A 288358-nucleotide genomic window follows, 5' to 3' on the forward strand; every position below is an offset into this window, starting at 1 on the left:
CTAGGGAGATATGCATTAACATGATGCACTATATGCTTCACTGGGAGTATTGATTTCCACTGTTGTATTTGTGGGATACTGACATCATCAGACTTGGCAAACAGGAATTCACCTCTTCTAATGTGTTTTCACAGTCTCCAAAAAAGGCCACTCCTCTCAAAGGGAGCACACACTCAGCATTTGCAGGATTCAAACCCCTACCTAACTATGTTATGACATTAGGGAGATACACATTAACACAACGCGCTATATGCTTTACTGGGAGTATTCATTTCCACTGCTGTATTTGTGGGATACTGACATCATCACACTTGGCAAAGAGGAATTCACCTCTTCTAATGTGTTTTCACAGTCTCCAAAAAGGCCACACCTCTCAAAGGGAATCTCACACACACACATTCACAGGATTCAAACCCCTACCTAACTATGTTATGACACTAGGGAGATATGCATTAACACGATGCGCTATATGCTTTACTGGGTGTTTTCATTTCCACTGCTGTATTTGTGGGATACTGACATCATCAGACTTGGCAAAGAGGAGTTCACCTCTTTTAATGTGTTGTCAATGTCTACAAAAAGGCCACTCCTTCCAAAGGGAATCACACACACACACACAGCAATTGCAGGATTCAAACCCCTACCTAACTATGTTATGATACTAGAGAGATACGCATTAACACGACACGCTATATGCTTTACCGTGCAGTTTTTATTCTCCTGCTATATTTGTAGGATGCTGACATCATCAGACTGGACATGGTAATGTGTGTGCACTTAGTTTTAGGCAATCCCAGGAATGAACCTTGTGGGTCAGCAGGTGTGAACAGCTTGAACAGGAATCCACAATTCATAGCTTGTGTGATCTATCTGTGGACAAATTGCCATTCCTTCATATGACAATACATATTTATGCACAGATTGTTGGTTTTGTGGATACAACATGTGTCTGTGATGTTGATAAAGGGCTATTCAAAGTCTATGTGGGACGTGTGTTGCTCCTTTCAGTGATGTATGTCCTGGGTGGCTGCCTTGAAAACAATCTAGCAGGTTTGGGGAACATGATCTGCTCATTAACATACCACAGTTGTTTGGGTTGTGTGTTTGTCGGATTACAATAGCTCTGTTTCTGACTGCAATCATGATGGACTCCATGGCCTAGCAGTTCAGACTTCATAGGCTTATAGGACTATAGTTCCCATGGTCTGTTGTGCACCAACACTTGTGGGGTGTGCCATATGTTGCTGTAACACATTCAACAGTGTAAGATCCTGTAGAGAGGGTGAGGCTCAACAGACAGTTCAGGTGCAGGGTCTGTTTGTTCTGTTGTTCACTTATGACACATATGGGGAAACAATGTTATCCACATGATGGCATTCATTCAGCTTTGGGAGGAGCAGTTTACACATTCTACATGTGATATCTCCTGGTATGTTGATAGGGCCTTTTGTCACTGGGAGGTGGGTATGTATGTATGGGCCTGTCTGACAGGATGTCGACATTGTCAGTCAGGTACAGTTGACCCTGACTCAGGACATATATGACTGTACATTGCTATTTCTGACATAGCTGAAGGAGGTGTAATGGTTCTGTCTGTACTCCTTCGCAGATAATCTTTCCAAAGCAATGACAAACCTGACCACTAAACCCCTGTTATACTCTTTTACACACTTAACACACTACTGATCCTTTGTGATCAGTCAACAGAGTATGTCATCATAATATCCTGGCATGTCCAAAGGTTGGTTTCGTATGTACTCTCCAGTCCAGCTGGTGCATATTGGAATTTTGACGCATTGTTACAACTGCCTTATGTACACAGAGAACCCTGTCCTCCTACGAACAAACTCAGATATATGTGAGAGATGCAACTGTATAGACAAACAGGAGGCTGAGCTCTCTCAACCCGTGACTGGCACAGTCTATCAGGTGGTGAAGGTTACCACACACACCACATATCCAGTCTCACATGGACCTATGATGACAGCAAACCAAATACATTACCACACAAACACATACTCGGAGCCTCTCAATGTACTCTGCCTAAGCAGCAGAGACATCCAAAGCAGACACCCAAACAACTGCTAACCCACAACTATACACACATATCACATAGTTCACAAAGTCAGTGTGCCACACAGTCACTGCCCTTAGGCCTACACAACACACCTAATACACTTGTAATAGGTGACTGTAATTGTCGGTCACACTGACATCCCACTCACCAGGCTGAACAAGGAGAAGGTCACTTTGTGCTGTCTGTCGGGTGCCAGGATCTGCCACATGACACATGCACTCAGGTCAGTCCAAAGCAAGTACAAAGCTGTCTGTCGGGTGACAGGATCTGCCACATGACACATGCACTCAGGTCAGTCCAAAGCAAGTACAAATATGGCTCCATCATTGACCATGCTGGTGTGTAAACCCTCAGACGTTCCTCCCTGGACTACATGACAAGAGACATTGAGGAGCTCTCTGATCATGTAGCCCAGGCCAGTATGACCCTGACCTTGTGTAGCATCTTACCCTCACTGAGAATGATGTCACAGTATACAGACAAACTGATCACTTTTAACAGTTGGCTAACATATTGGTGTCATTCACAGGGGATCCAGTGTCTGTCAGCCTGGGATTACATGCTCGACATGCCACGTAGATTTGCTATGGACGCCATGCACCTGTCACCCCTAGGCTTTCACAGACTGACTAAGACTCTTGCCACACCCATAGTGGCTGTTTGAAGCGAGGCTCAGAAGACAATACCACCTCCATAGACATTACAGGGTAAAGGAAACAGAGAGTAATGCTGCTCAACAACAGATGTCTAACCCTCAGAATGCATGCACTCAGGACTCACCTCAGTATGGAGACTGTCGATATATGTGCAGTAACAGACACCTGGTTCAGGCTCCCACAAGCACACCAGCACTACCAGGTTTTACTTCATAACATGCTTTTCGGATACAAGACTCGGACCGGCCAACAACAATAGGGGGAGTATCCATATACATCAAACATACACACACCTCCGGGTTGGTAGCACTGCACAAAGCATCGGAGAACGTACATGTGCAACTAACAGTGGGCCAAACTGCATTTCAGTTTGTAGACTGCTACAGACCACACTCCCAAACTCGGGAACAACACTCGGTATTCCTGGGAACACTGGGGAATGTGAAGGTCTCTCCAAACACCATTATATTGTGTGACTTCAAATACACAAACATTGACTGGGAATACTACTCAAGCACCAACACCCTCACACAACAGTTGGTAGGATTTATAGACTCAAATGCTATGGCAGAACTGGTCACCACAACCACAGGGGGGTAAAACATGTGGGACATGATCATCACCAACATGGGGACTCTATGTTCCACACCAGAGGTATACCCCTCATTGTTGAGGTCAGACCATACATTTATCTCACTGGACATACATATCCCATCCACACACACATCCTATGTGATCTCAGTGAAGTACTTCTCATAAGCAAATGTCACACTTCTACAAACTGAGGTGGTATCCGTCAAAGACCCTGGGACAGTGTTAATTATGGCTCAGACCACTTAATCCTTTACAAACCCATTCTATGGACAACTACTGGAATGCATGGATTGTGCTATCCCAGATAACTACAAGACTCACTCCTCCAAAGGCAGGGGACCTGTCTGGTGGACCACCGCCATTAATAAGCTATACAACGACAGGAGGAGGCTACTACATGATAGAGCACAATCACAAAAAGGAAGGCATCTCTGATCAGTACTATGGAATAGCTATGATCACTTGTTGATTCATCTAAGGGCCACTTCTAATGGACACTTGCAACAGACACTATGGACAATCACAAGGCCTTCTTTAGTTATGTCAGGGACCTGGGTGGGAACTCACAGATATGCTGTGAGTTACTGCATAATGACAAAACATACAGTGAACCCACTGACATTGCAAACATCCTGGCAAACAGGTTCAGTGGAAATGTTTCCCCCCATCCCCCCTATGGTGCAAATGTCCATCCCAACAGGGTGTAGCCTCCCTGACATCACAGATGAACAGGTGAGTGCTGCCCTCTCCATAGCAGACAACACAGCATCAATGGGACCAGACGGTGTCCCGGCCTGCGGCTTACACGAGAGTCATGACGAACTTAACACTCACATTATGTCACTGTTCAATATCAGAGTTACTACAGGATATGTACCCAAGGAATGGCATACAGCAACAGTGTTCCCGCTCCACAGAGGTGGTGCCACAAGGGACCCTGGACAATATTGCACTATAAGCCTAACTATCCTGGTCTGCTAAGCTATGGAGCGTATCATCATGGAACACATACACATAGACATTGTGAACCTACAGACACTGGATCCTACACAATTTGGCTTTGTTGTGGGCAGATCTTGCCTCTTGAACCTCTTTGATGTCTTTAAACAGTTAACAGGTCCATAGACATACAGAGGGTTGTCCACACAGCCTACCTGGAGCTCGCACAACAGTTCAACACAATACCCCACTCGGCCATTATACATAAGCTCACCGGCTTCAATATCTACACATATGTCACAAGATGGATTGCTAACTGGATCATGGATAGCACCCACATGGTCAGTATTGCAGGTGCCATGTCTGACTATACACCAGTTACATGTGGCATCCCACAGGGCTCAGTCCTGGGACCTCTCTTGTTCGGTATATATTTCTCAGACATACAGGCTAACACAGGAGGAATATGGCTGACCATGTTCGCAGATGACTGCAAACTGTGTGCCATAATCGACTCCACAGCTGGCACAAGCATCCTCAAAAAGGGTCTCACAGAGATGGATAACTGGTGCCAGAGCCATGGCCTACAGCTACCTTCCATTAGATGCATAGTCATCACCTTTGGTAATAACAACGTGCCCACACATTAACACATAGGTGATGATACATCACGTATGGTGTGTGTGATTTGGGGACATGAATAGTTAGTACTCTCGCCTTTGACAATCACGTTGCCAATGTTGTTGGACACACCTTCTATATAGCCCACCTTATCCCATAGGGTTTTACATCTAGATCAAGTGGGGTCATTGTGCCCCTATACTCATCAGGCCCATGCTTGGATACAATGCCCCATTTCAGATGTACCTTACCCAACACCTGCAGCAACTGTAATGTCCACAAATGTACCTAGCCAAGTGGATCTAGGGACTCACACAGATGGTATGCGCAGTTTGGCTATGGTGACCCCAGCTCTCCTCAGTTGCTTACTGACTACTCGGATGCGATCTGTGCCTGTTGCCTGTTGTTTAAAGCCATGTCCATCACACCATTAATGGACAGGCTCCACCTCAGGATATCAAAGTCCCTTACAGCTACACGCTCCAGGGACAGGAACGTCAGCACTGATATTAATAGGACATGCTGGAGGGGCAGATTCCCATCACAGAGGCTACACTCACTCTGGAAAGAGATCCCAGTCCCACATACGCAGAGACACCCACTGACCACCTACAGGTGACATCTTGACAAGTGGATGGGTGATCGTATGTTTAGCCCTGGGATATGTTCTGGGTCCCTGCTAGACAGAGGCACAATAAAATGAACATATGTGGGATATCTTGTGTGACCTACTATTCACAGGCACAGTCTACTAATCTAGCAGGGTTGCGAATGCCAAACACACTGTGGCTAGGCTTATACATGCCCTAGGGCAGATAGCCTAGTATCAACCTCTGAACCTATGATAATGTTCGGGATGCACATTGTTCAGTGATGGTACTGATTGCAGGTTTTGTTTCTTCTTTGCTTTCCCACTTTCTATGAACAACCTAAGTATCTGCATGACATATTTGATTATGACAGGGTTTCACTATATTATATATGTGTCTGTTGTCATATAACTGTGTGCACAAGGCGGATTGGTGAATAGTGTGAGGTTCCTGGGTTAACACATGCAACTGACGGATATGTGTGGCCCACTGCTGTACTCAGACATGCCCTAAGTGTGTGAGCATGCCCAGTTCGGCCTTTCAGTGTTTTGTTGCCTGACATTTGTCTCATATATTCAAGTGTGTGAGCATGCCCAGTGTGACCTTGCAGTATGTTGCTGTCTGAGGTCCACTACATTTGTTGATGTGTGTGAACATTACCAATATTAACATTTATACTATATGTGTGTTGAATATCAGGTTCTATTCTTACTGCAGGCCTCACCTTTGTGTCTTAACTCGACAGGGATTATGCTATGCCTGCAAGGTTTCCATGAGATACTTTGCATAGACTTATCAACATTTTTTCATACAAGCTGACCATTGACATACTGTCATGGTTTAGTGGTTCTGTACTATGACTATAGTGCACTGTATCCTGGGTTTGAGGACTGTCACTGCTTCATATTTTCATACATGGCAGAACAGACTGCTTCAGGAACAGTGAAGCAAATATGACCATGTTTACCTGCTTTTGCTGAACTATGGCCAAATTTGACCAGACTTGCACAACATTGCTCAATGTTAACCAACATTGCTGAACAGTGCCCAATATTGCTCAACATTGCCTGAAGTTGTGCTACTTAGTGTGTGCAATTTTGTTTACATATACTAAATAGTGGTGAGAGCTGTTTAGCACTGCTTTATATTGCTTAACACATAGCAATCATGACTGAGGTGGTGCTGCAGGGCTGCCTATGTCGGATGCACATTTTACACTCCCTATACATGTTTGTTAACAGGTAGTGTCAAGTTAGGCATCCCTTTTACTATATGTGCGAGTCAGAGAGGTATCATTTCCAGGGTTCCTACTGAGCCAGTGTATATGCTATGTGTTGCCTCTTTGCCAAGGCCAAAGCATACTGGGCATGCCTCCTTCTGCCTACTGGGGCAGGCTCAGGTTGTTCCTCCTCTGAGTCACGCTCTGCCTGTGATGGCCTTGGCAATGGTGGGGGGCTGTTGTGCCCGGCCTATGCTGCTCCTGCTGCAGCTGTTTTCACAGGATCATATTGTGTAGCATAGCACATACCATGACTATTTGGGTACATGTAGTTGGTGAGTACTGCAAGGCTCCACCAGATGTGTCCAGGCACTGGAACCATGACTTGAGCAGCCCAAACACATGCTCGATTACATTTCGTGTTTGTGCATGTGCCTCATTATGGCATTCCTGTTCAGGTGTGTGTGCATTTCTGATGGGTGTCATCAGCCATGGCTCAAGTGCATATCCAGCATCCCCCAACTAGGTGACCATGAGGGATGTCCCCAATGGCAAATGTCTGGTACAGCTGTGTCAGATGCCAGATATGGGAGTCATGGTAGCTTCCAGGGCAGCCAGCACACACATTCATTATTATGCCCTGGGCATCACACATGACCTGGCAGTTGATGGAGGGGTAACCCTTGCGGTTATAGTAGACCCTACCCGCTCACCAGCTGGTGCTTTGATGCGAATGTGCGTGCAGTCTATTGCACCCACTACCTCAGGGTATTCCGCTATTTGCTGGAAGAGATGCATATTGCTGGCCAATACCTCATGGGAATTGGGGAAATATACATGATCACCGACATGTGCTGACATGGCATTCAGGAACTGGTGCAGTACCCTGGATGCTGATGCCTGTGAAATCCCCATCATATCGCCAGTTGGTCTCTGGAAGGTACCTGTTGCTAGTATTCTTAGGCCAACACATACCTTGGTTTCCACTGGGATGGGTTCCCCTCTGTTGGTTCTGTGTGTGAGGCGTGGCCTGCACAGCTCAACTATTTGCTGCATGAGGTCTCTGTCCACTCTATAGCGCTCCACTATCTCCAGCTCATGTAGCCCCTGGTAGGTTACCCTGGGCCTGTACACTCTTCTCTGTCTCCTCACTGTGGGTTGCTCAGCAGCATTCGCATTGTCACCACCCTCAGCATGTTGCATATGACGACTTATAACAGCAATGGCAGCCCATAACATTTCTTTGTCTCAGTAAAGCTTTTTCAGTTTTCACTTCTATTGGCTTACTGCAGTGTTGCAGTGTCTCTGAGAAAAACATAGTGGAAAGTTGTTTGCTGAGTTTTAAGTGCTGGGCTGGGCTGGGCTAGTGTACTGCCTGTGTAATTGGCTGATTCTGATTGTTTTCACCTGCTAGCTCTGCTAGTACTCCCTGGTTAACTTCCTACTATTTGTTGTGCTTCCTTTTCCCTTTCTGTTTCCTCAGGGGGCAGTGCCGCGCACACAAGCGCAAACACGCGCACACCAGCTCACACGTGCGCACACATGCTTACATGGACTACAACTTGTTTATTATTGCTAACACGCGTGCACACAGGCACAAACATGCTTACACAGGTTTTAACATCCTTACACTTGCTTACTACGGCTTAAACGCTCGCACACAGGTGCACACGCGCGCACACAGGCTTACTTGGTTTTACAGGTGCACACACGCACGCATACACGTTGCAGGCATTTCTACAAGAAACTTTGGTGTTGTTCACGTCATACACCTTCAATTTCTTGCCTTTAGCTAGGGTGCCTGTTGACACACCTCTTCCAGTGATTAGTATATGACAGCAGACACATGCCACTCTACTCCAATGAGCTTCACTTCTCTCAGACATACCCCCCTTATGATGTCACCTATCTTCTACTCTGTTACACCCCTTATCCTACTCCTACACTCCACTGACTGTGCTCTTTTGCTATGTAAACTTGTGATTCACTATCTTTACCCTCATTTGCATAGGATTGCCTACTAATGCTTGGTTACATCTCTTAGACTGAGCTTCCCCCCTTAGCAACCTCTACTCGGTAGCCATGTTGTCTTTGGACTGCCATTCCCTTGCATTGTATATTAGGGATTACTGTAAAATCCACATTTCTGCATTTTAATTATTGGTTTTCTGGTTTTTAGAGCGCACCACATTTGCGTGGCGCTGCGCTACGCTTAAACATCGGCAATCGGGATAAAAAATAAAATAATTTTTTTTAAATTTGCATCGGTGGACATTGCCAATGGTCATATTTTTGGCCATTGGCATGCTTCCTCGACTGGATGCATCCTTTTTTTGGAGCTGTCACGGCTCCATTTTGCTATTTGCAGAACCGTACTCAGTTGTCAACCAAGTACATTTCTGCAAATAACACTACTCTTACTCGGACAGGTTAGGGTTTCCTGAATCGCAATTTTACCTCATTTGCATACCTTTCAGCAGCAAATTAGGTAATTTGCATATCCTAGCCCTGTCCATGTAAGAGGAGTTTTAGGAGCTCTCTTACACACCCCTGCCAGCTGTTCCTGGATCGCTCAGCAGACATGTTGGCTGCATGGAGTCTTACTCTATTCTTAGACTCCGTGCAAGCCTTCGTGAATCTGGCCCTTTGTCTTTTAAACAGGAAGAGATGTACATTTTCTGTAGATATTTGTGCAGGTGTTTTCTAAATTTTGTGTAGATTATTTTTGGATGTTAAGAGGAATATGGTTTTGGTCTGTGGGGACTATCCAGAAAAGCTTTTCTCTTCTAGTGACTTGTTGAAGTTAAGATTTGAATGATGAAGACACAAAGTCACCATCTTCTCTAAAGTTGTAGGGAGAGCATACCAGTTTAGTTTTGAGTTGGGACAGCAGTTGGTGTGGAAAAACTTGTATCTTAGTGGGACAGCAAGAAATAAGCTCTGGGAAGAAATGGGAGCCAGATGGCTTTTCTTGGAGTTGTATAGTAGTGTTGCTTTGCTGGTGTCAGAGTTATGAATTTACTAATTCTGTCAATATTTTTTTAGGTTGTTGAATTATTCTGAGTAGAGTTTATAGTTGTTACAGAAATGCATTCTCTAGGAAAGGGGTCAGGGCATTTCTGGTTAGAGATTTCCATGCATCTGGCATGAGATGGTTGCTTACAGAGCAGCAAGTGCAATATTGCTTACCTACATCAGTTGCAGCTTGGTTTATGTGGGTTGCAAAGTTTAGGTGAGAGTACATTTAGAGTCCTATGCATTTAAATTGCAATGCTTGACATAACTGCTTTCTTAGATTTTTTTTATAGACTACAATAGTTGGGCTTTGTTTCAGCTCTTGATAAGTTCGAAAAAAAAACATTGAGGTAATTTTGACTATACTTAGTTGTAGTTTTTTGGAGACCCTTAGACAAAGTAGGTTGAATTAGTTTTACAAATTCCTTGTACAAGAAATAGTGTAGCATTATACGAACGACAAAAGCCATCTTTAAATAGTATTCACTTATTCACTAAGGCATTCTATTCGTTGATTAAAATTAATTAAATAATTCCAATTACAATCTTAAAGCAGCAAAGTTATTTAAAAAAAACACAGGTCATGTGCATAACATGCTGAAATGTTTCATTCTTGTTGAACCAAGCAACAAACAAAGATTAGGAGCTACTTTTAAACCAGGGTTGAATGAGTACCTTTCTACTGCATCAGTTTTGAAATAAGGGCTACTAAATTTTAATTTTAAGTTAAGGATGTTATATGTATCATGTTTGCTTCAACAAGAATGCAATGTTTCAGCATATTGTGCATAAAAGATAACTTTTTGTCTGCTTTTTATTTTGATGAAGTCTCCTCTTGGGGATGAAAGTGCTCAATTTTTAAATAAAATTTGATTTTAACCACTGTGAACCTTCAGCAACATTATTATATTTTGGTTTAGATTCCTTGACTTAACACAGTGTTATTTTTATGTCTTTCATAATGGTCCCACAGTCTGCATCCTACCACCCATCTTGGACACATTATCTCTATCACCTCTAACTTTCTCAGCCTCTCTTCCTTCACTGCCCAGGTTTCTATACCATGCAGTAGTATTTGGTTCCACTACTGTTTTGTACACCTTACCTTTCAGCTTCTTTGGTATTCTTCTGTCAGACACTATCCCTGATACTCCGCACCATTTGGCTACAGCCCCAAAAATTCTAGCTTTGTTCTTTTCATCCAGACTTCCCTTCTCCTTAACCACCCTTCACAGACACTTGAGCCAGTTAACCAGTTCCACTATTTTCCCATCTATCCCAATTCTTAGCTTCATCTGATTTCCCATATTTGTTGCTATTACAACTGTGTTATCTGTATTCAGTTTCATCTGATGTGCCTTCAGTTTTGCATTCCATTCTCCTGTCATTTACTTAAGTTCTTGCTCAGAGTCTGCCTGTAATGCCACATCATCTACATACAATAACTTTGCTGATCTGTCCCCTCCAACCTAATTACCCATGAAATCGATCACAAGTATGAACAGCAGTGAGCTCAGAGCTCAACCCTGATGCACCCCCACTGGGAATCCTTCTGTGATTTTGAACACTATTCATACTTGTGTCATTGGGTCCTTGCACATAGCCTACACTAATTCTGGCAATCTTTCTGGGACTTCAAATCATAATAAGACTGACCATATCAGCTTCTTGGGACCTTATCATATGGTTTTCCAAGTTTAAGAAAGGACATTTGACTCCTCATTTCTAGCTTTTTATCAGTTATCTGTCTCACTGCAAACATTGGGTCAGTTGTGCTGCATCCTAATCTGAATCTGAACTGCCCATCCTCCATCATGCTATCTGCTATACTGCATATTTATTTATTAATCCCCCCCAGAACTTTCATGCAGTTTAAAAGCCCGCATTTGCGCTTGTTTCCCACCTTTTCTGTAACTAGTCTAGTCCAGATACAGATTTGCTGTATCCAGGACTGTTTGTAAGCTTCTGAGTGGTGCCAAAGTCTGCGCTTCAATTTTTCCCTTAGATCTTCTAGTTCTCTCCTCTCCTACACTTTTACTAGCACATGAGTTTAGCACCTTACCAGACTTCTTGCAACAATTATTGCAGCACACAAAAGTGCTTCCAGCACTAAACATTCTACAAGGAAACAGCTCCAGTACTTATTATTAATGCCCACCCCTCCAGGCATGTCTAAAGGTCAGTTCTCTGTGCTTTCTCCTATTAGCTTGGTGAACTTAGGCATCCTGAGACAATGTAGCAACTGCCTCATATACACTGACAGACCTCTCCTTTTACCTCCCAACATTCAGACTTGCAAGAGATGAACTTATATATGCATATTGGAAGTCACGCACTCTCCAGCCAAGACCAGAATAGCTGGTCAAGAGGAGAAGGTCAGCACTTGCACCACACCACATGGAACACACAGCCCTCCAGAACACACACCAGCACTGCCTTCACATGAAAACACAAACCATACTCCCACCTTCATGGAGGCTCTCAATAAAACTCTACCCAAACAGCAGAGACGTCCAAGGCATAAATGCACTCAACCACCACAACACAACACTAACCATGAGACACATACCTCTCCTAAACAGTGTGCCACTCAATCAATGCCCCTAAGCAAAACAGCATGCACAACACACTAGTCACAGGTGACTCAATAGTGAGGCACACTGATGTCCCACTCACTAGGTTGAATATAGATAAAGTAACAGTCAGCTTCCTGTCAGGCACTAGGATCCACCACATAACACATGCACTCAGGTCCCGCAACAACAGGACTCTGTCATTGTACATGTAGGTGTGAATGACCTGAAATGTAACTCCCTGTACTTCATGAAAAGTGACATGGAGGAGCTCTCGGATTATGTAGCTCAGGCAGGTATGACCCTAGCCCTGAGCAGCATCCTACCATCACCCAGAATGATACCACAGTACAAGCAGAAAATTATTGATTTCAATAATTGGCTAAGTTTCTGATGTTATTCTAAGGGGATCCAGTATCTCTCTGTCTGGGATGACATGATTGACAGACCACAGTGCTTTACCAGAGATGGCCTGCACCTGTCACCCCTGGGCTTCCGGATACTGGCCAAGGCTCTTGCCACCCCTATAGTGTCTTTTTTAGGCAGTGCTTCAAAGACCAAATTACCACCATAATACAAACAAATATAATATGAGGGTCATGCTGCTCAACGCTAAAAGTCTAAATCTCAAAATGCACTCACTTGAATCACTCCTTAAAATGGAGAACATCAACATTTGTGCTGTGAGACCTGGTTCAAGACAGCAGAAAGCACCCCTGCACTACCAAGCTATAACTCATTCCACACCTTTCAACCCCAGAACTTTGAGCAAAGCTCCAAAGGCTGTGGTGTTTCCATATTCATAAAGGATGCTCACACCTCTAGACTGGTAGCCCAACATAATGCATCTGAGATACTTCAGGTGCAGCTAACATTGGGTAAGACAGCGATTCAGGTCGTAGCCTGCTATAGGTCCCCAATCATGTTCCAAGACTCACACTCCTTGTTCCTAAGCACCTTGGAGAATATTAGGGTCCAACCTAACACTCATACTGGGCGTCTTCAACTACCTCTCCATTAACTGGGAAAACTACTCATGTACCAATATACTTGCCCAACGTTTCCTGGAATTCATTAATTCCAATGCCCTGGGCCAGCTCATTCTTACCCCCACTAGAGGTAGCAACATCCTTGACCTGGTCATTACTAATATGGGCGACCATTGCTCTACACCAATAGTCAACTCCTCCCTGGTTAGATCTGACCACAAACTAATCACCTTGGAAATCCACACCCCCCCTTACAAAGGAAACCACCATGAAAAACTTCTCCAAAGCTAACTTTGGGCTCCAAGAAACAGAGGTGGCTAACTTCACAGCAGCCATGCAAATGGAGAATAGTTGCATGACTGCTTAATCATACATGTATACAAATGCATGGATCTCACAATACCCAATAGAACCAAGATGCTCTCCTCCAAAAAAAGGAAGCCAATCTGGTGGTCCCCTGCCATAACCAAACTCTACAACAGAAGGAGGAAACTGATGTGGAATAAGGTAAAGTCCCAAGACTGGAAAAACTCCCTCATCAGCCTCAACAAAAAGTTGAGATCCCTAATCAAATACTCTAAAGCTAGCTATTTAAACAGAATTGCAGCAGATAGTAGACAACCACAAGACCTTCTATAGTTATGTAAATAATATACATGGCAATACCCAGATTTGCTTTGAGCTACTGCACAATGGTACTTCCTATACTGAGCCAACAGATATTGCCAATATACTGGCCAACAGATTCAGTGCCAACTTTACCCCTCCCCCCAAAGGACCAATCACAATATGAGTAGATTGCCAGCCACCCAGTATTACTGCTGCACAAGTTAAAACAGCACTGTCCAAGGCCAAGAATTCAGCTTCTATGGGACCTGACAATATCCCTGGCTGTGTTCTACATGAACTACAGAGTGAACTGGCACCTCACCTGTGTGCCCTGTTCAATCACAGCCTCACCTCAGGCTTTGTCCCTAGGAAATGGCACACTGCTACAGCCATCCCTCTCCACAAAATAGGAGTGACTACAGACCCTTGGAACTATCGCCCCATTAGCCTGATGACTCTGATATGCAAAGCTATGGAATGCATCATCATCATCATCATGAACCTAATAAACAAGGATATAGGGAATCTCCAAACTCTGGATCCTACACAGTTTGCTTTTGTGAAGGGTAGATCATGCCTGCTCAACTTGGTTGACTTCTTTGAGTCAATCACCATAGCTGTGGATGAAGGCAAGGTGGTACATACAGTCTACCTTGATCTCACCAAGGCCTTTGATACCATTCCCCACTCAGGAATCATAAAAAAACTCACTAAGCTAGGCATCAACACCTATATCACTAGGTGGCTTGCAAACTGGCTCACAGATAGAACCCACAGTGTGAAAGTAGGTGACTCCAAGTCAGACTGTAGACCAGTCACGAGTGGAGTCCCACATGGTTTGGTCCTGGGTCCTCTCCTGTTTGGTATCTACTTCTCTGAGGTCCAGTTCAACATGACGGGACTCTGGCTGGCAACGTTTGCAGATGATTGCAAGTTGGGAGCTATTATTAACTCCCCAAGTGATGTTGACATCCTACAGAGAGGCCTCACTGAGACCAATGACTGGTGTGGGAACCATGCCCTTAAGTTCAATGCCAAAAATGTGTCATCCTCCCCCTTGGGAAAAACCCAGTTACCTTGAGTTACCCCATCAATGGTAGTCCACTGAACACAGAAGGCATTATAAGAGATCTGGGAACACAGGTTGACAGTAACCTCTCTTTTGACCACCACATTGCCACTGTGGTCAGAAAGTCCTTCTATGTGGCACATCTCATTACTAACGGTTTTGCATCCAGGAAGAAAGAGGTCATTGTCTCCCTGTACTCTTCCCTTATTAGGCCAATCAATGAGTACAATGCCCCATTTGGCATGTACCTCACAAGACACCTGCAACAACTGGAGAGGCCACAAAAGTACCTCACAAAGAGGATCCTAGGCCTTAAACACTTGTCCTATATAGGTTCATAGGTAGGTACTAGGCTATTGGCCTTGGGGCCTATATAAGCCTAGCCAAAAAGTTTCCTTGGATTTCACCACCCAAGAAAATTATTTTCCTGTGCCCCTGTTAAGCAGTGCCACAGAACTGATCCCTGGGGTGAATTTTCTATTTCCCATCCATTCAAGATTTTTCTCAAAGAGGGCCAATGAGGAGCTTTGCTTGACATGAATGGGTAGTTTGTTGCAGAGTATGGGAAGTCTCTGGGACAGGAATCTATCCCTCCAGCATGTTCTGTTTATTGTGGTGACAAGGTTTAGGTCCCTGGAGCATGTGGTTCAGAGAGATTGGAATTTCTTTAAGTGCAGCATTTCCAACAGCTCTGGGTTTGACATAGCTTTGCATATTAGGCAGAGATCGCCTCTGAGTAGGCGATATACAACAGAGTAGAGCTGGAGTTTTTTGAGACAGTCTGCGTATGGCATCTGTTTGAGGCTGGTAATCCTCTTAGTGAGGTATTTCTGTGGTCTTTCCAATTGTTGTAGGTGTCTTGTGAGATACATGTCAAATGGGGCATTGTACTCTATAATGGGTCTGATGAGGAATGAGTAGAGAGGAACAATGACCTCCTTTTTTCTAGAGGAGAACCCTTTTGTGATGGGGTGTGCCACACAGTAGGATTTACTGACTACTGTGGTGATGTGGTTATCAAAGAAGAGGCTATTGTCCACCTGTGTCCTGAGGTCTCTTATCACACTTTCAGTGATTAGTAATCTACTGCCTATGTGGTAGTTCATGGGTACCGAGTTTTTCTCAAAGGGGATGACAATGCACTTCTTGGCATTGAGCTTAAGGCCATGACTTTGACACCAAGCATCTGTCTCTGTGAGGCCCTTTTGTAGAATGTCTACATCATTAGGTGATTCTATTATGGCTCCAAGTTTGCAGTCATCTGTGAACTTTGTTAGCCAAAGACCTTCTGTGTTGGCCTGCACTTCAGAGAAGTAGATGCTGAACAGGAGAGGACCCAGGACCGAACTCTGTGGTACTCCACTCGTCACTGGTCTGAAGTCGGACTTGGAGTCAGCTACTTTTACTGTGTGGGTTCTGTTACTGAGCCAGCTGGCCACCCATCTTTTGACATAGGGATTTATGCCCAGTTTAGTGAGTTTATCTATAATTCCAGAGTGGGAAATGGTATCAAAAGCCTTGGCATGGTCAAGATAGGCTGTGTGCACTATCTTGCTCTTGTCTATGGCTCTAGTGACTGTTTCAAAGAAGTCAATCAAGTTTAGTTGACATGACCTACCTTTTACAAACACAAACTGAGTGGGGTCCAGGGTTTGGAAGTTACCTATGTCTTTGGTTATATTAAAGGCATCTAATTTAAGCTGCCATTGCAATTCCAAAATTTCCAATAATAAAGAAATAGGACCTCCCCTGATGGATTTATGTTTACAATCAATACCCATAAATACAAAATTATGCCCTTGGTTAGAAACAACATGCTTGGCAAGAGCATTCTCACATTTATTATTTCTGATTGCATATATGTGCTGGTATATGCGCTCTCTGAATTTCCTATCCGTTTTCAGTGTTTAGTAATCTACTGCCTATGTGGTAGTTCATGGGTACCGAGTTTTTCTCAAAGGGGATGACAATGCACTTCTTGGCATTGAGCTTAAGGCCATGACTTTGACACCAAGCATCTGTCTCTGTGAGGCCCTTTTGTAGAATGTCTACATCATTAGGTGATTCTATTATGGCTTCAAGTTTGCAGTCATCTGTGAACTTTGTTAGCCAAAGACCTTCTGTGTTGGCCTGCACTTCAGAGAAGTAGATGCTGAACAGGAGAGGACCCAGGACCGAACTCTGTGGTACTCCACTCATCACTGGTCTGAAGTCGGACTTGGAGTCAGCTACTTTTACTGTGTGGGTTCTGTTACTGAGCCAGCTGGCCACCCATCTTTTGACATAGGGATTTATGCCCAGTTTAGTGAGTTTATCTATAATTCCAGAGTGGGAAATGGTATCAAAAGCCTTGGCATGGTCAAGATAGGCTGTGTGCACTATCTTGCTCTTGTCTATGGCTCTAGTGACTGTTTCAAAGAAGTCAATCAGGTTTAGTTGACATGACCTACCTTTTACAAACACAAACTGAGTGGGGTCCAGGGTTTGGAAGTTACCTATGTCTTTGGTTATAAGTTCCAAGATGATATGTTCCATGGCCTTGCAGACCAGGCTTATCAGACTAAAGGGGCGGTAGTTTCTGAGGTCCATGGTGGCACCCCCTTTGTGGAGTGGGATAACCATCGCTGTGCGCCATTCAGTAGGCACATAGCCTGAGGTGAGACTATGACTGAACAAGGTACTTAGGTGGGGTGCCAGTCCATTCTGTAGTTCATGCAGTACGCAGCCTGGGATGTTGTCTGGTCCCATGGATTCTGTGTTCTTGGCTTTGGAGAGTGCGGTCTTTACTTGTTCATCTGTGATTACAGGGGCTTTACATTCTTGTGGTATTAAGATGGGACCTTTGGAGGGTGAGAGAGGGGTAAAGTTAGCACTGAACCTATCTGCCAGGATGTTGGCAATATTCATTGATTCTGTGTATTTAGTGCCATTGTGGTGTAGCTCAGAGCAGATCTGAGTGTTGCCATTGAGATTCTTGACATAGCTGTAGAATGCTTTGTGGTTGTCTTTGGAATCAGTGGGGATTTTATTTTCAAAACTGGCTTTGGACGACTTTATGAGGGATCTCAGCTTCTTGCTGAGGCTGACCACGGAATTCCTCCAATCTTGGGATTTTACTCTTTTTTCAACAGCTTCTTCCTTCTTTTGTAGAGTTTGTTTATGGCAGGTGACCACCAGATTGGCTTCGTTTTTTGAAGGATAGCATCTTGGTTCTATTGGGGATGGCACGATCCATGCACTCATGTATGTGTTTATACGGTGCATTTGTGTAAGATTCAGCAGTCATACCTCTATTTTCTGTTTGCATAGGTGTCGTGAAGTTTGATACTTCTGTCTTAAGAAGCATGAAGTTGGCTTTGGAGTAGTTTTTGACAGTGGTTTCCTTAATGGAGGGTGGGATATGGATGTCTAGGGTGATTAGCTTGTGGTCGGATCTGACCAGCGAGGAGTTGACCTCTGGCATGGAATACCGGTTACCCATACTGGTAATGACCAGGTCCAGGATAGTGCTGCCCTGGTGGGGGTGTGGACCAGCTGATCCAAAGCATTGGAATTTATGAATTCCAGGAAACATTGAGTGAATGAGTTGGTACATGAGTAGTTTTCCCAGTTGATGGTGGGGTAGTTGAACTCGCCCATAATTAAGGTATTCGGTTGTACCTTAATATTTTCCATTATCTTAAGAAATAAAGAGTGGGAATCCTGGGGCATGGTGGAGGATCTGTAACAAGCTACAACCTGGATTGCAGTCTTGCCAAGTGTTAGTTGCACCTGGATAGTTTTGGATGCATTATGTTGAGCAACTAGCCTGGAGGTGTGGATATCCTTAATGAATATGGACACACCTCCACCTTTAGTGTTTCAGTCCAAGTTAGGTGGCTGAAAGGTGTGGTATGAATTATAGCCTGGTAAAGCAGGGGTGCTCTCTGAAGCCTTGAACCAGGTCTCTGTCACTGCACAGATGTCGATGTTCTCCGTTTTAAGGAGTGCCTGGAGTGAGTGCATTTTGAGGTTTAGACTTCTAGCACTGAGTAGCATTACCCTCAGAGTTTGCTTTTACCTGTTACGGTGGTGAATTTAGCATTTGAACCTTGCCTAAAAAGGCACTGTAGGGGTAGCAAGAGCCTTAGCAAGTATCCAGAATCCCAGGGGTGACAGGTGCAGGCCATCTCTGGAAAAGCATTGTGGTCTGTAGACCATGTCGTCCCAGGCAGACAGATACTGGATCCCCTTAGAATGACACCAGAAGCTTAACCAATTGTTGAAGTCATTCATTTTGTCCTTGTACTGTGGTATCATTCTGGGCAATGGCAGGATGCTACTCAGGGCTAGGGTCATACCTGCCTGGGCTACAAGATCCGAGAGCTCCTCCATGTCTCTTTTCATGTAGTATAGGGAGGTACGTCTCAGGTCATTCACACCAACATGAACAATGACAGAATTATATTTGTACTTGTTGTGGAGTGACCTGAGTGTATGCATTATGTGACGGATCTTGGCACCTGACAGGCAGCTGACAGTAACTTTCTCCTTGTTTAGCTTGGTGTGTGGGACATCAGTGTGCCTGACTATAGAGTCACCTATGACTAGTGTGTTGGGTATGTTGTTTTGCCTTATGTGCTGAGGTTGAGTGGCACACTGATTTTGTGGGCTCTGCATCATTTGGGCTGTGTTGGGGGGTGGTGGTTGTCTGTGTTTCAGCTTGGGAGGTCTCTGTTGCTTGGGCAGATTTTTATTCAGAACTTCCGTTAATGTGGGTGTGTGCTTTGTGTTTCTATGTGTGGGTTTTGGTAGTGTGGGTTTTGAAGGACTATGAGTTGAGTGTGGTGTGGTGCAGGTGTTAACCTTCTCCTCTTGACTGTCTAGTCCAGTCTTGGCTGGAGAGATCTTGGTTTCCAGTTTGGCTATATAAGTGCATCTCTCACAGGTTGTAGGGTTGGATGGTAGGAGGAGAGGGTTGTCAGTGTACATGAGGCAATTGCTAGATTGCCACAAGATGCCCAGATTCATCAGGTGGACAGGAGAAAACAGTGGGAGCTGAATTATAGACATGCCTGAATAGGTGCTTATTAATTTAAGTACTAAGAACTGATTTCCTCTTGACAAGTGAGGAAGGTTGAGTGCTGTAGTAATCTATAATTTATTTAGCGCTTACGAGTTCTGAGCAAGTGCTGAGCACAAGGAAACAGTTTTGAGTGCTGAAACTAAAAAACTGCCTAGTTCTAAATAAAAATTAAACTAGTTTTAGCACCAATTCCAAGAAGAGAAGCAGGCCATAGCCTGTTTGGTGATCCACATTCTTGTCCCAGATGATGCAAGGGTCTGCAGGCTTGTAGCTTTTTTCCTGGTAGATGCCTCAAATAGCAACCAGACCAATCAGGTATGTTAAGCACAGGCACTCATTCTCCAACCAGAAAGAGTCAGGAATCAATGCACTCTGCTCCTACTCTCACCAGGATCAGAATATAAGCACAGATTCAAAAAACTCCAACTATTCTCTGTCTCATATCGACTACTTAGAATCAATCTCTGCTTGACTTACAAAGCCATGTCTGACCCAGCTATGTTAAAAATGTTACCGCTAAAGAAATCCCAATCCCTCCACGCCCATGCTCCAGAGACCTCAACCTCATTACCACAATCAACAGAACATGCTGGAGAGGCAGTTTCATAACCCAGAGACTGCCTATGCTATGGAATAGACTTCCCATACCTGTCAAACAGAGCACCTCACTGGCATTCTTCAAGGGAAATCTTGATGAGTGGATGGGAAATAGAAAATTCACCCTGGAGATCACTCCAGTGGCTCTACTCGACAGAGGCACTGGGAACTAAGGTCAGGGGGCAATATGCCAGGTTAGTCCTATGGGCTAGCCTTGTAAAGGCTCCAGGCCCATTAGCCTAGTACACACCACCTATGAACCTATTAAAGGAGTTTGATACCTCTGTACTGGCTGGAGTTGTGAATGCCCCCTTTATTCTTGTACACTGGCACTATAATGCTAATTCCCCATTCATCTGACATAAACCTTTCTCTCCATACTGCTAGAAATACCCTCAGGAGCCATTTCTCCCTTATCTTACCCAACATCTTTATCATATCTGCTGTGACCTCATCTAAACTTGCTGCTTTCCCTGACTTCATTTTCCTTACTGCTGTTCTGACTTCTTCTATGACAGACTTTGCTCATCTTTTATTTTAGGCTGTGACTGGCACAGTATAGATTCTGTTGAATTTTCTGCATTCAGAAGCTGATGAAGTACCGCTTCCATCTGCCTTTGATGTACTTTGAATTGGTGAGTAGATTGTTGCTGACATCTATTATGAGAGGCGCCTGAAGATTATCACGTTTATCTTTCTGCCTTTGCTTTGCAAATTGATAGAGTTTCCTTGTGCCATCTGCTGAGTCACTTTCCAAAAGCTGGCACAGTGCCTCTGATGCCTTGTTATTTGTTATTGCAACTGCTCTTAGTCTCTTTGTTTGCCAATCAGTATTCCTTCTTAGACTGGATTTTCTTATCAATCTTCCATTTTTTCCTGCTCTCCTTCTTTCTTTTGATGACTTCCTGGACTTCTGCACTCCACCACCAGTTTTCCTTATGTACCTTTTTTTGCACACCTGGCTTGGCCACATATCTGTTTTATAGCCCTCACACCTGCTGTTTTAAGGAGTTGTCATTTATCTTCAACTACACCTATTTCCTCTTCTTCCTGATGTGCTAGAGACCTGAGTACTTCCTGGAACTATTGTGCTTTCTCTCCAGACAACTTCTAGATCTTCAGCTTAGTCTCTTTTGAACTTAAAGCCTTCTCTGATGATTTCTTGCTGCCAGATTTGGTAACCAGTGGTTTATCTGTGGGCTGACTATTTCATAGGGGATGATTTTGTAATTGCTGATTCTAGCACAGTGCCTTTTCTTTATTAGGGGGAAGTCTACCTGAGCTGTATGTTGGTCACCTTTGCATGTGTTTCTGTGACTGTCTCACTTGCTGAATCATGTGTTGGTCACCATCAAGCCATTTGCCAGACAGATGTTTAGAATGGCCTTCTTCTTTATTTCTGTTTCACCACTACTGTGGACCCAGGAAGTCCACATGTCTTTATGATATGTGCCTTCAAGTTTCCCATTACCAACACCAAATTATGTTGTCCTGCTTTATCTAGTAGGTCCTGCAGCTACTGCCTGAATCACCCTTTTCCTCACTGTCACAACCCTGCTGTGGGGCATAAGTTGTGATAATGAGTAGTGCTCTTTACTTGCACTGCAATCTCAATGTCATGAGTCTGTCACTAATTCTGACATTATCCCTCGCTGTCTTTTCATGTCTCTCCCTCACCACACTTCCAACACCAATTCTAGTGTGTCCTCCCCCAAAGTAGTAGACTTTGGATTCCAAACTGAGTTGTGTTGCTGCACGGCCCTTCCATTTTGTTGCCTGGATACAGATGATGTCCTACGTTCTCCTTACCATCATGTCATTCACTTCCAAGCTGCATCCTGTCATTGGAACTATACTGAGGTTTTCAATCCATACTTCATGTTTGGCAAGTTGATTGGTTTTATGTCTAGCTCTTGCTCAACAGTGTTAACCCATGTAATCCAGGCTGGGCAAATGGACACTGGCCTGCAAGTTACTTATTCGCCTAGGGTTGCTGGACTATATGGTGGGCACATACTTGCCAATAGGGGCACATAGACCCTTCTCACTGTTAGCAGGGGTCCCTGTGATTAGTTTGAAGTAGGCCAGGTCCTCAACCCACTTATCACTGACAAATACTTATGCCCATTTTTGGCGATATTAGTCAACTGAACCTAATCACCTAGAACCATTTTTTTCACATTATCAAATGGCTTGGCCTAATATAGCACACAGTCTGTGATCCATGTTTTACTAGTGGATACTGCACTCCGCAATTAATGCCCAAAGAGGTTGATCTATACAAATCTTCCCCTGATAGGTACCATCTAGAGTGTGTGCTGCTGCCCACAAACTCAGTTCTTGGGATAATTTGAAGTGGAAAGACCCAGCATGCTTTTGTGAGGAAAGTGGAACCCCACACATACAAATGAAGAACACAGAGACTCCACACAGACATTGGCAAAGATCAAGACTGAACCTTGTACCTTATACATGGATGGCAAAGACTTTGAAAAAGATTTTATTCTGTTATTAATAGCAACACATATTCAGATGAGGGTACATTCAATTAATGCTTTTTCTCCAATATCTGTAGTTTGCCAAAACAGCATGGAAGCTGTCAATGTACCATAGTGGGGTTCTCTCTTTTCCCTCAGTGTTATGTGACCATGGAACTCCCCAAATGGGAGCATAGCAGAGCTTGCCCTGCCATAAAAATATATATTTTGTATCTTTAGGCATTTTCAAGTTATACTTCTCAATGTAGAAAAATCAGTGAAGCATGGCTCGTTTTGGATGCTTTCACAAATATTGGAACAGTGTTATTGATAAGTGACTGCTGTAACATTTTTACTGTAGACTGCAATAACTTTGGCAGCAATCAGTGATATCTTTGAAGAAAAGTATGCAGTTTAAGATGTCAAGTCTAGGTTTGGGAATCATATAATGAAAGAATAAAGATAAAAAAAATGCCTGGCGATTAAGTGAAACCAGCAAGACTTCCATAGTTTATCATTGAAAATCATTATTACAAATAACATATTGTTATAACATATCCCAACAGAAAAGCAAAAAGGAAAGCGGTCTGAGGTAATAGTTGATAATGCCTTAAACAATGTAGTATGTGTCGATGACAAAATAAATCATCTGGACTGACTACCAGGAGGAGTGAGAGAAATAATAAAGCTGTAATAAAAAAGATAATCTGTACTTTTATTAGTGCTTGACAAATGAGAGACAAAAAGTATTAAACAGAATTCATTAAATGTTTGCAGTCTACTATTCACCACTGACAGCATCACAATTACATTTTAGATTTAAAAATAGAAAGAAATAGCTTGCAAACATTGTAGTAAACTTTAACTAATAGGAAATAATCCAGGTAATATTACAGTTTAAATCATGTAGACAATTGCATTGAAATGGCAAATTGAAATTATAACTATTGTCACTTATGTCTATTTGTGAGATTTGAAGAACTAGGCTTTAGCAAAAAAGTGGCTAACAAAAACAGAAAGTGCATTGTTTGCACTGAATTGGCATGTTTCCAATTTACATACTTCAGGGAACTGTGCAGATCACAATGTGTAACTGCATCTTAAGAAATTTGTAATGTTATAATAAAGATATGATATTTTGTATTTAAAAGAATAAATGCAAGTGAGCTTCGAAAATAAATATACTAATATGGGTGTGAACCCCCAGCCTGGCTTGGGTAGAATACTGAAAAATAATGACAAGCTGCTGGTTTGACTATGCTTATATATTTACAATAGATCAGCCTTTAGGTTAAACTGTTTTTTATTATATATATATATATATATATATATATATATATATATATATATATATATATAGGTCTACTGTAAAAGGCCGAAAATGCACTTGTTTGAAAATGAACAGCGGACCCTCGGTTATGCAAAAATGCACTTAAGCGAAAGTGCACTTCCGCGAAGCACGGTTCAATGAACTGTTCAGGGAAAATGAAGCGCTGAGGCACACTACAGTGGGGAATAGGAAATTTACTTGTTCCCCACTGTAGTGCGATCTTGGAGTTGGTATATTTAAGTAGGGGGATGTGGGGGGTGAAACCCCTCAGTACTCAAAGTAATGTTAGTAAGTGTTTTCTTTTCTTTTTTTTTTTAATCTTTTTACCGGTTCATTGAACCGAGTTTCGCAAAAGTGCACTTTCGAATAAGTGCATTTTCGTGTAACTGAGCAGTCTACTGCTCTTTTTCAAATAAGTGATATTTCCTTAAAAGCAGTAGACCCATATATATATATATATATATATATATATATATATATATATATATATATATATATATATATATATATATATATCTACACACACACACACACACACACATATATATATATATATATATATATATATATATATATATATATATATATATATATATATATATATATATATATATATATATATATATATATATATATATATATATATATATATATATATATATATATATATATATATATATATATATATATATATATATAATATATATATATATATATATATATATATACTTGTTTGCACTTACTGCTTTTCTTTGCTTGTTTTTTCTTCTGTTATTTTGTCACAGGCAATGTATTGCATTGGAATTCAAGGTTAAGGATAAACTTCAATATGACATACATTGCACAACATGTATAACAATGCAATTACTATAGGTTTTTACTGAAATGCCACTAAAATAGATTTGCCTATTTGAATATGAGCCGACTGGCCATTCAGCTCTGTCGGAAACTATTTTTTTGCACCATATACATATCCCACCAAGTATTGACAATAAAATATGTAATGTTTAGTGCATGCAGAGTATGTGTTGTTTATATAAGAGTTAAATATGATTATGTGGGATATAGCTTATCAGGTTCCATATTATATTAAGCATGAGTTTAATAAACAACTGCATTTCACTCTATTGAAAAGACACTCCCCCGGATTCACAAATCCTCTGTGTAAGACTTAATAAGTCTTACTCGCAGGCTGCAGTTGAATGGTATGACGTCAGTGTGCCATGAAAATGCATGAGGGCACACTGACCCAACCGTAAGTCCTACACGGACCGTGTAAGAAAGCAGGGGGCGTGTCTGACTGCCGAGCAGTGTAAATGTCCATGCCCCTGCAAGTGTTTAAAATAAAAGGAAATAAACAAGAGCGAGTCCGCTCAAATGTCCCTGCACCCAACACCTCACTGCCTAATATTGTAAACCCCCATCACACATCTAAAACGCATAACCCTAAAATTTTTTTTAAATACCCAAAATAGCTGCCCGTATTTGCGCGTGTGTGCGTGGGTGTGCCCATTGCTTAGCTACAGTTACTGTTTAAAATTACCGCTAAAAGCCATACTACTTGCAGAACCACAAAATTTATTTATATTATTTTTATTATAGGGTTGGGGAAGGAAATGGGAGTCCATTTATGAATGATATGAAGCAGAATCCATATAATATGTTCCAAGACAACATCTGCACAGAAAGTGTAATTATGCCTACAAATTTGAAAAATTAAAAATATTATTTTTAATTTTTCAAATTTGGGGGCATAATTACACTGCTCCTTGCACTACAAGAATATAACAGATGGTCTGTAATTCAGCAGTTACTTTACTGTACTTTCTGAGTAGATGTTGTCTTGGAACATATTATATGGAATCTGCTTCATATCATTCATAAATGGACTCCCATTTCCTTTCCCAACCCTATAATAAAAATAATATAAATAAATTTCTTGGTTCTTCAAGTAGTACGGCTTTTAGCGGTAATTTTAAACAGTTTGGTTTGGTTTTGTTTGTTGTGGTAGCGGCTTAGCTACAGTTAGCAATTCTCACATGGAAGAGCATAAGAAAGAATGTTTATGCAAACCACACCAAATAGCAGTAGCGTAATGGTAGAGCATTCGTGCAACAAAGAGGCATTCATGGTTTGAGTCCCACCACTCCCTTTCATATTTATTTTTTAAATCAGTATATGGAATAATACCCAACATATATGTTTAAACATAACTAAAAAGCAGTGAAATGGCCAATGTATCAGTGAACAAAATCAATATTTTAAAGGATCCCAATATAAAAGTGCCCACAGTTAAGTAGTGCTTCACCCAACGCAATGTAGTTGCCCATAGCTAAATCGCACTTTCCCCAGTGCAATGTAGTTGCCTATAGCTAAATCACGCTTTACCCAGCGCAAAATAGTTGCCCAAAGCTAAATAGCACTTTACCCAGCACAATCGTTTTGCGTGGAGGTGCACGCTGTGCCAACCAGCACACCGTCGGGCAACGTGGAGCAACGTAGAGCAAAGTCGCTTAAACATAGCCACACCCCCTAAGCTGTCTGGATAGTAGTAAAATAAAAAGCAATGGTAAGGCTTGAACCCAGGACACTGTGCACCATAATCAAAGTACTGAACCACTAAGCCACAACAGCTTAGGATAAACATCCACTGTTAACATATATATAATAATAAATCTTTGATTAACCATTGCTAAGCAGGTCTGCAGTCAGCCAAGAATATTCAAAAATGGACAGTCACAGAAAAATGCGGGAAATGTGGCATATTTAAGCCGCATAGGCGGGAATACTTGCCATAACTGATTGTAGCTCCCATCTGCAGTTAGAATGTCTGGTGCTGGAGAGCATGCTTTTGAGCGCAACACTGGGGTATCGAGGAGTCAAGATATATGGTTTGGCTCCTAGTCCATCGGCATGAGACTCGACTCCTGCAGGGCCAGTTCCAAGGAACAGAGTATAAGGCGGAGGCTTGGAACCGGTTTGCTCATGAACTCACCAGTGACACAGGCGTCCCTCGGTCTGGTGAGCAGGTCCATCACCACCATGCAGACCTGAAGAGGTGGAAGCAGGACCATCTGAATCAGTGGATCCAGGAGACCCGTCAAATGCAGGATGCCCCACTACTAAGTAGGTAGCCATGGAATGCAGTATGTAAGACATGCTAATATAGTCTAAATAATGGATAGGTATGTCTCAGTATCCCTTTATTTACTCCACAGCTGCAGGTGCTCGCGCTATGAATCAGCAAGCCTATGCAGATAGGCTGCTAAGGCTGCGCCACCAGGCAGGTTAGTAAATATTCTGCATGTATTGTTACATGATATATGTGAGTGAGCATGAGAAAAGTGTTTAAGCCCAATAATACAGCAATAAAATGTCCTGATTAAATCCTCTGCATGTACTGTTATATAACAAACATCAGTGAGCTAGAAATTGAGTGTACTAACCCACCAATCAAGCTAAAATAATTCTGGAATACTATCCCTGCATGTATTGTTATAACATATAAGTGAGCAGGCCTGCAAAAGAGTGTTGTAACCCATCAAGAAACATATAATATGTCCTGAATATGTCTTCCGTATGCACTGTAATAACAAGTAAAAGAGAGAGCCTGTAGAAAAGTGTTCAATGTAATTAATAAAGGTATAAAACTTGGAGTGTGTCTGTGTCACTTACTATGAAATGTTGTTGTACCCTTGCAATAATAAATAGTACTGTTGTATTAGGTGCTGTCAACCCACAGTTGTGCAGTCCCATAGGAAGTGGATGAAGGAAGTGGCAGTAGCTGTGAAGCATAAAACATTCATTCCCTGAATAAATCATCTGCATGTACTGTTACATATCATAAGTCAGATAGGCAGGAATAGAGTGTAGTAACCCATGAATAAAGCAAAAACATGTCTGGAATACTATCTCTGCATGCACTGTCATAGATAAAACGTGAGTGAGTCTGTAAAACAGTCTTGTAACCTATCAATAAAGGTATAACATGTCCTGAATAGGTCTACTATATGCAGTGTAATGTCAAATACAAGAGAGAGCCTGTAGAAAAGAGATTTAATGTAAATGAGAAAGGTATAATACTTGCAGTGTGTATGTGCCAGTTACTCAGAAATGTTGTTGAACCCTTGTAGTGAAGGAATGTTACTCTGTTGTAGTAAGTGCTGACAACCCCCAGTAGTGCAGTCCCATATAAAGTGGATGAAGGAAGTGCCAGTAGCTGTGAAGTATGCAACAGTCCTAAACAGTTGTGAAATGGCTGACATGCATAGGTAAATCTGGCACATGAGTAGCCTGTCAGGGTGTTCCCCAGAAATGTTAGTGTGTTACCTGAAAAGTAGGGCTGTGTAGAAAACAAGTGAAAAAGCCATGTAAACGCATCCAGATGTGCAGATACATAAGCAAGTCAATTTAATACAAGTATGTAGCAGTAACATCTGCATCATGGACATTTACCATGTCAGATATAGGCCAGGAATATCATGAAGTAGCAAAACCCATAACGCAATCAATCAAATGCATGTTGCCGAGTGTAAGAATACATGTAGGGGATATACACCTGCAGTCAATAGGAATGTAGTGTACAGTTAAAGTACTAATAAGATGTTAATGGAGGTTTCTTTTTACACCCTACTCCATGTGCTAAACAATGCAATTCCACATCTCAATGGGTATGTCTAATCTCATAACATTTGTTGGGACATATGTCCTATTGTTATATAAAATCTGCACTTACTTTGATGCATGTCCCCTGTTAAAACACCACAATCTTGGTGGCCTGTTGCCACCAATCATCCCTGCATGCTGTTGGAATGCCCACTGTCGTTCAATACATGCATGTGTTATACTTGCTGTTCAACTGTTGTAACCCTGGTGTGTTGGGTTAATGGGAATATTTCTGCATGCTGTTACAACTAACTTGGAATGCTGTTGTTTATGTTGCAATTAAACACATCTAATCGCAGAACGTATGGGAAGGCCGGTCCCAACGGACCCACCTGTCCCACCTCAGCTGGCCGTCGCACCTGGCACCAGTAGGTCTGGTGCCCAGCCCGGGCCACCCTCCTCCATAGGTCCTGTGCCATCTTCGGGTGGAAGTGCTGCAGGGGATAGGGCTCACCCCCCCTGCAAGCGTGGGTGGAGAAGGGCCTCCTGTCACCAAACGAATGGTCTGGGTTGTGGTGCGTAGGGAGATCCAGCGTTTAGTCGCTGATCCCCTATGCCAGCTTGAGGCGAGAGTGGCGCGACTTACAGGTGAGCATGCCCCTCCTACGCAGCCCCCAGCACAGCGACCTTCGCATCTGTGAAGGTCCAGTGGTGACTGCACATGGGTGGGGATTTCAGTCCCACTGTTACCATCTGTGGGCTCATGGGCTTGAGATTTCCAAACATCCATCCCTGTCAATTGTGTTTACCCACCCCATGTGTCATACTTCCCCTCTGTATGCATCTTGTTTGTCTTGTCTGTTTACCTACCCAACCTACCTCCCCAAATATACCTACTTCCTTTACCTCACTTTCCACTCTCCCCTGAAAAAACAAAAACAAAAAAAAAAAGGACAATCTGTACCCAAAAAAGAATTACGCTCCATACATAGCTTCCCATTTTGCACATATGTCCATTGGACATGTACACTGATAATTCTAATTGGCAGTACAACAAACTATGTTGTCCTTACCCCCTCTCTCAGGGGTGGAAGGTTTCAAATTCCACTCAAAATTTTCAACATATGCACAGCTGTTGCTGGTAAAGAAATGGGCAGCTATGGACCTACCCTACACCCGTCCTGCACATCCCGAGCTTGTTTCCCTACTGTCTTTCCCTCTCTGTGCCCCCTTTTTCACCACTTTCCTATCTCCCCATTTTCTTTTCGTTCAAAGAAATTAGCGCAGGGGTTAGTGGGAGTAAGCACTTTTAAGCAGTAGTAAGCAGGATTAAGTGAGTGTGCGCATGTGTGCGCTTAGCTAAGCGTAGCTAAGCATCACGCAAACCCACGCAAACACACTTACTACTGCTTAAAAGTGCCTTAGTCACTCTATGGCAGGGCCCTTGTTCTGCTGAGCAGCTAGGGTTGCCACCTTTTCAGAAGTCCAAAGTGGGACATTTTTGGTACAATGTCAGATTTTGCAGGCCAAAATATATCCACGGCCAGTACAAAGGACAGAACTTCACTTTTTGCCTAAATAAAATCTTATTCTTGTAGCATTTTAGTTGTTTATTCCATTTTGTATACCATTTAGGTGTTTCAGATACATAATAACTGTTTTATGCAACTATTACATAAAATATAGGAAATAATTTTGTCCTAAAATCTCAGAACTTTAGCCAATTTTACATTTTTTTTTGCAGGATACAACTACCTAAAGAGGGACTGTCCCTCACAAAGTGGGACAGGTGATAACCCTATGAGCAGCAAAATATAAAACCTCTACCAGACTCGAACCCCAGACCATTGACACAACAGACTGCATGAATTACCACTAAGCCACAGCAGATATACAAATAGCTTGGTTCTGAAATAAATATATCATGCATTACAATGAGGGAATGTAAATGGAAATTAGAAATGGTATAACACAAACCCTTTTCTGTGGGTCTTTACCAGCAGTGGTTGTGGAATTGCATGACATGACTGTGAAAGGAGAACCAGCTATCCTAGCAGGGAAAATGTTACAGTAGCACCTTACAAACAACACACAGTATCAGACCATGATATATACTGTCCACAGGAATACAGTGCAATAACCACATTTGTATGGCAGTTAATTGTGTAAGTGAGAAAAAAGTACATACTCCCATGTATCCTATGTTAGCACTTGGAGGGGTGCGTACATGTCTACACTGAGATGTGTGTACTGGAAGCAGCAACATGCAGGTATGAGTACAACATGCATATTACTGGCTACAACCCTAGCATCAGATAAGAGACATATACCAACCTTCAGACTGACAAAACGGTGTCCAGAGCAAACAAGAATGGGCCCCACCTTTGAAATCTGAAAGGGCTATGCCTACCTAACCTAACATTTTATAGCAGTGGGCTGCAATCACAGTGAGTAATGCAATCACCAAACAGCAGGCTGCATGCAATTACTGAATGGTGGGCAGCAATTGGTGCAGAGGCTGTCACATGCACAAGTGCAGATACCTAGAAAAGCAGGCTGTACCTGCAGTCCACACATGCAATTATATCATTGCAGATGATGTGAGATAGAGAGTGAGAGAGAGAGAGAGACACGGGCACAGACTGAGACAGAGACAGACGAGAGGGAGAAACAAAGTCCGAAGATTAAATAGAGGTCAAAAACCCAAAACAAACCAGCAATAAAAAAAAAAAACAAAAACGTAACACACAGAGCAGGGAAATACAAAGGTAAGGTATGTAACTCAAATGTATGCATTGGCATGTTGTAGATGTTCCCGAAGAGTACTCTACACACTGCAAATCATCCATGTGTGGCAGCAGTATGTATCTATCTGTATCTGCACATGTGCATAGGGCAAGGGACATACAGCAACTGTTAGTGAAGGGTGGACAGCTATCTGTCAGTGAATGTTGATATGTGCATATATCCATGTAGGTCGTAGTGTATGGCCTAGAAGACAGCATGCAGTGCGCAGGAGTGGCCTTAGGTCAACTGGTGCCCTAGGCAAAAGGGCCCCATGGCACCCCCTACCACACTTCCTGGTGCCCCCATCCTTGTGTCCACATATATAGTGGAAAAGCACCCCTGCTAGAGCGGCGCCCTAGGTGGCCGCCCAGTAGGCCTATGCCTAAGGCCAGCTATGGTAGTGTTGATATATGTCATGTGGTGGTTAAATGCTGTGGGACAGATTTGTCAGATCTGATGTGTTACAGACAGTGAGGCCTGCTAATGCTACAAGGGCTGAGGACACCCACATGCATTCTGCACAACACTGTGCAATGTAATCACATACCTGTACATCCCACAACTGTTGCATAAGTGAGATCCCCACCATGAAAGGTGGACTGTACATGTGCCTATATATACATCCATGTGTATAGCAATGGATGTGTACATGTATGTGTATAGATATGCATATATATAATATATAGATATATATACATCTATATATATATATATATATATATATATATATATATATATATATATATATATATATATATATATATATATATTTATTTATATATATATATATATATATATATATATATATATATATATACATAGAGTGAGAGAGAGAGAGAGACACGGGGTCATATGTACTGCAACAGGTCTATGGTGAACAAGGCATGGACTGTAGACAAGTGTTGATACTGCAGTGCCATTCCACCTTCCCAAAACAGTGTACCCATTAACTAACACATAGGCAGAGATCTACCTAACAGTAAAGATGTATTAAGGGAACATGGGACACAGGTGGACAGTAGCCTCCACTTTGATGAAGACAGTGCCACACTACACCTGTAATCTGTCTGTGTGGTATGTGTCATGACAACAGGTGTGTCATCTATGGAAGTATAGGTTAATGTTCCCCTCTAGTCATCACAATGCCCTGTGTGGTATGTACTTCACATGACAACTACGCCAGGTGAACAGGCCACAGACAGACCTCCCAAAGGGTAATACTGTCCGCAAACAGATGCCCTATGCAGACTGACTCACAAAACCACAACTACACTGTATTGCATATTGGCCACACAGAGGTGACCTCTGCTGGATATACAGAGGTATGTCACACCCATAGCTGGGTTACAACCACCATGGCAACATATCACAATCCCTCAGGGTTACACGCTCCAGGGCTTAAACCTTTTCAGCTCACTAAACAGCACATGCTGGAGGGATAGGTTCCCATCTCATACATATGCCATACACCGGAATAGACCACATTGCAATAGCAAACAAGGCTCCTCCTTAGCAGTTGTTATAAATACCCCTGATTATTGTGTGGGAGATTGTTAATACACCCCAGGAAACACCTCTGTGGTTCAGGTTGGCAGGGGCAAGTGAAATCAAAGTACATGTGTGTCAAAGGCCAGGGTAGCATATGTCTAGGCTGCCATAGGCCCTAGGGCCAATAGCATATTACCTACCTATGACACTATGCACTCACAGATGTACTTAATGCAATAGGTTGAATAGGTGTAATGCTGAATGTGTGCAAGGTCTGTAAATGTGTGATAGCTTAGTGTGATGTTGTATCTGACATGGTAGTGCCTATCCTAGCTGTGAGCACAACTACTGATGTGTAATGTACTGTTAGGCAGACATAGTAGTATGGCATATGATGTGTAGTAATTCTCCGTTGACAAATGTGGTGTCTCATTGTAGGCTAAAGCAATACATGTATGCTTAGTGAGTGGTACTGCTGGTGAATCCATCACCAGTATGAACTGTAGTACTATCTGAAGCTGTAGGGCTAAACAGCACAGTATGGTGTGCGTTCACATTGCTTGGAAACACTGTCATGTGTGTTTCCTATAGCCTGCACAGAGGACAGACTGCAGGCATAAGGGTGTGTAAGTAGTGGCACACAGCACCGTATGGTACACAGGTAATGCTCATCTGTGTTGGCATACAGTGGTGCATTGTATGTTTGCCTGATGTGTGTGTGATTATGCCTGTACAATGGCTGCAATCATATGTGTGTTACAGGGTTAACATGTGTACCCAGCAACATATATAGTCTGTTACAGCAGTATGCCACCTATAGCAACAACTGGACACATCTGTTAGGCAGGGCTATGGCATCAATGACTAGGGTGTTTGATTGGTACTACTGTACCTGTACTTTACATCCATCGCAATAGATAACATCTCTGTTCGTACATTGGTGTGATATACACCCCTGACTTGAGGTTGTGCAATGTGTCACAAACAGTGTGTCGGGTACTGTTGTATAGTGGTGTGATGTATAGAGTCTGCCAGGCAGTGTTAGTCAGTTGTGGCCTGAGAACCAATAAGTGTTATTGAATGTGTGTAACCACTGACAGACAATAGGATGGTATATATGTCAGTAAAGTAATATCTGTGGGTAAAGGTGTAAAGTGTGCCACAGGACACTCTCACACATATTGTTCTTATCTTTTTCAGCCAGATGGCCCACCAACGCAACCCAGCTTACACAGTGGAAGAGGAAGAGGTGATAGTCAACAGCCTTTTGCAGCAGTACACTATGCTCTTCTCCAGAAGCAGCCAGCACCAGCAGGAGCGGACTGCACTGTGACAGGAACTTGTTAGTCGGGTAAATGACATAGGCATGCACAACCGGACATATGAGCAGGTACACCATCACTGCAGTGATTTAATTAGACAAGTCTGGCGGTGTGCATCTGATATCCAAAGACAGCAGCTTGCCACAGGTGGTGGGGTGGCCATTCATCCCTCCCTCAACAGAGCGGAGGAGCTGCTCCTAAGCATGGTGGCTCCTGGACAACAGCTACAGCAACCTCTGACATGTGTTATAATGGAGGCCGGAGCCACCCAGCACATCCACCTGGAGCAAGCAGGTAATATGCCCTGTCTGTAGACTGCAGTTAACTGTATTGTTAGATTATGTTACGTGAGATGGGTACTGTGTGTTTAGCAGTTTCGCTGCTTACTGTTGTGCAATACGGACAGTTTGTATAATATCCCTACACCTGTGACTGTTGACTGTTGTTGTACTGCAGTTTAGCATACCCACTGTAGCAATGCCACAGTTGTGGCCACTGATGAACCCTCTCATATTCTCGTAGGTCCCTCGGGTGTGACGGCAGGGCAGCCGATCCATGTTGGTGAGTGTGTTATACCTGCAATGTTGGTAATGAAATATGCATGTCATAGGTGAGGTGTAGGCCATGTACACGTAACACACCTACGCATAATGCATGCCGTGCATGTTTGCTGTGAGACGTTGCACAGCTCAGTAATGTCAGTAGCTGCCTCAATAACATGCAATACACAGTGCATGACACACAGTAGTGTCAACCCCGTACTGCACATTGGATAGGCATAGTTGCAACACCTGTACACAACGTAAGACATTTATCACATGCAGTACACAAAGTCATGCTACATATGACATAACCATACTCCCGCTGTAAGGTCACACGTCAGTATCCCACATGTCATCCACACACGCATGATGTACCTCAGGGGTAGAGGCCTATCATGAGGCTGTGCAGCACTCTTCAACACATAACACAGTCATGTTAGGCAATGCACCCTACTGGGCACCTCATGCACCCATGTACAAAGTGGCCGTGTAATAGTGAACGTATCCACGGCACTGCAGTTCAGGTACAGCATGCTAGGTGGTGGTCTGTCACAGTAGTAGCCGTGAGTGACCACAATATGCATGATGATGATGATGGCACATGGTACTATAACCCATCCGGTTACAGTGACCACAGTACTACACATAGCAGTCTTTGCTGTGCACCTCATTGTTCTGTGTGTGCAAACATATGCACCTATACACACCATGCATAGCATGTTGTGTGTGTGCTTACATATGGTAGTACACACATTTTGCACAACAGTCGCCATCTGTACAAAGAGTCACATATATGTCCTGGAATGGTATTGGGTGTATAGGTCACATTACACACATTGGGTATGAGTGGTGTTTAATGTTGCAGTCGTGTAGCATGCCATGTCATGGCTGGCAACAACATATCTGCAATATGTCCCACATGCACCATAACCACTGTGCAATGTCCATGTTGTGCATTGGGATTCCTTCACTTCTACATGCACTACTCATCCCATGTCTGTACATTGCATGCATTTGCTACACCTGTGCCCACTATTATGTGATATGGACACAGACACTGTCATCAGACATGGCAATCTATGTGTCACACAGATGACACATGCAGCCATGGTATGTATACCATTGAGTGATGGTGCACATGACATTGCAGAGCAGATAATGCTTGCACAGCAATGTTGTGTCCATGTACACAATGTGTTCCAGGGTGTAGCCAATCACTGAACAACTACACACATGCATCAAAGCCATGTATAATGTCATTAGATAGGGCTGTCTACACTTGCACTGCATGGTGTTGAGCAACACATGGTCTTCCTGCTGACACGTGTGTGTGACTGTTTGCCTTGTGATACTGTCACCTACCATCACCCACTATTGTGTATGTGTTGGATTGCTGGTGTGTATGTGTGTGTGTGTGTGTGTGTGTGTGTGTGTGTGTGTGTGTATGTGCTGTGGTGAGCAGTGTATATCTGTGCATGTGTGCATGTGTTCATGTGTTCATGTGTGCATGTGTTCAGGTGTGCATGTGTACAAGTGTGCATGTGTTCATGTGTTCATGTGTGCATGTGTGCATGTGTTCATGTGTGCTAACATCATGTACAGATTGTAAAGTGCGTTTCCTGTCTTTCTTCCACAGGTGCTATATTAGGCGTGGCTGAATGCAGCAGGGAACCTGATGTCACCGCCACTAATAGTGGAGATGATGAGACATGTATTGTGGCACAGGAAGGTTTGACAGGGTCTGTCATTTGTCCACCAATTGACAGTACAGAGCGGTCAACTCCATCTATGTGCACACTCATACTGCCAATACATCCCTCATCACCAATGGCCATAGCTGAGGGACAGCATACAGTTGGCATTGACCAGGAGAGTGTGGTACCTATGGCACATGCATCTCCTCACAGCAGCCATAGCCAGATTACCGGAATGGTACCACATAGGCGGATGTCCAGGGGTTCTCGGGGGAGCACCACTGGTCTTATTGCCTCTGGCAGATGTGCCCCTGGAGGTATCACAACCTTCATTATGTTCCAGGCTGTAATGCAGGTACAGGCACGTATGGAATGGTACACCCGACAGGGACTAAGGGCGCAGAGGGCCCATTAAACTGCTATTAATGACAGCATCCATGACTTTGCCGATGCCATCCGGAATTACACCGAGGTCATTGATAGCCATTGGAGGGAGACATTAGATGTCCTCCACAATGTGTTAGCCACGAGCCAGGATTATGCGGGAAGGATGAGAAGCCAACACGGATGCATGCCAGCAACAGCATCAGCTGGCAGTCATCACGGATGGACTACGGATCACAGCCACTCCCGTAGTGGCAGTACCAGCCTCAGCAATGGGGCTGGCCTGTCCATTGACCGTCCTACTAGACCACGTGCACATGGCGCTGGCCAGTCCCAGCAGGGACATGGGTCCAGTCAGGGTTGCTACTCGATACTACCCGTAGCACCCCTACTAGGCACAAGTATGGTGTCCATGGCCGGAGACAGTGATCTGTATGGCCTAGCAGGTACAGTCTGTGGCTATCCCACAACCACCCATATATGGCAGCCACATGGTGGAGTTGTGTGCATGCAGACAAACACACATTTACCATACAACTAGGGCTCACACATGCACACACACATTACATCGACATTGGCCCATGCAGTACTGTTGTCCCTCACACACACACACACACACACACACACACACACACACACACACACACACACACACACACACACACACACACACACACAGACATGCCGATTGGATGGGTCAATGTTGGGCTCTGGCAAACCTACAACATACCCTGTGCATATGATGACACCTGTGCCACCTCCTGTCATCTGTCACATTGATGCAGGAATAGGCTAACATGGTTCTGATGCACAGGGTGACATTATAGCAGTGTAGCAATAGTAGCAAGTTGCCAACAGGAAGGTGTACTGATATCCTTGTAGGTATATCTGAGCAGGCATTATGCATCACAGCTCTGATAGTCATTGCAGCATTGCTTACACCAGTGTTAGGTCTGAGTATGTATTGTCCACCCATGTACCACTTGGCTGAAGTGTACAGTGTTGCCAGCATGTGTTAGTGAGTGGACAGTATGTGTGTGATGTGTGCATTACAAATTAGCAGATGTACATCTGTGAACATGGTGTGTGCGCACTGCCTGCATGTACGTGCATAGTGGACATGTGGGATGTGCAACATACCCTGTTCTACACATTGTTAACATCTCATGGTATCTTTTGATAGCCAGTATGCATTCTACTACAGATATGTACTAACATGGGTACACATGTGTGTATGACATGGGTTGGCACTATGCTGTGGGTGATACCATTGATATCTGTCAATGATCTGCAGTCTGGCAGTATACACCACCTCAACAGCATGACTATAAACAATCATTAGATGATGTCCTGACAAATGACTCACAGTTGTAGGGAACTCAGTAACAGTTGGATCCTTCCAGTACTATACTATAACAGTAACCAATGGTGTTGACTGCCACACATTCCTGGGACCACACCTGTGTGGCATAAAGCCCTCTTCAGTACATGCAAACATACTAGGGATATGTCCATCCACATCTGGAAATGCATGCATTGGCCTACACTGCATTCCCCAGATGGGACGCATATACTACACAAGGGTATCATACAGACAAATACATGTTGTCCAATACATGCTGTATGGCAGTATGCTATCTATGGCATAGTCATCCACATTTACTATACATACTATCCCAACAGTACCACATAGGTGGTAGCCCTGAACATGTATGTTGGGTACCAATGTGTACAGACAGACACATGTTATGTAATCTGTCCCTTGGTATCCACATATCCATAGGCATTGTGGGGTCCCTCAGTGTTGCACATAACACATTAGGGGCCTGCATGCATATCCACAGGGCTGGTGCACACCTATCATGACTGTCCATTATTGCCAGTCGTTGTTGTGTATGAACATGTCTGACATATACCCCAGCAATTACCCTCACTCACAGTACTCTATAGTACATGTCATGGGTGTGTGTGGCAGGGATGTCCTTGGCCACGGATCACTACATTGGCCGGTCTTGACACAGACATACATATGTGGCCTATGATCTGAGAAGCAGCAGCACAATCTATCGAAGGTTACAAATGTATGCATGTAGTATGCAGGCTTCACACCTATGTACTCATTGAGGTCTCATGTACACAAATCTATTTGAAACGCAGATACCCGATGTGTGCAATGCACATACTGTTTGAAACATATGTCATACCATAGTAAAAGCAAAACCCACACTGCATTGACCACCTGTGGCACACACACACACACACACACGCAGCATTTGCAGGACTCAAACCCCTACCTAACTTGATTAGGACAGTAGTGAAATATGCATTGACACGACGTGCTATTTGATTTACTGGGAGAATTCTTTTCCAAAGCTCTATTTGTAGGATGCTGACATCATCACACTTGGCAAAGAGGTATTCACCACTCCTAATGTATTTCCACAGTCTCCAAAAAGGCCACTCCTCTCAAAGGCAGTCTCATGCACACACATTCACAGGATTCAAACCCCTACCTAACTATGTTATGATACTGGAGAGATACGCATTCACATGGTATGCTATATGCATTACTGAGTGGTTTTCATTCTCCTTGAATATTTGTAGGCTGCTGACATCATCAGACTTTACAAAGAGGGATGTACCTCTTTTAAAATGTGTTTTCACAGTCTCCACCTCTCAAAGGAAATCACACACATACTTGGCATTTGCAGGACTCAAGCCCCTACTTGACTATGCTATGACACTAGTACAATACGCATTAACACGACATACTATTTGTTTTACTGGGAGCATGTATTTCCAAAGCTCTATTTGTAGAATGCTGATATCATCACACTTGGCAAAGAGGTATTCACCACTCCTAATGTGTTTCCACAGTCTCCAAAAAGGCCACTCCTGTCATAGCCAATCTCATAAACGCACACAGCAATTACAGGATTCAAACCACTATCTAACTATGCTATTCTACTAGCGAGATACACATTAACATGACACGCTATTTGTTTTACTGGGAGCATTTATTTCCAAAGCTCTATTTGTAGGATGCTGACATCATCACACTTGGCAAAGAGGTATTCACCACTCCTAATGTATTTCCACAGTCTCCAAAAAGGCCAGTCCTCTCAAAGGCAGTTTCACACACATTCAAAGTCAGCATTTACAGGATTTAAACCCCTACCTAACTATATTTTGATACTGGAATGATACGCATTAACACGGAATGCTATATGCATTACTGGATGGCTTTTGTTCTCCTTGAATATTTGTAGGATGCTGACATCATCAGACTTTCCGAAGAGGGAAATGTGTTTTCACAGTCTCCAAAAAGGCTACTCCTCTCAAAGCCAATCTCACACACGCACATACACTCAGCAATTGCAGGATTCAAACCCCTACCTAACTATGTTACAATATTAGTGAGATAAGCATTAATACAATGTGCTACATGCTTGACTGCATGGTTTCTATTCACATGCTATGTTTGTAGGTTGCTGACATCATCAGACTGGACATGGTAATGTGTGTGCACTTAGTGTTATGCAATCCCACAAATGAACCTTGTGGGTCAGCAGGTGTGAACATCTTGAACAGGAATAGACAACTCATACCTGGTGTGATCTATCTGTGGACATATTACCATTCCTTCATATGACTATACATATTCATGCACGGATTGTAGGTTTTGTGGATACCACATGTGTCTGTGATGTTGGTAAAGGGCTATTCAAAGTCTATGTGGGACCTGTGTTGCTCCTGTCAGTGATGTATGTCCTGGGTGGCTGCCTTGCAAGATATCTAGCAGGTTTGGGGAACATGATGTGCTCATTAACATACCACAGACGTTTGTGTTGTGTGTTTGTCAGTTTACAATATTTCTATTCCTGACTGCAATCATGATGGACTCCATGGACTAGCATTTCGGACTTCATAGGCTTATAGGAATATAGTTCCCATGGTGTGTTGTGCACCAACACTTGTGGGGTGTGCCACATGTTGGTGTAACACATTCAATGGTGTAAGATCCTGTAGAGAGTGTGAGGCTCAACAGACTGTTCGGGTGCAGTGTCTGTTTGTCCTGTCATTCACTTATGACACATATGGGGAAACAATGTTATCCATGTGATGAGATTCATTTGGCATTGGGAGGACCAGTTTACACATTCTACATGTGATATCTCCTGGTATGATGTTAGTGCCTTTTGTCACTGGGAGGTATGTATGGGCCTGTCTGACAGGATGTTGACATTGTCAGTCAGGTACAGTTGACCCTGACTCAGGACATATATGACTGTACATCGATATTTCTGACATAGCTGAAGGAGGTGTAATGTTTCTGTCTGTACTCCTTTGCAGATTATCTTTCTACAGCAACAACAAACCCCTGAACACTAAAACCCTGTTATACTCTTTTACACACTTGACACACTACTGATCCTTTGTGATCAGTCGACAGTGTATGTCATCATCATATCCTGGCATGTCCAAAGGTCGGTTTTGTGTTACTCTCCAGTCCAGCTGGTGCATATTGGAATTCTGACGCATTGTTACAACTGCCTTATGTACACAGGCAACACTGTCCTCCTACCAACAAACTCAGATATCCGTGAGAGGTGCAACTGTATAGACAGACAGGAGGCTGAGCTCTTCCAAGCCATGACTGGCACAGTCTATTGGGTGGTGAAGGTAACCACACACACCACAAATACAGTCACACATGCACCTATGACAACAGCAAACCATATACATTGACACACAATGACATACTTGGAGAATCTAAATATACTCTGCCTAAACAGCTGAGACATCCAAAGCAGACACACAAACAACTGCTAACACACAACCATACACACATATCATCACATAGTTCACAAAGTCATTGTGCCACACAGTCACTGCCCTTAGGCCTACACAACACACCTCATACACTTGTATTAGGTGAGTGTAATTGTCCATCACACTGACATCCCACTCACCAGGCTGAACAAGGTGAAGGTCACTTTGTGCTGTGTGTCGGGTGCCAGGATATGCTACTTGACACATGCACTGTTGTCAATCCACTGTAAGTACAAATATGGCTCTATCATTGACCATTCTGGTGTGTAGACCCACAGACATTCCTCCCTGGACTACATGACAGGAGACATAGAAGGGCTCTCTGATCATGTAGCTCAGGACAGTATGACCCTGACCTTGTATAGCATCTTACCCTCACCAAGTACTATGTCACAGTATACAGATGACATGATCACTTTTAACAGTTGCCTAACATATTGTTGTCATTCACAGGGGATCCAGTGTCTGTCAGCCTGGGATTACATGCTCAACATGCCATGTACATTCACTATGGACGCCATGCACCTGTCACCCCTAGGCTTTCACAGACTGCCTTAGGCTCTTGACACACACATAGTGGCTGTTTGAAGCGAGGGTCAGAAGACATAACCACAGCCATAGACATTACTGGGTACAGGAAACGGAGAGTGATGGTGCTCAACAACTGATGTCTAACCCTCAGAATGCATGCACTCAGGACTCACATCAGTATGGAATCTGTCGATATATGTACAGTAACAAACACCTGGTTCAGGTTCACAAAAGCACAGCAGCACTAACAGGTTTTACGTCATACCATGGTTTTCAGACACAAGACTCGAACCAGACAACAACAATAGGGGGGGAATCCATATATATCATTCATTCACACACCTCCAGGTTGGTAGCAGTATACAAAGCATTGGGGAACGTACATGTGCAACTGAGAGTGGGCAAAATTGCATTTCAGTTTGTAGACTGTTACAGACCACACTCTCAGACATGGGCACAACAGTCGTTATTCCTGGGAACACTGGGGAATGTGACGGTCTCACCAAACACCATTATATTGTGTGACTTCAAATACTCAAACATTGACTGGGTATACTACTCAAGCAGTGACACCCTCACACAACAGTTGCTAAGATTGTTACACTCAAATGCTAGGGCAGACCTGCTCACCACACACACACACACACAGGGGTTAAACATGTGGTACCTGATCATCATCCACATGGGGACTCTATGTTCCAGGTATACCTGTAATTGTTAAGGTCGGAACATACATTCATCTCAGTACACATACATATTCCATACACACACACATCCTATGTGATCTCAGTGACATACTTCTCATGAGCAAACATCACACTTGTACAAACTGAGGTGGTATCCTTCAATGACCCTGGGACAGTGTTAATTACGGCTCAGACAACTTCATACTTTACAAGCACATTCTATGGACAACTACTGGAATTCATGGATCACGCTATCCCAGATAACTAGAAAACTCACTCCTCCAAAGGCAGGGGACCTGTCTACTGGACCACGGCCATTACTGAGATATACAGGGACAGGAGGAGGCTACTATATTATAGAGCACAATCACAATCTGGAAGGCATCTCTGATCAGTACTATGGTATAGCTACGATCAGTTGTTGATTCATCTAAGGCCCACTTCTAACGGACATTTGCAACAGGCACTATGGACAATCACAAGGCCTTATTTAGTTATGTCAGGGACCTGTGTGGGAACTCACAGATATGCTGTGAGTTACTGCATAATTACAAATGATACAATGAACCCACTGACATTGTGAACATCCTGGACAACAAGTTCAGTGGGAATGTTTCCCCACCATCCCCCCTGCAGTGCACATGTCCATCACAACAGAGTGTAGCCTCCCTGACATCACAGATGAACATGTGTGTGCTGTCCTCCCCATAGCAGACAACACAGCATCAGTGGGAACAGATAGTGTCCCAGACTGTGGCATACACGAGATTCATGACAAACTTCACACTCACATTATGTCATTGTTCAATATCACAGTTACTACAGGATGTGTACCCATGGAATGGCATACAGCTATGGTGTACCTGCTCCACAGTGCTGGTGCCACAAGGGACCCTGGCCATTATCACAATATATGCCTAACTATCCTGGTCTGCTATGCTATGGAGTGTATCATCATGGAACACATACACATATACATTGTGAACCTATAGACACTGGATCCTACACATTTTGGTGTTGTTGTGGGCATATCTTGCCTCTTGCCAATGTTTGATGTCTTTAAACAGTTAACAGATCCATCGACGTACACAGGGTTGTCCACACAGCCTACCTGGAGCTCGCACACCACTTCTACACAATACCCCACTTGGCTTTTACACATTAGATCACCGGATTCAATATCTACACATATGTCACAAGATGGATTGCTGACTGGATAATGGATAGCACACACATGGTCAGTATTGCAGGTGCCATGTCTGACTATACACCAGTTACACATGGCATCCCACAGGGCTCAGTCCTGGGACCTCTCTTGTTCTGTATATATTTCTGATACATACTGGGTAACACAGGAGGAATATGGATGACCATATTTGCAGATGACTGCAAACTGTGTGCCATATTCGACTCCACAGCTGGCACAAGCATCCTCAGAAAGGGTCTCACAGAGATGGATGACTGGTGCCAGAGCCATGGCCTACAGCTACCTTACTTTAGATGTATAGTCATCACCTTTGGTAGTAACATCATGCACACACATTACCACATAGGTGATAATACATCATGTACAGTGTGTGTGGTTTGTGATTTGGGGACATGAATACTTAGTACTCTTGCCTTTGACATTCATGTTGCCACTGTTGTTGGACACACCTTCTATTTAGGCAACCTTATCCCTTACAGTTTTACATCCAGATCAGGTGGGGTCATTGTGACCCTGTAGTTATCTGGCACATGCTTGGCTACAATGGCCCATTTTGGATGTACCTTACCCAACACCTGCAGCAACTGGAATGTACACAGATTTACATAACCAAGTGGATCTATGGACTCACACAGATGGTATGCACAGTTTGGCTATGGTCACCCCAGCTCTCCTCAGTTGCTTACTGCCTACTTGGATGCAGTCTGTGCCTTTTGTTTGATGCCATGTCCATCACAGCATAGCTGGACAGGCTCCACATGAGGATATCAAAGTCCCTTACAGCTACATGCTCCAGGGACAGATACATGAGCAATGATGTTAATAGGACATGCTGGAGGTGCATATTACCATCACAGAGGCTCCACTCACTTAGGAATGTGATCACAGTACCACATATGCACAGACCCACGCTCACCACCTACAGGTGACATCTTCACAGGTGGACAGGTGATCGTATGTTTAGCCCTGGGATATGTTATGGGTCCTTGCTAGACAGAGGCAGAATGAAATGAACATATGTGAGATATCTTGTGTGACCTACTATTGACAGACACAGTCTCCTGATCTAGCGTGATTGCAGAATACAAACACACTGTGGCTAGGCTTCTACATACCCTAGGGCAGATAGCCTAGTGTCAACCTCTGAACCTATGCTAATGTTCGGGATGCACATTGTTCAATGATGGTGCTGATTGCAGGTTTTGTTTCTTCTTTGCTTTACCACTTCCTATGAACAACCTAGGTTTCTGCATAACATATTTGATTGTGACAGGATTTCACTATATTATATTGTGTCTGTTGTCATATTACTGTGTGCACATGGTGGATTGGTGAATAGTGCGAGGTTCCTGGGTTGATACTTGCAACTGAGGGATATGTGTGGCTCACTGCTGTACTCAAACTTGCCCTAAGTGTGTGAGCATGCCCAGTTCAGACTTTCAGTGTTTTGTTGCCTGACATTTGTCTCATAGTTTCGTGTGTGAGCATGCCCAGTGTGACCTTGCAGTATGTTGCTGTCTGAGGTCGACTACGTTTGTTGATGTGTGTGAACATTATCAATATTAACATTTATGCTATATGTGTGTTGAATATCAGGTTCTATTATTACTGCAGGCCTCGCCATTGTTTCTTAACTAGACAGGGATTATGCTATGCATGCAAGGTTTCCATGAGATACTTAGCATTGACTTATCAACATTTTTTCATACAAGCTGACCATTGACATACTGTCATGGTTTAGTGGTTCTGTACTCTGACTATAGTGCACTGTATCCTGGGTTCGAGGACTGTCACTACTTCATATTTTCATACATGCCAGAACAGACTGCTTCAAGAAAAGTGAAGCAAATATGAACTTGTTAACCTGCTTTTGATGAACTATACCCACATTTGACCAGACTTGCACAACATTGCTCAATGTTGCCCAACATTGCTGGACAGTGCACAATATTGCTGTACTTTGCCTGTAGTTCTGCTACTTAGTTTGTGCAATTTTCTTTACATATACTAAATAGTGGTGAGAGCTGTTTAGCAGTGCTTTATATTGCTTAACACATAGCAATCATGCCTCAGGTGGTGCTGCAGGGCTGCCTATGTCGGATGCACATTTTACACTCCCTATACATGTTTGTTAACAGGTAGTGTCAAGTTAGGTATCACTTTTACTGTATGTGCAAGTCGGAGAGAGGTATAATTTCCAGGGTTCCTACTGAGCCAGTGTATATGCTATGTGTTGGCGCTTTGCCAAGGCCAACGCATACTGGGCACGCCTCCTTCTGCCTACTGGGGCAGGCTCAGGTTGTTCCTCCTCCGAGTCACGCTCTGCCTGTGATGGCCTTGGCAATGGTGGGGGGCTGTTGTGCCCGGCCCTATGCTGCTCCTGCTGCAGCTGTTTTCACAGGATCATATTGTGTAGCATAGCATATACCATGACTATTTGGGTACATGTAGTTGGTGAGTACTGCAAGGCTCCACCAGATGTGTCCAGGCACTGGAACCGTGACTTGAGCAGCCCAAACACATGCTCAATTACATTTTGTGTTTGTGCGTGTGCCTCATTATGGCATTCCTGTTCAGGTGTGTGTGCATTTCTGATGGGTGTCAACAGCCACGGCTCGAGTGCATATCCAGCATCCCCCACTAGGTGACCATGAGGGATGTCCCCATTGGCAAATGTCTGGTACAGCTGTGTCAGATGCCAGATATGGGAGTCATGGTAGCTTCCAGGGCAGCCAGCACACACATTCATTATTATGCCCTGGGCATCACACATGACCTGGCAGTTGATGGAGGGGTAACCCTTGCAGTTATAGTAGACCCTACCTCTCTCACTGGCTGGTGCTTTGATGCGAATGTGCATGCAGTCTATTGCACCCACTACCTCAGGGTATTCCACTATTTGATGGAATAGATGCATATTGCTGGCCAATACTTCACGGGAATTGGGGAAATATACATGATCACTGACATGTGCTGCCATGGCATTCAGGAACTGGTGCAGTACCCTAGATGCTGATGCCTGTGAAATCCCCATCATATTGCCAGTTGGTCTCTGGAAGGTACCTGTTGCTAATATTCTTAGGCCAACACATACCTTGGTTTCCACTGGGATGGGTTCCCCTCTGTTGGTTCTGTGTGTGAGGCGTGGCCTGCACAGCTCAACAATTTGCTGCATGAGGTCTCTGTCCACTCTATAGCTCTCCACTATCTCCAGCTCATGTAGCCCCTGGTAGGTTACCCTAGGCCTGTACACTCTTCTCCGTCTCCTCACTGTGGGTTGCTCAGCAGCATTTGCATTACCACCTTCAGCATGTTGCCTATGTTGCCTTATGACAGCAATGGCAGCCCCTAACATTTCTTTGTCTCATTAAAGCTTTTTCAGTTTTCACTTCTATTAGCTTACTGCAGTGTTGCAGTGTGTCTGAGAAATACATACTGGAATGTTTTTTGCTGAGTTTTGAGTGCTGGGCTGGGCTGGGCTAGTGTAATGCCTGTGTTATTGGCTGATTCTGATTGTTTTCACCTGCTAGCTCTGCTAGTACTCCCTGGTTAACTTCCTGCTATTTGTTGTGCTTCCTTTTCCCTTTCTGTTTCCTCAGGGTGCAGTGCAATGCAAACAAGCGCAAACACATGCACACCAGCTGACATGCACGCACACATGCTTACACAGACTAAAACTTGCTTATTCCTGTTGTAACGTGCACACACCGGTGCAAACGCACTTACAACTGTTTACACAGCCTTACATATGCTTACTCAAGCCTTCACACGTGCACACACGCACACTGCCTTACTTGGGTTTACTGGCGTGCACACGCGCGCATGCACGCTCAGCAAGAAACTTTGGTGTTATCCACGGCATACACCTTCGATTTCTTGACTTTACCTGGCCTACCTGTTGATACACCTCTTTCACTATTATGTAAATGTAAGCTGACACATGTCACTCTGCTCCAATGAGCTGCACTCCTTTCATACATACCCCTCTCATGATGTCACCTATCTTCTACTCTGTTACTCCCCTTATCCTACTCCTACACTCCACTGACTGTGCTCATTTGCTATGTGAACTTGCGATTCACTATCATAACTCTCATTTGCATAGGATTGCCTACTAATGCTTAGTTACATCTCTTAGACTGAGCTTCCCCCCTTAGCAACCTCTACTCGGTGGCCATGTTGTCTTCAGCCTGCCATTCCCTTGCATTGTAAATTAATTTTACCTATGAAATCCACATTTGTCGATCTTAATTATTAATTTTCTGCTTTTTAGGTGCAGCGTTTGTGCGCTACTCTATGTTAAACCCCGGAAATCGGGATTAAAAAAAAGTTATTTTATTTTTAATTTGCAACACTTCTCATTGCCAATGGCCGTATTTTTGGACACATGTGAATGCATGCTTTTGTTCCAGCTGACACGGCTCCATTTTGCTATTTGCAGAACCATACTCAGTTATCAACTGAGTACATTTCTGCAAATAACACTACTCCTACTCAGACAGGTTTGGGTTTCCTGGATCGCAATTTTACCTCATTTGCATGGCTTTCACCTGCAATTGAGTTAATTTGCATATCCCAGCCCTGTCCGTGTAGGACTAGTTTGGAGAGCTCAGTTGCATGCCCCTGCCGGCTGTTCCTGGATATCTCGGTGGACATGTTGGCTTGCTAGAGTCTTACTCTACTCTTAGACTCCGTGCAAGCCTTCGTGAATCCAGCCCACTGAGTAAAACCCAAAAGGTATAGAACTTTCTGGTAATACAAAAAGCTTAATATGACTGCTCATCATAGTAAATAAGTTCTAAGATAACTGTTGCAGGGCTAGAGAGAGATGGCCAGTAACTGAGATGGTAAAGACTATTCAATAAGTAAGACCCCTAGCAGAATTGTAACAATATTATGAAAATGTACGAGTTTAGTAAACATTTCTAGAGTAGTAGTATTTGTTATGTTGTACCACAGAATGCTAATCACTCTTTACATCATATATCAAAAACTTGTGTAGTTACCGAAATATGGACTGATCAATGCTGTTACATTGATTAGCCAGCTATTTTGCATACTTTTACATGCAAATAAGTTGATCATTTAACCTGTGCTATTACAGTATTGGCCTATGTAAGTGCTTAGGAATAACTGTCATTGAGATACCTTTCCAGATTTTGGACCTGAATTTAAATGGTGTACTTTTTGTAGAATTCTAAACAGAACATAGTGTACAATTTTCTCTTTTGAACTTACAGACACCAGCAGTCACATTAAAACTGTTACTCATCAAAAAGTCTAGCTGTATTTATTCTCAGAGAATGTTAATGTAGTTACTAAAGTTTGAGAAAAAGTCGATGACTGTGTAGGTAAGGAAAAATAATATTTGTCTGGGCTAATACAATTCAAAGACAAGTTATGTTTTTTAGTAACAGACAAAAATGGTCTGTTCTTAGTTTTATTAGGATCTGTAGTTACCCTTTGTGTTTGTATGAATAGTGTCTGATTTAGGCACAAAGCATCTTCTATAAGGGACACTATTTAACTCCTGAGTAAACAGTTGTTACTTAAATATAAATTACATGGTAACATAACTGCTTTTAGAGCAGAATTAGAAGCAGCTTTGAATGTTTTGTAAATCTGTAATAAACAAATAACAATATTCAGTGAGAGTGTCCATGCCATTTCTTTACTCATAGTGTGGGTTGAAAAGGGATTGTTTGATTTGGAAGGTAAGCCTTTGAAGCATGCTGAAAATTTACAATAAATAAATAAACAAATACATAAGTGTATATATAAATAAATACATACATAAATAAAGAAAATAAAGCATAGGACTGAGGACTGTTTGTGAGTTATGCCAAAACTTAAATACAATTAAGTACTTTCTGGATAACACAGTGGTAGTCATGGTAGCTAAGAAAGCTGTTTTTGAAAAAGAGAAAAAGATTACCAAAGACAAGCTCTAGTTGTGACTCAGCAGATTCCCCAAGACAAAAAATACTTTTTACATGTCCTAATACAAGTTCAAAGCAAAATGGTGATCCTTCTATCTTGCTAAATTAAAACCCAAACAAGTAACTACAGAGAAATTGTTGCATTGTTAAAAATGCATTTTTAAAATGGGTAAACATTTTGGTAGCTGTAAATACTACATCTAAAATTACAACAAAGTTAACTTGGATTTGTATGTTTTCATGTTATATTTTCCTAGGTTTTAAAGCTGAAAACCATTTTATATACCAACATTGCAAAAGAGTATTTGTGTATTAAAGTGAGTTGCATAGGATCTTATAAGAGACCATTAATTCCAACTGAGGGGCAATGAATGTGTTGTTAAAAGAGATGGCATGGGAGAAGTTAGCAATGGAATATAAATGTATACACTTAATTAAAAGGTGTAATATACATTTACTAGAATGAATTGTATTAATATTAGTCAACGTATTTATTTCAAAGATTTTTATTCCCTATTTAATACTTGGAAGAGAGATTTACAATGTGCTTCAGAATTTAAAAATTCTGCTTTTACTGATATGATTTTAAATATATCTACAATGAGCATGAATGCTGTCATTACACAAACTAAAGGGCAGATGAAATAGGGGATGCCTCATTACCAAAACTTCTATATTACTTTGTAAGATAAAATAGTTAAAACTTTATTACTTAGTGAGATAAAATAGTTAAATTATTTGCAAATTAAAAAAAGTGTTCTTCCTTGGGTTTTGCTGTTGATCCTTATATATCATTTGTGCAGACTGGTATTTAAAGAGAATGACATTGATGACATTTAAAGAAAAAGACAATTTTAAACATTGGTATATGGAAATGACAGTATTTTGACAGTAAACTGATTTGCAAGATCTAGATTCCCCTTAATTAAATGTTGCATGCATTTGCTTTGGTAAACTAGATGATTTTGTGTGGACTTGATGCAGTAATTCTAAAAGGTTCACCGACAGGACCTTCAAGGTCAAAATAGGTGCCTCCACCTCTGGTAGAAGACCTGTCACTAGTAGACTTCACCAGAGATCTGTCCTGGGACCCCTACTGTTTGGCATCTACTTGTCAGAGGCCCAGGCAAAGACAAAAGGCCTGTGGCTGACCAAGTTTGCAGATGCTGTAAGTTGGGTGCTGTCATTGACTCCCCAAATGATGTTAACATACTGCAAGAGGATCTCACAGCAACCGATGACTGGTGCCAAAGTCATGGCCTCAAGCTAAATGTAAAAAAATGTATCATCATACCATCTGGCAAAAACATGGCACCTACTGATTACCACATCAATGACAATCCCCTAAGCATACAACCTGTAGTGAGAAACCTGGGCACTCAGGTTGATAACAATCTCACATTCAACCATAATATAGTGGCAGTGGTCAGAAAAGCCTTTTACTTGGTTCATCTCATAAATAAAGGGATTGCATCCAGAAAAAAAGGAGGATAATACCTCTCTATACTCCTCCCTCATTAGACCAATAATTGAATATAATCCCCCGTTTGGTACGTACCTTTCCAAACATCTGCACCAACTGGAAAGATCACAAAAATACCTCACATAGAGAATCCATGGCCTCCAAAACCTGTCCTATGTGGACAGGATCAAATCACTGTCACTCTACTTGGTATGATACAGATTGCTCAGAGGTGATCTGTGTCTCACCTACAAGGCAATCTGAGACTCCGCCCTACTAGAGATGCTCCATATCTGTAAGTCTAACTCCTCGCGCATTACCTACTCAAAAGGCCAGAATGTAATATGTCACGTCAACAATATCTGCTGGAAAGAATTGTTTGTCTCTCAGAGGCTGCCCTGTCTCTGGAACAGACTTCCCATACATGTCAAACAGAGTACCTCTCTGACCGTCTTCAAGCACAACCTTGATGAGTGGATGGGAAAACACTAATTTTTCCAAGGGAGTCCACCTGTGTCCCTCATTGACAGGGGTGACAGGTGCTGACTGAGGTTTCTTTTTGGGGATAAACTCTTGGCTAGGCTTGTAAGGGCTCCAAGGCCATTAGCCTAGTAACCTCCTATGATCCTATGATCCTATGTGCCACTGTTTTTTGTGAGCATATTATACATGTTTGTATCTTTAAATGAGTTGAAATGAAAATTAGTCTTGTACACAAAGAAAGGAAACCTCACAGAAGCTAAAAAAATTTCATGGTTACAAGACAGTTTTTGTACAGAATGGTATGAACATCCATGGGAATTAATGTTTCAACTACAAATCATTGAGTTACAACTTGGTGAGTAAGTAGCTCATAAAACACAACTGTATGATAATTCAAGGAGATAAAAACATTAATAAGTATTTTAACATGGGGCAAACACCAGTGATACCCGACTTTGGGAGGGTGTAGGCAAGGTACTCACACCTCCTCATAACCTATACATGCCAACTCCATAGCTGCAACAACATGAAGAAAGGAGGGATCTCTTGAAAGAAAAATACTACTGTCAGAACACACTTGGAAACTACACTGTCAATAATGTCCTATAGAAAACAATGATCTGGGAGTTCACCTTCTCCAAGATGAACTCAACCAGATATAACCTCACCCAGTTTGTGCTTAACATGGTGTAGGGAAATGGAATGCTGCTGAAAGTCCTTGTAAGAACAGCAAAACACAAAGACTGTAGCTCTAAGTTGAGCCTTTCTGATAATAAGAAAAAACAGTTTTTGTCAAGTAACTTGATTATATCTGTTGATAAGAAACGGTCATGTGAAGTAACTGTGTGCTGATTAATTGGACTACATGGAAATTTACTGACAACTATGGAAAGCTTGTTTAAGATTGCACTGATTTCTAAATATTGTAAATATTTCTATTTCTCCTTAGTTGTGCATATTATGTACACTTGAGTAGTTTCTATTCTCTATAGTGTGTATAAATTTTGGACTGGCTGAAGAGGTAATTCTGTCATGAATGTGCATCTCTATCTGTATTTTTAGATACCCTAAAAATCCAACAAGACTGAGCATGCTGGCTGATTGAATATTATAAGAGGGTATAAAATAAATGTGAAAGATTACATTTTCTGAGACCATGTAACACCTGAGAGCCTTCTGACAATCTATGAGTGAGAAATTGACTGTGTTTCTATTCAAAACTGTAAAAATTAAATTTTCTGTTTCATTTCTTTTCAATGTGTGAAAATATCTAAGTTGTTTGTTCTTGTATATTTCAAGACATTCTGTTTCTTTTTAGTGCTAAGAATCTATGAGGTATATATAGATAAGTTATAGGAGTAGGGTAGGAGTAGTCGAAGGTAAGTAAATTGAGAGCTAGGCTAGTTTAGCTCATCTTTTTTAATGTAATTTTTTATCAAGGTGTGATGTCCCCACTCTGGGCCAGTAATCAAGAGCCTGATTATGCACCACTGCCACTGGAGAGAGATGTTCACTTGGAATACAAAAGGATACACTCAATATTTCCAGATGCAGACCTCTCTGCATGGAGCACATTTTCCCTTAAGAGTACACAGGGAATGCAGTCAGCCCTCAGTCCTGATTTCTCTGTCTCCCACCAGGTCCCCAGTAAGACTCCCCACTGACACAGCTTCAGATTTAAGTCCTCAGCTGAGTGCTCAAGCCAAGTCCTCCACGAGTCTCTCTGTCAAACCAGTGTTTCATGTCTGTGCTCCAAGTAGCTGACACACACACATTGAGATTTGACTTGCGCACACACACACACACACACACACACACACACACACACACACACACACACACACACACACACACACACACACACCTAGGAAAGGCTGGCACAGGTTTACTAGGTATGCTCCCTTCTGCCCAGACTATATGGTACTTAACACTGCCACCAGGCACTACAAAGCCAGCTACCTAAGACTCTTGCAAGAAATTTAATATTGATACAAATGGTAATGTTGACCACACAGAAAGGCTTTCAGGAGTGGCCAGAGTTATCACCAAATAAATATATGCAAATACTCTCAGAACTTAAATATTTCTAAAAAGGACCAGGCACAATGAGAAGTTTAAACATATTTAATAATAAATAAATAATAAAGGAACAAGAGAATAAGGGTTGGGAGGGTGGCCTAATGGTTAAGGTGTTTGCCTTACAAACACAAGGTACAGGGTTTGAGTCTCACAGGGGATAAATGGCTAGGCTTAAAATGGCTCGCAGGGGCAGTTAGCCTAGTACTAATCTATGAATCTAAACATCTATTTACAGCGAACATCAGGGTTTCAGTCACAGGGAATATTAATACATAACACAAGGAAAGTTTCACACAGTTATAAAAAATGGTATTTAGCTAGTCTCACTATCTAGTCCTGAATGACTAAAAAAAAAATGTTTCCTAGTTACTGAATAGAGCAAGGCAAGATGGGTGAGTGGTCTTTGTTGTCAAATCCAAGACAGAATACAGAATGCTGCTGAGACTTCAGTCTCCTCTAATATTAAAACATTATTTCTCTACAGAATGATATCACATACATCTGGTTATTTGACTCTGTTTTCCACACAATCCCCCATCACTTGAAGCTACCAGGGTTTAGTACCTATCTGCTGCAACTCACACAGATAGAGTTTTGCTCAAATGTGGTGCGGCTGCTGGAACTCATAAAACCATTCACTCTTTCTACAAGAGCTACCAACTCTTCTCTAGCACAGTTATTGCATCTCTAGCTCCCTTCAAAACTGTGGGATAACATCTTTATGTCTTAACCCATAATGTAATTTAATTTCAAGAATATTTTGCAAAGTCAGGTGGATTAGGATTAAGCTCTTCACTCCCAGTATATGCTTTTACAATTTATACATTTAAACATTTACAATAATGTATGCACATTTCTTTTCCTTCCAGCTGGGCACAATGTTGACACATTTTAACACAAGCAAACCTCACAAATATATTTTCAACACAAGCATCCATACAAGTCAGTTTGATATACAAATGACATATAATTATTTATAAAACTCCAGCTAGCTGTGCTGGTATATGTTACAGATCCACTGCCCTAGTTCTCCTGGCATGGCTGACAGTACCTCTTATCATCACACAAAGTAAGTACCCTAAATGAAAATATGAATGGGAGGTTGTTTAAGAATTTAATTAGTTGACGTTATATGGAGGTTGACTGTGAATTCTTAATACACTGAGATTATTTCATTTTATTTATTTATTTTTTTTGTACCTATTTGATGACTAGGCAAGCCCACTGGATACAGGTTTTCCCTTTTCAGTGGTATCCCAGGAACACTGGCTGGTTAAGTGCCTTCATCAGAATCACACAGTAGACAAGTGAAGGTGGAAGGAATCAGACCTTGTACAGTGACCACAGGAAGCAGCTATGTAATAATGCAAAGCTTTAATTTGTTGTGCTAACTGCCAAAAGTATCCTCGTGTGTTTGGAGTTAAATGCAGTGTTGTGATTATTTGCTTTAATTGGGGTGGAGTAGTCATGTTTATATAAAGGAATTGCCACCTGGGGTGGATAGAAATAGAGGGTGAGTGAAGAATGTAGCAGACCAGAGGGAAGCAAGGTGAAGTGTGGTGGGCTGGCCCAAAATTCACTTAAAAGGATCTAGAACGATATATGGAAGGTGCATGCAAGCACTAGGAAAATAGCCTCTGTCATTCAAATAAAAGGATAATTTAGATATGAAGTAATAACCGCTTGAAGGGAGTTATTGCATTTCTGTCCTTTTTTCCTAGAAGTCCTAAGCTTCATAAATAGCTAGATCTTTGCAGAAAGAGAACTCTTTTCTTAGTAGTAGAGCAAGGCTTCAGCAGAGTCCTTGTAAGCCATAATTTGTAGCTAATATCCATAAGATGTGCTTGTTGGTAGTGGTGTACAAGTCTAGGCTTGTCTGAAATAGTAGGCTCTCGAGAGTTTGTTATATCAAAGTTGGGCGTAGCTAAGTAAAAAAAAGGCTTTGCAGCAATGCAGTGCTAGCCAGATAAGAGTTATCATAACAGCAAAACCAGTGGAGGAGGATTAATTAATTAATTATTCCTCTTGGTTAACCAGGTAGGCCTAATCTCACTTTTCAGAAGTGACCTGGGAGGAATATCTGTTTATGTGACTTGCTCAAGGTTACCCAGGTGGAATGAGGGAATCAAACTATTTACCACAGCAACTTAGACTAAATCCAGTAGTAACACCAGGATTAAATGATCATGTAAACCTGGGACTTATGCTGAAGTATAGGGCAAGCGTATTTCATTAATATTTTCACCGGGTAACATAACATTTTTATTTGTGATTCATAATAGTATACTTTATTGTATGTTAATGGGTTAGAAATGCAGGGTTTGACTATTTATGTTTGTCTTTTCGACTTTTTCCTGGTAAGGGGTCGCCACAGCCCAACTCCGGTCTGCTAATGATTGACAGTAAATTTTTATGAAACACCGAGGTGCCAGCTCGACGCCCAACCTTCAACGAAGGTACGGCCATTTACGCACACGTGTCTTTCGAACGCTGCCCAACCGTGGGGAGGACATGCAAACTCCACACAGAAGGCACTCCCAAACCACGCCAAGAATCGAATGGAAGAACCTCTTGCTGTGAGGTAACAACGCTACCACCGTACCACCACGGCGTTTATGTGTTTATGTGTTTAGTTTTAAATAAAAGTTACTATTTTGGTTAAAATTCTTTTAGTGGACTTTTGGATGTCCATTATGTGTGTATTTTTAGAGTTTTTTATGTGGAGATCTTTATTAATGGTAATATGCCTTTTAATGCATTAGCATTTTTAATTGAGGTTGTCTGCATATGTAAGTGGTTGTTTTTCATTTCATTATTTGTTTTTCTGATGATGTGCTTGATTTACAAGCACAAAAGTGCTCAATAAATTTTCTTTGGGATTTATTGCTTGGTATACCTTCGTATCACATTCACCTGCTGTGGGCTTGTGAGTTTTATTTACCACAGCGACTAGAGGTTGTAACCTTAACCGCTGCACCAACTGACAGACATAAAAGAAATCAATCCAAGTACCTGGCATGTGAACAGGCCCTATAGCCTTATGCACCAAAGGGGAGTGTACTTCCTGTGGAGCTATTAAGACTGCAAATAAAATATACACATTAATCATAGAAGAAGCTGTACCAATGTGTAATGGTGAATAAAAATGCTTTAAATAGTGCTGAAAGCAACAGGAGGTCAAATGCTTATCTCACATTGTTTTCTCTTAAAGGAACTACAGTAGTCTTTTTATAGCAAAAGTGATGAGATTGTGCGAAGCTTTCTTAAAGACCCCTTCCGCTGAGTGGTAATCAATTTAGCAGATCACTTTTAAGATAGAGAGATAGAAAGACAGACCGAAAGGCAGAATTTCTTTGCACATTCAGTTCAGGTAACTAGTTTATACTATACTAATGGAAAAGTTTGAATATATGTCAGTTATGTGAATTGCTGTTAGTGTAAGGCTAGGGTGCATGAGTTCTTTGAGAGATGGAGGTGATATTGTGCTCATAGACAGATAGCCAGAAAGTATGTTTGTTGTTAAGTTCATAAAAATTGATGTATAAAGGTTTATTTTTTTCAGTTCTTATTTATTTATTTGCTTGTTTATTTTTTTAGTTAGTTATCCATTTATTTATTTGTTTGTTTTATAAAGGTTTCACTTCACTTGTTTTCTGATTCCTGTTGTGTGGTACTGTTTCCTCCTCTGTGGGTGCAATTTTTCCACGTACTCTTTAATTCTTCAGATCATTAAGGCACATTTATTGCATTTTTTATGTGTAGGTCAGTTTTTCCCTGCTGCAGGGTTTGGATTCTTTTATGTATCTTTTTTTTGGGCAAGCAACCATTTTGTTTGTTTTTATGGGCTATTGGTAAACAGTTTTTATAGTTTACTAATATGAACTAATAACAATGAACAAGCAGTGGAATCTGTTACTTCCAACCTCTCCACAATGAGTGCTGAAAAAGATAAAAAAAACAGATAAACTAGTGGCCTTAAAACTTTGATGATGACCTCAGTCACAATAATTCCCCCCAAAAATTATGAAACGCAGGTATTTGTCACAGACAAGCAATCCTCAGTAATTAAAATAAGAAATATTTTACAATGTTAAACATATCAGCTTTTATACACTTAGAAGTAAGTGTGGAAAATATAAGTATTGTTTAATTTTAAACCCATCTATTCAAGGCAAATAATATTAACAGGGCCATAAAAAGTGCATTTTAGAATAGCAAGTACCCACCCCCACACACACTACCACTGATTAGGTCAAATTAAATCCTAGTTAAGGAAAACACTACCTATCTATTTGCAACCCACATTCCTAAATCAGGTATTAAGAAATGCATAACATACACTTAAAAAGAATGGGCCGGATTCACGAAGGCTTGCACGGAGTGTAAGAGTAGTGTAAGACGGCAGACAGCCAATATGTCTGCCGAGCGATTCAGCTATAGCCGGCAGGCGCTTGCATGAGAGCTTCTAAAGTTACTCTTGCACGGACAGTGTTATGGTATGCAAATTACCTCATTTGCTGCTGAAAGCTATGCAAATGAGGTAAATTTGCGATCCAGGAAACACTAACCTGTCCATGTAAGAGTAGTGTTATTTGCAGAAATGTACTCCATTGGTAACGGAGTACCGTTCTTCAAACAGCTAAACGGAGCTATGACAGCTCCAAATAAAGGATGCATCTAGTTGAGGAAGCATGCCAATGGCCAAATATAAGGCCATTGACATTTGAAAATGTTGTAAATCCTTAAAATCCATTTTTCCCTGATTGCTGATGTTTAAGCATAGCGCAGCGGCGTGCAAACGTGCTGCGCTTTAAATAAAATGAAAAAAAGTGAAAAATAGCCACAAATGAGCAATTCCACTAAAAAGCTTGTTCTGCCATGCAGGTGAATGGCAGACTGAAAACAACATGGCCACTGAGTAGTGGTTGCTAAGGGGGGGGGAAGCTCAGTGCGAGAGATGTAACCAAGCATTAGTAGGCAATCCTATGCAAATGAGGATAAGGATAGTGAATCCCAATTTTCCCCAGCATGTGAGCCATGTCCCTAGAGTGTAAGTGTAGGAGTAGGGGAGTAGTAGAGTAGATGATAGGTGACATCATGAGGGGGTATGTCTGAAAGACAGTAAGCTGATTGGAGCACAGTGGCTTGTGTTTGCCCTGAGTTGCTCGTGATTGCAAGAGGCGTGTCTACAATTGTCCTAGCTGAAAACAAGAAACCAAAGGTGTACGCCGTGGATATATCTGATATTTCTTGCAAACATGCACACAGCGTGTGTGCGCGTGTGCACTTGTTTGCGCAGTGCTGCCCCTTGTGGAAACAGAAAGGGAAAAAGGAAGGAAAAGAAGTAGCAGGATGTTAACCAAGGAGAACTAGCAGAGCTGCCAGGTGAAATATATCAGAATTAGCCAATTACACAGGCAGTAGACTAGCCCAGCCCAGCCCTTTAAACTCTGCAAAGCGCAGTCTACCCTGTTTTTTCCCAAGAACTCTGCAACACTGCAGTATACAAAGAGTGAAAACTTAAAAAGCTTAAGTCAGACAAAATGTTAGGGGCTGCTATTGCTATCATAAACAAACATGTGTAAGGTGCTGAGGGTGGTGATGTTGTGAATGCTGCTGAGCAACCCACAGTGAGGAGACAGAGAAGAGTGTACAGACCCAGGGTAACCTACCAGTGGCTGCATGAGCTGGAGATAGTGGAGCGCTATAGAGTGGACAGAGACCTCCTGCAGCAAATTGTTGAGCTGTGCCGGTCACGCCTCACACACAGAACCAACAGAGGGGAACTCATCCCAGTGGATACCAAGGTATGTGTTGGCCTACGAATACTAGCTACAGGTACCTTCCAGAGACCAACTGGTGATATGATGGGGGTTTCACAGGCATCAGCATCCAGAGTACTGCAACAGTTCCTGGATGCCATGTCAGCACATGTCAGTGAGCACATATATTTTCCCAATTCCAGTGAGGCATTGGCCAGCAATATGCGTCTTTTCCACCAAATAGCAGAATACCCTGAGGTAATGGGTGCAATAGACTGCACGCACATACACATCAAAGCACCACCCGGTGAGCGGGGTAGGGTCTACATCAACCACAAGGGCTTCCCCTCCATCAACTGCCAGGTCGTGTGCGATGCCCAGGGCATAATAATCAATGTGTGTGCTGGCTGCCCTGGAAGCTATCATGATTCCCACATCTGGCATCTGACGCAGCTGTACCAGAGATTTGCCAATGGGGACATCCTTGACGGTCACCTAGTGGGGGATGCTGGATACGCACTGGAGCTGTGGCTGATGGCACCCGTCAGAAATGCATACACACCCAAACAAGAATTCCATAATGAGGTACACGCACAAACAAGAAACATTACTGAGCATGTGTTTGGGATGCTCAAGTCACGGTTCCGGTGCCTGGGCACATCTCGTGGAGCCTTGCAGTACTCACCAACTACATGTACCCAAATTGTCATGGTATGTGCCATGCTACACAATATGATCCTGCGAAAACCACTGCAGCAGGAACAGCATGGGGCAGGGCTAAACAGCCCCCCACCATTGCCAAGACTTGCACAGGCAGAGCGTGACTTGGAGGAGGAACAACCTGAGCCTGCTCCAGTAGGCAGAAGGAGGCGTGCCCAGTATGCCCTGGCCTTGGCAAAGAGCTAACGCATAGCACATACACTGACTCAGTAGGTGGAAATGACACCTGTCTCTGACTTGCACATACAATAAAAGGGATGCCTAACTTGACACTACCTGTTTTCAAACATGTATAGGGAGTGTACTATGTGCATCTGACATATGCAGCCCTGCAGCACCACCTGAGGCATGATTACCCTATTTTAAGCAAAATAAAGCAGTGCTAAGCACATTTTACCACTATATAGCATATTTAAGCACAATTGCCTATGTAGACAACTAACAGCAGGCCAGGCAGTGTGATGTGGGTTGGGTAGGCTATGAAGTCACAAACTAATATACGTGAAATTGGAAGCTAAGATCTGTGGTACAGTAGTATACCTCAAGCCAGTACGATAGGCAACAGTACAGACTGAAATGGAGTACCTGACATAGCAGTGCAGGCCTAGCAAATGTGTATAAGTGTCAGGTGAACCCCTCATCCTATGTACACCCACAGTAACAATCAGGTGTGCCCCCCGATTAGAAATGTACAAATATTAGCTGTCCCCACTGTATGTAGAAATGTTGATAAGTCTATGCAAAGTGACTCATGGAAGCCCTGCAGGCATGGCGTGCTTCCTGTCGATGTACAACACAAAGGTGAGCCCTGAGGTAGAAACCTACTTGATTTTTCACACATATATAGTATATATGTCCATACTGGGCATGCTCACACACTGAAACAAATTTTGCAAATTCAGACAGCAACATACTGAAAGGTCATACTGGGCATGCTCACACACTTAAATAAACAAAGCACATGTCAGGCAACAACATACTGACAGGTCATACTGGGCATGCTCACACACTTAGGCCATGCCTGAGTACAGCAGTGGGCCACACATATCTGGTGGATGCATATGTTTTACCCCAGGAACCTGTCACTATTCACCAATCCTGCCTTGTGCACACAGTTATATGAAAACAGACGCATATAATATATTGGAACCCTGTCATAATCAAACTATGTACCACAAGTGCTTAAGTTGTTCACAGAAAGTGAAAAAGCAGAGAAGATCGATAAACCTGCAATCAGTATCATGAACAGACAATGTGCACTCCAAACATTTTCCAATCCATGTTCTGGCAAAATAATCTGTGAAGGAGTCCATAGAGAACCATGACGCTTCCTTCCGCTATGTCATAAATAGCAATGTGCACTCAAATATGTCCTGAGTGAGTGCAAACTGTAAATGACTGACATTGCCAACATCCTGTCAGACAGGATCATACATACATACCCCCTTCTCACTGACAAAAGGCCCTATCATCATTCCTAGAGATTGTGAAAGCACAGATATCACATACAGAATCTGTAAACAGCTCCTTCCAAACCTGAAAACACGGCATCTATGGGATTACATTGTTTCCCTAGCTGTATTATAAGTGAACTCCAGAACAAACAGACCCTGCACCTGAACAGTCTGTTGAGCCGCACCCTCTGTACAGGATATGAAACTGTTGAATGTGTTACAGCAATGTTTGGCACACTCCACAAGTGTTGGTGCACAACAGACCATGGGAACTATTGTCTTATAAGCCTATTAAGCCTGATCTGCAAGGCCATGAAGTCCATCATGATGGAACTCATAAACAGAGCTATTGGGAGCCTACAAACACCCAACCCTACCAATTTTGGTTTGGTCAGGGGCAGATCATGGTTCCCAAACCTGCTAGACTGTTTTCACGGCAGTCACCCAGGACATACATCAATGAAATGAGCTATGCATGTCCCACATAGACCTTGAAAAGCCCTTTACCAACATCACAGACACATGTCGTATCCACAAAATCAACAACCTGTGCATAAATATGTATGTCATCTGATGGATTGCCAACTGGGGCACAGATGGATCACACAAGGTAAGAATTGTGGTCTCCTGTTCAAGCTGGTAACAACTGCTGTCCCCCATGGCTCAGTCCTGGGACCCCTCCTGTCTGGTGTATACTCTTCAGAAATACAGTCAAACACACGAGGGCTATGTTTAGCAAAGTTTGTGGATGACTGCAAAAAAGTCATCACAATCAATGTTTGGGACAACAGAGACATCCCTAAAAAGGGTCTCAGTCAGACAGATGTGGTGTCAAAAATATGGCCTCGAGCTACAGTCATACAAATACCACATAGGTGCCAACACCCTAAATATGGAGGTGATAATAAGGGATCTTTGGACACATGTGGATAGTCATCTCTACTTCCAGTAACACATTCACAAAGTGGTCAGACAATCATGCTATGTGTTCCCACAAACTGCCAATGTCTTTGCATGTAGGTCAAAGGAGGTTCCCTCTACTCATCAGTCATCAGACTCGTCAGAGAGTACCACAACACACTTGCGATGAATCTGACTAGGCACCTGCAGCAGCTAGAAAGACCACTGAAGTACCTCAACAAGAGGATTACTGGCCTCAACTAGTTGCCCCCTGCAACAAGACTGAATTTAACTCAATCTGTACTCTGTTGCATACTGTCTCCTCAGGAGATCTCTGCCCAACAGACAGGTCCATGTCATGGCAACACTCAGATCTGCTCTGAGTTACATCTCAATGGCACTAAATATACAGACCCAATTGATATTGCCATCATCCTGGCAGATAGGATCAGTGCTAACTTTACCCCCCTCTCACCCATGAAAGAGCACATCTCTATAACGGAAGACTGCAAAGCTGCTGTCATCATGGCTGCACAGGTAAAAAACACTCTCCAAAGCCAGTATCACAGCATCCATGGGACCAGATAACTTCCCAGGATGTGTTCTACACAAACTACAGAACGAACAGGCACCACACCGACATACCATGTTCAGTCATAGCCTCACCTCAGGCTTTGTGCCTGCTGAATGGTGCACAGCAAGAGTTATCCCACTACACAAGGGTGGAGACACCACGGACCCCAGGAACTAGCGCCCCATTAGCCTGATGAGCCTGCTCTGCAAGGCCATGGAATGTATCATCATACAACTTATAGAAAAAGACATTGGTAATCACCAAACTCTGGAACACAGCCATGTTGGGTTTGTAAAATGCAGATCAAGTCACCTAAACCTGATAGATGACATTGAAGCAGTCACCAGCACTGTAGACAAGGGTAAGGTGGTTTGCACAGCCTATGTAGATCTTGCCACGGCTTTCAACACCATCCCCCACACTGGAAGTATAGATAAACGCACTAAACTAGGTATAAATTGCTATGTCACAAGATGGGTTGCCAACTGGCTCACTGACAGAACACACTGTGAAAGTAGCAGACTCCAAGTATGACTTCGGACCAGTGATGAGTGCAGTACCACAGGGTTCAGTCCTGGGTCCTGTCCTGTTTTTGTATCTACATCCCTGAAGTAAACTTTAACATGGAAGGTCTGTGGCTAATGAAGTTACCAGATGACTGCAAACTAGGAGCCATAATTGTAAATACTAAAGATGTGGACATCCTACGAAAGGGCCTCACTGAGACAGATTCCTGGTGTCAAAGCCATGGCCTCAAGCTCAATACCAATAAGTGCATTGTCATCCCCTTTGGTAAAAACTCTGTAGCCATGAACTACAACATAGGCAGTAGTATACTTAACATTGAAAGTGTGAAAAAAGACCTTGGGTCACAGGTGGACAATGGACACACCTGTGATAATCACATCCCCACAGTAGTCAGGAAATTCTTCTACATGGCACACCTCATCACAAAAGGTGTCTCATGCAGAATAGAAGAGGACATTGTTACCCTCTACTCATCACTCACTGTATCCATAATAGAGTACAATGCCCCTTTTGCTATGTACCTCACAAGACATCTACAACAACTGGAAAGCCTGCAGAAATACCTCACAAAGAGCATTAGTGACCTGAAATACATGCCATACACAGACCGTCTCAAAATGCTCCAGCTGTACTCTCATGCATATCGCCTACTCAGAGGTGATCTCTGCCTAACATACAAAGCTATGTCAAACACAGAGCTGTTGGACATGCTCCACGTAAAACACTCACAATCCCACAGATCTTCGGACCCAAAACCCAGAGTGAAATACAAAAGGAAGGGGTGTATCCATATACCTTATGGATACCCACACCTTCAGGTCAGTGGCACAGCATGAGGCCTTGGAGACCATGCAAGTGCAACTAACATTGGGCAAAGCTGCTTATCAGATTGTAGCCTGCTACAGATCACCTACCTTGTTTCAGGAACCTCACTCAGTATCCCTGAGAACAGTGGAAAATATAAAGGTTCTATCAAACACCATTATATGAGGAGATTACAACTGGGGAAATTACTCATGTACAACGTCCTTTGCCCAATGTTTCCTAGAGTTTAACAACTCAAACACCCTGGAACAGCTGGTCACCACGCCCACTTGAGGTGACAACATACTGGACCTGATCATCACCAACATGGGGTACCAGTGTTGCACAACATAGATAAACCCCTCACTGGTAATATAGATCATAAAGTAATCACACCGGACATCCACATCCCGCCCCCCCCCCCCCCCCCAGTGTCAAGGAAACCACTGTGAAGACATTTGACAATTTCAAAAGCAAACTGCACACTTCCAAGACCAAACTGGAAAGTTCCAAAGCCCCTTTGCTATAGGATAAAGCTATACAATCTGCAGAATCATTTACAAGTGCATTCTATGAGCATCTACAGGTATGCATGGATCGAGACATCCCAAATAAAATCAAGATGCACTCCTCCAAAAATAAGAAACCAATCTGGTGGTTGTCGCCCATAAATAAGCTATACAACAGAAGGAGGAAATGAACACATGATAGAGCAAACTTCACAAAAGGAAAGGCATCACTGATCATTATTAGGAAGACACAATGATCACTCATAGAATAATCCAAGGCCAGTTTCTAAAGACAAATTGCCAAGGAATGTAAGAATAACAACCACAAAGCCTTTGTTAGCTATACCAAACATTTAGGTGGCAACTCTCAAATATGCTGTCAGCTACTGCAAAATGGCAAAAAATACACTGAACCAACTTACATTTCCCACATCCTGGGGGACAAGTTCATTGCAACCCCCCCCACCCCCAAAAGTGCCTTTGTCCATCCCAGAAGAATGCAGAGCCCCAGACTTCATGGACATGCAGGTAAAAACAGCCCTCTCCAAAGCTAAGTACACAGCATCAATGGGACTGGATGGTGTCCCAGGCTGCGACTTACACCAGCCCCAAAAGGAACTACACCCTCACCTACATTCACTGTCCAGACTCAACCTTACCACAGGCTATGTACCCAAAGAATGGCATACAGCAACAGTCATCCAGCTCCACAAAGGGGGTGCCACAACAGAACCAGGAAACCATTTCCCTATAGGCCTACTCAGCCTGGTCTGCAAAGCTATGGAGCAAATTATCATGGAATCCATAAACAGAGACATTGGGGACCTCCAGCCATTGGACTCTACCCAACTTGGCTTTGTTAAAGGCAGATCCTGCCTCCTAAACTTAGTTGACTTATTTGAAACAGTTACCAAGGACATGGATGGAGGTGAAAGTAGTCCACACAGCCCACCTGGACCTCACTAAGGCTTTTCGACACCATTCCCCACTCTGGCATCATGGACAAGCTTACCAGCTTGAACATTAACAGCTATGTCACAGGATGGGTGGCCAACTGGCTCACAGATCAAACACACATGTTCAGTGTTGTGGGTGCCATGTCTGACTCTAAACCAGTCACAAATGGCATCCCACAGGACTTGGTCCTGGGCCCCACCTGTTCAGTAGATACTGCTCAGAGGTACAGGCAAGCACTGGAGGAGTATGGCTGAACAGGTTTGCAGATGACTGCTAACTGTGGTCCATAATCGACTCTATGGCTGACACAGAAATCCTCCAGAAGAGTCTTACAGAGACAGATACCTGGTGTCAAAACAATGCCCTCAAGCAGAATGCCAAAGAATGCATAGTCATCCCCTTTGGATAAAACAAAGTGTACACAAATTACCACATAGGTGGTAATCCAGTATGTACGGAGAATGTAATTATGGCCCTGGGGACCCAGGTAGATAGTAAACTCTCCATTGATGTTCACATTGCCAAAGTGTTTAGAGATTCCTTCTATGTAGCCCACCTAATGCTACCTAATGTAACCCACTTTGTCTAGTCTGATGATGTCACCATCCTACAAATATACCTGTGGAAAGGAGAGCTCCCAGTAATGTGTGTAGTGCATTGTGTAAATGCGTTCTGCTCTAGTATCATAAAGTAGTTAGATAGGGTTTTGAATCCTGCACTTGACAACTGCGTGTGTGTATTTCCTTGTAGAGGAGCAACCATTATGGAGACTACTAAAACACCTTAAAAGTGGTATACTTATCTTTGTCAAGTCTGATGATGTCACCATCCTACAAATATACCTGTGGAAAAGAGAACTCCCAGTAATGTGTATAGCATGTCGTGTTAATGCATACTCCTCTAGTATCGTTAGGTAGAGGTGTGAATCCTGCACTTGACAGCTGTATGAGAATGTGTGTGTGTATCTCCTTGTAGAAGAGCAACCATTTTGAAGACTACTAAAACACCTTAAAAGTGGTATACTTATCTGTCAAGTCTGATGATGTCACCATCCTACAAATATACCTGTGGAAAAGAAAACTCCAAGCAATGTGTATAGCACGTCGTGTAAATGTGTTCTGCTCTAGTATTATAAAGTAGTTAGAGAGAGATTTGAATCCTGCACTTGACAACTGTGTGTGTATCTCCTTGTAGAGGAGCAATCATTTTGGAGACTACTAAAACACCTGAAAAGTGGTATACTTATCTTTGTCAAGTCTGGTGATGTCACCATCTTACAAATATACCTGTGGAAAAGAAAGCTCCCGGTAATGTGTATAGCGTGTCGTGTTAATGCGTACTTACCTAGTATCATAAGGTAATTAGGTAGGGGTTTAAATCCTACACTTGACAACTGTATGTGCGTGTGTGTGTATCTCCTTGTAGAGAAGCAACCGTTTTGGAGACTACTAAAACACCTTAAAAGTGGTATGCTTATCTTTGTCAAGTCTGATGATGTCACCATCCTACAAATATACCTGTGGAAGAGAGAACTCCCGGCAATGTGTATAGCATGTCGTGTTAATGCATACTCCTTTAGCATCATAAAGTAGTTAGGTAGGAGTTTGAATCCTGTACTGCCAACTGTATATGTGTGTGTCTCCTTGGAGAGGAGCAACTTTTTAGAAGACTACTGAAACATCTTAAAAGTGGTATACTGATCTTTGTGAAGTCTGATGATGTCACCATCCTACAAATATACCTGTGGAAAGGAGAGCTCACAGTAATATGTATTACATGCTGTGTTAATGTGTACTGCTCTAATATCATAACCCAGTTAGATAGGGGTTTGAATCCTGCACTTGGTGAGTGTGTGTGACACAGTTGGTCAATGTGTTGTGGGTTTTGCTTTTACTACTGTATGACAACAGTATGTGCATTGCACATCAGGTAGCTGTGTGGCAAATGCATATACATACATGTGAACTCAATTATTTCATAGGTGGGAACCCTGCTTTCTCCATGAACACATCTGTTATCTTTGCCAGAGTGTGCTGCCACTTTCCAGACCTTAGGTCACATCTGTATGCTTGTGACAAGCCCAGCCACTGCAGTGTTCCCTGGCCTAGGTCATCCATGTCACACACACTCATTATGGTTTCTATTGAATAGTGTGAGTGAGGGTTTATGCTTGAGGTGTATTTCAGACCTGTTCAAACGTAGTAAAGTCTGTCAATGATGGCTATTCATTATAGGTGTACAACAACCTTTGTGGCTATGCCTGCAGACCCCTTATTGCTTATGTGATTCACCGAGGGATTTTGAAATACCTTTGGAAATGTGATTACCAAAGGAAAGATGACGTAACACTTGGCTGTAAGTACACATCAGTACCTGTTCAACATGTTGGGGGCTTCTACCTTTGTGGTACTGTGGGGATACATTTTGTACAGGTGGATGACTATGCTTTAGTTGGCTTACAGCTTTACAGCATGGGTTTGACTCAGGTATCTGTCTGTATGATACTCTTGTGGAGGATGTGTGTGTGTCATCTGGAGAATGCAATATAGGCCACAGTATGCATTTCCAGACATGGACGGACATATCCCTACTGTGTTTGCTTGTACCAAGAGAGCTATATGCCAAACAGGAGTGGTCTCAGGAATGGGTGCAGGTGAATACCACTGGTTACTGGCATAGTATAGTACCTGTAGGATCCAAATGTTACTGTGTGTCCTATATCTGTGTGTCAGTTGTCAAGACATCATCTAACGATTGTTTATGGTCAGGCTGTTGAGGTTATGTATACGACCAGAATGCAAACCAATGACAGATAGTAACAGTATCACCCACAGCACAATGTCAAACCATGTCATACACACATGTGTACCCAAGTTCCAAAATGTGTGTAGTACAATGCTTCTGGCCACCAATAGAAACTATGGAGTGCTAACACTGTGTAATACAGGGCATGTCAACCTGCCCATGTGTCCACTATGCACGTACATGCAGACAGTGCACCTCCACCATGTTCACAAATGTACACCTGCAAATCTGTGCTGCACACATCCCACACGTACTGTCCACTCTCTAACACATGCTGCCAATACTACACACATCAGCCAAGTGGCATGTGGGTGGACAATACACTATTGGAATTAACACTGGTGTAAACAATACTACATTGACAATCATAGCTTTAATGCATCATGCCTGCTCAGCTACACCTTTAAGGATATCATTACACTTTACTGCTGACAACATGCTAATATTGCTATACTGCTATAAAGTCACTCTGTTCATCAGCACCACATTAGCCTGTTCCTGCATCAATGTTACAGATGACAGGAGGTGGCACACGTCTCATCATATGCACAGGGTGTGTTGTTGGTTTGCCAGGGGCCTACATTGAGCCATACAATCGACATGTATGTGTGTGTGTGTGTGTGTGTGTGTGTGTGTGTGTGTGTGTGTGTGTGTGTGTGTGTGTGTGTGTGTGTGAGGGCCAAGAGTACTGGCATGGGCCACTGTTGATGCAATGTGTGCGGGTATGTGTTAGCCCTAGGTGTCTGGTTTATGTGTGTGTGTGTCTGCATGCACACAGTTCCTCCATGTGGCTGCCATATATGGGGATTTGTGGGACAGCCACAGACTGTACCTGCCAGGCTTTACAGATCACCGTCTCTGGCCATGGATACGGCCTGGCAGGGGTGCTACTGACAGTATCAGGTACTATACCAGACTGGGTACTATCCTCAGAGGTAGACATATGTACACTGGACCCAGGTCCCTCCTGGGACTTGCCAGAGCCACGTGCATGTGGTTGTCTAGGACGGTTTATGGACAGCCCACCCCCAACATTTCTGGGGCTCGTACTGGCACTACGGGAGCAGCTGTGACTTGAGGAATGTCTGGGGCAACTTCCAGCTGTTGATGTTGCTGGCATACATCCATGTCGATGTCTCAACCTTCCCGCACTGTCCTGACACATGGACATGACATTGCGGAGGACATCTAATGTCTTACCCCAACGTCTATCAGTGACTTCAGTGTAATTATGGATGGCACCTGCTAGGTCATGAATACTGTCATTTAAAGCAGTGTTGTGTGCCCTCTGTGCCCTCAGTCCCTGTCTGGTGTACCGTTCCATACATGCCTGTGCCTCCATGACAGCCTGGAACATAACTGAGGTCTGCCAGGGGCATAATGACCAGCAGTGCTCCGACGAGAAACCCTGGACATCTGCCTATGTGGTACCATTCCAGACCTCTGGGTATGGCTGCTGTGTCCAGATGCATGTGCTATAGATACCGCACTCTCCTGGCCATTGCCAACTGTACACTGTCCCTCAGCTAAGGGCATTGGTGATGATGGATGTATTGGCAGTATGACTGTGTGCATGGATGGGGTGGACACCTGTGTATGCCGATTGGTAGCCCAACGACAGACCCTGGCAAACATGCCTGTGTCTCAACACACCTATCCTCATTATCACTATTTGTGTCAGTGACATCAGGTTCCCTGCTGCAGTGAACCAGCCCAACCTCAGCACCTGTGAGAGGAAGACAGGAATCACACTTTACGACCTGTACATGATGTCAGAACACATTCACACATGCACACATGAACAAATGCACACATGAACACATGCACACATGAACACATGCACACATGCACACATGCACACTTGAACACATGCACACATGCACACATGCACACATGAACAAATGCACACATAAACACATGCACACATGAACACATGCACACATGCACATATGAACACATGCACACATGTACACAAATACACTCCTCACTAAAGCAGACACACACACACACACACACACACACACACACACACACACACACACACACACACACACACACCACCAGCAATCCAGAACATACTCAATAGCGGTTGATGGTTGGGTACAGTATCACAAGCCAAACAGTCATATCACACGTGTCAGCATGCAGGACGTGTGTTGCTCAACAGCATGCAGTGCGAGTGTAGACAGTCCTTGCTAATAACAGTATACATTGCTTTGATGCATGTGTGTTGTTGTTCAGTGATTGGCCTCACCCTGGAAAGCAATGTGTACATGGACAATGTGCTGTGCACCATCACTCACAGGTATACATACCATAACTGGATGTTTATCTATGTGTCACATAGATATCCATTACTGATTAGATTGTCTGTGTCTTTAGCAGATAATTGTGGACACAGGTTTAGCTCATGCATGCTATGTATACACACAGGATGAGTGGTGCGTGTATACCTGATGGAATACCATTGCTCAACATAGCCATTGTACAGTAGTTATGGTGAGTGTAGAACATATTGTGGACATGCCAGTGCATGCTACAACACAACTGCAACATTAAACATCACACATACCCAATGTGTGTCATGTGACCTATACACTCAATAGCATTACAAGACATATATGTGTCACTTTGTGCAAATGGTGATTGCTATGCTTATTGTGTATAGGTGCATATGTTTGCACACACACAACATTGAGGTGTATAGCAATGAATGCTATGTGTAGTACTGTGGTTACTGTAACTGGATGGGGTGTAGTACCATGAGCCATCATCATGCAGCATCATGTGGTCACTCAAGGCTACTAATATGTGCCAGACCGGCACCTATCATGCTGTACCCGAACCGCAGTACCATGGCTACATTCACCATTTCACAGCCAGTTGTTACATGGGTTTGTAAGGTGCCCAATAGTGAGCATTGCCTAACATGAATGTGTTGAAGAGTGTTGCACCGCCCCATGATAGGCCTCTACCCCTCAGGTATATTATGTGTGCTGTGTGGATTATGTGTGCTGTGTGGATGACATTTGGGATACTGGAGTGTGACCTTACAGCGGGTGTTTGAATACGCCATGTGTAGCATATTAACATGTACTGCGTATGACAAAGTTGTGTATGTTGTGTGCACGTGTATCGACTCTGCCTATCCAATGTCCACTACAGTGTAGCCACAATTGTTTGGGATGCTCTGTATATTGCATGTGTTTGAGGCAGCTACTTACGTTACTGAGATGTGCATAGTCTCACAGCAAACATACACAGCATGCATTATGCGTAGGTGTGTTACATGTGTACATGGCGTACACCTCACCTATGACATGCACATTTTATTTGCAATATTAAATGTAGAACACACTCACCAGCATGGGTCTGCTGCCTTGCTGTCACACCAGATGGACCTACAAGGATATGAGAAAGTTTGTCAGTGGCAACAACTGTAGCATTGCTACTGTGGGTTTGCAATCTTACAGTAGTACAATGGTTGGCAGTCACAGACCTACAGATCATGTTCCAAATTATCAGTGTTGCACAGCACCAGGCTCCACATCTTCTAACTACACAGTACACATCGCACATATGCATGATCTAACAATAGAGGTAACAGTAGTCTACAGATATGCCATGTTACCTGCATGCTCCATGTGAACTTGCTGGGGGGCTCCGGCCTCCATGATGATACATGTCTGCTGTTGTTGTTGGCCGGAAGCCACCAAGCTCAGGAGCAGCTCCTTCACTCTGGTGAGGGGGGGTGGGTGGTAACCCCACCACCTGTGGCAATCTGTTGCCTACAGACATCAGACGCACACTGCCGGACATGTCTAAGTAAATCACTGCAGTGATGGCGTACCTGCTCATATGTCCGGTTATGCATGCCTTTGTCATTTACCCTATGGACAACATCTTGCCACAGTGCAGTCCACTCATGTTGGTCCTGGCTGGTTCTTGAGAATAGCAGGGTGTAGTTTTGGACCAGACTGGTCGTTAGGATTTCATCCTCTGCTGGACTATAGGTTGGGTTGCGATGGTGGGCCATGACCCTGGAAGACAATGAAACAATATGTGTGAGCAAGTCATGTGGCACACGTAACATTCTACAGTGCAGATATGACTGAACTGCCATAAATAGCAACCTATTGTCTGTCAGAGGATGCACATTTTCAATACCACATATCAATGCTCAACCCACAACTGCCTGACAGTGCCTGGCACACTCTATATATTAAACCATTTTCTGCACAGCAACAAAGAGAAACCACTATGTAAGACTATACAACAGTACATGGCACACTGCATGCAACACAATGCACCACCTAGCCACAGGCAGTATATATCAAGCTGATGCATAAAGAGATATGTCATCCATTGCAATGATTGTAAAGTCCAGTTACAGTATTACCAGTATACCACACTAGTTGTTGATGGCAACCCCCTGCCTAAAATATGTGCACATTCATGAATATAGGTGGCATACTGCTGTACTAGACTATACATGTTTCTAGATACGCACTTATATCCTGTAACACACATATGACCGAGGGCATGTTACAGGCATTCCCACACACACATCAGACATACATACAGAACACAGAGGTATGGCAACCCAGATGAGCTTTACGTGTGTACCATACAGTACTGTGTGTCAATACTTACAAACCCTTATGCCTGAGGTATGTAATCTGTGAGGACTACAGGGAACACACAAAACAGTGTTTCCAAGCAATGTGGACGTACACCATACTGTGCTGTTTAGGCCTACAGCTTCAGGTAGTACTACAGTTCATACATGATTTGGATTCACCAGCAGTACCAATCAATGAGCATACATGTACTGCTTTAGCCTCCAATGGCACACCCCAGTTAACACCAAGGGACTATGTCAGACCATATGCCATACTGCTTTTTCTGGCTAGCAATAACATACACATCTTTTGCTGGTATCAGAGCTAGGACACATAATACCATGACAGAAACAGTTTCCCATTAAGCTATCCCACATATACACAGCTGTGACACATTCACCAACACATTCACCATCACACCCAGTCAACCTCACTTAGCAATTATTGCAACAAGTACATGTGGGTGTGTATTGGTTCATAGGTAGGTAATAGGCTATTGGCCCTAGGGCCTATAGTAGCCTAGCCAGATGGTACCCTGGCCTTTGACACCCAAGTAATTTAATTTCATGTGCCCCTGTCAAGCAGAGCCACAGAGGTGATTCACAGGGTGTATTTCCTATCTCCCATCCAATCATCAAGACTATTCATGACAAGTGCTACTGAGGAGCTTTGTTTGCTATTGATAGGTAGTTTGTTCCAGAGTATGGGATGTCTCTGAGATAGGAATCTATCCCTCCAGCATGTTCAGTTTATTGGTGTGACAAGGTTTAGGTCCCTAGAGCGTGTAGCTCATAGGGATTGTGATCTGTTTACGTGGAGCATGTCCAACAGCTCTGGGTTTGACATAGCTTTGTATGTTAGGCAGAGGTCACCTCTGGGTTGGCGGTATGTGACACAGTCTAGCTGTAGTTTTGTGAGACGGTCTGCATAGGGCATCTGTTTGAGGCCAGTAATACTCTTTGTGAGGTATGTCTGTGGCCTTTCCAGTTGCTGTAGATGCCTTGTGAGGTACATACCAGAATGGGCATTGTACTCTATAATGGGTTTTGTGAGTGATGAGTAGAAGGGAACACTGACCTCTTTTTCCCCTGGATGACACACCTTTTGTGATGAGGTGTGCCACATAGACAGATTACATAACTAGTGTGGCACTGTGATTATCAAAGGGGAGACTACTGTCCACCTGTGTCCCATGGTCTCTTATCACACTTTCTGTGTTAAGTCGACTACCACCTATGTGGTAGTGCATGGGTACAGAGTTTTTAGCAAAAGGGATGCCAATGCATTTTCGACCTTGGGCTTGAGGCCATGGCTTTGTCACCAGGCTCAATATGACTCTGCCTCTCTCTCTCTCTCTATATATATATATATATATATATATATATATATATACACACACATACATATAAACATCCATTGTTGTACATATAGATATACATATAGACACATATTCAGTCCACCTTTCATGGTGGGAATATCAATTATGCGAAGGATGTGAGGTATGCAGTTATGTAATGATATTGCACAGTCTTGTGCGAAATGCATTGAAGGTGTTCTCAGCCCATGTGGCTTTAGCAGGCCTCACTGGCTGCAACACTGCAAACCTAACAAATCACACCCACAGCGTTTAACCACCAATGTCATATACCAGCACTGTATGCTGTCTTGTTTGCCACACACTACTACCTACATACAAATATTCGCATAACAACCTTCACCAACATATATATGGCCTCCCTTCACAAACAGTTGCAGTATGTCCATTGCTCTATGTACATGTACAGATGCTAATATATCTGACACAGATATATCTCTCTGTATGTGTGTGCCATACACACACAAGGTCCACACTGTTGTAAGTCCCTGGACCTCACGGCTGACCTGTTGGGCCTTGCTGCAACATGAACAGGTGTCACATGTGAGCACACAGTAATATTAGAGGGTGTATATATAGCTGTAAATGCTAGATTAGCATATAGTCTGGTACAGCAGTTGCCAATGCTAAGCTACACGTTAATATGACTATCATGCATGTGTTACTCTGTCACATCCATGTTTATATAGCTGTATGCACTACTCCCCCAACCAGCCATTGTCCACACTACTGTACAGAACACAGATAACATGGATCAGATGTTTGACATTTAATGCTGAGCTACATATGCCACAGTTATGTCCCACTGCACACAGCTACACACTGATTTGTCCATGGCAGTAGTTATGCAGGGCATCTGTGCATAGATACATACTGCTGCCACATATGGATGTTTCAAAGTATGTAGAGTAGTCTTCAAATACATCTACTACATGCCAGTAAATACATATCTGTTACATACCTTTCCTTTGTATGTGTTGGCAGTATTACGTTCCATGTGTCTTTGGCTTTTTTTTTTCAGTTGATGTGGGTGTGTGTGTGTCTTTCTCTCTCTCTGTCTCTCTCTCTCTCAATATCTGCAAGGAATGATTGCATGTGTGGCCAGCAAGTACAGCCTGCTTTTATAGGTATCTACACATGTGCATGTGATGGCCTCTGCACCAATTGATGGCTACCATTTGGTAATTGCATGCAGCCTGCTGTGTGGTAATTGCAGTACTCACTGTCATAGCAACCCAATGTTATAAATTGCTATGTCAGTTAGGCATAGCCCTTTCAGCTTTCCAAAGTGGGTCCCATGCTTGTTTGCTGTGGACACCGTTGTGTAAGTCAGAAGGTTGGTATAGTTCTTATATCTGAAGCTAGGGGTTTAGCCAGTGATTTAAATGCTGTACTCAGACCTGAATGTTGCCACTTCCAGTACACAGTTGTCAGTGCAGAATTGTACTCACCCCTACAAATGCTAACACAAGATACATGGCAGTATGTAGTTTCTTTTCTACTTATACAATTAACTGCCATACAAAAGTAGTTATTGAGATGTATTCATTTGGCATATGAACTGCTATACTGTGAATATTAATGTACTCACGTCTGCACAGTTTCTGCTTTTTTATTGTTGACATTAGCACAGGATGCTCTAGAAAACTGGACAATTCCAGTACTGAGTATGCCTACCTACATCCTTGGTCGACCCTGAACACACAGGTATATTGTACATTTGGGTGGGGATGCAGACATACAGAGAGCATTATATATTATTGTGTGAATGTTATCTTGCTGGACTTAAATGGTTGCTGTGTACCTGTTAGTTTAGCAAGGCAAGTAGTCTTTCTGCATAGCTCCCAACTGTGGACCTATCCAGATGGTAGCCTGACATTAGGCCGTCATTCTCTGTCTGTGCAACGCACAGGTCTTTTCAGCACTGGTACAATGGCATTGTTACAGTCATTTGCTACCAGTACATGGCTACATCCTTTGGTATTTCAGTGTTGTACTCCTACATAAGGGTATGCTTGTGGAACTCCTTCCAAAGCTATTTGCACAGTGTGTAACAGAAGAAAAGCTGATATGCCTGTGTGTTTCTGCCTTGGCCAGGCCTCTGAAACACTCAGGTACATATTTGAACAGAGTGAGGTAAAGGTAGGTAAAAGTGAGGTACACCTTCAAAATATTAGAGACAGTAAGTGGGGACTTTGGGAGAACCAGTGAATATGGATTACTACACCTTTTCTGAAGTACAAGCGGTGTCTAACTTCTACATATTGTCATTATTCATTAGGTGTAATACCCCCACCTTTCTGCCTAATGTCAGTACTTTTCAGGGGATTCAGAGGGACACAGCTAACATATGTTTCAATATCAGGGATATCCCTGATATGTAGTCACAGTTGGGATGTATGTCCTCTGCCCAAATCAGATATGCCAGTGTTTGCCCTGCTATGATACTGTGTGGGGGTTGTAAAGTGCTGCTGTAACATCATTTACTGCCAGAATGTCTGGTTCTCTTATCACAGTCATGTAATGCAATAACTAAAGTTCCACAGAACAGTTTTGTGTTATGGCATTCCTATTTTTCCTTTACATCCACTCATTCTGATGCATGATATATCTATTTCAGCAACAACCTGCAGTATATCTACTGTGGCTTAGTGGTACTTCATGCAGTCTAGTGTGTCCAAGGTCCGGGGTTCGAGACTGACAGAGGAGCTTTATTTTGCTGCTGAGCAGAACAAGGGCCCTCACATGCAGGGTGACTAAGGCACTTTTAAGCAGTTGTAAGCGGGTTTGCGTTGGTTTGCGCAAAGCATAGCAATGCTTAGCTAAGCTCACACAAGCGCACACTCGCGCAAACCAGCTAACTACTGCTTAAAAGTGCTTACTCATGCTAACCCTCGCGCTCATTTCTTTGAAAGAAAAGAAAATGGGGAGATAGGACAGTAGTGAAAAAGGGGCACAAAGAGGGAAAGACAATAGGAAAAACAGCTCGGGATGTGCAGGACGGGTGTAGGTAAGGACCATAGCTACCGATTTCTTTTACAGCAATAGCTGTGCATATGAAATAATTTTGGAGGGAAATATGAAACCTTCCAGCCCTGAGAGAGGGGTGAGGACAACAAAGTATGTTTTACTGCCAATTAAATTACATTTTATATGTCCAGCAGACATGTGTGCAAAATGGGCAGCTATGTATGAGGCGTCATTTTTTTTGGAGCAGATTGCCCTTTTTTTTTCTTTTTCCAGGTGAGAGTGGAATGTGGGGTAGGGGATGTAGGTATATTTGGAGAGGTAGGTTGGGGAGGTAAACAGACAGGACAAACAAGACACATACAGGAGTGGAATATGACACATGTGGGGGGTGAACAACATTGATGGAGAAGGATGCTTGGAAACTGCAAGCCCATGAGCCCATAGATGGCGACAGTGGAACTGAGATCCCCACCCATGGGCTGTCACCACTGCACCTTTACAGACCAGAGGGTGGCTGGGCTGGGGGCTGTGTAGGAGGGGCAGGCTCACCCATGAGTCACGCCACTCGTGCCTCAAGCTAGCATAGAGGATCAGTGACAGAACGCTGGATCTCCCTATGCACCACAGCCCGGACCATTCGGAGGGTGAGAGGAGGCCCTCCTCTACCCACACTTGCACAGGGGGGTGTGCCCCATCCCCTGCAGCGCTTCAACCCAAAGGTGGCACAGGCCCAACGGAGGAGGAGGTCCCGGGCTGGGCACCAGATCTGCTGCTGCCAGGTGCCATCGCCAGCTGAGGTGGGACAGGTGGGTCCGCTGGGACCGACCTTCCCATACGTTCTATGTTTAGGGGGATTTAATGACAATATGGGTTGGTAACAGCCAACAGAATTCCAAATTAGTTGTAACAGCATGCAGTAGTATTCTCATTAACCCAACACACCAGCGTTCCAACAGTAGAACAGCAAGCATAACACATGCATATATAGAACAACAGTGGACATTCCAACAGCATGCAGGATTAATTGGTGGCAACAGACCACCAAGATTGTGGTATTTGAACAGGGCACATGCATCAAAGTAAATGCAGATATTTATAAACCAATAGGACATATGTCCCAACAAATGTTTTGAGATTAGACATACCCATTGAGGTGTGGAATCGCATTGTTTATGGATATACAGTAGGGTGTAAAAAGATACCTCCATTAACAACTTATATATACTTATAGTTTACACTACATTCCTATTGACTGCAGGTATATATCCCCTACATGTATTATTACACTAGGCAATGTCCGTTAAATTGTGAAATGGGTTTTGCTAGTTCTTTATATACCTGACCTGTATCTGACATACAAACTGTCCAGGATGCAGATGTTACTGCTACATATTTATATATTACATTTATATTTATATATCTACATATCTAGATGTGTTCAGGTGACATTATCAGTTATATTTTAATAGCCCCCTACATTTCTAGCAGCACATTGACATTTCTGGGGAACACAATAACAAGCTACTCATGTGCCAGATTAACCTGTACATGCTGGCCATGAACCAACAGTTGAGGACTGTATATATGCTTAACAGCTACTGGAACTCCCTTCATCCACTTTATATGTGCCTACCCAAGTGTGGTTTGACAGCACTTAATACAACAGTAGTATTTCTATAATGCAAGAGTACAACAACATATCAAAGAAAGTGACACGGACACACTCCAGGTATTATACCTTTATTAGTTACATAACACACTTTTCTAGAGGCTCTCTCATTTATTTGATATAACCGTGCATGCAGAAGACTTATTCAAGACGTTTTATACCTTTATTAATGGGTTACAACACTCTTTTTCAGGCTCTCTCCCTTATTTTATATAACAGTACATGCAGGGAAGTTATTCAAGACTTATTATACCTTTATTATTGGGCTACAGCACTTTTCTCAGGCTCTCTCACTTATTTTATATAACAATAAATGCAGAATAATTACTAACCTGCCTGGTGGTGCAGCCTTAGCAGCCTATCTGCATAGGCTTGCTGATTTGCAGCATGGACACCTGCAGCTGTGAAGTAAATGAAGTGATATTGAGACATACCTATCCATAATATAGACTACCATAGCAATTCTTACATACTTCATTCCATGGCTACCTACTTATTAGTGGGGCATTTTCCATCCCAGAGGCCTCCTGTATTCACTGGTTCAGTCAGTCCTCCTTGCATCTCTTCAGGTCTGAGTAGTGGTGTCTGACCTGCTCACCAGTGCGAGGGACGCCTGTGGCACTGATGAGATCATGAGCTAGATGGTTCCAGGCTTCTGTTTTGTATTGGGTGCCTTGGAACTGGCCCTGCAGGAGTCTCTCCTCATGATTATGGACGAGGAGCAAAACCATTACTTTTGACTCCTCAATGCCCCAACGTTGCACTTGAAATTGAGAGCCCTCTCCAACACTGGCCATGCTGACTGCAGATGGGAGCTACAATCAGTTATGGCAAGTATTCCCACCTATGGAGCTTAAACATGCCTCATTTCCCGCATTTATCTGTGATTAGCCGGTTTTGAAGAAACTCAGCTGAAAGCACACCTGCTTAGCAATGGGTAAACATCTATTGATATGTATGTGTGTGTTGAAAGTGCATGCATATGAAAAGCTGTCATGGCTTAGTGGTTCAGTACTGTGACTATGGTGCACAGTATCCCAGGTTTGAGGCCTGTCATTGCCTTTTAATTTACTACTGGCCAGACCGGCTAGGAGGTGTGGCTGTGTTTAGCCGACTTTGCTCAACTTTGCCCAACATTGCTCTACATTGCTCGACGTTGCCCGACGTTGCCTGGCGGTGTGCTAGTTAGCGCGGAGTGCAGCTAGTTGCAAACATGTTCTGTTTGCGCTAGTTGGCACCATGCATAGCTCCGCGCAAAGCTATTGCACTAGTTAAAGCAGTGCTAAGCTATGAGCAATTATACTGACATGTGTTTAATATTGGTAAACTTTGCTTAGCAGTGCTTCACATTGCTTAAGCTACATTACTTATGCATTCATCAGTATGCATAACCATTTTACTTTCTTATATATATATAAAATTCGTTCACTACTACATAGGCCATTTCAATGCTTTTTACTAAAATGTCAATGATAAATGTCAGGAATTCTTTTCATATACAGATTTCCAGCAGAAAATAAAAAGGGGAGTGGTGTGACTCAAACTGGGAATGCCTCCTTTTTGTGCAAAGGTTCTATCATTATGCTATTGCTATTTTGCTTAATTTGCATAAAAGTTTCTTATTATCCTCTTCAATGTCTTGACTGCTAACTGTAGCTAAGCAATGGGCAAACCCACGCAAACACATGCAAATACAGGCAGCTATATCGGGAATAATAAAAAAAAAAATAAAAGTTTTACATTTTATAATTGTACTGGGGTTTAGAATGTGGGGGAGAGTAGTGTTGGGTATGTACACATTTGAGCGAACTCGCTCCTGTCAGTTGACATTTCCCAATTGAGTGACTTGCAAGGGCATGGATTTTTGGACTGCTCGGCAGTCTGACATGCCCCCTGCACTCGTGCATGCTCCATGTTAGCCTTTGAGTTGAGGCAGCGTGCCCTCATTAATATGCATGGCGCACTGCCGTCTTACTCTTAGACTGGCATTTCCGTGTAAGACTACTTTAGTCTTACATGGAGGATTTGTGAATCCTGGGAAATGACTTGTAACTAAAATTGCTTTTGGCTAACTAATGTAATAAAGCCTTCATCAGGTCTGTGACAAGAATTAAAATCACATACATAGGTGCAATAAACTCTCAGTTAACCAGAACTCAAGCAACCAGAAAAAAAAAATCGAAGAACTACAGTACAATTTTCATGTGTTGCACTTTCTGTTCCCCTCCTCCTGCAGAAACACACCTTACGTTTTTAGAGTTTTAGAGTTTTAAAAAGGAAGATAGGAATAAATTCTCTCTCCCCAACCTAAATAAAATCAAACCAAACAAATAGTATAGGGTACAATATTAGTCAGGTCTATTTTTAATAATAACTCTCAAGCAACCAGAAACTACAGTTATCCGGCATCTACCAATCCCCATGGGTGCCAGTTATCTGAGAGTTTACTGTAGATAAATAAAACAAGTTAACTAGATTGATACAAGAAAAAACACATAGCTATCTAGCCATAAACATTATCTAACTAGAACACTATAAATATAAATATATATCTGTCTAATAATATCTAATATGTATGTGTGCATAAAAACTAAATTATTTATAGCTCAGAAAAAAATATTTAGAAAAATTATTTACAACTCAGAAAAAATGTCAGTGCTTTGCAAAAAAAAAAAAAAAAAAAAACTGTTGTGACAGTTTTCATGTTTACAACCCCAAAAAACATATTTATTCAATGAAAACCAGTAGAAGAACCACACAAAAATACAGAAAACAGTGGAGGAAGTAAACTAGTAATGTATAAAGGTATGCAGGTGTGTGCATGAGTGTGCATGAGCTTGCAACAGTATGCTAAATGGGGAATTATACCAATACTTCATGGTAATACTTCATGGCAATAGTGGCATGAAAAAATGTGTTCCCAGGATTTAATAAAATACATTTAGGCACCATGTAGAGCCTACACAAAAGGTATTGATGTCCTTGGTCATGGTTCCCCCTCAGCAACACGCCATGCATATTAATGCTGGTGCATTGCCGAGGGAGAGCCGAGGAACATGCAGTGCTAACCATGACTGCAGATGAGTATGAGATTCCCTGCAATGTCCTTTGTTTTATTTTCATGTTATTTTTTTCTCCCTTTGCTTTACTTTTTTTTTTAAATAAAGCTCCACACAGCAATGCTAAGCTGCACTCGCATATAAGATAGCATACACCTGCCAGACATCTAAAAATAGAAAAAAGATGCAATCAATTATTTATTTAAAGGTGTGTTTAAGCATGTCTAAAATGGTTTGCATGGTACGGTGTGGAGCCAAGCACTACTTATAGGTAGCTCAGTAGTATACGTGAATGTATAGTAGAGTTCTTAATATCCTCGTAGGTAAATGGGTAGAGTTAAGGCTTTCTATGCAGTAGGTCCAGTGTTTGAATCTAAGGGCAGGAAAATTTTGATATATATATATATATATTTATATATATATATATATATATATATATATATTTATATATATACCTTTTTTTAAATAAAAGATGTCCCTGCTGCACTCTGCTAAGTTCTGCTCAACTGTGCTTAGATCTCCTAAGCAGTGCATAAACATGGTAATGGCTGCCAATATTTATGCACTGCTCAGTTCTGCTGGGCTGCTTTGAGTGCTTCTAAGCACCACTAAAACTATGTTTCTGTGAGTTTTTGAGCTTCTCAGCACAGCTGTGCTGATTTGCCTAGTGCTAGGTGATGCAGTGCTTTTTTGAATATTGCCTATATTAAACCCAATAGGCAGGAATACAGCAGAAGCCATTGGAGTTCTATCACTGATAGTATACAATGGCTGTTGGTGGTGAAGGTGCAGATTTTTGGGCACAGCATTGGGGCATTCTAGGGTCCAGGGTCATGCTTGGGCTCCTTGTACAAAACCATGCAGACAGGCTGCTGCAGGGCAGTTTCCAGGGCTCAGAGTGTAAGGTGGAGGCCTGGAACTGGCTGGCCAGGGAACTTACCAGTGTTACTGGTATCCCCCCACACAGGTGAGAAGTATCATTACCACTATGATGACCTGAAAAGATGGAAAAAGGAGACTCTTGGACACATGGGTCCAAGAAGTGAGAGCAGGGAATACCCCACAAGTATGTAAGTACGTTTTCCTCTGTTTTACCAATTTGTACTCTGAGTGCCTGTAAAACTAGTATGCATAATGTTGTGCTTCTCTCCCAACAGCTGCAGCTGAGAGGGCTTACAATGTTGAATTGCTTGCTGGGCACTTGGCCAGGTTGCACTGTGAGTGTGGTAAGTATGAATGTATTATGCTAACTGTAGTGAAATAAGCAAGAAAGAGTAAAGCATCAACCACAATAAAGTATCTACAGTAGAGGTTTTAATGCAATAAATGGTGGACTTAAAGCTATAGTGCAATAAATGAAAAATGCCAACTGTAGTGCAACAAAAACATGACACAATACCAATAACTGCATTAAAGTATATACAGTAAAGTTTGTAGTGCAATAAATGTGGAATTAGAGCTGTATTGCAATAAATGAATAATGCCAACTGTAGTGCAATAAAAACATGAAACAATACCAATAACACAAAGTAAAATGGTGTACATCAGGATTGTGTTGTTGTAACCATTGTAGTAGAGCTGTATGCATTGAGGCTGTAAGGTAAGGAATTGCAGTCAAGTGTAACACTGTAATAGCTGTAGAATGCAAATCTAATGGCTGCAAATTGTATTGGTTAACCCATTCTACTGTTTATAGAGAGAATTTAGCAAAGGCCCACCTCTTTAGCTTCTGGACCTTGAATTATTTCATTATCTTCTGTCTCTTCACTTTCTACTAAAAAAAAACTGTACCTCTTTCTACTTCATTTTGTTGTTTGCCATATTTATTACTGCTTGTTGGTAGCCTCACTAAATCACTAACAGTATTCTACTGAATCACTGCTTTATTAGTGCTGTCTGATACTGTTGTGATTTGTAAGCTATTGTTTCAAAGCAATGATTAACCATATTTCATTGCTATCTACTGTAATTCATTACTGTTTACCTGCATTTTACTGCATTTCATTGCTGTTTAACTATATTTTTTCATACTGCAAGTGCTATTTATTTGACTATAAGTGATTAATCTGTGGTTCATTGTGAGTCTTTTCTTACTGAGTTCTTAACCTTAAAATTGAGTAGCATAGTCTAAATACAACAAAATCAACCTTGAAAAAGCCTGGAATTGTCCAGGCGAAAGCGCTTGGTGTTTTGTGAATAAAAGCTTTGTGGTGGAACTATTTGGACTGCTTTTTACCATCTTTGGAAGAAATTCAACATTTATGCAGCTGACTTTTTATTTGCTCTGTTTGGTTCACCAGCTTGTATCTTACAGCAGGTTTACTAAATTTTATTACATCCATTGAAAACTGCTATCTTCCGTTTTGGTTTGGTCCGGGTCTGGTGAGCTTTTCCTGGTTTTGTTCTAAATACAACAAAGCTGTGCTCAAAAATCCTCTGAAGTAGTATAAAAAAACCTAACTGAACAAACTGCCACACGAATGCAGCAAAACTGGAAGAACAGAACCACCAGATGTTTCAAAATCTTTTTAATCCACAAAGGTTAAGCGCTTTTGGCCATTTTACACTGGCCTTCTTCAGAACAAAGAAAAAAAATTTCCTTGGGTTTTAAATACTGTCAATCAATTTAAAATCACCAATCACATACTTGCAATAATTTATACACTTAATTATCAAATAAAAAATACAAAACAAGTAAACTAACACATTAAAAACAATGTTGTGTCTTTCGGCTTTTCCCGGTTAGGGGTCGCCACAGAAGAACTCCGGCCCCCTAATGATTGGCAGTAGATTTTTACATGCCGAGTTGCCAGCCCTGACGCACAACCTTCAACGAAGGTATGCTCATTCATGCATGTCTCCACACAGAAGACGCTCTAGCTGAGAATCGAAAGGGACAACGTCTTACTGTGAGGCGACAACACTACCGCAGCACCACCACTGCAGTTACCTAACACATTAAAAACAATAAAATACAATAAAACAATAAATTCACTTTTTACATTTGTCATAAAGTGCTTTTCTACATAGAATTGCTTTGTAATTTACCCCAACATTCAACCCCGGTGTGTTGCATGCATTAAAAATAATCTGCCATTTGAATTATTTATACTTTGCTTCCCCCTCTTTATCTCCATTAAAATCACCAGGCACATTACCTATCATACAAAAAAGAAATTTCTTAAAATGAACACATGTTAAAGTGTGCTTGCAAAGTGCATTGTCTAAATGTTTGCTTTTAATAGCATATAAGTGCTCATACATTATTCTCCTTAATTCCCTATTGGTCTTGCCAATATAGAATAATGTACATGCAGAGTACTTAGCTAAATAAACAACAAAAGTGGATTCACAGTTAAACTACCTTGTACCTGCATTATTTTATCACTTGAAATCTCCTAAAAAAAGAGCCCTCTGCCACAAATCTACAAAAACTGCAGTGATTACATTTGAAAGTGCCCTTATTTTTTACTTCTTTGGAATGGCATCTATGTTCTAACAATGCCTTGAAATTCCTGGCTCTTTTATTGATGAAAAAGGGCAAAAATCTAACTTGGGACTAACCCTATTGTGAGCCTGCAAAATTCTCCAGTTGTTTCTTATAATTTCTTTTATGGCGTCAATGTCAACACTATGAATAAGTGTCATGGACATAGATCAATCCTACAAAGTTTTGTTGTCATTTTTCTGATTGTTTACACTTCCCATCAATACCTTCCTTACTAGCCGTGATGGATAACCCCTATATGTAAATCTTAAATGTAATTCATCTACAAACATATCCAACACTCTGACATCTGTGGTTAACTTTTTTAATCTCACTAACTGTCCCTTAATGATGTTATGCTTGACAAACATTGGATACATACTTGAACAGTGAAATAAACTATTGCTGGCCACATTTTCATAACTGATAGTAGAACCCAACGTATATACTTCACTTTGTTTAGAAACTTCTAGATATAAAAAAGAAACACTAGTGGTACTTGATGTAAAGGAGAAACTTAAAAAAGTTGTGCTCTTGTTCATATTTTCAATAAATGTAAACAATTCAATGTTCATGCCTCTCCAAATAAAAAAACAAATAATCAATAAATCTGTGATATAAACACGTTTTTGCTTCCTTCCAAAATAGTTAAAATTTTGGTTTCCCAGTAACCCATAACCAGATTGGCATAATTTGGAGCCATCTTGGCTCCCATAGCCACTCCTCTCATTTGTAAATAAAATTCACCTTCAAACTTAAAAAAATATATATTTTTTAATATATATTTCATACATTCTAACATAAATCTACATTCTCCCTCTTCATATTCATCACTGCTAATTAACATGTTTCCCAACCACTCCAAACCAATGTCATGTGGGATGCAGGTGTATAGTGATTTAACATCTACTGTAACTATCAAATCTTCAGGTGCCACATATTTATCTCTGATCTTACTTAAAAAATCAAAAGAATCTCTGATAAATGAGTCACACCTTAAACCAATTTTCGAAGTGCCCTATCTATAAATTTCGAGATGGGTTCCAGTTTTGAAGCAGGTGCCAAGACCACAGGCCTATGGGGGGGGGGTTGTTCTCATTCTTGTGAATTTTTGGTATACCAAATAAACTTCCCACTTTTGGTTTCGGTGTTTGAAAAAAAGCATACATAGATTCAGAGATAACCCCCTCATATACACTTTCAAATAACCATGAGTCAATGTATTTGTAGGCTTTATGCACATCTTTCCTCAATACCTTTTTGTAAAGCTGTTCATCAGATAGTAACTCTTGTATACCTTTCACATAATCAGATTGATTAACAATCTCCATAGAACCCCCTTTGTTCGCCCTCATAACTCGAATAGAATGGTCATTTTTAATAGACAAAAAACTTTTTCTCCACTTTTGTCAAATCATAATACTTGTTCTTACTTTTTATATGTAATAAAGCCTTGATTTCCACTTTACATATTTCCTCAAAGGCTTTTATAGTGGGATGTAACTGAGGATTATATACACTTGGTACAACAAAATAATTCCTTTGTGTGTTAATAACAACCAAAAAGCAGTTTTAAATTAAGTTTACATTTGTACCCCTTCAAGTCTATCAAAGTTTGTATAATGTTTGCCCTTTTGGAAGGAATAAAGGTAAAACCTCTGCTCAAAACTGCTACTACTTGATCAGTCAAACAGTGGATACAAGTTCTGATTGTGATGTGTGATTGTGATGTGTACCTGCCATTTGTGGCCAAACCCAGTTTATAGATTTCCAAAATTGTTCCTTTGATATATTTGTTCTATCCCTCTCCTGGCTGCTTCTGCTGATTCATTATGCACTAATCTCCTCTCTTGAAGCCTTTTCAACCATCAGGGGGATAAAAAAGGTTGTTTTTCTCTAACAACTGCTGGATCTCCATTACTTCACCTCACTGTGGATTTCTCCATCTCCTTACCTGCTGAACCATTGACACATGCTTTCTGGGGCTTCTAAAACCTTGCTTTCATCTCTTAAGGTGGTCAGATCCTTTTGTTGCTGGTAAAATGAATGATCTCTTCCAATTTTCTTCTTCTTTTTGCATAAAAATGTATCTAATTGACACACTTTAAAATGAATTTTTGTCAAAAAGTAATCTATTTCTCTCCCACAGGCAGCCAAGGAAAGCTTATTAAGAAAGCTATTTATCCACTTACAAAGTCTGACTTCTTCTTGAACTTGGCGCTCCTTTAACAGTTCAACAAATGATAGTCCAGCCGTTTGACAAATCTCATTCCAGTTTTCAAGAAATGAGCTAGAATATTGTCCACTAGGTGTTTTAACTACTTGCAAACATTTGGGAACTCGTTTAACTTCTAAAAAAAACCTTAAAAAATGCAATGTCCCATTGTAGCCATTTATGCTTTAGTAATAAAGCTTCCAAGTCAGCAAATAATCAATTCTTGTTTAAAATCATTTTTGGCATGCCCTCTGGAACCTGTACACAGTCTAGATGATCATCTGGACTCATGACCAGTGACGTCATCATAGCGTTTCCATTTTCCTCCAACTGTTAGTTCCTTCATTAGGAGAGTTTGACAATGCAGCAAATTCATTATTCCCACTTGTTGAAAAAATTAACTACAGGATTACTATGTAGTTACTTCCAACAAACTCTCTTTTTCCATGTTGTCTGCTGTAAGGCTGAGCACCAGTAACAAACAAAATATAACAACAAAGCTGTGCTCAAAAAGCCACCGAAATAGTATAAAAAAAAACTGAGAAAACTACCACACAAATACAGCAAACCTGGAAGAACAGACTCACTAGATGTTGCAAAATCTTTTTAATCCAATAAGGTTAAGCGATTTCTGTCAATTTACACTGGCCTTCTTCAGAACAAAGAAAAAATACTTCCCCATGTTTTAAATACTGTCAACCAATTTAAAACCACCAGTCACATACTTGCAATAATTTATACACTTAATTATCAAATAAAAAATACAAAACAAGTAAACTAACACATAAAAAACAATAAAATACAATAAAACAATAAATTCACTTTTTACATTTAGGTAGGCTCATAGGTTCATAGGTAGGTACTAGGCTATTGGCCCTAGGGCCTATACAAGCCTAGCCAAAAATGTACCCTGGCTTTCGCCACCCAAGAAAATTATTTTCCTGTGCCCCTGTCAAGCAGAACCACAGAAGTGATCCCCGGGGTGAATTTCCTATTACTCATCCAATCATCAAGATTTTTCTTGAAGAGTACTAATGAGGAGCTCTGCTTGACATAGATAGGTAGTCTGTTCCAGAGTATGGGAAGTCTCTGGGACAGAAATCTATCCCTCCAGCATGTTCTCTTTATTGTGGTGACAAGATTTAGGTCCCTAGAGCGTGTAGCTTGAAGGGATTGGGATTTCATTAAGTGGAGCATGTCCAACAGCTCTGGGTTTGACATAGCTTTGTATGTTAGGCAGAGATCGCCTCTGAGTAGGCGATATGCAACGGAGTAAAGCTGGAGTTTTTTGAGACGGTCTGCGTAAGGCATCTGTTTGTGGCCAGTAATCCTCTTTGTTAGGTATTTTTGCGGCCTTTCCAGTTGTTGTAGATGTCTTGTGAGGTACATACCAAAAGAGGCGTTGTACTCTATAATGGGTCTAATGAGTGATGGGCAGAGGGGAACAATGACCTCTTTTTTTCTGGATGAGAAACCTTTTGTGATGAGGTGTGCCACATAGAAGGATTTCCTGATCACTTTGGCAATGTGATTATCAAAGGAGAGACTACTGTCCACCTGTGTCCTAAGGTCTCTTATCACACTTTCAGTGTTAAGTAGACTACCACCTATGTGGTAGTTCATGGGTACAGAATTTTTACTAAAGGGGATGACAATGCACTTTTTGGCATTGAGCTTGAGACCATGTCTTTGACACCAGGCATCTGCCTCAGTGAGGCCCTTTTGTAGGATGTCCACATCGTTAGGAGTTTCAATTATGGCTCCTAGTTTGCAGTCATCTGCAAATTTAGTTAGCCAAAGACCTTCTGTATTAGCCCGTACTTCAGAGAAGTAGATACCAAACAGAAGAGGACCCAGGACTGAACCCTGTGGTACTCCACTTGTCACTGGTCTGAAGTCTGATTTGGAGTCTGCTACTTTCACAGTGTGGTTTCTTTCAGTAAGCCAGTTAGCAACCCATCTTGTGACATAGGGATTTATACCTAGTTTAGTGAGTTTATCTATAATTCCAGAGTGGGGGATGGTGTTGAATGCCTTGGCGAGATCTAGATAGGCTGTGTGAACCACCTTGCCCTCATCCATGGCCTTGGTGACTACTTCAAAGAAGTCTATCAGGTTTAGGAGACATGATCTGCCTTTTACAAACCAAACTGTGTGGGATCCAGGGTTTGGAGATCTCCAATGTCTTTGTTTATGAGTTTCATGATGATACATTCCATGGCCTTGCAGATGAGGCTCGTCAGGCTAATGGGGTGGTAGTTCCTGGGGTCTGTTGTGGCCCCCCCCCCCTTTGTGGAGTGGGATAACTGTCACGGTGCACCATTCAATGGGCACAAAGCCTGAGGAAAGGCTATGATTGAACATGGTACTTAGGTGGGGTGCCAATTCATTCTGTAGTTCATGTAGAAGGCAGCCTGGGATGTTGTCAGGTCCCAGGGATGCTGTGTTCTTGGCTTTGGAGAGTGAAGTTTTTACCTGTGCAGCCGTGATTACAGGAACTTTGCATTCTTCCAGTATAAAGATGGGCCCTTTAGGGGGTGAGAGGGGGTAAAGTTAGCACTGAACCTATCTGCCAGGATGTTGACAATATCAGTTGGTTCTGTATATTTAGTGTCATTGTGCTATAACTCAGAGCAGATCTGAGTGTTGCCACTGAGATTTTTAACATAGCTATAGAATTCTTTGTGGTTGTCTTTAGAATCAGTGGCAATTTTGTTTTCATAACTAGCTTTGGAGGACTTTATGAGGGATCTCAGCTTCTTACTGAGGCTGACCAGGGAGTTCCTCCAATCGTGGGATTTTACTCTTTTTTGCAATGGTTTCTTTCTTCTGTTGTAGAGTTTGTTTATGGCAGAAGACCACCAGATTGGCTTCTGTTTTTTTGGAGGATAGCATCTTGGTTCTGTTAGGGATAGCACGATCCATGCACTCGTGTAAGTGCTTATAAAGTGCATTTGTATAGGATTCAGCAGTCGTACCTCTATTGTCCATCTGCATGGGTGTCATGAAGTTTGCCACTTCTGTCTTAAGAAGCGTGAAGTTGGCTTTGGATAATTTTTTATGGTTGTTTTCCTAATGGAGGGTGGGAGCGGGATGTGGATGTTTAGGGTGATTAGCTTGTGGTTGGATCTGACCAATGAGGAGCTGACCTCTGGTGTGGAACACCGGTCACCCATGTTGGTGATGACCAGGTCTAGGATATTGCTGCCTCTGGTGGAGGTGTGGATAAGTTGATCCAAAGCATTGGAATTGATGATTTCCAGAAAACATTGAGCAAAAGAGTTGGTACATGAGTAGTTTTCCCAGTTAACGGTAGGGTAGTTGAAATCACCCATTATTAGAGTGTTGGGTTGTACCTTAATATTTTCCAGTGTATCAAGAAAAGAGGAGTGGGAATCCTGGGGCATAGCGGGGGGTCTGTAGCAAGCTACAATCTGGATTGCAGTTTTGCCCAGAGTTAGTTGAACTTGAATAATCTCGGATGCATTATGCTGAGCAACTAGCTTGGAGGTGTGGATATCCTTAATGAATACGGACACGCCTCCACCTTTCGTGTTTCGGTCCAGGTTTGGTGGCCGAAGGGTGTGGTATGAATTATAGCCTGGTAATGCAGGGGTGCTCTCTGGAGCTTTGAACCAGGTCTCTGTCACTGCACAGATGTCAATGTTCTCCATTTTGAGGAGTGCCTCGAGTGAGTTCATTTTGAGGTTTAGACTTCTAGCATTGAGTAGCATTACCCTCAGATTTTGCTTCCTTGTACCTGTTACAGTGGTGAATTTGTCATTTGAATCTTGCCTAAAAAAGGCACTATAGGGCTGGCAAGAGCCTTTGCCAGTATCCGGAATCCCAAGGGCGACAGGTGCAGGCCATCTCTCGCAAAGCAGCGTGGTCTGTCGATCATGTCATCCCAGGCAGACAAATACTGGATTCCCTTAGAATGACACCAGAAGCTTAGCCAATTGTTAAAGTCAATCATTTTGTCCTTGTACTGAGGTGTCATTCTGGGTGATGGCAGGATGCTACTCAGGGCTAGGGTCATACCGGCCTGGGCTATAAGATCAGAGAGCTCCTCCATGTCTCTTTTCATGTAGTCCAGGGAGGTACATCTCAGGTCATTCACACCAACATGGACAATGACAGAGTCATATTTGTACTTGTTGCGGAGTGACCTGAGTGTGTGCGTTATATGGTGGAACCTGGCACCTGACAGGCAGCTGACAGTAACCTTTTCCTTGTTTAGCCTGGTGAGTGGAACATCAGTGTGCCTGACTATAGAGTCACCTATGACTAGAGTGTTGGGTACGTTATGCCTTATGGGCTGTAGTTGAGTGGCACACTGAGTATGTGGACTATGTGTCATTTGGGTTGTGTTGGGGGGTGGAGGTTGCTTGCATTTCTGCTTTGGAGGTCTCTGTTGTTTGGGCAGATTAGTACAGAGAGCATCCATGAATGTAGGTGTGTGTTTTGTGGTTCTGTGTGTGTGTTTTGGTGGTGTAGGTTTTGAGGGACTATGTGATGAGTGTGGTGCGGTGCAAGTGTTTACCTTCTCCTCTTGACTGTCTAGGCCTGTCTTAGGGTAAAGAGAGCTTTGCTTCCAGTTTGGCTATATAAGTGCATCTCTCACAGGTCGTAGTGTTGGGTGGTAGGAGGAGAGGGTTGTCTGTGTACATGAGGCAATTGCTGTATTGTCTCAAGATGCCCTGATTCATCAGGTAGACAGGAGAAAACACCGGGAGCTGACCTTTAGACATGCCTGAATAGGTGCTTATTTATTAAGTACTAAAAACTGTTTTCCTCTAGACAAGTGAGGAAAGTTGAGTGCTGTAGTAATTTGTAACTTATTTAGTGCTTACAATGAGTTCTGAACAAGTGCTGAGATCAAAGAAACAGATGAGTGCTAAAACTAAAAAGCTGGCTAGTTTCAAGGGAAATTTTGAAAAACAGACTTTATGGCGCCAGGAATAGTTTAACCCCAGTTAAGTGGGGGGGGGGGACTTAGGAGCTCACAAACAGTCCTGGACACAGCAAATCCATATCTGACCTGCCACAGGAAAGGGGGGAAGCAAGTTTAGAATTTTGTTTCCAGTAAAGTGGAAATGGAGAATGCTGGAATAGAAGTTAATTCAACGTTAAGAATCTGAGTGGGTTGGCCTTCACAAATGTTCTCTATTAGATTGAGTGAACTAATGACACTAGACTGGGAGGAGTGTCACAGATCAAATATACAGTATGGGCGGGCAACTGCAAAGCCACCAAGTATAAAAACACACAACACTAGGGAGGGTGGGTGGGAAAATCCTAGCTGTAGCCACTAAATGAAAGTTTTAAACAGATCAAGGAGCAGACTAGAGAATGCTTTTAACAGACAAAAATGCACATAAAGGTTCGGATAGAGCAATCACAAACAGAAAATACAACTCTCAGTATGAAAAAGCAGTTTACAGTTAAGTAATGTTAAAACAGTTTAAAACAGTACATAAATGCAGTGAAACAATAAAAAATGCTTTATACCCGTGCAAAAATATAATAGATCAACTGTATAGCACAATTATAAGCGTTTCAGAAGTGCAATTCAGTGAAATAAGTGCAAGAAATAACTTAGCCTGCTCTTGGAATCTTAAAGAATTTCCACTTATGCAATGCAATCCAGAGCCAGACAATACAAGCAGAGCCTTTATAAGACACAGGGTTTATATAGCAGTAAGAATGGAAGAGTTGGGAAGATTAGATTACTCCTCAGCCCCTGCTATTACCCAATCACTTGTACTACAGAAGGTCAGGAGGCCTTGTTACTCTCAATAATGAAGACAATCAGCAGAAAATGGCTGCCAGAAACACAAACAAAACTTCCAGTCTACACAACAGGCCTCTATCAAGATTATGCCACCTGAGCAGAACACAGAAACCTCACTTTAAAAGTATAGAAAGAACACCCACAAATAGAAAATCCAAGTCTCAGTATGAAAAAGCAGTTTACAATTTAGTAATTTAAATAAAACAAAACAATTATAGTAATGCACACTATTACAGTTCCTAGCTGTAGCCACTAAATGAAAGTTTTAAACAGATCAAGGAGCAGACTAGAGAATGCTTTTAACAGACAAAAATGCACATAAAGGTTTGGATAGAGCAATCACAAACAGAAAATACAACTCTCAGTATGAAAAAGCAGTTTACAGTTAAGTAATGTTAAAACAGTTTAAAACAATACATAAATGCAGTGAAACAATAAAAAACAGCTTTATAACAGAGCAAAAATATAGTAGATCAACTGTATAGCACAATTATAAGTGTTTCAGAAGTGCAATTCAGTGAAATAAGTGTAAGAAATAACTTAGCCTACTCTTGGAATCTTAAGGAATTTCCACTTATGCAATGCAATCCAGAGCCTGTGGTGCTCCACTTGTCACTGGTCATAAAGTGTTTTTTCTTAGTAAAACTGCTTTGTAATTTACCCTTGCATTCAACCCCGGTGTATTGTATGCATTAAAAATAATCTGCCATTTGAATTCTTTATACCCTAATTCCCCCTCTTTATCTCCATTAAAATCACCAGTCATATTATCTATCACACAAAAAAATAAATTTCTTAAAATTAACACATATTAACGTGTGCTTGTAAAGTGCATTGCCTAAATTTTTGCTTCTAATAACATATAAGTGCTCATACAGTCTTCTCCTTCTAAGGGTTATGCTGCTCAGTGCTAGAAGTCTAAATCTCAAGATGCACTACTCGAAGCACTCCTCAAAATGGAGAACATTGACATTTATGCTGTAACGCAGACCTGCTTTAAAGCAGCAAAAAGCACTCTTGTGCTACCAGGCTATAACTCATTCCACACCTTTGGTCCCAGAACATGGACTGAGGCTCCAAAGGTGGTGGTGTCTCCATATTCATAAAGGATATTCACACCTCCAGACTACTAGCCCAGCATAACGCATCTGAGATACTCCAGGTACAACTAACATTGGGTAAGACAGCGATTCATGTCATAGCCTACTATAGGTCCCCAACCATATCCAAAGACTCTCACTCCACATTCCTAAGCACCCTTTAAACTATTAAGATCCAACCCAACACTCTCATACTAGGTGACTTCAACTACTCCATCAGCTGGGAAAACTATGCACCAATACACTGGCCCAATGCTTCCTGGAATTCATCAGTTCCAATCCCCTGGACCAGCTCATTCTTACCCCCACTAGAGGAAGCAACATCCTTGACCTGGTTATTACTAACATGGGCAACTGTTGCTCTACACCAATAGTCAATTCCTCCCTGGTTAGATCCGACCACAAACTAATCACCATGGAAATCCACATCTCACCCACATCCACCATGAAAAACTTCTCCAAAGCTGACTTTGGACTCCTAAAAACAGATGTGGTTAACTTCATGGAACCCATGCCAATGGAAAATAGATTCATGATTGCTGAATCATACACCAATGCACTGTACCAACACGTATATACTGTAAATGCATGGAACTAGCCATACCCAACAGCACCAAGATGCTTTCCTCCAAAAAAGGAAGCCAGTCTGGTGGTCCCCTGCTGTTAATAAACTCTACAACAGAAGGAAGAAACTGTTGCAGAAAAAGGTGAAGTCTCAAGACTGGAAAAAGTATTTTATTAGCCTCAACAAAAAGTTGAGATCCCTCATCAAAACCTCCAAAGCCAGCTATGAAGGCAGAATTGTGGCAGACACTAAAAACAACCAAAACAACCACAAAGCCTTCTACAGTTAAATCAAAAATCTCCATGTCAATACCCAAATTTGCTCTGAGTTACTGCACAATGGTACCTCCTATACTGAGCCAACAGATATTGCCAACATACTGGCCAACAGATTCAGTGCCAACTTTACCCCTCTCTCGCCCCTAAAGGACCAATGTCAGTACCAGAAAAATGCCAGGCACCCAGCATTACTGCAGCACAGATTAAAGCTGCATTGTCTAAGGCCAAGAATACAGCTTCAATGTGACCTTACAATATCCCTGGCTGTGTTCTACATGAATTCCAAAGTGAACTGGCACCACATCTGTGTGCTCTGTTCAATCACAGCCTCACCTCAGACTTTGTCCCTACCAAATGGCACACTGCTACAGTCATCCCTCTCCATAAAGGAGTAGTGACTACAGACCCTGGAAATTATCACCCCATTAGCCTGACAAGTCTGATATGTAAGGCTATGGAGCACATCATCATGGACCTTATTAACAATGATATAGGGAATCTCCAAACTCTAGATCCCATGCAATTTGGTTTTGTGAAAGGTAGCTCATGCCTGCTCAACCTGGTTGACTTCTTTGAGTGAGTCACCAGAGCGATGCATGAAGGTAAGGCAGTTCATACAACCTACCTCAATCTTGCCAAAGCCTTTGATAGCATTCCTCACTCAGGAATTATTAATAAACTCATCAAACTAGGCATCAACCCCTATATTGTTAGGTGGGTTGCAAACTGGCTCACAGATAGAACTCACAGTGTGAAAGTAGCAGAGTCCAAGTCAGACTGCCAACCAGTTATGAGTGAAGTTCTACAGGGATTGGTCCTGGGTCCTCTCCTGTTTGGCATCTACTTCTCAGATGTCTAGGCCAACACGGAGGGACTCTGGCTGACCAAATTCACAGATCACTGCAAGCTGGAAGCCATTATTAACTCAACAAGTGATGCAGACATCCTACAGAAAAGCCTCATTGAGACCAGTCACTTGTGATGAAACCATGGCCTTAAGCTTAATACCAAAAATGCACTGTCATTCCCTTTGGGAAAAACTCAGTTCCCACTAATTACCACATCGATGGGAAGCCCACTCAACACTGAACACTGAAGGCATTATAAGAGATCTGGTGACACAGGTTGACAGCAACCTCGCCTTCGACCACCACATTGCCACTGTGGTCAGAAAGTCCTTCTGTGTGGCACATCTCATTACCAAGAGTTTTGCATCCAGGAAAAAAGAGGTTATTTCTCTTTACTCTTCCCTCATTAGACCAATCATAGAGTATAATGCTCCATTTGGCATGTACCTCACTAGACATCTGCAACAGCTGGAGAGGCCACAAAAGTACCTCACAAAAAGGATCTTAGGCCTTAAACACATGTCCTACATGGACAGACTCAAAAAAGTCCAGCTATTCTCTGTCTCATATTGTCTACTAAGAGGCAATCTCTGCTTGACTTACAAAGCAATGTCTGACCCAGCTCTGTTAGAAATGCTACATCTAAAAAAATCCCAGTCCCTCCACAGCACACGCTGCAGAGACCTCAACATTATTACCACAATCAAAAGAACATGCTGGAGGGACAGGTTCATAACCCAAAGACTGCCCATGCTCTAGAATGGACTTCCCATACATGTCAAGCAGAGCACCTCACTAGCCCTCTTCAAGAGAAATCTTGATGAGTGGATGGGAAATCGAAAGTTCACCCCAGGGATCATTTCAGTGGCTCTACTTGATAGAGGCATTGGGAACTAACGATGGGTGGCACAATGCCAGTGCACTTCTATGGGCTAGGCTTGTAAAGGCCCCAGGGCCATTAGCCTAGTACAAACTTATGAACCTATGAACCTATATAAGTTCTGTCCAAGGTTGTCTCTAGGCCAGTATTGGTCACATAATGCTCTGCCATCCACAGACATCAGGTGGTTGTTGTTGTTGTTGTGTCTTTCAGCTTTTCCCGGTTAGGGGTCGCCACAGTGGAATTCCTGTCCGCTAATGATTGGCAGTAGATTTTTACATGCTGAGTTGCCAGCTCTGATGCACAACCTTCAACGAAGGTAGCCCATTCACGCATGTCTCCACACAGAAGACGCTCTAGCTGAGAATCGAACAGGACAATGTCTTACTGTGAGGCGGCAACGCTACTGCAGCACCACCACCACAATAAAGGTATATGGGTGAGTTGGCCCACTCCATGAGCTGATATTGTTTGTTGACTTCACAGATATGATACTGAAATATAGCTTACCTACTATCTGTGTTATGCTTGTATTTCATGCATGTGCGTTCTACTGTCACTGCAGAATAGTATAACACTGTAGTAATACTACCAGGTCATATTATGGCTCCAGGTTAGCTCTAGACAGATACCAGTTAAACAGTAATCAGCAGTGACTCAGTAGCTCAGTTTGTTAAATGCTCTGTATACAGTATATTTTGCCACACACAGTCCAGGGTTCGAATCCAGTGGTATGTAGCAGTAAATATTACAGTAGCAGTCACATAATGCTCACAATTTCTCCCTTCACAGGAACTACAGGTAAATGGGTAAGATAGCCCATATTATGAGTAGATAATTCTGTCTTTAGAGATCACAGACTGCTAAAATTATTAGGAAGAATGTGTTCATCACCAATGTTCAGTCAGAAATAAAATGTGTAATCCCAGTATGGTGCTATGCCTGGAGTGTCTGTTAAAAGTTGCTGCAGTCAATTAATACATTCTGTGCAGATGTCCCCTGCAGTCACTGCTATTGGGTTCTATTCCCATGCCTGCGAACCAAGGCATGACAGCTGTTTAGTGTTCGTACTGTACACATACATGTCTTTCAAGTGTCATGATTTCACGTTATGTAATTAATAGTGTGTAATCCATCTGTCACAGAATTACCATGGAAATGATTACCTAGATTGTAAAGAATCATCAAATCAGCTCACAGAGCACCTTGGTAGTTATATAGGTCCACCTGATGTGCAAGTGTTCTGTGTAGTTGTGTACCTGCACTTGTTACTGCTTGGCCCATAGTGTCCCATGCAAATAGCTTAAGAGGTATGTACTTGTTACATCAGCTATAGGAGACTTGCAGTAACTGTACACATAAACAGAATACAGACCCATAGAGTAGATAGTAGTACTGTTGTCAAAGAAATAACCAGAAATGTTACTAATGGACTTTTTCTCTCTCTCCTCACCCTTTATCTTTATTAATTTCTTATTGCTATTCATTGGTTATGGTTTACTATTAACATATTTTATTACATTGACTGTATTTTGGGACATGTGCTTTACTACTTTTTTGTTTTATAATGGTTGCATATTAACATATCTTTTTAAATTACCTATTTTGTTGGCATTATGCTGTAACTGTTACAGGCCTGCTGTTAGCATACTAACTGTTCTGTTATTTATTGGTGTGTTTCACATAATATGCATTGATATGTGATTGGGTTATTTCCAATGTTCTGCCATGCTGTTATTACTAACAATGATTTTTTCACAACTAAACTATACTTATTGCTATACCTGCATTACTACAGCATGTCAGGGTAGGCTGGTTCCGGCTGATCCACCTACCTTGTCTCAACTGGCCATGGCACAGTTTCCTAGCACATCTGGGACCAAGACCGGTGGTGCCCCTTCCACTGCCCCTACACCACCTGTGGTGTTGGGTGGGATTAACTCAGGGGATGGAGTCTAGCCTCCTCCTGGGAGAAGTAGTGGTGTGGGTGTTGTCACCCAGAATCAGCTGCCAGTCATGGTGCATAGGATTGTTAATCGGAGGTATAAATGCTGCCTGCACCAGATTGAGGTCATGCTGACCAACTTGGTGGGGAAGTTTTACCCCAGCATCCAGCCTTCAGCACATCTGCCCTTGGGACAGTGAAGAAGCAGTGTCAACAGTCTCATGGGTGTTGACATGAGTCATGCTGCTGCCATCTGGAGACACGTGTAACTTGGATTCCACAACACCCTCCCCATCTGAGGTGTTCACCCATGTCATGTGTTACACACCACCCCTCTCTGCTGTCTTGTCTGTCTGTGAATGTTACCTCTCCTACCAAACCTACCTACCAAAATGTACCTAAGTCTCTTCCCCAACATTCCACTCTCATCTTAAAAAAAATAAAATGGGCACCTGTCCCAAAAAAATCGCCCCATACATAGCTCTCCATTTCACACATGTGTCCACTGGACACAAGTAATTTGGTCTGATTGGCTTGACAATGCAGTTATGTTGTCCTCACCCCTCTTTCTGGGGTTTAAGAGTTCAAATTCATCTACAAAATCTGTCAAAGTGCACAGCTGTTGCTGTACAAGAAATTGATAGCTATGGTTCTTTTCTGCACCCTTCCTGCACATCCCTACCTGCCTTTCATGAGGTTTTCCCCCTGTTTTCCCCATTTCACCACTTTCCTATCTCCCCTTTTTTTCTATTCTTTATATTTTTTTAGCACAGAGCTGCATTGGGTGCCACAGTGCACAGTTTTGCTTGCTAAATAGAGCTATATTGAATATATGTGTTTCTTTTTTTTCTCAAATATTTTTTTTATTTTCCAAATAATATAATGTTTAACAATACAGTCATCAATAAACAAATATTATAAACCTTTATATATATTATGTACGATTGACCTGAACAAAGGAGGGAAAAATAATAAAATATATGAAATTAGTAACACAAATGTATAATATTCAATTAATAAAGTGTAAAGTTACACGTTAATTATTTAGGGTTTATTTTTAATGTCTCAATAAGAGTTAAAATTTTCCCAAGGATTGTTTGTCCATGTTTTAGGTAAAATTCTCGATTCCTTCACCTTGATTTCTAATGTTGCTGTTTCTTCCATCAATCTCAAGAATTCTTCCAGAGTAGGTTCTTGTGAAGACTTCCACTTTCTAGTTATACATTTCCTTGCCACAGCTAGTATGGACCAAAGTAGGTATATATCTTTTTTACTCATTCAAATAGTATCATTAACATTTAAGAGGACTAAAGATTTGGTTAAAATAAAGGTATATGTGAATATAACTTGGAGAAAAATAGTAATTTCTTCCCAGAATTGTTTTATATTAATACAATCAAAAAATATATGAGATCAATCAGCTTTACAGTTTAAAGAACATCTCCAACATGTGGATTTATCAAGTGAATTTGGCTAGTTTATCAGGTGTAATAAATGCCCTGTGAATATATTTCCATGTAAATATTTGCCATACTTGTAAATTAAATGTTAAGTTAACAGAACATAAAAGATTTGTTTTACTCTCAATTGATAGATTAGTGTGACATCCTTTTGCTATGAAATTCCAATATCTTGCCTTAGGGCTAGTTTTATATGTTATCAATATTTTGTATAATTCTGAAATTAGATTTGTCCAATTATAATTGTCGTAAATAACTTCAGATATTAGACTTATCAAATTTGGACTAGTTTTATAAGGAGAATTAATAATTTTACTATTAAGATCCTTAACATATGATAATATGCTTTGTAGTATCAACCAATCTGCTGATGGAATGTCATATTTATTTTGAATTTGTTGAATGTCTAATACTACTTGATTCTCTATACAATTTTGCCAAGTGAAGTTTTGAATGTTATTGAAGAAATTCTTTGTAGAGCTAAAGGGTATTATCAAGTCTAGCCAAATTATTTTATTTATTTATTTACATTTGTTGACCGGGAGTGTCCAACTGGACGTAGGTCCATTTTCAGTGGAGGCCCGAGGAGAAAAGATCCACAGTTAAAATAAACAGACAGTAGTTACATTGGATTACATAGCGATTAACAATTTAACATAGCAATTAATTACAAATATATTTACAGATGAAGAACATAGTACATCAGTAGACAACTAGCATCTTTATCTGTGAAGTACATAACAGACATTAACAAATGTTACAATAAGAAGTTCTTGCTGTATAATAAGTACTAGGCTTATGAGCATCTGAGCTTGCTATAATCAAATCTTAATATCCGTGTTAGTATATATACATCTGAATAAATTGTAAATATTATTTATATAATTTTAATTTGTTGGTTTTGTTATATTATATTGAATATTAACAGTTAATATGTGCCACATCCTATTATTTTGTTCACTTAATATACAATTTTTAATTATTTTATTTTCATTTAGAAAAATAATAGTGTGCAATGTTTTCCATGTTGAAGAATAATTAGGATCTATCCAATTAATGATAGTTCTTAATATGGAAGCTTTTATATATGATTCTAGATCTAGAAGTTTAATGCCACCCATTTCCCAAGATCTAATATGATGTGTATAGGCTATTCTATTTCTTTTTGGATACCAAAGAAAGTTTAATAGAATTTTATTTATTTATTTCAAGATTTTCTTGTTAGTTACTATAGAAATAGCTTGTGCAATGTAATTAATTTTTGGAAGTATTGTCATTGTTATTATTTGGAATCTGTCTTCCAATCTCAAGAACATTTTATTACAACTTACTATTAACATTTTTATTTTATTAATTATGTTGCTATAATTTGTGGCTAACGTAGATTCCAAATTATCACATAGTGTTATTCCTAAATATTTTATTATGGGAACTTGTTTTCCTATCACACAATTTGTAGTTAAGGTAAATTCTCTCCTTTTATTCAAATATATATAATTAGATTTTCCATTGTTAAATCTAAGGCCGGAAATATGATAAAACCTTTCCACTATTTCATCTAGGTTTTGTACTGATTTCTCCGAGACAGATAACGTGAGTAAAACATCATCAGCAAATAACATAATTTTTGAATTGAGTTGACCATATACATCTATGCCTGATATATTAAGAGTTGTGGTGTATTAATGAGGCAAATAATTTAATTCCTAAGGCAAACAAGATGGGAGACATCAGACATCCCTGCTTTGTATCTTTGGTTATTTCAATAGCTTTTGAGGTAAATGGCCCAAGTTTTACATAAGCCAACTAGTTTTTATAAATATTCTTTATTAGCATAATAAAATTAGTAGGAAATTTAAATAATTCTAAAGCCTTTAAAAGAAAATCCCAGCACAACGAATCAAAGGCTTTTTATATATCCAAAGCTACTATTAGAGCTTCTTGGTTGTTTCTATTTAGAAAATCTATGAGTGTTAGAATTCTTTGTATATTGTCATGTGTGTGTCTTTTAAAAATGAATCATGTTTGATCCTCATTTATTGCGTGTGTCAATGATTTTTTAATTATACTAATATTGACATGAAGATTTTATAATCATTGTTAAGTAAAGATATTGGCTTATAAGATTTACACTGTAAAGGGTCTTTGTTTTCTTTTATAATGGTGTAATTAAGTAGTGTCTCCATGAAATTGGAGTTGTGTTTTGTGCTAGAATTTCATTCAAAGTTTTGTGAAACAATGATATTCCTGAAGATGGAAATATCTTATACAATTCATTAATTATTCCATCAATTCCCTGTGTTTTATTACTTTTACTTTCCTTGATTTTTTGAGTAATTTCTTTTAGAGATATTTTTTTTTGAATGTCTAACTTTAACTTTTCTGGTATCACCTTCACCTTTACTAATTTCAGGTCCAAGTTTGATGTATTAGTTATATGTGAAGTATCATTATAATGGTCAGAGAAATAATGTTTAAATGCATCTAGTATATCATTTATATCCGAAACCTTTTTGTTTTTTTTCCCTTCCTTTATGTATAATACTTGTAATATTATTTTCAACTGGATTTTTTAAATCTTATTGCTAAATTATGCATATGTTTGGGTGATACTGCATAGGAACTAAGTTTTAACCTTTCTACCGCTATATTAGTTTTGTGAGTTAGAGTTTCATTATATCGTTTGTTTAAGTCTTCCAATGCTTTTTTATGATTATTTTGTGTGTAAGTAGATTAATTAATAGTGAGATCTGTAATTTGTTTTTGGATGTTACATAATTCTGATTCCCACTCTTTTAGCTTGTTCTTATACCATGAAATAATTTCCATTTAGATAGGCTTTCAAGGTATCCCAAAGATTAATTACATTTATTTCAGTAGTGTAGTTTATATCTAAAAAGAATTGTACTTCTGAATCTAACCAAGGTTTAAATTCTTTTAATTTTGTAATGTAAGCTGGAATTCTTGACATAAAAATTAATTTCTTATAATCTGTATGTATTTTGAGAATTAATGAATTGTGGTCTGAAAAGGGACCAGGGATTATGGAAAATTGTATTATTTTTGAATTTAGCGCTTGAGATATGAAGATTTTTATCAGTTCTTGTATGTGTCCCAAATCTGTGGTCTTGGTGCGAAAATAATAATGAATTGTTCTCCTTATAACTAAATGTATCAATTAGATTTAAACTTTATTCCCATTTCTTAAGTAGCTTCCCTATAGAACGTACACGTAAATTTCTTTTGCTTGTGGTCTCTGATTTATCCAATATACAATTAAAGTCACCTCCCAAAATCAAATTTCCTTTATATACTCTAGTTATTAGATCCATGTGTTTTATTACTGTACCAACCCCAATACCTGGAAACCAATATATATTTACTAATGTCCAGAATCTATTGTTATATTTTACTATTACTATGGCTAGGAGTCCTTTTTTATCTTCGTATTTGTAAATAATTTGAGGCATAGTGACATTTCTTTCCATAAAATTAAAGTTCCCCTAGTGTTTTTCTTATATGAAGAGTGAGATAAGATCATATATTCTTTAAGATTCCAGCTAAAGGCATCATTTGTTTTGAAGTCAGTCTCTTGAAGAAATACTACTTGCACTTTATTTAATTTCATATATCTTAATAAATTAGATCTTTTCCTTGGATTGTTTAAACCGTTAGTGTTTAAGGATAAAATAGTCAAGTCCATTCTCAGTGTTGAACTTTACATAATATTTGTTTTGTATTATATTTTGTAATACCATACCAAATGTAAAATGCGTAACTACTGTGTTAATTCTCATTGTAGTCGATATTTTAATTTTGGTCAAATAACTTAAAATAGAGTTTAGTTCAAGCCAATAAAAAAAATAAAAAATAAAAATTCCACAATTACTTGTATAACAACAAGTATATAAATATTTTTGTAAACCCTCTAATGTAGATGAAGTGAAATACACTTCCAATCTGCTAGATAAGAAGAAATCTAACAGGTTGCCTACCATAACTTCCCTCATGAAAAAAGAAAGAAAAAAAAACTAACCCCTTTCGAGCTCCAGTACAGCTTTTCTCTTATCTTGGAGATTTAACAATATTAGTTATTATTTTCCCTATATAACTATTAATAATGAATTAAAATAATGTATGGAAATGAGTATTAATTTGGTAATACAATTTAATTTTAGATTAGATTAGACTTCTTTTTCATAATATAATCATCCTATCATGCACTACTTATACATTCATAAAGTAAAATCTCATTTATAACACAGTAAATGTTGCTTAACATTAGTTCTCTTTAGCCTGAGAGTAGTATATATACATATTAATAGTCTCCAATATTCTGATATGACCAATATACTAATGATTATGTCAGATAAACACTCTCCTGCATACTAAAAATATATTATAACTGAGTGGAGTAGATTTAGAAATGTATCAATAAGTGAAGATACATATGGACAACTCTATTCAGAACACTTGAATCATACTACAAAAGCTATGTAGTCCATAGAATGGACCCTTAGAGTTTTGTTCACTAGAGATGATAATGTAAATATATTTGAGTGAACAATACATGTCATAAATCTATGTGTATCACTCACATGCTTTCAATTAGAGACAAATAAAAACATAACCAGATTCAATTTATTTTATGTCCACCCATGAATGTAGTTGTGACAAATTAAAAGAAAAAATGACGAAAGACAACATCAGAACATAGTGATCACTCACTGATGATGAGACAGAAGCAATTTGCCCTGATAAGTGGCCATGTGGGTGAGCAATTTATAAACTTCTTAATACTAATGCATAGTTATAATATCAATTTATATTATGAGAATATCATCACAGAATATTAAACAAAATGCTAGTCAAGACAGGGCATTACTGTAGCTGTTCTGCACAGCCACAGTTCCTAGAACCTTTATAACAGAGTGTTTATCAAAGACTGTGTCATGCAGTAAGATACAAGAGTAGGCAGACTCCCTTCTTTGTTATTGAATTGTTAAGGGTAATGACACTCTAAAAAATACAAAACCTATTAAGCTGAACAGTGCCTTAAGAAATCTTGGTACTCTTCCATTAATGGGGCAACAGCTTCTTTGGCCTCGTTAATGGTTTTACCATAAGGAAACTTGTCATTTGTTCTCGATATTAGCATAAATATGCAGTTTCAAAAACATCAAAATAAGTGAAATTTTCCTCTTCTGAAAAGGAATTATGAATCAAACTGTTGAAATTCATCGTGCCTCTCTCTTTTTTTTTTGTGTATTTAATATGTGTGAAGGACTGTGTTGTAAGAAGATGAATCCACCATCAAGGAATTCAATTGGTACTTTTAAAAGCTGTGAGTTGTGTTTAACTCTATTTTTATGATCGGAGTCTGCTTTGATTTTTTCTCTGTAGTAATGTATAACCAAACAAGCAGACATTTCCCAGTGACTTCAAGGAGAAGTCCTTAAAATAGTGAATTCCATTTTGTTTTGCTTCATGTGTATCGATTTTAAACCAGACCAGGCACTTTCATGGTTGTATAAGTATTCACTGCAGCCTATTCTCAGTTGTCTTATTAGCGAATAGTGACATACTACTCACATTTATTTTTCAAAACAATGTCGTAAAGACACATATACAAATACTACTAGCTTCATCAGTTGCAGGATGAGGAAAACAGTAAAATGAGAACAAAAAAGCTGTTGTCCTGTTAACGGAGTAGCACATCTGAAAACTTGTCTGTTCCTAATGAGATAAATGAGAGGAAGCTGCAGTGAATAATTATGCAACCACGAAAGAGGCTGGTCTGTTTTACAATCCATATTCGGCCTCACACGTCAAGCTAATACAACCAGCTTGATCAATTGCATGATGATGGAAACCTTACAATGAGGCCAGAAAAGCTGTTGCCCTGTTAACGGAAAAGTACCGAAATCTCTCTATCTCATATCTATTTAATTAGTGTTCTACATGAATTTCTCATCAAGAATTACAATTTACAAATCTGTCTTATGTTACTACTTGAAGCAGTAGCACAAGCAGACCAGGAAGACATTTTCTCATGGGCCCTTTACTTTAAAGAAATAAAGATGAAATTCCAAGGTGAACTCATTTTTACCAACCATCTCAGTAAGAAACTGATAACCTGGGGCAGGATTCACGATGGCTTGCATGGAGTCTAAGAGCCGTGTAAGACTCCATGCAGCCATCGCGATCCAGGAACAGCCCGAAATCCTGTGTAAGAGAAAGCTAAAATGACTCTTACACAGGCAGGACGTGGATATGCTAATCACCCCACTTGCAGCCAAAAGGCATGCAAATGAGGTAGATTAGCGATCCACGAAGCTGAAACCAGCCTGTGTAAGAGCCGTGTTAGTTGCAGAAATATATTCAGTTGACAACTGAGTACGTTACTGCAAATAACACAACAGAGCCATGACAGCTCCAAATAAACTGTGCAAATGTTACAGACAGCCTGCCAATGGCCAGATATGTGGCCATTGGCATGGTAAACTGATGCAAACATGAAAAAAAAGTTGTTCTTTTTCGGAAATTGGCGATGTTTAAATGCAGCGCAGCCCCGCGCAAACAGGCTGCGCTATATAAAACTGAAAAATGAAGGTTAGAAACCCACAAATGTGGGTTTTATGTAATGCATGGATTTGCAATGCAGGGACTAGCAGACCAAAAACAACATGGCCACCATCTAGTGGTTGCTAAGGGGGGAAGCTGAGTGTAAGACATGTAACTAAGCATTAGTAGGCAATCCTATGTAAATGAATGGTAGGATAGTGAATCACACTGTCACATAGCAAATGAGCACAGTCCGTGTAGTGTAAGAGTTAGATAAGGGGGAGTAACAGAGTAGGAGATAGGTGACATCACAGGGGGGAATGTCAGGAAGAAAGCAAGCTCATTGGAGCAAAGTGGTATGTGAAACATATCAATCACACAGCAGAAAAAGAGGAGTGTCAACAGATAAGCATGGGAAAGTCAAGAAATGGAAGGTGTACACTGTGGCCAACACCAAAGTTTCTTGCTGTACATGCATGCGTGTAATGCGCACTGGGAGGCGAGTAAGACAGAGTGCTTGGCGTGTAAGGCAGAGTAAGCATGTAGGAGCCTGTTTAAAGGTCTGTAGACCTGTTTGCACTGGTGTGCATGCGTTTTAACCTGAATAAGCAGATTCTAGTCCGTGTAAGCATGTGTGTGTGCGTGGTAGCCACTGTGAGCGCGTTTTCGCTGCTCCCCCTGAGGAAACAGAGAGGAAAAGGAAGCAGAAGAAATAGTAGGAAACTAGCAGGGAATACCTGTAGAGGTAGCAGGTGAAAACAATTAGAAGCAGGCAATTACACAGGCAGAATACAAGCCCAGCCCAGCACTTAAAACACTGCAAACAGCATTGCAGTATGTTTCTCTCAAGAGATACTGCAAGACAGGAGTAAGCTAGTAGAAGTGAAAACAGAAAAAGCTGCACTCAGACCAAACATGCTAGGGGCTGCCATAGCTGTCATAAGGAGACATAGGAGACTTGCTGAGGGTGGTGACAATGGAAATGCTGCCAGACAACCCACAGTGAGGAGACGGAGAAGAGTGTACAGGCCCAGGGTCACCTACCAGGGGTTACATGAGCTGGAGATAGTGGAGTGCTATACAGTGGACAGAGGCCTCCTGCAGCAAATTGTCGAGCTGTGCAGGCCACGCCTCACACACAGAAACAACAGAGGGGAACCCATCCCAGTGGAAACCAAGGTATGTGTTGGCCTAAGAATACTAGCAACAGGTACCTTCCAGAGACCAACTGGTGATATGATGGGGATATCACAGGCATCAGCCTCCAGGGTACTGCACCAGTTCCTGGATGCCATGTCAGCACATGTCGGTGATCATGTATATTTCCCCAATGCCCATGAGGTATTGGCCAGCAATATGCATCTCTTCCAGCAAATAGCGGAATACCCTGAGGTAGTGGGTGCAATAGACTGCACTCACATATGCATCAAAGCACCAGCCGGTGAGCGGGGTAGGGCCTACATTAACAGCAAGGGCTTCCCCTCCATCAACTGCCAGGTCATGTGTGATGCTCAGGGCATAATAATGAATGTGTGTGCTGGCTGCCCTGTGAGCTACCATGATTCCCATATCTGGCATTTGACGCAGCTGTACCAGACATTTGCCAATGGGGACATCCCACATGGACACCTAGTGGGGGATGCAGGTTATGCACTGGAGCCGTGGCTGATGACACCCATCAGAAACGCACACACACCTGAACAGGAATGCCATAATGAGGCACACGCACAAACACGTAATGTAATAGAGCGTGTGTTTGGGCTGCTCAAGTCATGGTTCCAGTGTCTGGACACATCTGGTGGAGCCTTGCTGTACTCACCAACTACATGTACCCAAATTGTCATGGTATGTGCTATGCTACATAATATGATCCTGCGAAAACAGCTGCAGCAGGACCAGCATAGGACCAGGCCAAACAGCCCCCCACCATTGCCAAGGCCATCACAGGCAGAGCGTGACTCGGAGGAGGAACAACCTGAGCCTGCCCCAGTAGGCAGAAGGAGGCGTGCCCAGTATGCTCTGGCCTTGGCAAAGAGGCAATGCATAGCACATACACTGGCTCAGTAGGAACCCTGCGAATGATACCCCTCTCTGACTCACTCATTTGTAACAGGGATGCCTAACATGACATAACCTGCTCTCAAACATGTACAGGGAGTGTAGTATGTGCATTCGACAGAAGCAGCCCTGCAGCACCACCTGAGGCATGATTGCCATGTGTTAAGCAATGTAACACCATCTAGTATGTGCAAACATGAAGACCCAACCTAACATCTCACCCTCACCAAGCATGATGCCACACTATGAAGACAGCAAGATCAAGTACAATAATTGGCTGAGGTATTGCTGTTAGCAAGGGGGAACACATGGCTGACAGCCTGGGCTGACATGCCAAGCAAGACATGATGCCCCACCTGCTAGGGATGGCACGCACCCAGCACACCTGGCTGTGTAGATACTGGCAAAGGCTGCTGTTACCCCCACTGTGCCTGGAATAGGTAAGTCTGGAAACACAAACCCACCAACATAGGTAGCGCAAGGGATAATAACCTGGACGTAATGCTACCCAATGCCAGAAGTCTAACCTGCAAGGTGCATGCAGACCAAACCCATCACAGCATGGAGAATGGTAATATGTGTTCTGTAACAGAAACCTGGGCAAGGCCCAGAAGAGCACCCAATGCTACCAGGTTATGCCTCATACCATGCTCTACAGCTCCAAAACATGGAACACACGACAATAGGAGTGTGGCTACCAGTAATTATCAAGAATAACCACACTCCCAGGTTGGTACCACAGCAAGAGCAGCATGGACTATCCACAGGCGAGTAACACTGTCTCAAACTGTGTACCTGTTTGAAGCCTGCTACAGACCCCACACACAAACCCAGGTACCCCAGCCAGCCTTCCTGAAGACACTTCAGAGTATGAATGTCCCAACAAATACCAAACAAGGCACACACAAAGTATGACATAGGTGGCAATCCATTATGTATGGAAGATGTAGTCATGGACCTAGGGACACAAGTGGACGGTAACCTGTCATGTGACACACACATTGCCAAGGTGGCTAGGAAGACCTGCTATATTGCCAACCTTAATATGAAAGGATGCACATGTAGAGCTACAGAGGTCACTGTGCCCCCATACCCTTCCCTTATCAGGCCAATACGTGACAACTATGCCCCAGTTCCCATGTACCTTACCTTACACATGCAGCAGTCAGAAAGACCCCAAATGTACCCCACCAACAGGATAAAGGGTACAAACATTGGACATCTGCAGCCTGGCTGAAGAAACCACAGCCCAATTCAGAAGCATACTGCACAGTCAGAGGTGATGTATGCCTGATGTACAAGGCCATGCCCAATCCAGAATGAATGGACATGCTCCACTGCAGAAACTCCAAATCCAGCAGACACACCGCAGTGAGATATCTGAACCTCTACACATAGATTAATAGGATGTGCTGGAGGGACAGATTCATAACCCAGAGGCTCAGGACACTCTGGAGCAGAATCCCAGTCCATGATAGGCTGAGCTCCACACACAAACTCAACAAGAGAAATCCGTTGAAGTGCATGGGGGATAGCAGTTGTACACTGGGGGCCATCCCTGTGTCACATCTAGGAAAGTAAACTCTACGTGGGCATAATATGCACATTGCAAGAGGTGTTGAGACCCACACACAGTCTGTCCATGCTCAAACAAGGCCAGGGCAGATAGCTTAGTATGAACCTATGATACAAATTGTGCAGGACACAAAGGATTATTACACAGCTGTCCTTCCTGATGGTAGGAACCATGGTGATAATCCACAGATATGCTATGCAGCACTCTAATATCACAAACAATACACCAAACCCACGCACATTGCCAACATCCTAACTAACAGATTCTTTGCAAATTCCCCACCAGCACCTAACTGCCAAATATCTAACCCAGGAGAGTGCTGGCCCCCCGATATTGCAGATGCTGAGGTAACAGCCAGCATCCACAAAGCACAGCACACAGCATCAATGGTACCAGATGGTGTCCTGGGTTGTGTCCAACAAATACTGTAAGAAGAATGGAACAGCAAATAGCATTACTGTGCACTATTAGTCCTACCACAGGATATGTACCCAAAGAGCGGTGTACAGCAACAGTGGTCCCACACCACAAAGGGGGTGCCTGAATGGATACTGCAAACTATCACCCCTCAACCCCAAATATCTAGGTTGGCAAAGTAATGGAGAGGATGATCATGGATCCCATGAATAATGAGATTGAGTACCTACAGACATTGGACCCTACCCAGTGTGGCTGTCATAGGGCAGATCCTGACCTGTACACATGTCTGATTCATGTGAAACATGCACCAAGCCCAGTGATGTGGGGAATGTCGATCACACAGCCTATCTGGACCTTGCTAAACCCTTCCATACAATACCCTAGTTGGCAGTACAGATAGGCTCACCAGCCTTACTATAAACCCCTATGCAAGTAGATGGGTTGCAAACCAGCTCAAGGACAGAACTGACCTGGCAGACATGCTGTAGCCATGGCAGACTGCAAACCAGGTACAACTGGCATCCCACAAGGCATGGTCCTGGGATCCCTCTCGTATGCTATATATGTCACATAGGTACAGGCCAACATGGAAGGACTCTGTCTGAACAGGTTTGCAGAGGACGACAAACTGGCCACCATATCGGACCCTCCAGCTGACACAAGCAACCTACAAAAGGCACACATAGAAACACACAAGTGGTGCCACAGCCATGTCAACAAGCTAAATGCAGAATAAGGTATAGTCAACCCCTGTGGAAACACAGTACATGGCCAGAAATTACTACATAGGTGTTAACCCAGTAAGTACATCAGGAGCAATAAGAGACCTGGGGACACAAGGTGATAGATATCCTGCATGTGACAACCATGTGTCTGTAGTGGTTACAGAAACATACCATATAACCACCTAATCATGAAGATAAGCACAGCTTGGTTAGGGTAGGTCAATGTGCCTCTCCAGTCATCCATCAGCAGCCTCACAATTGTGTATAATGGCCCTTCAGGGATGTACCGTAGCAGATACCTGCAGCAACTGGAATGACCACACAAATACCCCACCAGGAGGATCACAGAGCTGTAACAGATGTCATGTGTCACCTGAGTAAAGTAACTGCAGCTCCACACAGTGCCATACTGCCTGGCTGGAGGTGAACTGTGCCTGATGTATAGAGCCATGACCAACCTGGTATCAATGGACATTTGGCACCATGTAAACATTGAATGCTGGTGACTTATGCAGCTGACAGGCCTGAACCCCAGCACAGACATAAACAGGACATGCTGTACTGATTGGTCCACAACCCAGAAGCTCACTCCACTCACGACTAAACTCCCACTACAGGATATCCAGGGAGTCCCTCAGTGACTGTCATCCAGAGGAATCATGATGACTGGATGGGAGATGGCAGGTGTACCCTGGATATCACCTGTATGTCATGGGTAGACAGAGGCACAGCACACTAACCATGACATATGTCATGGCAAACACCAGTAAATGTGTGTTGAAGGACAAACACTCTCTGACTAACATTACAAATGGACAAGGGCACATGGCCATTGTTTGTCACTGTCCACACAAGTTGTGGAATACATTAACAATGTCGGACAATCATGTACTAAGCTGTCCATATCTGAACAGAATGCAACATGGTCATATCTGCACAACTGGCCCTCAACCAGTCTGGTGTGCTCACTATAAACATTACAAGCAGTGATAGGACTGAAACCGATTATACTGTCCACCACAGTGAAAGTTTTGCACCAGTACACTATACAACAATACAACTGTTTGGTCAGCAGGAAAGGATGATGACAACTGTATGCAAACTATCCCATGGCAACCCTGCAGGCACAGCATAATGCCTGTTAGGTTCAGACACACAGCGATTGGGCAGTAAGAACACAACCTGATGTCCAACACTCAACTGTACATGTGATATATAGATGGCGTCCACACACAAACAGAAATGTGGTGGTCCACAGATCCAAACATAAGGAAAGGTCACACTGGGCATGCTCGCACACACAGATAAATGAGATGTGGCAGTCAAGAAGCCATACAAACTGTGAACTGGGCATGCTCACACACTTAGGTCATGTCACAGTTCAGCAGTTGCACACACATATCTGGCATTTCTATGTGTTAATACAGGAACCTCCCACAATACAGACATCTGCCCAGTGCACACAGTGAAGTTACAACAGAGACATAAGTAAAGTACTGGATCCCACTCATATGCAAACATCTCCCGCAGTACACACATTGTTTATAGAGATAGGGAAGGCTATGGCAATAAAGTCCCACAAACAGTATATGAGCAACAGATACATGCATCTGACAGGTAAACATATGGCCGTAGAGTGCAATACCTGACTGTTGTCCCTAGGGAATACAGAGGGCTATCCACAGTGTATTTGGCATCTGTCTCCACAGTACAGTAGGCCATTGTGCCTGTGCAAAGTTAATGCATAGATATGCTCTCTCCCTTACTGATGGATAGTAACAGATGTACATACCTCTTCATCCATAATGATGTCAGCACACTATACATATCTCAGGAGCAGAAATTATACCCAGTAATGTGAATAGTGCGCTCTGCTACTGTGTCTCTAACAAGTGTCATAACATAGTTAGGTAGGGGTTTGAATTCTGCAAATGCCCAGTGTGTGTGTGACTGTGTATGGGGGAGTAGTGTGTGCAATTCCATGTGCAAGAGAAATGTCCCTTTTGGCAACTATTACTACACAAAACATGCTGCATATTCCACTGTCTAAACACTGATGATGTCAGCACCCTATAAGTACAGCAGGAGAAAGCAATCCCCCAGTAATGCAAATAGCGCGCTCTGCTAATGTGACTTTCACAAGTGATTTAGCATAGTTAGGTAGGGGTTTGTATCCTACACATGCCATGTGTAATTTTGTCACACAGTTTGTCCATGTGTGTGGGGTGTTGTTCCCAATATTGCATGACATACATTATATCAGTAATGTCAATGCACACATGATGTATGTGTGTGCCACCTACACATATGTACCTGTGAACTGCAAGAGTTCCCATGTCCAAAGCCTGCCTCATGTGAATACATGGAATATGCATCAGACAACTGTATGACTGGGGTGTTCTGTGCAGAGGCTGCATGTGGTATGTGACTATACAGTGTGGGTTGTAGATGGTGTCATCCCATCAGCAAGGGATACATGATTGGTCTGGAGCATATAGTCCACATGTTGGTGATGAACAGGTGCAGCATGTTGTCACCACTTGTGGGAGTGGTAACAAGTTGTTCCATAGCAATGCAGGGAATGAATGATAAGACACCTTCAGATAGGGTCTTGCAGCTAGAATAATGTTTACACTGTATGCTTGGGTAGTTGCAGTACAACCATATAATGGTGTGTGTAGAGACCATCATATTCCCAGTGTTGTCAGGAAGGCCAAGTGGGTTTCCTGGGTATGGGAGTGTGGTGTGTGCCAGGCTATGAATCTGAAGGCAGTCTAACCCACTGTGTGTTGCACATGGAGAGGCTTTGATGCTTTGTGCAGTGCCACCAACCTGGGGGTGTGTGTATCTGAGGTGCCTTTAGATACATGCCCCCTGTTCTGTTTTGGTGCATGTGTAGGGGATGAAAAGCATGGTATCAGGAATGACCAGGCACTGATGGTGTGCACCTGGGAGTCTTGTACCAGGAGTCTGTTACTGCACAGATATTGCTGTACCCCATGCTAAGGACAGTTTCCACTGCATGCATCTTGAGGTTTACACTGCTGCTGTTGAGTAGAATTGCTATTAGTGTCCCATCCCGTGTGATACCTGTGTAGGTGGCTATGTAATGTCAGCCTTGTATACAAAGGCAGTATGTGTGTAGCAACAGCCTCTGCCAATATACAATGGCCCATGGGTGACAGGTGCAAGCTGTCCCAAGCAAAGCAATGTGGCATGTCCAGCATGTAATCCCACATTGACAGGTATTGGATCCCCTTTGGATGTCACTGAAAGATACGTTAAGTGCAGAAACCAATGATCCTGTCTACATATTGTGGCAGCATTCATGGTGAGGGTGAGATGCTACCCAAAGCCAGGGTCATACCAGCCTGTGCCACAACCTCAGAGAGCCCCTCCATGTCCCCTAACATGTAGTCCAGGGAGATGCGTCAGAGGTCATACACACATGCCTTGGAGTGACTGCTTTGCTTGTGTTATGTGGTGGATCATAGTGCCCGATGGGCAGTTCAGCGTGACCGTCACCTTGTTCAGCCTGGGAGCAGGACCACCGTGTACGTGTCAATAGAGGTACCTCATACAAACGTAGCAGGTGTGTTGTCTAGCCGTATGGCCTGACACTGTTTGGCACACAGGCTTTGTGAGCTATGTGTTGCATGTGCTCTGCCCTGGCATAATGTTTGCTTGTGTGTCTGCTTTGCAGGTGTCAGCTGCTCAGGCAGGATGCTATTCTGAGAGCCCAATAATGTACCTGTGTGTGTCTGTGTTTGGATTGTGGTCGTGGCAGGTCTATGGGAGACTAGTACTGTATTCACTGTAGTATCCCACTCCACCTGACAGGGAATGCCAGTGCTGTGTAAACAGAGCTTAGCCCCCAGTTTGGCTATGTGGTTGCATCTCTCACATGTGTTGTACATGTATGGGAAGGGGAGAGGGTTGTCTGTGTACATGAGGCAGCTGTAACATTGCCACATGACTCACAGATTCACCAACTGGACCTGAGAGTAGATCGACAGGTGACCTTTGCACATGCTACCAAAGCATTGTGACTCCCATACTAAGTAGCGACACATAGGGCCAATGGGGAACAAGGTACTCAAGGTGACTATGTGAGGGTGTAGTGCTCCTGAATTGTCAGTGCTGGCATATATGAATGTTGTCTTGAGCAAATGTGAGGTAAGTCATATGCAATGTGTTACAGGCAAGCTACATGCAAACAGGACAAACAGTGACGTTCTGTCAAGTGACACATGGACATCAGTACAGTAAGCAACACAGATGTCACTAGGGATCCACAGAGGCACTGTATATCTGCACTGCAGGTGGAATCAGTGTTTCAGGAACATAACAGGCAAACATGCATACAAACAAAGTTACAGTCAGCAGGCCTGTATGTAGACTATGCTACAACAAACAAGGTGTACGACTTCCAGTATGTAACAGTGCATATATGCAGGCACTCTAAGCCAGTACCCAGACATTCCCAGGTCAGACAGGCTGGGTCCAGCCGCAACCCCCACAAGTGTATAGACCACGTATCTTTGTAACGTTGAATAACTGGCCTGATACCCAAGTGCTCATACCTGTAATAATACACATGTCAAATAACAGACACTGAGCCCTCATTCAGCAGTTCCAGACGTAGTATGATGTATGCTACCTGTCCTGGCACCACAGTATCCTTGACATGTATGGACACTCTCCCTCCTGTCATAGTTAGTTCTGTGTTTTGGTGCTGTTATGCATGGTATGAGGTGTGACCTTGTAGTGCTAGTGTGCTCTTGTGAGCCCTGAGCCTGTTGTGTAGCACTGCACAGATATAAACATCCTGAAACATCTGCATTGCAGAGTCAAGTGTGGACAGCATGCAACTCGCAGTTGACATGGCCATCATTGAGTATCAATATGTACATTGTTGTATCCCCTGTGCTACCTATGTAGTTGGCCATCCCTTCACAGCCTCACCACCAGTATGCAAAGATGTGCAGACAGAACACTGTGGTAATTAGTATGGGTGTACAAAACAATACAATGACATTCATACTGTAACTGCATCAGGCATGCTGGTATATACCCACAATGCTATAATTACACTGTACTGTTGTCAACATCATACTATTACAATACATCTATGTAGTCACCCTGTGCATCAGCACCATGTTAAACTGTTCCTGCACCTATGTTACAGATTGCAGGAGGTGGCACAGTTTCATCATATGCACAGGGTGTGTACCTGATATGCCTGAGTCTGCCACTGATACAACCAATTGACATGTCTGTGTGTGTGTGTTGGTGAGGGACAGCAGTACAAGATGGGGCAATGTTGATGCAGTGTGTGCGTGTATGCGGTAGCCCTAGGTGTTATCACTTTGCATGTGTGTATGAATGCACACAGTCCCACCTCATGGCTGCCATATACAGGTGTTTGTGGACAGCCACAGACTGTACCTGCCAGGACATACAGATCACTGTCTGTGGCCACGGACATGGTACCTGTGCCTGGCAGGGGTGCTACGGACCATATCAGGTACCAAGCAGGTGTTCGTTGACTGGAGACAGGTCCCTGTTGGGATTGTCCAGCGCCACATGCACGTGGTCTCCTGGGGCTGTCCAATGACAGCACAGACCCAGCAATGCTGGGGTTGCTGCTGGCACTATGTGAGTGGCCATGGCCCTGTTGTCATCCGCGACGGCTGCCAGCTGCTGCTGTTGCTGGCATACGGCCACGTCGACGCCTCAACCGTCCACCATTGCCCTGGCTCATGGACATATAGTTGTGGAACAGATCTAATGTGTCCCCCCAATGTCTGTCAATGACCTCGGTGAAGTTGCGGATGGCAGCCGCAACATCACGCATACTGTCACTCATGGCTGTGCGACATGCTCTCAGCTCCCTCAGACCCTGTCTGGTGTACCGTTCCATACGTGACTGTGCCTGCATTACAGCCCGAAACATAGCTGGGGTTGAAAGACCTCTGTGGGCACATCTGACAGGGGCGGTACACCCATGGATGCTCCCACAAGAATCCATGGATGTCTGCCTGTGTGGTACCTTGTCAGGGCCCTGGCCATAGCTGCAGTGTGGGGATGCATGTGCCACCGGTATCACATTACCCTGGTCAATGCCCACTGTATCCTGTCCATCACCTAGGGACATTGGTGACAAAGGATGTATTGGCAGGATGACTGTGCGCATTGATGGGGTCGACAGCTGTGTAGTGTCAATTGGCTGACCAATGACGGACCTTGGCACACCTACCTGTGCCATTACACAGGTATCATCATCACTATCTACAGCAGCTGATTCAGGTTTCCTGCTGCATGACATCAGAGCATCACCAGAACCTGTGGGAGTAAGACAGGAAACACAGTTTACAATGTGTACACAATGCCACCAATGATGCACACATGCACACATGGGCACATGCACATGCACATGCACACATGGGCACATGCACACATGCACACACCTCAGTATATGAGATATCAACCCACAGACACAAACACACCTGCAATCAAACACATAGCACTACTGCTTCAGCCTATTATTACTGTTAGTATACAGAGTAGTGAAGGTAATGTTATTACACACTCACCAGCATGGATAGGCTGCCTTGCTGTTACACCAGAGGGACCTGCAGAAAGAGACATTTATCGTCAGTGGGCACAACTGTGCCATTGATACTGTGGGCATGATACAGTTCAGTAGTGCAACAGTTAGCTTCCACAGGTGTACTGCAGATAATGAGGTTATCACTAATGCACAATAATTACCAAGATAACAGCTACAAATCGAGGACACACCCCACACATGCATAACCTAACAGTGTACAGAATGGTTACTATACACATGGCATGTTACCTGCACGCTCTGTGTCCTGCTGCTGTGTGGCTCCAGCCTCCATCATTACACATGTATGCTGTTGTTGTTGCTGCTGTGCTGGAGCCACAACACTCAGGAGTAGTCCCTCCAGTCTGGTGAGGGGGGGATGTCTAGCCACCCAACCACCTGTGGCAAGCTGCTGGCTGTGGATATCCAACGCACGCTGATGGACATTTCTAATTAAATCACTGCAGTGATGGCGCACCTGCTCATATGTCCGGTTATGTGTGCCTATGTCATTTACCCAATGGACCAGGTCTTGCCACAGCGCAGCCCTCTCCTGCTGGTTCTGGCTGGTGCAGGAAAAGAGTACAGCGAAATCCCGCACCAGGCTCTGGTGTATCTCCTCTTCCTCTGCAGCGGAGTAGACTGGGTTCTGCTGGTGAACCATGGCCCTGAAAAGGAGAAGGGAAATATGTAAGCAATGTCTGTTAGCAGACTATAGCACACATAATACACATTATACTTGACTGCAGTGATATAACTTAGGTACCATATATAGCATCTGTCTGTCTATTGGGGGATACACATGTACATGACCAGATATCAGTGCTCATCCGACAACTGTGTAACAGCACCTGACACACTCCATACAACAGACTAGTATACTGCAGCAGTCAACGCACTGTTTCAGGTACAATACACAACCTCACACTGGGGGTTTGAATCAAGGTACTGTATGGGGAACATTATCAGCCCATGCACTGCACACAATGCACGTTACATATTTCACTGGTAATGCACACTACTCTTACTTGCCATAACCCTACCTACACCACAGTGACATACAGGGTAACACAGCACAACATATGGCAATGTAGTATGTGTTAATCGCAATACCCCACACACCTGTCTCTGGCCTCACACCAAGGACACACACTACCATGACAGACAGACAGTCATGGTGAGCAATCACACCAGTACACAACATGCACCCAGTCACTAGCACACTCATTCCACCTCACATATTTTGTTTGCAATGTGTTAATGGGTGTGCATTATGTCCTAGGTAGGTAGTGTGCTGTTGGCCCTGGGCCTACAGCAGCATATTGTTATGCTACCCTGCCCCTTGTGACACATGTGTTATGATCGTACCTGCTCCTTACAAACAGTTAAACAGGGTGACTCATATGGCATATTACCTATCAGCATAACATTCAGCATGGGTATGTCTGACATCTACTCATGGGGAACCTTGCTTCTTAATTCTGTGTGGTCTACTACAGGGTATGTCATATCTGTGTGTAGGGTCCGTACCTCCACCATGTGCTCTATACTGCAGTGACAAGGACGACAGACATAGGTAATTGGTGTTGTGGATGTTGGAGGTGTTACCATGGTTGGGAGACAACTGTCATGGGTGTGACCAAACTATGTATATCCAGCAGTGGTAACCTCTATGTAGGTAGTCTGTGTGCGCTCTGTGGTGTTTGAGTGCATTGACACAGTTACTTGCATATGTCTGTGTCCTTCACCATATCTGTAGCTGTCATGGGAGGTACATACCATGTAGGACATTGTGGGGTGTGGAGGGGTGCAGTGACCTACATGTCCATAGATGACACACCATGTCCGCTGACACATTCCATGTACAGGTATTACAGGACTAGTGTGCCACTGTGTATATCGATGTGGAGCCTATTGTACACTTGTTGACCCTGTTCCCCCCTGACACATGCAGTGGTGGGCAGGCATGTACATATGTGGTGGTTACTGGTGTCAGTGTTTTTGAATGGGGTATGGTACTCCAGTATCCACACTGGTGTTCACTCCATGCCTGTGACACCAGGCACCTGTAGCAAGACATCTGCACACATGTGCCTCACACAGTCTATATATGTATATATATATATATATATATATATATATATATATATATATATATATATATATATATATATATATATATATATATGTATTGATATATTTATATCTGTATATGGATATATATATGTTTGTATATATGTATATATAATATGTATATATAGATGTAGATATATACATATAGATGTGGGAGAGAGGGAGAGAGAGTGAGAGAGAGACACAGGGTGAGTGTGAGTGTGAGGGGGTGGGACAGAGAGTGAGAGATAGTCATATACAGACATATCTGTTGTCAGTCAGATCTATCTGTATATGTGTAAGTCTCTACAGATATCTATATATGTATGTGTGTATTACATATATCTGTACATACATATTCTACCAATCTCGATGTCTGTGCAGTAAGTGAGAACCTGGTTCAAGGCTCCTGAGAGCACACCAGCGGTACCAGGCTATACCCCATATCATGCATTTTGGCCCCAGGACTCGGGACAAAACAAAAAGGGAGGGGGTGTGTCCATATTCATGGAGGACACACACACCTCCAGGTTAGTGGCAACACATGTAGCATCACAGACCATCCAGGTGCAGATAACCATAGGCAAACCTGCTATACAACTGGTAGCATGTTACAGACCACCCTCCCAATCTCAGGGACCACAGTCGGCCTTCCTGTAGACATTGGAGGATATGAATGTCCCACCACACACCATCATATTGGGATAGTGCGACTACCCTAACATACACTGGGTGCATTATTCTACCCCAAACACCCTAGCCCAAAGGTTCCCGGAATTCACTATGTCAAATGCAATGGAACAGCTAGTCACCTCTCCCACAACAGGAGATAATATACTAGACCTGATCATCACAAACATGGGGACAATGTGCTACACACTGGAAGTATACCCCTCACTAGTCACATCTGACCACAGACTAATCCCCCTGGATATACATATCCCACCTCCCCCACAACACAACAGACTAAAGTGGGAAACCTCTCACATGCCGACTTTACACGTCTTATAACTGAGTTGGTATCCTTAATGCCCACTGGGCCAGTGTAATCCACTTCCCACAATGCAGACACCCTCACATATGCTTCTACAGACATCTCCAAGAATGCATGGATCATGCAATCACAAATGGAACCATGACCCTCTCCACCAAAGGCAGGCACCCTGTCTGGTGGACCCCAGCAATGAACAAATTGTATAACAACAGATGGTAGCTACTGCACGGCAGAACATACTTCCATAGAGCTACGGCATCTGTCATCAACAGTAGTAGAAAGATCCGCTTTGTCGTACAAACATGCAAGGCCAACAATGAGAGGGACATCGCTATGGTCACTACAGATAACCACAAGGCCTTCCTCTGCTATGTTACACACCTGGGTGGGAACCCTCAGTTGTGTTCACAGTTAGTTCACAGTGACATACGCTACACTGAACACACAGATAATGCCAACAGTCTGGCAGACAGGTTCAGTGCAGGTTTCGCCACTCCCTCACCCACACATGTGGAATTACTTATCCCAGCTAACTGTAACCTCCCTGTCATCTCAGATGTCCAGCTGGGAACCACCCTCAGCGGAGCTGTAAACACAGCATCAATGGGACCCAACGGTATTGCAGGTTGCATGCTATGTGAACTGCAAGAGGAGCTACACATGCACATTACATGCTATTCAGCCATAGCCTTACTACAGCATATGTACCTGGACACTGGCATACAGCAACAGTAGTCCCACTCCACACAGGAGGCACCTCTACAGACCCTGGTAACTACTGCCCCATAAGCTTAACCAGCCTGGTCTGCAACACTATGGAAAGGATCATTATGGTACCCATACACAGAGACATTGGGGACTTAGACACTTGATCCCACCTGGTTTGGCTTTGTAGAGGGCAGATCCTGCCTTATGAACCTGGTTGACCTTTTCAAATCAGTCACTATAGCCATTGCTGAGGGCATAGCAGTCCATACAGCCTACCTGGACTTGCCTACAGCATTCGACACAATACCGCAGTCTGCCATCATAGACATGATCAACAGCTGACATGTAAATCCATATGTCACAGGATGGGTTGCAAACCAGCTAACGGATAGAAACCCTATAGTCAACCTCACTGGTGCCATGTCAGACTCAGAGCCAGTCACATGTGGTGTACCACAGGGCTCTGTCCTGGGACTGCTCATGTTCGGCATATCATTCTCAGATGTGGAAGCAGACATGGGAGGTTAGTGGCTGACAATGTTCAAAGATGACTGCATACTAGGCGTCATAGGCGATACACCTGCTGACACATACATCCTACTGACAGGCCTCACGGACACCAACAACTGGTGGTGGAGTCATGGCCTGACACTGCATGCCACGTAATGTATACTCATACCCTTTTGGATGGACAAGGTACCTACATATTATCACATAGACAATAACCCACTGAGTACAGACAAAGTAATCGGAGACCTGGTGACACTGTGCAATGCTGACCTCTCATTTGACACCCACGTTGCTGAAGTGGTTGGATGGACTTCCTACCTTGCCCACATTATCATGAAGGGATTCACATCCACATCAAAAGGGGTCATTGTACCCCTATACTCCTCCCTTATCAGGCCCATGACTGTGTACTATGCCCCATTTGGTATGTACCTCACCTGACACTTGCAACAGCTAGGGGGACCCCATGAGTACATCACCAGGAGGATCAAGGGTCTGCAACAACTGTCATATGCTGCCAGACTAACATAACTCATGCTCTATTCCATAGCATACTGCCTACATAGGGGTGATCTGTGCCTGATGTAGTAGGCCATGTCCAATCTGGTAGTGATGGACATGTTCCACCTCATACAATCCAAATCCATCAGAAGCACAACAGCTATGGATTTAAACCTCAGCACACATATGAATACGACATACTGTAGGTACAGATCCATCACTAAGAGGCTTCCCATACTGTGGAACAGGATCCCAGTTCATGTTAGGCAGAGACCCTCACTGACACTCTTCATGTGCATTCTTGACAAGTGAATGGGAGATCATAGGTTTACAGCAGGGGTCTTCTCTGTGTCACTACTAGACAGAGGCACAGTACACTAATGCTATTATGTAGGGGGGGTCTTCACTGTGTCACTACTATACAGAGGCGCAGGTTTCTAAATCTATTCTATACACTGTCTGCAGATAGCCTAGTACTAAACTATGCCACTGTGAAACTATATCTGTCTATGTATTTCTACATCCCTCTCTATCTATGTATACACATATATATTATATATATATATATATATATATATATATATATACATATCTCGATATACATATACACATGTTATATATATATATATATATATATATATATATATATATATATATATATATATATATATATATATATATATACTCCTTTTTAGTTCCACATATGTATACACACAGTAACGTACTGCTGAACACCCATTACTGTACCACCTACTTGTACATTGCACTACAACCTACATTGCTATGTGCACATAGCTACCATCACATACATATGTATGTGGAGCCTTCAGTGACAGTTTCAGTATGTCCTCGTCCTTATGCACATCCTCATATACATAGATATAGACCAATAACACATCTGGAGGGTTCACAGTATGTAGAGTATTATAGTAGTACTTTACATTACCTGTGTTTGTTGCAGCTGTTTGTGTAGGCTTGCAGTTGCTTGGCCTGCTGTCTGCCTCTTTGCTTTGTTGTTTCAGGTTTGTTATTTCTTTCTCTTTCTTTCTTTCTTGTTTTCTCTCTCTCTCTCTCCCTCTCTCTCTCTCTACCTCCAGCGGGTGCAATGACAGTATTGCATGTGTGGACTAGGAGTACAGGATGCTTTTGTAGGTATCTGCACATGTCCATGTGATGGCCTCTGCACCAATTGTTAGCTAGCATTTATTAATTGCATGCAGCCTGTTGTGTAGTGATTGCAGTTCTCACTGTGATTACAGGACTGTGCTATAAAAAGGTCTGTTAGGTAGGTGTAGCCCTTTCAGATTATCAGGGTGGGGACCATGCTGGTTTGCTGTGGACACTGTTCTGTGAGTGTAAGGGTTGGTATGTCTCTCATATTTCATGCTTTGTTGTAGACACTGCAATGCATGTTATTCTGTAAGGTGAGCATTCCTTCCTCCAGAGTCCTGTTCTCCGTGTGTATGTAAACTGACACCTACGACTAGTAATACTGTGTATATGGGTGTGTGTGCTTTCCTGTGGGGATTGTGGTGTAACTGGTATATAGCAGTGGCTCTTGCAATCTGTTGCTATGGCTTCAATATTTGGCCTTTACATTCACTCCTTGTATGACTGATAGGTGTCTTTCCTGTTATGTGTTGCTATGGCTTTCCTATTTTCCATTTACATACACAGCTTGTAATGCTTGCTAAATCTGTTTGGCCAGCAATTCCCTATGTGTTTGTTGTGGTAGGGTGTTACTGCATGCAGTATGGTCTGGCCATGGTGTGGGCCTTGACACTTACAGGGGTATTTGATCATGCTGCTGAGCAGGCCTCAGATACTCTCTGGTGCATCTTTTATCAGCCTCATGGAATGGTACATAGCAGTGGGTTACTCCAGTGACATATTCTGATACTCTGCAGTTGTGACTGTGGGTTATTTCAAGCATATGTATTAGTACACCATTTGTGCCGTGCAGGTGGTGCATACCTTCAGTCAGTCATAGTTACCATTGCATGTGTAGTTACACCTTTCTACCTACTGTTAGTACATTTGGCAGGGTGTCAGTGGGGCACAGTTGACATTAGTTTTCACATCAGGGACATCCCTGTAACTCAGTCACAGTTGCTATGTCTGAACTCTTAACTATTCAACTATGGCAGTGTTTATCCTGCTCTGAGTATGTGTGTGGCTTGCCAGATGCTACTGTGACATTATTACCTAGTAGCTACCAACTAGCATGACTGTTTCTCAGCACACAGTACTATTTTACAAATCCACTAGATTTGACAGTAAATATACATGACATGCTTTGTGTACTAGACTTGTATATTCACTTTACATTAATTCCTACTATTTTATGATATATTTCTTTCAGCACAATGTTCTTGTATAGCACTCGTGGCTTAGTAGTAAGTCATGCAGACTAGTGTTTCTAAGGTCCTGGGTTCGAGACTGAAGGAGGTATTTTATTTTGCTGCTGAGAAAACTACAGGCCTTGTCATTCAGAGTGACTAAGGCACTTTTAAGCAGTTGTAAGTGGGTTAGCGCTGGTTTGCGGGGAGGTCACGCATGCGCACTGCCGCTTAGCTTCACGCACACCAGCTTACTACTGCTTAAAAGTGCTTACTCCCGCGCACACCCGCGCTAGTTTCTTTGAAAGAAAAGAAAATGGGGAGATAGGAAAGTGGTGAAAAAGGGTCACAAAGAGGGTAGGACAGTAGGAAAACAAGCTCAGGTTTTGCAGGAGGGATGTAGGAAAGGCCCATAGCTGCCCATTTCTTCATCAGCAACAGCTGTGCATATGTTTGTAATTTGGTGTGAAATTTGAAACCTTCCACCCCTGAGAGAGGTGTAAAGACAACAATAATACTTGTTGTACAGCCAATTGTAATTGCCAGTTTACATGTCCAGCAGACATGTGTGCAAAATGGGCAGCTGTGTATGGGGTGTAATTTTTTTGTGGGTACAGAGTGCCTTTTTTTTTTTCCAGGTGAGAGTGGTATGTCAGGTACAGGAAGTCGGTATAGCTGGGGAGGTAGGTTGGGGAGGTTAACAGACAAGACAAACAAGACGCATACAGGGGCGGTGTATGACACATGTGGGGGGGTTACACAATTGACGGGGACAGATGTTTGGATATCTCGAGCCCATGAGCCCAGAGATGGCAACAGTGGAACTGAGATCCCCACCCATGGGCAGTTGCCACTGTGCCTTCACTGCCCAGGACGGGGCTGTGCTGGGGGCTGTGTCGGCCTGGCAGAAGGCACCCCCGTGAGTTGTGCCACCCATGCCTCAAGCTGGCATAGGGGCCCAAGCACAGAGTGCCGGATCTCCCTACGCACCACAGTCCGGACACTATGGAGGGTGAGTGGATGTTCTCCTCCGGCCACGCTTGCAGAGGGGGGATGAGCCCCATCCCCTGCAGCACTTTCACCTGCAGGTGGCACAGGGCCACCAGAGGAGGGTCCGGCCTGGGCACTACTGCCAGGTGCACTCGCCAGCTGAGGTGGGAGAGGTGGGTCCACTGGAACCCGCCTTCCCTGTCTTCCTATGTTTTGCATTATGTTATGACAGTTTGGGTTAGTAATGTACAATACCATTCACAATTAGTTGTAACAGCATGCATTAGTATTCCCATTAACCAAACACCCATAAATTCAAGCCACTGAACAGCAAGCATAACACATGCATAATTTGAACAGCAATACACATTCCAACAACATGCAGGGTTGATGGATGGCAACAGGCCATCAGGTTTGGATGTATGAACAGGGCAGATGCATCAACGTACATGCAAATATGTATGAACCAACAAGACAAATGTCCAGGGGTGTTAATTGTGATTGCACATACCCATTTCACGTTGAATGGATTATTTGTGGTTATATATTGGAAATATTTAATTAACAACTTCAAATACCTATACATATGCTGTACATTTCTACTAGCTGCAGATATATACACACTACAGGTCTGCGTACAGTTTCCTATGTGATAACTACTTCAGGTTGGTGATAGGAATGTTACTGCTACATCAATACACATTTCATATTTATTCATACACATTCATATCTGGCTCTGTTCAGCTACATCATTCTGCTACATTTGCTTTATATGGCTATAGACAACTGTGAATGTTTGGTATTTCAGACAACCATACTATCTGCATATTGCAGACTGAAAGCAACATATCCAGAGTTTGGGACACACATTCCAGCTTCAGTATTGTTTTCAGCACATGTTGCTGTTTGGTTCTGCCTGTCACGTTCATTTCATTCTGTACTGACTGCAGTATACTTTATTCAGGTGTTATTACTACTTTATTGGTGGATTCATACCTCTTTCTCACACTCTCTCACTTGTTTTATTTTTACAATTCAGGATGGTATTTAATTCTAGGCTTTATTGACATGTTTTACCTTTAGTTATAACAATCCTTTCCAACAGTCTCACTTATGTCATGTTTCAAAATTTCAAGAGGGATATATTTCACACATGTGTTTTACTTAGCTTCTGCAGCTGTACTTTTCAGCCTGCTGCAGGTTATGTACTATTATATTACAGGTGGGACATCTTTATTTCAGACTTGTTTCATTTTTATGTTTGGATTACAGGCTGCATCACACTTTTGTAATCAAGCAATACTTGAAAACTCTCTTACACTGTTACTTGCACATTTTATTAATTAGTGACTACACTGCACTCTTTTGCTAACTGTCATACTTATATATTTATTTACAGTTACAGGGAGAGAATTACTGACCTGCCTGGTGGCACAACCGCACCAGCCTATCGCCATAAGCTCGACGGTTCACAGAACGGACACCTGCAGCTGTAATATAAATGAAGTAATATTGGAATACACATCTCCATAATATCAGTTAGGTTAATTTCTTACATACATAATTACATGTAACTTACTCAGAAGTGGGGCGTTGGGCATTTGCCGGGCCTCCTGGATCCAATGGTTCAGTTGGTCCTGCTTCCGTCTCTTCAGGTCCGCATGGTGGTGACGGACCTGCTCACCAGTCCTTGGTATTCCTGTGGCACTGGTGAGATCATGTGCCAACCGGTCCCACGCCTCAGCCCTATATGCTCCCCACAGGACCTGGCCCTGCATGAGTTGGACCTCATGATTATGGACGAGGAGCCAAACCATATATATGGACTCCTCAATGCCCCACCTCTGTGCTCAGAAGCACACTACCCTCTCCTACACCTGACATCCTGGCTGCAAGTCGGTTCCACAAATGGTTATGCTGTGTATTCCCGCCTATGGGGCTTATATATGCCGTTTTTCCCACACTTATCTGTGATTGGCCATTTTGGAATTGTATCAGCTTCACAAAACCTGCTTTGTCATGCTCCTCTTTCTATTCATTCCTATATATATGCTATTACTACATTTCTAAGTGCAACTGTCATGGCTTAGTGGTTCAGTACTTTGACTATAGTGCATGGTATCCTGTGTTCGAACCTGGCCATTGCTTTTTATATTTTATGACTGTCTACACAGGCTAGGAGGTGTGTCTGTGTAAAGGCAGTTTTGATACAGCTTGCTCAATGTTGCCCGTCAGTTAGCTTGTTGGCACGGTGTGCAGCTCCGCGCAAACGGATCACGCTGGTTTACGCATGGTTTGGCTGTCAGCATGCATATTATGCTCAACTCAGCTACAGGCACACAGTTTCAGCATGTTAAAATGCTGCTCAACCCCGGGCACTCATTTTACACCTATTAAACCACTGCTCACCTACGGGCACTCATTTTACACCTGTTGTAACACTGCTCACCTACGGGCACTCATTTTACACCTGTAAAAACACTGCTCACCTACAGGCAGATATCCTCAACTTGTTACACTGTAGCTCAGCTATAGGCACATCTGACATTTTTTTTTTATTATCTCACATTTCTTCAAAATACATGGCCCATTTCATTACATTTTACATAAAATATAATTTTATATATGTACATATATGTCAGGGAATTGTTTCGTGCTTATTTCACTAAAAATAAAAATTGATGTTGTGGGGACTTGAACCATGACTGCCTGCTCTTCAGCCAACGTCTCTACCACTACGCTATTGCTTCTTGGCTTACTTTGCATATTTAGTTCTTATATGCTTTTCCACTGACTGCTAACTGTGGCTAAGCGCCGGCGCCAGCAAACAAGCTCACTCACGGGCAAACATCTTTACAACTTATAAAAAAAAATATAAGATGTTCATTTATACATTTTATGTTCATAGTCTGTGGGGGCATGTGTTGTGTTTATTCACATTTACACAGACTCTGTCGTGGGCGTTTACTTTCGGGACTTTTACTCTTCTGGGGGCGTGTCCGTTTGCAGGGCTCGCCCTACGGACATGCCCCCTACAGTCTTACATGGACCGTGTTAGCCTTAGGTGTGACTCAGCCTGCCCTCATGCATATGCATGACATGCTGACGTCACACCGTTTAACTGCAGCCTCCGTGTAAGCCTTGTAACTCTTACACGGAGGCTTCGTGAATCCTGCCCCTTATTATTTAAACAGTTGTCAATATTCAGTAAAAATATCAGCTGCATAATAGTCAGCTATGCAACTAATGTCTGAAGGATTAAAGATAGTTTATGTTATAAATCCCTGCCTTAACCAGATGTGTAGCATACAGAATATCATTTAGAATTTGCGTTTCTTAGGAACTTATGTCTGTAATTGCATAATTCAAACAATTCTTGGTAGAATGAATGACATCTAAACTACTTTATTATGCTAATTTATGTGCAATTTTACTATAGGTTTCCCAGTACTTCCCTGTCATCAAGGCAACTCCCACAATACATCAACAGGCACTCGCAAGACTGTCTGAGATGCCAATTTTATGAGTTATAGAACCATGGCTTAAAGTTTTGCTGGGAATAAATCAACTGTTCATCATAGAAAATAAGTACACATGCCCACACAATTTAGTAGTGTAGTTAAACAACTACTTGTATGTTGGTGTAAGAATTTTGGCTAATTACCAGCATCTTTGCCACTTTACTGAAAGTTGAACCCACTTACCAAAGATTAGAAAGCACTAAAGGGTGAGGAGAGTAATCAGTAATTTTCTATCTACTGTATTCACTATTTATTTGGTTGCTACTTAATCAATTCAATTGAACATGTCTAGGCAGTGTGAGCAGAGAAAAATAACAACACTGCACAGTACAGGGTTTACTATGTTATCTAATAAAGCAATGTGCACATTACATTAAAATAAGCAGGAGTTATAAGTACAAGGTAGTAAGTCCCTTTATGGCTTCTGAAATTAGATGATTTCTGTTACCAGGTTAATGAAGTATTCAGTATAATATGTCTAAAACCTGTCTTAATTTTACTTATTATGTGCACATAAGTATGTCACAACTGCAGCTGATGTGTGCATCTCACACATATATTCCTATTTACACTTGCAACGCTGTAACAGATGCTTACAAAACTATCAGGCATGTCATTTTACTGGATCACCATAGCATAGTGTATCTTATAACCTAGGTAGGAATAATTCAGAAGTAAGAAAGGACTGTGTTTACTTCAAGTGTAACAATGTAGTCTGTAATGCTTCTATTACTTTTTCAATTGGATGTTACTCAATGCTACTGTAAATTCTTCTTTTTTGTGTTACCTACATGAAAAACAGCTACTCTGTTGATTTCACAGCTATTCTTTTTATTTATTTAAAAGAAGTCAGGGTTTGTAGATTTTAATAATCCAAAACCATGTTAAATGAGCTTAAAATATTCTGCTTGTGCAACTGATATCACACTACAAGCGCTACCTTAACAGACAAGCAGGGGATTCCTTAACTGACTATTTCCACCTTAAATCTTTCATAGCAAACAAGGGAAGCTCTAACTAGTGCAGGAGAATGTTTCAAATAACAGCATTGTCAGAACCTAGTAACGAAACTCTGTTTATAGTGACACTAACTGTTTTTTCCACATTTAAAAATATGGATATCTATGTTACTTTTAAAATGGGAATTTGAAGTGTAGTGAAGTCAGTAAGCCACAGAAACTATGATTAAAAATTTTCAATTCCTATTATGCAACAATTAGGTGAACTAAATATACTATTAATAAAAAGGGAGATGAGAAAAAAACATTTGTGTATATGTTGCTTCTGTTCTTCCTTTACATATAAAATCTAAACAGATCAATTAAAGATGATCTCCCTATGAACTGCTGTTAGTCTCCTCAGTTTCTTGCTTTTCAGTCCTTTCTTGAGGAGAGTATCATATCATTGATGGCTAACATCATTGATTTCCTTTGTATATGAACATCATTGTAAACGCCTGATAAACCAGCAGAACATCCAACTCAGCTTTGAAGAACTTAACTTTAGCTCCACAGAGAGACTGCCTATTGACACCATTTCTAGACTGCTTTCACTTCTTTCTCACTTCACTTTCATTTTTAAGAGCATTTTATGCTCTGCTCTCCAGAGGTCTGTTAACTTTGTCTCCACTGTTCCAAGGGCATAGGGCCACCCGACCCACCGGACAGCAAAAGGACGCAGAGATAGATGAAAGAACATAATAGATAGATGTTCTTACATATATTAGTCATAACGTTCCATGTTCTTTGTCTTCTTCTCTCTTCCTTCTTGCCTTCTTCTGGCCCCCCCCCCCCCTAGACCCTAGAGGAGAGATTGTAGAGGATTGTGACCTACCACTCTCTTTCTACCACCTCTTCATATTTTATTGCATTCTATTATATTCATTTTGATTCAGCCTCCTGTTTTTTTCCTCTTTCTTCCTGTTGTTAGAGTTGGTAGTTTTACAGTTATTATAATACTTTAGCTTAGCTTACAAACAAACTCGAGATCTGAGGTAGCTACATTGTGGGATTGGGATATATAAAGGGCGGTGGGGGAACCAACCAACTCTCTTTTTAGAGGGAGTGTCGGAGCCGAGGCCGAGTCGAACCCATCCAGCAAGAATGAAGGCGAGATAGACAACTTAACATCTAATTATTCTAAAGTGAAGGATAACACCTGAATCTGGTTTTCCTCACTGCCTATGAATGAGATGTAACTATATTTTTAGAAGTCACTCTAAGTTATAAAACCATTTAACATTATCAGACACAACCACTAGACTTGTGATGAGTATGTTGCATAAAGTATACGTTTAAGAAAAAGTATAAATGTTTCAGGGTATAATAGGCAATATAATAGATAAAATGCATACATTTTGAGTTAAAGTCCAGAAGGCTATATCTTTGTTAATTCTTTGAGAGATTAGGAAGACCGTGTAGATTTAGAATCAGTTCTTTGTTTCTTTTTCCGTACTTATGTACTATCGCAACCAGATGTTGTTGCTTGCCAATGTGATATACCTGAACTGTTACGAGGGCATGAAACACTGAAACGGGCTATTCAAAGTCCTTATTGTTGAGGAAAACGGTTGCATTACTTTCAAGAAGAGAGGAATTGGAAAAAATCCTCTTCTTGATTTGTGTGCGGTATAGACGCATGCTTTCATTGTCATGGCTGCTATGGAAAGCATACGAAATGCAGGAAACAACTGTAGCTCATCATAAGCCCATTCATGTCTTGTGCTGTGTGTTTTCTTAATAATACATGATGTCTGTGAACTGTAACCCACACAAGATAGGGACACAATTTCTACAAAGGGTCTAACAGCTACTTTGAAATTACTATAAATTAATTATTAAGTAAACGCACACCAGAAAACATGAATGGGCTTACGATGAGCTACAGTTGTTTCTTGCATTTCGCATGTAACGGTTTATGTTTCTTTTATTTTTAAACATGTCTGTGTCCCCAGTACCTTTCACATATCTAGGCACATGTTAACCTCTGTAGTGCCCACATTTCAGTCTCGTATTTTTAAAGTAATCACAGCTATGATTCCCAAATGAATGTATGACCATCACTTGACGGCACTTCCTGGCACAAAGAAGGAACGTTTAGCAGGCAGACTTGCAGGAAGCAACATGGTGCCAGGAAACACCATGAAGAAACATCAACAGTATGTTTTGTAAATTGTATTCATAGCAGTCCAGAAAACAATCTGACTCGTAAAGAAAACACACATTACATTTTAACAACATTAATGAACATTTTTCATGATCGGAAACCAGCAGCTATTGCCACGAAAATCTGGTTGCGAAAATACGTAAGTACCCTTTTTCTTTACATCAGACCAAGTTTTTTTTTCTGGAGATCTTTTCAAGTTGGTGGAAACAGTCCAGTCCATTTCTTCAGGAATTGTGATGATATTATTATTCTTGATGAAGGTAGAAGCTTCTTCAATGTTGTTAAAGGTTCTTAAGTTATTATAGGTTCATAGGTTGGTACTGGGCTATCTGCCCGAAGGCATATATTAGCCCAGCCACATTGTGCGGTATTCATTGCCCCTTTAGTAGTTCCCTAGACCCTTGTACTAGCAGCTAGTACCCTTGGCCCCTATCTAGTAGTGCTGTTGGTGTGATCCCCGGTGTGAACTTTCTGTTACTCTATTTGAATAGAAAATTCTGATTCTAGCAGGATATACCATCTGCACTTTTATTTTATTTTGTTTGAGAAGTTTCACTAATGGCCAAGTTTTTTTTTCCTTGTTTCTAACACTTTTGCAGAATAATCATTGTCAAATCTGATCTGACTCTGTTTATATGTTATGGGACTTTTTCTCCAGGCTGTTTTTTTTTTTAAAATGAGCTCTTTATCCAAGAAGGACAGGAACTTTACCATAATTGATCTTGGTGGTGCATTAGGTGAAGAGGGTATATATTTTCCTATGGTTCTGTGAGCTCTTTCTATTCCATTTGATAATTCCTCTTTTAAATCAAGCACTTCAAGAAGCCAGGAATTCAAAATGGTGATGATGTCTTCTCCCTCAATTTTTCTGAAAGGCCAAATATTCTTATATTAGTTCTCCGCTCCCTATTCTTTAAATCATCCACTTTATTAAGTAGCCAGTTGTTTTGGTGAAGTAAGTATTCTGTCTGATTTTCCTCTTCTTTGAGTCTTCCATCTATGTCATTTAGTGATGTCTTCATATCAAGTAATTTACTTTGTTGTTGCTGCAGTATTTCTTTTAGTACATCTGTTTGCTTTTGGCAGTTTTCCTTGAGACTTTCCAAATTATCAGTGAATCTATCTATTTTCAACGACAGTTCATGTAATGTGGAAGACATCAGTTGTATCTCCATCTTCAGAGTGGTTTCTGAGTGAGAATTCTTTAAACTGGCCATTACCAAACAGCTGTGTTGTTCTCCAGAATATTTTGACAGGAAAAACTCAATAATATTTTTTGAAATTTGGTAGAGTTGTAGTTCTTAAGTTCGCTAATATTTTTTTTTTCTGTTTCTGGTTAATGAAAATATTTTTTTACCTGTTTTCTAGTACTGTTTTGTGGAGCTCTAAACAATGCTGCTTATCTGTTTGCCATCTAGGCTCCACCCCCTGAGTATATGTGTTTCTGACATTATGAGTGACATGTATAAAATAAACACCTCTGCCATGTTTGAACCCAAGCTCATTACACCTCTGTATTAACCCACCATGCCACACAGATCTTAATTAAAGCAGGTGTTTTCATCAAAACATAGTAATTGCCACTTACGGTTATTAGGAGGGTCTCAGAAGAGCTGCCGCCGAGCCACACCATGCAAACTGGAATTAGAAATTATTGAAATATGGGAGTTTACTTTGGATTCTGATGCAATGATACACTACTAGACAGCCAAAAACATAAAAAGGCCTGTGATAGCAGGTAAATGTGCCCTTGTATCGGAAACATGTAGAAAGACCCCTGCTAAGGCATCAATGGCAAAGAACATGTTCAGCGTGGACCCTGGTACAGAAATACAGCCATAGAAAGCCATGAACATACTAATGGATGCAGACAATGTGTGTCACAGCCTGTATGTCTGCACATATACCTTGCAAATACACCTGCTGTAGCAATGACTCCGTAGCTCAGTTTGTTAAATGTCTTACATACTGTGCATTTTGCCACACACAGTCCTGGGTTCAAATCCAGTCTTGTGCTGCAGTTCAATCATATTATTGTGAAGACAGCAATTAATGACTGAGTCATGCAATCTATATCCACACAGGTTACTGCTAATTAATTAACTGATATCTAGTTTTGCAAGTCAAAGGTCTGCAGGTGGGGACAAACTGCACATATCCATATAGCCTAATTATATGTCACTTATCACACTGTTACTGGCACTGTTGCATAACGGATGTATCTCAATCACATGCCTCGATTGGACTGTAAAGGGTACCCTTACCCTGGCTCTGCCATAATGACAGGGCTGCCACAGCTGCCACAGTTACATGTACAGCTTGTTGTCCTCCAAAGTGTTCACACTCCCCCCTATGTGTTCTAGGCTGCAGCAGCAGCTGCAGCCTGTAGTACACACACACCTGTATGTAAAGTTAGCTACTACAGACCTACCGTACCACCCAACTCCATAGTACAAGGAATCCAGACACAGCCATACATAATGGGGGGACAAATGTCCAGAGACTGAGATATGTTTTACAGTTTGCTCCTACATTAATAGTAAGTTGATACAATAACATATATTGCATTAGCATGCATATTCAGAGGGGTATGAAGTCTGACACTCAAAGTGTGTCTTCCATTACTGACCTCAACCCACAATGTTTGTCAGTGAATTGCCAGATGACCACAATGTCACGGGACACTGACCACACATATGAGGCAAACCTGTTGGACATACTGCATAAATCTGTACAGTTGACAGTTATGGTACCAACCCTTGGTAATGCTGTAGTCTTCCAACCTCAGTAATGTCCATCTTAACAGCTAAGGAAGGGACCCAGGTCTACATGAAGGCTTTATATATTGCACTGTGGTGGAATGTCATTGGCTTATGATAATGCAATTCAGCTGTTTTGGCTGAAGACTGGTGCAGAGGCAATTACCTGCTAATGTATTTATTTATTTACATTTGATAACCAGGTAGTGTCCAACTGGGCCAGAAGCCTGTTTTCAGTGAAGACCTGGGGAGAAAAGCTCCAAGGAAGATTGCATAATTATACATTTGTGCATATTAATTACAATAGGAGGTCAAATGCAAGTTCCTTGACATTGTATCTAAAAGCATATAATAATAGTAGTACAATAAACTTATACTTTTTATACAGACAAAACAAAAATATATATTTTGTTTTTTTTTCAGGATAAAAATATCACAGACTGAAGCTAAGAAGGTTCATTTGCCAAGAAATATTGACGATGGGTGGTGGAGAGAAGGAAGTTAGACAGTTAGGGGTTAATGAGCAGTACCTTAAAAAGGCAAGTAGCTGGTTACGGGGAACAAGTCTGTATAAGACTTACCTCACACAGAAAGTGTATTTTCAAAAGATAACCAGAAGCAAAGTTCAACAAAGGAGTACTGCACTCAATCAGGTAAGTAACTGATTTCTCCATATAACAGGATGCAGATGGGAGTATGGAGGTATGGGGAATAGGGATCACAGCAGTAAGCATGTCTTAGATCTATGGTAATGACATGTCATTAATACTCAGCTGTCCCACACCTACAGGCATGCCTCTCAAATGTCCCTGATTTCCACTCAGATCTTAGCTCTGTCCCCTTTATTCCCTCCTACAATGGTTGGCTGTTGTAGGGAAGCTGGTGAATTACACGTAAAACATAGTGACAATAAGTAAGGGTGTGTACTCCTGTAACATCAGACAATGTACACTAATTCACCTCCTCTCATTCTGTCAGTGTCTCACATAAATAGTTCTAACATTTTAAAAGTGTCCCTGATTTTCCCTAATGTACTCTGGCTAAGTCCATGATCCTGTATATGTTGTTCCTTGTCTGGTTGAGAGCTATGCTTAACATAGTTGTCAGCCTGTTATAGAAATATATCTGAACAAAGCCATAATTAATGGAAGGACAAAGGTCCAAAATTAGAGACACTGTAACTATTGCTTGTACAAAGTAAGAAAATGAATAGAATAACATATATTAAGTAGCATAACTGTGCTATGAAAGGTATGACATCTTAAACTCAGATGTCTGTCTTTATTTTCTGACATCAACCATCAATGATTGGCCAACCTTTTGTCAGAAATCCACAATGTTGTGTGAAAATGACCAACACTATGAGGCAAACATCTTGACATTCTGCAAACATCTGTATAGTTGAGAGGTATGATGCCTACAGGGAACATATACTACAGCAGGTTTGCATTGTTATCTGTCATTGTGGCACACTGGTGTTGCTGGTCTGTCCCCATATAGTGATTGTAATGACACTGCTATCTGTCTGGCAGTGGCCATATCACATATTAGTGGGAGTTTGCAAATGGGGACACACCACAGTAGACTGCAGTGCTGGATGTAGAAACATACAGCAGAATATGTCATGGTACACAGGGACATATCCCAGTATTGCTACTATCTTGGTGGTATCCACACATGTAGTATGTTATAAGGCAATGGGGTATGACGTGTGAGGGAGCAGTGGATAGTGCAAGCAATTATGGGTGTGCTTGATCTGTACATAGTGGACGTCCATGTATCTGGTCCTGTAATGTGTTCCCCTTTTGTTATCTTTCAGGACCTATGTACCGCAGAAGACATGCCCCCTTCTCAGATGCAGAAAATGACATAATAGTGGATGGACTGAGACAGCACCATCAGATCTTGTTGTCCGAGAGGTATAATAGGGAACAGCGAGCAGCATTGTGGGCAGACCTTGTGCGGGATGTCAATCAGATTAAATTACAGTGCAGGACCTATGACCAGGTCCGACATCAGGCCACAGACATGCTGAATGCTGCATGATGAAGGGCAGCTGATGCTGCCAGGGATCATGCTGCCACTGGTGGGGGGCCTGCAATGGAGCAACAACTCTCAGCCACAGAGGAATTCCTGGCAAACCTAGGAACAGACAACAGCTCTCAACCATCCATCACACCATACAACGTGGAGGTGGGTGCTACAGTTCTCACAGCAGAGGAGCATCCAGGTAAGTGTACTGTATTCACCAGTGCAATACTGTATCAGTCATTGTGGCAGGCTGTACATACCTGCACATGGGTGTCAAGTGTATCTGCATTGGGGGGATTTGGAGTTTATGCTTAGTTGTGCACACATACTCAGCATGTTAGCAATACAGCCAGTATCATAGTAGCTACTGTACATGTGGATATATGCACATATTACCTTGTAGTGTTGCAACATTTGGTGCTGCTGGCAATAACTCTCCCTCACCTTTTCATAGACCCATCAGGTGTGGCCCACATCCATGGTCCTGTACCTGGTAAGTGTGATACTGCTTTTTACGGATCATATATACCCTATAAAAGTTAAGGGTTGCCATATTGCCTTATGTGCAAATGTCGTGCTTAGCATGAGTAGAGTATTTGTATGCTCCATTCTGGAACAGTTAATTACGGTTCATAGACTGGGTAATCAAAGTTGTGTATTTGAATGACCAGCGACATGTTTACATTTTTAGTTATGAGCAGCTACACAGCCTGGTATACATGAGGCAATTACTTCCAGATGCCCGTTCAAACACAAAAGTGAGGTGATACATACCTGAGGCAGTGACACTAGTACTCTTATATCATTCTCAAGATAGATGTACTGGGATTTATGTGTAGTTCTGTCACGTATAGTGTCATATTGCATACCTTTTAGCAGATAGTAGTGGCAAATTTAACGGGATGTGGCTGAAATGCATGTTATAAAAGGCTTGAGTTGTCTGTGTATGTTGGTGTGAGGTTGTCTATTGTGCATGGGAGCAGAGATGAGAAGATGTGAGACTGGTAATGGAGGTGTGGATCCTCACTGTATGAGTCTGTGTGGATTACCATACATAAAAGTGCAGGTAGTAATGTACTGCTTTTGTCTCAGTTTTCACAGGTGTCTTTCCTTCTCACAGCCTGATATCAGTGCCTCATTGGACTTTGATGATGATGGTGGCCATAGGGAGGCACAGGTGGGGTTGCTGGGGGATGAATCTGTCCCAGAGGTTGACATCCCTCTTCTGCCCGCATTGTCACTGTACGCAATCAGTATGCTGATGCTTACCCAGTCCCCAAAGACTACATGTATTGGACAGTCAGATGGTGGCGACAATGAACAGGGCAGTGTGGCAATTATGGCGTCAGTGAGTGTAGACACTGTTCATAGATAGAGAGCTGGCAAGGTCCCAGACAGGCAGATTGACAGGAGTGTTTGTAGGAGAACTGCTGTCCATCTACCACTTGTTACAGGTGTCACATCACTGGTCACTTGGGGCATGTTTCAGGACATCAGGGAGGCACAGGCACATTCTGAATGCAACACTAGATGGATGCTTAGGGTTATGGATGCAGCACAGTCTGGCATCCATGACTACCCCCACCACAATGGGGACACCCTGGATCAGTTCATTGATGCAGTGGACAGATGGTGGGCTAAGACAGTGTCTGTCTTGGACTGCACATTGTCTGTGCTGGAACATCTGGCTGGAGTTGGGAGTCGGACATGTGGCAGTAGGTCAGCAACACCATCTGCTGAGTGTCCACGTGGCCGTACACAGTCACTATCCCATAGTGACAGTACCTCCAACACTACAGAAGGAAGTGTGCTGCCCACACCATGACATGGTAGACCATGGGCATGTGGTCCTGGGACGTCCCATGAGGAACACAGCCCCAGCAGGCAGCAGTCACCATCAGGTACTAGTACTGCATCTGACATTGGGCATGTTGGAACCAGTGCTACTTTTGGCAGAGTCATTTCCCGTGTTCATGGCCAGAGATGGTAAACTGCCCACTCTACCATGTACGGTCCACAGCTGTCCAACATACACAGGTGTAGGGGTAGCACTGGGTTTGACTGTGTACACACACACACACACTCAATAACCACTGTCACATGCAGGTCACCAACAGACACATGGCACCTCTCCATAGCTGACTTAACCCACACCCCTTTCTGACTCGCACATATGCTGTCAACTGTTTGGCACAGCCTATGCCTCCTGCACCCCTCACACCACACCCTGTGCATGTGATGATACCTGTGCCACATCCCTGCCATTGATGCAGGGAAATGCTACTATGTGTCTGATGCACAGGGTATCTATATTACTTGACATGTACTTTTGCAGTGCAGTATTATTTTGCCATACCACTTGTTGTGGGCCACAACATGTACTGTATGCTGGCATGTGTCATCACTACACATCACACTTTGTGTATCTTTGTTGCATGATGTTGGACTGGCAGTAGTGTTACAGAATGACAGGTGTGACATGGACCTGTGTATGTTTCTGTTCCAGGGGTTTGAGGGGATAAACTATGGATACATGGTGGCAGTACAGTTGGACATGATGGCATGGCAGCACAGCAGAAATATGATGTCAGCAAGCTACTGCAGTATATATGCATGGCACCCTAGGTGCATATGTGTAGAACGGTCTATCAGGGACAACGGGTGCAGTCAGTGTAATCATGCATTCATACTTTGTGATAAGGTCTGCTACCCTTGCTATGTGTTGCCTGGTGTTTCTGCACTTACACATCTAGCAGGTGTGTTGATGGAGTTAACACATTTACAAATATCCTGTGTCTGGGTCAGACAGGTGGTGGACATCAGTTATGATTATGTAGAGGAGAGCTATTTAGAGCCAGCAGCTAGTCACAGTGCCATAAAATGCATAAACATTGCACAGAGACAGCCCATATGAGCATGTCTGTAGTGCTGCAAGGGGTTATATTTGCACACACACACACACACACACACACACACACGCACACACGCACGCACACACGCACACATGCACACACACACATACACACACATGTACACAGAGTTGGCTGATGTGAGATTAGAGCCCCTACCTATCTCCTATTACACACTATAGCTCACAGTTCTTATTGTATGTGCCACAGGTTACATCTGCTCTATATGTGATTGCAGGCACAGTACTTGTGAAGTAAGCAAAGTAACCTTGTATTAGACAGCATGTGCGGCCTACAAAGTGATATTGCTTGGTACTGTTATTGTATTTAGTGCCTTAGGAATGGTATACCTGTTAATATCCCTGCTATGTGTGTACAGTTATCTGTATGGCCATATGTGGCTGGTTGAAGTTAGATAGGCAAACTTGTGCCCAGTGACAATATGGCCTGTCCAAGGCATGCATTGCAACCATTGTACATTACAACCCCTGCTCACCTGTGTCTGTCTACAAGGTAACAGTCTACAGGCACAGAGGTTTGCGGGTGAGTGGATTATGTACTGTTGCGGCCTTGGTCTGGTTCCTTCAGACAACTGTTGTGATATTTAAGTGTAGATAACCTCATCATTCTAAGGGTATGTGGGGTCATTCTTACATCCCCACATATATCTATCTATCCCTCTCTCTCTCTCTCTATATATATATATATATATATATATATAAATATACACGTGTGTGTGTGTGTGTGTGTGTGTGTGTGTGTGTGTGTGTGTGTGTGTGTGTGTGTGTGTGTGTGTGTATGTGTGTGTGTGTAACAGGGATTCTCGCTAAATGTTGCTGTGTTTGTACGTTATGTAAATGTGTTAGATAGATATATGTCGAGGGTCTATGTATCATTGTAATTGATATAGCTATGTATATATCAGTATCATATGTATATGTGATAGATACTGATAGATATGCTAATCATGTGTGAAGGGGATAGGGACAGATGTATTTCCACAGAGCAGGTCTTTGTGAGGAAGAGGCAACAGACTTGCCAACAAGTTAGCTAGGTGTAGGAGCATGCCCAGTGGGACTGTCAGTACTTACAAGGTGACTCTAGGCCAGAGATACCTGTATTCCGGTTCAGGATTTAGTGTGCTGCAGAGATTGGCTGCTGCACCTGTTTCTGTAGTACAGCACTTCCCTGAAATTGTCCAAGGCATTCCCCAGCTGTGTGCTGTACTTAAGTGACTGGGGTACATAATGTAACACAACATGCAGGGTGACAGTCTGCCTACCACTCACTGTTCATGTTTTTGCAGAATGTCCAATATTTCACCCCATTTGTCTGGTCTGTTCCTCATACATTTGTGGCATTCCGGTAAAATATTGTATAATGCAGTCACTGAATTGCACTAACTACTGACATGTTTAAGTGATGGTCTTTACATCCTGCAGCTATTCTGTTCTGTTGCAATCTGCTGTTATACTAGTCACTTTCTAGGTTCATCAGAGCATACGTAATGTCTGTCTGTAGTTTTGGCCCTTTGTCCCCCCATTCTCTCTGACTTTGTCTATCTTTCTTGCAGTAACAGATTGAGGGGTATGACAATCTGTAGGAATACCACCATACATGTAAATCACATCAAAAAGATGTGGATGTTGCCAGATTCAAACCATCAAAACAATCACCCATGCTAATGTCCCTAGCCACACCACCCGCCAGACAGAGATGTATTATTACTCACATAATCAACAGCATACAGGCATACTATGTTACTCCTGTGTTATGTGAGACATACAACGTATGACCAGGTTCTATGTCACAGCCCTGGAATTGCCTGGACTGCTGATATATCACTACAGACTTACTGTTGCAGCAATTATATGAGTACACTGATATGTCAGGGGTGGGAGATGATCAGCCCACGCTCTGCTGGCATAGACAGTTGTCTGACTGTCCTGTGATCCTGCTGTTTGCCATCTCTCTTGAATAATGTAATGGAATTTACAGCCATGTGGCATAGTGCATATTATAGAGCACATACTATTGCATACAGTACCTGTTCTCCCAAGTGGCTGTAGATCTCTCCAAGTAGTCCAGTAGCCCACTGCATTCTCTTACATACATGCAGTAGGTCCATACATATGCCACCATATTCTAGTACCCTCACAAGTGGTGTATAGGTGAGCGACTTACCTTGCGAATGCAGCAATTGACAGACCTGAAGTTCAGGGCTGACTCTGTCTGATGCACACAGTACACAGCCAATACATGGTTAAGTACATGTTGTGTGGGCTGGCTGGCATCATTTTTACTATATGTATGTAAGTCAGAGTAAGGTGTCAGTCCCTCGTGCCCTAGGATGTCAGTACTAGGGCGAGGCAGTGTCCCAGTTTGGTCCCAACAAAAAACAAAAATGGCAAATGTCCAAAGATTGTAAGACATAGTTATATATATTATTTAATAGTTAGTAGTTACAGTTTATCTAAATTATCTAAAATGTAAAAAATGTAATAAGAAGAATAAGAAACTGCAAAAAAAAAAAATGCTACAAGAATAAGCTATTAAAAAAAAAAAAAGTTATGTTCTATCCTTTGTACTGACCATGGGTATGTGTTGGCCTGTAAAATCTGATGTTTGTCCCAAAAATGTCCCACTTTGGCCATTTGAAAAGGTGGCAACCCTAGTCAGTACATGTGCTATGCCTTGCCTCTTGGCCAAGGCCAGGGCATACTGGGAATTCCTACATCTGCCTACAGGGACATCCTCAGGGGTTTCCTCCTCTAAGTCCCCCTGTGGGTATGGTTGTGGGTACCTAGGCACTTTTGGGGGGCTGTGTATCCCTTCCCTTTGCTGATCCTGTTGCAGCTGTTTTTGCAGGATCATATTGTGTTGCATGACATACACTGTGAACATCTGTGCACGTGTGGCTGGAGAGTACTGCAGGGTTCCACCAATGTATCAAGGCACCAGAACCATGACTTCAACAGCCCAAACACATGTTCTATGATGCTCCTAGTTTGTACGTGTGCCTCATTATGGCATTCTTCTGTGGGTGTGTATGCATTTCTGATTGGTGTCATCATCCATAGTTCCAGTGCATAGCCAACATCCGCTAGTAAATGGCCGTGCGGTATGTCTTCCCTAGCAAACATTTGGTACAGCTGCGATGCATGCCATATATGGGAGTCATAATAACTGCCAGGGCTGCCTGCACACACATTCATAATAATGCCCTGGGCATTGCACACCACCTGGCAGTTGATGGAGTGATACCCATTGAGGTTGATGTAGATTCTACCCTCTTCATCGCATGGTGCCTTGATATGTACATGAATGCAACTTATGACACCCAGTACCTCAGAGTAGTGTGCTGTTACATGGTAGAAGTGTTGTATACTGCTAACTCTCTCCTGAGGGATGAGGAGAAAATAAATGTGCTCACTGGCATGTGGTAGCATAGCATCCAGGAAGTGGTGGAGTACCCTGGATGCTGATACCTGCGAGACCCTCATCATGTCCCCAGTTGGTATTTGGAAAGTACCAGTAGCTATTACCCTAAGAGCTACACATAGCTTTGTTTCCACTTGGATGGGTTCCTTTCTGTTGGCTTTGGGTCTGAGTTGAGGGTGGCAGCACTCATTGAGTTCTTGTAGTATGTTCCTGTCCACCCTGTAGCGCTCTACAATCTCTAGCTCATGTTGCTCCTGGAAGGTTACCCTGGGCCTGAAAACTTTTTCTCCTTATCAGTCTAGGCCTATTGTTAGCAGCAGCAGCAGCAACATTGACCTCAGCATCTAGCACATACAGATGTAGCAGACCTGCAGCAGCCCCTAGCATTCCTTCAGCTAAAAATCCCAAGTCTGTACCTCACTGGTGCAGAGTATGGGGGTAAATCAGATTGTAGGGTGTATGCAACCTTTACAGTGCACTGCTGTAGGTGCAGCCTATGTGATTGGCTACCTATGATGAATTCAACCTGCCAAGCACATCATTACAGACTGTTAATGCCCTAGTTTAATTGAAACAGGGGTCATCAGTAATTAATATACCATTGCCTTTCTCAGCCAATTTTTTTATTTTTTTTGGACAGCCTTTCTTGTTCAGCACTGCACAGCACCCTGCAAACATGCACTGCAAAGGTAAACAATGTTCAGCAGTCACTGCACACACCCTCATGAAAGGTCACGCTCATCATGGTGGTGCGGTATGCAAACACATGCCCCAAAGACAAACAAAACTCAGCAGAATCGTGCACACACCCCTGCTGAGCACAGCGGCACACAGAGCAAACAGGCACAGCTGAGCTCCAATGAGCTTACAAGTCGTCAGACACACTCCCACCTTGATGTTAGCTACTTCTTCTCTTTGTTCTATTCAGTAACTCCACCTCATTTGCATAGGGATCTGTGCACACAACCTGGAAACTATACGGTTTCAGGCCCTGCCTCTTTGGCAACAGCACTATTCTACCATTGTACATACTCCATGCAGGGTCCTATAATACATTACTGTCACATACTAATAAATTTGTTTTTTACACTCTTTTTTAAATTTTTTTTTATTTATAAAAGCCTGTTTGCACACTGTGGCACACCGCACAGACATACCCACATCATTAAAAAAAATAAAATTATTTAAAATTATTTCCCATATGTTTTTAGACACACTGTGGATAATGTTGCACATATCTGTGTCTGCTATGCTATTTCTGTCCATCAAACTACACTTTTACAGCCCATGTTGTTTGTTTAAAATCCTGTACACTGAATTTTTCCATGTATACTACAGACATCAACATGGGGTCGGCAGGACTGCCTATCTGCTTGCTGGATCACTCTACCTCTCTCATTTGCATGCAACTCACCTGCTTATGAGGTGATTTGTATGTCACAGATACTTCTGTGTTGGTGTATGCGTGCGTGCCCTCGAGCTCTATTTACTGGATCACAAACTTGCTTCTTTTCATGTAAACAGTGTGCCACAATGCCTACATGGAAAAAATGTCCGTGTAGGCTTTATTAAATTCCACCCTATGTTTTGAATTTATCATTTAAAACTGTGGTGTGATGTAAGAGTGTACTAAATTTAATCAAAGCAGAATTGAGGTTAAAATAACTAAACATATATATTTATTTTTTAGTATGTTTTGGTATCTTTAGTACGTAAAATATTTCCTCAACAGTTCCCTAAAAAAACCTTACAGATTGTATGGCAACTTATGTAAATTCGACACACTCTTAATAGAGCAATAGTAAAATCCTGGTTTTCTGAATGCATTTAATTTCATCTGCCAGCATAATTCTTTTTTTTCCAAAACACCATTGACGTCCCCTTCAAGCACATCCATCTCCACACAGTCCAGAATGATAAATTTAATTAATTAAAACTAATACAAAATATTGCAATATACTTGTTGGATTTATCCCAACTTTTTAGTGTTAGCAGACAGTTTAAAGTTTGGAACTGTTTTATAGGGTGTTGTGATAGCAGTTTGCGTGTGAGGCCTTCTTTATAATATTTTTGTTTTAATAAAATAGTTAATGCAGTAATGATTCTTATTCAAATTAAGAGGAATTTGCTGTTTTTTCAGTGGATGTTAAGTAATGACATGATATACTACTTCCATTTTTTTGTGTTGTTTTCTGAGCTTAGTTTCTCATTAACTTAATTAGGTCTGGTTAGCTGATGGGGTACATAAAGCATACATAAATAGTTGAAAACACATGTTGGAATAGATTAATAGTTAAAAAGTGTTCATAAGGCAAAACAAAGCAAAATTAATGGTTTTGTAGATGGGACATATATATGAGTTTTGCTACATTATTTAGACTGCTGGAATATATGTTGATTTCCCTTAATGCCATACCATAGATGAACTGATGATTTTCAGTTTGCATAGAAAGCATGGTGTGTGTGTGTGTGTGTGTGTGTGTGTGTGTGTGTGTATAAAAATAACATTGGAGTGTAAATATATACATGTTTGCTAAGTGAAAAAAATAAGGCATTAAATCCATCTGAGAAAATCTAGAACTTCCGAGCTTGTAGGGTCCATCATTACTAGCTGTATAAGTGTCCATAGGCCCACTCCTGTAAAATGACCCCACTCAGTGGTGTGCACAGATTACTATTGTTTTTGTGGGTCTGAGGATACTGACATCATTATGTCTTTAGTTTTCTTCACAAACCTCAAAGGTGCACATAGAAGGTCACTATGGAACTCAATAGCCTCTGAGTTGTCCAACAGGCATATATGCTGTGTGTCTGTGTGTGTGTGTGTGTGTGTGTGTGTATGTGTATGTGTGTGTGTGTGTGTGTGTGTGTGTGTGTGTGTGTGTGTGTGTGTGTGTGTGTGTGTGTGTGTGTGTGTGTATGTGTGGTGTTCATAGGTTCCTAGGTTCATAGGTGTGTACTAGGCTAATGGCGCTGCCCTGGAGCCTTTACAAGCCTAGCCCATAAGATTACCCTGGCATTGTGTCACCCAACATTAGTTCCCAGTGCCTCTGTCAAGTAGAGCCACTGGACTGATCCCCGGGGTGAATTTTCTATTTCCCATCTACTCATCAAGATTTCTCTTGAAGAGAGCTAGTGAGGTGCTTTCTTTGACATGTATGGGAAGTCTATTCCATAGCATGGGTAGTCTCTGTGTTATGAACCTGTCCCTCCAGCATGTTCTGTTGATTGTGGTAATGAGGTTGAGGTCTCCGGAGTGTGTGGTGTGGAGGGATTGGGATTTCTTTAGATGTAGCATTTCTAACAGAGCTGGGTCAGACATAGCATTGTAAATCAAGCAGAGATCGCCTCTGAGTAGGCGACATGAGACAGAGAATAGTTGGAGTTTTTTTTGAGTCTGTCCATATAGGACAAGTGTTTAAGGCCTAGGATCCTCTTTGTGAGGTACATTTGCAGCTTTTACAATTGTTGCAGGTGTCTAGTGAGGTACATGCCAAATGGGGCATTGTACTCGATGATTGGCCTAATGAGGGAAGAGTACAGGGAGACAATTACCTCTTTCTTCCTGGATGCAAAAGCCTTAGTAATGAGATGTGCCACATAGAAGGACTTTCTGACCACAGTCGCAATGTGGTGGTCAAAAGAGAGGTTGCTGTCAACCTGTGTTCCCAGATGCCTCATAATGCCTTCTGTGTTCAGTGGACTACCATCAATGGGGTAATTCATGGGAACCAAGTTTTTCACAAAGGGGATGACGACACATTTCTTGGCATTGAGCTTAAGGCCATGGTTCTGATACCAGTCATTGGTCTCAGTCAGGCCTTTTTGCAGGATGTCAACATAACTTGAGGAGTTAATAATAGCTCCCAACTTGCAATCATCTGGGAACTTTGTCAGCCAGAGTCCCTTCGTGTTGGCCTGGACTTCAGAGAAGTAGATACCAAACAGGAGAGAACCCAGAATCGTACCCTGTGGGACTCCACTAGTGACTGGTTGGCAGTCTGACTTGGAGTCAGCTACTTTCACACTGTGTGTTCTATCTGCGAGCCATTTTGCACCCCACCTAGTGATATAGGGGTTTATGCCTACCTTAGTGAGTTTTTCTAGGATTCTTGAGTGGGGAATGGTAACAATGGCCTTGGCCAGATCAAGGTAGGCTGTATGAACCACCTTGCCTTCATCCACAGACTCAAAGTAGTCGACCAAGTTGAGCAGGCATAATTGACCCTTCACAAAACCAAACTGTGTGGGATCCAGAGTTTGGAGATTCCCTATATCCTTGTTTATTAGGTGCATGATGATGCATTCCATAGCTTTGCATATCAGACATGGCAGGCTAATGGGACGATAGTTCCCAGGGTCTGTAGTTGCTCCTCCTTTATGGAGAGGGATAACTGTAGCAGTGCACCATTCGTTGGGGACAAAGTCTGAGGTGAGGCTGTGATTGAACAGTGCACACAGGTGTGGTGCCAATTCACTCTGTAGTTCAACACAGCCAGGGATGTTGTCAGATCCCATAGAAGCTGTATTACTGGCCTTGGACAGTGCAGTTTTAACCTGTGCAGCAGTAATACTGGGTGCCTGGCAATCTACTGGCATTGTGATTTGTCTTTTGGGGGGAGAGATTGGTAAGGTTAGCACTGAATCTGTCCGCTAGTATATTGGCAATATCTGCTATCTTGGTATAGGAGGTACCATTGTGCAGTAGCTCAGAGAAAATCTAGGTTTTGCTGTGGAGATTCTTTACATAACTATAGAAAGCCTTGTGGTTGTCTTTACTATTTGCTGCAATTCTGTTTTCATAGCTAGCTTTAGAGGATTTGATGAGGGATCTCAACTTTTTGTTGAGGCTGATAAAGGAGTTTTTCCAGTCTTGGAACTTCACCTTATTCTGCATCAGTTTCTTCCTTCTGTTGTAGAGTTTATTTATGGCAGGGGATCACCAGATTGACTTCCTTTTTTGGGGGGAGAGCTTCTTGGTTCTATTGGGTATGGCAAGATCCATGCATTTGTGTACGTGTTCATACAGTGCATTGGTGTATGATTCTCCATTTGCATGGGTGCCGTGAAGTTAACCACCTCTGTTTTTAGGAGCCCAAAGTTAGCTTTGGAGAAGTTTTTCATGGTGGTTACCTTTGTGGGGGTGGGGTGGGAGGGATGTGGCTTTCCAAGGTGGTTAGTTTGTGGTCAGATCTAACCAGGGAGGAGTTGACTATTGGTGTAGAGCAATGGTCGCCCATGTTAGTAATGACCAGGTCAAGGATGTTGCTACCTTTAGTGGGGGTAAGAATGAGCTGATCCAGGGCATTGGAATTAATGAATTCCAGGAAACGTTGGGCAATTGTATTGGTACATGAGTAGTTTTTCCAGTTAATGGAGGGGAAGTTGAAGTTGCCCACTATGAGAGTGTTAGGGTGGACCCTAATATTCTCCAGAGTGCTTAGGAATGTGGAGTGTGATTCATGGGACATGGTTGGGGACCTATAGCAAGCTATGACCTGAATCGCTGTCTTACCCAATGTTAGCTGCACCTGAAGTATCTCTGATGCATTATGTTGGGCTACCAGTCTGGAGGTGTGTGCATCCCTTATGAATATGGAAACACCACCGCTTTTGGAGCATCGGTCCAAGTTCTGGGGAAGAAAGGTGTGGAATGAGTTATAGTCTGGTAGTACAGGAGTGCTTTCTGCTGCTTTGAACCAAGTCTCTGTTACAGTACAAATGTTGATGCTCTCCATTTTAAGGAGTGCTTAGAGCATGTGCATTTTGAGATTTAGACTTCTAGCATTGAGCAACATGACCATCAGATTACATTTGTTTGTAGCTGTTACAGTGGTAATTTGGTCTTTGTAACACAGCCTAAAAAGGCACTATAGGGGTGACAAGAGCCTTGGCCAATATCCGGAAGCCCAGGGGTGACAGATGCAGGCCATCTCTGGCAATGCATTGAGGTCTGTAAATCATGTCATCCCAGGCAGACAGATACTGGATCCCCTTGGAATGATACCAGAAACTTAGCCAATTGTTGAAATTAATCATTTTCTGCTTGTACTGTGGTATCATTCTCGGTGATGGTAGGATGCTGCTTAGGGCTAGGGTCATACCCACCTGGGTACATAATCCGAGAGCTCCTCCATGTCTTTTTTCATGTAGTCCAGGGAGGTATGTCTCAGGTCATTCACACCCACATGTACAATGACAGAGTCATATTTGTACCTGTTGTTGAGAGACCTGAGTGCATACATTATGCGGCATATCCTGGCACCTGACAGGCAGCTGACTGTTCCTTTCTCCTTATTCAACCTGGTGAGTGGGACATCAGTGTGCCTCACTAATGAGTCTGTGGTGGGCATGTTGTTTTGGTTTAGGGGCTTTGGTTGAGGGGCACACTGTTTATTAGTGCTATGTGTCTCATGATTACTGTTGTGTTGTGGTGGATGAGTGCATTTCTGCCTTAGAAGACTCTGCTGTTTGGGTAGATTTTTATTGAGAGCATCCGCGGAAGAGGGTGTGTGGTTTGTGTTTTTATCTGAAGGCAGTGCTAGTGTGTATTCAGGAGGGCTATGTGTCCCATGTGGTGTGGTGCAAGTGTTGATCTTCTCCACTGGACCAGGTATTCCGGTCTTGGCTGGAGAGTGCATGGCTTCCAATTTGGATATATAAGTGCATCTCTCGCAAGTCTGAGTGTTGGGAGGTAAGAGGAGAGAGTTGTCAGTGTACATGAGGCAGTTGCTACAATACCTCAGGATGCCCAAGTTCACCAGGTTAATAGGAGAAAGCACAGGGAACTGCCTTTAGACATGCCTGGAGCTGTTTCCTTGTAGAATGTTTAGTGCTGGTAACACTTTTGTGTGCTACAATAATTGCTGCAAGAAGTCTGGTAAAGTGCTAGACTAATAAGCTAGTAAAAGTGCAGAAGAGGAAAGAACTAGGTTAGAGACGAAAGAATGCAGAAACAGTTAAAAAGTTTATAGCCTAAAGCTGAAGTAGTTGGTCAAACAGCTAAACTCAAATCCTAGGCTATACATGGAGAAGAAAGAATGCTATGTAGGAGAAATGGCAGACATTTGTACAAGACAACTGTGTCACTGTCTTAGGAAGATGAGCAACAGAAAATGTCACAACCAGTACTATCACAAGAATGCAGGGTCTGTAGCATCTGTAATACACAGTGGCTGCAGAATGAAGATCCTCAATCTATGTTTCCAAGTAAACCTGTAGGACAGCAGGAACATTCCCTATAGGAGGATCCGATATCTAGGCAGAATAGTCTAAGTATTGCAGATATAAAAGGCCATTGAAGAAAAATCAGATATATGGATACATAAACAGATCTGATGATATTAAGAAATGAATTGTTGCACTTACGTAAAATTCTTTTGAATGTGTAAAAATTATCCTTTTTTGATGTTGAAAAGTCCGTGGCTTACTTAGCACAGAGTTAAGGTTAAACTGAAATTATTAGTTTAATGCAATTCATACTAAAATGTATAGCATATAAATGTAGTCTATAACTTAAAAACAGGATTTGCAATATTTAGGGTATAGCTTTAAATACTAATAGTCTATCCATAGAAAGTTGTATGTCATGCGGCACATTTTCTAGAGAGTTCAGTCTGAATTACCCCTCATAGAAGCTAGTTATCTATTTTTTTATTATCTGTTTTGCTTACCTACCATCCAACCAACATTAAAATGCCACATAATAGGAAGTCAACAGAGCTTGATACCCGCAGAGGCAACATAATTGAGAAGACAGGGGCTCTGATGTCTTTTAATGGGTGAAAAGCTAAGCATACTATAACAGTCCCTCAAAATATATAGGTGTTCTCTCCAAGGAACCATGGATTCTTTCAGATCTGGGTAATAAGTTGTGAAGTAACGAACACCAAAAGGAAAGTTGAGACAGAGAATGCAACTTTTCCAACTGATGCATGAATACAACAGATACCTATGGAAAATGTACCTGACAACTTATTGTAAAGGAGGTAAGGAATGGTACTGGTTCTCAGAGGTGTGGAGGAGGAGCAGGAAATCAGGAATTCATGAACAGTTAGTAGATTTGTTAACTAAGGAGACCGGAGGTTACATGGGACTGGCCATGTATACAGTAAAGACTAAGGAGTTATTAGTTACATCAGAATGACTGTTAATGTGTGAGATTTAGCTTTGGATAAAAAAGCAAATAGAATAAGAAGAAAGTTCAGGGTGGACGGGGTTTGGTGAACAAAAGGATTGTTGCAATGAGCCAACAGTAGTAACTAAATGGTGAAGTTGCTGACAAAAAGGCAGAAATTCCTGTGACAAGAAGATAAAGAAATGGAGAGAGTAACAAAGAAGAGTTTCCTGCAGGAGACAGTACAGAGAGCTAAGATAGGGGAGTGAGTGTGGGAAACGTATGCAGTGAACAGAAAGACTAAAAAAGAGCAACAGTACAACTGCAAGGTGACTTGGGGCAAATAGGAATCTGCAGGGAAAGACATCAGTGGGACATAAAGAAGTAAAAGGCAAAGAAAAAGAAGAAACCTGGCTTAAGCAAGATGCAACTAAATGCAGAAAGTGTGGTGAGAGTCATGTGATGCTGCTGCTGTTTGAGATCTGAGAAGGAAAATAGCAGTAAATGGAAACAATAACGTGTACCTTCCTTACAGATGGACTGTGCTGAGAACGGCACTTCCCACTGCCATCAGATTTGAAGAAGAATGTATGCAGATAACTGAAACAGTTCACACTTATGGGACCATCCCAGAGAATGTCATATTTGCAGTACCATGACAATTTCACAGGAAATATACACAAACCAAATTCTCAAGGCACAAATGTTCCAGCCAGAAAATAAGTAAGACAATAAGCAGTGGTAGCAACCAACTACTGCTGTATAAGGTAGTGACATGTACTCATAAGTAAGACAATAAGCAGTGGTAGCAACCAACTACTGCTGTATAAGGTAGTGTGACATGTACTCATAAGTAAGACAATAAGCAGTGTTATCAACCAACTACTGCTGTATAAGGTAGTGTGACATGTACTCATAAGTAAGACAATAAGCAGTGGTATCAACCAACTACTGCTGTATAAGGTAGTGTGACATGTACTCATAAGTAAGACAATAAGCAGTGGTATCAACCAACTACTGCTGTATAAGGTAGTGTGACATGTACTCATAAGTAAGACAATAAGCAGTGGTATCAACCAACTACTGCTGTATAAGGTAGTGTGACATGTACTTATAAGTAAGACAATAAGCAGTGTTATCAACCAACTACTGCTGTATAAGGTAGTGTGACATGTACTCATAAGTAAGACAATAAGCAGTGGTATCAACCAACTACTGCTGTATAAGGTAGTGTGACATGTACTTATAAGTAAGACAATAAGCAGTGGTAGCAACCAACTACTGCTGTATAAGGTAGTGTGACATGTACTCATAAGTAAGACAATAAGCAGTGGTAGCAACCAACTACTGCTGTATAAGGTAGTGTGACATGTACTCATAAGTAAGACAATAAGCAGTGGTAGCAACCAACTACTGCTGTATAAGGTAGTGTGACATGTACTCATAAGTAAGACAATAAGCAGTGGTGAACTAGTGTAATCGCAAATAACCAGGAAGAGATGTGTCGAAAACCTTTCCGGTCCAAACGTCAAGGACTGATACTGGAAACTGCAAAAAACTGATTTAAACGCCAATAACTCAGCTAAGGCTTTAAAAACCAGGCAGTTTGTTGAATGATAATCCAATGCAGTTAAAATTGCAAGCAAAAGTTTTAATAGTCGACAAGAACACAAAATATTAACACGAGTGCTTTCGCCTGGTCATACCAGGCTTTTTCAAGTAAGACAAACTCTGCAATTAATTTCCAGCGTTTTTATAGCTGGGAAATGTAGTTAATTAATTAACAATGCTGAATACAATCTTCAATTAACATTTTTACATTGAAATTAGCTAATAAAATTAACTACTATTTTCTTAGCAAAGGTCTTCAAGCATTGTTCAATAGTAAATAAACGCTACAAAAACCAAGACGGTCTTTTGAAATTTTAAAAATGTTATAAAATTGATTTACTTAAAAAATAGCTGAGAAAATCATGCAAACCCCAGAATTATGCTAATAAAATATTTTTCATCTAAAATCCACAAGTTTGTTTGCTAATTCCCATTTGCATTTACATTTATATTTATATTTACATGCAAACAAAACAAAAAAGACAACTTAAATGGATATGAGATACCCAAAGGTATCAAATGATTCAATAAATGTTACAATTCATATTACCACAACTTGTACAACAATGTTTTTTTTAAAAATGTGTGCTTATTCCATAGTTAAATCAAAAATGTGTTAAAGTTTATTTCTTCTTTCTTTGAGAATAGATGCCAAATTAATGCTGTCATTTAATCCTGGTTGCTTGGTTGCATCTAACTTTAACTGCCAAATTAATTCCCTGGTTTCCAGAAGAGTTTCCCAGTCCCCACCCCTCTGGTCTTGCTGGATTTTTTCAATGACAAAGAATTTTAATGACATTTCCGGACATACCAGTTGATGTTTGCAAAAAGCATTGGTTTGCTTATTTTTACCAATCTCATATAAATGTTCGTATATCCTACGCTTTAAAGGTCTGTCAGTTTTGCCAACATAAAAAGCTGGACATGCTTGGCAAAACCCTATATACACTACTCCTGCAGAATTACAGGTGTGTTTGCTGTTTGCTTTTAACGTGATATTCCTAGATGGAATGGTTATTTGGTTTGTTTGCAAAATATAGGGACATTGATTACATCGACCACATTTAAATGTGCCGAATGAATCAATAGGTATATTAACCATGTCCCCTACTTTAGCATGCAACTTTTGTTCAAATACACCTTTAAGGTTAGTGTTCCTTTTCCTGACAAATCCTATACTGGTAGGTAACTTGCTTGCCATTTCATCCTGCATAGTTACTATGGGCCAAAGGCTTTTGATTGTACCTTCAATAAATGTAGCGTCCTGTGTATATGTATATATAAAATTCTTTTGAAGTGGTCTGTCAACAGTTGCCTTATTGCCTATCACTGACACATTAGCACCCAATAAAGGAAAATAAAATTGATCTCTTTTGTTAATAATTTCTGTTAATATTGTTTCAAATAAATTCAAGGGGTATCCCCTTTCTAAGAATAAATTTCTAAGAAAGTCAGTTTCATCAAGGAACAGCTGCGTGTTACTACACATTCTCGATGCTCTAATAAGCTGTCCCTTTATAATGCCCCTTTTAATATAACATGGATGCCCACTTTCGAAGTGCAAAAAGGTATTAGAGTACGTCTTCTTCCTATACGTTCTTGAAAGAAAGCCTGTTCCACTAGGGTCCTTTACTAGCAATACATCCAAATAATGCAAAGTGTTATCACTAATTTCATAAGTAAAATTCAAAAAATCCGTTGACCAACTAATGTATTCTAAGAAAGTCAAAAATTGCTCTTTAGTACCTTCCCAAAGAATACATATATCATCAAGAAATCTCTTGTAGAATTTTATGTATTGCGCCCAATTTGTTGAATGAATGTAAGTTGTTTCCCATTTATGAAGTACAATATTTGCGTATACAGTAGCGCAAGGTGCGCCCATAGCCACCCCACTTCTTTGTCTATAGAATTCACTATTACTGAAGATGAAATTATTGTATAAAACTGTTTCCATAGATTCAATTATTAAGTTGGTCATATTACCACTGAGACCTGCTTCGATAGCTATCATTTCTCCAAACCACTGCAAACCCTGTACATGGGGTATACTGGGAAACAACTCGACAATGTCTATAGTGACCAACAATAAATGAGTGTTGTTAACTTCAACCGGTAGGGTGGATAGGAATTCCCAGGAGCCCTTACACACATAGGGCAAGGTGGAGACATAATTTTTCAAATGATGGTCCACAAATTTGCTGAAAGGCTCAGTAATGCCCCCCGGCCCCTGCTACTATGGGCCTGAATTTTAATGGATTAAGCCCCTTGTGTACCTTGGGAATCCCAAAAATTATAGGAGTTCTCGGTTTTGGTACCAGTAAATAATTATGCAATTTCTCGTCAATCACCCCCTGCATTAGGTGGTCATATAGGGAATATTTGATTTTATCTAGTGAAATGCTTAACTCGTTAGATGAAACTGCTTCATAAATACTAGTATTTTGTAGCATGTCATATAGGTAATTGTCATAATCCTGCTGGTACATAAGCACAATACCACCCCCTTTGTCCGGCTTCATTACTCGTACTTTTTCTGTCTTAATAATGTCTATCACTGCTTGGAGCGATAAAGGAAAATTAGCAGATTGTTCAAGCTTATGCTTATTCAAGCTCTCTCTCCAAGCCCTTTCCACCATTTCCTCGAAGATTTTTAAGGTTGGGTGGGTGGGGGGGTTAAATGTGCTAGTCCTACTTAATACATTCCCTCCATGCTCTTGATTCTTCAAAAGTAAGGATAAATTTAAATTTCTAATGAACATTTTAAGTTCTATTAGTAATTTAGGTAAGTAACTAGGTCTAAGTGGAACATAGTGCAACCCTTTAGTGAATAAATCAAAGTAATTTGAGTTCACTAGCAAGTCCGTGTAGTTATAAATTGTAAAGTTTTCCTTGCTAATAACCTTACATGTAGAAACCCCATCATTAAAACCATCGCATATGCTGGGACTCAAATTATGCACTTCTAGGAGCGCCCTCTCCCCCAACCCCTCTGTTAGTGAAAGTTCGTTTTCACCCCTGCTCTGCCCTGAGGAACATGAAAATCCTGTGGTGGATTACTGCCTCCCTTTTGGGCAATACGCTCACTCCTTCTGGGTAAATCATGATGAAAATTATCCTGCTGGTCATAAGTTTCCTCATTGTTCTGTAAATCTGCTTCTACTTTTCTGTTTCTGTTTGGGGTTGGATATGCTAGCCCTTGCCTATATTCATACAGGTCCCTTTCCGGTTTTTTAGATTTTCTCTCTAATACTTTTATGCAATGTGCATCCACTTCAGCAAAGGTGTCACTATATGTCTTTTTGTAAGCCAAGAAATTGCCATTTATAGTAATACTTTCATCAAGTTTAGTTAATTCATTTAAAATACAATTCGCTTTCTTGGAATAATCATCCACCATAAGTTGTAGCATCTCCAGCCCTGTCCTATTAAACAAATCCATTAGACTGGAATATAACTCAGAGCCCTGATAAGCATTATTGGGAAAGCGGAAACACCGCAAACCCTTAGGCACCCTTTCCACCCTTAAACATTCATTTAAATAATTTACTTCCATTTGTGCATTCTTATAGGCATACAATTTAGTTTTAAATACATCTAGTTTGCCATCAAGCTGCTCTATATGAGCTTCCACAGTACCTGGTTTTAATTGCGGTGGTTGTTCCGCCCATTTTTTAAAAGAAAAATTGCTGTCCTGCATTTCATTTAGCTGATTCAATCCATTGTGGTAGCCGCTACTGTTGCCTCGTATTCCACCTGATGCTTTCTCTCTTATCGAAGATGGGTTCCTTGCAACAACGCCTTTCGGCTCGGAATAAGAGTAACAGTAAGTATAACAATAAGCAGTGGTATCATCCAACTACTACTGTATAAGGTAGTGTGACATATACTCATAAGTAAGACAATAAGCAGTGGGAGCAACCAACTACTGCTGTATAAGGTAGTGTGACATGTACTCATAAGTAAGACAATAAGCAGTGGTATCAACCAACTACTGCTGTATAAGGTAGTGTGACATGTACTCATAAGTAAGACAATAAGCAGTGGTATCAACCAACTACTGCTGTATAAGGTAGTGTGACATGTACCCATAAGTAAGACAATAAGCAGTGGTAGCAACCAACTACTGCTGTATAAGGTAGTGTGACATGTACTCATAAGTAAGACAATAAGCAGTGGTATCAACCAACTACTGCTGTATAAGGTAGTGTGACATGGACTCATAAGTAAGACAATAAGCAGTGGTATCAACCAACTACTGCTGTATAAGGTAGTGTGACATGGACTCATAAGTAAGACAATAAGCAGTGGTATCAACCAACTACTGCTGTATAAGGTAGTGTGACATGTACTCATAAGTAAGACAATAAGCAGTGGTATCAACCAACTACTGCTGTATAAGGTAGTGTGACATGTACTCATAAGTAAGACAATAAGCAGTGGTATCAACCAACTACTGCTGTATAAGGTAGTGTGACATGGACTCAACAGACACACCATATTTGCTGTGTTTCTTGAGTTTTGCACTTGGACTGTTGATTTGAGTAGTGTGACATGTAGCAAACATGGTACAGGTTAGTACAAAATTCAGAGCCGCAACTGGGGTGGGATGGTGAAAGGGGTGGGTATCCAAGCACAAGCTGTCAGGGGTACAATTAGTAGGTACCAGTGGTGCAGGAGTGTAGTGCCGGAATTGCTTTATAAAATCACAAGGGTGTTGTGGCTTCATAGGTGAGCAGCAGTATAGCATTTACAGCTTGGCTGAAGTGCTGACGTACTTAGTGAGGCGAGTGTGTGCTGTAATAACTGTAGCATGCTACTTGTTACAGTTTTAACAAGCATAAAAAGAAGAGCTCTTTTATTTCTCCTCAAGTTTAAGTCGAGAGGTGCATTAGTGTGGCGATCTGCAGAGGACACAGACACAGAGGAATAAACTGTCAAGTAGTATTCAGTTTAACCTCAAAGAATTGCAGAACAACAAAAAAGTTTAATGATAAATACCCCTGCAAAAAGCTCATCACTGTTATTTTATACTGGGTGCCCAGACTTACACCAATAAGACTTCACATTCCTTTTAACATGCAATAGATTCATACTGAAATAACTCATGCGCTTCTTGCAAACTATGGTAATGTCAAGAAGCAAGCCAAAATGTGGCAGATGTATGCATGGGTGAAATACAGAGGAGCACGAGGGGGCAATTTTTTGGGTTGCCTCTCATTTTTTGTAAGAAACAAATTGTTCTTTCCCTACTAAGTTGCACTTTGAGAAGGTATAAACTAATAGTATCAGTATTTCAAAAGTGTTCAGAGTTTAAGGTATTTTTTCCACTAATCATTTTTTGCTTCATTCCTAATTCTGGAGGTGAGAGTTGACAGCTATTGGTCTAGGCAGTAAAGTAGGAAATGATGTTAAAGGTGCATTAATGAACAGGAAAGGTGACCAGATGCTGTCAGGCTATACAGAAAGGCATTGTAGACAGTGTGTGCAAAGCAGGTTAGGTTAAGGAGGACTGGGAATTACCTTGGTATAATGAAGTCACTCTAATTTCAAGTAATATTGGTGGTGCTGCGGTAGCATTGTCGCCTCACAGTTAGACGTTGCCCGTTCGATTCTCAGTTAGAGCATCTTCTGTGTGGCGACATGCGTGAATGGGTGTTCCTTCATTGAAGGTTGTGCGTTAGGCCTGGCAAGCCAGCACGTAAAAATCTACTGCCGATCATTAGCGGATCGGAGTTCTGCTGTGGCGACCCCTAACCAGGAAAAGCTGAAAGACACAACATGAGGCTAGTAGGTGCAATGATGCCCCTGGAAGAAAATAGCAATGCCTACTTCAAATATGAAGCAAACAAGTTCCAAGGAAATCCACATTACAGACAGATAGAGAGAACCATATATGGATTTCCTGCAAAGGGTAGAGTGTCTGATCGACAGCAATTCCTGAGGTTATTTTTTTGTTTGTTTTAAATTTTCATGTCTTGAGGCTGTTTCTTAGCATATGTACTGGAATGTCAACCTCTGCATTTTTAATGTTTTGACATCAACATTTTGCCAATCGCCATTATGCATATATATATATATATATATATATATATATATATATATATATATATATAGAGAGAGAGAGAGAGATAACTAGATATACATCTGTTTATCTGTTTATATGTATGTATGTATATATATATATGTGTGTATATATATATATATATATATATATATATATATATATATATATACACATATATATATAGACACACACACACACACACACACACACACACACACACACACACACACACACACACACACACACACACATAAAATATATAGATCTATATTTATATGTAGAAAGATAATCTATATAGTTTTAGTACAATTTAATAGAATTTCACCTAAAATATCTAGTAATTGAGCTGCCAGAAATATTCTTAAGTTAACTTGGAGAATTACATAAATGAAAAGAGCAGGTCAGTGATTTGTAGGACACAAATTCTTATGTGCCAAATTACAACCCCCCCATAAAAAAGCAGCTTAAAGATGTGATGCTGTTAAAGTATCTAAGTAAATCAAAAGTTTGGTAAGGTCTTAACTGAAAGGCAGTCTGTAATTGTTTAGTACTAATGCAGAAAGACTAAATAGCAAAGAGGCTAAATAACTCAATTTAAGATTTATGGTCAGGGTGTGCAGAAAAAACTGTACACAACCTCCAAGAATCAATGACTGAAGGGAAAACTTGTGAATATTCATGGAATGTGTTAACCTTGCCAAGCATTGTCATAGCACAAGGGGTGTACTAAACACAGTGAAAGGAGAGCATAGATATTGAAAGACAGCCCTCTGTAAGCAGAATATATGAGAGGCCAGAATAAAATTTTTTATTAATCTAAAGCCACCCAGTAAGCTGCATGTTCTTAAGAAATCATTAGAGTACTCTAAATTATTGTTCTTGTTAGGCCAGTTCATTAAATTTGGCATTAGCTTCAGGCAAACAGATTACTGAAATTACACTGTGGAGGAGTGAAAAAGTTAAATGCATACACCTGCACAGTTTGAAACTTGTACCTAGCATCTGGTAATTTTGCAAAAAGAAAAACACATTTAGCTATAAGATATGTTTACAAGGAACCATTTTGGATTGATCTGATATTTAGTTTCCCAGACTGCTGACAACAAAGGGAAACAAAACAGGTTTTAATTGCACTTTACTTCTGAAGCACAACCTTTTTCCACCAAAGATGCATGTTGAGGGAATAAAGGCATCATTTAAGACATGCACATAGGGACTAACTTTCAAGGATATTAAGTAAAAATAATTTTCTAACTGCTACATTTTTGGTGTGGCAGTTGGCTGAACAGTTACATTATTCTACTTTGAGTTATTTTTATACTTTCAGTAACAAGTCTATTTGTTGCATATCTAATAGTGATTATCAAAAATTATGGCGGGGCACATAAATATTAAACAGTACTAATAGTGATTATCAAACATTATGGTGGGGCACATAAATATTAAACAGTACTAATAGTGATTATTAAAAATTATGGTGGGGCACATAAATATTAAACAGTAAAGCATAACAAGTATTCAACAAACTTCATATTTCATTATCATTTTGTATCTGATATATTTATTACGGTTTTATTTTGTATGGCTTGCATGTTCACATTTGATAAACATAAGTGTTAACACAATTGTTGTGTAGCTAAACTAAAAGTAACAGGTTTGAAAAGGGCCATCTGCACCATGAGCAAGCCATTGTATATGGAACAAATGAACAGTAGGACTGCCAGTTGTATGGTTCTAGATATCTTTGCTCCTGTAAGTATAGGCTTAATCTGCTAAACTTTGCACAGAATGGCACACGAGGAGAACATACAAAACTGCCATGTCTCCTTCACCCTGCAAGTAAAAATGATTGGCCCATGGGTCTAGTAAGCAGGGGCTGGACTCACAGAATAGAGAGGGGCCACATGTCTGCCAGAACATGGAGGGACATGACCTAGGCAGGAAAGGGGGGGTCTAGATCATGAGGGAATATCATCTGGGGCATAACATAGGTATGTCTTATAGAAATGAATGAAATGAGCAGACTCAAGTTTCAGGGCTGCTTCATTCATTGGCTGAACAGTGACAGGTGCAGATTGATAGGACTAGAACTAGTGAGGCCTATGTGTAGCCTTACAGAGTAAGGCCTTGTTAGGCCTGATAAATTTTAGTGAACTATAGATTTTAATCTATGAAAGGCGATTGATATGTTGAATGTTGTGAGTTTCTGTTACAGTGAATTACATTACAGAAATGAAGTACAGACGTTTCTGTGCTAATTAGGACAGTTGTTCAAAATCATGGATAGGATGAGTGAAGGTTTTGCTTAATGGGGTGTCAACATGTGGAATCTGGAATATACAAAGGAATTTCTATATATGGGAGGGGGGTGTCAAGTGGTGACCAGGGATGTGGTGAAGTTTGTTGCTAAAAATGTAGTTGATATAGTTGGGCAGGTGTACTTAAAATTAGATGCAGATTTACGAAGCAAAGAAAATATAAATAAGGAAAACATAATTAATGCTTTCCTTGCTCTCCCTTTTGCCTTTGTTTGGAGTTTCATAGTGCTGCTATGCCTGAATGCTGCTGTTATGCAGGAGTTTTAATTTAGACTATGGGGTAGCATAGAAGTATTAGCGGCAGGAGTGGGCATTACCATCACAGTCCCCCAAGACAAAGAAACAAAGAAACAAACAAGCAGACATAAATAAATAAAAAAAAAACAAATAAATAAAAGAAACATGGCATGACATGGACATGCTAGAAGAAAGGGTTTGCAGAGACAAAAAATAAGCTGGATAATGGAGTGATGGTGTCAGCATTAGCAGCTGAAAGGCTTTTATGTAATCAGGCTTGGTAGTAATGGAAAGTTAGATGTTGGGGGTGTTGGGGGCAGCCCTAGTTATTATTAAGGATACTAGAAACACCAAAATGTAAAAACTTAGAAAAATAAAAAAAACGAACGGACAGAGGCATATACCGTAGCAACTATTTATTATTATAAAATTAAATGCTTTCGACAGTGGTAAATCTGATTTCTTCAGTATAAAAATACATCTACAACTCAACCCTTTAACACAATCTGATTAACACCACATGACTAGCCTAATTTAAACTAATTAAACCTTTAAAGAGATCCTTTATTGACCAACAAAATATGAATAAAAATAAATCTATATATGATAAAAAAATACCTTTTCATTATAAGCTTAACTGTTGTAAATATAAAAAATGTATTTCTAAAAAATAATGATCTCGTTCAAAACATAATAAGATGAAAAACTGACTGCCAATTCAAATACTAATTAAAAACTTATTACATTGAGTACCAAAAAACTATTAATTGCCCAACCTATTATAAAGCCAATTCTGCCTTAAGCTTTAAAACACTGCTAATAGATACAGTTTCATTAAGACCTGGGGGCACAGTGGCGTTACATCTCAACTGCCACTTTACCTCCTTGTACTATAAATAAAAATCAAATGGCCCACCTCTTGGTCCTAAGTCAAGCTTGTTAATGGCTGCTGTATATATTTAAAATTCTGTATGTGGAAACCTTTAACGTGTTTCACTAGGGCATTTCTATCATCGCCCTTTGATATATCGTACTGGTGTTGATATATCCTTTTCCTAAATTTTGCTTTTGTCTTGCCAGTATAGAAACATTCACAATCCTGGCATTTGGCAAGGTAAACTATCACCATGCTATGACAATTAAACCTGTGTGCAAGTTTGATGGTACCCTAGTTCTGAACTGTCACCTTGGTTCCCTCTAGAATACATTTACTTTGGGAACATTGTCCACATTTGGTCATGCGTCCATTCTGACACCCCACTGGTGATCTCTCAATAATGTTTTTAAAACACAAGACCTTCTTATAGACAATGACAGGTTTAGGTCCTACCTTACTAAGGTAGTCTGGTTCAGCCTTGAAAATGTTCCAGTGATGATTGATAATGTCCCTAATACCCTGAAGATGTAAATTATATGGTATAATTAATAGTCTTTGAAACTCACCATAATCAGTCTGGGAAGGAGGGACATTTTCCACAGTCATCTCCAAATCACTGTCCAATAAAGGGCGGAAAAAATGGACTTTTTTCTATTGGTATATGTTTGATTTTGAAGTGGGGATGCTGGTTGGGTCGACCAATCTGCATGCATGTTTTTGAATGTTAATGACCAGTCACTGTATAATTCTCAAGTTAGTAGACAGATGTGTAATATTATCAGCAGCTGATTATATTAATAGTTATTAACAGAATTAAATATAGATATACATCTGATTTTTTTCAGTTAAACATCCAAAAATGTTTTTTGGAGTTCCCAAGATACACACAGAAATAAATCTTACCCCCCAGCATGCCCCATTGTGTGAACCGAGGGGAAGGTTAGAGGTTAGAGGTTATAACCTCTATACATTGTTGTGGACAAAGTTTTAAAAGGTGTGGCATTCAAAAGGAAAGCCTTTAGTAGGGATTCTTTCCACTTTAAAGAAAAAATGATTTCCCTGTCTGTACTGCAAGAAGAAGAATATTTAATTGCTGTTGGTGGTACACCGTTATATACAATCAAACAATAATACGAAGAAATATAATGAGAATGTAATAAGCTTTTCAAGTGTAACAAGTATATAGTCAGGGAAACTAAATTGATAAGAGAATGCGTACAACAATTATTTGAATTATTTTTATTCAAAGGGCAACATTACAGCAATTAAAAGGAGTTGTCATGGGTGCTACATTGGCCCCAGTTTGGTTAATTTAGTGATCAACTTTTGGGGAAAGGAATTTCTTTACAACAGTTCTATGTTCTGTGTTGTTAAATTCTATTCTTTCACTGACATTTTTTAATGTGACATAGAGAAAGGAGAGATTTTGATACTGTCAACCCCATTACAGGTTTGTTTTTGGAATTTACCTTTAATATAGAAAATTACATAAATAATTTTTAACATTAAAGTGTCCAAAAACAAAGGAGGCAAATGTCTTAACATTGCAATCAGTATAAAAACATTATAAAACACTTCAAGTAATTCACTTCTTCAGTTTGGGAGTATGGATCCCTTACATATGAAATCAAATGTGGCAGCAGATATGTTCTTTTTTACAAATAGGGACCTTACCACTGATAGTAACTACAAGAGAGAGAGAGAGATAGATGAAAGTCTTATACAATGTTTGCTAACAAGGTTTTTTTTCCAAAATAACTTTAAATAAAGGAGCAGACAATGATCAATGGGCACGTTAAATGAGTGATTTGAAGAGCTATCAGAGACTAAATCTGGCAATCTGTTTAACATACAATATCTTCTATGGGACAATAAAGAATATTAAAAAGGACAGCTAGAAATACTGAATGCTAACCCTGAAGTTTTTGAAAACTTAGGCAATAGTCACCAACTTTATTAACAAAAGAAACATTAATTTGAAAAACATTTTAGACATAGGAAACCTAGGAACAGTAGTAAAAGAAGACAAAACCTTGCATATATATGTTTTACACATGTAGTATATGCAAGTTTATTAATGAAAGTGTTACTATACATCGTCCTGTGCATATACCACCAGGATATTTTAATTGTCTTTCTGATTAAGTGGTTTATATAAATATTTGCAGTCTGTGATGCATGTTATAATAAACATACATCTCAACCTCTTAATGCAAAAATCTGAATAAAGTCTAAAATAATGGAGGAATAAATGCCGAAAAATAAGGACAGATTTTAAATATTACTCTTATAGACTTAGAAAATGCTGCGGTGGTATGGCAGTAGCATTGTTACCTCACAGCAAGAGGTTCTCCCATTCGATTCTCAGCTGGACTTGGGAGTGCCTTCTGTGTGGAGTCTGCATGTCCTCCCTACGGTTGGGTAGCGTTCGAAAGACATGCATGCGTAAATGGTTGTGCCTTCGTTGAAGGTTGGGTGTCGAGCTGGCACCTCGGTGTTTCGTAAAAATCTACTGCCAATCATTAGCAGATCGGAGTTATGCTGTGTTGACCCCTTACTGGGAAAAGCCGAAAGACAAACAACAACAACTCTTATAGACTTAGAAAGCTGCTAGAATAATAGGATTTGTGTTAGCATGCATTTTCTGAAGGATATGACATCTGAAATGCAAATATATGTCATTATTTGAAAAATATTTAGTGACTTTAATAGTCCATGATTTGCCAGAAAACCACAGATTTTATGAGTAACAGACCAAATATTTGAGGCAAAAAACCTGGACATTCTACAAGAATCTCTACAGTTGAGAGGTATGGTGGAAAACGTAGCAGGCAATTGAAAAGGAGGATTTGCTATTAAGAATAAGAAATTATTTAATGCTTTATATAGGTAAACAGTATTATATTCATAGGTTCATAGGTGTTTACTAGGCTAATGACCAAAAAGGCCTTTTTAAGCCTAGCCATGCATCCCAACTCTTGGACAAGTTCTGATACCCTTGATAAGTGTAAGCATGGGCCTGTGAGATGAACCATTTACAGGATACCTCTGTCTATTAGAGACATAGGTGCTAAACCAGGGATGAATTTCTGGTTTCCCATCTAATTGTCCAAGTTGCACTTTAATTGGTTTAGGGAGGATCTCTGCTTCATATGGATGGGCAGCCTGTTCCACAGATGGGTTAGTGTCTTAGATACATACCTATCTATCCAGCAGGTCCTATTTATATCATAGGCAAGGTTTAAGTCTTTAGAATGGGTAATTCTGGTGCTGTTTGTTTTGTAGATATGCAGGAGGTCTATCAGAGTGGGGTCTGACAATGCCCTGTATGCCAGGCATAGATCTCCCCTCAAAAGCCTGTCGGAGACAGAATATGGTCTGCACAGGACATATTACTTACACCCTGTATTCTTTTAGTGAGGAACCTCTGTGGACGTTCCAATTGTTGGATATGCCTGGTTAGGTACATACCAAAGGGGCATTGTACTCACTGATAGGTCTGATGAATGTAAGAATTTAAAAATACTTTCTTTTTTCATTCTAGATCATATGACCAAGGACATAAGGCAGAGAAGTAGAAATGACAAATTAGACTCTTTAGAAAGCAAATGGCAAATCATATCAGATGCAACAAGGAATTTGAACTCAGCCATGGTATTAATTGCACATATTACTGAAAGAAAAGAATACAACGTTTTTTTTGTAGCATCATAGATTCATAAATTGTTATTAGGCTAATGACCTAGGGGGATCTTTCCAAGCCTAGCCAGATTTTAATAAAAGAATAATGATGTCCTTTTCCAAATAGGACATTGAGGACCAGGCATTGATAAGCTAACTCTCTCCATAAGGAGCATGAGTTCCAGGCCCAGTGTAAATTTCCTGTTCCCCATCCAAGGTCTAGGTTGTGCTTAAACTGGGTAATAGACAAACTCAACTTCACACGGATGGGAAGTATGTTCCAAAGAAGGGGCCGTCTCTGGGATACATATCTGTGTCTCCAACATGTTCTGTTTAAGTCACAGACAAAATTCGGGTCTGTAGAACTTGTATTTCTGGTACTCTTTGACTTAAGAATATGTAGAAGATTCATAAGTGTGGGGTTTGCAGATGACTTGCAAGCTAGGCATAGATCACCCTTAAGCAATCTATAAGTGATTAAGTAGAGGAAAAGGGCTTTAAGGCAGGTTTGTTGTGCCTTGTAGTCCTTTTGTAAGAACCCTCTGAGGTTGCTGTAGTTGCTGCATATGCCTGGTCAATTACATACCAAAAGGAGCATTGTACTCTATGACTGGTCTGATAAGGGCTACATGACCTCTTTGGACATAGATGCCATACCCTTACTTTCAAGTTGCAAAACAAAAGGATTTCCTCACCACTGTGGCCATGTGGTGGTCGATGGTAAGGCTACTGTCTACATGCATACCCAGATACGTGATCAGTGGGTCGACTCTTGCGGCATATTATCAACACGGTAATTAGCCTGGATGAATGACTTCCTAAAAGGTAAAATTATGCATTTCATAGCATTGAGTTTAAGACCATGGCTTTGGCACCATTTGTTAGTCAGCGACAGACCTTCTTGAAGAATGCTAGTGTTTGCAGAGGAGTCAATGATATCCCCAATTTGCAACCATCTGCAAACCTAGTCAGCCATAAACCTTTAGCATTTGCTTCCATTTCAGAGAAATATATGCCAAAAATATAGCCAGGGAATTGTTATGGCTAGGCTTGTATAGGCCCTAGGGCTGATAGCCTAGTACCAACCTATGAACCTATGAACCTATGAAAAGGGAGCGGGCCTAGTACCGAGCTCTTGGGGACTCTGTTAGTGACTGGCCTTTTACTGGATGACCTCCTAGGTCCTATCAGTGAGCCAGTTGGCTTTCAAATGGATGATAAAAGGGTTTATACCTAAATTACTCAGCTTGTCTATAATGCCTGAGTGGGGTATTTTTAGATAAATAAACATTTCCATTTTGAAATGATTACTTGTGCATGTGACCAGATTGTGTAATTCTTTCCACAAATCATGTCAAAGAATAAAAATACAAACAAACAAAAAAACCTCAGAAGATGTCCAAGAAAAGAATACCAGATTTACTGAACATTTGATCTTTAAAATGAAACAGACTTCATTAGAATAAATGACTAAACCCCCAAGTGATGCTTTTAAAAACATAAGTAGTTTGTGTGTTCTACAGAGATGATATGAAAAACTAGGGCACCAATATTATGTGATGGTTTGAAGTAGAACCTTTAAGACACTGCTGTGTTTCACTGTTCATAATAAGAAGTTATGTACTCACCATAACGTTCCAAGTTTGTTGTCCATAATCTCACCTTCATTCTTGCTGGTTGGGTTCGGAACCGAGCATTGGTTCCAACTCGGCCTATTACTAAAGCCCGAGAGCTTCCACTGGCTCGAGGCTGTACCCTATCCCATCATGCTTAGTGAAGATAACCCAGATCTTATTTGAAAAATACAAACACATTTGAATTCATATACAAAAATCCCAGTTATAAAAGTTATTAGCATGTGTCTCAAGAGGCAAGAAGTGATGCAGAGAACACAATTCACAACCAATAAAAACATTCCTCTCAATCCTCCAGGAGTGAAGGTTGGGGGAAGGTGGGTGGGATGCAAGAATGAAGGTGAGATTATGGACAGCAAACAAGGAACATTATGGTGAGTACATAACTTATGTCTCATCTTACCTTCATTCTTGCTGGTTGAGACAGCATCCCTAGCACCTTCTTTCTTGGGTCACTCAAGGGAATAAACTCTTCAGAACAGAGGAACCAAAGGAAGCCCTGTTCCAGGAGGCCATGTCTACTTTGTAATGAGTGACAAAGCTATGAAGTTTGACCGGAGTGTCTGCAGCACAGATTGAGTCATAGGTAATCTGGCCTGAAAGGCGGCTGAAGTTGACAAGGTTCTTGTTGAGTGGCCTCTAATCTTTCCTGGCAGTTGTTTATGTTGAGAATTATATGTGTGGGTAATAGTGTCAGTAAGCCATTTTGACAAGGTAACTTTTGATATTGGTGCACCTTCCTTTCCTGTTATCTGAGAAGGAGACGAATAGCTGATCAGATTTTCTAAATTCCTTTGCTCTATGTAAGTAGAAGCATAACTTCCTGTGGACATCGAATTGGTGTAGCTTATATTCTGCCTTGTTGCCATAGCTCGGAAAGAAAACAGGCAGGTCAATGTATTGATTCAAACTGGTCCCAGAACATACTTTGGGAAGGAAGGAAGGATTCATTCTAAGAGAGACTCTGTCTTTGTGAAAAACTAAATAGGGAGGACATATGGACAGAGCTTAAAGTTCTGCAACCTTCCTAGCTGAAGTAATGGCTACCAAAAAGGCTATTTTCCAGGTTAGAAATTTTAGTTGGCAAGAGGAAGCTGGTTCATATGGTGTGAGAAGACAGTACCAAATTGAGGTCCCAAGGAGGTGGCGGTTCCCTTATTGGAGGCCATAGCAAAAATGTACCTCTCAGGAAGGCTTTGCACAATCTGTGAGACATTAGTTTTGATCTTATGTCTCCTATATGATAGATATGGCAGCTAATTGTACTCATATGGTAGCTGCTGCTGCGCCTTCATTAAAAATTGCTGATAAGAAATCTAAAATTGTGCTTACATGGGGCTGTGAATGGGGTTTATGCGATTCTTAAAAGCCCAACAAGATAACCTTTTCCATTTTTTAGCATAAAACTTTCTACTTGTTGTCTTATAAGATGAAACTAGAATGTGTCACACTGCAGGAGATATGTCTGGAAGCCTGGCTAAGATTGGAATTGGAGCAGCCAAGCTGTTAGTTTTAGGGTTTGGATAGAGGGATGGAGAATTCCTGACTGATGAGTCAGAAGATCTCGTACCGGGTCCAGAATCCACGGCTCTTCTAGGAGATGGAGCCATAGGAAAGGAAACCAGATCTGATGAGGCCAGTACGAAGAGATGAGTATTAACTAAGAGCCAGAATCCAACCACTCGACACTGTATTAAGACACAACGAGGACACACCGCTGACAGGAAGCAACCACCAGCATACAGATACAACCCAACCAACAAATTGAGCTGTCGACTCCACAGGTAAAACCAAGACGATACCGTTTATTCAATACAAACAATAGCGGACGAATTTACCTAGGTTTCGTTCTAAACGAACTTCTTCAGAATACTTCACTGCTTGAGACATATTCCTTAAATACATAAAGTTGCACCCATTTACATCCAATCAACAATGTAAATTACTAAGTTGATTGACTTTTAAAGTAATACCTATCCCAATTCTATTACATACCTTACAATACTGTCACATAAGAAAGAAAAAATCAATATAATGAGAATTGATGAATCTAACAATTGAATTGCAACCTTGATTTCCTTAATCTCACTCCACTAACAATTGTATGTGTATTTATATATGTATATAATGTTGTTAAAATTACTACTAATATATAAATAGATAAATAAATATAATTACGTCTTGCACATATGTGCCAATATAAATAAATAAATCAATATATATATATATATATGTACAATACATCTTAATACTAATTATGTATGTGTATTTTCACATGACCGTGTCTAAATGTGTATGTTTTACTATAACTATATGTGTAAATTATGGTATACTGGTAAAAGCTGTATACTTAAATTAATGATCAATTACTTGAATTTATCAATGATATTCTGGTACTCACAATTATTAGTATCAAATTCCCACATAATGAAAATTAAAATTTAAAATTTAAAATAACACAATAGTTTATACATACAAATTGTGTAATAAAACTCATGATTAAAAATACAAATATATTGAAAAATATATATTGTATATATGTATATTGTGTATATGTTTGTTTCACCATGTTTAAACTGAATAATGGGAAGCAGCACCCGTATATTAACCTAACTAAATCATGACTATCAATATAACTAGAAATTATTGTAATTAATAAACATCTGGTTACCAAATAATTTATTTCCCTTTTATTCTATTGTTCTTAAGTATGGGCATAATGGTACAACATTCGTTTAATCCTGGTCTATTATGGGCGTCTAAATAAATCTGCCATTTAAGTTCTTGGATGTCCAAGTCATGTTGTGTGGTTCTACCTTGTATGTCATGGACCACCTGTTGAATCACACAAAATTTAAATTTGTGCTTATCATTACCTTATATGTGTCTAGCCAATGCGTTGGTTGTTCTTAAATGCTGGATGTCTAGTAGATGTTCCCTAAAGTATCTACTAGTTTTACCAACATAAAATGCATTGCAATCCTGACATAATGCAAGGTACACCACATTTGATGTGTAACAATTAAAATGACCCCTAATCTTAATATTACAGGAGTTCACTACTACGTTATTATTAGTACAATAAATGTAAGGACACACCAAACATCGCCCACATTTGAAATTACCCACTGGTCTATGTGGAATTCCTACATCTTTTGTGTTGTCTTTTTCAAAAATCTTTTTATATGACCAATCCTTTCTGAACACAAATTTAACATAACCCTGAAAAAGATGTCCCCAGGTCTTGTCCTTACGCAATATTTCCCAATTTCTCTCAATGATATGTTGTATTACTTCAAAACAATCATTGAATACAGTAATATATAAAGGAATATTGCACAATGTGGGCTTGACCATGATACTACTATTAGTACCGTCTTGTGTTAAATTGCCTGACCTTAATATGGCCTTGTATGTCCCTACTTGTCTTTTCTGTACTATCTCATTGTATATACTTATACATAATTCTTTGGGGTAACCCCTATTTTGAAATAATTTTGTCATATAACCCAATTCTTTGACGAGTTCATCTTCTTCACTCACCATTCTGGCCGCCCTGACCATTTGTCCTTTAACAATTGCTTTTTTCTGGTGGTCAGGGTGCCAGCTATTGTAATGTAAATAGGAGTTAGAAAATGTTGGTTTCCTATATATATTTGATTTTAACCGACCATGTTGTTTGTCGTGATTTAACCTAACGTCCAAGTAATTGATTTCTTCTTGATGTATTTCATATGTAAATCTTAAAAATCTTACAGTATCATTGATATACATCAAGAATTAATCCAACGCGTTTTGGTCATCATCCCAAATGACAAAAATGTCATCAAGGTATCTTGTGTACATTTTAATATGCTGATAATATTCTGTTCTGAAAATGTAGTTGTGTTCCCAATAACTCATAATTAAATTTGCATACATGGGGGCACAAGCTGCCCCCATTGCAACGCTATTAATTTGTTGATAATAATTACCTTCATAAAATATGAAGTTGTTATGTAACACAATTTCCATTAAATTAATAAGGGTATTGATCCTATCCTGATCGTAAACACCTGTTTCATATATTTTTCTTCCAACCATATCAAACCTATGTTGTGTGGTATGGTTGTGAACAAATTACAAACATCCACAGTAACAAATGAATAGCCCTCTTTCATGTTGAATCCACTCATTTTACCCAAAAAATCCCATGAGTCTTTTGTAATGTACGGGAACTTTAACATACATCTCTTAAAATGGTGATCCAAGAATTGGCTGATGAAACAAGTCTTGCTCCTTTTTCCGTCAACAATGGGTCGAAATTGTAAGTCATTCAGCCCCTTGTGAATCTTGGGTATACCAAAAATTCCACTGATAACCGGATTTTCATTGGTCAAAAAATTATATTCATTTTCAGTAATCGCCCCTTGATACAACATATCGCTAAGTGATAGATCTATCTTTTTGTATGCAATATTTATTTCATTTAAACTAACTTCTATATATGAATCGTCCTGTAACATGCCTGTCATATAGGAAATGTAATCGTTGGTGTCCGTAATTACCACACCATTTCCCTTATCTGGTCTCATAATCCTGATATCTCGTGTATTGCATATACTTTTAAATATATCTTGTTCTTCTTTGGACATATTGGAATGCATTTGTTTTTTTTATGTCTTAAAAAACTTCCTTATGTCCATTTCATTTAATTTCTCAAATATAGCGACACTGTCATTCATAGGGGAATTAAATGTACTAGACTTAGTTAATGATGCGTGTTCAGCTGTACCTCTATCATCTGAATCACCATTGAACAAAATTTTCAAATTTAATTTACGTGTAAATAATTTTAGGTCCACTATGGAATTCACCAAGTTCCCTTTGTTACATGGAACAAAGTTAAACCCTTTCGCAAACAAATTGACCTGTTGTTGATCCATTGGAATCTTAGAATAATTAAAAAGCTTAAAATCACCTTCATTATTGGTTATAATGCTGGGGTGGCTTAATACTGCATATTCTGAATCTACTGAAACATGGACATCAATCTTGTCCATGCTATCAGTCATATTATACTCAATATTACTATTGATGTCTGTTTGATCTTGAGAATAATATGTTTCTGGATTAAAGTCAATGGTAAAATTAACTTGTAATGAAGTGTCAATATCTTGTGTGCCTAACACATCTTGTTCTATATCCTGATGACCGGATGTACTATGTTCATCCCTGTCATATGAAATATTTTGAGTACCATTTTCTGCTGTATCCAATATAATCTCTTCGTTGCCATATTCATATATACTCAGATTCATCAAATTTATTGAATTCATATTTTCACCATTATCCCTTGAATGTTGTAATAAAAATGTATTATAATGTTGCACTAATGTATTACACTCATCATAAACATATGTATCGTTAAACTCACTACCTTCTATTTGAGCATCAGCAAATGACTTAATTTGCCCATTCATATCAATTACTTTGTGTGTGTTCAAAGTTGTATTCCTAGCTTTGTTCATGACCTCTATATCATGTAGTGAAACATTGAGTACATCGTTAATTCGTATATTATTTTTGACGGAGTTCTGTTTGGATTTACAGCTGCATTCCGTCTCACCTGAAACAAACTTACCCATATGCATCCCGGGAGTTCTGTTTGGATTTACAGCTGCATTCCGTCTCACCTGAAACAAACTTACCCATATGCATCCCTTTCCCGCATGCAAAAGTTTCCAACTCACAACCCACATGAACATGAGTGTCATTGACTATTAGTCCAATAATGTCTTCATTCATAATTTCTTTTCCACCCTTAGTGCTGCCTCCTTTCATCTCCGACCTTTCCAACTGCTTTTTGTGTTGCCTAAAAAATCCTTTTTGGGTCGAGCACCCGTATTCGTGTAATCATAAACCATCATTGGTTGCCCTTGATTCCTCAGTCTCTCTGACCGTCGCAGACCGTCGTCCGTTGGACTTCCATTAGATGTACATGTCTCGCGTAATTCATCACGCTCGTTACAGGAAATGATGTCATCCAATTCCTCACTATCATGATCACGTACTCTTTGTTTCTTGTTCCCTTGACAGCTGTCTACAACCTTGGATTTGGGATAAATTTGTCCTGTTTGATAAGTTTGAATGTCTCTTTGTATTTTGGTATTTTTCTTTTGAAAAATAACTTCACAACTGTGTTCAACATCTTCGATAATGTGAATGTAATTGAAATAATATTGGTCAAATAACAGATCTTTACTAATGTTGTTGTTTAATTCTTCCAATTCCGTTAATAACCCTTCTATTTTATTGTTGTTGTATTTCACCATAATGTCCATACGTTTCAGACCACAGTTGTCAAAAAGTTCGTGTAATTCTTTTAACATGTTGTCATCCTTCTCACATCCATTCGGATATCTCCACAATCGTAGACCTTTCGGTACCATGCCTAATTCGATATTTTTAATAAGATAACTGTTCTCCATCTGGGTTCTCTTAAGCTTGAATAGCTTCATCTCAAAACATTTGAGCATGTCTTTCATTGATAAATAATCTTTTGAAACACCCATAGGTTTAATTGTCCATGTCTCGTTGAAGCAATAACCATTATTTCTCCATGCGTCGTTACTACATATTTCTTTGCGTATTTGGTTATTTTGAATGTTACTTGTGCCGGTATTCCCTTCTCCGGCATTACAAGACGTGGGTGTAGCCTGCATGAGGGGTAAATCCAAGCTATCCCCTATATTCTTGTTGTTAGATAAATTGTCAGAATTAAGCAGTTTTTGTATGAGATCCGAATGTTCTTTGAGTTGTTCCTGAATTTGTTGCAGTAAGCTCACCGTGTCAACAGTGACTCCCTCGTTTCCATAACAAACTAAGAACCAGAATCCAACCACTCGACACTGTATTAAGACACAACGAGGACACACCGCTGACAGGAAGCAACCACCAGCGTACAGATACAACCCAACCAACAAATTGAGCTGTCGACTCCACAGGTAAAACCAAAAAGATACCGTTTATTCAACACAAACAATAGCGGACGAATTTACCTAGGTTTCGTTCTAAACGAACTTCTTCAGAATACTTCACTGCTTGAAACATATTCCTTAAATACATAAGGTTACACCCATTTACTTCCAATCAACAACGTAAATTACTAAGTTGATTGACTTTTAAAGTAATACCTATCCCAATTCTATTACATAGCTTACAATACTGTTACATAAAAAAGAAAAATTCAATATAATGAGAATTAATGAATCTAACAATTGAATTACAACCTTGATTTCCTTAATCTCACTCCACTAACAATTATATGTGTATTTATATGTGTATATAATGTTGTTAAAATTACTACTAATATATAAATAGATAAATAAATATAATTACTTGCAACTCAATGATTTGGCTTTCTGTAGAACTTTGGGGATTAGTGGAAATGGAGGAAAGGCATAAAGGAGTCCCGGGGGCCAATTGTGAATGAGTGCATCCCTTGGTGACTCCCTGGAAGGGGGATTAGGGCAAGGTAGCTGCTGCATTTGGTGTTCATGGATGTGGCAAAAAGGTTGTCGCAAGGCTGTATCTTGGGGCAATGCAGCAATTGCCTCATGTATTCAGACAACCCTCTCCTACCAACCAACACTACAACTTGTGAGAGATGCACTTATATAACCAAACTGGAAGCAAAGATCTCTTTTCCCAAGACTGGACTAGACAGTCAAGAGGAGAAGGTAAACACTTGCACAACACTCATCACATAGTCCCTCAAAACCTACACCACCAAAACACACACATAGAAACACAAAACACACACCTACATTTGCAGAGGCTCTCAAAAAAAATTACCAAAGCAACAGGGACCTCCAAAGCAGAAACGCAAGCAACCTCCACCCCCAACACAACCCAAATGACACATAGCCCAAAAACTCAGTGTGCCACTCAACCACAGTCCATAAGGCATAACAACGTACCCAACACTCTAGTCATAGGTGACACACTGATGTTCCACTCACCAGGCTAAACAAGGAGAAAGTTACTGTCAGCTGCCTGTCAGGTGCCAGGATCCGCTACATAATGCATGTACTCAGGTCACTCCACAGCAAGTATAAATATGACTCTGTCATTGTCAATGTTGATGTGAATGACCTGAGACGTACCTCCCTGGACTACATGAAAAGAGACATGGAGGAGCTTTCTGATCTTGTAGCCCAGGCAGGTATGACCCTAGCCCTGAATAGCAACCTGCCATCACTCAGAATGATACCACAGTACAAGGACAAAATGAATGACTTCAACAATTGGCTAAGCTTCTGGTGTAATTCTAAGGGGATCCAGTATCTGTCAGCCTGGGATGACATGATCGACAAATCACGATGCTTTGCCAGAGATGGTCTGCACCTGTCGCCCTTAGGATTCTGGATACTGGCTAAGGCTCTTGCCACCCCTATAGTGCCTTTTTTAGTCAAGATTCAAATGACAAATTCACCACCGTAACAGGTACAAGCAAGCAAATGCTGAGGGTAATGCTACTTAATGCTAGAATTCTAAACCTCAAAATGCACTCACTCGATGCACTCCTTAAAATGGAGAACATTGACATCTGTGCAGTGACAGAGACCTGGTTCAAGGCTCCAGAGAGCACCCATGCATTACCAGGCTAAAATTCATACCAAACCTTTCGGCCACTTAACCTGGACTGAAGCACTAAAGGTGGAGGCGTGTCCATATTCATTAAGGATATCCACACCTCCAGGCTAGTTGCTCAGCATAATGCATCTGAGATTATCCAAGTGCAACTAACTCTGGGCAAGAGCGCAATGCAAATTGTAGCTTGCTACAGATCTCCTACCATGCCTCAGGATTCCAACTCCTCATTTCTTGATACACTGGAAAATATTAGCGTACAACCTAACACCCTAATAATGAGCGATTTCAACTACCCCACCATTAACTGGGAAAACTACTCATGTACCAACTCTTGTGCTCAACGTTTTCTGGAATTCATAAATTCCAATGCCTTGAATCAACTTATCCACACCCCCACCAGGGGTAGCAATATCCTAGACCTGGTCATTACCAACATGGGCAACTGGTGTTCCACACCAGAGGTTAATTCCTCATTGGTCAGATCCAACCACAAGCAAATCACCCTAGACATCCACATCCCACCCTACCCCTCATTAGGTAAACCACCGTAAAAAATTTCTCGAACGCCAACTTCACCCTTCTTAAGACAGAAGTGGCAAACTTCACGACACCCATGCTGACAGACAATAGAGGTACAACTGCTGTTTCCTATACAATTGCACATTATAAGCACTTACACGAATGCATGGGTCGTGCAATCCCTAACAGAACCAAGATGCTATCCTACAAAAAAAGGAAACCAATCTGGTGGTCCCTTGCTATAAACAAACTCTACAACAGAAGAAAGAAACTGTTGCAAAAAAGAGTAAAATCCCATGATTGGAGGAACTCCGTGATCAGCCTCAGTAAGAAGCTGAGATCCCTCATAAAATCCTCCATAGCTAGTTACAAAAACAAAATTGCCACTGATTCTAAAGACAACCACAAAGCATTCTACAGCTATGTCAAGAATCTCAATGGCAACACTCAGATCTGCTCTGAGTTACAGCACAATGGCACTAAATATAGAGAACCAACTGATATTGCAAACATCCTGGCAGATAGTTTCAGTACTAATTTGACCCCTCTCTCATCCCCTAAAGGGCCCATCTCTATACCGGAAGAATGCAAAGTTCTTGTAATAATGGCTGCACAGGTAAAAAACACACTCTCCAATGCCAAGAACACAGCATCCATGGGACCTGTCAACATCCCAGGCTGTGTTCTACATGAACTACAGAATGAACTGGCACCCCACCTAAGTACCATGTTCAATCATAGCCTCACCTCAGGCTTTGTGCCCACTGAATGGCGCACAGCAAAAGTTATCCCACTCCACAAAGGGGGAGCCACCATGGACCCCAGGAACTACCACTCCATTAGCCTGATGAGCCTTGTCTCAAGGCTATGGAGCGTATCATCATGGAACTTATAAACAATGATATTGGTAATCTCCAAACTCTGGACCTTACCCAGTTCGGGTTTGTAAAAGGCAGATCATGTCTCCTAAACCTGATAGACTTCTTTGAAGCGGTCACCAAAGCTGTAAATGAGGGTAAGGTGGCTCACACAGCATATCTAGGTCTCGCCAAGGCTTTCAACACCATCCCCCACTCTGGAATTATAGACAAATTCACTAAACTCGGTATAAATCCCTATGTCACAAGATGGGTTGTCAACTGGCTCACTGACAGAACCCACACTGTGAAAGTAGCAGACTCTAAATCCAACTTCAGAACAGTGACAGGTGGAGTACCACAGGGTTCAGTCCTAGGTCCTCTCATGTTTGGTTTCTACTTCTCTGAAGTACAGGCTAACACAGAAGGTCTTTGGCTAACAAAGTTCACAGATGACTGCAAACTAGGAGCCATAATCAATACTCCTAGCGATGTGGACATCCTACAAAAGGGCCTCACTGAGACAGATGCATGGTGTCAAAGCCATGGCCTCAAGTTCAATGCCAAAAAGTGCATTGTCATCCCTCTTGGTAAAAACTCTGTACCCATGAACTATCACATAGGCAGTAGTCTACTTAACAATGAAAGTGTGATAAGAGACCTTGGGACACAGGTGGGCAGTAGTCTCTCCTCTGATAATCACATCGTCACAGTAGTCAGGAAATCCTTCTACGTGGCCCACCTCATCACAAAAGATTTCTCATCCAGGAAAAAAGAGGCCATTGTTCCCCTCTACTCCTCACTCATTAGACCCACTATAGAGTACAACACCCTTTCTGGTATGTACCTCACAAGACATCTACAACAACTGGAAAGGCCACAGAAATACCTCACAAAGAGGATTACCAGCCTCAAATAGATGCCCTATGCAGACCGTCTCAAAAAACTCCAGCTTTAGTCTGTCACATATCGCATACTCAGAGGCAATCTCTGCCTAACATACAAAGATATATCAAACCCAGAGCTGTTGGACATGCTCCATGTAAAGAAATTATAATCCCTCTGAGCTACACACTCTAGGGGCCTAAACTTTTTCACCACAATAAACAGAACATGCTGGAGGGGTAGATTTCTGTCCCAGAGACTTCCCATACTCTGGAACAAACTACCTATCTATATCAAACAAAGCTCCTCATTAGCACTCTTCAAGAAAAATCTTGATGATTAGATGAGAGATAGGAAATTCACCCCAGGGATCACTTCTGTGGCTCTGCTTGACAGGAGCACAGGAAAATAATTTTCTTGGGTGGCAAAAGCCAGGGTACCATTTGGCTAGGCTTATATAGGCCCTAGGGCCAATAGCCTAGTACCTACTTATGCACCTATGAACCTATGAACCCTACAGAGCGTTTCATGATGTGGGATAATTATGTGGATGAACAAACAGGTTGTGTCCTGCTTGTCATCATGTGCTTCATAGTAATGTTTTATGAGTGATGACAGAAAATGTATTGGAGCATGATATCCTATGTGAGAGTGGTGTTGGTGAGACCAGCAGTAGTAGTTGCCAGCCACCAGCAATTCCGTGGACTCCCATGCTTAACATAGTCTTCACAAGATAATTGTGTCCTTCCAGTACACAGCACTTGGGTAGTGTCCAGCTGCAGAATACCTGTGTAAAACCCATACCTTACCTTCACAGGATATACATATTACACTTCCCTAACATGTTTCTCTATGTTCTGTACAGACACCTTGGATGACTCCCTTCTTGGAACATGCTGGAAGCAACTGCAATACTTAGTTGCACAAAGGACAACTAGCATGTAGTGTCAAGTAGTGTTCCCAGATTTCTGAGTCATGTGACATGAAATGCCATGAAAGGAGTCAGCACTGATACAGGCAGTAACACTGTAGTACACCTACTGACACTGGACCACACACTGTTTGTTATGCTCAAAGCCAAATCATGTTTACCGACTCTAATTGGGGGACCTCATTGAGTGTTACACTATGCAATGGATGACAGGAGTATTACTCACTCTACCTACCAGGGCCTGACAAGGTGTTTGACAATACTAGGCCAGCAGCCCTTCCTAGAAACTGTGTAGGTTATCTACAGAGTGTTATGTCAGCTGGTGGGTAGGCAAGTGTCTGACAGTCATAATCTGGGAAGATAGCATTGGGAGACCTACCTGAAATTATGCCAGTCACCAGTGGATTTCCCCAGACATCATTAATGGTGTACCCCTTCTAGATATTCCCTCTGTGCAGTCGCAGCCACTGTCAGTGCCCTCTGACTGACTACATTAGCAGGTGATTGGATATCAGGAGCTGTCACTGAATCCCACACAGAACCAACAGTTATCCAGTATGGCCTGCGACACACATTCAGTTGTTTCCTGAGCCACTGACAAATACCAAATGCCAATGACTGCACAATACTATCCTTTGGAAAGTCATCCACCCTAAGAAATATAGTAGTGTCTGCACACCACAAACAGTTGAGGCATTACTCATGGACTTATGGACACAGAGAGTAATGTAGACTTTGACTTTCACTGGTCGGTAAGATGTGGGGATGCATTCAATGTTGTACAACCTAAACAGGTCTGTGATGTAACTCCCAGACTGTCATTGCTATAGTGAATGTGGCACTCATCACACCTATCATTGTGTACAATGTCAACCCTGCTATGAAATTGTAGCCCAAGGATACAATACAGTATGCAAAGATAGGTCAAACAAAAAAAGGGGGGGGGTGTTGCAATTTTGTTTAAAAAAAAACTATCACTAGAATACCTGCAAAACAACAGCCCTGACTTCAGAAATGCATAACTAATCTTTACTAAGTTAAAAACGAACCCAAAAAAGTACATTAACATCATAGGCAGTTATATTCCACCAAGAAACAATATCTGCACACGGTTCCCATTCAGAAGCCTGAAACATCATAAGCCTGAAAATCAAAATCCTGAAACCAAAAGCCTGAAAATTCAGAATCCTGAAAGCCCAAAATCCTGAAAGACCAAAATCCTGAAACTCAAAATCCTGAAAACACAAAATAGACATACTGATGTCATTGTGGCTTTGCTATTGTTAGCCCTGTGGTGTTAGGGTTTATGTTAGGGTTAGGGCGGTTTAAGTGAGTTAGGGTTAGGGCAGGTTAGGCATGTATGCAATAGTGACAAATATTGGGGTTAGTTTAAGTGAGTTAGGGTTAGGGCGCGGGTCAGGTGAGTGTGCGATAGTGACGGACCTTAGGGTTAGGGTTAGGGTCAGGGTCAGTTGGTAGATATTAGTGTCTTTATAGTGACATATTAGCATTATTTGTGTTTTCAGGATTTTGAGTTTCAGGATTTTGGTCTTTCAGGATTTTGGGCTTTCAGGATTTTGAGTTTTCTGGATTCTGAATTTTCAGGCTTTTGGTTTCAGGATTTTGATTTTCAGGCTTATGATGTTTCAGGCTTCTGAATGGGAACCCTGCACACTAGAAATAATAATTCATACCCACAAGAAACAGTTCTACTGGGTGATTTCAATATTGACTGGCTAGACTGCTCCTCTCTGAACCCAGCATCACACATATTAACCTACATGGATTTACACAACTGATTACATCCCTTACAAGAACTGGCAAAACTACCAACCGCCAGTCTATCCTTGACTGAATTTTGGTTAACAATCCCTCACTAACATCTCATGCAGGCTGTCATCTTGATGGTCTTAGGGATCACTTGCCAACCTTTCTCATGCACACCTGCACCTTCCAAACTAACCACACCTCTTATTGTACAATCAGAAACAAAAAATTCTTTAACCCACAAATATTAATCTCAGCCCTAAAATGTTGTAACTGGGAATCTCTCAAACAGCTACCTCTGGATGAAGCAGTCAACTTTTTTAATAATTTTTTTTAGAGACTCTAGATTGCCATGCTCCCCCCAGAACCATTAGGGTTAGAGCCAATTATGCACCCTGGTTGAGCAAGGAATGCCAGTCCCTTATTAAAACTAAGGATGAAGCCTGGGAACAATACCACAAGCACAAAGCCCAATCTACAGAACTAACATTTCTAGAACTACATAACAAAGTTAAAAAACTCATCAGACAGACAAAATCAATTACCACAATATTTAAGAAAAATACCATAATAGCCCACAAAAATTCTGGGCTGTAGTTAATAGCATACTATCTCCAGGCAAAACCTCCATACCTACTCCATCCTGTGCAACCAACTCTGAAAACATAGCAACCTGATTTAATACTTGCTTCACAGAAACAATACTAGCACTAGCCAATGCAAACAACATCTCCAATAACCATGCCCCAATAACTCCCCAGCTCAGCAAACCCACTCAAAACATCCCCAGTCTATTTACACTACAACCGGTAACAGTAAATACTGTAAAAAAAAACTACTGCTTAAACTAAAACCAACTCCCTTAGCCGCTGACAATCTATCAGACAAATTTCTGAAAGTAGCTGCTGAAGGAATAGCTTACCCAGTAGCAATACTCATAAACAGATCAATGTCAGAGTGCATAGTACCTGCTATCTGGAAAATATCCCATATAATACCTCTTCACAAAGGAGGCAACTCAACCAGACTTAATAATTACCAGCCAATTGCTATTCTATCACCCCTATCCAAAATCCTGGAGATCCATATTCAACTCATGAACTACCTCAACACCCACAATCTACTATCAATCACCCAACATCGATTTTACCCCCATCATAGTACAACTATGGCCCTCATGTCCTTTACTAACACAATCAACCATCTTAGAAATTCAGGACAATTCGTATCCACAAGATTTCTACTTGTCCAAGGCATTCAATATGCTAAACCACAACAAATTGATCATAGTCCACTCCTCCCTAAACCTTAGTGCTTCCACTGTTACATGGTTCCAAAACTATCTATCAGGCCATCAACAGGCTGTACTGTGGCAACACTGCCTGTCCACTCTCCTCCCAGTCTCCCTAGGTGTCCCACAAGGCTCAATTTTAGGTCCAGTATTTTTCTCCTTCTTTACCAACCAACTCCAGACCTCCACCCACCAAGCATCTGTGATACAGTATACAGATGACTCTACCTTCATATGCTCTGCCCCCACCATAAGGACCTCCACACCATAACCCAGGACTGATTTATATCAGTAGAATCCTGACTTATTAATTATCAACTCATTCTAAACCAGAATAAAACTACGCTTCTCCTCTTCTACCCCTCAAAAACACCTTTGACACTCCCAGTTTTCATCCTAGAGTCCAAAAACAAAACTATTATCACCCCAGTGACACACACCAAACTGCTAGGGGGTTGAAATTGACAATAATCTAAAATGTTATAGCCACATAACCTAAACTATCAAAAAAGTTCATAAAAAGTTAGGAGTCCTTTACAGAAACAACAAATTTTTAACTAGATTCACAAAAGCTACCATTGCCCAGACACACCTCCTGTCACCCCTACTGTATGCCTCCCCAATACTAACCAATCTATGCAAAACAGACCTTACTAAACTAGAAACATGTTACAATAAAATAGCCAGGTTTGCTGCAAACTCCCCTTATAAAACACCATTGCACTACCCTTAAACAACTAAACTGGCTAGAATTCCCTCAGCTCCTCCAATATAAGCAACTAACCTTCGCCCATAATATACTCCATGAACCACATAAAACCCCTGTCTTTCAAGATCTTATACAACCATACACCACCACTAGAATACTCCATCCCAGTGACAAACTCCTAGTAAAAGCCACCAAGGCTAATAACTCAACTGGTAAATCCTTATTCTCTAACATCATTCCTAAAATATGGAATAAGCTACCCAATTCCATCACTTCTATCAGCTGCACTGTAACATTTAAAAAAAACTTCTATCTACTCACTTAGAAAAGACCTGGCTTTGTTCTTGCTACCCACCTGACTAACTCTATATACTGCACTTTCATACACACCCTCTGATTTTCTTTAGCTCTATACTTCATATACAAATCATAGTACTACTCTATCATGCCTTTTTCCTTCCCTATATATGCATCCTTCTGCCTTTCCTATATATACTCTTACTATATATACTTCCTTCTATATATATATATATATATATATATATATATATATATATATATACTTACTCTAGTACCTCAAATTATTTTAAGTCTTCGTCAAAAATGTTGTATTTACTCAACTATATACTCTAGTACCTCAAATTATTGAAATTCTTCCTCAAATATGCTGTTTTCTGAAATATATACTAGTCTTGAGTTTGTATAATACCGTCTAGTCTTTGATGCATGACTTTGTTAAAATTGCTAATGTGTCATCTCTTTTGGTTATTTATGTTGTGCAATGTGTAGATTCATTGATTGCTTGTACTCCTATTATTTTTGTAGTTGTATAATGTATGTTTTTATATCGTTGGAGCTTTTCTCCCTGGGCCTCCCCAGAAAATGGACCTGTGTCCAGTCGGACTTTCCCGGTAAACAGACATTAAATAAATAAATAAATAAATAAATAAATATAAATGTAACTACACAGGCATATCTTACAGCTGTAGCAGACACACAGGTTCCATGGTAGAGCAATACACAGATAACATGTCCTATGGACTCTGTGCCAAGACCATACACGTGTCATCTGTCTCATAAATGCTTTGGAGGGGATGTGTATGGCTGCCATACAGGGAGGTGTCAGATCCCATTGGTACCTCCTGCTTATCCATGACAGGACTAACAGATGTCTTACCTGTTCTACACACCTACACTGTATATGTTGGTGAGACAGGTATGTAACACAGACAGTACACCCTATATGTAACAGGCCCCCATGCATGTGAAGCACACATCTGCTGTGACACCCATCATGTTCAGGTTACACAATAGGACGCAGAACAAGACAAGCATAGCCATTGTCAGATAAATATCTGTACTGGGCACAAGAAATTTGTAGATGGGTAATCTCCAGCACCCCAACTTGTAGATGTATTAGCTCCCAAAACCCTAGTGACACTTATCAAGGGTATCAGACCTTTCCACAGATTTGGGATGCATGAGTAGGCTGAATGATGCCATTGTCCTTGTTAGTCTGTTATACACATATGAACCTATGGAGCCATGTATCTATAGTGCTGTACCTTGATGAAGACATATTTCTTCTGTACTGACATTTTATCCTGTGCTGTGATGTATATGGCTTTATTGCTGTTGTGTATCCATAGGTGTCCCCAATCTTGAAAAAGAAACATAAACAGGTATGTGACACACCTTCCATTGTGTAAGTATACAGCCATTACATCATCATACAGCACAAGGTACACAAAATTATGTGGCTTACTCATTACAAATGTCAGCATACAGTATCTGTCAGTAACCACTACAAGTCGTATGGCAAAACAACAATGCATTACACAAGTACATGTTAATTTATATAGTCACCCTGTGCATCCTACACATAGCTTCATTTCCTTGAATCAATGATGAGGATGACAGGGATGTAGCACAGGTAGCATCACTTGCACAGGGTGTTGTATAGGGGTGCAGGAGGCCTAGGCTGACCCAAAAGATTGAAAGCATGTGTGTGAGTCAGGAAGAGAAGCAGGCAAGATGGGCTATGGAAATGTGCAGTGTGTGTCTGTAGTTGACCTGCATTTGACAGTGGTGTGTGAGTGTGTGCATGTACACAGTCAATCTCAGTGCTATCCCTACATGTGTGTATGTTGGACAGCTTTGAACCATGCATGGTAGAGCTGACAGTTAGCCATCCCTGCCCCCATACATGGGAACTGGCTCTGCCAGGAGTGGCACTGGCACCTCCATGTCCAAGGTCAGAAGCAGTGGTAGTACCTGATGGTGACTGCTGTCTGCTGGGACTGTGTCTTCCATGGAAACTCCCTGGACCATGAGCCCATGGCCTGTCATGTCTTGGTGTGGACAGCACACTCCCCTCTATAGTGCTAGATGTACTGCCACTATGGGAGCGTGATTGTGCACGGCCATGTGGACTCTCAGCAAATGGGGTTGCTGACCTATGTCCACGAGGCTGATGCTCAACTCCAACCACACATTCTAGCACAAACGCTGTGCATTCCAAGACATACACTGTCTCAGCCCATCTTCTTTCCACTGCATCAGTGAACTGATCCAGGGTGTCACCAATGCAGTGGAGGTAGTCATGGATATCAGACTATGCTGCATCCATAACCCTAAGCATACATCTGGAGTTCCTTTTAGAATGTGCCTGTGCCCCCATGATGGCCTGAAACATACCCCAAATTAACCGTGATGTGACACCTGCAACATCTGGTGGAAGGAACCTCGACAGCTCTCTGGCTATGGCCAGTGTCTACACTGACTGGAGTCATAGTTGCCACACTTTCCTGTTCAATGTTCCCACTCTCTGACTGTCCAATATCTGTGGCCTCCAGGGACTGGGTAAGTGTAGGCAGACTGACTGTCTGCGGTGACAATGGGGGCAGAAAAGTAATGTCAATCTCTGGGTCAAATTCAGCCCCTGAAACCTCCATCTGTGCCTCATTGTGGTCACAATCATTATCAGAGTTTGAAGAGACACTGGCATCAGGTTGTGTAGGGGACAGAGACCAACCCCCCAGTCACTTGTGATAAGAAAGAAAAGCAGTAAATTAATACCAGCACTATTATGCTTTGCAGTACTATGTTGCAATATATGTACAGCTCTATACACTGTTGGGACTACTGCAGACCTGTTGAAATCACAACCTCATTTAGTAGGACATGATGACATTAATTTTCCCACAAACAGCTGTAGTTACTTGTAAATAAAAGCTCTTTACACAGCAATTGCATCAGCAACAATGAGGTACACTGTTGACATTTGTGTAGACTCTGCACAGTTGACACATATGACAATCTGCAATGTCCTGACAATACTGTCACAACTATCAGTGTGGTCACACCTATAAGGCATATGTATGACTCTAACATGTGTACAGTCAGAAAATATCTGTGCAGTTGGCAGTCATGGCAACAGTACACCAATGACACTTTAGGGATTACATTTCTGTAAACCTACATCTATAGCAAAACATTGTTGTGCTTACCAGGAGCAGGACTAAGGCCTTGACCAATACCTGATGGACCTGTGAAAAGGTGAGCGAAGGGTAATGTCAGTACCACTGGATGTTGCACCACAACAAGGTAATACATGCATATATCTCACAGTTACAGTAGCTACTGTGTTAATTGTTATATCGGTCAACATTTGAGCATGAGAGTCAAATTGCAGTTAAACTCTTCCACCCCAAAGAACACAGACGTGACACCCATGTAAGAGTATGTACACACTGACACACTGAATGCTACAGTATTGCAGTGATGATCAAATTAAGCTTACCTGCACGCTCCTCTGACATGGAAACTGTGGCAACCACATCCATGATGTACAGTGTGATGGATGCTTGGGAACTGATGTGTGTGCCTAGGTTCAAAATACACACCAACTGCAGAGAATTCTCACTGTTGAAATATTCCACTCAGATTAAAACAAAACAGTTAAAAAACACTCAAATATTTGATTTATTCTCAAAATACAAGATAAAGCATTTGGGTAACATCCTTCACCAGCATACTTGACTAATTTTAGAACACACTTTAAATAGTCAACTCAATGAAACACATGACACAACCATCCAATAAAAAAATATTTTCAATTAAGCATAAAATCAGTACAACATCAGTTGCTCAACTACAATATTATAATGTATAATATATTTAAAAATGAAGTGCATTTAGAAATATATAATTTTCATGGGAATATACTAACACTTCTGTATATACTTTTTCATATATGTATAAACCTATTATTTATATTGCTTTTGCTTTGCTACCAATATAGGTTTTATGCTACCTAAATTATTGAGCCCTGGATGTCTATCTGCTTCTAACATAGTTATCCATTTATACTCCACTATTTCCAGCTTATTGTTAACATCTGCACCCCTCATGTCTCTGTGTAATACATCTAATACTTTGAATTTAAATATATGTGTTGGCCCTCTGTCCTTGTAGTGTTTGGCTAATGCATTAGTCATAACCATTTTTCTCATCTCTGATTTCTGTTCGATCATACAATCTTTTAGGCGCCTCGAACATTTACCTACATAGAAACTTTCACATTGTGTACAAGTAGCCAAATAAACTATCAGTTCAGTATTGCAGGTTGGATAACACTCTATCTTATATATCTCTTTACTTACAGGATGCTTAAACTCTATACTATTGCATATATCTTTACAGCAATTACAATTATAGCATGGTATTGTACCATTTCTATATGATATATTTACTTCTTTACTATTTAGTCTAAAAGCTTTGTAACATAATTCCCTTTTCAGATTTAAACCATTCCTATGTGCAGACTTTGGTTGATCTCCTAGAATGGGTATTAATTCTGGCATTGATGTTGAAATCCGCCAGTTTTTCTGTATTATTTTCTCTATGTCTTTTGTTACATTACTCTGGGTGGTGACATACCCAAGATGATTTGCATTTTCATTATTTTCCATATCCATCTGTGAGATATCACTAAACATGGCTGGTGCTATTATTTCGCTCTCTTCCAATATCTCATGCATACTATTGCATATCAGGGTTTCATTATATCCCCTATCCTTATGTACTTTTGCTAACATTTCCATCTGTTCCTTACATTTTGTTATATCTGTATTTAGTCTAGTTATTCTTAACAGCTGACTCTTCGTTATCCCTCGAAATACATGCTTAGAATGCTTACTCATCGCATGAGTACATCTGTTAACTTGCACATCCTTTCTATATACAGTGGTTTCAAGTTTTTCTCCTTCTTTATATAACAACACATCTAAATAACTTATCTGTTCTTCGGAATAAGCCATTCTGAATTTTAAGAATGCTGTACTACTATTTAAATATTGAACAAATTCAGAGAGACTATTAACATCACCTCCTCAGATTAAAAAACAGTCATCCACAAAACGCTGATAAAAATGAACATTATGCTTATATAAATGTATTTATTTTATTTATTTATTTATTTATTTATTTATTGCATTTGGTTACCGGGATAAGTCCACTAGGCCTAAAAGAGCCCATTTTCAGTGGAAGCCTGGGGAGAAAAGCTCCAACGAGATACAGAAAAAAAATAAACATTAATTAGTACAGAAGCAGAAACAGTGTTACAGATAGTAAATATAGTAACATATACAGAATATATACATAAAAGCAGGAATCTAGTTTGTTTGATTACAGTAATATATACAGAAAATATACATTAAGGCAGAATTCAATGTATTCAGAGTGTTATAAACAGAGATCAGTATTATTGTACCAGTATCAACAAGTGAAGGTAAAAATAAATATGGAGAAAATATCAGTCACTAGTAGCAAAAGACATGGGAGTTTAGTAATCATTTACACCATAAACATATTCCTCTTACCATTGATTTAAAACAGTATTTGCATAGGTGTTAGCCATGGGAGTCCCCATGGCTACACCTGAAACTTACAAATTTGGGCGACCATTAAACAAAAAGACATTATTCATTAAGGTAATCTCTATCATACTACATATAGTTTCTATTCCTATTCCACTCATTCTAGCATTTTTGCATAGAAATTCACGCACAGCTTCTATCCCATACTCATTGAGAATTACTGTGAATAGTGAGTTTATGTCTAGGGTTACTATAAAATAAGCATTATTAGTTTTTCCATACCTATACCATGCATACTATTTTTTCAAAAAATCCCCAGTATGTTTGATATAACTGGGACATAATGGTAAATACTGTTTAAGAACATCCTGCACATATATTGACAGAGGCTCTGCAGCCCAGCCTCTACATGATACAATTGGTCTCATTGGAGGTTCAGTAAGGGACTTTTGTAACTTAGGTATTCCATGTATTATAGGAGTAACAGGACATGATACAGACAAATAATTAAATAATTGTATTGAAATATTTCCTTGTAACAGTAAATCATAAATAAACATATTAACCTTTGTTATTACTTTCTTAATTTAAATGAAATTAATCTCCTTAAATGTTTTATCATCCATTAAAAAATAATTCATACAAGCAATATATATACTTTTATCATATAAAACTACTGCTCCACCTTTATCTGCTTGTTTAATTATCAGGTCATCAGGTGCTTTCAAATTACACACTGCTTTATACTCATCATATGTTAAGTTAAATTGTTTCTTACCAGTGAAGGTAATATGAGAGCCACTCCTCAAAAGTCTATTACCTTAGATACATTAATAATTAAACCTGAGAGAAAGGTGTAAGTTTTTAAACTGCTCCAATGGCAGTGGCTTAGTTTTAATGCTTATTTGGAGCTGCATGTAGTTCTGAGGGGGTTGTGGATATTAAAAATGCCTTCTTATGCTAACACTTATTCTGAGTTACTAAAGCAATGGCAACAACTAAATCTGAAACTCAGTACAGACTATATGGTCTTAATGAACCAGGTTTTACTGGTGTAGAACAAGAGCTGACGGATGAAATAGTAAGAATAGAAAAAGAAATAATAACATCTGATAACTTCAACAATGCTTCTTTGCCATACCAGCAAATGTTGGACAGATTAAGTCTGTTAGACAAGCGGTTAGAAGCAACAAAGCTTTGTAAACTATGAAGGGACAGTGCTGATTTCAGCCAAGGCCATATTTTCTCCTGGCCAAAAAATAACTTTAAAGGTAATCAAAACTTTAATAAAACTATGATTGAACAGCCTAAGCATACAAAAAAGGGGAGATGCATAGGCTTGATTCGTTTGCTAGTGATGGGCAGTGTTCAACCAACCAGCTGAGTTCTGCGAGCACGTCAATCAATAATAATGATGATAGGCATGTCCAAAGATCAGGTACATTGAATCAGTTAAGCACAGACACTGAGCTAGATAATAATATGACAGGAGAACAAACAAATGAAGAAACAGATCCCACGCAGCTTCAGGATGTCAGTATCTAGAATGCCCATGTTAAGAGTACTGAATAATGGTGGAGCAGCAACAAAGTTGCAGATTGAGGTTTTTCAGTGCCAAATCAAGCCCGTAACTCTAAATTTGCCAGAAAAAGTAGAGGGAAAAAAATGGACACAATCCAGAGGGCATTCACAGCGTCAGGACCCAAATGTGGTGAAATGGAAGAATGACTGCCCATTAACTTCAAGCAAATTGAGTCGCAGATAAGTAATAAACAAAAAGGACTAATAGTAAACTTTTCTAACTTTGTATTAACTGATTCATATATTAAACTTTTCAGTAAAGGGCTTCAATTCATACCATCTAAAACTGATAGTTTAGTTAACACATTGACTGACTTATGTATTTTTGGGAGAAATGTAAGTCTAAAATTATTTTATTTATTTATTTTACATTTGTTGACCGGGCTAGTCTAGCTGGATATATTTCCATTTTCAGTAGAGGCCCAGGGAGAAAAGCTCCACACAAAACATAACAATGAGACATGTTGTTAATAAAGAAATAAAATAAAAATAAGAATATAAAATTAGTAATAAAATCAACAAAAGTTAAGGCACACAAACTACAGTAGTCAAGAATAGTGCTAGGTCAGTTTCAAAGTATCTTAATTAATGGATAAAAGCTATGCCAAAAAGCTTCTACAATATAGAAAAAAAGTTAAAGTACAAGTGAGTAGAGAAGTAGAAGGAGTAATGTAAGATAAGAAAAGAGGGAAGAGACAGTAGTCAAGAAGTGAGAAAAGAAAAGGAAAGAAGACAAACGAGAGGAGATGGGAGAGATGAGAGAAGTAGGTCAGAGCATAGAAGGACTGCAAAGGGCAAAAGAAAAAACAAGGTATTTGCTAACTATTAAGCACAGAGTAGGGTTAAAGGTAGAGAGAGGGGTAATGAGGGAAGTTAGTCTGGTGTACTACATGAACAAAGCCAGTGATTTTGGAAGTACAGTTTGATTTTTTGTTTGAAGAGAGGTAAGGATGTGATCAGAGTTATATCCCTAGGTAGCAAATTCCATACTCTGCCTACAGTATTAGTGAATAAAGAGTCGTCAGCTAAGTTGTGGGCCTTTATGGATTTGGTCATGAGTTTACAAGAGGATCGAAGGGAGGTAAGATTGTTATAAGGGAGTAAAAGCTGTGATAGTATAGGGGTGTTATCAGGTTGGTATAGAATTTTGTGGGCAATAGTAAGTTGTGAGATTATAATATAGTTATGTAGTTCTAGCCAGCCTAAAAGTTTCAGGTTAAGGCAGTGATGGGTTCTGAAAGGGTTACCAGTGGCAAAGCAGGCAATGTTATTATAGCAAGTTGCTAGTTTGTATAGGTTAGCTTTCTTGAGGTTGGTGAAGATAGGAGAGGCATAAAAGAGAGTAGATATAAGATGGGAGTGGGCAATAGTAGCTCAAGTAGATGGGGTGAGAAATGGTTTAATACGGTATAAGGATCCTATTTTTCTGTTAACTGATTTGATGGTGTTGTTGATGTGTTGATCAAAAGTGAGATTGTTATCAATGGTTATTCCTAGCAGTTTAGTTGTTGAGTCAGGAGAGATGACAGTGTCGTTGTTTGACAAGATGGTGAAGTTTAATGGGGAGGTACGAGTGGTGGGGGTGAAGAGGAGAAGTTTAGTTTTTTTAGCATTAAGAAGGAGGTACCGTCTAGTAAACCATGTTTCTACTGTGTTGAAGATATTTTGAGTTAGTGAGATTAGATCTGAAGAGGAGGATGCTGAACAAATAATAGTGGAGTCATCAGCGTATTGAATGCAGGTAGCTTGAGGGATTACAGAGTGAAGATCATTAATATAGAGGGAGAAGAGAAGTGGACCAAGAATAGAGCCCTGAGGGACTCCAATAGAAATGGGCAGTAAGGAGGAGATGTGGTTGTCCCAAAGAACGGCTTGTTGTCTGTTACTGAGATATGAACTAAACCATTTGATGGCAAGGTTGTCAAATGAGAGGGATTCGAGAATGTTAATTAAAGAAGAGTGGTTAACCATGTTGAAAGCTTTAGAGGGGTCAATGAATAGAGCAGAAGAGAAAAGATTATTGTTGCGATTGCTGTTGATGGTATCTACAAAGGAAAGGAGGGCAGTGGTGGTGCTATGGTGAGGTCTAAAGCCATGTTGACAGTTAGCTATAATATTGTGTAAAGAGAGATACTGTACAAGTTGCTGATGAATACATTTCTCCATAATCTTTGCTAAAGGTGAGAGAAAAGCAATTGGTCTAAAGTTGGAGTAGTCAATAGAGTTACTGCCTTTGTGTAGTGGGATAATATGAGAGACTTTCCAGATATCAGGGGTGGTTCCCTCTTGGATGGTCCTATTTATGAGTATAGTTATCGGGTATGCAATTTCTTTGGCTGCCTTTTGAAGAAAAAGGGAAGGGAGCTTGTCAGCAGAGGGGGTACAAGGTTTCAGTTTGAAAATAAGTCTATAGATGAAAGAGGTAGAGATGGGTTGTAGAGAGAAGTTGTAAGAAGAGTCTACTAGATTATTTGGAGGATAGAAGTTATTAGTGTTCAGTTGTCTAGCAAGAGATTGAATAGTTTCAGTAAAGAAAGAGTTAAAAGCATTTGCAGTTTGGTGAGGGGTGTCTGGGTCAGCATTTAGTGGGGAGGGAGTTTTGGCTGTTCCTGGTGAAAGGAGTCTATTGATCGAGGACCAGAATTGTTTGGGTTTATTGAAATGGGTTTCTTGAAGTTCACAGTAGAACTTTCTTTTGTCAGTGATTATAGCTTTTTTGGTAAGATTTCTAAGTTGGCGAAAGTGAAGAAAATCAGAGTATACCAAGGAGGAAGGAAAAAGTATCAGAGAAAGCTAGCTAAGTCAAGGTAAGAGAAGGTAGCCTAAGGAGGAGAGGGTAAGAGAGAACTTCAAAAGGAGGAAAGGGATAGGAGTAGGAAAGGTGAGATAGGAAGAATTAGGTAGAAATAAATACTAGTACAATGAGTATAGATGGGGACAGGGTGACATCTAGTGGGCAAAAGCGGAGATGCAGTAAACATTCACAGGGGCTATCGGAAGTAGAACTAGACTAATGGGAGAGAGAGCACAAGCTAAGTAACAGTCTAAGGTAAGGGAGAGGAAGGTAATAAAGGAGTAAGGGGGGGTACTGCTGGCAAGCTTAGCTGGGAGCAAACAAAAAGGCTTAGCAGGGTTAAGTTGGTTAGAAATTACAACTCCATGATATAGGTAGACATACTTTCTTGATATCTTGAGGTAGTGGGTTGCAGAAGAAGGCAATGTTCTGAACATTTCCAAGGGTAGTAGGCAGAAAGCACCCTAGTAGAGTTAGTAGAGAGATACAACCCAGGCAAAAAACACAGGGTAAATCAGGGGATAGCAAGTACAAGAGAAAAAGTGGAAAAAAATAAGATAATGTTAAAGAGAATAATAAAATACAGTGTTTCTAATACAGTGCAGATAAGACAGGTTATTCAGGTATTATACTTTGTAATATAACACATAAGATTACAGTTACAGTCAGGCAAGGCCAAGCAGTTTCATTAAGTAAATTGAGCGTTTAGGCATAGCACATACTATATATATACTGCATTAAATGGCTACTGCAAGCTATATAATGTGCACATCCACAGTAGATGCTGTAGATAATGCAACAATTTAGCAACATAAAACTAGGTTGAGTGTCGAATGTAGGGAAGCCCTTAACTGAGTAGGATCCCAGCCCAGTCTGCACGTGTAAGGCCACTCCAAATTACACTCAGTGCAGATAAATGGCAGGTAGAATACAATTAGGTTTTAACAATATTAATCCGGTATATAGAGGAGAATTACCCCTAGCAGGATTAAAACCCTTGGACTATTTTTTAAGAATGAAAAGACTATAGGAAATTTAGAGCATAAGAAATCAAGTGTGTTCATGTCTATACATTGTCCCATCGTTAATGCTTTTACATGTGCATGTAAAGAAACTTTTAGGCTTTTATATAAACAAAGAAAAAGTTCCACTAGTAAGAAAAAGTTTAACTTAACATATGATGAGCATAAAGCATCGTGTAATTTGAAAGCACCTGATGACCTGATAATTAAACAAGCAGATGAAGGTGAGCAGTGGTTTTATATGATAAAAGTATATATATTGCTTGTATGAATGATTTTTTAATGGATGATAAAACATTTAAGGAGATTAATTTTGTTCAAATTAAGAAGGTAATAGCAAAGGTTAATATGTTTATTTATGATTTACTGTTACAAGGAAATATTTCAATAGAATTATTTAATTATTTGTCTGTATCACGTCCTGTTACTCCTGTAATATAGGGAATACCTAAGTTACAAAGGTCCCTTACTGAACCTCCAATGAGACCAATTGTGTCAAGTAGAGGTTGGGCTGCAGAGCCTCTGTCAATATATGTGCAGGATGTTCTTAAACAGTATTTACCATTATGTCCCAGTTATATCAAACATACTGGGGATTTCTTGAAAAAAATAGTATGCATGGTATAGGTATGGAAAAACTAATAATGCTTATTTTAATGTAACCCTAGACATAAACTCACTATTCACAGTAATTCTCAATGAGCATGGGAGAAAAGCTGTGCATGAATTTCTATGTAAAAATACTAGAATGAGTGGAATAGGAATAGAAACTATATGTAGTATGATAGAGATGACATTAATGAAAAATGTCTTTTGTTTAATGGTCGCCCATATTTGCAAGTTTCAGGTGTAGCCATGAGGACTCTCATGGCTAACACCTATGCAAATATTGTTTTAAATCAATGGGAAGAGGAATATGTTTATGGTGTAAAGAATTTTTATAAGCATATTTTTTTATCAATGTTTTGTGGATGACTGTTTTTTAGTCTGAGGAGGTGATGTTAATAGTCTCTCTGAATTTGTTCAATATTTAAATAGTAGTACAGCATTCTTAAAATTCAGAATGGCTTATTCCGAAGAACAGATAAGTTATTTAGATGTGTTGTTATATAAAGAAGGAGAAAAAGTTGAAACCACTGTATATAGAAAGGATGTGCAAGTTAACAGATGTACTCATGCGATGAGTAAGCATTCTAAGCATGTATTTCGAGGGATAACGAAGAGTCAGCTGTTAAGAATAACTAGACTAAATACAGATAAAACAAAATGTAAGGAACAGATGGAAATGTTAGCAAAAGTACTTAAGGATAGGGGATATAATGAAGCCCTGATATACAATAGTATGCATGAGATATTGGAACAGAGCGAAATAATAACACCAGCCATGTTTAGTGATATCTCACAGATGGATATGGAAAATAATGAAAATGCAAATCATCTTAGGTATGTCACCACCCAGAGTAATGTAACAAAAGACATAGAGAAAATAATACAGAAAAACTGGCGGATTTCAACATCAATGCCAGAATTAATACCCATTCTAGGAGATCAACCAAAGTCTGCACATAGGAATGGTTTAAATCTGAAAAGGGAATTATGTTACAAAGCTTTTAGACTAAATAGTAAAGAAGTAAATATATCATATAGTAATGGTACAATACCATGCTATAATTGTAGTTGCTGTAAAGATATATGCAATAGTATAGAGTTTAAGCATCCTGTAAGTAAAGAGATATATAAGATAGAGTGTTATGCAACCTGCAATACTGAACTGATAGTTTATTTGGCTACTTGTACACAATGTGAAAGTTTCTATGTAGGTAAATGTTCGAGGCGCCTAAGAAATCTTATGATTGAACATAAATCAGAGATGAGAAGAATAGTTATGACTAATGCATTAGCCAAACACTACAAAGACAGAGGGCCAACACATATATTTAAATTCAAAGTATTAGATGTATTACACAGAGACATGAGTGGTGGGGATGTTAACAATAAGATGGAGATAGTGGAATATAAATGGATAACTATGTTAGAAGCAGATAGACATCCAGGGCTCAATAATTTAGTTAGCATAAAACATATATTGGTAGCAAAGCAAAATCAATATAAATAATAGGTTTATACATATATGAAAAAGTATATACAGAAGTGTTAGCATATTCCCATGAAAGTTATATATTTCTAAATGCACTGTATTTTAAATGTATTATACATTATAATATTGCAGTTGAGTAACTGATGTTGTACTGATTTTATGCTTAATTGAAAATAATTTTTTATTGGAATGTTGTGTCATGTGTTTTATTGAGTTGACTATTTAAAGTGTGTTTTAAAATGAGTCAAGCATACTGATGAAGGGTGTTACCCAAAAGCTTTATCTTGTATTCTGTGAATAAAACATTTTTCAACTGTTTGTTTTATCTGTTTGTGCCTATGTTCACCAGGAATTCCTCAGTGGCTGAGAGTGGCTATTATAACCACAATAAAGGGACAGTCCTACAAGACCAGTGTGCCATATTAACAAAAAAATTCCCCCCTTGTTGTATTGTACATCCTTTGTAGGTGTAGCAAATCTGGAGATCAATGACATGTCATTATCACAGTTCTAAGAAAGTCTTGGTGCTGTAATCACTATTCCCTCTAACTGCATTCACACATCTGCATCTTGTAAACAAAAAGATTACATACCTGCTGGAGTGCAAAACTCCTCTGTTGATATGTGGTGATATTGACATTTTTGCGAACACATGTGTGTGCAGAAAGTCTCATACAAAATGGTTCTCCATAGCCAGCAATTTGCATTTTAACATGCTTCTCATTAGCTGGTGATGGCCTCTTAATCAGTGTGTGGTTCTGAAATGCTAAATGCAACCAGCACAGCTAATTTGCACTATCATCAGTCAATGACATGCAAATGCTGTAAAAGATATAAGCCCTTTATGTAGATTAGAAACCCTTTCTGATATGTTGTGCTGGGCATTACTGGGTGAGGATATTACATAATTGCAGAGGTTAGATCTGTAGCAGATACTTTTACATAGAGATGTGTGAGCTACAGGCTGCAGCTGCTGCTGAAGGTAATAGGCATAGGCAGACAGTGTGAACACTTTGGAGGACAACAAGCTGCAGGAATAACTGTGGGAGCTGTGTCAGCCTTGTTGTAGAGGCACAGCCACAGTCAGGGTACCTATTCCACTCCAATTAAGGCATGTGTTTAAGGTAAGTATGTTAGGCAATGGTATCATTAACAAGGTAGTAGGCAACATGTTTATTGCGTCCTTAAGCAACATAGTGGATAAATATAACATTATGTCTACCATCTGGGCAACTGCCAGGCCATGTGTTACAGTCTGGTACTCATATGGAACATATATGCTGGCAGTCCTTGTTACAATCAGGGGCTTTATATGTGTATGTTAGTTGTACAGCTGTGCTAATTTGCACTGTGACTTTGAAATGATTGTGTACTGCACTCTGATATTAGTGGGCCTCATTTGCATTACCTGAGTTAAAATCCTCTGTGAATGCATGTTGACGTGACACTTTACACACTTATAGATTTGCTTTAGGGATATGTGACATATGTTCCTATCTGCAGGCCTATGACTTCCATCAGTGAAAAGCAGACATTTCATTTTAAATACATTGTGTGGATAAAGATTGCATGACACAGTCAGTAATTGCTGGCTTCACAGTAATGTAATTTAAATACTACACACCACTGGATTTGAACCTAGGACTGTGTGTGGCAAAATGCACTGCTTGCAAGGCATTTAACAGACTGAGCTTCTACATCACTGTTACAGCAGGTGTAGTTGCAAGATATAAGTACACACATACAGGCTGTGATATCCTTTTTTACAGCTATCATTATTTTCATGGATTTATATGGATGTATTTCTGCACCAGGGTCCCAGATAAACATGTATTTTGCAGTATTTGCAATTGTTGCTGATACAAGGGGACATTTACCTGCTATAAGAGACCTCACTTACATCCATTATTCTATGTTTTGCTTTCTAGTGGTGTACTCTTGCACCACACTCCAAGGTGCACTCCCAATTTTTCCATTACAATTTAAACAAGTTTTCTCAATGTAGCATGATGTACAGCTCTGCTTAAACATGCTTCATGGCTGTAACTTGCAATCACTATGTTTTGCTTAAACCATCTGTTTTAATTAACAGTTGTGTGGTATGGCAGGTTAATGCATGAGTCTAAAAGTGTGATGGTCTTGGGTTCGAAATAGGGATCAGGTGTTTATTTTGTACGTGTTTATTATAATTTAAAACACATATATCAATACAGCTCCATTTAGCTGAGCTTAGCAAAGTTGCACAACACAGTGTATCACATAGCTTTGTGCTAGAAATATATAAAGTAAAGAAAAATGGAGAGATAGGAAAGTGGTGAAATGGGGTGCAAACAGGGGGAATGATAGTGAATGGCAGGTAGGTATGTGCAGAAAGGGTGTAGGAAATAGCCATAGCTATCCATTTCTTGTACAGCAACAACTGTGCATGTTGGCAGAATTTGTAGATGACTTTGGACTCTGACCCCCAGAGAAAGGGGTGAGGACAACATAATAGCATTGTTAAGCTAGTTGGATCAAATTATGTGTGTCCAGTGCACATGTGTGCAAAATAGAGAGCTATGTATGGGCCAATATTTTTTTTGGGGACAGGAGCCCATTTTTGTTTAAGATGAGAGTGGAATGTTGGGGAAGAGACATAGGTATGTGTGGGGGAGGTAAGTTGGGTAGGTGATGAAGCTTTTACAGACAGCCAAGACAGCAGGCAGGGGTGGTGTGTGACAAAATAGGTGGGTGAACACCTTGGATGGGAAAGGTGTTGTGGAATCTCAGTCCAATGTGCATCCACAAGGTTGCAGCATGAATCACATCCCCATGAGGGTGGCAGTGATGGAGGCTGGGCTCTGGGGTGAGCCTGCCCACCAGGGTGGCCAGCATGTTCACCATCCAACACAGGCATCATCCAAACTCACTGTAGATCCTGCACACCTAACCTGGCAGTTTATAATGGGTGACAACTTCCCCCTACCACCACCCTCAGATGGAGGCCTGGCCTCATCCCATGGGGCAGTACTACCAGGCACTGCAGGTAGTGAAGAGGAAACAGAGGGGGCATCACCAGGCTGGGTTCCAGACATGCAAAGTCCTGGTACCACGGCCAGAGGAGGCAAGGTAGGTGGCTCATGAGGAACCAGTTGACCTTGACACACTGTAGTAAAGCAGTTATACCAATAAGTTAAGGTTAGTAATAACCAAACCAATGTTAGTATTAACAGAATGGAACATAATATTTATTAATCCAAATACATATTAAGGTATATTACGTGTAACACATTAAGTAACAAATAAGTAAGTATGTTAATAGCAAACCAGTATGAATTAAACCATAAGGCCAATAAAAACAGTTATTTTAACACATTATGTTAATAATAAATCATAATAATATATAACAATAACAAATTAAAGAAAATAAGCTGTGGGGAGAGAGAGAAAAACATACCATTAGCTATCCCACAGGTAATATTACTACACATAGTACTACTACATACTTCTACATGTGTGCAGTGTCAGATGTGAGTACAGTGGCTACAATTCTTTCATAGGTGATGAAGCATGTACATACCTCACAAGCTGTTAGCGTGGGACAGTATGGGCCAAGCACTAACAAATGCAGGTACCCAACTACACAGAATAGTTTCATATACTGTGGTCTTAAATAACTACCAAAGTATTCTGTAAACAGATTTGAAAATATATTGCATTCCAGGTAATCATTTATCTGGTAATCATGGAACAGACAGATTAGGCAACTGTAATTACATTACGAAAAATCATGACAGTTGAGAGGTAAGTTTGTGTGCATTAAATAAACTAGACAGCTGTCATGCCTTAATTGGCAGGCATAGGAGTAGAACCCAAAATCTGTGACTGCAGGGGATATCTTCAAATAATGTAGCAATTGACGTCAGCAACTTAGAACAGACATACAATGAATACAGCCCTAATGTAAATATTAAGACAGATTTATTTAGGAAAGTACAATGCTGCTTAGCACTTTATTGGTAATGGTGTTTATTTTCTGTGAAGTCTACACATAATATCTGCGCATAATGTGGGCTACCTCACCCATATACATTTTGTTCCTGGAGTTGGTGGAAAAGAGAGCATTATTTCATTCAAACTGGCCTGGAGACAGCCTTGGACCATAATTTGAGTGGAGCAATACATTATTCAGGCCATTACTTTTGGATTTTACAGCTATTACAGTTTTGCACTTGACTGTAGTGACATTAGAACAGACATGCAATGAATCTAGCCATAGTGCAAATATTAAGACAGATTTCCTTAGGAAAACACAATGCTGCTTAACACTTTATTGGTACTGGTGTTTATTATCTGTGAAGTCTACTCAGAATATCTGCCCATAAAGTGGGCTACCTCACCCATATGCCTTTAGTTCCTGGAGTGGGAGGAAAAGAGAGCACTGTGGGACTGAAATTGACCTGGAGACAACATTGAACAATATTATGAGTTGAGCAGTACATTTATCAGGCCATTACTTTTGCATTCTACAGTTATTACATTTTTAGACTTGACTGCAGCAACCTTACTGTACCCACACAAACCATAGAGTTCTAGTGCAATTATGTTATGACACCAGAATATTGTACACCTTTTAGTTTACTTTTATTGGTATTGTTTAGTGTTTATTCTAATACGGTTTCTATTGTTCATTTATTGCACTACACCTCTAATTGCCCATTTATTGCACTACAGTTTGTATTGTTTATTCATTCTTTGTTGCAGTACAGTTTTAGCTCCTTCAAATGTCAATTTATTGCAACTTGTTACTTTGCATTTTTCAAATTCTGTCATATCTTGTAATTATTCTAACTTGCAATCTTGTAACTTCTATAATTTGTATTTGCATTTTTATATTTTTCTGGAGCTTTTCTCCCCAGGACTCCATTGAAAATGGGTTCCTCATGGTCCAAAGGACCATGCTGGCAAACAAACTGCAAATAAATAAATAAACAAATATTATTTACTGCACTACAGTTACCATAATATATTTATACATAACACACTCACAGCGCAACCTGGCCCGTCGCCCGGCATGTGACTAGATGTTGCTAGCCATCTCAGCTGCAGTTGTTGGGAGAGAAGCACATCATTATGCATACCAGTTTTGTATAGATTCAGCTTACATTTTAGTAAAATATTAGAAGAAATACTTACAAATATCTGGGTCATGCCCATCCCTCACCTCTTGGACCCAGGTGTCCAAAGTTCTCCTCTTTCTATACGTCAGGTCATCATAGTGGTGATGACACTGCTCACCAGTGTGGGTGATACCAGTAGCTCTGGTAAGGTCCCATTACAACTGATTCCAGGTCTCAGCCTTACATTCTGAGCCCTGGTAATCACCCTGCAGCAGCCTAGGTTCATAGCTGCATATCAGAAGCCCAGCAAAAACCCTGGACTCCTGCACACCCCATCTCTGCGCTCAAAAGCATGCACCCTCTCCAACACCAACTGTCATACTGTCAGTTAGATAGACTTCAACAAATGCAGCAGAATTCCCTCCTCTTGGCCTTAACATAGGCTATTTTTCCACCCTTAAACATCATTCAGCAACATTCAAAAAAGAGCCACAGCACTTAGCATCAAGCAAACCAGCTAAGGGAAGTTGAGCATTGTAACTCAAAAGTTACCAACTTGGCTGGAACACAGTAATGAAGGCACCCGCAATCCTCAGGATGTTGTTTTAATAAATTCCACAACGATAATACACGACAGCAAGTAGAATAAAAAAGCTGTTGAAAATAGATCACAAAATACACATGTAACACCCTCCGATGTTAAGCGCTTTCATTTGCTATAGGCAAACTTCATCAGAACACATTCAGTGTTACACATAATTGTATTTGAATACATTTTGGCGCCAATCTGAATGATCAACTTAAAGGAACATTACATGCAATTAATGACCATGATAAAAATACTAAAATAAAATAATAACAACTCTGAGCATATATACATATATCCAAAACTATTATATCCAAGTATAAAACTACAGTAAAACATGTGCAATAATTAAATTCCACATCTTTCAATAAAGAATAAGAAAGTACTGATACAATATCATGATGATGAATCACCACTACTGTGTGCAAATATAAAATGACTGAGACTAGTCCTAAACTTCTAACCTCTGTCTGTAGTGGATGGCAGCTGATAATTTACTACCAACCAGTGAAATATAATTGACTAACTATAAGACAAACAATAATGAATGTACATGGTTACTACTATCATGTCAAGGGTAAGATGAATAAGTATTTACAATTTTAGAAACGGTTTGATACTAATGAAATCATTTAATCCTGGGGTTCTTGTGGCATCAACCAACATCTGCCATTTGCTCTCCCTGCATGATAGCTTGTTTTTCCAGTCACCCCCTAAAGGATTAATGATTTCTTGATCAATGATAGTAAATGTAAATAGATGTTGGTCATTAGTGTCCTTGATATGTCTATATAAAGCATTCTTTATGTCTTTATTTTTAATTTTATAATAATGTTCATAGATACGTTTCTTCATTTGCCTCTCCGTCTTTCCTATATAGAAAGCGGGGCAAATGTTACATTTGGCTAAATATACCACTTGTTTTGTATAACAGAAACCTCCTATGCTCTTAATTTTAGTATGATTGATATCTTCCAAAATAATGTGGGCTGAGGTATTGATGTATCTACATTGTTTACATTGTCCACACTTCTTGGTATGTGTGAGTCTGTCATTAATAATATTTATATTGTTGCCTGCTCTTTCCAACAATTTTTTGATATTTGGGGCTGTCCTATAAACAACGATGGGATGTGAGCCCAACTTGTTTCTACATTCATCTGTAGCCATTAAAAAGTCCCAATATCTGGTCAATATTTCCTTGATGTAGTGAACAAAGGGTGTATAGGTTAGCACACAAACTCTACCTCCCTTGAATATATTAACTGTGTATGTTTTATTTGTACTTTCATATTTTCCTAACAAGGGGATATATTTGATGTTCCATTGCGAGCTAACGTAATTGATAGTGTCATCCAATAATACCTTAGGATAACCTCTCTTTAAAAATAAGTGGAATATAAATTTCATTTCTTTCTCCATCTCTTCTTTCTCCGATGACATCCTTGCTCCCCTAATACATTGACCTTTTACAATGTTTTTAAATATATGTCTGGGATGATTACTCGAATAGAATACATAATCGTTGGAAAATGTCGTTTTTCTATGAACTTTGGATGCATATCCTTCTGTAGTTTTGTAGATATAGGTGTCAAGGTATGATATACCACTATCATTGACGTTATAGGTAAATTTTAAAAAATCTGTGGTGTTATTAATATACTCTATAAATCTTTCTACCTCATCCCTGTCACCATTCCACAAAACAAAGATGTCATCCAAAAATCTTACATAAAACTTTATATTGTCTTTGAAAGAGCTATTGAATACATACTTGGACTCCCAGTCTAGCATGACTAAGTTTGCAAAAATGGGTGCACAAGATGCACCCATTGCAACACCTGTGTTTTGTCTAAATATTTCACCCTCGAAATATATGTAGTTATAATCTAATACTAGGGACATCATATCAAGTATTAATACAATTTTCTCCCAGCTTAAATTAGAGTATGTCCTCAAACTATTACAGAAAGAATCTAAGCCTTTTTCTTTCGGAATACAAGAAAAAAGATCACAAACGTCTATAGTCACAAATATATACTCAGATTTACATGTCATCGGGGTTAATTTCCCTAAAAAATCCCAAGAATCAATAATGAGGTGTGGAATATTATTGTAAATATGCTTGACCCAACTGTCAATAGTACGTCCTATATTAAAGGTTTTTGATTTCGACCCTGATATTATGGGTCTGAAAGGTGGATCAAGGAAAGATTTATGAACCTTTGGAATACCTATGATGTGGGCCAAAGTGGGAAATTTAATGTAAATGAAGTCATGAATCTCCTTAGTAATTCTGTTATCAATATAGTATTCTTCCACATAAGAATCAATACGTCTGTATCCTATGTTCACCTGTGGTGGTGGTGGTGGTGATGACACTGCTCACCAGTGTGGGTGATACCAGTAGCTCTGGTAAGGTCCCATTACAACTGATTCCAGGTCTCAGCCTTACATTCTGAGCCCTGGTAATCACCCTGCAGCAGCCTAGGTTCATAGCTGCATATCAGAAGCCCAGCAAAAACCCTGGACTCCTGCACACCCCATCTCTGCGCTCAAAAGCATGCACCCTCTCCAACACCAACTGTCATACTGTCAGTTAGATAGACTTCAACAAATGCAGCAGAATTCCCTCCTCTTGGCCTTAACATAGGCTATTTTTCCACCCTTAAACATCATTCAGCAACATTCAAAAAAGAGCCACAGCACTTAGCATCAAGCAAACCAGCTAAGGGAAGTTGAGCATTGTGACAACTCGCAAAACTGGGGTTCAAGCAAAGCGTAGCAGTGCGCAAACAGTAGTACCCATTAATCCCATTTAAGCAGTGCTTAGCACCTCGCAGCACTTCCAAATGTAAAAGTTATATTTTTAAATTAAACAAAAATTTAGATTACATTAAACAAATGGTATGTCTGCTAGGGACTCAAACCCAGGCCCTATGAAGCTTTAGGCCATCACTCTAATGATTTAGCTACTTGGATAGCATGCAAACTAGTGTATGCTCACATATGCTATTAAGCTACTAAGCTATTGTGTCATGCCTAGCAAACAAGCTTAAATGGGCTTAAACAAAAGCAGAAATAAATAATTATATCTGGTTTCTATTTTTAGATGTCTGGCAGGTGTCTGCTGTCTGTATGTAAGCACAGTTTGACATTGCTGTGCTCCGAGCAAACACACATTTAAAAAAGTAAAAAAAAAGAAAAGAAAAAAACATAAAAAAAAAACATATGATAATTAATTACATCTGATTTCTATTTTTATATGTCTGGCAGGTGACAGCTGTCTATGTGTAAGCACCACTTGGCATTGCTTTGCTCTGTGCCATGCAAATGGATATTAAATAAAAAAAAGTAATTCAACAAATATTAGACATTTAAAACACAAACTATTAATTCACAGAACATTTCAACATCAGCAAGGAACATTACAGGGGACCTCAGCATGTGCATAGCATCTGACCAGCCTCAACACTTCTGCCTACATGGATTAAATATCACTGTTACTATGCTTTCTCTTGGCAGCACGCTATGATTAATATACATGCCATGCTAATGATGGAGAACTGTGGCTATGTACACGGTACATTCTGTATAGGCTGTACATGGAGCCTACACGGATTTTATTGAATCCTGGGGAAAGTCAGTAAGACCCAAAATGTTAGGTGTTTGATAAAGCAAATGAACACAATAATCAAGACTATTAATTGAAAATCATGTGATGTAACAGAAATAAATAGGTTATACTACTGTGCAGCTAAATTAATAACAGATAAAATCTTACCACAAAAATACAGGACAATAAGGGAAGGGAAGACATCAAATGCCATCATGGACGTATTGAATAGAGACAACTATAAAGCAATTAAGACAAGACATGTTACTGTTAGAAGAGTATAGAAGAAGGAACAGTTCAACAAAAATATTTAGAAAGGTAGACATGATAAAACCAATGGGCAGTATTAGAACAAACCAGGATCTATCATACACTATTGCAAATAATAAACTAAAGATATCATCAAAGGCAGAAAAACATAGAAGATATGCAGATAAATATAAAGAAAAAGTACAAAATAAACAATTTATTGATGATCAAAAAAGTTTTATAGAGAATTGGGAAACAAAGCAAAGGGGATAGAAACACCACCAAAAAGAGAAGAAATAGACACATTTTGGGGAAATATCTATGAAGACCCTGTGGAACATAACAAAAATGCTGAATGGATAGAAGAAGTAAAAGAAACAGTAAGAAGTTCAAAAGTTCAGGATATGAAATGGGATAAAGTAACATGCTGAGAAATTGAAACAACATTTAGAAAAGCTCCCAAATGGAAAACCCTGGGACCAGATGCATTACCTAACTTTTGACTAAAAGTATTACCATCTTTACACAACAACTTATCCATAAGTAAGAATTACTTATATGCACACCCCAAACAGACATCAACCTGGTTAACAACAGAAAAATGATACTCCTCCTTAAGAGTGAACCTGCATGCTATCCTAACAACTATAGACAAATAACTTGCTTTCCGACTATGTATAAACTATATACTGGAACTGATGCTGACAGACTTTACAGTCATTTGGAAAAAAAAACTCAATCATGTCAATAGAAGAAAAGGGTAATGAAAGAAAGTTATATGGAACAAAGGATCATTTGTTGTTAATAAAGTCATAGGAGAATTGTAAAAAGGGAGAGGACTCTAAGTACGGCATGGATAGATTACAAATGATTTGACATCATCTCACATTTATGGATAAAGGAGTGCTTACAGATGTGTAACATATACCCTAATTGATCAATTACATTACACTGACCATAAAACAGTGGCAAACCACTTTGCAGCTAAGCCATTATAAAGGACAAATTATTGTCCCAGTGATAAAAATTCAAAGGAGGATATTTCAGGGTGACTCTTTGTCAGCGCTGCTATTTTGTCTTGCTGTCAACTTAAGAGGATCAGGTCATGGTTACAATTTGGCTCCCAGAATGCAACAAAGTGTAAAGACTTCAGATCTTCTTTTTGTGGATGATTTAAAACTGTAGGATTCATCAGATGAAGAGATGAAAGCACAACAGGGAGTGGTCAAAACATTCTCAGATGATGTAAGGATGTTATTTGGTCTTGCTAGATGTGCAACAGCAACATTTAAGAAAATGTTCTGGGACAGGAATGTGATACAAAGGAACTTGAGCAGGAGGGAGTGCATAACTATTTTGGAATTGATGAAGGATTGACAATAAAACATGAACAAAAGTGAATAAAACGGAGTGAGGAATATTTTAGAAGACTAAAATTAGTACTGAACACAGCCCTGATATCTAAGATCAAAGTCCTAGCTATAAACCAATTTGCTCTTCCTGTTTCAATTTACAGTTTTGGGATGACTGACTGGTCTGAAAAAGTATTGGATCGGTTGGGCAGGTAAGGCTTATCAAACGATTTATAAAAATCAGTGTATACCAAGATTATATATTCTTCATTCTGAAGGAGGTATGGCCTCCTTGAAATAGATTACATGTATAGATCTGCAATTACAAGACTGCATACATGCCTGCTGACCACACACGATCCAAATACAGTGAAAGTTTTAAAACATGAGGAGAACCTGGTGGGAATTTAGTAAAACATGCACAATTTTTTCATAGATAGATTACAAAAAAGCATTTGACATCATCTCAAATTTATGGATAAAGGAGTGCTTACAGATGTATAAGATATACCCTACATTGATCAATTCAATTACACTGACCATGAAACAGTGGCAAACCACTTTGCAGCTAACCCATGATAAAGGACAAATTTTTGTCCCAGTGATAAAAATTCAAAGGGGGATATTTCAGGGTGACTCTTTGTCAGTGCTGCTGTTTTGTCTTGCCATTAACCCATTAAGCTGACAACTTAAGAGGACCAGGTCATGGTTACAATCTGGGTCCCAGAAAGCAACAAAGTGTAAAGACTTCTCATCTTCTTTTTGTGGATGACTTAAAACTGCATGGTTCATCAGATGAGAAGATGAAAGCACAACAGGAAGTGGTCAAAATATTCTCAGATGATATAAGGATGTTATTTGGTCTTGATAGGTGTGCAAAAGGAGCATTTAAAGCAGGAAAGCTGCAGCACCAAGAAAATATCAGTCTGGGACAGGAATGTGATATAAAGATACTTGAGCAGGAGGGAATGTATAAATATTTTGGAATTGATGAAGGATTGACAATAAAACATGAACAAAAGTGAATAAAATGCAATAAGGAATATTTTAGAATACTAAAATTAGTATGGAAAACAGCCCTGACATCTAGGAACAAAGTCCTAGCTATAAACCAATTTGCTCTTCCTGTTCCAATTTACAGTTTTGGGATGATTGACTGGCCCCAAAAATATTGGATCATTTGGATAGGAAAACAAATAAATACTTAACACTTATCAAATGATTTATAAAATCAGTGTATACCAAGATTATATATTCTTTATTCTGAAGGAGGTATGGCCTCCTTGAAATGTATTACATGTATAGCTCTGCAATTACAAGACTGCATACATGCCTGCTGACCACACAAGATCCAAATACAGTGAAAATTTTAAAATATGAGGAGAACCTGGTGGGAATTCAGTAAAGCTTACACAAATTATTTTTTTGTGTATGCATGACAGTGCCATGCATACATGAGAGCGGACAATTTTAGAGTCAGCAAGTGTCGCTTAGCGGCACACAGACAAGCACAAACAGAGAGAGTTCCATGGAATGCAAATTGCCTCATAAGCAGTTGAATCTTATGCAAATGATGCAGGTGGAGATATACAACAACCAGAAAGACATCTGTGTAGACTCTGTGTTTATGTCCGCAGTGTACGTGGAATTTTTTCACATACAGGAGTGTACATGGACAGAAGGGGATGTAAAGTCCACAAATATGGACATAACTTCCCAGAAAATGTTAGATCACAGACATATATGTGCAGAAGTTACATTGTGGATGTCTGATAAAGGAAGGGAATATGTAAAATAAATAATTTTTTAAATGATTTTGGCATGTTTGCACTATGCTCCATAGTGCGCAAACATGCTTAACAGAGAAAAAAAAATAACATTTTTAATATGGTTTTCACAAATATAATGTAGGACCTTGTGTCAGGTCTGTACAACAGTGCATACGTGCTGTCACCAAGCTCACATGTCTGTAAACAGTGCAGTATCTAGGCTGTCAGCACAGATATGTATGCAAATGAGGTGGATTTCCTGAATTGCTAAAAGGAACAACCATGTCTGCATATCCCCTTTGTGTAGGCTCCTACACAATGTTGATATTCCCAGAGGATGTGGATTACATCGGGGGTTGTGTCACATTATTTTTTTATATTTTTTGTTCCCAGCTGCACATGTTTGTGTGGCATGCCACATAGCTGAGCAGAGGTAGTGCAGGGGCAACAGAAGGGGTGCCACCAGGTTACAGCCCGGATGTGCTGGACCCTGGTGCCATGGCTGGGGGAGCCAAGGTAGGTGGATTGGCTGGAACTGGCCTACCTTGTTGCACTGTAGTAAATTAAAAATAAACATAAGGTAAAAATAAACATAACCAAACAAATGTTACTGTTAATATATTAGAAGATAATAATAATTAATCGAAAGAAACATAAAGGAATATAATGAGGAACACAACAATAAATACCGTAAATGAAAGTATATTAACAGCAAAGCAATATGAAATTATACATAAGGCCAACATAAGAGGCATTTACAAATAATATATTAATATCAAATCATAATAATAAATATAATTAATAAATTAAAGAAGAAAAGAGGAGGGTTGAGAGAGAAAAAAAAATTAGTAACTTCGCAAGTAATATACCTACACAGACTACTACATACTTGTACATATCTATGATTTCAGGTGTGAGTACAGTGACTGCAAATATTGTATTGATGATGTTGCACGTACATAGCTCTCAACCTGTTAGCATGGGACATTATAGGCCAAGCCCTACCAAATGGTGGTACAAAGGCACAACTACAGGGAACATTTTTACCTAATGTACTCATATTATTAGTAGTAAGGTGTTCTGATAACAGATTTGCCAATAAATTGCATTCCGAGTAATGTCATGTATCTGCTAATCAAGGACCAGACATATGGGGCAATACTGATTAAGTTCTGCAAAAATTATGACAGGTGAGAGGTATGTTTGTGTACACTAATTACACTAGACAGCTGGTCATTTCTCAGTTGACTGCCATGGGATTAAAACCCACAACCAGTGACTACATGAATAATGTGCAATTTATTTGAATATAATGAATTCTCAAAACACCATCTCCTTTAAGACATTTATCGCAACATTTTGTGTGAAATCATGCATTTACATACATGCATCACTGTGTATGTTATCAGACTGGAAAACAAATGCAGTGACCACATGAATAATGAGTATTTTATTTGAAAACATTAGCTATCAAAGCACCATCTCTTTTTACACTGTAATGCTTAATGTCACATGAAATCTGACAGTTGCACACATGTATGGCTGTGTAGGATGTCTGTTAACCTAACTGGATACCCCATTCATTTACTGAGAGCTATCTACAGCATATTTCAGGGAAAATTATCAGAACTGCAGCTTGACACACTCTGGGTATTGCACTACATTTCTTTCTGAAATTTGCTGCTGCATTATTTATTAGTTCAATATGTAACAGTTGACTGGTGCCAGATTAGAACACACATGCAGTGAATATAGTAATAATTTTATTTATTTCAGTTTGTTAACCGGGAAAATCCATTGGGCCAGTGTAGCCCGTTTTCAATGGAGGCCCAAGGAGAAAAGGTCCAGACAGAAAAACAACATTAAAAGATATTTAAAAGTGATAACTAGTGCAGCATATAGAGCAACGGATTAACTTCTGTATACAGAAAGAAAAAAATATAAAAACATTGAAATATAAGAACTAAATCAACCACTGCTCGTTTAGTACATCGTAATTGTAAAACAAAAGAATTTAAGCATAATGAACACTTATTTGAAAACATTACTTATCAATGCACATTCTCATTTTAAACTTTATTGATAATGTTTCTTAAATCTGGCATTTAGACACATGGATAGCTGTCCAGGACTTCAGTTACCTTACCCATATACCATGTTGATTGACTGAGTGGAATATATATAGCATTATTTCAGATAACATGAGAAGAACATAGGTTTGAACCTTACTCTGGGTATTGCACTGCATTTATTACTGACATTTTTTGCTACATTCTTTATTCAGCTACATGTCACACTTGACTGGTGTCAGATTAGGACACACATGCAGTGAATACAGGAATAGTGAACACTTTATTTGAAAACATTATCAAAGCACCATCACGCTTTAAAATGTATTGATTAATGTTGATTCAACTTTGGCATATAGAACATGGATACCTGTGTAGGGCTTCTGTTAAGGAACCCATATACCTTGTTCATTTATTCAGTGCAACCTACAGCACATTTCACACAATGAGCAGACCAGAACAGTGACTCATAATCTGAGTAGACCCCAACATTAACTGATGTTTGGAAGCTATACTACACAATACTGCATGCTTACTTGCTTTGACTTACTTGACCATTTCAGTTAGGCAGTGACACATTAATAAAGATGTAAGATTTCCCAGGTATGTCATACCTGACTGTTAAGACTGCAAACTCTGTAATTAATTTATTGTATAATTACGTCATGCATTAAGCTATTACTTTGATGTTTTCCTTCTTATCACATGGTTGTCTCATCCTGGCCAGGTGCCCTGCATGGGACTGGACATTGCGAGCCCTCTCTTTTGCAGCTGTGGGAAGAGAAGCAAACCATTATAGCCCCCATACTAAAGGATAACACTGCCCAGGATGCAGAAATCTTTACAAATGCACTCTATGAGCACCTACAAAGATGCATGGATCGTGCCATCCCTAGCAAAACCAAGACTCACTCCTCTAAGAGAAGGAAACCAGTTTGGTGGACCCCTGACATAAACAGGCTATGCAATAGAAGGATGAAACTAGTTCAGAAAAAAGCAAATCCCAAGAAGGAAAGACATCCCTGATCAGTATCAGTAAGAAACTAAGGTCCCTCATGAAATCATCCAAGGCTAACTTCGAAAGAAAAATAGCTAAGGATTCAAAAGATAACCACAAAGCCTTCTTTAGCTATGTTAAGAATCTAAGTGGCAACTCGCAGATATGCACTGAACTAATGCAAAATAACACAAAATATACTGAACCTACGGATATTGCCATCATCCTGGCAGATAGATTCAGTGCAAACTTTACCCCCCTCTTACCTCCAAAAGGGTCCACAACAATACCGGAAAAGTGTAGTGTTCCAAAAATCACAGACACACAGGTGAAAACATCCCTTTCAAAAGCCAAAAACACAGCATCAATGGGATCAGATGGTGTCCCAGGTTGCTTCTTGCACGAACTACAGAACAAACTAACCCCCCACCTAAACGCGCTGTTCAACCACAGCATCTCCACAGGTTACGTGCCCATAGAATGGCAAACAACAATGGTTATTCCTCTCCAAAAAGGAGGGGCCACAACCGACCCTGGTAACTATTGCCCCATAAGCCTGACTAGCTTGGTCTGCAAGGCTATGGAGTGCATCATCATGGATCTCATTAACAAAGACCTTGGGAACCTCCAAACACTTGACCCGACCCAGTTCGGCTTTGTTAAGGGCAGATCATGCCTACTAAACCTGGTTGACTTCTTCAAGACAGTCACCAAGGCCATAGACGAGGGAAAGGTGGTTCACACAGCCTACCTTGACCTGGTCAAGGCTTTCAGCAGCATTCCCCACTCGGCTATTACAGAAAAACTCACCAGCCTGAACATAAACCCCTATGTCACAAGATGGGTTGCCAATTAGCTTTACAGACAGAACTCACACGGTAAGAATAGAAGGCTCCAGGTCCGACTCTAAACCAGTCACAAGTGGTGTCCCACAAGGCTCGGTCGTGGGACACCTACTGTTCGGTATATACTTCTCAGAAGTGCAGGCAAACACAGAAGGACTATGGCTAACCAAGTTCATCGATGACTGCAAACTGGGAGCCATAATTGACTCTCTGACTGACACATACATCCTCCAAAAGGGCCTTACTGAGACGGACACCTGGTGTCAAAGTCATGGCCTCAAGCTAAATGCCAAAAAATGCATAGTCATCCCATTTGGGAAAAACAAAACACCCGTGCATTACCACATAAGGCAGCACCTTAATACAGAAGAGGTAATAAGAGATCTGGCGACCCATGTAGATAGTAATCTCTCCTTTGACAATCATATTGCCAAAGTAGTTAGGAAATTCTTCTATGTGGCCCATCTAATTACTAAAGGGTTCGCATCTAGAAATAAAGAGGTTATAGTGCCCCTCTACTCTTCACTCATTAGACCCATCATAGAGTACAATGCCCCATTTGGGATGTACCTCACAAGACACTTCCAACAGCTAGAAATACCACAAAAGTACCTCACCAAGAGGATTACTGGCCTCAGACATATGTCCTATGTAGCCTGGCTGAAAAAACTCCAGCTGTACTCAGTGGCATATCTCTTACTCAGAGTTGATCTCTGCCTGACTTACAAAGCCATGTCCAACTCAGAATTGATGGACATGCTCCACCTAAAGAAATCCAAGTCACTGCGAGCCACGCACTCTAATGAGCTAAACCTCACCACAACAATACATAGAACATGCTGGAGGGATAGATTCCTGTCACAGAGACTCCCCATGTTTTGGAACAAAATTCCAAACTACATCAGGCAGATCCCCTCACTAACACTCTTCAAGAGAAACCTTGACGAGTGGATGGGTAACAAAAAATACACCCCTGGGATCACTTCATTGGTTCTGCTTGACAAGAGGTTCAGTTAATTAATCAATGGGGCAGCGAAAGTCGACACACTCTGGCTAGGCTTATAAATGCCCTCGGGCAGATAGCCTAGTACCTACCTATGAGCCTATTATGCATACCAGTTTTGCAATGGTTCAGCTTGTATATTTCTATATTACTGGCAAATATATTTACATATCTATGGGGTTTGCCCACCCCTAGCCTGTTGGACCCAGCTGTCCAAAGTTCCCCTCTTTCTATGCTTCAGGTTGTCATAGTGGTGATGACACTGCTTACCAGTACGAGGGATATCAATAGCACTGGTAAGATCCCTGGCCAACCAATCCCAGGCCTGAAATGTACACGCTGAGCCCTGGTAATTGCCCTGCAGTAGCAGAGGTTCATAATTCTGAACCAGGAGTCTAGCAAACACTCTGCATTCCTGCACTCCACACTTCTGCGCATGAAAGCATACTCCTTCTCCAGTAGCACCAGGCATATCTGCAGTCAAGTTAGAACTCCAATGAATAATGTGAAGTTCCCACCTGTTTGCCTTTAAATAGGCTGCATTCCTGCCCTTAGACATCATGCTGTAACTTTCCAAAAAGCTCTGCGCTGCTTAGCATCAAACAAACTCGCACAAACCTTGTGTAAGCAAGGCTTAGCAATGAGCAAATGGGAATAGACCACTGACCATGTTTAAGTATTGCTTAGCATTGCACATCTTTTCTAAATGTAACATTTTTTTTTTTAATTTTAAACTAAACTGATGTTTCAGTCACCTGACACATTTTCAGAGCACATTTTCACAGCAATAAATGTAAAACATATGACTGCTCAAGACTCAAACCAGGCACCTGCTACACTGTAGGTCATGACTCAACCTGTGTAGCCACTAGGATAGTGAAAGGAACACATATATCTTCACATATACTACAAGGAACCTGTAAGCATAGCACAGCTGCTCTGCATGGGTTTGTGCATTGCAAAGCACAGCAGAACTATAATAATTGAATATATCTGTTTTCTATTTTTGGATGTGTAGTGGATGTCTGCTGTATATGTAAGCATAGCTACAATGCACTGCACTGCTCAAACAAGCACATGAAAAAGGAAAACATTAATTAAAATTGAATACATCCAGTTTCTATTTTTAGCTGTCTAGCAGATGTGTGCTGTGTATATGAGCAATGTTAAGCATAGCTGTACAACACGCTGCACTGCACACACAAGCACATAAATGTAAAAAATAAAATAAAATTGTAATTTCATGCAGTACTATCTGTTGTTCACCTTTCAGTCCAGGTTAACAGGCTGAATGGTATTTTGCTGTGCTCCCCAACTCTCCAGAAATTTTCTGGAAAGTCCATAGGTACGGCACAGCCTCTACAGTTTTGCTTACACAGATTAAAAATCCCTGTTACTGTGCTCTCCCTTGGCAGTGCACCATAATTAATATGTATGGCATGCTGCAGAGGAGGAACTGTGGCCGTGTACATGGGTACATTCTGTGTATGGTCTTCACAGAGCCTACATGGATTTTATTGAATCCTGAGACAAGATAATTTCCCTGCTTAGTTTAGCAGAAGCATATCAGTATCAAGTGGGAATGGAAATCAAACCAGAAGTAGACAAAAATCAGGCAACAACTGCCAAAAAACAAATGAAAGAATATAAGGATAAGGATCAGATGGGAAGGTACAAAATGTAAAGGCATAAACATCGCTGCAAGTACAGAACACTCCTGGAACAACCTCATGTCAATCAGGATCTGATGCATGAATGCGTAAAGAGTAGTGAATTTAAGCCAAAAGATGAAAGGTTAATATTGGTGGCCCAGGATAGTGGACTACATACACACTGGTTTACAATGTCCATTGAACATGTGGGATAAACAGACAAATGCAGTATTTGTAAAACAGATTTGGAAACAGTCACGCATCTTTTTGCTCGGTGTGATACACTAATGACAGATGGCCTGTATACTGAAAGGCATAATAATGTGCAAGACTGCTTCACTGGGTATTGCGCAAACATTAAATATTAAAGTAGTTGAGAAGCACTGGAAACATGAGCCACAAAGTATTATAGAGAACGATGATGTTTATATCACATGGGATCACCCATTACCAAGAGTTCAAAAATGGATACGAGAAAAACAAATATAGTAGTCCATGAAAGAAGACAGAAGTAGCATCGATCATTGAAATTGCTACAACCAGTGATTACAGTGTCTTACATACAGAGAGACACAAAGTAATAAAATACCAGGATTTGCAGGCATAAATGAGGGTAGTGTGGAAGAAGGATACCAAGACAGTTACAACATTAGTAGGAGCAATGGCTCTCATAAAAAAAAAATTGCTGTTGCATTTAGAAAAGCTACCAGTACCTGTAACTCCATATGAATTACAGAAGGGGTCAGTTCTGGGCATATTGTGGGTGCAGCAAAGAGCACTTTTGGCTAACATCAAAGACTGAAACAATACTAATTTCATGAACTTTAATCATACTTTGACATAGGAATGGAGTCCATTCCTGTCATGGTATAAGATACCCAGAAGATATGGTGAAATTAAACTAGGAGGAAGCTGATATTGGATTGTTATAATATAATAATAAATAGGAAGTGCTGGTTGTTTTTCAGAAGGCCAAAGAGTTAACAGGAGATAGCAACTCTACTACTGAATATACATGAAAAGTCATGCTCAAGATACAGCAGGAGGATTTGCTGAAGATGTTAATTGAATGGAGAGGGGTTGGGGTACTGTGTCAAAGCTTGTTGATTCAGGGGTTTCCTCACTATGCAATTTACCTTTTTCTTTCTGTCCCCCTCCTACTGCCCTCCTCTAGTCCCAGGGGGAGTCTATCTTGTGTATGGTACATGGTGATTTCAGGGAACTGGGATTATGGTATGGCAGGAGTCAAGGGATCATTAGTATCATAGGAGAATACTAGATTAATGACCCTAAAGTTTTTTTTTTTTAAGCCTGGCCATGCTTCCCAGAAATATTAGAAAATAATTAGTCCTTTAGGTTTTGTTGGGGCATATAAATATAAATATAAACCTAGGCCTGAGTGATCATCCATTTACAAGCTTCCTCCCTCTAGTAGAGAATACATACCAGTCCTGGGGTAAAATTAAGATTCCTAATCCACTGATCCAAGTTTTGCTTAAATAAGTGCAGGGATGAATTTTGTTTTATGTCAATGGGAAGTCTGTCCAGGGCAGGGGTAGCTTCTGAGATACGCACATGTCCCTTTAGCATGTTCTGCTTATATTGCAGGCAAGGTTTACATCCCTGCTTCAGATGTTCCTGGTGTTATTTGTTTTGCAGATGTGCAAATCAAAACTGGCTGAGAGGATGCTTTCTAGGCCAGGCGTAGGTCACCTCTCAGCTGCCTTTAGGAGACTGTGGATAAGGATAAGGCTTTGAGGCAGTCTGAATAGGACTTGTATTCTAAACCATACATTCTTTCTTGTGAAGGAAGCTGAAGGGGGTATTTGTCCTCAATTATCAGTTGTATAAAGGCATACGAAATCTGGCTTGCCTTCTAACATCCTTTCAAATGGCATCTAAGATTTTTGTCATACTCTCCTACACCTTCTTAACTCAGGTAGCCTTTCCCCCTCTTCGGGTTGCAAGCCATTGATGATTGTGATCCTTCCACATCCTCAGTGACACCTATGGGGGATTTGACATAATAATGGTTAAGGTTTTCACTTCAAAGATACTTAGTATGGGATCTGATTCTGATCTTTGGCTATTTGTAAAAGTCTGCATTCTGATTGCCTAGTATGAAGCTGTAAACTTCAAATTTACCTTTCCCATGGGGGGGGGGGGGGGGGTTATGACATTTTTGCAAGATGGCTATTTAAGTCTGTTTCTCCCTAGTGATTTTCCAAAGAGCACAAAAAGAAAGAAATGAATATGTAAAAGGTTAAAAAGATGAAGAAAATAAAAAACTGGTAGTGAATCTTCTAATGGAAGTAGAAAGGGAAAATGGAAAAAAATATCTGCAAAAATCCTGCTCATGTTCAAGTTGTTACAGACAGCACTGTATTTTTAAATTGCATGGCTGCTGACCACAAAATCCAGCTACAGCAGATACAAGGAATAACCCTGAGGACGCAGGAGAATGTCATTAGTACAGAACTATTGCTGGTATGTTGTATGGTATAAATAGCCTCAACAGATAGTGAATGCACACATCTATTGCTACATCTGGATTTACAGGGAAATTGATTAAGGAAGAAAAACCTATGAAATTCAGTGATACATGAATGAGCTGTTGAACCAGAAATGGAGAAGGTCATTGGGCAGTAAATAATCAGGCCAGTGCATCCACCCATGGACATTTCATTGTATAGCAATGGATGGAAAGAAGCTTTTTCAGGTATGCATTATGCAAATGGCATGAATACAATGTGACAGAGTAGTTATAAGAAGCGGTCAAGGAAAGGAGGACAGAGACAATGAATAGAAGCAATATGAAGTACTCCTAGACTTCTCACTGGAAGTTAATAAGAAAAGTAGCCAAGGATCTGCCTCTACAATATACATTTCTTGCAAATGTTGAATTCACTTAAATTCCTCATATGACCTAGTTATAGAAGTGTCGCAAAGATGAGGAGCATATTTATAATTGGTTTGCCAGAAAAAAAAAACTGAAGTTGCCTCAAAAGAAAATAATTACCTATTCAGACTTCTAGAAATTAGCAAGGAATGCATAAAGGGACTAACCAACAGCAAGACTGGAAAAAAACAGACACATTCAGAATGAGAATAGTAAGAGCGAGGACAATAACTGCCAGTCATACATAGTTACCAACGTACTCAACAGCACTTAGGTGGTAAAGGCATGACCAGTGAGGAGGAGTGTAGATCCATCCCACATAAGAGTAAGGCAAAAACAAAGCTAGAGCAGAAAACACCAGACGCTTAACTATAGAACAAGGGGAGACTTAGAAACTGTGGTTGAGCAAGATGAGGACCGAAGGATGACACCAGCCAGGAAGCAAAGAAAGAGCAAAGGTGGAGCCAGAAACACAATCAAAAGGTCAGAGCTTGCAAAGAAGTTCAAATACAGAAGGAACAGCATGGAAAAGAGGAAATGCTGTATGGCTGGCAGGGAGAAGTAGAGATCTCTGTAACAATAGAAGTCATCAATCGTGGTGATGCCAGATGAACTAGCACAACACTGCAAAATGCAATGTCTGAATGTTCATAACACAGTGAAGCCAAAAGTTTGGGAATGATGGAAGTACCAGCCCAGAGATGACAAGCAAATTACAAAGATTCAAAACTGATACACGTATGCAATTTAACTTGTTAGTGCTAAATAATGTCCAAATTAATACCTGAAACTATGGGATACGAGGGAACAAATACAATACTGGGGTCATACAATGTATGCAGGGACAACAAACTGAGGGAAAAATAAGCAGGAGAACTGGGGGAAACAGAAGTAGAAGTGTGTGATGCTGGGTAGGGGGAATCATGACATGGATAATGAATGGGAGAGTGTAGATGACTGAAGAAAATTAAAGTAATATAAAAGAGCATGTCAATGCTACCAGGGAAGTGCAAGAATGTTGTTTGTTTGTTGTTTGTCTTTCAGCTTTTCCCGGTTAGGGGTCGCCACAGAGGAACTCCGGTCTGCTAATGACTGGCAGTTGTTTTTTTATGGTGTCGAGTTACCAGCCCGATGCCCAACCTTCAACGAAGGCACGCCCATTCAACGCATGTCTTTTGAATGCCCACTCGACCGCGGGGAGGACATGCAGACTCCACACAGAAGTCACTCCCAACCCAAGCCGAAAATCGAATGGGAGAACCTCTTGCTGTGAGGCAACAACACTACCGCTGCACCACCGCGGAAGTCAAATTAATTCTGGAAAAAGAGATCCAGGATATATAAAGCAGGGGGAGGGGGGGGTAATGGGTAGTGCAATAAAGGGGACAGACAGACAAAGTATGGAAGACAGAGAAACCAAAATGTAGCAGAGGGATGGCTGAGAAAGGGGGTGTGGATACAAACGTTCAACAAAACCAGGCAAACAAGGAGATATTAGAATAAGATAAACGATAAGAAAAATAAATAGAATTAAAAGCAAGGCGAAAGACATATCTTCAACCACAAATAGTCACAAGCAGAAGGTGACCATAATAGTATTATTAAACGTGGGCATCATGACTGCTAAAGGATGGAAAGAGGAGAATCGTGCTGAGCTTTCCTGCTCAGAATATGGGTGGGGGGGCAGTGAAAAAAGAAGGTAGGATTGTGAGGAACTGCTTAAGAAAATGAACAGTAACAGGATTACTGCACAGACAAAAATAAAGGTCACAGAAGTGGTAAAACTAAAAATGATGAAATTCTCCATAATGGAAATGAAATGTGTGGGGAAAGAGGCGTGCCATTATGTTTGAGAAAGGCTGCAGGGTAAATAAAGAAATGGTTTATATGGTATGGGGTTATGAGGAAAAAGATTAATGTTAATGAGCCTTTATGCACCCAATAAGGATGACAAGCGATAATGTTCAAAGTTTTTCAAACTATGGGAAGGGTCTAGGGGAGCACAAACATCAAGGCATTGTTGTGGGAAGACTTCTCTATAATGTTGAATGAAAATGTCATAGGAACTGTGGAAAAGGAGCACAATAAGTGTAGACAAAACGGGCAAAAGAAAAGAACACAATGGGAGGATAGCCAATTATACTTATCAAAATATAGGGACTAGCTCAGTTCTTCTTCTCAGGAAGGATAGAGCACCAAGAAAGTAAACTGGATTGATTTTCAATGAGATATTTTTTGCTGGAATGGGTGAAGACAGAAGAGATCAGTGAAAGGGTAATACTAGGAATTATTCAGTGAAAGCTATTTAATATTCAAAATGTGTACAGTGCCACTGGACTGACAAATCAGCCTGCCCATTGTCAATTGAACAAACCTGAACAGGAACAAGCCCAGGCAGCAGCTGTAACAAAACAAATAGATACAGCTACCCTGAGACCATCTCTGCAAAGTAGAGAGGTAACCATCTGAAATATTGGGACCTGGTAGAGTAAGTCCCAAAATATAGAGATTAAATGGCTGAAGGAATGAACTTAAATATATTAAGTCTGAGATGCCAGTTCTCAGAATATTCTCTTTTCTCCGAGGTATGGTGATCTTGGAGTTTGTGTATATAAGTTCAGGGGGTGTGTCCCCACACAGTGGGTGCAGGGGGGCTTGTCCCCCAGCAAAAATATGTTTTAAAGAGAAGACTGATTTTCAAGATTGTTCTTCTCCTGTGTTTTTAGCCTTTTTTCTGCCTTGTAAGCACTCAGCATCTTGAGTGCCGACATTTCTCAGTAGGAAGCCAAGCAGAGAACATAAACTTGACTCTGGGCAGCTGTACCCTATCTACCACAAGAGGAGTGATTTCTGGCTCTGAAATTGTAGTTTACTGGCTGTTTGGGCAGTTTTTTCTATCCCTTTCAACTTTCTCTTTTTTTCTTGCACTTTAATTAACTTATTCACTAGCACTTCATCAGGCTTTTTGTAGCAATTATTGTAGCACACATAAGTACTATCAGCACTAGATGCCCTATAAGGAAACAGCTCCAGTACTTAGTAATGATGACCTTCCCTCCTGGCATGTCTAAAGGTCAGTTTCCTGTGCTTTCTCCTATTAACCTGGTGAACTTGGGCATTCTGAGACAGTGTAGCAACTGCCTCATGTACACAGACAACCCTCTCTTCTTACCTCCCAACACTCAGACTTGTGAGAGATGCGCCTATATCTCCAAATTAGGAGCCATGCACTCTCCAGCCAAGTCTGGAATAACTGGTCAAGAGGAGAAGGTCAAAACCTGCACCACACCACATGGAACACATAACCCTCCAGAACACCCACCATCACAGCCCTCACATAAAAACACAAACCATACACCCACCTTCGCAGAGGCTGTCAATAGAAATCTACCCAAACAGCAGAGACCCCCAAGGCAGAAACTTACTCAACCACCACAACACAGCACAAACCACAAGACACATATCTCACCTACACAGTGTGTCCCTCAACCTAAGCCCCTAAGGCAAAACAGCTTGCCCAATACAATAATCATAGGTGACTCAATAGTGAGGCACACTGATGTCCCACTCAATAGGATGAATAAGGGGAAGGTAACAGTCACATGTTTATCAGGTGCCAGAATCTGACACAGAACACACACACACTCAGGTCACTCCATGACAAGTACAAGTATGAATCTGTCATTGTCCATGTGGGTGTGAATGACCTGAGATGCACTTTCCTGTACTACATGAAAAGAGACATGGTGGAGCTCTTGGATTATGTGGCCCAGGCAGGTATGAACCTAGCCCTGAGTAGCATCCTACCATCACCCAGAATGATACCACAGTACAAACAGAAAATGATTGATTTCAACAATTTAAGTTTTTGGTGTCATTCTAAGGGGATCCACTATCTGTCTGCTTGGGATGAAATGACTGACGGACCTCAATGCTTTGCCAGAGATGGCCTGCATCTGTCACCCCTTTCGGGTACTGGCTAAGGCTCTTGCCACCCCTACAGTGACTTTTTTAGGCAGTGTTCCAAAGACCAAATTACCACTGTAACAGCTATAAATAAATGCAATCTGAGGGTCATGCTGCTTAGTGCTAGAAGTCTAAATCTCAAGATGCACTTGCTCAAAGCACTTCTCAAAATGGAGAACATTTGTGCTGCAACAGAGACCTGGTTTAAAGCAGCAGAAATCACCCCTGTGCTACCAGGCTATAACTCATTCCACACCTTTCAGCACAGGACATGGACCGAAGCTGCAAAGGCAGTGGTGTCTCCATATTCGGAAAGGATATGTACACCTCAAGACTAGATGCCCAGCATAACGCAGATGAGATACTCCAGGTACAACTAACATCGGCTAAGACAGTGATTCAGGTTGTACCCTGCTATAGGTCCCAAACCATGTCCCAAGACTCTCACTACACATTCCTAAGCACCCTGGAAACTATTAAGATCCAACCCAAGATTCTCATACTAGGTGACTTCAACTACCCCTCCATTAGCTGGGAAAACTACTCATGCACCAATGCACTGACCCAATGCTTCCTGGAATCCATCAATTCCAAAGTCCTGGACCAGCTCATTCTTACCCCCACTAGAGGAAGCAGCATCCTTGACCTGGTTATTACTAACATGAACAACCGTTGCTCTACACTAATAGTCAATTCCTCCCTGGTTAGATCTGACCACAAACTAATCACCAGAGAAATCCACATCTCATCCACAACCCCCCCGCAAAGGTATCCATAGGTTCATAGGTTCATAGGTAAGTACTAGGCTATCTTCCCGAGGGCATCTATAAGCCTAGCCAAAATGTGTTGGCTTTCGCTGCCCCCTTAGATTAGTTCCCTATGCCTCGGTCCAGCAGAGCCATTAGTTCCCTGTGCCTCTGTCCAGCAGAGCCACTGCAGTGATCCCCGGGGTAAATTTTATGTTTCCCATCCACTCTTCAAAGTTTCTCTTGAAGAGTGTTAGTGAGGGGCTCTGCCTAATGTAGATTGGAATCCTGTTCCAAAGCATGGGAAATCTCTGGGACAGGAATCTATCCCTCCAGCACATCCTATTTATCATTGTGGTGAGGTTTAGATCCCTAGAGCGTATGGCTCTTGGGGATTTTTTTTTTTTAGGTGGAGCATGTCCATCAATTCTGGGTTGGACATGGCCTTGTATTTCAGACAGAGATCACCTCTGAGTAGGTGGTATGCAACCGAGTAGAGCTGGAGTTTCTTCAGTCAGGCAGCATAGGGCATATGTTTGAGGCCAGTAATCCTCTTGGTGAGGTACTTCTGTGATCTTTCCAGCTGTTGCAGGTGTCTTTTAAGGTACATCCCAAATGGGGTGTTGTACTCTATGATGGGTCTGATGAGTGATGAATAGAGGGGCACAATAACCTCTTTTGTTCTAGATGCAAACCCTTTTGTGATTAGGTGGGCCACATAGAAGGATTTTCTAACCACCTTGGCAATATGATTATCAAAGGAGAGATTACTATCTACTTGGGTCCCCAGATCCCTTATTACATTTTCTGTATTTAGGGAACTACCACGTATGTGGTAGTTTGCGGGTACTGACTATGCACTTTCTGGCATTTAGCTTGAGGCCATGAATTTGACACCAGGTATCCTTCTCAGTGAGACCCTTCTGGAGGATGTCTGTATCAGCTGAACAGTCAATTATGGCCCTCAGTTTTCAGTCGTCTGCAAACTTGGTCAGCCATAGTCCTCCTGTGCTTGCCTGTACCTCTGAGAAGTCTATACCGAACAGGAGGGGTCCCAGGATGGATCCATGGGGGACACCACTTGTAACTGGTTTAGAGTCGGACCTAGAGCCTGCAACTCTCACTGTGTGGGTTCTATCCTTGAGTCAGTTGGCAACCCATCTCATGAAATAGGGGTTTATGTTCAGGCTGGTGAGCTTGTCTATAATATCAGAATGGGGAATGGTGTCAAAAGCCTTTGCAAGGTCTAGGTAGGCTGTGTGGACCTCCTTTCCCTCGTCTAAAGCTTTGGTAACTGTCTCAAAGAAGTCCACCAGGTTTAGGAGGCATGATCTGCCCTTAACAAAGCCAAACTGGGTAGGGTCCAATGTTTGAAGGTTCCCAATGTCTCTGTTAATGAATTCCATGATGATGCGCTCCATAGCCTTGCAGACCAGGCTAGTCAGGCTTATAGGGCGATAGTTCCTGGGGTCTGCCGTGGCTCCACTTTTGTGGATTGGGATAACTGTTGCTGTGCACCACTCTATGGGTACGTAGCCTGTAGAGAGGCTGAGTTTGAACAGTGTGTTTAGGTGAGGGGTTAGTTCATTTTGGAGCTCGTGTAAGACAGCCTGGGACACTGTCTGGTCCCACTGAAGGTGTATTTTTGGCTTTGGATAGGGCTGTTTTAACCTGTGTGTCAGTGACTGCCAGGGCACTACATTCTTCTGGTATGGTTATGGGCTCTTTAGGGGGTGAGATGGGAGTGAAGTTTGCACTAAACCTATCTGCCAGAATGATGGCAATATCAGTTGGTTCAGTGTATTTTGTACCATTCTGCACTAACTCAGAGCAGATCTGAGAGTTTCCACTTAGGTTCTTGATATAGCTAAAGAACACTTTGTGGTAATCTTTGGAGTCCTTGGCAATTTTTCTTTCGAAGTTAGCCTTGGATGATTTTATGAGGGATCATAATTTCTTGCTGATACTGATCAGGGATGTCTTTCCTTCTTGGGATTTTACTCTTTTCTGCACTAGTTTCCTCCTTCTATTGTATAGCATGTTTATGGCAGAGGTCTACCAGGAAAAACTTTTTCAAACCTGACTTTGGACTCCTAAACACAGAGGTGGCTAAACTCATAGCACCCATGCCAATGGAAAATAGATGCATGACTGCCGAATCATACACCAATGCACTGTACGAACACGTACATAAATGCATAGAACTAGCCATACCCAAAAGAACCAAGATGCTCTTCTCCAAAAAAAAAGAAGCCAGTCTGGTGGTCCCCTGCCATTAATAAACTCTGCAACAGGAGGAAGAAACTGTTGCAGTAAAAAGTGAAGTCCCAAGACTGGAAAAATTTCCTTAGTAGCCTCAACAAAAAGTTGAGATCCCTCATCAAAGCCTCAAAAGCCAGCTATGAAGACAGAATTGCGGCAGACACTAAAAACAACCACAAAGCCTTCTATAGTTATATCAAGAATCTCCATGGCAATACCCAGATTTGCTCTGAGCTACTGCACAATGGTACCTCCTATACTGAGCCAACAGATATTGCCAACATACTGGATGACAGATTCAGTACCAACTTTACCCCCCCCAAAGGACCAATCTCAATACTGGAAGAATTCCAGGCATCCAACATTACCGCAGCACAGGTTAAAGCTGCATTGTCTAAAGCCAAGAATACAGCTTCCATGGGACCCAACAATATCCCTGGCTGTGTTCTACATGAATTACAAAGTGAACTGGCACTACATCTGTGTGCTCTGTTCACTCACATCCTCACCTCAGGCTTTGTCCCTACCAAACAGCACACTGTTACAGTCATCCCGCTCCATAAAGGAAGAGAAACTACAGTCCCTGGAAATTATCACCCCATTAGCCGGATGAGTCTAATATGTAAGGCTATGGAGCGCATTATCATGGACCTAATTAACAAGGATATAGGGAATCAGTCACCAGAATGGTGGATGAAGGTAAGGAAGTTCATACAGACTGCCTCAATCTGGCCAAGGCCTTTGATACCATTCCTCACTCAGGAAGTACTGATAAACTCAGAAAACTAGGCATCAACCCCTATATTGTTAGGTGGGTTGCAAACTGGCTCACAGATAGAACCCACAGTGTGAAAGTAGCGGACTCTAAGTCAGACTGCTTACCAGTCACAAGTGGAGTCCCAAAGAGATCGGTCCTGGGTCCTCTCCTGTTTGGCATCTACTTCTCAGAAGTCCAGGCCAACATGGTGGGACTCTGGCTGACCAAATTTGTAGACCACTGCAAGCTAACTCCCCATGTGATGAAGAAATCCTACAGAAAGGCCTTACTGAGACCAATGTCTGGTGTTGAAACCATGGCCTTAAGCTTAATGCCAAAAAATGTGTTGTCATCCCCTTTGGGAAAAACTCAGTTCCCACTAATTACCACATTGATGGGAGCCCACTGAACACTGAAGGCATTGTAAGAGATCTGGGGACACAGGTTGACAGCAACCTCTCCTTCGACCACCACATTGCCACTGTGGTCAGAAAGTCCTTCTATGTGGCACAGCTCATTAACAAGTTTTTGTATCCAGGAAGAAAGAGGTCATCATTTCTGTCTACTCTTCCCTCATTAGACCAGTCATAGAGTATAATGCCCAATTTGGCATATACCTCACTAGACACCTGCAAGAGCTGCAGAGGCCACAAAACTACATCACAAAGAGGATCCTAGGCCTTAAACATGTGTCCTACATGGACAGACTCAAAACACTCCAGCTATTCTCTGTGTCATATCATCTACTAAGAGGCGATCTCTGCTTGACTTACAAAGCCATGTCTGACTAAACTCTGTTAGAAATTCTACATCTAAAGAAATCTCAATCCCTCTGCACCACATGCTCCAGAGACCTCAGCCTCATTACCACAATCAACAGAACATGTTGGAGGGACAGGTTCATAACCCAGAGACTACCCATGCTCTGGAATAGACTTCCCATACATGTCAAGCAGAGCACCTCACTAGCCCTCTTCAAGCAAAATCTTGATGAGTGGATGGTAAATAGAAAGTTCACTCTGAGGATCACTCCAGTGACTCTGCTTGATAGTGGCACTGGGAACTAATGATGGGTGGCACGATGCCATGCCACATCTATGGGCTAGGCTTGTAAAGGCACCAGGGCCATTAGCCTGGTACACACCTATGAACCTATGAATAGCTACAGCTGTCCTGTCCTCTTCTTAGTAAATCAGAAAAAACATTATTCTGGTTAAACAAAAGGGTAGACATTTTCCTTTCCACCCTGCTCAAACCAAAAAAACAAAAACAAAAAAAAAATCATAAAAAATCAAATATTTAAAAAAAAAGCAAAAAGAACTCACTTATGTGTTGCTTGTTAAATGTCAAACAATGGGAATATTTTTTTAATTAAGTGATTCCCACTGACTGGAGATTAGCAAGCCATTTTTGTTTTTATTTTATTTATATACTGTGCAAGCATCAGTTCGCACTAGCTGAATGCATATGCACTTGCCATACACATCTCTTTGTCAAACAGATCAGCAGAAGAACACCAACGTTGCTTTATACAATGACGTTATTTAGAAAAGGTAATAAATTATTTTCTTAAATAATGTCATTGTTTAATTGCAAAACCTCCTCCTGTGTGTGGGTTATGCTAGATTTACCCACGTCTGGCTTAGTTTTATCACTCACCCTTCATATATTCAGCATTACTTACACTCATTCATGGGTTACTAGAAAACAATATAGTACAAGGACCTTCCCACAAAAAAGCAAGGTGGAAAGATCCGAGATGAGGTAAACACAAATGGAGAACAGGAAAACCAAACAGAGGGTTAAAGGAAGGGTTCAGCATAATTATAGGAGATAACTAGAGCAACAGTGTAGGACTGGTGTAGGAAGATGGGATGAATCAAGGTGACAAGGAAAAAGGGATTGACGTGGGAAGCATACAAAAGGAGAAAAGAGGATGAGGCAGCATCAAGGCAGTCACGACAGTTACGAAAAATAGAGAGGGAGTTGGATAGGGAGTGAAATAGGAAAAGGAGCAAAAAGGAGCAAGAAGAAATAGCTCAGACTAATATGTGAGATCAAGAAGAAAGAAGTTACTGACACTAAAACAGAAATGATTAGAAAGAAGAGATTTGGTAGTACAAAGAAGTTGGAAGAATGGAGAAAAACAGTGTAATCGAAAAACTACAGAAAGAACATGAGAAAGTAATAGATGAATGGAAGTAATAACAGAAAATATAGCAGTTATCTGACAGCAGTTCTATGTCATGAATTAGGCAGGTCAAGACAGAGAAAGATCTAGATAGACCTTGAAGTTAATCACTGAACAAGAATGAAAAACAGTGAATGCTGAAAGATTACAGGAAGTGGGAGACAACACAGTTAAACAACAGAAGGCAGGAGACAACTGGTGGAAAGCATCCTATATTGAACTCTACAAAATAGTGATGGAGGAACTGAGAAGCATTATCAAGGTTCTTTAATGATTGTCAAATTGAATTGAAGCTGCCAGCGCCACTACCTAAGATAAGGTGATACTGCTTCCTAAGGAGAAGACAGAGATGTCATGGCCTATCTTATTCCAACCTATATTGCCTACAAAATGAATGCTAAATTAATGGCAAAGGGATATTGCAAGGTGCATATAAGATTTGTGCATCAAGGAAAGCTAGTGGCTATTGTTTGCATTCATAGGATGAGTGGAAAACACAAGGTTATAGAAGTAGGGTAGTTGTATTTGAAATAAAAAAAAACATTTCCTTCAGCAGAATGGGGCTATCTCATCAACATACCAAATGAGTTGAGAATGTTAGACAAGTTTATTGCATGGGGTGATACTTAAGAGTCCAAAGGTAGACATGATGGTGAATCAGAGATCTAAATTGAAAGCCAGTATATAGATATACAGTACAAGGCTACTAAACCCAAGCTTGTTAATCTAGATAAAATAATACTAACCAGGTAGATAAGAACAGAACTCACGTAGCTTGAAAAATGATCAGGAAAAGTACCTATTTCCTGGAAGTTATCAGATGGATAAATATTACTGAGGACACAGACAAGTCAATAAAGGCAGCAGCGAATCACTTTGGAAAGTTTAAAAGACTTTCAGAATGGAATGCAATTGGTAGAAAATAGAGGTGGTAGGTAGACCCTGAAAGTGGTGAGAACTGAAAGAGATGCAACAAAAAAAAAAAAAGGAAAGCAACGGGACAGATTCCAAATATCTGAAATTGGAGGTGTGGGAAATGGTATATAAGCTGAAGAAACAAGTGTGGAACATATTGAAGAAACTGACAAGGGAAAACAGGACACTAATGAAAAAAAAATAAACTTAGTAATGATGGTTAGTCCCAAAGCAGAATGCATGCTGAGACACCTATCAGTGGCATGGTCTAAAAGGATCAAGAACATATAAAGAAAGTATACTAATTGTATTTGGGACAAGGATGTTATCAGGTAGGGTCTTAGGTGACTCAGGAGCCACAAGTTTAAAAAATATGCTTTTTAAAACATAGTTCAACAGTGGTCTAGGTGAAGGAGAGATAGAAATGAAGACTAAATGAGGCTGCACAGGAAAACAAGACTGAGGTGTAGCGGTGGGGTGGGTGGTCAGTAACAAAAAAAGCTAGAAAATAAGGAAAATGCTCTGTATAAGGGTGGAGAACAGAAGCAGATGAGAAGGAGGCAGGGAATGGAAAGAAATATGAGAGAAGCAGCTGCAGGGTAAACAGTAGGGAAAATAGAAGACTACCTCTAATGCAATTTGAACAATAGATGATGTAACCAATGAGGGGAACGAGGTGAAACAGAAATAACAGAAGTCCTAGGATTAGCTGCACAATAGGAAGAAGAAGATAACCTTGTATTTAAAGTTGGGAGGGGGCAGCAAAAGACATGGGGAAGGTGATATAAATGCGAAGCAGGGAGAAGACATAGCAGATAAAAGTGTAAAGGGAGTGGAAAGGTGAAACGTTTTACTGGATATATTGAGACATTCTGTAAAGGGGGAGGAGTGACAGAGTGATTAAAAAAAGCTAAGACAGGAATGGGAAATGAAGAAAAACCTGAGAAGAGTGTGAGGGAAGAGATTCTGTAAATGGCAGCAGCACTAAAGCAGCCAGTACAGACCTGGAATCAAAATAAAATATATAAAAACAAAACAGGTCAAGGGGGAAAAATAGAAATCAACATGAAGGAGAAAAGAAAAAACACTGGCAAAGTGCCAGAAGAGCTGAAAAGAAGATGGGGGGGGGGGGGGCAAAAGAACGTTTTTGATTTGTTTTCCCTTTTTTGCACGTGGGGTTGGGGTGTCAGTTCTCTGATCTAATTGTAATGTAAAGGTGAAAAGAAAATGGCAAACTTAACCTTCATAGCTGTAAGTTGGTGAAGGTGGTTTTAGTTCATTCTTCTAAAGTGGACGTTGATGGGCCAGCAATAACCTTTCTTCCAGAGAACAATTTATGAGTCTCAACAACAAGACAAGAGTACTGCATCCAAACCTTAGTATTTAGAATCTAACAGGGGCCTTAGGTTAATTCAAAACAGTAATCTTTCCTCTGTATAAACTTTATCTACCTTGATAACCATGAATGCATAACTGCAAGAAAGTTCTTTTTCACTGCACAGCTTCTTTGTATGGGGATGGTGTCCAGATGCGGGGATGTGATCATTCTGATGTTTTTTGCACTTATTAGGCTGACCATTGAATATAATGCCCACTTTGGCATGTACCTCTCCATATACTTGTCAACTTGAATGCTCACAGCATTTTCTCATAAAAAATCAGACCTAAATCATAAGAAGTATACTGATTGTCGCAAATCCTTCTCTTATTCTCAGACTTATATGGCTGCAGAGCAGTGATCTCTGCCTTGCATACAGAGCCTCAACATATCCTATCCTCAGACCTACTGCACATCTAGAAGTCCAATGGTGGTATTAAGCACCTTCTCAAGAGACCTCAATCTCTTCTACAACATAAACATAACATGTTGGAGGGCTAGATATGTATCACAGAGAATTCTGCTTCTTTGAGATTGTATTCCTCTCCACATAAAACAAAGTAATTTTCTTACTCTATTCAACTGTAATCCATTTGAATGAATTGGAAACCACAAATTCCTCCCTGGAGTAATACATATTTTGTAAATGTTCAGCTGTTCTGGGTTTTTCATATTTAAATTATAAAGGCACAAAAAAAAAAACACATGAGAATGCAGGACTAGGTTATAAAAATCCCCAAGAGTCAACAGTGAGTACCTTGAGCCTATGAATGTATGACCAGTGGGGTTCCCCAGGACCATTATAGGTTAATTCTTGTTGGTATCTATAATGCAGACATTAGTCATTAGTTCATTAAGTTCTCCAGTTTAGATTACAAGATTTGTAGATAACAATAACATTTTGGGGGAGGGGGGTTGCTTTGTGCATGCTTTTAGATAAACTTTTTAACTGGAGTTTATTACATGTGTGTAACATAACAAGTGTCATCAGATAAAGCTTACTGACTTAATGTTAATGCCATCAGATCTATAGTGACTGCACAACAGCTGGGGGCCTTGATAGACAATAACGTGTTCTGCCACACTGGTATCTGTAGTATGGAAAGGAAGGATTATAATTCCATGTACTTAATATTGAAATATATATCTAACAGAAAAGGCCACAGTTCTTATACTTCCCTTCAAAACATTTGCTGACTTGCATCTAAAGCATAGTGTCCCATTTATGTGTATATTCTGAAAACATTCTTGTTGTTTCTAGGAACAGTTTTGAAGATTTATAGTGGAGATTAAACATAAAACTAAGTTTTTGTGTCTTGACAGACCTATGAATACAATGAAGGCACATTTTTCAAGTCATATTAAAACTTGCTATAAATAAAACTCTGAGATGAAAGTAATTTATGACAAGGTTCTAATCAGATTTTGAAGCCTACTACTAGTTGTTATCTGATATAGTTTTAATATTGCAGTATTAAAAATGCCTCTATACAAAAATGCACGACAATTTTCAAACTGGAATTGGTTATTCCTTTATCCAATATTTCAGATGATATTTTGCCCTAAATCTGGTTGTCAAACTATGAATTTATGACACTATAAGCCTTTCTCTTCTAGATTGTTTATATAAACAGTGTTTGGATTTCATCTTGCATTGCATTTGTTTGATGCAGAATGAAACCTTAAACCTATACAGCCTGCCCTTTAAGTACATTTAACATTCTACCTTCCCTTCCATCCTTTCCTTTACATGCAATTTTCTCCACTTCTCCTCATCTTTCTGAATGTATGTCTAGATTCTTAAGATTTTCACTATTTAAACAGTACAAAGCATGAATGTTTTCCCCTTTTCACGGTAAAGGACTTACTCTAAAATAATGACAACACTACTGAATGATGGCCAATAAACCAGTACTTTAGTAGCAAAATGGATTAGAAGGCACAGTTATAGATGCACAAAAAATATATTGTTTGTGTTAAATTTAGTCATAGTTTTGCAGCCTAACAAAGACAGTTGCAATGATCACTGTGAGACAGATCCAGTGATTCAGAATGAGGTCTCCATAAGTCATTCTTTAACTAGTTCATGAAGGCATATTAGGATAAATGGAAAAGTGGTGCAGCATTCTGTCATCTGCTTTCGCATTGCTCCTAGCAGTCCAATGCTGCATTAATATCAGATAAGACAGGAGGCATGGTGTGGGGTACAGCCTGGTGAACATGCTCACCACTGGTTAAAGCAACATGTAAATTATTCTACCAGTTCAGCAGTTGCAAGTAGCTGTAACTGCAAAGAATTCCCACATGCCGCAGATGCAGCTACTAAATGCATATTACAGAAATGCACTGTATGCTTGCATGTTTATAAGCCATCACCCACTATCCTTCAAATGCAGTATAGAGTTACATATACAGCTCACTTCTGCAGTCTGCATACCACCGACAGAGTCACATATACAACTCACTTCTGCAGTCTGTATACCAGCTCATTAACTCAGTATAAGCAACATGTACTGGATCACAAGTTGTTTATACTTACCAGTCATGACGTTATGAATTATGACTAGTAATTGCCTCCAGTGCGTAGACAAAAATCCCCTATGGCTAGATACGAGCCACTGTATTTGGCTTAACATCATGTCTAAAGGTAATGTTGGCTTTCAAAGTCAAACTGAATGTGTCTTTCATTACCAAGGAATTCTTTGTGTTTGGTAAATGAGAAAATAGTCTCTGTACTATTAGCTGTGGTGACATGGAAAACTGTTGACAGATTTTATTTTATTACTCTATACTACATTGTTATTAAAGCGTCTACTGTGTGACGACATGCGTGAATGGGCGTTCCTTCGTTGAAGGTTGTGCGTTAGGCCCGGCAAGCCAGCATGTAAAACTCTACTGCCAATCATTAGCGGACCGGAGTTCCGCTGTGGCGACCCCTAACCGGGAAAAGCCGAAAGACACACACACACACACACACACACACACACACACACACACTACATTGTTATTATGAGTTTACCATCTATGTGTCATTGATGCTTAGGAACCAACTTTCAGTATATTCTGGGCCACTCAACTCTTTTGCAGTCACTGAGATTCCAGCATTGGCTCTATTGCTAGCATGCACTAATTGTAGACATAAAGCAAACAAATGAAAACAATTACTTATGATCAACAAAATATCACAAACAAACTTTCCTTATGAATTAAACTTGTAAGCACATTAATCCCCATAAAACTCTGACTGTTTAAAAGTAACACTTTAAAACAATCTAGGAAAGGTACTGTCTGATGTTATACTGTCAGTTGTGTCACAAAATTCCCTGATTTGTCAATTGCATCACAAATTTTATAGTGCAGTCTTAAGAATCTGATTAAGGGTACATAACAGGTTAATAGTCAATAAAGATGCTTTGAAATTAAACTCTGCCACAATTTTCTGCAAATTAATTGGCCACAATTTGATTGATACTTATTTTGTTAATGTTTTCCTTTGATGTTTTTAACCACAATCCATTTTATATTAAAACACATAACAGAACACAAAGAAAGGATGTGAGACCACAGGAAGATCATTTTGGACACCAGTAAGTACTCAGTGCCTTACTCTTGTTGGATCCTGCCAGGTCAGTTTCCTGACCCCGTAATCTCTTGCTCAGTCATATAGAACACTTGGCTTTCATGACCAGTGTTAAAAGGAAGGTGGAGTGTGTTGATGTACGGCATCCTCTGGAAATGCCAAGCAAAGTCATTTTTTATGTTTTTAAGGATATCTTTTTTCCTCAGACAAAGTACAATGAATACCAAAAAAGACGAAATTATGATGTTGTCATTATTATGAGCTGGGAAAGTGAGACACATTGATTCACACACTGCACTTTGTACAATATGTGAAGGAGTCAAAGCTGAAGTGTCTTCCTCAGCAAGCATGTACCGGAGGCTACTGCCTGTCTTTTCATTTGTCGCTGACCTCAGCAGCACTGTACCATCTGTTGCTAAAGAAATGACTACCTCTTGGCTCAGCACTTTATAGGTTCTCATGGGTAAGGCAGTTATACAGATAATTATGAGAATGGAACCAGACCTTCTCCATGAATTCCATCTTTATCGGTGTTTGTTTTTGTGTAGGCTCAAAAATGATTTAGTGAGGAAAATGTCAGAGCCATATGTCAGAAGTGTACTAGTTAATACTCAAGGTGTTACTCAGTCTTGCAACTGCCATGTTCATTTCTGATATTTTCTGCCTGTAAATATATATATATATATATATATATATATATATATATATATATATATATATATATTTTTTTTTTAATAAAAGGATATTTTATAAGGTAATCCACATTGCAAGTGCTGAACCCTTTGTTTTCCCATACCACATTTATGCACAGTATAATGTATTTTGTTCAAATTTATAGTTGACTGGAAAAATAGCATGTGACAATATGCAGTGTAATTCACATAGGAAGTTATGCTTACATACACATGCATATATACATACATTCATTCATAGAAAAATATGTGTGCCTTTTCAATAATGCATTTAAACACACAGGTATACTTACATATACACACACTTTCAGATACTGTACTGCTCTCTGTATGTGTGTATATATGTATGCAAAAACATCCAGATATACAAACACACATGCTCACTCACACACATGCTCACACACACACACACACACACACACACACACACATATGTACTGTACACTTCTCTTAAAGCTATTATGAAAAAATACATATGCGTTTACTGTCTTCACATTTACATAATGGCACACAAAAAATACACACAGGCACACACACCCACACCATGCAAGCATTAATGCATTCATTTGTACATGTGTGCATACACATATGCTCACACAAACATAAATCAATCTAAATATTACTGACATGAGAAGTAAATAATGCATATCTTCAGTATCCAGGCACATTTGTCTTGGAGGTCCCCCAATATCTTTATCTGTTGCAGACAGATGTCTCACCATATTTAAAGTCTGTTTTCTATGTCATCATCAGCATTTTGATATGTCAGTTTCCAATCACTGAAGGCTTTAAGAGATAGCAATCATTAGGATGCTTTGTACCTGTTCTTCACTATAGGATCCCGCAGAGGTGACTTACCTAATAGTTTAGAAATAGAAAGACTTTAATAAGTGTCTTTAGGAAGAGCCCTCTTGGGAACATATGTCAGTGATATATTCCAAAGAAAATTTGATATTTTAGTACTAGCTTAAAACATGTTCAGCTGTTATAGACATACATACATGCACAACATTATTTACTTAATTATTTTTTTTTTCAAGTTAGCTAGCTGGAAGAGCTGTATTCATTACTCAAACCATTTCAAACAAAAGCACTCACCAAACATTATATATCAAAATAATTCATGTAAATAAAATCTATTTAAATCAAAATTATTCACAATGTAACAGACAGTAGGGAGGAGTGACAAGTACTTTCACGAACTTCCTTTACCCAGAACAGGACTGCTCAGTGTAAATTTTCAGATGCCACTGGTGTGCTACATCTGTCCCCTAAGGAAATCATTTATTTTATAAAGGATAAGTGCTACAATCATTTAAATTTAAGCACTTTATTTCACAAAAGGTCATTTTTTTCAAATTCTCTGAAGGAAGGAGAAATGCAAATACTTAATTTTTTGTACAAAAGCCAAGCATTTGCTTTTTCCTCTGAGTAACACTGACCTTGGAGATGATTGTAAAATGTTTGATGGTGTGGTGATGTACCATTATATCGGGAAGGTAACATTTTCACAGTGTAATACCTTAAACCTCCTGTAATGAAGGCCCATAGGATATATGCAAATGACCCATTAAGTGCATACACTTTTTAAGTCTTTATGGTCACATTTAGGCTAATAAAGCCAAATTCTACTAACTGTGGATACACATGTTTGATTTAAAAAGTAAAATGTCGTGGGCATTCAGAAACCATGCAGTTGAAACACTCTATGTCCTTAAGGGGTCATTTGCATATATCTTATGGGCCTTCTTTACATGAGGTTTAAGGTATTAAATGGTGAAAACTTTAGCTTACCTGGGTTTTTCTTGTAGTTTTTACTGAATGGTTTGTCTGTGTGACCTTTTCACACTTTGGTTTTGTTATCTTGGGAAATGGTACACAGGGCCTGCCATCTGAACAGCACTCCATATTCAGGTTCTATCAGTTCATGATATGCTAACTACTGTTTCTGTGTGAAAGACAAAATGTTCTCTTCTTTTGGTGGGGAGACCTATATGCTAGAAACAGTACATTTTGGTTGTAATAGTCTCTGTTCATGTTGCTGTACATGCCAATTGCATTAATTTGTGATCTGAAACCTAAATAAAATGTCATAGATTTAATCAAACCTATATATAAGAATAAAACAATAACACTGTTCATACCAATATACATAAAATTCCAGGTGAAGGAATTGAAATGCTAAAGTATACAAATATTCATGTGCATATTTGGAATGACAAGTAGTGAAGACCATTGTTTTACCAATCAAAGACTGATTCTTTTATCTTCAGTCAAAATAGAAAGGCAATCCTTATTACAAGCGCATTGGAAATTCACTATGAAACAGCTTCCTGTAACAATCACACGTAGCTCAGAAAATATTTAACAATACTATAGCTAGTGTTAGAAAATGTCCTTCCATTTCACTGTTGCAGGATTCTTAACATGGGATCCCCTGCCAAGGGCAGTTCGACAGCCAGCCAGTGTACCAAAACCTTTAGGTTGTTAAGGATACACTGAATGTCACACATATGATCCCTGCTCTAGGTATAGGGCATAAAGGTGATGTCCGAATGTATCATCCTCAGAACTTCTCTGTCACCAGTCCAAATGTCATCTTTGATTGTAAGTCATCGCTTAAGTCATTTGCTGGTTTCCCCTAGCTGTTTTCAGGTAAGTGCCCTTTTGGGATTTTTTGCTTATCCTTTTCATTTGCATTTGTGTTGTTGGAGGTTTCAAGTCATCCAGAAAGGGTAAATGCTAGTGTAGGAGTCAGATTTCCCATAAAAACCGTCATGAGCAGTGCTTCATGGCCATATATCCTGTACTAATTGTCAGGTTTTTGTTTCAAAGACCTTATGCAGTTGTCTTTTATCCATAGCCATCTTTCTTGAGAACCAGCATTTAAAGCTTTTAGTGAAAGACACTATGGTGGGTACTTCCCATCTTCAAAGAAGAAGGCCAAAACGTCAGGTCAGATTCTTTGGCTGTGCTTCCTTCACTGGATGTCTGTCTTGAGGCTAGTGAAAGCCCAGAAGATCATCTGGTTCTTGTGCTGGATTCCTCTGCTGCAACCGAGGCTAGCATGGATCTGGCTTCTTGCACGTCCTTGGAGGCTTTGCAGACGTCAACTTTGGATGTTCAGGGGGGACCGTAGCTGATTATCACTGAAGAGCCTGGGGGGGGTGTCCTCCGATACTGGTCAGGGAGGAGGTCCCTACTACAATAATTGATTGTAGGCCAATGTTGGAACCTTCCAAGTTTTATAAGGCAGACATCCCTTTAAAAAAAGAAACAAAAGACAAAACATATCTCTTCTGCTCCTAACTACCCTCAAAGTGAATGGCAGAATTTTACACAGGGCTTTTTCAATGCTTTTATGGCCTTGATGCCTCCTCAGGGGGTCTGTGTCCTGGCTCCCCCTTGGTCAGCTTCCCCGCTCAAGACAACTAGGAAACAGGATTCCTCTGAGGAAGAAGAGGATTCTGATGAGGAATCCCTGTTCTATTCTACCCACATTCCTTCCCCTATGGATTATGGTTCTGAGGAAGAGAGTCTGCTAATCCTGAATCACCTTTTGAGGAGATTCCCTTTGGGGATACCAGTACTAAGATGACGGAATTCTTTAAATGGGATTGTTATTATGTGTTTGAAGTGCAGAGGAGATATTATAAGCTCCTTCAAATTGAGTCTTCTAGACCTTCTGCTGTTCCTCCTGTTTTGGCTGTTTTATTGGATGCCTTTCGACTGCATCGCAGGCCTCTGACTCACAGCCCTCTGCTCCTAAAAAACCTAATCAGTTTTATAAATTGCCAGATGAATGCAAATTCCCTTATAAGTGTCCTTCTACTGACCCTTCAATGGTCTCTGTGGCATCCAACAGGCCTTCTAAATTACTGCCTTCTACCAAGCATCTTCCTTTGGATAGGGTCAGCAGGACTATGGAAAGACTGGGTAAAAAGTTTTATACTTCAGATACCTTAGCCTTTCGGGCTGTTAGTTATCAGATGTGTATGACCAGATATATTTTGGCTCTTCTTTCTCAGGCTTTCCAGGTTATTTCTGACCTTCCTGATTCTGAGAGAAAGACTTGTGCCTTGCCATGTTAGGGAATTCTTAGCAGGTAGCTTGCCCTTCCATTAAATGTAGTTATGATGCAGCAGATCTTTTTTCTATGGATGCTACTTTTGGCTGTGTGTTGAGGGGGTATTTCTGGCTATGGCTTCAACCTCTGCCTGATGGTATTATGGCTAAGTTGATGGATGTTTCTTTGTGCAACAAATTTTTGTTTGGTGCTGCTGCTGCTGCTGACTTATTGGAGTCCCTGCAGGAAAAAAAGCAAGGAATTACAGGATGTGAGACATATGTTTGTTTCCCCTGTGCCAATGTTTCAGAGAAACTATCCCAATAAACTGGCTTTTGTTAGAAGGCAGTCTTGTCCTCCTCCTAAAGGCAAAAAGGTGGCAGGAGGGCTCCCCCAGCTAAGTCTACCCAGAACCCTCCTGCTCAGAAGCCTTTCTTTCCTGATAAACCAGGTGCCGTCTGACTACCCAGTTCTTCCCAGCCGCATTACTCTTTCACACCGTCTTTCTCAGTCACTTCTGCTTGGTTAAGCATAAGCTGGGATTTCTGGGTTCTGTCCATCCTTTGCTAATGGTATTTCATGGTTTGGAAATCTCTGCCCCTTTCATGGGCATTCCTCAGCTACCTCACGACCAGTTGGACTTTTTACTAGAGGTGCTTTGACTCAGGGAACTATTCAGGAGATTCCAGCTGCTCAAAGGGCAAGGGGTTTTATTCCAGAATGTTTTTGGTCCCCAGGAAAGAAGGCACCTGGAGACCCATTCCAGATCTTTCTCACCTGAATACCTTTCTGAATGCTTCTTCTTTTTGAATGTTATCCCTTCAGATTTTGTTCCCTCTGCTGCTTTCTCAGGCTTTTATGTTTTTTCTGGATCTCAATTATGCTTATCTTCCTATCCTTATACATCCCCTTTTCAGGAAGTACTTACATTTCCCTGTTACTTCCTGCCATTTATTCTCTGCTTTGCCCTTTGGCCTCTTTACTGCCCCAAGGGTATTCACCAAATGCCTAGCTCCTGTGATTGCTATTTGCAGGCTTAAGGGCATTCAGGTCTTTCCTTATTTAGATGACCTGCTTATTAAAGCCTACTCTCCAGAGAGTCTTTTACGGCATCTTCAGTTTGCCATCACTCATTTGCAAAGCCTGGGGTTCACTGTAAATTTTCAAAAGTCCTTCCTGCCACATCATAGGATCATATTTTTCGGGGATGCAGGATCCAGACTGATCGTATGTTGGCACCCCTGCCTCCTCTAATGGCTTTGACTCTGATCTCCTTTTTTCAGTCCCTTTTTCCTCTGGCTTTGATTTCAGCCAGGGATTTCCGAGAGCTCTTGGATTCATGGCATCCACCATACCTATGCTTTCCTTCACCAACTGCACATGAGAAAACTTCAGTGGTATCTAAAGTCAGTTTGGCTTCAGCAGTTCCAGTTCCTCTTCTTCAATGTCCCAAGTTGGAATTTCAATGGTGGAATCACCAACTGACTTTGAATTCAGGGTTCCCCTTTCAAACCCCCCCCGCTTCCCTCTCAGCAGCTGTTCATAGATGCCCCAGATGGGGGTTGGGACCTCCTTCCAAAACCCAAGGCCTCTGTTCCCCTCAGCAATAGAAGGAGCACATCAATATGAAGGATGTGAGAGTTCTTCTTTTGGCTCTAACTGCCTTCCATCCTCTGTTTTCTCCAGGGCCCCTAAAGATCTTTAGAGCCAACACCAGAGTGATGTGGTATGTCAACAAACGGGGGGGGGGGGGCAAGATCTTCTCTTTTTTACAGATTGGTACTTCAGGTTTGGGAGCTAGCTGTTCAGTACCAAGTGACACTTCAGGCAGTGTACATTCTTTCAAGTCAGAATTTTGTGGCAGACTCCCTTAGCAGGTCCATAATACAATCTCACAAGTGGATGCTTCACAGGGATGTGTTTCTCGACATTATCCACCGGTGGGGCCTCTTTGCCTCCCTCTGAACAGGAAACTTCCTCAATTTTGTGCCAGGACTCCATGTCCTCTGGCCTGGAAGGTAGATGCCCTCTCTTTTTCTTGGAAGAGGATGTTTCTTTATGCCTTCCCTCCCCTTTCTCTCATTTCCAAAGTTCTGTACAAGATAAAACAGGATGTTCCAAAATCTTGCTGGTGACTCCCTTTTGGCCCAGACAGCATTGTTTCCCCTCTTCTTATGCATTTAGACAAGGGAAATCATCACAAGGTACTTCACAGGGTGGATCATCTTACACAAGACAAGGGATCCCTCATCCAACCCCACCTATCCACTCTTCAACTGACACTGTGCATGATAGGATTGTTATTCCCTACTGGCACCTTTTTTCTGAGGATGTGCTTCAGGTTCTGCAGGAGGCCATGAAACCCACTACTAGGAAATCCTACTCTCAACAAAAATCTACCCAAGCAACAGGGGCATCCAAAGCAGAAACACAAGCAACCTCCACTCCCCAACACAACCCAAATGACACATAGCCCACAAACTCAGTGTGCCACTCCACCACAGCCCATAAGCCATAACAATATACCCAACACTCTAGTCATAGGTGACTCTATAGTCAGGCACACTGATGTTCCACTCACCAGGCTAAACAAGGAGAAAGTTACTGTCAGCTGCCTGTCAGGTGCCAGGATCTGCCACATATTGCATGCACTTAGGTCACTCCACAGCAAGTACAAATATGACTCTGTCATTGTCCATGTTGGTGTGAGTGACCTGAGATGTACCTCCCTGGACTACATGAAAAGAGACATGGAGGAGCTTTCTGATCTTGTAGCCCAGGCAGGTATGACCCTAGCCCTGAGTAGTATCTTGCTATCACCCAGAATTATACCACAGTACAAGGACAAAATGATTGACTTCAACAATTGGCTAAGCTTCTGGTGTCATTCTAAGGGGATCCAGTATCTGTCTGCCTGGGATGACATGATCGACAAACCACAATGCTTTGCCAGAGATTGCCTGCACCTGCCTCCCTTGGGATTCTGGATACTGGCTAAGGTTCTTGCCACCCCTATAGTGGCTTTTTTAGGCAAGATTCAAATGACAAATTCATCACGGTAACAGGTACAAGCAAGCAAAATCTGAGGGTAATGCTACTTAATGCTAGAAGTCTAAACCTCAAAATGCACTCACTCAAGGCACTCCTTAAAATGGAGAACATCGACATCTGTGCAGTGACAGAGACCTGGTTCAAGGCTTCAGGGAGCACCCCTGCATTACCACGCTATAAGTCACACCACACCTTTCGGCTACCTAACCTGGACTGAAGCACTAAAGACAGAGGCGTGTCCATATTCATTAAGGATATCCACACCTCCAGGCTAGTGGCTCAGTATAATGCATCTGAGATTATCCAAGTGCAACTAACTCTGGGCAAGAGCGCAATGCAAATTGTAGCTTGCAACAGATCCCCCACCATGCCTCAGGATTCCCACTCCTCATTTCTTGATACACTGGAAAACATTAGGGTAAAACCTAACTCCCTAATAATGGGCAATTTCAACTACCCCGCTATTAACTGGGAAAACTACTCATGTACCAACTCTTGTGCTCAACGTTTTCTGGAATTCATAAATTCCAATGCCTTGGATCAACTTATCCACACCCCCACCAGGGGCAACAATATCCTAGACCTGGTCATTATCAACATGGGCAACCGGTGTCCCACACCAGAGGTCAATTCCTCGTTTGTCAGATCCGACCACAAGAAAATTACCCTAGATATCCACATCCCACCCCCACCCCCCATTAGGGAAACCACCATAAAAAAATTCTCCAAAGCCAACTTCACGCTTCTTAAGATAGAAGTGGCAAACTTCATAACACCCATGCTGATGGACAATAGATATGACTGCTGAATCCTATACAATTGCACTTTATAAGCACTTACACGAGTGCATGGATCGTGTAATCCCTAACAGAACCAAGATGCTATCCTCCAAAAAAAGGAAGCTGATACTATAAACAAACTCTACAACAGAAGAAAGAAACTGTTGCAAAAAAGAGTAAAATCCCATGATTGGAGGGACTCCATGGTCAGCCTCAGTAAGAAGCTGAGATATCTCATAAAATCCTCCAAAGCTAGTTACGAAAACAAAATTGCCACTGATTCGAAAGACAACCACAAAGCATTCTATAGCTATGTCAAGAATCTCAATGGCAATGCTCAGATCTGCTCTGAATTACAGCACAAGGACACTAAATATACAGAACCAACTGATATTGCCAACATCCTGGCAGATAGGTTCAGTGCTAACTTTACCCCTCTCTCATCCCCTAAAGGGCCCATCTTTATACCGGAAGAATGCAAAGTACCTGTAAGCACGGCTGCACAGGTAAAAAACACACTCTCCAAAGCCAAGAACACAACATCCATGGGACCTGACAACATCCCAGGCTGCATTCTACATGAACTACAGAACGAACTGGCACCCCATCTAAGTACCATGTTCAATCATAACCTCACTTCAGGCTTTGTGCCAACTGAATGGCACACAGCAATGGTTATCTCACTCCAGAAAGGGGGAGCCACCACAGACCCTGGGAACTACCGCCCCATTAGCCTGATGAGCCTGGTCTGCAAGGCTATGGAGCGTATCATCATGGAACTTATAAACAATGACATTGATAATCTCCAAACACTGGACCCTATCCAGTTCAGGTTTGTAAAAGGCAAATCATGTCTCCTAAACCTGATAGACTTCTTTGAAGAGGTCACCAAAGCCATAGATGAGGGTAAGGTGGTTCACACAGTCTATCTAGATCTCGCCAAGGCTTTCAACACCATCCCCCACTCTAGAATTATAGAAAAACTCACTAAACTAGGTATAAATCCCTATGTCACAAGATGGGTTGCCAACTGGCTCACTGACAGAACCCACACTGTGAAAGTAGCAGAATCTAAAGCCAACGTCAGACCAGTGACAAGATGAGTACCACAGGGTTCAGTCCTAGGTCCTCTCCTGTTTGATATATACTTCTCTGAAGTACAAGCTAACACATAAGGTCTTTGGCTAACAAAGTTTGCAGATAACTGCAAACTAGGAGCCATAATCAAAATTCCTAACGATGTGGACATCCTACAAAAGGGCCTCACTGAGACTGATGCCTGGTGTCAAAGCCATGGCCTTAAGCTCAATGCCAAAAAGTGCATTGTCATCCCTTTTGGTAAAAACTCTGTACCCATGACCTACCACATAGGCGGTAGCCTACTTAACACCGAAATTGAGATAAGAGACCTTGGGACACAGGTGGACAGTAGTCTCTCCTTTGATAATCACATTGCCACAGTAGTCAGGAAATTCTTCTATGTGGCACACCTCATCACAAAAGGTTTCTCATCCAGGAAAAAAGAGGTCATTGTTCCCATCTACTCATCACTCATTAGACCCATTATAGAGTGCAACGCCCCTTTTGGTATGTACCTCACAAGACATCTACAACAACTGGAAAGGCCAAAGAAATACCTCACAAAGAGGATTACTGGCCTCAAACAGATGCCTTACGCAGACCATCTCAAAAAACACCAGCTTTACTCTGTCGCATATCGCCTACTCAGAGGCGATCTCTGCCTAACATACAAAGCTATGTCAAACCCAGAGCTGTTGGACATGCTCCATGTAAAGAAATCCAAGTCCCTCCGAGATACACGTTCTAGGGCCCTAAACCTTGTTACCACAATAAACAGAAAATGCTGAAGGGGTAGATTCCTGTCCCAGAGACTTCCCATACTCTGGAACAAACTACCTATCTATATCAAACAAAGCTCCTCATTAACACTCTTCAAGAAAAATCTTGATGACTGGATGGAAGATAGGAAATTTACCCTGGGGATCACTTCTGTGGCTCTGCTTGACAGGGGCACAGGAAAACAATTTTCTTTGTTGGCAAAAGCCAGGGTACTGTTTGGCTAGGCTTATATAGGCCCTAGGACCAATAGCCTAGTACCTGCCTATGAACCTATGCATTTCTCATAGCCTGGACCCACTTACTGTCGATGTTCCTTTGATTCTCTCTAATTTGTGTGAATTGTTCAATGCTGGGTTGGCATAATCTTCTATTAAAACCCACCTGTCAGCTATTTCTGCTTGTCTGCCTTTAGCTCCTCCTTTTGACCTCTAGGTTTGAAGTCAACCAATTTCTTAAAGACATTGTTCATATTAGACCTCCCAGGAAGCCTGTCCCTCCTTCCAGGGATCTTAATTTTCTTTGGAGAAATTCTCACAGGCTCCTTTTCAGCCTGCAGCTTTAGCTTCCTTACAGCATTGTTCTTGGAAGACTGTTCTTTTGCCAGATGGGTGTCTGAGCTTCAAGCCATTATGGCTGTTCCTCTTTTTTTAGTTTTTCATAAGGACAGAGTGTCTGTTCTTATTAATCCTTATTTTATGCCTAAGGTGGTGAATGAGTCATCTCTTAATCAGTCTATTCATTTGCCCACTTTTTTCCCTTCTCCGAAATCCGCTAGTGAAAATGTGCTGCACACTTTGGATGTGCATAGACAAGTCACATTTTATTTGGGCAAAACTAAAGCTTTATAAAAATCTGGCAGCGTTTTGTTTCTTTTCATCCTAGATCATTAGGTGTGATGGTTTCCAAGAAGACTATTTCTACTTGGATTCCTAAAGCCATTTACTTTTGTTATTCTTATCATTGTAAGAACCTTCCTTCTATGGTCAAGGCTCACTGTACTAGGGCTATGGCTTCTTCTGTTGCTTTCTTCAAGGGTTTGGATACTAATTCCATCCTTGAGGCAGCTACCTGAACTTCTGTGCATACCTTTACTAAATACTACAAGTTGGATGTCATATCCAGGGATAGAGATGGTTTTGCTAGGGCCATTCTCCATGGATTCCTAGAAGGCTCTACTGGCCCTTCCTCTTCCCTATCTTCTTCCTGACGTTTTTGCATTCTTTCTCATGTTAAGAATACTGCAACAGTGAAATGGAAGGATATAGTACAGTTGTTTAAAATCTTACCATAACACTAAATGTCCTTCTCTTCACTGTTGCAGAATTCACTTCTTCCCTCCTCCCCCTAGTCTTTTGTTCCTCTAGATGTGTATGTTACCATCTGGTATCCTAGGGCTGGGGTTCCTCCTAGGGCTCTCAGTTCTATTCTAGGATGATATATCTGGATGTCACCTTTATGCCTAATGCCTAGCATGAGGAGCACATGTGTGAAGTTTAGCATATCCTTAACAACCTAAAAGTTTGGGTATACTCAAAGGACATTGGGCCGCCGTTGGCAGGGGATCCCACATGATAAAAATAACTGCAATAGTGAAGAGAAGGTCATCTACCCTTATGATAAGATTTTACACAACTGTACTTTTTCTGCAGTTTTAGGTGTTGACATGTGTGATGCCCATGCACTGGCCCAGTGACCAAGGAGCCTCAATCCTCACCACTAGCACCAGTGAGGGGCATGCACATATGGAAGGATGACAAGTACACGCACAATAAAGTACAATTTCCCTTAAGAGCACACAGAGATCACAGTCAGTCTGGGGCTGGTTTCTCCCTTTCTCTCCAGATCCCAAATAAGACTCTCCACTGACACAGCTATAGGGTACAGATCTCAGCCTAGTGGTCAAGCCAAAACCTCCAGCACACTCTCTGTCCAACCAGTGCTTCGTGTCCCTGCCTGAGTAGCTGACACACACACACTTTGAGATATGAGTTATATACAAACACACAGACACTCCTGGGGAAGGCTGCCACAGGTTCTCCAGCTATGCCCCCTTTCTGCCCAGACTATAAGGTAGAAATCCCTGCCAGCAACCACTAGTTATCAGCTACTAATAAAGGCCCTTACCAAAGTGTGTCCAGTTTTACTGTGCAATATTCTTATTATCCAATTAGTAAGTGTGATGAACAGCAAGACTATTGGAGTGACTTAGTACAGCATCCCCAATACATGCAATGTACTCTAAGAGCTTAAATTATCTCTACACAAAACAGCCTCAGTAGAACGGTTTAACAATATTTAATAATAAATAATAAAAACACAAGACAATACTCATCACTTCAACACAATGACATGAGTTCAGAGATCACAGAAAAATGCTATAAAACAATATTGCAGGACAGTCTGACATAAATATAGAAAACACTAGACTAATCTGGCTAAATTCCTATCTAACTCTAAGAGAAATCACTGTTCCAAATACTACTTATATACAGAGCAAGCAAGTGCTGGTGAGTGGATGTTCTTACTAGATCCAAGACAAGATACACAATGATCAATCTTTCTCTCTGAGAAAGTCTTAAATTGATAATACACAGTACTGCTGACTCATGTCAGATTATATCATTTTTATCACTTCTCCTTTAGTTCCCAGGCTAACAGAAACCCAACATTTACATTTCTTGGCACCCTTGCTGAGGTTTCCCAGGGTCACAGAACTTAACATTTCTACAGCTGCCAGGAAATCACAGCAATAAAAGACACTTTACATGAGAAGCCTAGTAATTTTCTTTGTCTCAAAACAATAGAAATAAACTCTTAGCCCAGACATCCTGTCTCTGAGCTTGAGATCAAACACAGCTATACAATTCTTTTCTCAACGGCTTTCTTCCAGCAGGGTGCACTGTGGTTACATTTTTGAAGTTCAGCATATAACACAGTTTTCTTACATTTAGTTTTCTTACATTTGTAAAAACAAGCCTGTGGATCATATTAATATTTACAATGACATAGAATTATTTATCTCTGTGTGCTCTTAAGGAAAATTGTACTTTACTGTGCGTACTTGTTATCCTTCCAATGTGGACATCCCCTCACTGGTGCTAGTGGTGGAGGATTGAGGCTCCTTGATTACTGGGCCAGTGCACAGGTGTCACAACATGAAAGAAACAAGCATCAGATGCAGTTGCAAAAGGTAAAATCTACATTATAAGATGCTTCCACCCCAGTGTTATTCAACAGTCTTCTTGTTAAAAAGTTTACTGCTTCTAGAAAATCTCTGTATATTTACTTGGTATCTTGCATAATGTTGTGGAAAGTGTGAAAGCATGCATCTCATGCAGTCCTTTCTTTAGTTTTATTTTTTAACATTCTACCACATATAGGTTCAACACATGACCTAGTGAGAGCCACCTTTTTGTAAGAATACTGCTGGCCTAGAACTCTGACACTATCTTATTCTATCTAAGATCATGTTTCCTCATTACTTCTCAAAAATCAGATTCTTTCCAGCTGCAACATCCCACCTTCTTCCTCTTTTACTCACACTGTATCATTCTACCACTGCCATTGGGTTTAATTTAGAATCATAACCCTTTGTATCCAGCCTCATACAAATAAAATGTACTGTGACAAAATACAGCTAAATAAAGTACTGCAAACACAATGATTGGGAGCAGCCACTCATCATGAAACTCATTCTAAGAGCCCAAAGTATCAGGCATTCCATCTATTACATCCCAGGCCCCCGTACATTATCTGAGTATATTTTAAAGTATACAATCAAATTGCATATAGTGAAATAGAAAATGAAGGTCTACTTTTTTTTAAGTGGTCACATTTACATGAGACAAATTAGTTTTCTTGCTAGTTTTTAAAACACTAAATGTAGTGTAAAGGGAAAAAGGTTCACTGTTTCAAATTATTTGGGTGTTATACTGTCTCATTATTTTTATATCATATAGCTAATTTATCAGGATTACTATAGAAATCATATTGCTGTATATTGTCACACTGTCCTATTCTTGTTAGTTTTCTAAAAGGTACTGTAGTTCCCACCAGTTAGAGAAAATATTAAGAAATAATAATAATAGCAATGAAACACATTTTCATGTCTGCATGTTTTGTATTAAACAGTCTCATAACTTTGTTAACTTAACTCATTACATCTGAGTGACGCCTCCAGGTGCATCTGCAGTTAACTTCTACTGATGCCTCTAGGTGTCAAATATTGCTTTTTCATATTTGCATCAATAATAACAGAACCATGCTATGTACAAGGTTTTAAAATATTTCATCTTAAAGCTTACACAATGGAAAACTCAACTGCCTTAATATTTGACCTCTGTCTAGTGCAGGCAAATAGATATTAACAGTTGTTTTTATTATATTAATTTATATACATATAATTTTCACATTTTTGTAAATAACGTAAAAACAAACTAACACAGACAGAACTACTTGGGCTCATATGAAAGCTCTCAGCTAGATGAATAAAATGCTGCTGACAGTATGTGCATAACTTCAGTGGTTGCAGAAATATTGTAAGTTGTTTGAAAAATATAGCCATCTATAGACCCCACCTCCATGTCTCAGGATACCCACTCCTCCTACCTGGACCTACTTGACTCTATCAAGGTACCTCCTAATACCCTGATCCTTGATGACATCAACTACCCCACCATAGACTGGGTGAACTATTCCTGCACTAATGCACTTAACCAATGATTCCTTGTCTTCATCAACTCTAACACACTAGACCAGCTGGTCTCATCCCCCACAAGGGGCGATATACTGGACTTGGTTCTCACCAACATGGGTGACCACTGCACCACTCCCATAGTATATTCTTCCCTGGTGAGATCAGATCAGCAGTCTGTCTTATTCGAAGTTTCTATCCCACCCAACCCCTCCCCAACCGTAACCAGGCTAAAAGACTTCTCAAAAGCTGACTACACCCTCCTAATGGAGGGTATCAGCAACTTCACACCACCACCCCACTCAGAGGATGCAGGCAGATATGCTGAACAGTACACCAATGCAGTATACAAGCACCTGTACAACTGCATGGACTCAGCCATACCCAACAGAACTAAAGCCTGCTCCTCAAGGAAACACAAACTTATCTGGTGGACATCCTGTATCAACAGGCTTTACAACAAAAGGAAGAAACTGTTGCCCAAGGGTAAAAAGGAACACATTTCAAACTGGAAAATCTCCCTCCTCTGCCTCAACAAGCAAATTAGATCACTAGTGAAAAACTCCAAAGCCAATTATGAGTTGAAACTAGCCTCCAAAACAAAGGGAAACCATAAGTCCTTCTTCAGTTACATTTGGAAACACCATGGCAAAGCCCAAGTTTGTTCCGAATTAGTACTTAATGGTACCACTTACACTGATCCTGCTGACTTAGCCAGCCTACTAACTGATAAGTTCATTGCAAACTTCACCCTCTTTGGGCGGCGCAGTGGTACAGCAGTAGCATTGCTGCCTCACAGCAAGTGGTTCTCTGGTTTGATTCTCGGCTGGTGTGCCTTCTGTGTAGAGTCTGCATGTCCTCCTAGCAATCGTGTGGGTTTCCTCCCACGTGATAAAGACATGCATCTGGAGCATTTCTCCCTGGGCCTCTGCTGAAAATTGGCTTCATTCCAAGTCAGACTTTCCCAGTAAACAAATGTTAAATAAATAAAAATAAAATAAATTATCACCCCCCCACACCTTACATCTCCGTAGATCAAGTGTTAAAGGCCCTATCCAAGGCAAAGAACAAAGCTTCCATGGGACCTATTAATATCCCAGGCTGTATTCTGCACCATCTCCAGCAAGAACTAGCTTCGCCACTGAGCATCCTATTCAACCACAGCCTAATTCTAGGCTTCATTCCAGCAGAGTGAAAAAACACCATTGTCATCCCCTTGCAGAAAGTGGTGCCACTACTGACCCAGGAAACTATCAACCAATTAGCTCAACAAATCTGATCTGTAAAGCCATGGAACATTACTATGGATGTCATAAACAAGGACATAGGCAATCTCCAAACACTTGACCCCACCCAGTTCGATTTGTTGCCTATTGATCCTAGTTGACTTCTTTGAGACTGTCAACAAGGCACTGGATGGGGAAAGTTAGTACATACAGCTTACCTTGACCTGGCGAAGGCCTTTGACACAATGGACATCATTGAAAAGCTAACACAACTTGGTGTTAATCCCTATCTCATCAGATGGGTGGCCAACTGGCTCACAGATAGGACCCACAAGGTCAAAATAGGTGCCACCACCTCTGACAGCAGACCTGTCACTAATGGTGTTTCCCAGAGATCTGTCTTGGGACCCCTACTGTTTGGTATCTAGTTCTCAGAGGTCCAGGCAAAGATCAAGGTCCTGTGGCTGACCAAGTTTGTGGATGACTGTAAGTTGGGTGCTGTCATTGACTTCCCAAATGAAATTAACATATTGCAAGACGGTCTCACAACTATAAATATCTGGTGCCAGAGTCATGGCCTTAGGGTAGACACAAAAAAAGTATTATCATACCAGTCAGCAAAAACATGGCCCCTACTGATTACCACATCAACGGCAATGTGGTGAGAGACCTGGGTACTCAGGTTGACAACACTCTCACATTTGACCATCATGTGGCGGCAGTGATCAGAAAAGCCTTTTACTTGGTTCATCTCATAAGTAAAGGGATTGCATCCAGAAAGAAGGAGGTTATTACTTCTTTGTACTCCTCCCTCATTAGACCTATAATTGAGTATACTGCCCCATTTGGTATGTACCTCTCCAAACATCTGCACCAACTGGAAAGGCCACAGAAATACCTCACAAAGAGAATCCATGGCCTCCAACACCTATCTTATGTGGACAGGCTCAAATCACTATCACTTTATTTGGTATCATACAGATTGCTCAGAGGTGATCTGTGTCTCACCTACAAGGCAATATCGGACCCTGCCCTACTAGAGATGCTTCATATCCATAAGTCTAACTCCTTGCACATTACCCGCTTGATAGGCCTAAATCTAATATGCAACATCAACAAAATCTGCTGCAGAGACAGGTTTGTCTCCCAGAGGCTGCCTCGTCTCTGGAATAGACTTGCCATACATATCAAACAGAGTACCTCACTGACCCTCTTCAAGTGCAACCTTGATGAGTGGATGGGAAACCACAAATTTGTTCCAGGGGTTCCACCTTTGTCCCTCATTGACAGGGGTGACAGGTGCTGACTGAGGTTTCTTTTTTGCAGATAAAGTCTTGGCTAGGCTTGTAAGGGCCCCAGGACCATTAGCCTAGTAACCTCCTATGATCCTATAATCCTAAATATTATAAATGCAATAGTTGCTGTGTTTACTGTGAGTTATAAAATTTGGTTTAAGACCTAGAACCTAAAGAATGCTACCACTAAAAATATAGTTTTGTGATGAAGACTTTTCCAGTTATACCATTTTCATAACCACTATGGTTCCAGAAATATGAAAATGTGTTTGAAATGTGAGGACATAATTTAATTCTGTAAAAATGCTTAGGTTCTGCAGATTGGAAGTTACAGTGCAAACTTCCTGAGTGCCATTGGAGTGAATGAGTTAAGATGTACCCTTTCACTGTGTGTTGCCTTCTCTTTGGTTCTGTCACTCACTTCATTTCCACACTTTGTAACATTTGCAGACTACATCTATTATTTTGAAAGGTTGAAGTACCATAACACTTTTAATTAATAACCAATTTCTTAGTTAAATATATTCTGCCAATTATATTCTATGTCTGTTTTATATAATGTAGTACAAATATATAGATATGAAAATACAGAATGCATTTCCCATGAGGGATGACTCAGGTCTATGAGTTTATTTATTACTACTTCAAAATGTAAGTCTACTGCTGATAATTTCTTTGCTTTTTTTCTGCATGGAAATGTTGTAAAGCACAGAGAAGTGTCACTGTCGTCTAAAAATGTTGCGAAGGTTGGAAATGAAATGAGTAGCTGAGCCAAAAAGGAGGGAGCACATGGTGAAAAGATATATCTTAAGTTAAAGTTAGCAGGAATGGAAAATAAACCAGTTTAGCTAAGCTGTAAATTTTCCATCAAGCTAAAACAGAAATTCTCAGAAATGGGGAATTCAAAGCAGCAGGTAGGTGTGGAGGAATGGATTTGTAATAATAAGAATTATTTTACCTCTCCAGTTAAACAGGAGACATAGTACCAGCTCATAGTTATAAACTCACTTCTGCCAGTGTAAGATAGGCAACTTAGCTAAGAGGAGATTGTAGGCAACAGGTATCTGAAGTGAAGGATCAATAGAATTCAGATAAATCTCTTGCAACCTAGAGAAGGGGAAGAAATGAGAGGGCTGTGTTAATTCTCTCTGAGAAAGATGGAGGGACACATGAAGAAGACAACAAAGAAGAATATAGTGTTTATTAATGAGGAAACAACCTTGAATAGAGTCCTAATGACATTTCTGTTGAGCAAATGTACAGGGAGTCTAAGCAAGAGGGTTTTATCTATCCTAGGCATAAAGAAAGGAAGCAAGAAAAAATAATATATAAAGTAGAGACATCAAGTAACATTAAATAGTGCTATGAGTTGCCATTTCTAGAACAGCCAGACACTGATACTCCAATGGATTTGTTGGCATGGGAGAAGGTTGTGTTCTCTACCTTGTGACAATCTAATCTTGAGGAAACACTGGACTTAGCTGACATTCAGATCAGCAGGTTAAATGTTTAAAAGACATGCTTGAAGATGAAACTTTGAGCATGTCGGGGAAAATATAGGTAGAGTTGTCTACAGTAATGTAAAGAGGAAATATATACCATTTGTTAGTTTTGAAACATTTCCAAAACCTAGAAATGAGATTATCAAATTGTTGTGTAATAAGGGGAAACCAGGACTTAAACATGGATCCTGGCAAGGTTTTACTGGATCAAAATAATGAAAGGAATTGAAAACCTTTGTGCTGGATGCACCAAGTGCCAGAAGACAGTCCCTAATTCAGGTGTTAAGAATCCTTTGATTCCAGTGGCTGTCACAGAGGTGCCATTGAATATATTGCAATGGACATTACTGAGCTAATGGTAAATCAAGCAAGCAATAGATTTCAATGAATTTTGGTTATTTTGGACTATGCAGCTACATACTCTGAAGCTATCCTAGTATGTAAATTTAATGCTAAATGTATAAGGGTGGCTAATTTTATTATTTTAGAGATACTAAAGGAAAACTTAACTGATCAAGGAACTCCCTTTATATCTACAATAATGCACTGGCTTTGCCAATGCCTTGAGGTCAAGCAGCTAACAACCTCAGTGTACCATTTGATAGATGGATGGATGGATGGATGGATGGATGGATGGATGGATGGATGGATTGCTGGAGCATTTTAACCATCGCTACAGTCTATGCTAAGAAACATTACTGAGAAAGATGGCAAAAACTGGGATCAGTTAGTATTGTACCTCCTAGTTGTCATTGTTGAAGTGCCATAAGCCTTGACCAGGTCCAGAGTTTTTAAAATATTTGGGGCAGACTCCCTTGTGGATTGTTAGATGCTACCAGAAAAAAAAAACTTGGGAAGAAGTGAAAACCCTATTTAAAAGTGGAGAACTCTATACCCTTTTAAAAGACAGACTGAAAATAGTAATTTCCACAGTATGGGAATGCATTCAAAGAATTCAGGCTGGACAACAAGGGGTGTATAGTAAAAATAATAAGATCAAAGAATTTAAAGATGGACATCAAACACTAGTTTTGGTCTCATCAGCAGAATGTGAGTTTTCACTAAATGGCAGGTCCATTTGAAATTACAGTGATAATAAGTGCCGTAACTCCATAATTAGACAAAGATGTAACAAAATACTGGGAAATATGTGCCACGTCACTGGTTCTGAAAGTACCAAAGGAAGTTCAGTCTTTGGTAGTTAGTTCAGCAGAAGAGATGCCTGAAATTCAGAAAGATGATACATTGTACAAGTCACACAAACTAAAAAATAAAATAATTTCTGTTGCGAAACAAGGAAGTGCTTTCAAACTTGCCTGGAAGAAATTTGATTCAACACCGTTTGAAGACTAGTTGAGGAGAAAAGTTTAACTTTAAATCCTGTCAAAAATGAGTCACAAAATATGTAGTACAAGAAGAGGCAACAAAAATATTTAATCTAGCGATAATTGATGAGTCTAAAAGAGAGTGAAACAGGCCATAGCATTAACTCCAGTACCTGATGGAGCTCTCAGATTCTGTAATGATTTTATGAAGCTGAAAAGTATTTCAAAAGCTGACAGATGAAATAAAAGAATAGGGAAGGAAAATACTTACCTACATTGCACTTGGCAAATATTACTGGCAAAGTCTTTTCACAGCTGAGGTTAAAGGTATGACAGCCTTTTAAATAATACTTTGGGATTATTCAAATATAATGTTTTCTATACTGGGCTACATGGTGACCCACCATGCTTCCAATGACGAATGGACAGAGTGTTGAAACCTCACCTCACACCATCTATGCTGCAGCTTACCTACATGATGTTGTTATACGCTATGAGGATTGGGACTCACATGCTCTGTATTACGCTCTCTGAAGCAAGCACAACCAACTCTGACTGACTCCAAGAGCAAGGTAGGCACGGTAGGGTTTAAATACTTCAGCTATATCATAGAAGAAGAACTGTTAATCCCCTCAAAAAAAAAAAAAAAAAAAAAAAAAAGCAGAAGCAGTGTAAAATGCCCTGTTACAGAAATTAAAACAAAGTGAGACTGTGTTAGGGATCAGTGGGATATTACTGCAAGCATGTGCCCCATTTTGCAAGATGTTAAGCATTTTCACATGAACCTGACCAAGAGGAAGATGCAATCTAAAAAGTGGACACTAGATGCAGCCACTGCTTTTATGCATTTAAATGAGGTATTATGCATTTAAATGAAGTATTGTCCATTTAATGAAGTATTATGCTCAAAGCGCTGGGTAACATTCCTGATGTATGCAAACCATTTAAAGTCAGTGCGGATGCATTGGCTGTGTGATCGGGAGCAGTGCTTTGGCAAACTTTTAATGAAGAAGTGCATTCCATCAGCTCCCTCAGCTGAAATCTAAACAAAGCAAAGACTGGGCACTCGATGATGAGAAGAGAATACCTAGCCAGCAAGGAGGTTCTTGGTTCCCCAATGGTATTACCTCCTAGGGAGAGATTCACTGTAGTTATGGGCCATGACCCCATATTATTGTTAAGTGAACAACAGGATGAGAACACAGATGTCTGTACATGATCCTTATCTCTGTAGCCCTTTCAGTTCAAAACACAATATATTCCAGACTTGACACTTCAAAGTGGATGGCAGGTCTCAGTGCCATGGCTGGGCTGCATGGCTGCATATCTATATTTCATCTCAATCATCCACTAGGGTTAAACTGGTGGTATCAAGCTGGGGTGGCCAATTGTGGCATAGCCTCACCATTCTAACCATTTGGAGAGCACAACTGACCCACAAATGTGAAAATAACTGCAAATAATGTCTACAGCAGTGTTATAAGGAGTCCATTATAAACAGGATTATTTTTATTAAATTTGGTAAGTGTTTCTGTTAAGTCAAACTTAATGTTTTTAAGAGTGGAACTATGTCTATATGTATTAGTTAGAGCAGATTTATTTAACAAATATTTTAATGTAAGATAAAAAAGGGCTGACAGAAACCCAGTAAGAGAGTGTGTACTCTTTGAGCAAAGGGACATGAAGTGCAGACCAGTGGCTCAAGGTCAAAGATTCAACTGCGGTGAAGAAAGACCTTAAAGAAGAAGAAGTTGATAATTGCTCTTATCAGGGTCAGCAATGAGAGCTACCTACAGATATTATTTCTCAGCAGAACAAGAGCACAAGACTGGGTTAAAGGTACTTTTTGTGCAGTTAGTTAGCCACATCTGCTTGTAAGAATCGGTCTTACTTTCTTTTATATAATAAATGACATTATGTATGTTAGCATCCTGTCAAACTGTTGTCATGTCCAGTGCAGTATTAGCACACACAGTGCCTGACTGTGTGATAGTATTTGTGTGTGTGTGTGTGGCAGCCATGCACCTCTGAGTAGTGACTTTTATAGTTGTACACCACCTGTAATACTATCTGCTCTCACTTTCCCTATATGTCAGTATACTCAGATACTCACTTTGATCATATTTTAAGTTGCTTTGCTGTAATGTGCCAAAAATGGTGACAACGCTTTTTATCATGTTACATCAGGGCTTGTAGTGCAGCTATTATACTACAGATCAAATTAGTGTGATTGTCCTGAATCACTCCAATAACCCAATGCATTATCAGCTCTTGAGCATAGACATTGAGATGAAATATGGATATACAGTCATGCAGCCCAGCCATGGCACTGCATGTTTGCATCTTGATAATAACCATGGACATCATTCTATTCAGCTGCCCATTGTGGCCATGTTTAGACATGGCTGTTATATAAGGTGTGAATGCCTATGTAGCCTGCCCATACAACTGTCGCCCTTCTCCATACTACTGCAAGAGATGGGCATCATGCTACTGTGCTGTCCATTGATGCATGCCAAGTGGTGTCCAAGCTGTGTGGTGTTAGGCCCCAGCTTTCATTTTTTTTAGCTGGACTTAAACTGCAGACCATACATGGCCTCAGGAGGATTTGATTCTCAAAGGTCTCTGAAATTTCATATACATGCATATACAAAGTTAGGCACTTTCTTCCATCCCAGGAAGGATGACAGTGCCTAACTCTGTTATAATAAAGCACTTTGATTATATTCAGGTGTCTATCTTGGTAAATTTCCTGCTACATGCATTTACAAACACACACACACACATGCATGCCCACAGTCACATAACATGGATACACTGCAGCTTCACCCAACCTGCAGTATCTATCACAAAGATAGGACATATAAAGGACTAGAAGGAGCAGCCCTGGTGTTTTCTAAACACATCAGCTGCAGCATGAAAAATATCTAAATCCCAAGCTATCCTAAAACAGATACTGTACTAATTACTGTCAAAATCAATCACTTCTGGACACTTACAAAACATCTGTCTCTATACCCCACTCCTGTACTCTAAACATATAGCTTAGGACATGCTCACATGCTGCCTGTCTTTGTAATTTCAATTAAAGGAGAATTAATACCATTCACTCATAGACCAACAAGATTAGAGCAGAAAAAAAGTAGTTTGGAGAACAAGATAATGGCTGTGCACTGGCTAGCATGGGCCTTTTGAGACTAGATGGCAGCATTTAGTATGTACAGGTGTGTCCTGGAGCCACATAGTAATAACTTACAACACAGTGTAAACATCTAATGTCTAGTGTTCATTCACCTGGACACTTATCGGTCCCATAAAAGGATAGGAAAGCAGAGTATAGAACAGCAGAAAGGGAAAGAATATAACAAGCAGAGACAGACACAGATGGGAGGTTTAATAGAAAATCAATTTGGTAAGGCAAAGGGCATTTATTTATGGGGATAGGAGCCCCATTTTACATGTATGGAGAGGATGTTGGATTAATGTAAAAGGTGACGGGTAAAAGGTTAGAGGACATTTTGTAAATAATAGGCAACACAGGCACACAGACCTCTGAACTGTACAGATTTTTGCAGAATGTCCAGATTTTTTACCTCACATATTTGGTCTGTTTTTCATAAAATTGTGGTTTTCTGGCAAATTAGTGGCAAATCATTAAAGACTAAAGTTAGAAAATAATGACAGACATTTGAGTTTCAGACTTCATACACTTCAGAAAATCCATGCTAATGCAAAACCTGTTATTCTAACAACTTTCTCAGCTCGTAAAAGCAATATTTAGAAATTGTCCCTATTTTTGGGCCTCTGTCCCACTTTTATTTATGACTTTGTCCAGATTTCTTGCTCTAACAGGTTGAGAGGTATAAGGCAGGCACAAAACAGTTCGGACAAACCATAGTGAATGTGCACATGCTACAAAGGATAGACACAGGCTGGATGGACACAAACATGGGTGCAGCCATTAGGTGACAATGGGTGATGTATAGCAATGGAAAACACACAATATGTGGTTTGTGCAACAATGTGATTGGATGTACCTGGCCAAGGATATGTTGAGGTACAGGCAGCATGCTGGTTGCTGACTAGCCCAGAGAGATATTACTATTATCCATGAGATGATTGTGATAGGTCAGAGTCACTGACTGTAGGGGCTACATCGTCCTCTGGTGGCCTGATGCCAGAGACTCACTGATCAAGTACAGATGCTATATCCCCCAGAAAAAACATGCCAATGCACTATCACCTTCTTCCCTCACTACTTGCCACACAGACAGCTAAGCTGCAACAAGTGAATGAGTTGACTTAACTGCCTGTTAAAGGTTACAACCTCCTGGTGAAGCACTGTCAGCCTTCTCACCTACCACAGTCTCAACTACAGAGGCATGAGGCTTTTTAATAGGTAAGTACAAGAGTAGCTACTCTTGTGAGCAAATTTAAGCTTAGTTGAGTTCCCTTCCAAAGAATAGAATCAAACCCTGTATTTTCTGTCTGTGAGGTAAATACCTTAACTATTATATCAACTCCCAATCTTTTTAAACATTAATAAAACAAGTGATGACTTTCACACCTACCTGTCAGCCTGTAGACATTGAAAATAGGACCAAAGGCCCTTGAAATATAGGGAGTACAATGCCCCTTTTGGGATGTACCTTACCAGACACCTGCAGCAACTGGAAAGACCCCAAAAGTACCTCACCAAGAGGATCAAAGGGCTCAAACAGATGCCATATGCTGCCCGGTTAAAGAAACTCCAGCTCTACTCAGTGGCATACTACCTGCTCAGAGGCGATCTGTGCCTGACGTATAAAGCCATGTCCAACCCGGAATTAATGGATGTGCTGCACCTCAGAAAATCCAAATCCCGAGAGACTTGAACCTCAGCACTGAAATAAATAGGACATGCTGGAGGGACAGATTCATAACTTCACTCTGGAATAAAATCCCAGTCCAGGTTAGGCAGAGTCCCTCATTGACTCTCTTCAAGAGGAATCTTGATGAGTGGATGGGGGTATCACTTCTGTGTCACTGTTAGACAGAGGCACAGTATACTAACCTCGAAAAAGGGCATAGCAAAATTAATTTAAAATGGGTGGCGAAAGCCAAACACACTCTGGCTAGGCTTATAAATGCCCTAGGGCAGATAGCCTAGTATGAACCTATGAACCTATGAACCTATAAATCTGGACATCTAATTAGCATAAACCTTGAATAACAAATAGCACATAACTCCTCCTAATTCCAGTGGGAATGTGGGGATCCTACTTAGAAACACAAAAATACAGAGGGTTGAAAAAATAATGAAAGGATAGAAGCACATTATCGAAGAGACAGTTTAAAATCTGCAGACATTAATGAACTTCTTCACAAAACTTTACCACAAATGGTCATTTATATTTACTTTAGAAAAAAAGGAATTGTAAAATGTGTGCCCTCTTTCTTTAAACTTTTGTTGGTCATATAGTGTGGTTTCCTGTGCTTCAAAAATCAAATGTGATTAGGAGAGGCAGAAAACTGTGTGATGGAGAAAATCAAGCCTGAAAATAAGGACATGCTTCCAAAAATAGGGTCATCTTAAATAAGGCCTGAAAACAGGAAACTTCCTCCAAAATATGGACATTTGAGAGGTCTGATCTCAAACCTGCAGCTTGTTGGCATCATCATGACCTGCAACACAGAAACACCATAGGAAGGTGAAGTAAATAAATAAGTTAAAGTAATGTGATAGTTTGTAACTGAGTAGGTAATACAATAACCACACTTTGCCAAAAGTCTCATCTGCTAACTCTGGCAGCTAACGCAGTTGGACTCTTATTTTGCCTGTACCAAAAAAAAAATAGGACAGTGTTAATGGAAGACATCCGTATAATAGTGCAATCCCATGTGCATATGCATGATATCAGAAATGCCAAACCAAAAAGAACTGTAGATACTCCGCCAAAGGCTGCCTGCCTACAAAGATTCCAAAGGAAAGAAGAAAAATGCAGGTGCTGCCCACCATGCTGAACAGCTTCAAAACTTTTATTTAAAACACAATTAAAAACACAGGAATAAGTGCTTTTGGGAGCAAGCCCTTCTTCAGATACAATACCTGTAGATATGGTATTTGAAGAAGGGTTTGGTCCCAAAAGCGCTTATTCCTGTGTTTTTAATTGTGTTTTAAATAAAAGTTTTGAAGCTGTTCAGTGTGGCATTCAGTACCTGCTTTTGTCTTCTTTCCTATGATATCAGAAATGAAATATGCTGAGGGCGTGGCCAGGATGCTGAGGAGATAGAAGCAGAATTCCTCAGCTCTGCTGTTCTTATCATATTTCTGACAGGAAATTTCATTTCTATATCGTATGTTTTATTTTCACAAAGAATAAATAATTTAATCTTTCCTCTTAGATAACATCTAAAAATTAATTATTCCTATATTTTCCTGTCAAACAACCATTTGGAAAATGTATATACTAACAGGATGAGTCACACAAAAACAAACTCTCAAGACACTTCTTTAACTAAGAAGTTTCAAGTGGTTTTGACTAATACCCAGGAATTGTCTCTGAAAATGGATAAAATGGACAAGTCAGACAATTTCAAAGAATGATGTACAAACAGATGGAACTGATCTAAGAGTCTCTTAAACAACAGAAAATACAGATTTCAGGAAATGAAGAAGCTTTAAATGATACAGAAAAAAAACTGTCAGAAGAATAAAATAATACTGAGTTCCTATTAAAACAAAATACAATATTATTGAGCAAATTAGATGATCTTGAGAACATATCTCAAAGAAATAATATCTGTATTTTTGGTTTGCCAGAGAATATATAAGGAAATAGCATGATACATTTTTAACATCCTGGCTCCCTAACATCCTTAATCTGCCTGAAGCAATAACCTATTGCATACAGGGAGCACATATATCTCTAACAATTATTTCTTCTGATAAGAACACCACACCGAGGTCTACCATTGTCAAGTTTTTTTCTTCACAAGACAAAGAATCAATACTGAAAACAGCTTGGTCAAAATCCCCCATCAAGTCAGATGGGGAAATAATATTTGACAATGACTATTCATTGACCGTATTCTCGAAAAGGAAGTGTCTTTTACTATTAATCAGAGAACTCAAGAAAAAAAAGATCAAAGTGCATTTGCTTTTCCCTGCTAGACTAAAAGTATTTCTACTGGATGGCACAAGAATTTTGAGAACCTAGAATCTGCATTATCTTTTCTGAAAGAAAAAAAATGAAATGGATTGGAATAGCATCTCCTTGAAAAGAATGCTGATAGAAATGGCTAGAAAATTAATGAAAAGAAGAAGCAATTAAAAGAAAAGATGACTATTTATTTAATTATTTTATTTACTGTATTGTTCAGTGGTTTTATGTCTATTATACACAACATTTTTTATGCCTCATTCAAATTCTCTTGCCTTAAGAAGAACATCTGGATATCTACAATTTTAAGGTAAATCTATTACTTTTATTCTATTTAACCACTTCCATTTACACACGTGTTTTTTTTCTAATATACTATTTTAGCTTTCAGCATATTAAAACTATATATATATATATATATATATATATATATATATATATATATATATACATATATATATATATATATGTGTGTGTGTGTGTGTGTGTGTGTGTGTGGTATTTTATTATTTGGTTTTATAATTACTATGTTTCATTTAGAGCTCATCAGTTAATAACCTGATTAAATAATCCACTTTAAGTACATGCTTGGGGGGGCATTGCAACTAACTACAGTTTCAGTCAAAGGGTATTTCAACACTATCCATTGTGATTAACTGTTTAGTGAGCGGCTTAATATTCATAGATGCTTGACATCAATAAGTACATATCTTTTCTTTTTTTCCCCTTTTTATTATTTTCATTAATTAAATCTTCATCTCTTTACTTATGTTTATAACAATTGTTAAATGGCTGTTCTGGGTGGATTTGAAGTTAAGGTTATCAATCACATGCACTTGAAGTGTCTGGGAATCAAAGTTGAGCTTTATTAACTTGCTTTAGTACTGCTGTATACTATTCCAGCTGTGATCATGGTCTGCAAATGTTGTAATAGTTTGCAGATTAGATGAAGCATGTTTTATTGGTATTATAGCTCTTTGCTCTGTGTATGTAGAGCCTTGTTACTTTTAAAATACATGTCTTTAGCTAATGGTTAATGAGAAACTTGTTTTGAGTGTTGTTGGTTAGTGAAGAGATCTGCTCAGAGATTGGCTGGAGATACATTTTGATATAAATATACTGAATATGTAAAAAATAAATGAAACTTTAGAAAGATAAGATAGATTTTATCTGGAAAGGGAATTTTGTTCTGTGGTGGCTGTATACTTACTGGTGAATGCTGTTTGTTGTTATTGTTGGCTGGTGAGACTTCATTAGGAGGGGAGCATCTGAGAAGAACAGATGATTTAAATAAATGGAGACTGGTTCTGTTTTCTTTTTTTCTTTTTGGATGGTAATAATAATAACTTTACCATTATTGATCTGATAACTCAGCTTACAAGTCTAACTGAAGAAGTGTGAGCAAGGGCTATACTCAGTTGAAACTTTTGCTTAATCTTGTACATGACTCTTGTTGGTTTTCCTGTCGAGTTTGTAGAGTGGACTGACACCACAACTTGCCTTGCAGTCTCTGCATGGATTTGGGTTAGAGAAAGGTGCTGAAAACCAGGGAATTCTTTATTTGGATACAGATGCAGATATTATTTGGAGAAGAGTGATGGCTATACTGTGCATTACTTTTAAAATGGAAAATATGAATTTTGGGGATGTAGTTACTGAAAATTAATGATTAGGTGGAGAATAGGTGGAATTTTTGTAGCTAGAACAGTTGTACCCTTATTAATATTAACATATCATGGCAATACACTGCAGTTAAATTATTTTACAATAAATAATAATGAAAAGATATCAAATTCAGTAGTTATAACCAATACCTTTACACCTGCATAATAAAAACGATACCCTTTTTACTATTGGTTAAAACTTCAGTTAGAAAATGGTATGAAAGCTCAAACGCTGACCTCATTATGACAGACAAACAATACTCAGCATAAGAATGATGAATTAATGGTTTGAGATTCCAGACTCCTTTTTAGTATATTTTAAGTGAGAACTGACTATAAAGATAAATATTAGCTTTTTATTAAGAATGTTCTTTTGGATATCACTAATATTTATGTTTTAGAAGATCACCTATAAACTAGTGTACACTTAATATTAATCTGAAGTTTGGAGATTAGAAATATATTCTAGCTATGCTATCGGAGATAGAATTGAAAATAGATAAATAATGGCAACTTTAACTGATACATAGTTTCTTCATACACTCACGTGGCAACTAGAAATTCAGTAAATAATAAGTCATATACTAATGAATCTGAGTGACGTAAAGGGATACTGTTGGGTAGATTCCTCAGCTGGGCTTGTATAGATTTTGGTAGTTGTAGAATTATTGTACACACATTAACCTACAAACACTTATTCTGGACTGTACATATATCTTATTGGCAATATAAAGTGCTTTTCATGAGCTTACTATACCATTAAGGTTACAAATAACAATAATTTATAGAATACAATTATAATGCATTTACTTCAAATATAATTGTTAAAAATCATCTTTCTGCCTTTTCAAGACTGCTTTCTGAATCACAAAACTTAAGAAGCATTCACCACAATAGAATATAAAACCTATTTTAAGAATGATGCTGCATATGTTAATGACAGCCTCTCTGACAAGCTGGAGATGCTGTCAAGTAATCACATAATTTATTATAATAAATTAAAGAGACATGACAGGAAATATCTTAAAATACATTGCTGAAAAGTGTATCTGTCACTGATATTACATGACACTTGTACATCTAATAATATTTGGAAAATTTATGATAGGCTACTGAAAGTTATTAATGCATTTTATGTTTTCATAAACAATGTAACTTAAACATGTTCAAGAAATTCCTGATATATATGATGAGAGTTACTTGCATTTTGCTTTGAAGCTCTACAATTGAGCTTGCAATCTATGTAAGTTTGGTTAAATACATGTCATCTAAAATGACATAAGAATAAGAATTATAATAATCTCTTATGTAATTATATGGGATCATTTGAAAGTTATGTTTTCTCATTCAGACATTGCTTTATAGAACCAATCTTCAGCACATTTCTAAAATACAACTTAAGTTTCCTTTCACCGGGTATATTATCATTTGTTGGAATTGTATATTGTCTTATTCTTCTGGCTTAGTAAGAACTAGTCTTAACATTTTGAATACTAGCTCATGGCAACTATATGATATATGGAATTTGTATATTTATTTTAGACAGTTGATATTATTAAATATCAGGTTTCATAAATCAGCACTCAGAATGTGTGCCCTAATGGATTATTATATCTAGGCCATTTTAATAAATATATCCAATGTTTTTTTATAATCAGTTCTTTAGCAAAAGCAATATATTTTACTGTATATTTAGTATCAAATGTTTGAAAGTTAATAAAAACTGTCTTTCTAGGTGTCTGACATGGTCTATTAAGGATCTAAATAAAATGTGATTTCTTATGAAAGTAATATGTATATGGATTTATTTTTAGTAAGAACTCTGACATATTCTAATAACTCTTAGACTGGACAAACATATATTTTGTTTCAGTATAGTGAAATATGATTGAATAAATGTCAATTTGTATAATTAGACTTGTTTATAAACACATATATTTGCAAATATTTAAACCGAAATCTTTTAACTGAACTTATTTATATTTTATTCATATTATTTCAAAATAATATTGGTTTAATATATTTATTTATTACTGAGTTGTATATCTGAATTATAAAATTTTAAGTCTAAACTAATTACACAAGACAATAGTAATAATTTGCAATGCACTACTATCAGTAAATCTGAAAAGAGAAAAGAAAAGATAAGAAAAAGAATCTAGTAAGGTAAAAAACTACATGCCTGATAAAATATTAGACATATAATAAACTACTTACAGGCATCCTAGTATATTAACCTAGCTAGGTCACTTATAGACATATTTTCTATTTTCATTCACTAACTTATGCCATTATATGCTATGATTACAGAAAATATTAAATTAGATTAGATTATGCTTAGTTTTACTCTGATTCATTATACTGAATTTCTTAAAATCTGTACACAATAAAATACTTAAACCATAGAGACCTTAAGATGAGAGTTAATACAGTATATATAATATTTTTCTTTTAATTTTTTTTAGGTTCATTACTATGATATACTTATGGAATAGCTAAGGTTAATTAATCCTGCTTCTCTTGTTAGGTAGAATGACATGGATAGAACTGCTATCTAAGTCCGGAGTTTTATATTCCATGTGAGGAATGATAGAATAACATTATGTTCTATATTTCTTGAAGTGTTTTTCTTTTTTTGGTGTCTAGAGTTTCATGCATATTATATATTTGTGGTAATAAAAAGTCCACTAGATTTATTACTATTTACATTCACTATTCAAGTAGTTTACGCATATTATTACAATTTGAACCTCAGAAATTTCTTAAATAAAATGCTATTTGGAATATATTAGATGGCAAATTTAAGTGCACTTCAATTAATATCAATGGATTGAATAATGGTTGCAAAAGGAGTAGTTTTTTCAAATATGTAAAATTATTTTCCCCAGGTTATATTTATTCAAGAAACACATTTATTAGCAAATGATATAGATAGAATCAATAATAAGCAATGTACATTAATATCTAGTTCTCATTATAATAAAAGAAGAAGAGGATTAGTCATTCTGTGGAAAAACTCATTACCTGCACCAAACATGTTAAGCACATAGAATGATGATAAAGGTATGTTTTATCTAGTTAACTTAGAAATTAATAAAAATATATACTATTTAGTTAATGTATATTGGATACCTGGTATGGGTGTCAAAACAGCTAAAGTTCAACCAGATCAGATCATTCAACACTCAAAGTGATACCTCATTTTAGCAGGAGACTTTAATTGTATATTAAATGAAAAAGACACAAATACTAAGGGTAAATGTAGAATAACAGCCACTGTCAAACCATTAATAAATTCCATTAATCTATTCAATATAAAGGATATTAATGAATTTTCTGTTAATGATTCTCTGCTATTTATCCATTTCTCAAAAAGACATGGCACACAATCAAGAACTAATAGAGTCTTTGTTTTAAATGAATTAACTACTTAGATAAACTTAAAGTAGTTATTTGTCCTTTTTCAGATCATAATGCCATTGTGTTTGAACTTTTTTTGAACTACAACAATAATATTCACATCAAAAGAATCCCAGAATATATTACCAGTTGGAAAGATTTCAAATAATTCTTTAACAAAAAGATATAAACTTATATATAGAATTTAATAATACTAAAGAAGTTTCAGACATTTATATATGGGATGCTCCAAAATCATATTTAAATAGAAACATAAACTGGTGTTCATTAAAGAAGATGCAGTACAACAAGGAGTTAATTGAATTACAAAAGAAATTGATAAACTAAAATTAGAAAGTCAAATTGGAAATAATGTTTCATTAAAGGAAATGAACTACAAAATAAATGCTTAGAAATTTTAAATCATAAAATTAAAATGATCTTAAGAAAGATTAAATTAATAAATTACTCAATAAATCCAAAGTCCTTACACAACATTGCTTCTAGAATGAAAATGATAATTAAATTAAATCTCATTAAAGAATTATACACTGCCGATTAAAAGAAAAAGTTACTGCAACAGAAGATATATTAAGAGAATTTAGAACTCATTTTATTAAATTCAATTTAACCCAGTAATAGAGTCACAAGAAGCAATACAAGTTTTTATTAGAAATTACACTAAAAGCAAACTGACAGATCAGCAATTAAAAATAATTGATAAGCCTATTTTGATGTTAGAACTTACAAATCAAATAAATAAACTAAAGTCAAACAAAGCTCCAGGCAATGATGGTATAATACCAGAACTTTATAAACTAATGCCTAAAAATACCTTAAATACTTTATTCCATCCTTTTCAGTTAGTTAAAGATTTAGGGCTGGATTCATGAAACCTCCGTGTAAGACTTAATATGTCTTACTCGGAGGCTGCAGTTGAATGGTATGATGTCAGCATGCCATGAATATTCATGAGGGCATGCTGACTCATCCGTAACTCTTACATGGACTGAGTAGGCAAGCAGGCGGCGTGTCCGCCTGCCGAGCAGTCTAAAAGTCCATGCCCCTGCAAGGTTGTAAAAAGCATAATGTCAACAGACAAAAATGAGTCTGCTCAAATGTACTTGCACCCAACACCACACTCCCTGACACTGTAATCCCCCATCAGAGTTATAAAACAGAAAAAAATAATTTTTTTTAAATCCACGATATAGCTGCCCATATTTGTGCTTGTTTGCATGGGTCTGCCCATTGCTTAACCACAGTTAGCAATTGTGACATTGAAGAGCATATAAGAACTACTTATGCAAATTAATCCAAATAGCAATAGCATAATGGTAGAGTGTATGCACAAAGAGAAGGCATTCATGGTTCGAGTCCCAGCACTCCCCTTATTATTTATGTTTTAAAATCAGCATTTGAAATAATACCAGACAAATATGATTAAAATGTTATTAAAAGCAGTGACATGGCCAAGGTATCAGCAAACAAAATATATATTTTTAAAAGACCTAGATATATAATAGCCTGCCATTAAGCAACATTTTACACAGCTAAACACAGGTGCCCATAGTTTAATAGTGCTATACCCATCTAAACAGAAGTGCCCATAGTTTAATAGCACTTTATCCAGCTAAACAGAGTTGCCCATAGTTTAATAGTGCTTCACCCATCTAAACAGAGTTGCCCATAGTTTAATAGTGCTTCACCCAGCTAAACAGAGTTGCCCATAGTGTAATAGCGCTTTACCCAGCGCAATAGAGTTGCCCAACATTTAAAAACGCTTTACCCAGCACAATGTGTTTGCGCGGACGTGCACACCGTGCCAACCAGGGCACCGTAGGGCACCGTGGAGCAACGTAGAGCTAAGTTGCTTAAACGCAGCCACACCCCATAGCCTGCCTAGACAGTATTAAAATAAAAGAATGACAAGGTTTGAACCCAGGACCCTTTGCATCATAATCAAAGTACAGAATCACTAAGCCATGACAACATAAGGGAAGCAGCCACTATTAACATACATAAACTTAGGAATGGTAGTTTGACCATTACTAAGCAGGTCTGCAGTCAGCCGAGAATCTTACAAAACAGCCAATCACAAAAAAGTGCGGGAAATGCAGCATATTTAAGCCCCACAGGTGGGAATACATGCCATAACTGATTGTAGCTCACATCTGCGGTCAGAATGTCTGGTGTTGGAGAGGGAGTGCGCTTCTGAGTGCAGAGATGGGACACCGAGGAGTCCAAATACATGGTTTGGCTCCTAGTCCACTGTGACAAGGCAAGACTCCCACAGGGCCAGTTCCAAGGGATGGAGTACAAGGCAGAGGCTTGGAACCGGTTAGCTCGTGACCTCACCAGTGCCACAGGCATTCCCCGGACTGGTGAGCAGGTCCGTCACCACCATGCGGACCTGAAGAGATGAAAGGAGGACCACCTGAACCAGTGGATACAGGAGGCCAGTGGGATGCGGGATGCCCCACAACTGAGTATGTAGCCATGGAATGCAGTATGTAAGGATTTAAAATGGAGTATGTATAATGGATAGGAATGTCTCAATATCCCTTCATTTACTTTACAGCTGCAGGTGACCGTGTTATGAATCAGCAAACCTATGAAGATAGGCTGCTAAGGCTGCACCACCAGGCAGGTTAGTGATTATTCTGCATGCATTGTTATATAAAATATGGGAGAGAGCATGAAAGAAAGTGTTGTAGTCCAATAATACAGCCATAAAATGGACTGAATAAGTCCTCTGCATGTACTGTCAGATAAAAACATTAGAGAGACAAAAAAAGAGTGTAGTAACCCATTTAGAAAGGTAACAAATGTCTGGAACAATATCTCTGCAGGCACTGTCATATAAAATAATATGTGAGTGAGCCTGAAAAAAGAGTGTGCTAACCTATTAATAAAGGTATAATATGTTGTGAACATGTCTGCCATATATACCGTTAAAACAAATAAAGGAGTGAGCCTGTGGAAAAGTGTGTAATGTCATTAATAAAGGTCTAAAACCCAGAGGGTATCTGTTTCACTTAGTATGAAATGTTGTTGTTCCCTTGCATTATGCAAATAGTAATGTGTTAGAAAGTGCTGGCAACCCAGAGTTCTGCAGCCCCATCTAAAGTGGGTGATGGAAGTGCTAGTAGCTGTGAAGTAAATATACAGTCCTCAACAGTCAGTTACTGGCTGGCATGCATAAGTAAATTAGGCACATGAGTAGCATGTGAATATGTTCCCCAGAAATGTAAGTGTGCTTCAATAAATGCAGGGTTCTGTACAATTGGAAGTGAAAATGTCATGTGAAAACATCCAGATATGTAGATAAAGAAATATAAATGCAACCATGAAATATGTAGCAGTAACATCTGCATCCTGGACAGTTAGTATGTGAGATATAGGTCAAGTATAGATTGAACCAGCCAAATACATTACACAACCTAATGCATGGTGGCAAGTGTAATAATACATGTAGGGAATATACACCTGCAGTCACTAGGAATGTAGTGTAGAGTAAAAGTGTTTATAAAATGTTAATGGAGGTTTTTTCTACACCCTACTGTTTGTGCATAAACCATGCAATTCCGCACCTCAATGGGTATGTGTAATCTTAAATATTTGTCGGGATATATGTCCTATTGTTCCATAAATATTTGCACTCATGTTGATGCATGTGCCCTGTTCAAACACAACATTCATGGTGGCCTGTTGCTACCAATCATCCCTGCATGCGGTTGGAATAACCACTGTTGTTTAATATATATGCATGTGTTGTTTGCTGTTCAACTGTTGGAACTGTGGTGTTTTGGGTTAATGGGAATATTACTGCATGCTGTTACAACTAATCTGGAATGCTGTTGTTTATGTTGTAATGAAACACACCAAATCACAGAACATATGGGAAGGCCGGTCCCAGCGGACCCACCTGTCCCTCCTCAGTTGGCAAGTGCACCTGGCACCAGTGGCTCTGGTGCCCAGCCCAGACTCCCCTCCTCCATTGGTCCTGTGCCACCTTTGGGTGGAAGCTCTACAGGGGATGGGGCTCATCCCCCCGTGCAAATGGGGGCGGGGAAGGGCCACCCGTCACCCTTCGAAGGGTCCGGACTGTGGTGCGTAGGAAGATCCAGCATTCAGTCGCTGATCCCCTATGCCAGCTTGAGGCGAGAGTGGTGCGTCTCACAGGTGAGCCTGCCCATCCTACTCAGCCCCTAGCACAGCCACCCCCGGGGCTGTGAAGGTGCAGTGGTGACTGCCCATGGGTGGGGATCTCAGTTCCACTGTTACCATCTGTGGGCTCATGGGCTTGCGATTTTCAAACAAAATTCCCCGTCAATTGTGTTCACCCACCCCATGTGTCAAATTCCACCCCTGTATGCATCTTGTTTGTCTTGTCTGTTTACCTCCCCAACCTACCTCTCCAAATATACCTATTTCCCCTACCTCACTTACCACTTTCACCTGACAAAAAAACAAACAAAAAAAAGGGCAATCTGTACCCGAAATAAAATTATGCCCCATACATAGCTTCCCATTTTGCACACATGTCCACAGGACATGTACACCGATAAATCTAATTGGCAGTGCAACAAACTATGTTGTCCTCATCCCTCTCTCAGGGGTGGAAGGCCTCAAAACTCACTCCAAATTTTCAACATATGCACAGCTGTTGCTGTTAAAGAAATGGGCAGCTATGGGCCTTCCCTACACCCTTCCTGCACATCCCGAGCTTGTTTTCCTACTGCCTGTCCCTCTCTGTGCCCCCTTTTTTCACCACTTTCCTATCTCCCCATTTTCTTTTCTTTAAAAGAAATTAGCATGGGGGTTAGCTGGAGTAAGCACTTTTAAGCAGTAGTTAGCGGGGGTGCGTGAGTGTGAGCTTGTGTGCTCTTAGCTAAGCATTGCTAAGCATTGCACAAACCCACGCCAACCCACTTACAACTGCTTAAAAGTGCCTTAGTCACTCTGAATGACAAGGCCCTTGTATTGCTCAGGAGCAAAATAAAAATACCCTTGTCAGTCTCGAACCCGGGACCTTGGACTCACCAGTCTGCATGAAGTACCACTAAACCACAGCAGATATACAATAACTTAGTGCTGAAAGCTATTTATCATGCATTACCATGAGTGAATGTAAAGGGAAAATAGGAATGGCATAACACAAATCTTGTTCTGTGGATCTTAACCAGCAGGTGTTGTTGAATTGCATCACATGACTGTGAAAAGAGAATCAGCCATGCTAGTAGGGAATAAGGTTACAGTAGTAGCTTAAAACCCCACACTGTATCAGAGCAGGATACACGCTGGCATATTAGCATAGGTCACAGGCCAGACCTTCCAACAGTAACTGCTCTACAGTGATGACCCTGATTGGTAAACAAAAGTTAGCTGTGCCCCTCTGAATCCCTGTGAAATGTACTAACAGTAGGCAGAAACATGCTGAATCTCACTTAATAACAAATGTCAATAAGTGAGAGTAGACACTGCTTGCATGTCAGAAAAGGTGTAGTAATAGAAATGGTCTGAATCACCCAAAGTCTGAACTGAAAAATGTCAGAACTATATCACAGGTGTATCCCAGTTATATGTACCTTTCCCTGAGGCTGTTCAAATATATACGTGAGAGTATCTGAGGCCTGGAAGAGTCAGAAACACACAGGCATATCAGCTTGTCTGCTGTTACACACTCTGCAAATAGCTGTAGAATGAATCCCACAAGCATGCCCTTATGTAGAAGTACAACACAGAAGTAGCAAAAGATGTAGCCATGTACTGCTAGCAACCACCTGTGACAATGCCATTGTTCAGGTGCTGAAAAAACTGCTGTGGTGCAGAGTCAAAGAATACTAGGCTGACCTCTGTCTACCATCTGGATATGCCCACAGGTGGGAGCTACTCAGACAGACTACAAGTCTTCATAGACTTACAGGTACACAGCAACTCTGCATGTTCAGCAAGATAAACATCACACGATAATAAATAATGTACACAGCAGTTCTGCACCCCTACCCAAAGGTGCTATATACCCGTGTAGTCAGGCACAACCAAGGGTGTAGGTAGGCATACACAGTACAGAAATATGTCCAGTCATCCTGAGCAGACTGTGCTAATGCCAACACAAACCACAAAATGTTCAGATGTGAGTAACGTACTAATGACAGTATAGCTGTTCACAAACAGTGCATGTGCCTGATATTCATAATTGGTAGTACAACATACTTAGATGTCCTCACCACTCTCTCAGGGGTGGAAGGTTTCAAATATCCCACCTAATGTATTGCATATGCACAGCTGTTGCTGGTAAAGAAATGGGCAGCTATAGACCTTCTCTACACCCATTGTGGACATCCCAAGCTAGTTTCCCTACTGTCTTCCCCTCTTTGAGCACCCTTTATCACCACAGTCCTATCTCCCCATTTACTTTTCTGTCAAAGACATGAGCGTGGGGGTTAGCGGGAGTGAGCACTTGTAAACAGTAGTCAGTGGGTTTGCACCAGTGTGCGCATGTGTGCGCCTAGCTTAGCATTGCTAAGATATGATAAGCTTCACCAAGCTTAGCTTACTATTGCTAACATAAAATAAGCTAAGCTAAGCTTAGCTTAGTATTGCTAAAATACAATAAGCTAAGCTAAGCATCGCTTAGCATCGCTAAGCGTCGCGCAAACCCATGCCAACTCGCTTACAACTGCTTAAAAGTGTCTTTGTCACTCTGTATGACAAGGCCCTTGTATTGCTCAGCAGCAAAATAAAATACCCTTGCCAGTCTCCAACCCCACACCTTGGACTCACCAGTCTGCATGATGTACCACTAAGCCACAGCAAATACACAATAACTTGGGGCTGAAAGAAATATAACATGTATTACAAGGAGTGCATGTAAAGGGAAAATAGGAAAGCCATAGGAATACATTGCAATAAAGAAATATAACATGCATTACAAGGACTGAATGTAAAGGGAAAATAGGAAAGCCATAGGAATACATTGCAATAACTACTGTTGTATGCCAGTTAATTCCCTAATTCCAAAAGAAAGTACATACTCCCATGTATCCAGTGTTAGCATTAGGAGGTGTGAGTAAACTTACACACTGAGAAGAGTGTACTTGAAGAAGCAACAATAAGGTTTCAGTACAACATGCATTTCACTGGCTACAACCCAGCTTCAGATATGAGACATATACCAACCTTCTGACTGACACAACAGTGTCCACAGCAAACAAGCATGGTCCCCACCTTGCAAAACTGAAAGGCCTATGCCTACCTAACCTATCATTTTATAGCAGTGTCCTGAAATCACAGTGAGAACTGCAATTACCAGACAGCAGGCTGCATGCAATTACTAAATGGTGGGCACCAATTGGTGCAGAGGCCATCACATGCACATGTGCAGATACCTACAAAAGCAGCCTGTACTTGCTGTCCACACATGCAATAATATCATTGCAGGAACTGGAGAGAGAGAGCGAGCGAGAGAGAGAGAGAGAGAGAGAGAGAGAGAGAGACAGACAGACAAACATTTGAGAGACCAACCCAAAAAAAAAAAAAGAGGTGGTTGGAGACACCAAACAACCAAAACAACAAATAAAACAAACAGAGGCGGTGGAAGACACCAACCTAAACAAATAAAAAAAAACATCAACAGGTACAACAGACTGAGGTGAGAAATACAAAGGTAAGGTATGTAACACAGATGTATTTGCTGGCATCCGAATGATGTGTCTGAAGGGTACTCTACATTCAGTGAACACTCCTTATGTGGTAGCAGTCCGTATCTATATGTATATGCAGATGTGCATAGGGCAAGGGACATAGTGCAACTGTTAGTGAAGGCTGGACATATATATGCATTTGAAGGTTGCTATGTGCACATATCTATGTAGGTTGTAGTGTGTGGCACTGAAAACAGCAAGCAGTGCAGGTATATGTCATGTGGTGGTTAAATGCTGGGGGACTGAGTTACAGCCAATGAGGTCTGCTACGGCTATATGGCCTAAGGACAGCAAAATGCATTCTGCACAACACTGTGCAATATTATTACATTATTGTATGTCTCATAACTGTTCCATAATTGATATTCCCACCATGAAAGGTGGGCAGTATATCTGCATATATGTGCATGTATATGTACAGCAGTGGCTGTTTGCAAGTATGTGTGTGTGTGTGTGTGTGTATATATATATATATATATATATATATATATATATATATATATATATATATATATATACACACTTATCTGCAAAGCCATGGAGAGGATCATAATGGAACTCATAAATAAAGACATAGGGAACTTGCCTCTTAAACTTGGTTGACTTTTTTGAGACAGTCACCAAGGCCATTGATGAGGGAAAGGCAGTCCATACAGCCTACCTCGACCTGGCAAAGGCCTTCAACACAATACCCCACTCAGGTATCATCGAAAAACTCATCAGCTTGAATATAAACCCATACATCACAAGATGGGTTGCAAACTGGCTAAGTGACAGAACCCACAGGGTCAGAGTTGCTGGAGCCATGTCAGACTCAAAGCCTGCCACAAGTGATGTCCCACAGGGCTCAGTCCTGGGTCCACTCTTGTTCAGCATCTACTTTTCTGAAGTACAAGCAAACACAGGAGGGTTATGGCTGACAAAGTTTGCAGATGACTGCAAACTGGGTGCCATAGTCGAAAACACATCTGACACAGATATCCTTCAGAAGGGCCTCACAGAAACGGATAACTGGTGCCAGAGCCATGGCCTAAAGTTAAACACCAAGAAATGCATAGTCATACCCTTCGGGAAAAACAAGGTTACCCCCAGCTACCATATAGGTGGCAATCCACTGAGCACAGAAGAAGTCATCAGGGATCTGGGGACCCAGGTTGACAGTAGCCTTTCATTTGACACTCATGTTGCTAAGGTAGTTAGGAAAACCTTCTATATTGCCCACCTGATCATGAAGGGATTCACATCTAGATCAAGGGAGGTCATCGTCCCTCTGTACTCATCACTCATTAGACCTATGATTGAGTACAATGCCCCGTTCGGAATGTATCTGTCCCGACACCTGCTGCAGCTTGAAAGGCCCCAAAAATTCCTCACCAAAAGGATAAAGGGTCTCAAAAATATGTCTTATGCTGCCCGACTGAAAGAACTCCAGCTCTATTCAGTCTCATACTGCTTGCTCAGAGGTGACCTGTGCCTGACATATAAGGCCATGTCAAACCCAGACTTGATGAATATGCTTCACCTCAAAAAATCTAGATCCCTCAGAACCACAAGGGCGGGAGACTTAAACCTTGACACGGTTATTAATAGAACGTGCTGGAGGGACAGATTCATCACCCAGAGACTCCCTATGCTGTGGAACAAAATCCCGGTACATGTGAGGCAGAGCACCTCACTGGCCTTGTTCAAGAGGAATCTTGACCAATGGATGGGAGATCGCAGATATACCCCAGGGATTACTTCAGTGTCACTGCTTGACAGAGGCCCAGCAAAATAATAGGCATAGTTTTATTCAAACTCAAGGGGTGGCGAAAGCCACATAACTATGGGCTAGGCTTATAAATGCCCTTGGGCAGATAGCCTAGTATGAACCTATGAACCTATGAACATAAGGCAGCTGTTTAATCTCAGCCTTACCACAGGATACGTGCCCAAGGAGTGGCGTACGGCAACTGTGGTCCCACTCCACAAAGGCGGTGCCTCTACGGACCCTGGTAATTACCGCCCCATAAGCTTAACAAGTCTAGTCTGCAAAGCTATGGAGAGGATCATAATGGAGCTCATAAACAAAGATATAGGGGACTTGCAGACATTGGACCCGACCCAGTTTGGCTTCGTCAAGGGCAGATCATGCCTTTTGAACTTGGTCGACTTCTTCGAAACAGTCACCAAGGCCATTGATGAGGGAAAGGCAGTCCATACAGCCTACCTTGACCTTGCAAAGGCCTTGACACAATACCCCACTCTGGTATTGTAGAAAAAGTTACCAGCTTAAATGTAAACCCATATGTCACAAGATGGGTTGCAAACTGGCTTAAGGACAGAACCCACAGGGTTAGAGTTGCTGGCGCTATGTCAGACTCCAAGCTGGTCACAAGTGGTGTCCCACAGGGCTCGGTCCTTGGCCCCCTATTGTTCGGCATCTACTTCTCAGAAGTACAGGCCAACATGGGAGGACTTTGGCTGACAAAGTTTGCAGATGACTGCAAACTGGGCGCCATAGTGGAAAGTGCATCGGACACGGATATCCTTCTGAAGGGACTCACGGAAACAGATAGCTGGTGCCAGAGCCATGGCCTGAAGTTAAATACCAAAAAATGTATAGTCATACCCTTCGGGAAAAACAAGGTAACCCCAACCTACCATATAGGTGGCAATCCACTAAGCACAGAAGAGGTTATCAGGGACCTGGGGACCCAGGTTGACAGTGGCCTTTCCTTTGACACTCAGATTGCTAAAGTGGTTAGAAAGACCTTCTACATTGCCCACCTGATCATGAAGGGATTCACATCCAGATCTAGTGAGGTCATTGTTCCCCTGTACTCTTCACTTATCAGACCAATGATCGAGTACAATGCCCCATTCGGGATGTATCTCACCCGACATCTGCAGCAATTGGAGAGACCCCAAAAGTTCCTCACCAAAAGGATAAAGGGACTCCAAAATCTGTCATATGCTGCCAGATTTAAGAAACTCCAGCTCTATTCAGTTGCATACCGTCTGCTCAGAGGTGACATGTGCTGGACATACAAGACCATGTCCAACCCAGAATTAATGGACATGCTCCACCTCAAAAAATCCAAATCCACCAAAACCACTAGAGCAAGCGACTTAAACCTTAGCACGGATATAAATAGGACATGCTGGAGGGATAGATTTATCACTCAGAGACTCCCTATGCTGTGGAATAAAATCCCGATCCATGTGAGGCAGAGCACCTCGCTGGCTCTGTTCAAGAGAAATCTTGACCTGTGGATGGGAGATCGTAGGTTTATCCCGGGAATCATCTCTGTGTCACTGCTGGGCAGAGGCACAACAAACTAATGGGCACAGTATTTTTTCATATAAGGGGTGGCGTAAGCCACAAAAATTTGGGCTAGTCTTATAAATATGGTATCCAGAAAACGAAAGAAGTATCCAAAGCAGGAAAAGTTTTATTAGGCAAAACAAACACCAAAAAAAAACGCTCTTTTAAAACTGTTGTGTTTTCGTCCAACATAAACCAGGACTTCATCAGATTCTGACTATGGATGCAGTCACTGAAACCAGGACACACAGCTGCCGAGAATGGACCCATTAGACAGATTAATAGTACCTTTGAATAAACAAATATCTGTACTCATCGTCACGGTGTTTTGCTGGGCTGTATTTCCTGTAATGCATTTTATGTGGGGAAAACAACAAGAAGACTTAAGGATAGAATAACAGAGCACAAATCTGAGATTAGAAGGAAGGTTGAGACAAATAGTTTATATAGACATCTGAATGAATTTCAAACACATGTTTTTAAGTTTAGGTGTATTTGTACGGTGCAGATGGGTAATAGGGGTGGTGATGTAGATAATATTTTGCTTCTGAAAGAATATGAGTGGATTCCACGCTTACAGGCAGATAAAATTCCAGGCCTGAATGGTGCTGTAAGCATCAAACCAGTTCTGGTTAAACGTCAAAGAGAAAATTTATGAGATTTTTTATATAATTTTATATTTTAGTATGGTATGTAAATGTTTAGTTATGTACAACAAATAGTATATGTTGAGGTATATGTGGTATTTTCACATATTTTTGTACATATTGTTATAGGGGTAAGTTTTTTTTATTTTTATGATTTAAATTAATGTTTTAACAAAAGTTTCAAAAAACTTTAGAAGATTTGCATATCTAATTTTGCCTTTTATGTGAATGGCTGGCTTTGTCATGTGTTTTTTAGTGCTTCCTCTATTTAAATGTATCTTAATTGACATGATTTTATGTGCTGATGAAGGGTGTAGAACCGAAAGCTTCTTATTAAACTGTTTGTTCGTGACTATCGTGTTGTCATATAGCCCCCTTAGGTACATGCAGACACACTAGGGATGTGTCCATCCAAATCTGGGAATGCATGGAATGGCCTACAATGCATTCCCTGGATGGGACGCATATCTTACACAAGGGTATCATACAGACAGATACCTGTTGTGTGATACATGCTGTTATAGCAGTAAGTCAACTATGGCATAGTCATCCTCATGTACTATACATACTATCCCATCAGTACCACACCGGTGGTAGCCCTCAACATGTATGTCGGGTACCATTGTGTACATACAGACCCATGTTATATCATGTGTCCCTTGGTATCCACATATCCATAGGTATTGTGGAGTCCCATGGTGTATCACAGACATTAGAGGCCAGAATGCATATCCACAAGGCAGTCGTACACCTATAAAGACTGTCCATTCTTGGCAGACTTTGTTGTGTATGACCATGTCTGACATATACCCCAGGCATATACCCTCACTCACAGTACTCTTAAGTAACTGTCATGGGTGTGTGTGCCACACATGACCTTGGCCACAGAACACGACAGTGGATGGCCATGTCACATACATACATATGTGACCTACGATCTGAGTAGCAGCTGCACAACCTGTCAATGGAAACAAATGTATTCATGAAGTATGCAGGCTTCACACCTATGTACTGATTGAGGGGACATGTACACATATATATTTGCCACGCAGATACCTGATGTCTGCAATGCACTTACTGTTGTCATTATATTATGTCATACCATAGTAAAAGCAAAATCCACACTGTGTTGACCAACAGTGACACACACACAGTCAGCATTTGCAGGATTCAAACCCCTACCTAACTATGTTATGATACTAGAGATTGACACATTAACATGGCGTGTTATTTGCTTTTCTGGCTGGTTTCTCTTCTCCTGCTGTATTTGTAGGATGGTGACATCATCAAACTTTCCAAAGAGGAATGTATCTCTTTTAGTGTGTTTTCACAGTCTCCAAAAAGAGAACTCCTTTCAAAGACAATTGCACACATACACATACACACTCACTGTTTGCAGGATTCAAACCCCTAGCTAACTATGTTGTGATACTAGAGAAAGATGCACTAACACGGCTCGCTATTTGCTTTACTGGCTGGTTTCCCTTCTCCTGCAGTATTTGTAGGATGGTGACATCATCAGACTTTCCAAAGAGGAATATACCTCTTTTAGTGTGTTTGTACAGTCTCCAAAAAGGACACTCCTTTTAAAGACAATTGCACACATACACACACTCACTGCTTGCAGGATTCAAACCCCTACCTAATTATGTTATGATACTAGAGAGTGACACATTAACACGGCACGCTATTTGCTTTATTGGCTGGTTTCTCTTCTCCTACTGTATTTGTAGGATGGTGACATCATCAAACTTTCCAAAGAGGAATTTACCTATTTTAGTGTGTTTTCACAGTCTCCAAAAAGGGCACTCTTTTCAAAGACAATTGCATACATACACACAACCCCCCCCCACACACACACACACACACACCCACACTTTGCAGGATTCAAACCCCTACCTAACTAAACCAAACACAACAAAGCACCAAGCCAATGGAGCTTGGACCCTGCTACAAGAATAAGAAAATAAAGCAGAATAAAACACAGTACCATGCACAGGGTCCTAAGGCAGTGTAAATTCGATCAAACAAGGTGTAACATCCAGGCAAAACAAGCCAGCAAAATATCAGCACAGGTCCACAAAAAGTCCACAACCAAGGAATATAAAACGAAGCTGTTTATTTGTACAAAACGTTAGCGCTTTCACCCGAAGGCTTCTTCAGACATATAACCGCCCCCTTAACAATTAATAACTTAAATAGTCATAGAACAAATCCTATTGGTTGAAGCACTAAACTATCATACTCAGTCAATTAAATATTTCATTCTAAATTCTATTAAAACTTTTTAAAAAATACATATGTAGAAACACAAATAAATTGTGTGTAAACATGCTATTAAATATATATAATAAATATACAATAATACATCCATACCACAGGCTCTTATGGGCATAACATATTATAAGTGCAAAAAGCATAAACTGTAAACGCTCAAAATATATTGTGCAGTGCATAAAACATGAAATGCAAATACATATTATTATAATTAAACAAAACATTGAACCTATATATAAGATAAGGATTACAATTCATTTTTTGGGTCTGAAACATCTCTTCTTCCTAAGAATAGGTCTGATGTTAACTTTCTCATTAAGACCCGGTGGTTTATCAGCCCTACATCTTATAATCCACCTCATCTCACACTCCAAAGTATGGTTCACCAAATCACCCCCTCTCTTTCTCTCCAAGACCTCCTGTATCACACAGAACACAAAAGAATGTTGAGGTCCAAACATCTTGTTATGTTTTGCCAGAGCATTAGTGTCAGTACCTAGTCTAACATGGTATAGATGTTCCCTAATTCTCTCTCTTAGGGCCCTATTAGTCTTCCCTATGTAGAAAGATGTAAATGCTAAGCACCTAGCTAAGTAGATCACATTCTTACTCATACAATTTGTCCCTGTACTAAACCTATATTCAAAGTTATTATTGGGATTTAAGAAAGTAGTCCTAGTGTCCACAACGGCACACTGGTTGCACTTCCCACAAGGTAGGGTATTGTAATCAAAATCACTGTGCTTAATGCCATCCTGAGAGATCTTCTTGTAACACAGCATACTCCTAAGATTAGCTTTATTCTTATACGCAATCAATGGTTCTGGCCCTATAAGCTTGCTTATACCATGGTCCAGTTTAAGTACCTCCCAATGTTTAGTCAAAAAAGCTTTTATAAACACAGCATCTTTGGTATAAAACAATGGGGCTCTGACTAACTGTGATGTATCTGTCATATTAAAACCTCCTCTCTCATGGTTATCCGCAAAATATGGTTTAGCTATGGTGGATCTAAGGCCACAAACCTCTGAAGTCATACAGTCAAAGGCTTCCTCACTATAGCCTCTCTTAATGAACATACATTTTAACTTGGCTATCTCCTCTAGGTAACCATCATCACTCGGATTAAGCCTTGAGGCTCTCATGAGTTGTCCTTTCATAACATTGTTGAATACATATCTAGGATCCATACTATGTCTATGTAATAGAGCATTTCTATAACATAGTTTGCGGTGTATAGATGTATTCAATAATCCACAAGAAAGTCTTGTGATGCTCACATCAAGGAATGAGATAGATTCCTTCGAGTGGCTAAGTGTGAATCTCAAAAAGCTTGTGGAATCATTGATCTCTTCAACAAACAACAATAAACTATCAAAGTCACCAAGCCAAATCAAAAAGAGGTCATCCACAAACCTCTTGTAGAACCCCACCACTTCCTTAAAATAATTAGACTTAAAAAGGAAGTTCTCCTCCCAATATGCCATCACCATATTGGCGTAGCTATTGGCACATGGAGTGCCCATAGCTATGCCATCTTTCTGTAAATATACCAATTCACCAAACATAAAGACATTATTATACAGTATAGTCTCCATAAATGAACAAATCAAATCTATCCTTTCATCTGTATAAGTTGATCTAGAGTGTAGAAAACGCTGCATATACAAAACACCCAAATCATTGGGAATCACCGTAAATAGACTTACTACATCAAGGGTAACCAAAATGTATTCCCTTGAAACATCCAAGCTCTTCATATAGTCATAGAGTTCAAGTAAGAATTGTTTGCTGTCTCTCAAAATATGGGGAACAGCATCTACCAAAGGTCGAACAAAATGCTCAATGTATATAGACATTGGTTCCGTGAGCCATCCTTGTCCTGCAACGATGGGTCTCATAGGTGGTTTCTGTTCCGATTTATGCACTTTGGGAAGGCCCTGCATAATTGGTAGGCATGGATTATTCACCTTTAAATAATTATACAAGTCTATTGAAATATCCTCAGTCAACAATAATTCATCCAGCATATTGTACACTCTGAACACCTTCTCAGTAACTATTTCCATGTTTATCTCCTTATAAAAAACGTCTTCATTCAGAAGTTCACCCATACTATCAATATAGCCAGAGGTGTCCATTACCACTATGGGTCCTCCCTTGTCAGCTGGCCTAATAATGATAGTTGGATCTGTCTTTAGTGAGTTCAAAGCTTGTCTTTGGGAGAAATTCAAATTACATGTATATCTAGGCTTCCTTTCCCTCTCAAAATGTGAGTATATATCTTTTTCAACAAGTCTAGAAAAGGTATCCAACAACGGATGTAGCTTAGGTACATATAGACTATTGGGATGAAACTCTACATCCGATTTCTTACCAATATTCAACCCAAAATCTAATTTAAGTTGCAGATTTCTTACAAACATCTTGACATCTATAATTGAGTCAACCAGGTCACTATTACAAGTGGGAATAAAACTCAAACCTTTATTAAGTGCCTGTTCTTCATATATATTCAAGACCCTATGTGAAATATTTACAATCAATGTGTCCCTGTTCTCTCCCACATTTTCTTCAATGTAGGGCCTTGTTGTTCGCTGCCTGACCCCTTTCTCTTGTGACGACCTCTGCTCATCGATCTCTGTCTCCCTATGCATTGTTGTTGCGCTATGGGGAAAGGGGCACAAAAGGAATGGGAGTTTGGAGTGATAGGGTGGACATCTTGTATTGGCATCTTCCTCCTAACCACTGTCTCCACAACTGCAGCATGTCCTACACTACTAGTGGTGGGATTGGAATATCCTCCAATACTAGAGGGTCCTACGTGAACATCATGTCCATCAGTGGTATGTAACACAGAAGGGCTAGTAGCAACAGTATTCCCAACCACTACAATATTATTAGTTGCACTGGCTACTGCCCTTTCATTCAAATCGTTAGTATTACTATCTAAACCCACTGTATGAACGTTATAGCCTGCAATATCATTCACATTATTGGAAACAGCATTAACATTGTTGAAACTATTAGCACCATTATCGTTGCCACGGAGCCTTGGCCAAGTAAAAACATGATTATTTCTAAAATCTTTAGCATCTCTTAAAATTTTATTTTTCTTTTGTTCTAATAATCGCTTCTCAAAAAGCGAAACATTATCAAGGACTCTATCGAGTCTTAAATCAATAGTATCATTAACATACTTCGTTTTAATGTTTTCATACAGTTCGCTGACTGATTTTCTTAAAGTATCCTCCTCGGATGCATGGAAATCAATCAAAAGTCTCATATAGTTGAAGCTTAACTCTAGGTTAAGTTGTTGCCACTTGTACAAGAGTTCAGGAAAAGTATTACCTGACGTGGGTATTTTTAACACTCGTAGTCCACGTGGTACTATCTTCTTTGCCAGACATGCCTCGAAGTGCTGGCGTTGTAATTGAAGCCTCTTCAGTTTTAAAAAATCCATCTCCAAGCAGTTTAAATCTTCAGTTAGGTTGAACATATTAACATCACTCATATCATCCGTAGCCGGTTCTAAACTAGGATCATACATCATCAACAAATTGTCAGCACCCATTACACAATCCTTGAAATGTTCTGCTTTCCGACAGGTCACGCCAGACGTCACAGGAACATACGGTAACTCCACGTTACTTTCAACATTGTCTGCCATCCTCCTGGGCTGGTGCAAGGCAAAATAGTAAACGTAAACCAAACACAACAAAGCATCAAGCCAACGGAGCTTGGACCCTGCTACAAGAATAAGAAAATAAAGCAGAATAAAACACAGTACCATGCGCAGGGTCCTAAGGCAGTGTAAATTCGATCAAACAAGGTGTAACATCCAGGCAAAACAAGCCAACAAAATATCAGCACAGGTCCACAAAAAGTCCACAACCAAGGAATATAAAACGAAGCTGTTTATTTGTACAAAACGTTAGCGCTTTCACCCAAAGGCTTCTTCAGACATATAACCGCCCCCTTAACAATTAATAACTTAAATAGTCATAGAACAAATCCTATTGGTTGAAGCACTAAACTATCATACTCAATCAATTAAATATTTCATTCTAAATTCTATTAAAACTTTTTAAAAAATACATATGTAGAAACACAAATAAATTGTGTGTAAACATGCTATTAAATATATATAGTAAATATACAATAATACACCCATACCACAGGCTCTTATGGGCATAACATATTATAAGTGAGTATGATAGTTTAGTGCTCATAGCAAGGACTAATAAACCTTAGCACTAGACCCCTCCCCCCATACTGTAGAAAAGGACAAGGCTCTCTATTCGACCTTACCAGCCAATCAGTAAAACAGCTCACTGTACATATCCAGGCATGTCCAAAGGGCAGTTTCAGGTGTACTCTCCAGTCCAACTGGTGAATCTGGGCATTTTGAGGCAATGTTACAACTGCCTCATGTACACAGATAACCATCTTCTCCTACCATCAAACACTAATACATGCGAGAGATGCAATTATACAGCCAAACTGGAGGCTAAGCTCTCTCAACCCAAGACTGGATCAGACAGTCAAGAGGAGAAGGGAATTACTTGCATCACACCACCAGTCTCACACAGACCTATGAAACCAGC

This window comes from Protopterus annectens, chromosome 1.part2 (assembly GCF_019279795.1).
Source record: "Protopterus annectens isolate FY-2018-M chromosome 1.part2, PAN1.0, whole genome shotgun sequence".
Classification (NCBI taxonomy): domain Eukaryota; kingdom Metazoa; phylum Chordata; order Ceratodontiformes; family Protopteridae; genus Protopterus; species Protopterus annectens.